The sequence below is a fragment of the Sturnira hondurensis genome, unplaced genomic scaffold (genome assembly GCF_014824575.4).
Source record: "Sturnira hondurensis isolate 20B ecotype Veracruz unplaced genomic scaffold, ASM1482457v3 Scaffold0000780, whole genome shotgun sequence".
NCBI classification, from domain to species: Eukaryota; Metazoa; Chordata; class Mammalia; order Chiroptera; family Phyllostomidae; genus Sturnira; species Sturnira hondurensis.
This window is the reverse complement of record NW_028073411.1, coordinates 16113038-16364246: the sequence shown is the minus strand read 5'-3', so window position 1 is coordinate 16364246 and position 251209 is coordinate 16113038. Positions and strand designations below refer to the sequence as shown.

Sequence of the window (251209 nt, the reverse complement as noted above, 5' to 3'; positions counted from 1 at the left end):
CCCAGTCACACGCTCCACCTGTCTGCGCCCTTCCTCGCTGCGTCCTGGGATGGCTGGAGTGGGTGGTTTAAAATAAAGACTTGAATTTAAAAAAAAAAAAAGACAAGCTAAAAAAAGTGTAACGCGGCTCTTTTTATTAAGCAGGCAAAAATAAATTCTGGAAGATTCGGAAGTGGAAACCAAAAATGCACTAACCTTTTAATCAACCTCTTCTCACCCACCCACCTTCCCTGAATGTGATTCCTAGGGCTAGCTCCACAAAGGAAACCACTAGGTATGATAGGAACTAGAGAGGAAAGTGCCGGGAGGTTACCTACCTACAAAGTGGAAAGGGGTTCAGAGAGGGAGAAATCTGCCTGGGTTCATTATTCACTGATTTATTTATTGAGCACCCGCTGGGTGCCAGGCGCCGAGCTTTTCTGCTTGGAACTTGTGAGCAGAGTTCCCGCACCAGCTCACAGGCTCCTGGGAGAAGCAGATCTAGGGACTGAGAAGGGATACGACGGACGTTAGGTGCTGAGTGCTGCAGGGGTGGCCCCACATAGCATCTACACACTGCCTGCGAAGTAGCTTTTGCCAGCATCACTTTTGTTCTTCAGAAGAGTCCCTTCAGGCGTTAGTATCTCCCATTTCACAGGTGAGGAAGATGAGGCTCAAAGTAAGTGATTTCTCCTCAGGCTTGCTGGCAAGTTCTTGTATCTGCCCTAAGCCACACCGCCACTTGCAGGAGGCAGGATTTGAACTCAGGCTCCTGGCTGTGAGGTCTGGGGTCTTTTCCTTTACATAGCTCTCTCCAGCCTTGCTCACAGTTTTATTGTCTGAGTGTTTATCCCAATTAAGCAAATCTCATCAGGAAACAGGGTGTGTTCATTCAATCAGGATCTTCTGAGCGCCTGTTGTTGGCCTGTCCAGATGCCAGGTAGGAGCCCTGCCCTTCGGGAAATCAAACTCTGAAAAGGGAGAAAGAGAATGAAAGGGTTTAGGAAATCCAGGGTGCTCAGGGAACAATACTGGGGGTCAACTAATGGAGCTTCAGGGCTTAGTTCCCAGGTGCCCCCAAACCTGGGATTCACAGACTTAAAATGCCCCCCACAAAATACAGGGCATTTGAAAAGAGATGTCAACTTTAAATTTTGCCACATTAGAAACATTGTTGTCATCAATAGTCACTGTTTTGTGAAAGGATTTACTAACAGCAAAAAAAAATGCAACAATATATCTTAGATAGTGCCAGAAGGGCTATATAACCACCCACAGAGTAGAGAACGAAATTGTCTTGGTTACTTTGTTTCCTTAACAATTGTTTGCGTTGCTAAAAGTCCCGGAAGCTTGGCTCACCCAGCCTCAGGGTTTTTGCACTCACTGATTCCTATTCAAGGAACCCTCTGTCCCCAGATCTTTGCAGAGCTAGCTCCTGCTCAAGGCTCAGCTACAGTATCACCTGCCCAGAGACACCTTCCCTGATCCCCAATTTAGAGTAGCAACCTTCCCAGTCATAAGGCCACCACATTGTTTTGTTTTTTATTCACAGCCCTGTTCAGTATTTGGCATTAGTTTGGTTGTTGGTTAAGGTCCCCGGGGAATGCAAAGGAGGCCAGAGGACACTGGCATTAAAGTACAGTTGGTGTAGAAGCAGACGAGTCCCACATCAGGATTTTCTAAATAAAAAACATGGTCTCCGGGCATGTCCATGAACACTCATTCCTCCACCATCCGAACAGTCGGCCACAGCTCTTCAAGCCCCGCAGGAGGGCGAGGCAGGGAGAAGGGGAATAGGACAACTTCTGGTGCCCTCTGACTTGGATGCTCTGGCTGCCAGCTGGGGCAGTGTTTTACAACCACGTGCATGTGTGGTGAACAGCGGCCAAGGCTGCGTCTGGGATGCTTCGTGATGCATCTGCCATGCTGACTGGCAGACAGTGGGCGCTGGGCCTCTGTGACCTCTGGCACTTTATCTCCCTCGCTGGGCCTCAGTCTCCCCGTCCACACAGCATTGAATTTAGACAGGAAGATTTTAAAGTCTCCTCTTGCCCCGCCCCCCCACCCCCCCCACCCCCCACCCCGCTTTTTTCTGTGAACTTCGGAAACAAAATTTCAGTGAAGCTGCACTTGGATAAAAGGGAGAAGCCATGTGTGTGGGGGCAGGAGGCACATGGGAACTCTCTGTACTTTCTGCTCAATTTCACTGTGAACCTGAAGCTGCTCTACAAAATAAAGTCAAATTTAAAAAATAAGAGTATGTACAAACCCTGACTTTTGTCCAGCAGTAAAAATACCAGCTCATTTACTGACCTCCCACAGCTTTTCTCACACTGCCTCAACCCCCCGCAATGCCCGGGTTGGGGGGAGATTCTCCCTGCTGGCAGTGAGGGAGGAGGCTCTGGTGAGGTGGGGGTGGGGGGCATGGGGTGGGGCTGGGGGGCACTTGCCAGAGGCCATGCTGCTCCCTGCAGGTGGCAAGCAGCAGGATTTGATGGGAGCCTGCTCTTGCCACTGTGCAACACTGTTTCACTGAAGTCCATTCCGAGTCACCTTTAAATCCGTGTCCAGATGAGAACCCTCACCAGGCACTCTCCCATGACCTCCCAGGGGCCAACGCCCTCACTTAGAGTTTTAACTGGTCATCTCAGCTTGGACATTGTCAATCAAGGTGGCCAGCTCGTCTCCCCAGGCCCCCTGACAGCCCCCTCTCAGCAGCCCTGCATTCCACTAAGGAGAGGTAAATGCCGTTCCAGCTCTGACCCAGACTCAGGATAAGGCCTGGAGGAGCTCGGGGAGCTTCGCAGGGCTCCCCAGTATATGAGGTGATGGAGAGAGGATGGTGCTGGCACTGGCAGGGTCTGTCCATTGTGTTCAGGGCCAAAGTCAGAGGCGTGGTGTCCTCCTCAGACTCTCAGAGGCCATGTAAATGTCAAGTCTCATCTTAATAAACTTGTTCCAAGGGCTGAGGGCTTTTTGCCCTCCTGCCCCTCCGCCCCTGTCCACAGAGACCATCCAGGCTGGAGGTGGGGTACTATGATGCTGAAGCACGCAGGCTGGACCACAAGGGTGAAGCCCACTCCACCCTTATTAAACTGCTGACCTAGGTAAGCTATTTAGCCTCTTAGTTCCCTCACCTGTAAATGGCAGCATGGTAGCAGGATCTGCCTGAGGCGGTTGGTGTGAGGGGATGAGGGAATCCACATAGAATCTCAGAGCCACGCCCAGAACACAGTACACACTCAGTGAATGCCTGCCCTCCTTGCCCTGCCCCACCTGTGGTCCCTCTTCCTCCGTCCTTCCTGACTCTGCCACCTCGCCGTCCTTCACCCTGCTCCTGGGCAGTTCCATCCGTCCCGCGGCCCTAGTGACATGAATGTGTCAGGACAACCACATCTTCCCCCATACCTGGACTTTCTCCCAGGGCCGAGACCTGCCGCCTGCACCCGTCTACCTGGCTGGGGCACCCCCCACCCCAGCATGCCTGCAGCCAGCTCGCACAGTCATGCCCACCGCCTATCGCGGTTTCCTGTCGTCGCCCCCTCCCATCTGCTGAGCTGCAGTCCTCATGCTCTGCCCTGCCAATCAGCCTCAGCAATGACCTTGCAGCAGCCTCTGAGGTCAGACAGCAGGTTGCTGTGTGACCTTGAGCAAGCTCCTTCCTCTCTCCGACCTGACCTCAGTGGCTCTGAAATATTTGGTTGGCCAAAAAGTCCATTACGCATTTTCCGTAAAATAAAAGATACATTTTTCATTTTCACCAATATCAATTCGGATGTTTTGAGGATGTCGGCGATCTCCCACTATTGGCTTCTAGTGGGCAGAGGCCAGAGGCGCTGCTCCACACCTTCCCGTGCATGACAACCTCACGGCAAAGAATTATTTCGCCAAAATGTCAATAGTACCAAGAAACTTCGCAAACCACTTTTGACATATTCAATCAGTCACAGAACCTTCTCTGTACACTGCACAAATTTATGTGTGTGTGTTTCAGTTGTGGTTTTTATCTATCCTGAAATACTAAAGAATAACATGTTGAAAATGTTGCATATCTTCTTCCATTTTCAATATTAAAATGGCTACACAAAAAGTCACCGGTTTGGATGAGTGTTTTAAATGCACGCTGATGTGACAGCTGTCACAATGCCATCTAACAAAATGGTTTTGAGTGAAATTAAAGACAATGAAGGACTACTGGAGCCATCGTACAGAAAAAAACAAAACAAAACTGTAACAGACTTTTTGGCCAACCCGATAGATGTAATCAAGCTCTGTCTCCTGATTTGGCTACCCAGGACATAAAGCCCCTTCGATGTTTACAGAACCCTCCCACCTGGTGACACTGGGTGGGAAGCAAGTGACATCCCTCGACAGGAGCCTGAAGGCTGGACACCGACCAGACCTTCTCACTTACTGTGTGACCCAGAGGGAGCTGTGCCCTCTCTTGGGGCTCCTGCCTCTTCCCCTGCAAAACCAGCCAGGCCGTGTGCACTTTCGGAAGCTCCGAAGGAGACAGAAAGAGGAAGATCTCTTGGGTGGCCCTCTGCCCTTGACTTCTAACTATACTTCAGACTCGGGTGAAGTTGCAGTTTTCCATGATGTCGAGAGCCAGGCTCTGGCCGAAGCTGTGCGACTCTGAATGGCCACTGAGCCTCAGGTTCCTTGCCTGTAAAAGAGGATTAATAGCTCCTGCCCTGCATGGAGAATGAGCATTTAGAATTCCAGCTACACCTGGATTGCACTTTGAGAATGTGATACATATTTACACTGTTAGCAGCGGATGCTTTTACTGAGCACCTACTATGTGCAGGGACTGTGCTAAGAACTTTGACCTATATTATGTGTTTCAACCTCACCCATCACCCCACAAGCCCTCATTTTACAGGTGAGGCTCAGAGAGGTAAAGTGACTTGTTCAAGGTCACTGGGCTCCGCACCAGGACCCAGGTCATCCTTTCTCCCTTTAGTACTCTTTAAACAACCACAGGTATTGCGAGGTGGGACAGACCCTCTTAAGCGCGGCGAGCAGCCTGTGTGTGGAGGATCTGCACACGGGCTGACCACTTAGCTGAGAGCCCGTAGATGTGGAAGCACCTGGTACAGTCTGGGCAGCGCACTCCCCAAGGAGCTCTGCAGCCCTGCAGGTTTGGGACTGCAGGGTTTAAAGGTGGCCGAAGAGTGCATCTGTTAGGCCACATCCTGGGGGGGAGGCCGGGAGGGTGTGGTAAGGGTTGCGGTGTGGGGAGGCCTGATTGTCAATCGCTTTGGGATCCATCCCAGGGGCCTGCAGGTTCCTGAAGCTGCCCAGGCTGTTGTTGAGTCTCCTGGCTGTGCCAGGCCACTGTGGAAACCCAGGGAAAAGGTGGCTGTCAGATGCCTTTGCCAGTTTCTGCACGTGCAGGGGCACAGTGACGCTTCCCCACCTCAGTCCGACGACGGGAGTTCAGTTTGCACTCGTGCTGGGGTTCAGAGAGGGCTCCCCTGATCGGTTGCTGACCGGTTGCGTAGCCTTGGGCAAAGTCCCGGGCCCTCTCTGAGCCACAGCATTCTTATCGCCCCTGCTCGGTGGTTGTGAGTTTGGAGGGAGAGGATAATCTATGTCCGAAAAATGCGTGCTCATCGTCCGGCACAGAAACTGAGCCAGGAGGAAGTAATATTTCCCGGGGCTTGCAGGGAGCTGTGCTCGGCGGTGCGGGACTCGGCCCGGAGAGGGGACCAGTAGCTTCTGTGGGGAACGAGCTCAGGAAGGAGCTGAGATATTCAGACAGGAAGGAGGGTGACATTTGCTGGGTGCCGTGCCTTGTAACTTCCCCTTTTCTTTTCCCACTAGAACTTCAATAAAACATGTGAGACTGACAAACTTTTGGAATAGGATTTGACCTCTTGGAGGGGGGCAGCTAAAGTGGGCTTCTACCCTCCACCCCCTTGGTCTCATGGTAGCTGCCAGAGTGGTCTGATTACTGACCACATCAGGTCAAGTCACCCTCTGACCTTGAACCCTCCATTGGTTTTCCATGGCAGGAGGTGAAGGTCAAAGTCCTTTACTCACGGGGCCCTCCCACTGGGCTTCTGACCTGCTCTCGCACCCCTAGCACCATGTGCAGCAACCACGCCCACTTCTTGCTGTTTCCCAAATCTGCTCAGGTGGCCTCGGGCCTTTGCCTTCACTGTCCCCTCCACCCATAAAGCTCTGCTCCCACCCCCTGGCGTGGTAACTTCCTCATTGTGTGCAAGCTTGGGTCAGAAGTTACGTGCATCAGATTCCTGTGGCTGTGGTAATACATCGCCACAAACTAGGCAGCTTACAGCAGCTGAAGTTCATTCTTTGAGACCAGCAACTCGGCGTCCTCGGGGCCATGCTCCCTGCAAAGGCACTGAGGGAGAGCCCTGTATCTTTCCAGCCCCAGAGGAGGCCAGGCAGTCCTCAGCTGGTGGCTGCATCACGCCCACCTCTGACTTGGCAGTCACTGGGCCTCTCTGTATCCCTGCGTCCTCCTCTGCCTCTTGTCGTTGGATTTGGAGCCCACCCAGACAACCCGGGGTGCTCTCATCTGGAGATCCTTCACTTAATGATGTCTGCAGGGACCCTCTCTTTGGAATAAGGCCACGGTCGCAGGTTCTGAGTAGACATATCTTTAGAGGGCCGTCATTCAACCTGTTACACCATGTTTCTGAAAATCTTCCACGGCCACAACACAGCACACCCCTGCGGGCCTCCCCCGGGGTTACCTGGTTTTCTCTCCCTAGCTAGTCTTCATGTGCCTCCTGTGTGTTTATTTGTCCGGGGGCAGACAAACACCCTTCTCCCTGCAACCACCATGACTTCCAGGGGGCAGGCAGGCCTCTGTCTGCTGTGCTCTCTGCTGCACCTGCAGCCCCAGAACAGGGCCTCCCATGGAGCAGGTGCTCAAAATACACACTCCCTAAAGGAATAGAGACCAGAAGATGCCGCGGACCCAAAGGGCAGGGTTGTCCTAACAGCTCCGGTTGTGTGGTGCTTACTAGACGCTGATTGAAGTGGATGTCGTGTTTATGTCCATATGCCACAAGTACATGTCATAATCTGATGACAGTGCTTAAGTGCCCTTGTAGGAAGCCGGCATCTTCCAGGAAGAAGTGACTTTAAGCGAGAAGACGCCTCGGCGGGGGAGCTGATGGTGCAGAGCCTGCCACAGAACGAGGCATCTGTCAAAGGCGGGGGTTGGCTCCTCAGAGCCTCAGTTTCGCACACGGAATAGCTGGGTTGGGGGCGGGCATTTCCCAAGGTCCGTTCAGTTCAGGCCTGGGGGACCTCGGTGACAGGAACATTTCTCTGTCCCAGCTCACCTGACCAGCGGCAGGCACCCCTCAGGGGTGAATGGAAAGGGTCCGGGGCCGCTCCCGATGTCAGGCAGGAATTCCACTCACCCTTGGCCGCCTTTTTTGGCGGTCGCCAAAAGGAGCAGAAAGAAGGTCCCCTGAAGCAGGGCAGCCGGGATGGGGTGCTTCCAGTGGGTGGGGTGGAGATGGCGGGGGCTTTGGGGCAGGCAGGCTCCCCACGAGGACCCTGGGTCTCCGAAGGGGATTCTCTCCTAAGAGGGGAGGGCAGCCAATGTAAGGGAAGGAAGGGGTTTCTCCAGGACCTGAATGGGGTAAATCCACCCTTTGCTCCCCACCCACTTGAACACCCACTGGGAGGGACAAGAAAGGAGGTCTCTGCCTCCGAGCATCGCCTGTGTCCTCACATCATCTCACTCCTACTCCAAGGTCCTCACAAAAATAGCACCTCTCACAAGGCGGCGTTATCACCCTCACTCAGTGTGTGAACGGGGAGCTGGAGGTTCAGAAACGTGAGTCACCCTACCAGGGTCACGCAGCCATCCGCCTGGCCCCGAAGCCTTCCCGCCTGTGCAGCAGGCCGACGGGCCTCCCCTGGGCAGTTCCCAGCCTGGCGCACTGCCCAGGTCTGATAGACTCTCTCACCCTCCAAAGTCCAGTTCACCGTCCCTTTGCCCAGGAAAGCCTCCTTAGAGGTCACCTGCTGAGCCCCTCCCCCGCCCCACAGCTCTGCTGGGACCCACACGTCCTCCCACCAGACGGAGGCCCTGAGCTCCTCCTCTCTAGCCCCTCCAGTCCAGTGCCCGCTGCTCTGCAACAGCTCAAGACCTGCCCCCGACGCCGCCTCCTCCAGGACACCTTTCCTGGTCCCCAACCAGTGCTGGCCCTGCCCCTGAAAGCCCTCCCCCAGGACCCATCTTTCTTCATAGGATCTATTCCTGTTTATTCACTTGTCTCTTGCCTGTCCCCCCTAATAGGATGACAGCCCTGCCGTCAGAAGGTTTTAACTGTAGTAAAATATACACGACATACAACGTGCCACCAGAGCCCTTTCCAAGTGCGCTGTTCATTGGTATTAGATACATTCAGAACGTTGCGTGACCACCACCCCCCCACCCCCACCCCCACCCCCACCCCCCGCGGTCGCAGCTCTTCATCTTCTCAAAGTGAAACTGGTCCCATTAACAGTGACTCCGCCTCCCCGGCCCTAGGCAACCACCGTTCTCCTTCCGGTCTCTGTGAATCTGCCTACTCCAGGGACCTCATACCGAATTTGTCCTTTTGTGACTGGCTTATGTCACTCAGCATAACGTCCTCAAGGTTCGGCCGTGTGGTGGCCAGTGTCAGAATGTTATTCCTTTTCAGGGTCAAGTGATAATCTGTCCTGCAGGTGGACACCCTTCGTTCGTCCGCTCGGCCATCGAGGGCGGTGTGTGTGCCGCGTCCGCCTGTTGGCTGTGCGAGGCATTCGGCCGCGGACCAGTTCTTTTAAGCCTCGTTCCTCACTGGTAAATGGTGCCCCTGTCCTCGCATTTGACGTGAACCAGTTAGTCTCCCGGGCGCTCAGCAAGCCGCGGAGGCCTGGTGGGCAGCAGGCATGCTAGCATTTGCTCTGGGCTCTCTGCTTGCCAGGGCCACTTTGGTGGACTTGACATTTTATTCATTGTAGAGCCACGGGAAGGGAGGGAGAAAGAGAGAGAGAAACATCAATGCGTGGTTGCCTCTCAAGCACCCCCTACTGGGGACCTGGCCTACAACCCAGGCACGTGCCCTGACTGGGAATTGAACTGGCGACCCTTTGGTCCGCAGGCCCGCACTCAGTCCACTGAGCCACACCAGCCAGAGTGGACTTCACATGTTTTTATACACCCAGCCGCCTCAACACTATGAAATGGGTGTCAGTGCATCCGTTTCGAGGCAGCGGAGAGAAGTAGTGGCCTTGCCCAAGGTCAAACAGCCAGGGAGTCGCAGAGCTGCGCTGGGAATTTGAGACGGACTCCCAGCCCGGCTCCCTCAGCCCCACGTTCTCTCGGGATGGGCCTCCTCCTGCTCCCAGTCCCAAGGGGAGTGTGTTTGGGAATTTGCAGGGCACCGTTCTCTTGACTACTCCCCCCATGCATTGCCTTGCCTCCAGCATTCCCAGCGGTGGGCAGTGGGCCCCCGAACAGGTCATCTCCAGTTTCCCTGGGGAGGAAGATGGAGAAAGACTCTCCAAAGCTCTGCAGTCCGTCAGTTAGCCAAAACGTGCCCAGTTTTACCAAGAATTCCTTCAACCCATCCTACGTAAAACAGAACAAAGCAACAACAACAAAAAAAACATTAAAAATTATGCAAAATCTCCTATTTTATACATCTTTTTTTGAAAAAAAAATGTTAAGGATGTATCACTAATACTCAAAACGCCAAAACCTACCACCTAACTCATCTCCTGGATCAAACAGAGGAAATACCACCAGGTAGGCGCCACAGAAGCAGGACTGGCTCTGCCACCCCTGCCTCGATGCTCAGGGTGACAACACACCCCTCTGGTTTGCGGCTGGACTCCGAGCCCTTGGGGACTGTCGGAATTTCTGCCTGGAGACCATCTGGCCTAACCCCCCGGTGCCTGGCACGGGCCCTGTCACTAGTCTCAGTTTTGAGGCAAAGGTGCTGGCAGGTGCCCCAAGGAGCTCTCTCCCAAGCCACCCAGAATGCCAGCCCCCTTGCAGGCAGCATCAGCTTGGCTGGGACAAGTGTCATTGTGGCAGGCGGGGAGAAGTCAGCTGGTTCTTTGCATCTAGGAAACGAACAAACAAACAAACTTCTTTTGCCCCTAAGAGGGTTGGCAGAGCAGGGTGGGAGCAAAGCATTTAGTTATTGTTTTTCTTCTCTGTAAAGAAGACAAAGGGCTGGAACTACCAGGTCACTGTCAACAGCAGCTCTTAAGTCCTGAGAAAGCAGCCGGTACCTCTGAGCCACCCCGTGATCCAGGCCGGCCCCTTCGCCCCTCTGTCAGCAGAGCCCACCAAGGCTCTGAGGGACAGCAGGTGAGAGGCTGTGGCCAGGGGGCGGACCACTCCGAGGAGGTAATTCCCAGTGGACCTTCTGCCAAACCCAATGCTGGTCACAGGCAGAGCCATCAAGACCCCCTAGAAGGAGCGGGGGCAGTGCTGATGGGTGTTGGGGCCACCCAGAGGGGAGTAAGGGACCCCCTGAAGTAGACCTGGGGGCAGGGATTCAGTGCTGATGGTTTGTTACAAAGGCGAGGTCAGCAGACTAAAAGCCCCCTAAGGATGTCCTGGTCCCTGAGCCTGGGAATCCGTTCCAGAATTCGGAAACGGGGCTGAGCCGTGGGGAGAAGATCCTCGATGGTCTGGCCAATCAGGGGACAGCGGGAAGGCAGGCAGAAGAGGGGTCAGAGGGGCGTGGTACGAGAAGGACTTGACCTTGTGGCTGGCTTTGAAGGTGGAGCGGGGAGCAGAGGGTCTGGGAATGGGGAGGACCTCCCTCCCCCCAAAGCCTCTGGGAAGGACCACAGCCCTGCCCACACCTCGATTTAGCCGGGAGACGCCCAAGTGCCAGACTCCTGCCTCCAGACCTGTGTTAGAATAAATGTGTGCTTTTTAAGGTGGTGAATTCGGGGTCATTTGTTACAGCAGAGACAGGACATGTGGTTATGTGGAGGGCCCAAGGCCCTGCTGAACGTGGGGGGTGGGGGGAGGGGCTTTGATTCTGGCAGCCAAAGAGAGAGCCCTCAGGAAGACTGGCAGGCACCGGGAGCTAGAGGCCTGGTGAGAGGCCCCAGCTGCCTCAGTGGGGGCAGTGCACAGGGACCAGATGGTGGGGTCCAGGCCATGGTGGGGCTGCTCATTGAATTCGGGAGTACCCACTCTCTCTCAGACACTGATCTGGTGTGCCACCCCGCTCCACAACCTCCCTAGGCTCCCTGTTGCCCCACAGTCCTGCCTTGCCCCCTGCCCCCCGGCCCCCGCCCCCAACCACAGTATTGCTGGCCTGCTCCCCTCATCCAACCCTGCATCCTGCCCAACAGGCTCCCCACCCCCCAGATGCATCCAGCACCTGGAACTTCCCCATGGCCAGTATTTGTCGCATGGAGACTTTGCGAGTGCTGTTCCCACTGTCTGGAACCCCCTCCCCCACCTCTTATGAACTACCATGTTCTGCCTTGTGACCTCTTTTTCCTGCTACGGGGGCCGCTGTGCCTAACTCGGCTCTGCCTAACTCGGCTCTGCCTCCTCGGCACCTGGTCCAGGGCCCCACCCACAGGGCAGGCCCAGGGTGGGACGCTGCTCTGCAGACCCCATGTCACGGGAAAGGCACACCCTGCAGCCCACAGCCCAGCCACTGTCCCCTCGGCTGGGCTATTTTTATTTCTTCCCCCACAGAGTGGAGGCCCAGGGGCAGGTTCTCAGATAGAGCCAGTGAGAACTGCCAGACCCAGAGAAGATAGCTGCCCAGCCAGAGGCCACCAGGAATGCCCCCGGGGGCCCCTCCTCTGGAGCCTGGCCCCACAACCTCAGCTGCTGCCTGGGGGGAGAATCCCCTGAGATGCAGCTGGGGACAGGGCCCAGTTTTGCCATGTTCTCATCATGTGACTGTGAGCAGTTCCTGCTGCCTGTCCACCCAGCGGGTGGGGCCCAGCTCTTTCCTACGGGCCATTCTGAGGATCAAGTGATAAACCAATAAGCCTAAGTCGTGTCACTTCTTAAAATTTTTTTAAAAGATTTTATTTATTTATTTTTAGGGAGAAGGGAAGGGAAGGAGAAAGAGAGGGAGAGAAAGGTCTATGTGTGGTTGCCTCTCACACACCCCCAGGCATGTGCCCTGACTGGGAATTGAACTGGTGAGCCTTTGGTTCCCAGCCCACAGAAAATCTACTGAGCCACACCAGCCAGGGATCAAATGCCACTTGAAAGAAGTCAAACTGTCACTTAATTCGAAATTCAAATACAGATCATTGCCAGTCTGGCCAGGCATCCTCCCATTCCTCTCCTGCCTCCGGGCCCCCACCCTCTCTCGGAATATATTTATTTATACATATGTAAACACACACAGGGGGAGCGAGAGGTCGTTCCGAGAATGTATATTTGCATTTCCACTTTTACACACATCTCACCACTGCGGGGCACCCCCTCTGTGTCCTGGGGTGACACCTAGCAGGTGCTCCTAAATGGTAGCTCTTATGCCACACCCTCTTTCATCAGCAGCTTCGGGATCTGGGGCTTCGAGTTCTACTCACTGAACCAGCAGCCACCAGGCACTGTGCTGGGCTCCCTGCAGGCATGTCCCCATCTGTGGGTGAGGAAGCTGACGCTCTGGGAGGCTGCGCGGTGTGGCCCCGACCCCACAGCTGGCTGGAGGCAAAGCCTGGAGTCACACCGTGGGCTTTGGACCCCAAAGCCTGTGCTGGGCGTCACTCGGCTACATTCTGCGGCCACTGTGATGGCCTGACCCCAGGGAAGTGCAGCTTTTCTCCATTCTTGCTACCAGGCCCCAGGCGTGACAGGCTCACCCAGCTGTCCCCACTGAGGGCCCTGCGTTCTTTGGACTAGCAATAGGGAGGAATGCTTCTGCGCAGCTTACCCTGAATCCCATGGGGCCCCACCCTCCTCCTGGAATGACCAGGGTCAGGCCATCAGTGTTCTCCCTGAAGGGTGACTCAGTGTCCAGATGGGGCAGGGCCAAGCCCTAAATCACACAATGGAGAGAACTTAGGGCCAGCCCTGCCCCCCCCCACCCTGCCCCGCCCCACCCCGCCCTGCCCCTCCCACCCTGCCCTGCCCTGCCCCGCCCTGCCCCACCGCCCTGTGATAGGGGAAGTGTCTTATCAATGCGGATCTGGAAAGGGCACCCCGCCCATCTCTTCTACGGCACCCCAAAGCGCCACTGGGACCCTGAGTCCCAGATCTGGGCCACGCTCATTAAACTCTGAACTCCTGGAAGGTGGGACGCCTCACAGTTTATTCATCTCTGTGGTCCCATCCCCCACCCCCCACTTCCCACCCCCCTGCCAGAGCTGCTGGGACGGGTGGGCCTGGGACTAGGAGGGAGAAATGCCTGAAAGAATTCTTTAACTCCGTCTACACCAGGCCCTTACTGACGGGAATTTAGACTCATAAAATAAGAACTCTCAGCGCATCTGTGTTCTGTTACATGCGGCTCCTTGGGACGGGGAGGCCCTAAACTCAGGGTCAGAAGACTTCTTTGAATGCAGGTTGCCCCACTTACTGGCTAAGTGGCATCCGTCACCTCGCCTGACCTCCGTCAGCCTCAGTTTCCTCGTCTATAAGAGGCAGTAATGGGACTGCTGAGCAGGTGGCGGGGAGGACAAAACCAATGGCACAGGTAAGGCGCCTGGCAGAGAAGGGTGCATCTGACCACAACGTCCCGACCCACACCGCACCCCCGCCACCGTCTCCTCTCTGTGGGGCGGGGCCATTCAGACCCCACTGCAGTCCACCCCAGTGTCCATGCATCCTATGTCACTCTGCCCCCTGAATTAGAACACGCTCGCTGTCTGTCGTCTGTCATTGGGAGAGCAGGAGCGTTCCCGTTCTGTTCACCAGCACCTGACCCCGCCACCTAGCCCACAGCAGCTGTCAGTTAAAGACTGAGTGAAGTCTCGGTTCCGTAACTTTTTACAAGATGAGGAAACCAAGGCACAGGCAGGCAGAAGGGGCTTGCTCTCCCAGGCACATCCACACTCCTCCCACACCCTGGTTCAACTTCGGACCCACAGGGAGTGGAGGGGTCCACGGCGCCTGGGCTCAAGGCCTGGCTCTGCCCCGGACCAGGGCTGTGACCTGTGGCAAGTCACTTGAGCTCTCCGGTCCTCAGGTTCTTGTCCGCAAAGCAGGGGAGATGGTAGTAGCTGCCTCTCGGGGTTGCACAGGAATGAAACGAGGTCAGTCTGCACAGCGATTAGCTTAGTGCGGGGCCGGGAGACGGGCTGAAGGAATGCCAACTCTCGGCAACACCCTCTGTGACGCTAAGAAGAAACAGGTCTGGAGAGAGGTGACTCAGCCACAGTCATTCTGCTGAGCCCCACATGCTCCCCACCTGCCGCTCTTGAGGACTGACCCGCACTTGGGAGTGAGCCAGGTGGAGCGATGGCTCCCGAGACTGTCGAGACTGTCGGATGTTGGCAGGCTCCTATGGGCAGGGGCGGGGCCCAGCTCCTGGAACGGGTGCACCAACAGTGGCCGCGTTGGCTGTGTTGGCCCACCCTGGACACAGCTGCTGAGGCCCCGGATGGGGAGGAAGTAGAGTAGGACTGTGGGCCCGGCAGGGAGCTAGGGAAGGGTGACAGGAATGGGGAGCACGCTGAGAAGGAGGGGCGCCCCATTGCTATAAGCCTGCCTTTGCCTCAGCTGCTCTCAGGCACAGACCCATCCTGTTGGAGGCTGGGGCTCCAGAGGCGCCCCCCCGCACCCTGCTCTGGAGGGCTGAGTTTTTTTACCAGACTCCCAGGGACCTGAAGGCAGTTCTAGATGCCAAGGCGTTGATTTACGATGGGCCATGGGTCAGTTCGGCCGACATGAATTCAAGAATCGTCACGTACTCCGTCACCTGCCCCAGAACAGAATTGAATTCTGGTTAAAAGCGTGGGCGCAGGTTACTGAGACCCTCGGGAATGGGGGTCACGTCCAGGGGCCTTGGGACAAGCTGTTGCAAAGAGTTGGTGTGATGTGGCTTGAAGAATGAGGGTTTGCTTACCCTCTGTGTGACCCCCCTCAGCCTCAGCCTCCTCATCTGGAAAACGGGTGTGACGACAAGCCCCTCTCTCAGCCCCTCCTCCCAGAACACCCCCTTCCGGGCCTGAGAGGCAGCAGACAGTGGCTCTGCAGACGCCAGTGAGTGGGAATGCCTCGTCCCTGGTACAGGTGTCTGGTGACCCACCTGGCTGCCATTACTCCCAGCCGGGAGAGGATTTAGCGGGAAGCCAGAGTATTGTCAGAATTTGCTCGGGGCTCTGTATTTATCTGACTCTGATTCAGTGTCTAGTGAGTAGTGGGCCCCATGTGACCCTCCCCGCCACTTCAGGGTCCGGGGTTTCTGGCCAGCTCACGTCTAAAGTGGGACAGGCTGAGGCATCTCTTCCCACCACAGAGGAGACCTATCATGGGGGTCGGTTCCAAACAGGTGGCCTGAGTGTCAGAGCTAAATTTGAGTTCTGACTCCACTGTGCAGCCCTGGGCAAGCCACTTAATCTCCCCGAGCCCGCCTCCTCTTTTGGAAAATGGCGTAACTCGTCACCCTGGGAGAGGTCAGCATCGTTGGTGACGGGCTCAGCACAGGAAGAGCATCCTTCTCCCACCTCGGAAGAGGCGGGGCCCTTTGTCACGTGGCTCTGGCCACCAGGGCCCCAGGATCACTGAGGACATGAGACTGTGGGAGGGAACCCTGGATAGTGGCCGAGCTCCCAGGGACACTGTGCTGCTTGGAGAGGACGACTCAACCATGCCAGCTGAGCAAGTGGGCCTGGGGGACCACGAAGGTGCCGTGAGCCCCCTCTGGCCCAGGGGAGGACCCGATGGAAGGCCAGGCTCAGTGGGCAGCTCCAAGGGCAGGGGGCTCGAGGACAGGGAGACCTGACAAGCTCATGGCCTCGAGAACGGAAGCCAGAAGCCTGTGATGGGCCCAGGATGGTCCCAGAGAGGGGTCGAGGGTGGGGACTGTGACCATTAGAGCCCTGAACTTCGGACTGTGCCCGCATCGGCTCCTTGTTGGCTCGGCCTGTGTCCCTTTACACAGGAAGGGCGGTGTGCTCGGCCCCAGGGGGAGCAGTGGGCGGCACTGGCTAAGGAGTAAAGGAAGGGGGCCCAGCCCTGAGCCGGGGGGGAGGGAAGGGAGGCCCGGGCTGCCGGGCGGGCCCTGAGAAACGTTCTCCAGGGCTGCGCAGGGTCCCAGGGCTTTCAGGGACACTTGAGTTGTGTTCCTCATCATGCAGCTGTCCTCGCTGTCCCTGTGAGGTTCTTTCTCTGCAGACAGAGACCATGAGAGCCTTCCGGGTGGTCCGGCCAGATGGCACCGAGGCGGGGCCCCTGGCCGAGGAGTGACTGGCAGCTCCGACCCAGGGAGGGACCGATGGGGACTTGCTATGGGTAGCTCTGAATTTTACAGTGAGCTCCAGAAAGCTAACCAAAGAAGCATTTTCGAGATGGACAAGGCCAAGGCAGGTGACAAGACAGGGGGCCCTCAGGGGTGGGGGAGGAGACCAGTGTAACCAAGCACGTGTCCCTGGGCACCAGGCACTACACACGGAGAGTTGTGTGTGACCCCACTGCGTAGGGTCCTGTGGCTGGACCCTCCCCTGGCCCGGAGCCTTCCTTCATAGCCCTCAGCACAACTGTGACAGATCCCTGCTCCCCCCAGCGAGGCAGCTCCCAGGGCACTGCCAGGTGTGTCATGGCCACATTGTACTCCCAGATGTTGCCAGCCCAGCACTCACAGCTCTCAGTAAAGCTTTGTTGGACAATTGCATGTAGGATAATGTGTGTGTGTGTGTGTGTGTGTGTGTGTGTATGTGTGAGAGAAAAACCAGAGTGTGGGCAAGCGTGGGTTGAGGAGCACAGACCAGCTCAGGGGTGGCCGTGCCTGGTGGCGGGGCCGGGGTGGGGGTGGAGAGCAGCCCCAGGTGGGGTTTATTGAGGCTGGCGTGGACCCCGTGTATTACCCGAGCGCACTCTCTAAATCTTCACCAGCCTTCCGGGAGGAAGGGACCTCCATCACCCCGTTTCACACACCAGGAAAGAGGCCTGGGAGGTCCTGCAACCCAGCCCAGGCCTCCCCAGGCTGGCGCCCCCAGTGCCTTTCTGTTGAAGCCGTCACGAGCCCACCCAGGGTCCAGAGGCCGTGATGTGGACCCACCACGCCTGGCATGCAGGGAATTTTGGACTGTGTTGTAACATCATCACTTTGCATAATTAAATCAATGAAGAAATATCTAAAATTTAGGGAGTGCTTGTCAGAGCCAGGCATTGTGCTAAAACTATTTATATCACTAATACGATATAAAACACTCATTTACATTTGACTTATATAAACGTAGCCGTAAAAGCGTGCAGGTGAAAGTCGCAGGGCTGTGTTTCTGCCCCTGGCCACAATGGTCACTGGTCGCTGCTGGTTGTCTGGGAGCCCTCTGGCACCCACAACTCCCCAGGCCCAGGAGCAGCTGCTGGCCACTTCTACCCCCCATGCAGGGCTTTGAGCGTCTCTCTCCTAGGTGGGCTGCCTAGCTCTTCATGAATCAGAGCCCTCCTGCCCTCTCTCCATGCTGACCACCAGACCAGAGCCTCTTGGTGCATCGCCGCAGCAGGAAAATGGGTTGGTTGCCCAAACGTGAGCTTCAGCCCACCTTAACATCGGGCAGTGGGAGGGAAGGACTGGGTGGTGAGTAGTCAGGGCCACGCAGTGACGTGGAGTGACCACTGGTACTGGGGACAGAGCTGCCTTTGTCCTCGCCCTGCGGGGAGACACCTCCCCTCCAGGGCCGGTGGCCCCGTGTTCCCGTGGAGGTAGGACCGGGCTGCAGGCTACAGTGAGCAGCTCCCCGGCTCTGTGTGTGTGTGCGCGCGCGAGCGTGTGAGTGAGGGGGCAGGGCAGTACAGAGGAGGAGCACACGTGGGTAGGTCACCTAACCTGCTAATCCAACAGGACCGCAGACAGCGGAGTGATGGGAGGGATCCCTGCCATCTGGACACGGTGTGTCCAGGGAGAGGTGTGGGAGGCCACTGTGGAACCACACCTAGGAGCGCTGAGGGCCGTGTGGTCTGCCCTTTCGTTTTACAGACAGGGAAACGAAGGTCCAGAGAGAGAAAGGCCTTGTCTGGGGTCACACGCGCACATGAGCAGGTTCCTCTCTGAGTCTCCGTTTTCTCACCTGCGAAAGGGCCCGTGTGAGCTGGGCCCTGGTTTGGATCTCCCCAGGCAGAGGTAGCCGCTCGGTGCCCGGGAAGCACCCTTCTGCCATCAGGAAATGTTGTGTCTAAGTTTCAGAGGCTGAAACCTCAATGCTGACTTGTCACATAAGATGGCAGAGGAGGACAAGCCACCCTTTTTTCTATGACTTTTCTGGTTGGCTCTGCTTGGAGCACTTTCTGGTATTTTCCGTGCCTGGGGCCGGCGTCACCAGCTGCCCCTTGGGCCTGAGCAACCTTTCCTCCCCAACCCCAGATACCAGCCCAGCTGCAGGAGGGCGGGTGGCCATTTGGACGATTCCCAGGTCGCCTCCTCTGGACATTTACGGCGCGTGGGTAAGAACTTCCTTCCTGCAGTCTGGGGGCTGGGGTAGGGCCTGTCCCAGAGAAGTAGGGGTACAGTGGGGGCGGTAGAGTTGGAGCCCAGAGAACTGGGCCTCGCCCTGCCCAGCCAGTTGCTCTGTCATCTCAGGCAGCCTGCTTAACCTCTCTGAGCCTAATTCCTTCACTCAGCTGTGCCCAGCCGGCGCCAGCCAGTGCACACGGCCAGGCGGCTGCACAGTGGGGACTTGGGTGAGTCAAAGGGACCCTCCCTACAGGCGCTCCCAGTTTCGTGGGAGAGGCAGCCAGGGAAACAGACAGGGGCAGGCAACAGGACTTTTCTGTGGCTGCAGGAGGCTGTGTGCTGCCTGGGCATTGGGAGGGCTTCCTGGAGGAGGCAGAGTCCGGGCACCGGTTTCCTCTTCTGTGAATTGAGAGGGTCATAATAACTAACATTTTGTATTTTGGAGTATAATTTTATTTCAAACCATTTTATTGTGAAAGGAATGCAGGCACCCGATGACCTTTTTCAAGAGGGCAGAAAGGTGGTGAGTGAAGAGTCATTCTTGGAAGGAATGGCTATCCACAGTTTCTGGTGTCACCTTCCGGAAACGTTCTGTGTGCGTGGGAACTTGCGGGAGAAAACCATCACGTAAATAACAATAATAATAATAGTAACAGCTCCCACTTACTGAGTGTTCCCTAGGGGCCGGGCTCGCCGACTGTGCTCACTCTCGTCACTGACCGGTATCTCTACATCTGGAACCGATTTTTCCACCTGCTGCAGAAGATGCCTGGTGTGGGGGCGGGTGGCACGTGGGTGAACACGGGCCACCCACCACCTTCGTCAGAAGCTGCCTGGCTCCTGTGGAAACCTCTCTATGGTTGAGTTACTGTTTCCTCGGCGTTCACATGTGGAAACAGCCTCAGAGAAGCCAAGTGACACTCTGAGACTGCAAGGCGGCCCGCAGCAGTTCTGTGCCGTGATCAACCAACCACGTGGGGGTCTGGGCCCCGCCAGTGGCCACAGTCCTCAGGTCTGGGGTCCTGGAAGAGAACAGGACTCAATATACCCCAGGTAGGCAGGAGGCGGTGTCGAATGCACAGGCTTGCACACGGGGGCAGGCCAAAGGCCAGCACCGCCTCCACCAGGCTGGGCTCCAGGCACAACCACACCAACCTGTCTCTCTGGGTTCCGGCTGGTGGCCCTCACTCCCACTCACCCGGGTGCCCATGCAGGGCGAGGCTCTGTCCCCAAATATGTCACTTGGCGACTCTGACCTCATGACGCTGCTTCTGGAAATCAGGGTCACGGTGCCGGACACCAAGCTCGATGGGTACAGGGCTCTGCAGCACTGCCTGTGGTCAACCAGCCAGAGAGCCATCGCAGCCCCTGGGGTTGTCGCTGCTCGGGTAGGCCTGAGCCTGGGCAAGTCACTTGCCTTTGTTTCTTCTTTTCCAAAAACTAAGGTGGATTAACACAACACAAAATTACCTGTTTTAAAGTGACATTGAGCACATTCACCATACTGTGAGACCACCACCGTACCTAGTTCTGGGACATGTTCAGCTCCCCGGAGGAGAGACCGTGCTCATTAGCAGTCATGCCCGCCCTGGCTCCCAGCTCCTAACAGCCCCTTCTCTGTCTCCCACCCTTGCGGATGTGCCCGTCATGGGTATTTCACCTACAAGGTGTCACTCGTACGTGGTCTTTTGTGACGGGCTTTTCCCACTCAGCACAATGTCCTGAAGTCCCTCCGTGGTGGAGCCAGGCCAGTGGTACAACATGCCTTGTTGTAGCTGAAAACTATGCCATTGTGGGACATGCCACATTTTGTCTGTCCATCCTTCTGTCCCCGGACATCAGGGCTGTGTCTGTCTTTTGGCTGCTGCACTAGCGCCGCTGTGACAGCTGGTGTCTCTCACATCTGTGGACCGGGGGGAACACATGCCCCCTCCCCGCCCGGGAGCTGTCGGGACCAGTCAGGGGGTCACAGATGGAAAGCCCCTTCCTGGCACGTGGTGCGTCCGCCATTGTTTCTGCTGGCTGCTCGCTGCACACCCTGACGTCTGCTGAGCGCTCACTGTGCGTGATTCTAAGCCCTTTAACTCGTAGCTCGTTCTTACCTGTTCCCACTCATTCAGTAGAAAGCAAGGCTTCCTATTCATTCGCTGATTCCTCCTCTTCCTTACTGGGTAGGCCGCACCGGTCAGTTTCACTTTCTAGAAAACCTAAGTCCACAGAGGTCAACCGACAAGGTGCTTATGGAGGAAGGATTCAAACCCAGCCGGCCTGACCCCGAAGCCTGTGCCCCTAGCATTCCTGCTGGTCTGTCCTGGGGCCAGTGGGGGGTGACTGTCCCCATGGAGACCCACAGTGAAGTCTGGGACAGGCCCAGGACACCGGGCACTTTCACTTTCTCTTCCCCGGACGTCTCTGTTCTTCGAGTTTGTAACTGATTTGTTTCTACAGTGAGCAGGTAAGAATTCTGTGCTCAGGAAGAAACGGGAAGCACGGTTTTAGCTGATGGCATGTCATATGTTCGGTGCAACGCGCCGCACAGGGTTCCATGTGAGCTGGACCCCAGCCATTCCGGACAGTGCCTGGGAGACCCCAGGGGCCCCTTGCCAGCAGCCCAGTAAGAGGAGTGTCTCTTCGGGCTGGGAGGGGGGGTCCTCATACAAATTTGGTACCTTTCCAGCTTTTCCAACTTTATTTTGACAACGAACAAGCTTCGCTTTTATGTCCAGAAAAAAAGTAACTCTATAAAAAAAGACATGGAGGGGAATAAAGGGGAGGAGGGGGAAACGAAACTTCCCAGCTCAAACCCAGGAGCGTCTGCTCCACCACAGCCAGGGATTTTCCTGCACCAAGGGCCAGGCCCAGTGATGACTAGCCTGACACCACCGCTTGTCACCCTGTCCCTACCCCAGGGACACAGATAGGACACCCCAGCTCCAGGCCCTCCAGCCCAGGGCCAAGAGCAGAGCCAACTTGGCCCTGGGTTTCCCTGTACTGCCTGCCATTCCAGCCCCCGGCCCAGGGCTTGTCCACTGCCTTCTGCCTGGGGTTCCCTTCACCCTCCCTGGCCCTTCGGGCACAATCGATGGGCCCAGACGAGCGTTAAAAGGAGCCGACTGCAACTGAAGAAGGCGTCGGCCAAGTGGACAGGTGCTTCCGCACCATGAGGCTGTATTGCCTGCTCTGATCACGGCTGTGCTCCTGGGTCCCAGGACAGGCCCTGGCACTCGCGGGGGCTTAGTACAGGCTAGATGCATGGCATTGGCACTGGCCCTATCTAGAAAGAAGACACCGAAGGCCCAGAGAGGTTAAGCAACTTGGCTAAGGCCACACAGCCAGGAGGAGGCTGGGCCACAGCGCTCTGTCCCATGCTGCACCAGTGCTCTTGGCCACACGGCCGCCCTCCCCCGCTCTGGCTTCCGGTTTCTGGTGGGAGCTGGTCCTTGGTGATGGCCAGAGTCCAAATCCCGGCTCTGCCATTTCCCAGCTGTGTGGCCGTGAGCAAGCTTCCCGACCCCGCTGTGCCCCGACCCTCCCGTCTGTAAATGGGCACCGCAGCAGCGCCTTCCATGCTGACCGTCGTGAGGACGAAGCGGCCCCTGTCTGGTCCAGAGTGCACATGGTATTTGCTAGTTAAAGAAAAGCGAGTTTCTTAGGCGGTCAGTTGAGCTGCTGGGCAGAGCCGGCACTAAACCATCGCGCCGGGGGCTGCCGACTGCCAGGCTGTGCAGCAGCGGCAGCCAGGCCTCCTTCCAGCCCGGTGGGGCTGCTGAGCCCTTCACCCCAGCTGGATGGCTCGGTGTCTGCCTCTCTCTCTCCCTGACACGCAGCCGATTCTGGGACCCCTATGCCCCCACTCGCTCTGGGGTAAAGTGTCTCCCCTCACCTGAGAAAAGAGGGAGTCGAGCCTCCCAGCTAGGGAGGAGGACTTCTGCTGTAGCCACGGAGAGGGCTGGACCCATCGTGACAAGGAAGCAGGGGCAGAGTCCCTCTGGGGGAGTCCGGAAGTTTTCTGGACGCAGCGCCATTCGGCGGGGTGTGGTGGCTGCTTGGCCTTGACCGGATGGGCGGAGGGGAGAGAGCCTCCTCAGCCATGGGGGGCAGTGTGTGCGAAGGCGGGGGCAGCAGAGAATGCGCATCTGACCCCATGGCCACCTTTGCTTTGGCAAGACACCCAGGGCTGGCCCAGCCCAGCCTGCCAGCAGCTGCCAGGAAAACAGGTCAGAGCAGGACAGACCCTGGCAGCGCTGCACGAGAGCTTGGTGGGGACACCAGGGTGGGTGAGCTGGGCACGAATGGGTGACTGGCCTGGCCCCTCGAGCTCCCTGGGACTGTCACTCCCACCCTGATGTCCGGGCCACCCAGCGAGTTTGCAGGCCAGTCACACGCAACCAGCAGCTGGGGCTAGGGGGGAGGAAGGGGAAGCCCAGAGCCTGGGTGGGAGCCCTGTGCCCGCCCAGCTGTCCTGAGCCAACCCCGCCCAGGAACTAGGCCCAGCCTCTGCGGGCTGGATCGCCCTTAGCCCAGGTCGCGCTGGCCGGGGCAGCCACACTCTGGGCCTCCCATTGCCCCCTGTAAATGGAGATAAGGACGCCCTCCCTCACGGCTCCTCAGAGCGCCTGGCCCGGGAGCTGGTGTGTTAGAAAGAGCGTTGAAGCAGGGGCCGCGGCCACGGCCAAGACCATCCATCCCTGTTACTGCGCTGTCACAGCTGGCGCTCGGAAGGCTACTCGGTTGGGTGGCGAAAGCCAGACAGACCTGCGTTTGAATTCTGTCTCTGCTTCTGGGCAGCCATGGTCCTGGGCAAATCGCCTCTTTGAGCCTCAGTTTCCCTATCTGTAATCACCTAGGGGGAGTGTGTCCCTGGCCCGGCCGTCGGGGCGGCTGGCCTCCGGGAAAGGCCAAGCTCAGTCCGCAAGGTCAGGGTCCTGCCAGGGCAGCTCCAGAGCCAGAGGCAGTCTCGGGCCAAGGCCAGGCCACTGTCTTGGCCTCCTGACGCCATCCCTGCCCCTGGCTGACCCCTCCCCACCCCAGCCCCACTCCCTGCCAGCCTGCGGTGCTGAGTGCTGCAGCCCTCCCCCCTGCACGCACCCTCCCCATTTACGATGAGGCGTTGGCCCGAGAGGTGCTGCCACCCCTCCCACGGCTGTTCCGCTGCTGCCACGGGCAAGCCCTGGAGCCTGGGCCCCCAGAAGCCACAGGCTGGCAGAGACAGACAGACAACCACAGCCAGCACCCCCTCCAAACCTCAGGCACAAGGGTCAGGGACTTTGGGAGGGATCAGGCAGGGCTTTCCTGAGGAGGCGGCCTCAGGCTGGGGCTCCCGGGTGCCCCAGGGCCTCGGGGTCCTCCTCAACTTAAGACTAGGTGCCTTGTGGGTTCCCAGGGCCCAGTGCATGCTGGGAGTTTGGTGCGGGCTCAGTGGGTGCACGTGGAGTGAATGAGATGAGACCGGGAATCCTTTCTGGGGAGAGAACCCGACTCTGGGAAGTTCCTTGTTGGGCCTCCAAGGGGGGTAATGGGAGCGTCAGGGAACCCTGGTGATAGGATGGTGGCCAGTCCTCCTCAGCTATGGCATACGGTGGCTCAAGTCCCCTCCCCAGGCCTTGTCACTGGGAGCTCCCCCACCCCCAGCCTAGACTGCCCAAGGGCAGGGAAGTCCCAACAGCTGGCACCTTTGCTGTGCTGCGTGGCCCAGGCCACTGGTCAGCTCCCTCAGCCTCAGTCTTCCCGTCTGTGAAATGGGACCGTGACTGCAGTGTGCCCAGGGCTGCGTGGGTGCGGGAGAGCTTAGCTCCTGATCTCTGGAGCCCCCAGGGTTCCTGGGGAGACTCCATGGGGATTTAGAGCAGGAAGCTCTCTTATCAGCAGCTCCCAGGCACCCTGGTGCCAGCCATGCGGGCTCCTGGGGCCCTCTTTAATTATCATGTCTGTCCCCACACCCCAGTGCGGCTCTGTCTGCCTGAATACACTCATTCAGACCCCCTCAAAATGGGGAGACAATGAGGCACATCAGAAATGAGAAGACAAGGCCCCTGGACTCTAACAGGTACCAGGAGGGCAGGCTGGAGCTTCTCGGAGATACTGGGCAGTGTCTGCTGAAGGGCCCCGGAGGGCCTAGCCAGGCCTCTCCTGAGCAGGGAGGTGAATGAGACAGACAGTGAGGGACGAGCAGTACAGGGGGGTGGGAAGGAGAGAGGCAGCAAGGGAGAAGAGCAGGGAGAGGGCTCTCAGGACAGGCAACCTGGGGGCTGCAGCACTGGCCCAGACACGGAGGGTCCCTGGGCTTGGGTGGCCCTGCCAAAGCACACAGAAGCCTGGGGGAGCAGGCACAGGACAGGGGCATGCGGTCAGCTTGGGAGGGCCCCCCAGAGATCCCCCCTCCCTGCTCCCAGTAGGGGCAAGCCCACACACGCCTTCCCTCCTGGGCAAACACACGTGCCCGCCAACATACCTTCACATGCATGTGCACACTCACACGCTCCATCATGCTCCCTCTAAACACAGACCCACACCCACACCATCTGCTTGACCCAAGGACCACCCGTCTGCCAGGATGGCACGCATGGGCCCAGGCATGTGGGCACCTACCTGGGACCTTGTCCCCTGTGGCTGCCCCTGTCCTGGGCTCACAGACAACCCTGAAGGGCCTGGGGGTCCTGGAACCTCCTGGACCCTCTACAGGAGGCAGCTTTCCCTGCAGGGGCCACACAGCCCCTGTTCGTTTGGCCTGATCCTGTCCCCCCACCCCCATTTGTTCCACAACGAAGACGGCAGCGGGGGGCCGGCCCGCAGGAGACCCTCTGCAAGGGGCTTCTGTGCCACGGGCCCCCTGCCCGTGCTGCTGCCCTGCTCCCTGCTGGTCCCGGTGCAACACAGCTTCTGACACCCGCGGCACACCAAAAACCCACTCCCGGCCGGCATCGTGAACAGAGCGGGGCTTGGGGCCCTGGGCGGGTGGGTGGGGAGACACCAGGGAGCCTCACGGGACAGCAGTGCCCGCCACCCACGCGGAAGACACTCAGACGTGGCAGCCATCAGACTGGGCAGCCCAGCTTGCTCTGCCCTCCACCCACGTCCAGGGCAGGCCTCGCCTGTGACGGTTTAGATAGAATATTCTGCCTTGAGTGGACAAGAGAGTTCTCCCGCTTCCATTGTGGTCAACCCGCTTTGTGAGGATGGATTTGTAACTGTTACAAAATCCAAAAGCAGTCCCCAGGGCACGTCAGGGGAGTGGGTTCCCACAGAGGGCTACCCTGTGCCGGGTGAGCGCAGAATGAGGGACCGTGGCTGTTTTTAATCCATTCACAAACTGTCCCCTTCATTTACTCTTTTTAGTTGCATGTTTTATTTAGATTGATTTATGTAACACACAATTTGTCGTTTTACCGTTTACAATCCAGTGGTTTGCAGTACACGCATTGTGCTGTGCAACTGTCGCCACTGGCTAATTCCAGAACATTCCTGTCAACCTGCAAAGAAACCTGGTACCGACTTAGCAGTTTCATGGACCGCCCCTCCCCCAGCCCCTGGGACCCACTGATCTACTCCCTGTCTCTGTGGATTTGCCTGATTTGGACATTTCCTATACACGGAATCACACACTCCACGGCCTGTGTGTCTGGCTGCTTCGCACTGTGGTCTCAAGGTTCGTCCACACTGTAGCCCATGCCTGCGCCTCATTTCTCTATACAGTTGGGGGGCCGTGCACAGTGCAAACACACCGCCCTTCGCTTGTTGGCCGTCACCCGCCAATGGCTGCTCGGGTGACTTCCAAGGCGTGTTGTTTGCAGAACAGTGTGGGAGACGTCCGTATGCAGCTGACAACTGTCCTCTCTCGATACCCCTATTCTGAGGACAGGCCCTTCCTTTGCCGAAACACTCTTTTCTCTTAAGAAAGAGCAGTGACTCTCAATGAGAGCTTTTGACTAAATGATGAGTCGACTCCCAACTCCCTTCTACTCCCCGTGGTCCTGAACTCGGGGCTGGTGACCTGGCAGAGCCTGTTCAGCTGGGCTGGTCCCCGGAACCGAAGGCGGATGTGTCACCTTTCCTTGGGCACCCGTGACCTTCTGTGCGCTCGGCCTCCTCACCCCGGGGTGGGGGCAGCTCCGTCCCAGAGAGAGGACAGGAGGAGGATCCCGAGCTCACCTGCACTGAGTCACCAAGGTGCGGGGAGGGCAGGCCCGCTGGTTTCAGCTGTGCTCCTTGTTCCCAGCTGTCAACTCAGAATAACAAGAAAGGACACTTGTCGACAGCGAATTGCTGCTCCCAGGTACGCTGAGGCCTGGCGATGGCCTTGGGGGTGGGGCTGTGGAAAGGTGATAAGAGTGGCCATTTGTGTGTTAACAAGTAAGTGCACATAGAGTTCATTGTAACAGTGATACATTAAAGTGTATCCAAACCTTAAAAATAGGCCCCCAGCTGCTGTGACTCAGTGGATGGAGTGCCGGCCTACAAACCAAACGGTCGCCGGTTCAATTCCTAGTCAAGGCACCTTCCTGGGTTGCAGGCCTGGTCCCCAGTAGGGGGCGTGCGAGAGGCAACCACACACTGATGTTTCTCCCCCTTTCTCCCCTCCTCTAAAAATAAATAAAATGTTTTTTAAAAATCTTCAAAATAGGAAAAGAAAGAAAGAGTCACCTTTAATCTCACCCCAAAATAACCACTTATTCACAGCAGAAGGAAGTATGTATCCACGTGGACAGGAAGCTGAGGGTGCTGCCTCCCAGGCATGAAGACAGACACACAGACCAATGGGATACAGGGCCAGGAACAAGCCCCGCCTACTTGGGCAAATGACTTGCAACAGGAATGCGGAGAACACTCCTTGGGGAAAGGACAGTCTTTTAAACAAATGGTGCTGGGAAGGGTGGACCTCCACATGCAAGGAGTGAAACTGGACCCTTATGCAGCGCCCCACACAACGATTAGCTTCCAGTGGACCCAAATGGAAGAGCTGAAACTATAAAATTAGTCTTAGAAGAAAGCAGAGAAAAGCTCCATGGCTTTGATTTCGGCAATGATTTCTTAGACACGACACTAAAAGCACAGGCAACACAAGAGAAAAACAGATACACCGGACTTCATCCAAATGAAAAGCTTCGGTGCGTGAGAGGATGCTATCAACCACCCATGGGATGAGAGAAAATATTTGCAAATCATACATAGAAGAAGAAATGATTCAACTCAACAACAAAACCCCCTAACAACACAATTTTAAATGGGCTGAGAGCCCTTTCCTGTGTGGCTCTGTTGGTGGGAGTGTCGTCACATAACCAAAAGGTTGCAGGTTCGATCCCCAGTCCCAGCACATCCGACTCCCCAGCCCAGTGTGCATAGGAGGCAGCCAATTGACGCGACGCTTCACTCTCACATTGATGCTTCTCTCTATTCCTTCCTCTCTCTCTAAAAGTGATGAAAAATATCCTTGGGTGAGGACAAGAAAGAGGGGGGCAAAGGGCTTGAATCGGCATTGGTTGGACTGGTCTTTGGGTTCTGTCTGGTTCTGAGCACTCCGGCTTCTCCGGTGGTGGAGGGACGATTCTCCAAGGCGGTGGCGGCGGCTGGCAGAGGGGAACGGCTGGACTCTTTTAGCAGGCGGATGTTCCTTGCTCCCCAGGGAGTGCCGGGTGGGTTTCTGCCGCCTCCCTTCCCAGGGCCTGGCCCTGCTCTGGGCTCTCCTGGAGGCCTCCTGACTATCTGGCCACCCCTCGCTGGGAGGGCATGGCTGGGTCACAGCAGTGGGGGCCACCAGGCGTGGGGTCAGAGCAGGCCTCAGCAGAGGTAGGTGGCCGCCTCTGCCTTCCCCATGTAGTACACCAGCTGCCTGGGGAGTGACCTCCTCAAGGAGGGAGGAGACCAGACTTCAGGGACCCCTGGGAGCAGGGAGCTCAGCACCTCCCACGGTGGCAAATGGTGAATGGTGACTTCTAGCTGGTGGCTGCCCCCCCTCCCCCGGAGAGACCAAATCCCTTTGGCTGTGAGAAATGGAAGAGGGCCATTTCAGGATCTCAAACAATCCAAAACAGACTGGCCGCTGGCTGCACAGGGAGGGAGCGCGCTTGTGTTGGAAGGCAGCTCCGAAGGCAGGTTCCTCTTTGGTGCCGGGATCTGTGTTCCGTTATCTGCCCCGAGCAGACGCGGCCTTGGAGCGTCCCAGCAGCCTGCACGCCTTGCTCGCCCCGATAAATGCCAAGTCTGCGCCCTGTGGAGGTTCTAAAAGCAGCCACGGGGGATGGGAGGTGGAGATGGGTTAGGAGTGGCCACTGAGAGACTGAAAACTATTCTCTTCCCCAGTCCAGTGAATTGTTCTCGTGGGACCCCAGCCAGATGGAGAAAGGATGCCGTAGCCTCCTGCGGGTCTGCATGGCCTCAAAAACCCCTGTTCAGAGCTCAGCAAGTGAAACAATGTTTTCTAACCCTGATGTCATTCTATTTTTTCTCAATTTTTTCACATTACAAACATAATGTGTGTTTATTATAATAGTGTAGACAATATAAGTACAACATAAAGAAAACAAAAATTACCTCTAAATCCATGTCCTGGCAACAATCACTGTTACCAATTTGGTGGGTTTTCTTTCTCTCCTCTTTTCTCATTGTGCCTCTTGCACCCACTAGGTATGACTGACAGATAGAGGAGCGAATCAGCAGGCAAGGGCCCGCCCTCTTGGAGCTCCATCTGGAGGGGAGGCACAGAATACACTTACCAGAGAACTTTCAGTTTCTTTCCAGCTTTTCTCATTTATGAACAACTGGCAGTGAGCATGTCGGCTGCATCAGGAAAACTGAAAAAGTGACATTTATGAGACGGTGTCACCCATCACGAAAATCTGTGATGGTCACCTTTGTGCGTATTTATATTAATATGTTGATAGTGTCTGATAAACATCTTTTCTGCCCGGTGTGGACGCTCTTCAATCACAGACCTCTGATTCTCCGGGCGAGGGGGTTGGCAGCTTACCTGCTGAGCTAACTCCTCATCCCACTCCCGATCTAACTTACATACCACCCAGACAGAGAGCTCATTCCTTCCCCAGGCATGGCTCTGTCCCGGGCCACGTCCCTCTATGCTGACACACACTGGCTCCCCTGAACCTTCCATGGTGACCTCGATTCACGAGGCTGTGCACTGCAAACCCCGGCCTCCTCCCCGCGCCGACCCAGCAGAGCACCAGGCCAGCTCCGTGACCCTCTGCATAGCCGCTTGCACAGTCCCCACCCCTGCTAAATGGCATCTCCTTTCTTGGGACTCCAACCAGGGATTGCCTCACCTCCCCCAGGGAGCCTTCCCTGACCACCTCTTCCCAAGGAGAGGACAGCCCGGCTCCCCCACACCCCTGTTCCCGTCCCCCTCCATGGAAACACCTGCCTCTTTCACTGCCCGTCTCCTTCCCACAGTGGCTTCAGCTCCATCTGGATTAAAACCTGTCAAGTAAATAGGAGGACAGGAGGCCTGCATCTCAGACAAATGCTGTGGCCTTGGTCTTGGCCCTGCCCAGTGAGGTGAACACCAAGTCGGTGCCCTGGGGTTGTTGGTACACTAGACATGTCCCCTGATCCAGGACTGCGGGCCTGGCACGGTGCTGAGAAGTGGGGACAAGACAGGGGTGGACAAGACAGGACAGGTCCTGCTTCCCTTGTAGCGGAGACAGGTGAGTGAACCAGGCCTTCCTGGGGTCCAGAGAGGAGCTCTGGGGGCTGAGCGGGGAGCAGCATGGGGTAGCCAAGAGCGGAGACCAGGGCAGCCCACCCTGGGAAGGGGCGGTTCCAGCTGAGACCTGAAGGAGGAAGAGGGTGCTCATGGTGGGCAGGGGGGATGTGGCAGAACTCCAGGCCTGGGGAACAGTGGTACAAAGGTCTTGAGATAGGACAAAGCCAGGGTGACCCCAAATTGATCAGAGGTCAAGTGAAGGGCTTCCTCATTCAACCAACATTCGTGGAACGGATGTTGCCCGGCCCCCAGCCCCAGGCTGCCTGTGGGTTCTAGGTGCTGGGGGGAGGGGGTGGTGAGACAGGCCCCCATGGCCCTGGAAGGGCTGAGCGGTGAGTGGGGAGGATCAGGTGGTTTAAGAGGCTAGACAGGGATTCCCACCTGTGCCCCTGCTCACTGTAATACAGTACTTGGCCCATGAACTCGGCTTCGCCGGGTCTAGCCTGAGTTCTTCACAGGGCGGTTGTTCTGTTTACTCCTTCATTTCACTCGCCTCTGGTGGCCCTCTGGGAGCCGGGCACGGAGCTGGGCTCTAGGGGATGGGCCTCAGTAAGACAGACAGCTCTCAGATCTGTGAAGCTTACCCTCTGGAGAGACCAGACACGCTAAACATGGGGAAATCGAACAGGGACAAGAGACAGAGCGGCCCAGGGTGCAGATTCTGGTACAAAGGGGTGGCCTTCACTGAATCTCAGGCTTGGAGAAGAGGCAGCAGCCCCACCGAGTCCACGGGAACAGCTTGCCAGAGGCCCTGCACCAGGGCGGGCTGGCATGCCGGAGGCTCGGGGAAGCCTGCTCTCCAGGGAGGTGTTCAGCCCTTAACAAATCACTCCCTAATCTGAAAGGGCTGCCAATGAAGGGGTGCCCATCCTGGGCCACACACGGCGTGTCGGCTTCCTGGAAACCAGTGAAAGCAGCCTCCCCGTGTCCCCGAGGCTGGCACGGGCTCCTCCTGCGGAGCTGGCGGCTGGGTGGTGAGGAGAACAGGGCCGCATTGTGAGTGGCCCACAGGAGCGGGGGCAAACAGAAGGCCTGAGTGTGTCCAGGGCGGGCCGGCTGGGCACTCAGAGGAGCTCACAGAGCAGCTGGTGGCCAGGCCATGAGTGTGGCCAGGAAGAAACAGGTCTTTATGAAGGTGAGGCCACACCGGGCCAACCATCTGCGACCTTCCTGAGGCTCAGGGTGGGGTGGGGGCTGGGTGCAGAGCCACAACACAGGCAGAAGCATTGGCATGCACAGACCACACACCCTCGTCTTCCCCCGGCAAATGCGCACGCACATGCAGACACGCACACGCCTTCCTTCCCCCCTCCCCTCTCCCCAAAGACAGAAAAACAATGAGATTCCCAGAGGAAAGGTGGTGGCCGGTGAATAGCGCCACAGTGTCACCTGAGCTCTGCAGTACTCCCGAGGTGCGGGCGCCCTTAGCAACCCCATCCTGCAGGTGGGGAAACTGAGGGCTAGAGAACGCCACACTTGGGCTGGGTCCATGGCTGGTAAGCAATGGGGCAGCGGGGGGCCCAGGTCTTCCTGAGCCCGGTGCCTATGTACCTCACCACCGTGCTGTGTGTGCCTGCGTGTGCACCACAGGTATGTGACTGCATCGAGGTGGGTAGCCTGGTTGTTCCAGGGCACATTCAGAAACTTGACTTGCTCAGCACACACAGGGTGAACTCACGTGCAGCTGGAGGGGAAATACCCCAAAGCTCTCCCTGCCAGAGGCAGAGCAAAGTGCCTGCTCTCCATGCCGGGCATTTCCTCCACGGGGAACAGCGCCCAGAGGGAGCTGGTCAGTCCCTGGAAGGCTGGTGGACAGGGAAAAGAGCAGCACACCAGAGTGAGGGGGGGGAGGCTGGGTCGAGGGGCCAGGCCTGCTGGACCTCCGGGCCTCGCCACAGACCCAGCTGCCTGCGGAGGGGAGTCCAGCGTTTGTGGGCGGAGCCTGCCGCTGTGCACCAGCCTCAGAGCAAGACCCTCCCAGTCGAGTCTGCTGGCCATGCCCCTTGTTCAGACCGTAGTGGGGACAGACTCCAAGACAGGCCTTGGAGTCTGTCCCCTCCTTGACCTGTCCCCTCCTTGCCCTTACTTCCTGCCTCATGACTTTGCACTTGGCACTCTGATAAATCTCTCCAAGCCCATGGGTGGGGTCAGAACTCCATGCCCATGCTCTGGGGCCACTCAGCGGCAACAGCCCTCCAGCTGACTCCACCTGCAGGCTCCCCGCCCCTCCACTAAGGCTCCTGGCGGACGGACACCGCCCCGCCAGGCTGGGGCCAGCGCCTCTCCCCGTCCATCAGGTCCAGCCCTTGCTGTTCCCCCTGCCTGGCACTCACCCCAGTGGAGGTTGGTGACTTACTCATCTGTCCCACTTCTGAGCTGTCCCCTGTCAAGGGGGCGTCCCCTGACTCTGACTATGGAGCTAAGCACCCCAAGACTTTGTCACCTGCAATAGCCATCTGTTAAGCTCACAGATGCTGTGGGTCAGGAATTCTGACTTGTCTCTGCCCCATGACCTCTGTGGCCTGAGCCGGAATCGTGGGGAGGTTTGTCCATGTTGGGCAGTCTGCTGTCCGTCTGTCCACTGGGGCCTCGGCTCCTCCCCATGTGGCTGGTGTGGGCTTCCTCACAGCAGGCGGCCAGCATCCCCAAAGCTGGAGGCAGGTGGCTGGGAGCTCCAAGGAGAGGGACACAGTTATGCCCACTGCTTGGTGGGAGAGCAGCCAGGTCACATTGTGAGGAGAGCCCATGGGACTGTAGCATTTTGGAATACACAGTCCACTGCACACCACATCTCCGGAGCCCAGCGCAGGGCCAGCAGTACCCCAGCAGTACTGGGGAGATTTCTGTCAGGCTTGAGTTCCGAGCTCCAGCAGTCCGGGCACAGGCTCCAGATGAGAAACCTGAGACTGCGGTTTGCAATAACCTGCCCCAGGTCCTCAGCCCGGAAGACAAGGGTCCAGCTGCGATGTGCTGTCCCCTAGTGGCCAGAGGTGGCATGTCCAAGAGCCTGGCAAGGCCTGAGAACCTGCGTTGCCATGGGGAACCTGACACTGTCTCCCAGATAAACTCTGGAACCTTGGCAGGGTAGGGCACAGCGAGTGATCCCTGCACATTGCGTCATCACACTCCGTCATCCTGGTGACCCCCACCCCCATCAGTGACGCCCTTAGAGATCTTTGAGGTCACTAGGGGACAGTGTGGGGCAGGCCGGACCTGCCACTTGCTGAGTGGCTGTGGGGTGTCTATGGGGTGAGACTATGCTGACCCACTGGGAAAGCCATCCATGGTACCCGCTGTCCCCAGCATGGGCTCGCCTGTGCCCACGGGTAACAAGCACTCCCTAAAGGTGAGCTGCTGCCCCAGGGGCAACATGGAAACATATCCTGTGCTCTCAGCGTCATTTCCTGTGTGCTGGAGCAGGCACAGGGCTCGTCCCTGTGGGCAGATCACGTCTACTCAGACCTTGCTGCCCACCTCCATGAACGCTGGGGGGGACCACAGTACCTGCTGCAGGGACCACCAACCCCATGCCCACCAGCCAAGGCCAGCAGAGAGAAGAGAGTTGCTGGGGATGGTGGCTGTAACACAGAAACCCCACTGACTGGGAAATGGAATGAGGGGCACTGGAAGCTTGCGTCCAGCCCCCCAGGGAAATCACTCCTCCTCCTGGGGGGGGGAAGGATAAATGAAGTGTNCACTCCTCCTCCTGGGGGGGGGAGGATAAATGAAGTGTGAACCATCCACACAGAGGAATATGATTCAGCCATAAAAAGAAAGGACATTCCGACGTGGCTGGCTCCACATGGACAGCCCCTGAAGACATTCCGCTGAGTGAAATAAGGCGCTCACACAAGGACAAACACTGTGTGGCTGCGTTCACACGAGGTCCGTAGAGGAGTCAGATTCTGGGAGACAGACAGTGGAATGGTGGGGCTGGAGGCTGGGGGTGGGGAATTGTGTAATGGGTGTTTGGGTGACAGAGTGTCAGTTTTGCAAGACAAGATGAGTGCCAGGGGTGGAGGGCGGAGCTGGTGTGCCACCCTGGGCATGGGCCAAATGCCACTGAACCGGACGCTGAAAAATGGTTAAGGTGGCACATTTGTGTACTGTACCACAAACCTTAAAAGATTAAAATGATGACTAAATTTTTCAAAAACTTAGTAAAAAAAAGAGAGCACTCACATTTCCAACTGAAAAGCCTACAACCTCCCAAGCAGGCGGGCTGGCACCTGACAGTGAACCCGTCCCTCCAGCAGCTGTCACTAATCCCGCAGGAGCCCAGTCCTGCGGCTGTCATCTCAACTCGTGGTGTCCCTGGGAACAGAGGGAAGTGCCGGGAAGCATCTCCACAGCCCAGAAGTTGTGGCAGATATGGGGGGGCGGTAGGGGCGGGGGAGGTAGGCCTTTCCCTCTGAGAACAACTGGGGTAGGTTTTCTGGCTCTGCCCCAACGAGGAGCTGGACTGCCCTCCAAGGAGCCCCTGAGACACCGCCTCCGCCCCCCTTCTCCCCCGTTCTCCCCCGTTCTCCCCCGTTCTCCCCCATTCTCCCTGTTCTCGGGCCCCTTTCACTCCCTCACCAGGTGTATCTGGAGGGCCTGCTCTGTACCAGATGCTGTCCCAGGTGACACAGATGTAGGGCACACAGAACAGACAGAGGCCACGCTCCTTGCCCTGCTCGGGAGACAGAACAACCAGCAAATGAATCAGCAAACTTGCTCCTTGGGGAGAGAGGAGTCACAGGGACAGCAGAACCAGAGAGGGACATGGCGCTCATCTGCCTTCCTGCCAGACTGGGCGATCCCGGTGCCCCCACTCCCCACACAGGAAGAGCAGCCTCCTGCTCCCCACTGTGAGCCTCCGGGGTGAGCAGAGCCCAGGGCCCTGACTAAGGCTGTTGTTTTAGGTCCTGAAAGCCTGGCTGCGCCAGCTGCTTCCAGGCCTTTCCTGCTCCGCCAGCGCCCCCTGCTGGGAAGGACTGTTCCTGCAGCCACTCGCACTTGCACTTCAATAGGAAAAGGCCACGGAGAATCCCTATTCCCTTCTCCCCACCCCACCATCCGGTAAGGACGGCTTAGTTAAGGTCAAGATTGACCTTTGCCAGGGAACACACCGGCCTAGGATGTGACTCCGCACTACGACTCGCTTTTACTTACAAAGCTTTCGTTTCAGACCGTCTACGTGGTTATTTGCAGTCTTTGTGTTCGTAAGGTCACCCATCAGGCGGCCTTCTCCTGAACTTGTCGAGTTTACTCTGTGGCCCCGTGTGTGTCCTCAGTAAAACTTAGATTTTATTCTAACATAATAAGAAGCTTTTGAAGGTTTTGGGCAAAGGTATTATATCTGCTTCACGGGCTTCGAAGACCCAGGTGGCTGCTGGGCAGCATGTCTCTTGGAGAGGGCACAGGGACGCCACCCCACCTCGCCGGGTGGCGGGGTGGCGGAGGAGGACGGGACGGAGCAGGAGGTGCCTCTGCGGAGTCCTGGGTGGCGCCAAGCTCCTCCTGAGGAATGGATGCGGGTTCTCGCCATTGACAGCAGATAATTCTGAGCCAACATCCTTGGAAGTTACTCCCGGGAGAGAGTCCATGCGGCACAGCTTCTGGTAAAGATAAAGTGGGGGGGATGGGGCAGATGGGACCCCGACATGGGCTCCGCCTGCCGCCCCAAACCCGCCTTTCTCTGTCCGTTGTCAGCCGCAGAAAAACCCCCAGACTCCGACTTCCCACCCCCCTGCGGTCCCCTGACAGCTGTTTAGCCGAGGCGGTTTAAAGCTTTCAATTCCTGGCCACTGCTAGTTTTTTCCTCTCAGTATGTCTCTTGTGTTTCAAGAAATGCCCGTGTCTGTAAGCTGAGCTGTACCCACACACTGCCCGCAGGCTTCTTCGTGGAGTATTTTCTGTGGCTGCTGTGAGATAAGCACAGGGCCCCAGGGTCCCTGGGAGACCTCCCGACCTGCAATCCCACTTACTGCCTGGCCCTCTGCTGACCCCTGGCCTCTTTCCTAGTCAACCAGTTCACACCCGGCTGACTCCAGGGCCCACCTCCTCACACACAACCCCGGCATTCACATTTCTGCAAGTTCTGGTGTGGGGAAAAGAGGCCTGAGGTGCTCTCTAGCTCATGAACCCCCAACTCCACGTGTGTGTATAACCTGACTCCTGGACCCCCAGGGCTGCCCCGGGACTGAGGGGATGTCCCGTGGACTCCTGACACCTCCAAGTGCTTACTGTGCTCTCGGGCGTGGGAGCAAAGAACACATTAACTGTGTCCTGTGTGACTGGGGGCTGTTCCTCTCAAGCCCTATTCAACCCCCTCTGTTTAATCCTCTGTACAGTGAAGGAGCTCCAGACTCTAGCAGATAAGCAGACTCCAGCCGGTAAGATGCTCTGCAGGGTCCCCCAAGAAGATAGCTGACCCTCACCCCAGCTACCCCAGGTTAACTGATTTGGGAAGAGGTGGAAGGACCGGTTTTCCAAGTCCAGATGCGCCCTCTTAACTCTGCAGTTGGTCAGGGGTGAGGGAGGAGGGAGCCAGGAGGTCTAAAGATGGCAGTGCCAGAGAGAATGGCGGGGGTTGGGGGCTGCCTGGCTCCCCCGACCCCCACTGGAGACCAATGACCTTTATCTAATCTGTTCTGTGCCGTGCAGACCAGCTTCAAATCCCCATTCCAACCACAGTCCAGCACTAATCTCCACTTAGAAACCACATAAACAGCACCGGTTGACCCAAGGCCCTGAGGTCGGCTACACTTATAGAATCATGTCAGTTACCATCTAAACCAGAACTTAAAAAAAAGTATTGCCAGAAAATTATATATGGCTAGCTTGAAAGCTGTTGAGTTGAATTTCATTCCTTTTTTAAAAAAAATCTTTATTGTTTGTTTTCCATTACCATTCAGCCCTTTTACACTCCCCGCCCCCGCCAGAGACCCCCACACCGTTGCCCAGTCCAGGAGCCCTTTTTCCTTTTGCTCAGTCCCTCTGCCCCCGCCCCTCCCTGTCCCCAGCTCTCTCCACCTGAGTCTGTCCCCATTTCCCCTGAGAGTTCACTTTTCTTGTTAGTTCATTTTTCTACTGGTTACTAAAATTTCCTCAACCCGACCTTTGATTTCCTCAACCTGTAATATATCTAAGCATTATGTATTCCTAATTAAAGTTTTACTTTACAGAACACTTGTTAACTTACACTTTCTGGAATTTAGGGTGTCTATTTTGCAGATATTAAATCTCAGCTTTTAAATTACTTTTCCATAATTTGTCCTAATTACTACCTGCTGTTTAACATCAACCACAAGTTTAAAAACCATTTTGGCAACACAGATGTTACGGAAGGAAGTTACTTTCATATTCAGTGACTATGTTGAGGGATATACTAATTAATTACAGCCGCACCCTGTAGTTGCCCAATAGTAAATGCAACTTAATTGTTCTTTCAGCTTCTGAACTCAGTTCTCCAATTTGAAATCAGAGAACCACCTGGACAGAGAGTGTAACTGCGAAAGGGCACAGACACAGAAGGTCCAGGGAAGCTCCAGCTGGGGTCACGCTGTCAGACTTCCCAGTGTGCACAGCGAAGGGAGAAACCTCCTCTACCGTCCTCCAAGTTCTGATAGGTAGCACAGAAGCAACCTAGGCTGCCCACTCACTGGAGGTGCCCTGTCTAGGACTGCCTCATAAAACAGATTAGGGTTAAGATCAAGGTCTGTTGTATTTACTATGAATCTATAAGGTTCTATGTCGTCAGGGTGAAAGAACATAATGCTAAGACCAGTCATCCAAACACATGATTTGACTGTTCACTGCGAGGGGAAGAAACACAGCATGCTGGGAATGAGCAGCCATGGTCGGTTTTTTACACTAGCCTCGGGAAAGAGGGGCTCCCAAGCCCTTTTCTTTACCCTGCTCCTAAAATCCTAAGAGCAACATGCCTGCTTTCAAACCAACAGAAAATGAAAGATCTAAAGTCCTTTTCACAGAAGAAAATCTCTCCCAATAAAATTTAAAAACTTTTATTAGATGGTTTATATTTCAATTATAAACCAAACGTTGGCAACCATATATAGACATGTTTGCTATGAACAAGTTAAGATTGTGAGGTCATATTTTCAATTACAACTTCAGAATTAGCTGGAATAATTCAATAAATCTCAGAAAGTGTGTAATTTCCTTAGGTTTACAATCCACGTGGCAAGTTTAATAGGATGTTAAGTAATTTACAACCTACCACAAGAATAAGCTGTAGAAAAACTGAATCACTATTAGGATCGAATTATAACAAAGCTTCAATGGCTCAGCAGTTTTCCAGAGAGCATATAAATATATAAATCTTTTAAAGGTAATACTGTTTGTTGAGCCGTAAAATCCATAAAAATAACAGTTTTGCCACAACGCATTGATAAGTTCATTCACTCTGCTTGCCCTATCGCTCCCACCAAGCAGCTTTCAGGTGAGAACTGGAAGACATTTAAAAAGCATACATTCAACGTGAAATAAGGAAGACTGAGAAACTGTGTGCAAACAATAAACTTTAAAATTCCGCATTCCGACATATATCTATTAACAGGATTTTCAATCGATTTAATTAACACTCGAGATAATCTGAGAAGGCAGCGTCCTCTCGCAATGTGGTCCGGCCGACTCAGATCGGAGGTCTTTCGCTGCAACAGGGAAAGTGGTCCTCGGTCCGAAACAGGATGGGGGGCTCGTAGCGGGTCTGCCGGGGTCCGCTGGGGGGCGCCTTGTTGAAGATGGAGGGCACGGGAATCGTGTGCAGGAGTTTCCGGAATGTACTGGGAAAAGACCCCAGCTCGGCCTCCGCCCTGGCGACCTGCTCTTCCATTCTGGCCACGCTGGCGCCGACCATGCCGACGAAGGCCTCGAGTCTGTCGATCTTGCCGTATACCCGCCGCATCTCGGTGGCCTTAGCGTAAATGCGAGGCACGCCCTCGCTGACCACGTGGGAGGAGTCGCCGCGCAGCATGTCCAGCATGCCCACGAACTCGTCCACCCTGGTGAGCAGCTCCTCCAAACTCGCGTCCAGGGCCTCCACCTCCGGCCGCGCTCCGGCGGCGGGCAGTAGGCAGGCGGCGTAGCCCGCGGCAGCGCGGCGCAGCAGCGGCAGATCGCGGCTTGGAGCGCCCAACTCCGGGCTCTCCTCCTCCCACGGCCCCGAGGCGCTGCTCTGGCTCTGGGACACGTTACCGCTGTCCCCGCTCCAGCTGGCGCCCTGGGGCTCGGCCTCCTCCGCCCCCGATCCCTCCTGAGAGGGCCCGCCGTCCATGGAGCGACCCTCCATAGCCCCGCGACTTCCGGGCTCCCAGATCGCTTCCGGCCTCTGCGTGCGCGCGCGCACAGCAGCACTCCCCTGCTTCCGGCCTTTGTGCTCGCGCACGCACCCCTACGCCCAAGCTTTCGGCCTCCGCACGTCCACTACGCGCGTGCGCGCTGAGGTCTCTGTGCGCCTACCCTGCTGTCAGATCCCTGTTTAAAAAAGAAGGCGGAGTGCGAGTACAAGGAGTGCGTACATCCTAACGGAACGCGTTGGTTGGTTACTGTTTGTATCTCATACAGCCGTGCACCCCCGTGGATGACAAGGGGCCACACACGAAACCTAACACGCTCAGGGGAGGTATGTGTGACAGCCTTACACACTCTGAGACCTTAGTAACCACACAGGATGGTCTGAAATTAATACTAAATAACCAAAAGCTGGTCGTGGCGGGCAGTCGTTGCCTTGGGCTGGAAAATTCTATGACAGAGTCAATCTTGAGCCTGTCTACTGTCGTTTTGCATCTGGGATGACACACCTTTGGAAGGTCAGGTGACTTCACTTTATTCCAAATCCCGGGGGCGCATGCCACACCCACCGCCACGGACCCCCTCACTGTCACTGTTAATCAGGTTCATTGCTGGCTGCTAACTGTCCTGCGCCTACCTGCCTGTGTAAAGGAAGCACGTGCCTATCATTTCACCCTTCCCCCCAGTCCCGTAGTTTTCCCCGCTTTGCTTCCTCCCGCCTCCCTAATCTACCACCAGTGGGGGTTTCCCGTGACCCCCCCCTTCTGTGTCCTCTTTTGATTGTAAGGTAGAAAAATAAGGTGCAAAACTGCCTTTTCTGGCACATTTTCTCAAGCCGTTGAGGTTTTGCTTCCCTGCAATTGTCGTCAGTTTGGCTCAAATAAACTCATAAAAATTCTTACAGATTCGGCCATCTTTTGTGTTGACTCCTCCGTCCTGAGCAAGAGGAGGAACGTGGGCAGGACCAGGAAGCGCTCCTTTCTGTCCCTAGTTTTTTCTTGCTACCTACAGCAGACTGCGGAGAGACTAATTGAAGACATGCTTGATGACTTTGAAAGTTTTGAGCCTCTTCAGATGGCGAAAATAACGGGTAAAATTAAGAAATGGTTTCATAGCGAAGGTCAAAGCCGGGGCACTGCCAGAAAAACCGAAGGGTTTGACCCTACAGTCCTTCAGTTGTCCAATATATTTCGTCTTGCTTCTCTGTGGGCTTTCTTCCCTGCAGATAACATCTAGGCATGAGTCACGAACTGGGCAAATGACTCCTCGCTAACCTTGGGACTAGCTGCAGTGAGTAATGACCCCTGCCCTGGCGCCAGCCGACTGCGAAACCATGCCCCAAGAGGACACACCTGGGAGGCTGAGGAATGTGCTACTGAGCGCCTCCCCAAAGACCCCCACCCTTAAAGCTTTTACGATGAAGGACCCACCGGGTGGTCCCTCTCCCCGGCCCTGGAGCATTCCTCTGCTTTTCCTTCCTCCTCTCTCTCCCTGCTCCTCACACATGCACCTCCTAAACTCTGGGGGACCCCATGAGCCTTTTAACTGGGGCAGCAGTGGACAGCAGCAGGTTGTCCTGGGCAGACCCCCCTGAACCTGCCCCCAAAGCCCCCCTTTTTTCTGACTTCCCAGGGAGCTAGAGCAGTCCCCCAAGGCTCATTTCTAAGCACCCCGCCCCCGTTGCTGCTTCTGTGCTATGCCCTTCCTGGTCTTCCTGTTCCAGCTTTAGTAAATGCACCCTCAGGCACCTGGACTCCTGTGGTGACATCTTTCCGACAGGAAGTCAACAACCCACATACTACCAACTGGCCCTAGGCAGACCCACCCAGGGCCAGGTCTCCTTTCCGGTGACATTTCTATGGCATAAAGCAAGGGGTTCCAAAAGCATTGGGGACCTGTCACAGGGACCCAGAGTCCAGTCTAAATGGGTGCCCACTGGCAGATCAGGGGCAATTTGATGATCAGAATAATGATAGTAACAATTACAACCCATTGAATAGTAGGGAGACTGTGAGTTCATATAAATATAAATACATGAATAAGTTAAATGCTTGAGGAACAGAATATTTGCACAGTTTCAAAGTACCTCACTGCAAAATACTTGTTAGTTACAAAGGCGAAAAGAATGGCCCGATAGTGGAGAAGCAGAGTTTGCCTGGGCCCGCGGGAGCCCATTCACAGTGGCTTCCGTGTGCTTTCCCTGTGCACTGGTCATTCTCCAAACACGTTTTCACTCTGTCAGAACAAGATGTTTCGATACAGCGAGATGTTTCATGCCCAGCTCTGGAACTGGCCGTTGTTTTCAAATGCCGTCTTAATCTAGTGATCAGAGTGGCCAGTCAGCTGCAGGGCAGGCGGAAACCGTGTGCCATCTGATAAGATGCAGGGAGAATATTCGTCGCTCCGGTGGCGTGCTCGCCAAGGACACGTGACTCAGACCTGGCGGTGAGGAAACAAACGGAGAGATGAACTCAAGTGGAAAGAACTTCTAAAAAAAAATCAGCCTGTAACCTTCAAAGTGTCGAGTGTCAGCGTGGCCAGGGTTGCAGAACAGCTCACCGGAGACGGGCAGTTGGGCGCCGGGCGGGAGGCTGTGGTGTGGAAGAGGGCCCCCGCGAGCCCCCAGGACTGTGGCGAGGAAGGGGGTTCCAAAGGCCATGAGAAGGAGGAGACGGGAGGGAGGGTGGTGTAGCCCAACAACCAGTGCTCAGGGCCTGCTGCAAGGGGAGGGAGAGTCGTCTAGAACTTCCCCAGAGCCCTGTGGGAGGAAGCATGTTGTGGGGTGCAGGAAGACAGCGGGAGAAGTGGGTGCCGTTTTCACGAGGGGCAAGGAGCCTCGTGGGTGGAGGGCAGGCCATGCCGGCAGCAGGCCCTGCGGCCAGGGGCAGGCCCGGGGTGTGCAGGTGGCGCAGGGTTGTCTCGGAGCAGGGAAGGAGGACCTTGTGGTGAGCTGTGGTGGAGGGCTGCCCTCTAGGCCCACCCGGCCACACAGAGGGGACTTGAGGTTAGACCTGGAGAACTGAAGCCCGAGTTCGGGGTAGGCCTGGCCGATGGGGCCTGTGACCTGCTGTGCTCCGCCAAGGGTTAGTTAGCCAGGCTCAGGAGGTCTCAGCACCAACCCCCACGTGGGCATTCAACCTGGAGAAGGTGACCATGCACGGTCCTCACGTGGGAACACAACCTGGCCAAGGGCCAATTCTGCAAGTCGTCAGCAGGGGGCGCCGATGACAGCCCGAGGGCCAGGGAGCTCTCCCCGGCTGCTGCTGCTGGAGAAAAGCGCTATTACGAAGCACAGTGCTGCAGAGACACTTCACCTGGATCAAATATATATATTATTTTAAAGTCTGGCCCTGGCTGGTATGGCTCAGTGGATTGAACGCTGGCCTATGAACTGAAGGGTCTCTGGTTTGATTCCCCGTCAGGGCACATGCCTGGGTTATGGGCCACTTCCCCAGCGGAGGGTGCAGGAGAAGCAACCACACATTGATGTTTCTCTCCCTCTCTTTCTCCTTCCTTTCCCCTCTCTCTAAAAATAAATAAATAAAATCTTTAAAAGTAGAGAAATAAAAAACGTCTGGAAGCAACCCAAGTGTCCACCAATGGACGAATGGGTAAGCCAAAAGCAATGTGCCCGTACAAAGGGCTGCGGGTCAGCCTTGGGAAGGAGGGAGACCCTGACCCCTGCTCTGACGTGGATGAGCCCAGAGGGCAGGATGGAGAGTGGGGTGGGCCAGTCACAGTAAGATGCGCACGGTGGGATTCCACTGACGTGAGTTCCCGAGAGGAGCTGAATCGTGGAGGAAATAGCTCCGCGCTTGCCCGGGGCTCTTGGGGGCTGTTCAAGGGGGACGCAATTTCAGTTTTGCAAGGTGAGAGGTTTTGGATGCCAGCTGCACAACCAGGTGAATGTACTTACCCCACTGAACTGGACATTTAGAAATGGTTAAGATAGTGCATTTTATATTGTGTATTTTTACCACAATGAACATTTCTCCTTTGACCTAATAATCCTCGGTTCAAAATGGAATTCATTTTGGGGAGATTATCTGAGCTTACATTAAAGGTACATGCATGAAAATATTAACTGTAGCACCCTTTTAAATAAAAAGTAAGAACTATGTCTTTAATCATGAGAAAATGAGTGTACCCTCATTCCAGCAAGTTACATGCAATCAATAAAAAATGCTGGTTGGAGCCCTGGCTGGTGTAGCTCAGCGGATTGAGCACGGGCCTGTGAAGTAAAGGGTCACCGGTTCGATTCCCAGTCAGGGCACATGCCTGGGTTGCGGGCCAGTTCCCAGCAGGGGACACACCAAAGGCAGCCATGCATTGATGTTTCTCTCCTTCTCTCCTTCCTTTCCCCTCTAAAAGATAAATAAATAAAATCTTTAAAAAAATGCTGCTTGGAACGGCTTCCACTTCACAAGGACCTGGGCACCAGGTGGCGCCCTGAGAAGTTGTGCACTCCAGAGAGGTGACTGCGGACTTCACCCGCGGGGACCGGGCACTCTGCTTCCTGCTCGTGGGTGACAGAGGACCGAGGGAGGCTGTTCTTTGGGGGGTGGGAGCCTCTTTTCCCAACCAGCTGGAGGCCGGGGAGGAGCCTCGGTGAGGTGAAAATTCCCCGGCCTCCCTGGGGCTGTGGGCGCTTCATGTGCCAAAAGGGGATTTGCTTCAAAGCTGGGGACTCCTGATGGAGGCCGTCCTGTGGGGCAACATTGGGCAGACTGAGGGGAGTAGGCCCTATTGTCTTCCTGAGCTGAGGCTGGGACTTGTAAGGACCTGTCCGAGAAGCCCAAGGACCCTGGGAGGGAGTGGCATGTGGCCACTCTTCCGCTCCAGCAGTCTGAGCTCCCGGCTGGGAGAACCGGACTCCTCCCGCCCCAGATGGTGACGATTCAGAAGAGACTCGATTCAGAAGAGACTCGGCCCCGCTCTGCGGAGACCTGGAGAGCCGGGGGCAGGACTCCGTAGCTGGAAACTTCCTACAGCCTTGCTGCCCAACCCACGCGTTTCTCCAGGTCCCTGCTTTTGGCATAAATTGTCCCGCCTCAGGTCTGGGGGTCCCAGGTCCGGTGCCTGCCCCCTGGCTATGAGAAGGCCAGGGAAAGCCCTGGCTGGTGTGGCTCAGTGGATTGAGCAGGACCTGGCGAGCCAGAGGGTTCTGGAGTCAGCAGCTGCTTCTGTAGGCTCTGCTCCTGGCCGGTGGTCTGTCATGCACAGGGCGGCAACTCACTTGTGAAGGAGCAAGAAAAAAGAAAAAGTGATTCCCACTCTGGTCCACACTTCAGTTCCTCCATGGCACATTCACTTGGTTTTTCACTTAAATGTGTATCTGCTCTTGTCTAATTCAATGCAACCCTCCCGTGTACAAAAACATGGGCCACCACCTTCCCTGAAAGGGTCAAGTTCAGGATCTCTCAGTGATGCCCAGCCCTGCTCTGGTGAAAATGGCTCCAGCCGCCTACAGCAGGTCAAGTTCCTGACCTAACGCCCAACCTTGGTGATTTTCTAAAAACAGATTTGTGAACGGGGAACATTGGACACAAGACCAGTCTCTTACTGGCAGTGATTCTAACCCTCATTTTTAATTCATTTCTCCTCTATTACTGTTTTATGGTCTTCTTAGCCAAGAGAAAAAAATAGTATTGTACCAAAAAAAAAAGGCGTTCCCTGAAAAAACATGGATGGAAGGTGGAGGGGCCAGGGTTTGATGAGTGACCACGGGCCTGATTGAATGGACGCACGTCCCACTGTCCTCCCTGGGGGCCAGTCTAGGGTGGCTGTCACTGTGCTGAATAAACATAAGCACGGACGTGCCTCCCCCTTTGAGCTGGCACAGGGTGGGCGCTCAGCAAATCGCTGAGAATGGATTCCCAGCTCACCTATGGCCCTTCCTTCTCTGTCTCCATTGGTCAGGTGACAAGCATGAAGTGGTGACAAGTTAGCGAGTTCTTTGGTGAAAGTAAGAAGGCTTTGGAGAAATGATCAGCTTCCGAGACCAGGGTCATTTCACAAGCATTTTATTAATCAGTTCGCTCATCCCAGAGAAATAATTGCTGCCCAGAGCTTTCCGGAAGCCAGAGGCCTGCTCCCTGGGCCCCCTTCAGGAATCTGGGTCTGCAGGGCCTCAGTTGAGTCCCTTCTGCTGGAAGTACGAGTGACAGGCAGACGTGATGGCAGCCACAAACACTATGAACTCGTTGAAGTCCACCGTGGCGTCTCCGTTGGCGTCCAAGTCCTTGAGCAGTTTTTCCACAGCCTCCTTGTCCCTTCCACTCTAGAGGAGACAGGGGGCTGGGGTCAGTGATAAGGGGGCTGTAGGGTGCCCTGGCCGCAGCCAAGCCCCGCTGCGGGGTAGAGGAAGGGACACCGACTCTGTGGTTCCGTGGTTCCGCACACTGCGCACAGCAGACACGCGGCCCCTGGAAAGGAGACTGAAGCTCTAGGAGGCAGGGACCTGCCCTGACGCGTCTGAGGGGATTGTCTTTTGGTTGCACAACGTGCTCCACCTTGAGGGTGCCAGAAAACACGCTCTAGCCCAGCTTGGTCGCTGTGTTCGGGTGGCTTCACCCTGGCAGGTTAGGCTGGGGACCCGGTCATGGCATAAGAGAGGTCACCAATCGGACCTGCCTGGGACACCGGGGAGAAGAGAATCTGGGGTTCAGACTGGGTCCCTGCCCTCCCCGGCTTGGGCCCCAAGGCCCCAGGCCCTCTTTCGGAGCGCAGGGTGGGGGTGGGGGTCTATGAGAGCCCGCTCCCTTGACAGTGCAGGGACACCAACGTGGCCAAGGGAGCAAGCACCGTCACGGTGCATATCCGAACAGCAACAGCAGGGGGCGCTGACGACCCAGACCCGCACCCGCAAATCCGAGAGCCGACACTTCGCGGTGCGGCCACAGGGCCGGACGCTGTGCGCCTTCGATGGAGTCGACCCGACAGCCACCCAGGGTTTGTTTACGGAGCTCTGGCTGCGCGTCGGGGAAACGCCACAGCGGGCGCTGCTGAGTGGGTCCCGGCCGCCGGCCGCCACCGGGTTGCCCCGGGATTCTGCGGTAGCCCAAGCTTGCGAGTCCTGGCTTGGCTGCCATTTCTCCAACTGGAGAACTCTGCCCCAGGCGGGGTGTGCAGTGAGCATGGACATTAAGTTCAAAAAGAAAGGCAACTGCGCATAAATTAGAAATTCGGTCACATCAACTTTCATGTGGAAAGCGGCTGCGTGTATGAGGACTTCCTTCCTCCACATTTTTGTATTTCTACGTTTCCTACCAGACACGTCGATTACAGAGAAAGGCAAGTGAACTTTAGTTTTAAAAATGTCTCTTTGTTGCATTCACATGTGAAGGGAGAGAAACACAACGTGCTGAAGCGCTGGGTGTCTTTAAGTGACATTCTAGACTCTACATTTGAGGTTGCGCGTTTAGGAATCAGGATCGCAACACGCCCCTAGGGGCGGAGAGGCAGAGCCTGGGAGAGGCAGAGGAGGAAGCGAATAAAGGGAGGGGGCAGGCAGACCCTCAGTTTAAGCCCCCTGGGGAGGCCCCCCTGAAGGGGGGGGCCTTCCCACCCAGAAGGTGGGCTCTGGCCGGACAGGTACCACCAGGATGGGACGCCTCCCCATGGTATTTCTGTCAGTGTTGCTGACGCCAGGCCCCCGGGGACCTGGGAATGGGGGGAGGGAGGCGAGCAAGCAGCCAGTGGACCGGGATGTTTGTGGCCAGAAGCCTTGGAGAGGGAGAGTTCTGAGGGACCAGCAACCCCCCTCAGAGATGGCCCTGGATTTGACCCCTGTGCCCCTGACCCCCCACCACCACCACTCAGGTCCCATCCCCCGCCAGGCCATGGGGCCCCAGAAGAGGAAGGATGCTGATCACAAGTCAGTTGGTGCCCCAGCTCTTGCAAGGGTTGCCCTGGCCGGTCTCCTTCCTGCTCAGAAGCGGGAGTTCCTTGGCCCTCAGCATCCCTCAGTGGCTGGAGCAGCTGGGTCTTGATAGTTTCTGCCCCTTCTCCCAGCCTCTCCCCGTGTCCCCCCACCCCCCAGCAGGCCCCTTCCTCAGGTGGAGCCCCTCACTCTGCCCCGGGGCCCGCGACTCACCTGCAGGAAGCCGGGCAGCTCCTTCTCCAGGAGCACCTTCATCTCCCCTTTGCTCAGGCTCCGCGCGTTGCCGTCTGCGCCCGCGTACTGGGAGAAGACCTCGATGATCAGGGCCATGGCCGTCTCTAGTCGCGACATGGTGCTGGCTGGGGGTCCACGTTCCTCCGGGCGGCTGGTGTGGCTGAGGAAATGGCCAAGGGGAGTCCTCTTGGCCCTTTATAAAGCCCAGCTTCCTGTTGACACAGAGGGTGGGACAAGCGGAGCTGGGCCCCTGGGCGAGCCCGCCCCTCCCCCCGCCTCTCCCGGGGCCGCATTACTCAGTGCCAGAGAAATGCAGCCTCCTAACTTCCTGGTGCCCTGATCTGGGACCCCAGCCAGGCCCGGGTACAGCCCTACAGCCCCCCCCCCCCCCCCCCGCCACTTCACTCTGCTTCCCTTGGTCATGGGGTTGTCACTGTGTGATAATGGTGAACCCCACCCTGGGGGACGAGCTGGGTGTCTCGGGCCAATGGGTGTCTGGGCGGGTGGGTTTGTTGAGTAATGAGGGAGCCGGCCTGGGCTTTGGCCCCAGTGGGTCCCTGGGGCTACCAGGTGGGCCTGGCGCTCCGCTGGGCAGGCGGACAGAGGAAACCGTTGTGTGAATGCCAGCGAGACCTGCCTGCTTTTCATAATACCCTGTGACTCATCCCGCGGACCCGCCCCTCCTCGGCTCCTAGCCAGCTCGGCAAACCCCTGCGGTTACAGGATTAGACCGGAGAAGGCTCCGCTGGGCCTGTCTCTCCCCAGGGCCTGGGTGCGGCCCTGTTGGAGGCCTCAGCAGTGAACAGGGTGTGGACCCACCTGGGCCACGTAGCAGAACTGACTAGTCCACGGGAGGCCAGCGCAACAGCCTTACCATTCAGAGACTGAAAGTAACCACAGGGGATGGTCTGAAATTAAAATAACAAAAAGCAGATTGAGCCAGGCCTGTGAACCAGACAATCACCGTTCGATTCCCAGTCAGGGCATATTCCTGGGTTGCAGGCTAGTTCCCGGCAGGGGCCAGTTCCCAGCAGGGGATGCACAAGAAGCAACTATACATTGATGTTTCTCTTCCTCTCTCCTTCCCTTCCCCTCTAAAGATAAATAAATAAAATATTTAAAAAAAACAAAACAAAAAGCAGGTCAAGGTGGGCAGTCCCTGCCCTGGGCTAGAATCTCCCAGTAACAAAAAGTCAACCTTTGCCTAGATCGGGCCATCTACAGTCTTTCTGTATCTCTGGTGACACACCTTTGGGGTGTTGGGTTGCTGCCCTTTCTTCCAACCCCCTGGGGCGCAGCCACCTCACCAACCACACACCCAACCACACACTGGGGCAGAGTCACAAACGCCCTCACTGTTACTGTCACCAGGCTGGCGGCTGACTGTGAACCGTCCTGCACCCGCCTGTGTAAAGGACACAGTTATCTATCCTTCCCCCCCCCCCCCCCCCCCCCCCCCCCCCCCCCCNGTGCTTCCGCCCGCCGCCCCCAACCTACCACCGGTGGGTTTCACACAACCCCCTTCTGCCTCCTCTTTCCATTGTAAGGTATAAAATAAGGGGCAAAGCTGCCTTTTCTGGAGCATTTTCTCAATCCGCTGAGCTTTTGCTTCTCTGCAATTGTCAGTTTGGTTCAAATAAACATAAAAGTTCTTACAGGTTTGGCTGTTTCTCAAGGGAGAGGGCTCCTCCGGGCCTCGGCGCAGGTCAGGAGCGCTCCAAGCGTGGGATCTGGGTCAAGTTTGGGTCCCCCGGCCCCAGGCGGCCTCTCTCTTTTCCCCAGTGGTGGGCAGAGAAATGGAGGCGTATGTCACAGGGGAAGCCTGCAGGGCCCCCACTGCCACTGTGGAGGCAGGGGGAGAGCCTGGATAGAACTTGGGGGGCAGGGAGTGGGTTGGCATTTAACAGCACCAGCCAGGGTGACCATGACCCGTGCTCTTTGGACATATCACCCTCTTCCAGGTTTCCTGCTTTGGTGTGGCCCCACTGGGAGTCACTGGGGAAGAGGGAAGGACCAGTTCCACGCATCCCTCTTAGGGTGAGACTCCGGGGCCCATGTGCCAGGGGCGCAGCCTCTCAGCCAGGAGGTGGAGCCTCCCAAAGGCATCTGCTGTTCTCAGCCGGCCTCGGGGGGCCCACTGGGGTCCGATCTTGCGGGCCCGCCGGCCCGCCGGCCCGCCGGAGGAGCAGCCAGCAGAGGCTGGCCAGTTTCCCAGTGCGGAGGACAAGGGGCCCCATGTTAACCTGACAAGCCCCAGGGAGGCCGGGTCCAGGGAGAGCTTTGAGGAAGAGAGGGTGTGGCAACTGGGGAGGACCTCTGTCCCAGGGGAACGGTTTCGGCTCGGACCCCATCAGAAACCACTCTTCCCTCGGGGAGCTTAACTCCCTCTCCTGCACTTTGTCACCTGCATGGGCCGAAATCAGAGCCCCGAAGGGTGGGTTCGAGGAGGAAACCTCCTCCCACGCAGCCCCTAAAGCGCACAGCGGGTGTTCTCTCTGTCCAGATGCAGCGCAGGACCGTCCGGGGGCATGTCACTTCCTTCAGCTCCAGGCGTGGTCACTGGATTTTACCCAAATGCCACCATCTCAAGAATACACACGTGTCAGCCTTGATTTTGTGCGGGCTGAGGCGTTGTCTTGCAGGAGAGCAATAGCTTTCGTGGTAACGTTAATTATTTTGAAAAAGTGAGTTCCCCAGCTGGGGGATCCCTCGGAGTTGGCGACAGAGGGGCTCCCTTACTAGGCGAGCGACACAATCCACTGGTAACATCTATTCTATTGTAGAGTAAACGCCGATTCTACAGTGTTTTCATTGTGCCCGTCGCCCCCGGGCCTCCGGATTGGCGAACAGACGAATGCTACAAGGAAAACTCACCTGGGAACATTTGCAGAAGGTTTCCTCCTCCTGTGGCCGAGTGCCCTCTGCACAGGGCTGCTCAGGCTGAAATCTGCAGCGAACATGGCCTTTCTCCCCGTGAATCTGGGGAAGGGACGATGGCTCCACTTTACCGAAAGGAGACATTCTGCATTATTACTGAGGGCTCCTTGAGCAGCGTACGGGGACCCATACATTAATAACATTAACCAGCATAAAGGGACTAATGAATTGGCAACATTTCACCGGATGACGAAGACCACAACTCACCACCAGGAGAGTTTCGTCCGCTGGGAAGACATCACAGGCTCTCCAGCACCGTTGCAAGGGATCTGCTTGGGGGCCTAATGACAAGTGGACGTGTGCCCCTGTCTCTGACACTGGCCTCCACTGTCAGCTGAGATCAAGGACTTTTCAGGGGCCAGGCACCACCAACCACGAAGGTGGGCAACCGTGCCCGACAGCTGCAAGGTCTGTACGCTCACCAACAGAAGCTGCTACTGGCTGAATGTGCACGGGGTGACTTTTTTATTCTTGTCCTCCCCGTGGCTTCCTGGTGGAGATGGTGTGTCTCTCCAGGCCCCTCCCTTATTGGACATGAAAAACTTAACTTGGGTACCTGCTAATCTCTCCCACCTACTGGACAATGATACTGTAATTATTGGTTTTTTCATTTTTTATTTTTTTTAAATTTAATTATTTATCTTTAGAAGGGAAGGGAAGGGAAGGAGAGAGGGAGAGAAACATCAATGTATGGTCGCCTCTTGTGCATCCCCCGATGGGAACTGGCCTGCAACCCAGGCATGTGCCCTGACTGGGAATTGAACCACAGTTGTTTGGTTTGTAGGCTCACACTCAATCCACTGAGCTATACCAGCCAGGGCTGTGATTATTGTTAACGATAACAAAGTTGGTGGTTTGTTGGCCAGACATTGGGCTTCTCCTTCTATCAATATAAGCTTCGGTACATTTTTTTCCTGATGTGTCTATTATAAAGGACCCAACTCCGGGAAATTCCTCCAAGAACACATCCCTCACCATCCCCCTGGTGGAATCACACAAGGACCCACCTAGATGACTGTCACGTCGCTATAGCAACAGATGATGAAGCTACCCGGATGTGGTGATGAGAAACACCGGATGTGGTGGGAAGGGCTTGCAGCCACCTGCCCCATCTGTCATAGCGTGTCTTGTCCTTGGACGCACCAGCCATGGCCTTGTGGCTGGATGTCTGTGAAGGAAGGAAAAATCGTATCAGGCCCCCTTTCCGAAATTACGATGATGAGACACGAGGAGGGTGCGCGGCTGGTGCGCGGCTGGCGGGCGCCTGGTCCCCACAAGTGCTGCCTTCCCCGCTGTGGGACGGGTGCGGTCCTGCCCGCGCTGCGGGTTCGGTGCTGTTCCTGCTGCTCATGTGTAGCTGTTACAGGAGGTGCAGCAAAACAGGAGACAAGCGGTGAAAAGACTCGGGCCACAGCAGCTCAAAGAGGAGAAGTGACCCTGAATAATTTTAACAAGGACCTGTGGGCTCTGACTGCCTCCCATTCACCCGACTCTTTCTGCATAGCAGGAACAATCGGACCTCCAATGCGGCTACCGTCTCACCTGTCCCCAGCATCTGCCCCGACACACGCTGACTCTGACAGGAGTGGCCTTCCTACCACCTGGGGACCTCGTTCCCAGCCAAGTGTCAGTCATCGGTGCATCCTTGGGATCGGTTTATCACCAGAAGGGGACATGTGGAGGAAAAGGGGCCACATTTTAACTTGACAAGCTCAGGGGAGGCCTGTGTGGCGGCTTCTCGAACTCAGACACCTGGAGCGGCCACCAGGGTGGTCTGAAGGGAATGAAAACTGTAACCGAGGGCCGGGGGGCGGGGTGTCTCTGCAGAGTTTTTACAGCACGGCCAGGACACCCCAGCAGCGCGTTCGCAGACAGGAGAGTGCCAGTTCGAGTCCTGGGCCAGCAGAGAACTAACGTTCTGCCCTGGGTGTTCGTGCGACTTTTAAATTTTAAAAATTTAACAGAAGTTGCATTTGTCCAGAAAGCTAGTTTCTTTCCAAAAGGAGACTGGGGTGGCATCATGCAGGAAAACCCTCTTTCTGTCCCTGACCAGGGAGGGGTCATTAACCCCCATCAGGTATGGGCCCCCCCGAGGTCACCGGTTCCCACCAGGGTCTCCTTTGCAGGTTCCGTGGGGTCCTGGGCCACAGAAGTATCAGCGAGGCCGGGAGCAGGGGGCTGGAGGAGCTGGGTCGCACGACCCCCTGGGGTGGGGGGACTGGGAGGGCCGTCTCCTGCCGGCCTGTGTGGGTGTCCTGGACAGCCGCTACAGGAAAGGGAGGTGCCTCTGCCTTCAGCACCTGCACCCCTCCCCGCCCCCCACAACCATCATCATGTCAGGGCCACACACCTGAGCAGGGCCTGGAGCTGGCCCACTGCACCGTCTGCCTGGCTGACTCAGACTCAGACTCCGAGGAGCCTGGCTGCCCCCAGGGCCGGGGTCAAGAGAGGCCAGGTGAACCGGAGTCACCACTTTCCTCCACGTTCAGCAGGTGGAAGGGAGACACAGAGGAGCCAGGCAGTCGGTCACCCCGGGCGGCCCTGCCCGGGGCGGGGGGTGGGGGGGTGAGAGGAGCCCAGGGGGCTGTTCTGCTTCTGGGGGGGAAGGGTGGGTGGGAAATGTCCCCTGCAGGTCTGAACGTGAGGGGGGATCAGAAGTTCTGGGAAAGCCCTCCAGGGTCCGCATCAGGTGGGGTGTCTGAGAAGGGGTTTGTGCTCAGCAGCCCCGGTGGAGGGCCTCGGGTGTGGCCCTGGTCGGCACGGGCCTTGGGTCAGCCCTCACCCCAGACCACGTTGGGGCAGCACGTTCACGGGAGCCACCAGGTCACTACACTGGGCTGGGGGACACATGGTGGGACAGACTCAGATCCTGACCTCAGGGGGTTCCCAGCCAGAGAGGGAGAGGTAGGGAGAGGTGACTGAAGGAGGGAGGAGCAGAGGGCAAGGAGGGGTCAGCCACAAACCCACGCCCCTAAAACACAAAGCAAAGTGGAGTTTGCAGAGGGAGTTGGGTCCCGTGTGCTGCAGAGGGGCCGCAAGCGCCAGGGCACATGGGGTGCAAGGGGAGGTAACACCGGCACGCGGGGGAGTGGGAAGTTGGGGCGGGCTGGGCAGGTGGGGTGCACAGACCAGGAAAGGCCCTGCAGGCTGGCCTCCCCAGGTTTTTCTCCTGTAGACTGGGCCTCGGAGCCCTGGCTGCACAGCCAAGCTCGTGGGTGACTTTGAGTGCCAGCTCGGCCTGGGCCCACAGCTGCCCTCTTCCTTGGGCTGGGTTGGCCCAAAGCCTCCTGGGGGCCCTGCTGTGCAGCCAGCTGGGAGGGATACGACCAAGCCAGCCCGTTCGAGGTCCCCTCAGCAGCCGCTGGATGCTGAGGGCGAGGCTGGAGTTGGGAAGCTTCCAAGTGAGGAGCCCTCCAGCCATAGCCAGTTCGGGGGTCCTGCAGCCGCCTGCCCAAAGGACATCTGGGAGCTGGTAGAGGTCTGGGCAGGGAGTAAAGGGGAGAAGGACCAGGAGGGGCCTTGCTCTCTGTGCTACCTCCACACCTGGCAGAGAGGAAACAGAGGCTCAGGACAGGGACGTGGGTGAGCAGGCCCACTCGGTGACTCATCTCCAGTCTCCCTGCCCGAACAGATCCAGTGTCATACCAGCTTTATTCCTGAGAACTCCTAAGACTAGTACTTTGGTGAGGACAGACTAGTACTTTGGGAGGAGGCTGAGAGTTCAGAAATTGAGTTTCCCAGGAGCGAGACGAAGGTCAGGGATCCTGGGCCATGCACGGAGCGGTGAGGGCAGGGCCTCGTCTTGTCCTGGGGAAGGTGCCGGTGGGGAGGGCATTGCTATTTACAAACCTCCAGGCTCCAAAGCTACTAGCCCAGCCTCCCTCCTAGCCTCTGGCCTGCCGGCACACCTTGGCGCTCCTTGGCGTTGAGCCCGCCTAACTCAGGTTCCCACCTCTGCCTTCCCACGGCCTTCTTCCCTCTGTGTGTCTGTCCCTCCTTGGGACACCAGCCACATTGGATTAAGGGCTAACTCTACTCCAGCCATGACCTCATCTTCACTTGCTCCACCTGCAATGCACGATGCTACTTCCTAATAAGACCCCGTTCCGAGGTTCTGGGAAGGACTTAGCTTTGGGGGACATTATTGGACCCAGTGCCTTGGCACAGGGCTTGGTGACAGCGCCCAGTTGCCTGGCCGCGAATGCCCTGACATCACAGCAAGCCTTCCGCAGGCTTCACTTGATTTCTTCTCCCATCTTTGATTTGCTCTGTGACCCCTGGGACAAGTTCTCCTGTAACCCACGGTCAATATTCGACGAAATGCTGGTACTACCATCGCCCCTCAAAGGTGGAGAGAGCACTGAAAGGCGTGGAAGACGCAGGGAGAACCGAAGCTGAGCGTGTCCAGCCCTGGAGGGTGTGGGAAGCCCCAGCACTCAGCACTTACTGCCATTCCTCTCCCTTCTCTTCCCTCCATGCTTCCCAGCTGCCTTCTCTGTACCAGGTGCTCTAAGGCACAGCTGCGTCTGAACATTGAGAAGCAAACAGAGAGCAATGTGACAGGGTCATGCCAGAGGCCGGTGGGAGCCTGGAAGGCTTCTGCAGGGGGTGGTGCCTAAGATGAGGCAATGAGACAGAGGGGCTTGCTTGCTCAGCCCAGGGGTCTTCGGTGTGGTCCCCTGGCCAGCGGCATCAACAGGCTCTGAATTAGGAGCCTGGGGGCAGGGCTGTGGCCCCAGGGGGCGTGGGGAGCTCCCGCAGGAGGCGTACTGGGCCATCTCTGCACGAAGGGAGGGCATTCTCCTTACTGAGAATTGAAGTGTGGAAAAAAGCACAATGAGAATTCCATGACTTTTGTTTCTCTTTAGTCTTAACTCCGCCACATTCCAAAGTAGGACTGTGTTCCTCTGACTGGAAAACAGGAGCCAAGCCCATGGCCCTGGTCGGGCTGGATTCCTGACATTTTTCTCGCTGTTTTGTGACTGTGTCAACAGGCTAGGAAATGAACTTCTCTGTCCTTACATTTTTGCATTGAGCAATGCCCCCCCCTCATTTGCATTGTTTAATTTGCCTTTTAAACAGAACACCTTCTGGGATAATTTAAATAAAAGAATAGAGATATAAAATTGTAAGTCAGATTTGAAAGATTATTCAGAGTGCCCGAGGTTTGAAATACACAGCGGGAGTCTGCCAGCTTTTATTGAATTCCTCACTCAATTGGCCACCTCCTTGCGATACTAAAACTTTAGCACTATGCAGATTCGATGTCTCATAATACTCAGACAGACACTGAGTTGTTCACTCTCAGATAGATGCATTCATTTAGCATGTAGGCTTAAATGACTCACTTGTGCACAAAAATGAAAAGAAAACCAGACAAAATCAATCAGATGGTATAAGATTTTACACAGCTCTAGGAATTCGCTTCAAAATATTCCTTTGCCCTGGCTAGGTGGCTCAGTTGGTTGGAGTGCACCTCTGGTGGGCGCACCGGGGTCTCGGTTCCTTCCTCGTTTGGGGGACATGCGAGGGACGCCGAGTTGGATGGGGGGGCAGCAACTCGATGTTTTCGTCTCTCTCTCTCTCTCAAATCGATAAATTAAAAAAATATTCCTTCGAGCTTAGTTTCCAGAATGAATTAGCTTCCCTTCAGCTATTGCTAGACAGAGCTGTGGCCAGTGTTGAATGTAAAGGTCTCTTATTTACTTTTAAAAAACATATTGGGGTGACACTGGTTGATAGAGTTACATAGGTTTCGGGTGTACGACTCTGTCATCTGCACACGACTGCGCTGTGTGCAGCACCGAGGGTCGGACCTCCTTCCGTCAACACCCGTCTCCCCTGTGCCCTCCCCCCGCCACTGCCCTTCCGTCTGGTGGGCACCAGGCTGTTGTCTGTGTCTACAAAGGTTTTTGTTTTTTGCTTTTTGCTTAATCCCTTCACATTTTCTACCGACCCCTGCAAGCCCCCTCCTCTCTGACAGCTGTCAGTCTGTTCTCTATGGATCTGTTTCTATTTTGTTCATTAGTTAATTTTGTTCATTAAACTCCACATATAAGTGAGGTCATACGGTGCATGTCTTTCTCTGACTGGCTTATTTCACTTAGCATAATAATTTCCAGGTCCATCCATGCTGTCACAAGAGGTAAGATTTTTTTTTCATAGCTAAGTAGAATTCCATTGTGTAAATATACCACAGCTTTTGTATCTACTCATCTACTGATGGGTACTGGGACTGCTTCCAAATCTTGGCGATTGTAAATAATGCTGCAATGAACATAGGGGTGCATATAGTCTTTCTAATTAGTGTTTTGGGATTCTCGGGATACATTCCCAAAAGTGGGATCACTGGGTCGGAAGGCAGTTCCATTGTCAAGTTTTTTCCCACAGTGGCTGCACCAGTCTGCATTGTCACCAACAGTGTAGGGTTTCCTCTGCTCTTCATCCCCACCAACATTTGTTGTTTGGTTTATTGCTGATGGCCATTTTCACTTGTGTGAGGTGATACTTCACTGTGGTTTTAATTTTCATCTTTCCAATTAGTGATGCTGAGCATCTAGTCATATGTATTTTGGTCATCTGCATGTCCTCTTTGGAGAAAAGTGATGTTAAAGCAAATTTATTGATGGGTGCCAAGCAGTGCTCAGGACTTTAGGGACAATCGCTTGAATAAGAAGACCCCGCCCCCCTCTCCAATCCTGTTTCCCCACCCCCCCACCCCCCACGCGCCCAGAGCCCTGCTTCTGAAGAAGTAGGGTCTGTTAGGGTTCGCCCAGGGATGTCATAGCCTTTGAATACATAATTGTCATAGCACCTTCCTCTTTCCGTGCACGTATATCGCATGTACATCTTAAACACATTTAATTTACACCACCTCCAGGAGGACGCACCAGCATTACTCCCCGCAAGGAGAGAGAGGCGTGGCCACGCTGAGCGGAGAGGGGACCAGAGGAGCCTGCGCGCTCGTGCTCGAGTCCGCGCGCGGTCGCGGAGGAGCCGGCGGCGTCCCTCTCCGTGGACGTGCGCGCGCCCGCGCTCCTTCTACCAGCGTCGAGACCGTAAAGAGGCACGGCGGTGTCGTGAACGGGCCGCGACACGCAGGGAGCTGGTTGACGGCCGCGACTCCATTTTGTTCGCCGCTTCTCTACTTGTAAGTCGTGTTTTGCTGTGGCTTCTCTGAGCCGGAAAGTTTAAAAGGGGTAAAAGTTTTCAAGAATATTCTGGAACTCTGTTGCTAAGGCTCGCGAGTCTCCATTTTCTCTCCGCAGCAGACGCCGAGACCGGTTCCGGAGGAGCGGCGAGGATGCGGCCCTTGGACATCGTCGAGCTGGCGGAGCCGGAGGAAGTGGAGGTGCTGGAGCCCGAGGAGGACTTCGAGCAGTTCCTGCTGCCCGTCATCAACGAGATGCGGGAGGACATCGCGGCGCTGACGCGGGAGCACGGGCGCGCGTACCTGCGGAACCGCAGCAAGCTGTGGGAGATGGACAATATGCTCATCCAGATCAAGACGCAGGTGGAGGCCTCGGAGGAGAGCGCCCTGAACCACCTGCAGAGCGAGGGCGGCGACGGCCGGGCCGCCACGAGGGGCGAGAAGGCGGAGGAGAAGGCCAAGGAGATCGCGAAGATGGCAGAGATGTTGGTGGAGCTGGTCCGGCGGATAGAGAAAAGCGAGTCGTCCTGAGCGAGGGTCGGCGGTAAGGTGGGGGCCTGCGGGCGCCCTGCCCTCGGCTCATTTTCGGGGCTTACTGAGTGGTGGTCCCCGCGGGAGGGAAGGTAGGGGGAGGGGAGAGGAAAAGCGTGCTCAGTTTTTCCTGTGGGAGGTGTTCGTAGATGCTGTTCCGTTTACACCGGTAATTAGGAGCAAAACAGTTGTTTTTCGGTTGGGTATGTGTTTGCATGATTGTGGGACAATGAACCTATCACCTGCCACGGGAACGAAATCACGACAGGCCGTGGAATCAGAATTTTCAGGGAGCAGGCCATTGTTGGACAATTGGAGACCTTGCCAGACGCTGGTGGGAGCGGGTGAGGTGGCACCTAGAAGAGGGGGCGTCCGCCTCCACGGTGGTTGCAGTTGGGAGGGGTTGGGTTTGCTTTTCACTCATAATCAGCCTCTTAATGATGGGCTTCTCCCCACCGCCTTCAGGTTCACAGCCAGTGGATTCTGGTCCGCTGACAGAGACTGGCTGACACCCTGGAGAAGCTGCACCCGGAGAGCCTTCTGTTTCCTCCCTGTTTTCTCTGTGCTCTGTCCCCATTTACACTACGTTTCTGCTGTGGTCTGCGGGTGACGACCTCAATACGAGTTTTGCCTGTCCGGTGTCGTGTCTGGAAAGCAGGGCCCAGATCGCGAGTTCCTGCAGCGGTCCCCTTTCTTCTGGGCTCTGGTAGTTTCCAGATGTTGAGGTGCTTTGCCCTTTGATAGCTCCCTGGAACTGTGCGACACATGAGACTCAGAGTTGGGGTTCCCCAGCTCTGGAGGTGCTGAAGGAGCTGCCTGACTTCAGAAGATGACTCTGCAGCGTGCAGCCGCTGAAGAAGCTGACGAAGGTGGACCAGACTTCGACCGGGAATGGGACTGGGCGGACCTGGCTGGGACTGACAACCCGGACGATGGCTGAAGATGGTGTTACCTGTATTTTGGGACTTGAAGTTTTTCTGTGTGAGACCAAAGGAGAGATATATTTTGTTCAAAGTTTAAACTTGACTCGGCACGCTGTCTGGTGTAACTGGTCTGGTCATTTTGTCTGCATGGCCTCAGTCAGCTTGTCTGGTGCGGGACCTGGAGTAGGAGGTGAGGTCTCAGCGCCCCGCACATGTGGGGTGGTGCCCCAGGGTGCTGCAGAGGGCACAGTGGAGGGGATGTGGCAAAGGCCCAGAGGGGCTGCGGAAGGAAAGCAAGGGCTGTCTGCACTGGACCCTAATGTGGACAAGGATGAGGCATCTTTAAGGTTCGTAAGTTGTCCAGCTCTAAGTTTGTTTGAGTAGCAGACCTAACAAGTATTTGAGGTCAGAACCCTACCATGTGTTTAAAAAAATTACCATGTTAATAAAAGTATTCATTTGCTTGAAAAGAGAAACGACCTAAAAAGTTACTAAGAACTTTTGCTTCTTTTGGAATGAAACCTCCTTGTCATCGCTGTCAAATGGAGGACGAATTCCTTACGGTTTTTTCGTGCCCGCAGCAAGCCTCCAGCACAGGGCAGACGTACCTCTGCAGGCTGCACTGGGAACTGAGAGGGAGGGGACCTCGTGTTTCGTGGCCCAGCCTCCTGCCTTCAGAAACGAAAAGCCTTTCTGTCTTTCTACCCTGAAAATGGAAACAATTCTCTAGTCCTTGCACTCAGACATGGGGAGCTGGCAGACCTCCCGGCTTAAGAAATGAAGGACTCACTCCTTCACCTGCTGCGAGGATCGCTGGCAGGTGCCCTCAGCCGGTCCGCCCTCTGAGCAGCGCCTCTGCTTTAGAGCTGCCTTGGCCCGGGTCAGGCCCCCTCCCAGGTGGCCGTGTCCAGTGGTGCACGGGCCAGGGGGCTGGGGGCCCTAGCGCTCTCACTGCTCCCTGGGACAGCTTCGAAGGGCGTCTCAGCTTCAGAGGCAGCTCCCTGGGGGGTCTGCCGGCGCTGCTGTTAGGACTTGGCCACAACCCTGCCGCGCCCTGTGCCCCACTGGGTGTCCCTCCCTGCCACAGGTGTTAATTCCCAACAGACTCTCCTCCAGTTTTCATCAGAGTCTGCTTCCTGGGGAAGCCTGCTGGTAAACGCAGACCAAGAGGAAGCTGTCACACTGTAGATAACCATGCCTTAAGGGAGCAAATCATGGAGATCATTCAGAGCAAGTAGCTGGTGAACTTGGCCGTGAAGAGTGAGGAGAGCTTCCAAGGCCAAGGAGAGACTGAGGGACGTCCCAGGAACAGGAATAGTGAGCAAACGCCCAAGGCTGGGAATTTGCTGAGCCTGTTCCTATTTTTTAAATATTTATTTTTACAGAGAGAAAGAAACATCAATTTGTGGTTGTCTCTCATGTGCCCCTACTGGGGACTTGGCCCACGACCCAGGCATGTGTCCTGACTGGGAATCAAACGGGCGACCCTTAGGTTACAGGCCGGCCCTCGATCCACGGAGCCCCACCAGCCGGGGCTCGGAGCCTGTTCCAACAGTGAGAGGAGGAGCAGGTGGAGCAGAGTTACCGACCAGAACACCGGGACCCCGGAACTGCGTTTGGTCTGTTAAAGCCAGGGAATGGATGGTGGTGCACTGCCGTTGAGAGACCACAGACTGGCCCTGGCTGGTGTGGCTCAGTGGATTGGGCGCGGGCCTGTGAAGCGGAGGGTTGCTGGTTTGGTTCCCGGTCGGGGCATGTACCTGGGTTTCGGGCTGGGTCCCCAGTGGGGGACACAGGAGAGGCAACCACGCACTGATGTTTCTCTCCCACTCTTTCTCCTTCCCTTCCCCTCTCTCTAAAAATAAATAAATAAAATATTTTTTTAAAAAAAGAGAGAACACAGACTGGATTCTGGCTTCACCAGTTTCCCCTTGAACCCTTTCCCTGTTTCAGATGCTGCGTCGCATTTGGTGGTCGGTTTTTAAGTGGGTGACACAAACAGCACCACATTCGAAAGGTGCAGACGTGGTCCCTCCCCAGCTCCCCTCGGCAGACGCCTTCACTGCGTCCTGTGCGCGCGCTTCCTTCCAAGCATGGGTCCTGGAGCCCACGCACAGGTCCTTCTCCCCAACCTCTGAAATTTTTTAATTTTGTTATGTAAAGGTAACACATCTGTAACCTACCAGGGTCCTTAGTTTTGTGTTGCTTTTTCTCCACTTAAACCGCAGTGTGAAGCCCTGGCCAGGCAGTTCGGTGGGTTCGAGTGTCGACCCAGGATGCCACGTTGCAGGTTCGGTCCCCAGTCAGGACACAGAAGAATCAACCAGTGAATGCGTACAGAAGTGGAACAACAAATTGATGTCTCATTCTTTCCCTCTCTCGAGTCAGTAAAAAAATAGTTTGAGAGTCTTAGGCTCTGTCAACATCCGGAGCTACCCTTGGTCATTTTAAACTTTCTGCGTGTGTTCGCTGTACTGCAAACATTAAGGATCAGCGGTGGTGCCCATGCCGTCTGAGAACCAGTCCTGAATTCTTCAGCAACTCCTATTCTCTGCCTTGTGATTCCAGTCACAACCAGACAGCAGCCAAGTCTCGCTTCCCCGCTCCTTCGGTCCCTCTTGGCTCGCTGTTGATTGCAGGAGCAACTGAACCCCTTGCATTTTCTCAGCAAAAAGTCCCAAGAGGAGGCATTCTGAGGGGCTCAACTCAGTGTGGCGGGGCTGCGGGGGCTGTCTGCGGCAGGTCCAGTTCTCTGCCCGCCCGGCAGCCCTGCAGCCCTGGGCGCCCTGCAGACAGGGCTGGTGGAGGCGCTCGGTGGGGTTCCTGGCGCTGCAGAGGCTCCCTGAGGCTGGGACCTCAGGTAGTGCAGGTGTGACTACCCTTCCACACCAGAGTGGTGTGATGGGAGGGGTGGTGAGAGCTGTGGGAGTGGGGTGGTTAGGTGACAGGCTCCGGTGAGAAGTGGAGGCGGAGTGTCAGAGTTGCCGCTTCACCGGATCAGGCTGGGGAGACTGCTGCATCTGGACGGGTCTGCAGCCGAGGTGACCCCTGGGAAGAAGAAAGTAATTCTTGGACTTGACGGGAGGACTGGTAACAGCCAAGGACACAGTCAATCCTTGGTGGGGGCAGGGGAGGCATTAATAAAAGTCACCTTCCCAAAGATAAAACCTCAGACTGGTCCTGCGTCAGCATGCAGACCAGAAGTTTGTGGGCGTGACCCCCAGCCAGGGCACATAGGCTGTGGGCTGGATCCGCGGCTGGGGTGAGTACTGGGGGCAGCAGATCGATGTTTCTCCCTTCCTCTCAAACATGTCCTGGGTGAGGATTAAAAACACGAACAACAAAACCCCTCAGCACCCAAGATGCCCAGGAACAGGGGCTGGGAAACTGGAGACCTGGCTGGCTCCTAGCCCCCTACTCTGCGTGACCCCAGGAGACACTGGCTTGTCTCGGGTTCTTCCCTGCACCGCGTTCTGTGTGATTCACAGGGCTCATGCTGACCCGGTCAGCTGCTGTAGGGGCAACTAGTGCTGTTCACCTCCTCCACCTTCCAAGCACGTGGGAGGATTGCACCCCAGTGCCCTAGTGGTGCTGGTGATGTGTGGTTGCACATGCATGTGAGGTTCATTCTGGTCCACGAGTTAGGAAGGAAAGTCATCCGACTGGGACCTCCCGCGAGGGACCCGCCCAGAAGTCTCCTCCCTGTGGTTCGGGCCCAGCACATCAGAGACTGGTGGCCGACCGCCAGCCTGTGGCCCTGGGGTGGGTGCCGCTCCCTGCCCACTTGTGACGAACAGGTTGCACAAATGAGGAGGGGCCTTAGCGGTTTTCCCCGGGCAGCGCATGCACGTGGCATGCCTTCAGTGTCCGCCATCTCCCCAAAGAAGGTGGGGTCTGTTGTCTGGTTAACACTGTGGCGGAACAAGTGGTAGTCCGCCCAGGCTGTGCCCCAGTGCCTGCCCAGAACGGCCCCGCCCCGGTCAGTTCTGCTTTCTCCCCTTCTGATCGCCTGGTGTTCAGTAGTTCCTTTCTCCCCGTTTGGACTCCCCACTGCTGTTTCTTCAAATCCTCCGTCCCATTCTCTTACTCTCAAGCTCATTCATAATATTCTCTGCCTCTTCAAAGACTGTTCTTCACCACCTGAAACAGCTGAGACGGACTCCCCCACGCCCGGGCTTTCCGGCAGCTGCACTGGGGACGGTCCCTGGCAGCACTCGGCTGGCCCGGGGCTGTGTTTCTGATGGAGCCAGGGAAGGGGAGCAGGAGTCAGAAGAGAGGTGCGAGGTTAGGGTGCTGACAAGGAGTTGCTGCCATGATGGACCATGCACACTAACCAGACAAAGTGTTGGTGGACGTATTTTTAAAACCGCCACAGCTACTATCATTACATTCCAAGGATCTGATGTTTTCATAACAATGTAGGTTAGAAACCCTCAGCCTTAGGGGTAGAGTTCAGCAAGGTTTCTAGACACGACATCAGCACGTGAAAGTCAGTGGTGTTTCTCTTCACCGGAACCAGTGAATTTTCTAGACGGCATCATTTATAACAGGAACAAAACAATTTCAGTGGCATGTCGTTTTTATAGGGATGCCGTAATCACCACAAATGGAGTGACTTCAAACAACAGAAATTTCTTCTGGCACAGTTGGGCGGCTGGATGTCCCAAGGGCTGTGTCCCTCTGAAGGTGTGCGGGGCAGGGGGCGGGGGGCGGGGGAGGGTCTTTGCCAGCCTCTCCCCGCTTTTGGGCATGGCTAGTTGGGTGGGGCCTTTGGCGTTCTCGGGCTTGCGGGCGCATCAGTCCAGTTGCTGCCTCTGTCATCACGCAGCCGTCTTCCCGGTGTCTCTGGGTCTTCACGAGGCCTCACGTAGGGATGCTGGTCACGGGACTCAGGGCACGCCCCAATCCAGTGTGGTCTCGTACATGCTCGTTGCAGCTGCGGAGACCCTCTTTACAACAAGTCCCATTCTGAGGTCAGAGCGGGCAGGGATTTCAGGAGAAAGGGGTAACTAGGAAAAGGTTATGCGTGAAATTGCTTTGGAATGCAGCAAAGGGCAGCTAAATGGAGTGACAGACTAGTATTGTAATTCTCCCAGTTGGTCCAGTGAGTCAGTTCAATCCTAATTTAAAAAATCTTGCCCTGGCTGGTGTAGCTCAGTGGATCGAGCGCGGGCCTGTGAACCACACAATTGCGGTTCGATTCCCAGTGAGGGCACATGCCTGGGTTGCAGGCCAGTTCCCAGCAGGGGACTCACGAGAGGCAACCATACATTGATATTTCTCTCCTCTCCTTCCCTTCCCCTCTAAAGATAAATAAATAAAATCTTTAAAAAAATAAAAATAAATAAAAAATCTCATCAGGTGGGTCTGTCTGATTGTCTTGGTCAAATGTGAAAAATGAATTTGTGATGTAGATGGTCAGGTAGAAAAACCGGGACATTCCTGGAAAAGGAGCAGTGGGGACTCGCCCACCTGACTGGCTATCAGAGTTACCGGGAAGGTGCTCTAGCCATGAAGTCGCTGTGAGACAGCCCGGAGTTGGGGGCCAAGGGAAGGGAGCGGATCGGCGCGGCCACAAGCCAGCACGGAGGCGGAGGCTCAGCACGACCCAGGCCGCCCTGCGGGCGGAGGGAACGGAGAGAATGTTCAGGAGGCGGGGCCACGGTGACGGGCTCTACATGTGCGGGAACCTGCAGTTAGACCCCTGCCTCAAACCTCACTTCCAGATGAATTTCCCTCAAAATGAAAAACCACTCAATGTTTTAGAAGACACTGTAAAGGAACATTTTTTAATGACCTCATAGAAGAGGACAATTTCTTAAAATAAGAAAAAAGAAAAAGCATAGCCCTGGCTGGTGTGGCTCAGTGGATTGAGCGCGGGCCTGTGAAGCAAGGGGTTGCTGGTTCGATTCCCGGTTAGGGCACATGTCTGGGTTGCGGGCCGGGTCCCCAGTGGGGGACACATGGGAGGCAGCCACACATTGGTGTTTCTCTCCCACTCTTTCTCCTTCCTTTCCCCCCTCTCTAAAAATAAATAAATACAATATTGAAAAAAAAGAAAAAGCATAAAAGAAATGCTATTATATGCAATGCCGAAAGGCAGGACCCACCCAGATGGCCGTGGAGAGATGAATGGATGAGTGAGCTGTGGCTTCTCCATGCAAGGATGTCATTCAGCCACAAAGGGGGGAGGACAAAGCTTGAAAATAGATGCCAGCTGAGAGAAGCCAGACACGAAAGGCCACTAGTACACGATTCCTTGCACATTTCAATGTCCAGAGCAGACCAGACTGTTCCCCACGATTCCTGCCCTGGAGCCCTAACTGCGCCACACCGCCCCCCCCACCCCGCCCCGCCCATGGCTGTATGTGGAGGCGGGGCCTTTGTCTCGGTGCATTTGGGCCATTGTAACAAAATACCACGGGCTGGGGAGCCCAGGGCAACGGAAATCCATTTCTCACAGCTCGTAGATTTGAAAGAATCTGAAGATCACTCGTCAGCTTTAGCAGTAGAAGTTAGTAAGGCCTCCAGACACGAAACTGGCTGAAGTCCAAGGCCGAGTCCTGGTGGGCGTTCTCTTCCTCGTGCATCGCCAGCGCGTCGTGCTGGGCCCTCGCGCGGCGGAAAGGCGGAAGGAGCTCTGCGGGAACTCTCACGACAGCGTTGCTTCCACTCGTGGGCTCCGTCCTTGGGACCTCGCGCCTCCCAAAGGCCCGTCTTCTGATGCCACCACGTTGGTAGTTGAGATGTTAACAAACGAATTTGGGGGGAGGGGCACAAACATTCAGATCAAAGTCGCCTTTCAAGAGGTTAACAGAGGTCATCCGATATGATTAGCATTCTTACAAGGACAGGAGGAGACACCGGGGTGCTCACGCTCAGAGAAAAGGCCTTGTGAGGGCGCGGTGAGAAGGCAGCCATCCATAAGCAACCGGGGAAAGGCCTCGGAGAAACCGAGCCGGCCAGCACCTTGAACTTGGACTGCTACCCTCCAGAGCCTCGAGAACACGGGTTTCTGTTGTTTGAACCGCCCGTCTGTGGTAATCCGTCGTGGCAGCTTTAGTAAACCAGTATATACATGACATATCCAGAACAGAGAGACCCGTCGTGACAAAAGGCAGACTAAGTGGTGGCCAGCAGACGAAGGGCGGGGGATGTGGGTGATAGCCAAACGGGTAGCGGGTGCTTTCGGAGGGGAGAGCAGGAAGTTTGTGGGGTCACTGGTCCCTGGCAGTTCCGAAATCCGGCTGCGCCATGTGTCCAGTCCTTCCGTGCCCGGCTCGCTCTCTACTCGGGAGCCCCCTCTGCGTCTGGCTCTGCCCTCTGGGCCCTCAGTTCCAACCTCTCAATCATGTCTTTTCCTCTCCTAAAATAGAGCTGGGACTGCGCCGAGCGGTTTCTTCGGCCTGCTTCTTGCCTATAGATATTTCGACTTCCAAAACTCCCTTTTCATTTTGTATCGTGTCTCCTTTTGTTCAAAATGGTTTAGTTTCTTTAAAACGTTTGTAATTTCTTATTTTTAAAAAAGATTTTATTTATTTATTTACTTATCTTTAGAGGGGAAGGGAAGGAGACAGGGATAGAAATATCAATGTATGGTTGCCTCTCATGAGTCCCCTCCTGGGAACTGGCCTGCAACCCAGGCATGTGACCCGACTGGGAATCGAACTGCGATTGTGTGGTTCGCAGGCCCACGCTCAACCACTGAGCTACACCAGCCAGGGCCTGTAATTTCTTATTAATTTACTCATAATGGATTAATAGGTTTATACACAAAAACCACACCTACAAAACTCATTGAAATAAAACCTTCTCTACTTCGGGCTCCAGTGACATTTGCAGGGATACTGCCCTTGAGACTTCAGAAACCCTGTTTAAGAGGAAAAGTCTGTGAGACATGCCTTTAAAATCCTTATAAGGCCTTTTGTGTGTTCGAAAGGCCCTACTGAGACAGCACCAGGCAGCTTTAAGGACTGTTTTCCTGACAGCAGCCTGGATTTGATCTCTGCCCAGAAACTTGGTTAATGTTCACATCGTTTGCCATCTAGCATTGCTGGCAATGAGAAGCGATTTGGTTGGCACGCCCAGCAAGTCCTGGCCTGCTTATTTGTTTTATTTCTTGTTAGTATTTTATGGTTGTTTCTTTAGCCCCTTTCTCTACTCTTGCATTTTACTGCAAGCCACTAGCAGAAGCCAGGCAACACCTTCCATGCAGCCTGAGCTCGCTTGTCCAGTTCAGCAGCGGTGCGTGCTCTTCCAGTTTCCTGCCAGTGGCAGCGCCCCCAAATTCTCTGCTGCTTTGTAACAAGGATGCCTCTCCTCCAGATTCCTCGCTTTTCTTTAAGCCTTTACAGAAAGACTTCTCAAACCACCAGGCCCTCTCTCTCTTCCCTGTATTTCCAACCTCTATCCACTGTTCAGTCCAAAGTCACTCCCACCTTTCAGGTGGTTCCAGCAACACCCCACTTTCGGATACCATTATCTTTTTCAGTCAAGTATCGCTATGTAAAAAAATCACTTGAAAACTTACTGGCTTAAAACAAGAAGCACTTAACTCTGATAGAAATAAATGGCCCCTTTTAAGTCTTCACACTGTTGGTTATGTAGCACCGATTCCCTGCTTCATAATTAATCACTCGACAGACGGCTTCTCCCAGGTGGGATTTAATTTCGCAGATTGTAAAGCACAGATGATTAGCAGGAACCAAATGGCACCAGGGAAGCTGGAGGTGAGACTTTTCCCCCTCTTCCCCTGCTGTCGTCGTCCGTCTCCTGCTGCCCCAGAGCCTGATGCCGTCCACAGCTGGCAGCAGCGATGCAGCCTTGCTTATGCAAAATGCACGAGGTTCTGGCAACATTATTTTTGCATGGGCGATGGTAGTACAAGTGGCAGAGGTGGCGGTTGATTTGTTTTCTAAACTTTGTGAGCCTGGTGCTGCAACATTCAGACAAGTAGGACACAGGTTCAGGGTGAAAAGGGGGTGAAAGGGGGTGAAAACGGGATAGAGAAGCCGCTTTGGAGGAGCCAAAGGGGTGAGTACCATTTCCAGAAGAAGACACTCCAGGCTGAAGGTTCTAAACTGACCACCTTGGGGCATTCTTGTTGAGATTCCTCCACCTGAGACTGAAGCAGACACAGACGTGGAGCAGATACAGATGTCTGGCATTTGGGAATCATCATCTTACCTAGAGAGGCTTCACAGTGAGTCCCTCAGTTAGCTTTGGCTGCACAGGCTACCCCAAATCCAGGAACAACAATAAACATTTCTCAAGTGTCTGTGGATGGGCTGGGAGCTGGATGGTCTAGTCCGGCCCAGTAATGGGCCTGCGGGCCAGCTGGTGGAGGCTGGGTCTGTCTAGGGCAGCTTGGTCCAATGTTTCTCTCATCTGCATCTCTCATCTGACCCGAGAGACAACCCAGCTTCCTCTTCTCATAGCAAAGGCAGGGACAAGAATAAAGAGGGCCCGACTGCGTTAGCATGCTCCAAGCGTGTGCCTGTTTCATGTCTGCTGATGTCTCACTGGCCAGGACCCAAGGCAAAGGACGTGGGCGCAGGAAGGGGTGGGGAATTGATTCTGCAATGCAACCTACCATGATCTGTGCCCACGGTCCCCAGTCACACATATGCATGTAAAGTGTCCTCTCCACGCCCCACCAAAGTGCCCCCAAAGTGTGTTCCGACTGTGTCACCAGGCTGGAGACCCAGAATCTCATGGTCCCGCCAGGTTTAAATGAGGTTTTCCATGACTCAGAGGCCTAGGAATTTTTAGAAAACATTTTATTTATTTTTTAGAGAGGTGAAGGGAGGGAGAAAGATCAATGTGTGGTTGCCTCTCAAGTGCCCCCGACTGGGGACCTGGCCTACAACCCAGGCGTGTGCCCTGACTGGGAATCGAACCAGTGACCCTTTGATTTGTAGGCTGGTGCTCGATCCATGCCAGCCAGGGTGGCCTATGAACTTTTAAAAAGACAAGTTATTGCCCACTATCTTAGTCAGTTTGAGCCACTGTAACAAAACCATAGACTGGGTGGCTTAAAACAGCAAATGGCAATTTTATTTCTCGTAGTTCTGGGAACTGGGAAGTCCAAGATCAAGTTGCTCGTGGATCTGGCCTCTGGTGAGCAAGTTCTTCCTGGCTTGCAGACATCTGCCTTCCTACTGTCGCCTCTCACGGTGGAGCGCGGGCTGCCTAGCTCTCTGGTGTCCCTCCTCCTGAGGGCACTGCTCCCATCCCGGGGGCTCCACCTGCATCACCCAATTGCCTCCCAAAGGGATCATCTCCAAATACCATCTAATTGAGGGTCAGCACAATTTGGGGTGGGGGGGGCACAATATGCAACTCATAATATCCACACAGACCCAATATACAATGATGAAGCTGGGATGAGATAATGCCCATGTATAAGGGAGGAATGAGTAACATGGGTCACTGAATTGTAACAATTTTTACATTCTGTGGGGCAAATATTGCCAACTTTATCTACATTAAAGAGAAGAAAAATTCCCTGATTAGGCTCTGGTTCTGAAACCTGGAAGAGGTTCACCAGGGCAGGGACTGGCAAACTCTTCCTATAGGGAGCCAGACAGCATATATATATTTTTAGGCCAAATCCAGTCTGTCACATATTCTGTTCTTTTTCACAGCCATTTAAAAATGTGAAAACCATTCTTGGTTCAAGGGCTCTCCATGTCCTTCCTTCTTTCTAAAAAATATTTTATTTATTTTTAGAGAGGGAAAGGGAGAAAGAGGAGAGAGACATCAATGTGTGGTTGCCTCTTGTGCACCCCCTACTGGGGACCTGGCCCACAAATTGAATGGGTGACCCTTTGGTTCACAAGCCAGCACTCAATCCACTGAGCCACACCAGCCAGGGCACATTCTCTCCACCCATTTCACTCCTCCAGCACATTTGAAGAGAGCTTTGAAAAATATGCCAGCTTTTGGCTACAGAGCCTACTTTCTACTGGTCGAAAATTGGGAATCTAGAAGGGTTTTTTTTTTGCCCTTTGAACAGTCTTAGTCTCTTTTCATACAGGCAGACAGCATTTTTACTAATACGACTGCCTCAAAAATGTTGTGGGTTTCCCACGTATTTTATTCCATGCACTCATGTACCAACTAAGCACAAGTCTTTCTGAGGTATCTTAGCGCTCCAGACTCAATGACCACTTCTTTGGTTGTATCTGGCTGTCGCCAGACCCAGGCCCTAGGCATTCCCGAGAGCCTGTGACGGCCCCTGTGATCTCTGCCCCCAGCATTATTCCTGCAATTACGTTACATTATATGGCAAAGGGAAGATTATTCAGGTGCACCCAATCCATTCATGCGAGCTCCTTGAAAGTGGTTTTCTTTGGTAAGGAACACAAGGAGAGAGAGATTCAGAGGATGAGAATGATTCGACACGCTGTTGCTTGCTTTGAATATGGAGGGGACCATGCGCAAGGACCGGAGTGGCCTCAGAAGCTGAGTGATCCCTGGCCAACCAATAATGAGGGTCTCCCCAGTATTACTGCTAGATGCACAAAGACTAACGCTAGAAACTCGTGTTATCCATCTCACAACAACTCGCAGTAATAACTGCACGTACAGGTGTCTGCTGGGAAATAATGTTAACGCGACCGGTGTTGAGCGCTTACTGGGTGCCAAGCTCAGTGATGGCTATAGGGAAATAGATGACGCAGTACTTGCTCCAGTGCCCGGAGTCTCACAGAGGTGCTTATACAGCATGATGAAGAAGGAATTCTCTCAGTACTATTCTCTAGGGGCATACTCAGTGCCAGATGGAGGGAACAGTGCTGACGCGAACCTACAGTGGTCTGGTAAGGCGAGACGCACACATAGCCAAAACCCAAGACGGGGTAGAACCTACCCTATACTCAAAAGCAGCGGCGGAGGCTGGGCAGGGTTATAAGGAGAACAAGGCCATTAGCACCAGCACTGGGGTATCGCAGTTCTCAACTAGCTTCAGGGAAAAGCAATTCCCCCACGACCCTGCCTAGACTGAAATCCAGACCCTGGGCAAGCCACGTACTTGGTCGGTCGGTGCTTGATTTGCTAATTTAAGACTTAGAACGTTAGTACTTAGCATTACACAGCAGGCGCCAGAGTAAGCTATTTTACTACACCGGTGCAGAGAAGGCGACGGGTTAGACGTGCTAACCCGGGCGGGAGACCTCACCGGGCCCGAGCTCTGCAGGGCGACAAGAGCGTGCATATGCGAGCGCGCCTGCCAGTTCACACAAGCGGCGTGACCGTAAAGGAGCTCCAGGGTGTCGTAAAGGGGCCGCACGCCAGCAGCGCTCTGGCAGACGGCTAGGAGTCCATTTTGGACGCCGCCTCGGCTGTGAAAGTTCGAAGAACCTGTTGCTCGTCACAGTGGCAGTTCCACCGTGCTCGGCCCCTCGCTCGGCGCTCGCTCTCGGCCGGGTGGCCTCTCGAGCGCGGTGACCCGCCTGCGGGGCGGCGAGGGGCGGAGGCGGGCGGCGCAATGCGGCCCCTGGACGCCAACGAGGAGCGGGAGCCCGAGCTGGACTGGGAGAGGGTCCTGAGCCCCGCGCTGCACGCCGTCCACCGGGACGTCACCGCCCTCGAGCGCGAGCACGTGCGCGCGCACCTGAGAGCCCGCCGGAAGCTGTTGGAGATCGAGAGCCTGCTGGACGAAATCAAGAGCGAGGTGGAGGCCTCGGAGGAGAGCGCCCTGGACCCCGCTCGCAGCCCGGGAGCGGAGGCGGAGGAGCGGGTGATGAAGCTGTGCGAGAAGGTGGAGAAAAAGGCGGTGGAGGCTGCGCTGATGGGAAAGCGGATCGTGGAACTCCACCAGCAGATAGACAGCTACGAGTGTTACTGAAGGACACGGGAGTAGGTGCGTCTCGGCGGGCGGCGGCTGGCTTGCTGGAGGGGCATTTGTAACGAATGCCCTGCCCGGAAATGCATCGACGCTGGGCAGTGGGAGGCGGTGTGGGGCCTGGGGGGCTGAGGCTGCTGCGAGTTTCGCTTAGATATCATTTTACTTTTCTAATGTGGATGATGAGAAGTAAATAGTTTGGTGTGAAGTTTGGGAAACAGACAGAGGAAGTATTTGCAGAATGTGGACCAGCTCAGTCACTAAGGCGCAAACCTAGGTCACAGGGCAAAAGAAGAGACGCGTGGGAGAGTCGTGGGACTGAAGTCAGGCAGGAAACTTGCAAATGCTTAGGTGAAATTGCGTCTCGGGATGGCCCTGTGGCTAGTGGCAGCATTGCGCCCGGTGGTTGGGTGTGCGTTGTGCTGACGCGGCCCCCCCCCTCCCCGCTTGCGTTCTAGGTTCCCCGCTGCTGGGCTCCGATTGGCTGGTAAGGAGGACTGACTACTTGGAGAGGACGAAACCACGAGGGCTGTCTTTCCCCTGCCCCTGTTTTTCTGTCTGCGTTTTCATCATGGTAAACGCACCATCTCCAGTACCATTCTGGTAGATAAATTCAGTGTTATATTGTCATGTATAGAATACGATTGTAAGGTGTATTCGGCCTGGAAAAGACAGTTTAGATACATTTTAGTTTTTATTAAATGCTCTTACGTTTAAAAAGAAAAAAAGAAACAGGAACCTAGGTTGGAAGCTGCTGTGTGGTCATAATTGTTTTTGTGACTCGTATTTTTAAAGTTTGCAAGTATACACTTGTGCTTTGCTATTTTTTATGCTTCCTGGAATTTGGGGACCCATGAGAGACTTGAGGTCAGAGTTCTGCAAGGAGAAGGCGCGCCTTGGCTGCAGCTGCTGAAGCAAGACCCCAAACCCAAGTGGAGGGTGTGGAGACCTCGTGGACCCAACTGAGGCGGCCCAGAGGACGGCTGGGCGTGGAGGACGGTGGTGAACGAATTTTGGGACTGTGCAGTCCGTCAGATCAAAGGAAGAAGGCTGTGTTTTCTTTTTTTTTCAGAACTGTAATATTTCTGTGGCACGTTAATTGGTGCACATCATGTAACCTGTCTGGTGAGTAACCTAGACTAGTGGATGAGTTCTAGTTATTATGTTTGCCGACTTTTGGGTATAATACAGTCACGCATTTCAGGGGTTTTCTGCCGGAATGCACCTAACCTTGAGGGGTGGGGTTCGGGGGGGAAGGACGGAGCTGGCGGCCACAGTGGGCCCCGGACTGATAGCCGGAGGCCCCTTCAGGTGTAGGTGGTTCCCATCCTGGCCATCAGACCTCAGGCTTGTGATGAAGTTTATTTCTCTGGGAGAACAGAGGCTGAAAGCCGGTTTCTAGGATCTTTGTACCAATGACCAAAGCCATTGACTTGGCCAGGAAAAAGGTGAGATAAATAAATTTCCTTCAAAATGTGAGTTTCTCGCTCATCATCATTGTGAAATGGAGGTCAGATGTGCATTTAGAAAAGTGTTCAAAAGCCTGTGGAGTCAGGAGGTGGGTGTGAGCTGCAGGGACTGGAGCAGGAGGGGAGGGGGCAGAGCAGGAGGGGCCTTCTGGGGGAATCCTGCCTTGCCCCGCCAGCAAGGAGCTGAAGTCCAGGTGGTCACTTACTCATGCGACCCGGTGTTGTTCCACGCCACTGAGCACGGGGGCTTCTGGGAGAGGCGATCGGGCAGGCTGAGGCAGGCTGCGAGTGCACAGTGGCAGCAGCCTCCCCTGTGCTGATCGTGGGTCCGGCACAGCCCTGAGGCCCGGCACCTGACTGGGCGGTGCGCAGACCCTGGGCTTGTATGGGTGGGTCTGATGTTTGTGGGCTTGGAGCGAGCGCGCCACGGTGAGGCAGGAAGTAAGGTTGGGTGTCATGTCATCACTAAGTACAGTAGGAGAAACAGGAGAGGGTGTTGCTGTCCACACTGAACGGGCAGGTGCGCCTCAGACAGTGATACTTCCGCAGAGGCGCATGGGACGCACAGGGATATCCAGGGAAGTGTTCCAAGCAGGTGGGAGGAGCGGGGCTCCCAGGTGGTAGGGGCCAGTGGGAGCTGGCGAATGGGAAGGAGCCGGCGTCTGAGTGACAGGGTGTCTGACCATGCAGGAAGAGGCTCAGTGGCTGCTGCGTCGACCACCAACTGGGGGTGGAGCCAGGGTGGGACCTGGGAGGTGGCCCAGGACACTGGTCATCATAGGCACTAGTCAGTGTGTGCCTATGTCTGAAGGTGTTGCTTGTGGGATGTGCTGAGGGGCTGCATGGGGACCGACAGGGGGCTGGCCGTGGGTCCGAGGCTCGCTGCCCGCGCTTCTCTTCAGAGTAGCTGACTCACTTGTCAGACAAATCTGGGCAGTTTTGCAAGTGCAAGGTGGCCCTGGGAATACTCTGGGACTACAAGTATATATAGGCCCGGGCTGCGGCTGGGGTGGGGGTGGGGTCACTGAGGAGGGAGTCAGCTGGGCATCGGGAAGTTGGAAGATGCTTTTCAGACCCAGTGCCCCTTGGTCTGGGCCTGGAAGCATCAGTGCCCAGGCCTGGGGGACACAGGTCCAGAACTGGCCCTTGTCCAGTTGGAGAAGGCTTGGGAGGGACCTAGGAGGGGAGGAGGGAGGTAGGCGGTGTAGCCTCGGAGGCCTTCCTGTGACCTTGAGGAGTGTGTCCGTTCTCCACCTGGGGTCTTCGAGTTCTGGGACCTGAGGCCCAGGGTTGTGCTGGTCCCTTCTGAACTGCCAGCTTACTTGCATGTTTGACCGGAAAAAGTAGTTTTTACTTGATGACGTACTACTGGTTAAGGAGGACTCACTCTCCGGGCTGCTTCTGGGCCCTGGAGCAGAGCTGTTCAAAGTTCAAGTGCACCTGAGCCCCCGGGGTCCTACAGGAATGCAGGTTGGGGTCCTGTGGTCCAGCCCCTGCTGCTCTGCGTTTCTAAGAGGCTGGGGTGACCCGCCCTGGGGTCGGGCACCACACGGAGGGCAGCCCCTGGGTTTGCTGAAGATTGGGTTTGCTGAAGACTGAGGCAAGGCGGCTGCTTGGTAGAGGGGACCACCGGGTGACGTGGCAAATGGGCGGGGCCGGGTGTGGGGTGGGCCCACAGAGGGCATCAGCAGACGCTTAGGGTCCATTCTTTGTTTTGTTTCTGTACTTCCCTATACTTACAACACTAGCAAGTAAAATACTACAGTAATTATCATTTTATAGTAAAAATAATGGGAAATGGAAGAGAAGATTATGGGTAAAATATCAACAGTCTTCAACCCCCCCCCCCCTGCGGTCCTGCCTGCGGGCCTGGGAAGGGGCGGGGCTTCGTTTGGGAAGGAGGAGGGCTGGTGCTGCGGGCAGGTGACCTGGGGGCGGAGCACTCACTCCCACTGTGTTCTCACCACTCTGAGGCTGGCACCCCTCACTGTGTGGGTGAGAGCGGGGAGTGCAGAGAGGAGCAGCCTCCACACCCGACCCACACGGTAGGGTGGGGAAGCCGGGTGCCGGTGGGTCTGAGGAGGGGGCCGCAGCCTCGTTCCCTGGCTCCTCAGATGGCAGCGCTGCCCCTTGGGGCGTGGCTGTCCCTCCAAACTCCATTCTGCAGGGAGGAGGGGGGAGGAGGGGTGAGCGCCGCTGTGGTTCCAGGTCCAAGGCAGCTTCTCCATGAGCTGAGTTCCAACCCCTGGCTCCGGTGCCCCCCCGCAGCCCTCAGCCCACTTTCTGTCTGCACCAGGGGAGTGGGCTGGGCTAATGGAGCTGATGGCCCCTTCTCCCCGCTTGTAAAGTCCCTGGCCTATTGGACAGGAAAACTGAGGGGAGTGCTTTTAATCTTCCTCTATGACAAGTTCCCTGCGGGAATAAATGCGAACTAAAACTACATGTGATGTAGGCGTTTCCGAATTCAAAATAGACGGGCTGCTGCCTCCTTTGTCTGAAAGTTTCTCTTCGTTGGGCTCCACGGGGTCCATGTCTTTAAGGGCGCCCCCTCCACATTCCTTAATGAGTTAGGAACGCTTAGGGACTGGTTGCTGGTCTCAGAGGGCTCCAAGGTCCTGAAGGACAGACAGCGCAGCTTGCACTCGATGGCGTTGACACCTACCTTCGGACCCGTGCAGGGATGCGGGACGTGCGGATTGCTCTGCCCTGAACGTCTTGTCCGTCCCAAGTGGCCGGAGCGCGGGAGTATCTGCAGCAACGGCAGTTCTCACATTTCGTGTTTGACCCCTGGCCCCCTCCCTGCCACAGGGCTCCACTGTCCCCTGGGCGGGTCCTGGGTGACAGCAGTGCCTTTTGTTCTGAGTGGCTTGGTAGGCTCTTGTGTGGGCGCTGCTCGCCCACCCAGAAAGGTCATGATCTTGCAGCCGGAACTACAAGCCTGGCGTGTGCCGCCCATCCCCCACTCCCCAGACGAGGGCTGGAGACGGGGCTGATAACCGCTGCCGCCCACGTGATGAAGCCTCCGTGTGACCCGAAGGCTGCTGGCTGGGCCAGGGAACACATGCCTGTGCTGGGAGGGTGGGCACCCCACTGGCTGTGCCCAGGGACCCCCGTTCCTCTTCATTTGTCCGTTTGTGTCCTTTGTTTTGTTCTTTGTACCACACCAGTGAACGGGTGTTCCTCTGTCCTCTGAGAGCCGGCTAGCTGGGCGTCAGACCCAAGGAGTGCGTCGTGGGGACCTGAGTCACAGCTGTCTGTCAGAAGGACAGGTGACAGTCCAAGACTTGCGGTCGGTGTCTGAGGTGGGGGCAGCCTCTGGTGCAGACCCCTTGTCCTGTGGAGCCTGATGCGGATTCTAGGCAGCAGGTGTCCAGGGGATGCTGGGTCCCTTAGACCTGCACACACGTGTGCTGTGCGATGTGACATGACGTGATGTGGGGTGTGGGAGTGAAGGAGAAACTGAGTTTTTCTCTTCAGGTTAGTCTCATGTAACATTTGACACAGCTAAGTGTCCAATAGTTAGTGGGTGAATTGTAACAAAACCGAAAGCTCTGCAAAAGTTGCAGTTTAGGCAACTGGCAAATTACACCACTAATACAACATTCTATTTTCTTAATTAACTCCTTAGGTTTAAAGCAATTAACCACTAAAAATACATTTTAAATGTATTGTTCAAATTAAAATATATCACTTAATAGATAAAATTCGCACTCACCCAACCCTGCGGTTTAAATTGCAAACATAGTTGGAAGCCCAAGTGGCCCCGTGGGGTGCAGACCTCAAAGTGAGGTGCGTGTCTTTTCCTCGCGAGGACCGTGCCGTCGCTGCTGACCCTGCGGAGCACGGGCGCGGCGGCCTCAGGCTGGTAGCAACGTCCTCTGGCGTTGGGCCAGCTCTGCAGTCGGAAGTTTCCGAATTGACTCCCGTGTAGGAGAGATGCTTACAGAAGGGGAAACATCCTTCGAGTGAGCTCATACCAAGCTTGCACGTTGTGTGGGTCTCCTGTGGCTGCTGCGACAGGTGACCGCAACCCAAGACCCACCCGCGGCCCGCGGCCCACGGCAGGTCTGGAGGGAGAGGTCCAGTGGTGAAGGCAGCAGGCCGCGGGCCTCCAGAGGCTTCCATGGAGGATCTGAGCCATTGTCTCCCCGGCTCCTGCAGGCGCCCCGCCCTTGGGCTCGGGCACCCAGTGAAGTGAGGCGTCACATACAGGCCGCAAGCGGCTGCTCCGGGTGGGGAGAGGGGATCTGGGTGGAGAGCACCCCGTCCCTGCCACAGCCAGAGGTGCCCATGGGGTCGGCGCAGGCCGGCTTCCGGCCAGGGTGCCCTTGTGGGTTAGGGGTGACTCTGGATTCGTTCTTTCTGTTTTCGCTTTCACCTGTATCATTCTCACATTTTTGTATTTTTTCTTTTTAACATTTTTAATATTTCCTGTGAAAATAACATATATGTATAGATATGTGATCTATGTAATATGTGTTTACATATGGAATAGATCATATGTGATATACAGGAAGTCTATTTATAATATATAATAAATGTAACTATAATAATACATGATATTAAAGGAAACACACATGCAACCATCCACCAGGTCTGGAAATAAAGCTATGCCAACGTCCCCGGAAACTGCTGCGTCTCTTCCCGACCCGTCCTGCCTCCGTCCCCTCCACGTGGCCCCCTGCGGCCTTTGGTCGCCAGTTTCCTTGCTTTTCTTTATTGTGTTGTGAGTCGTGAATACAATCCTAAGTATCCTGTGTGTTTTCCGCATTTTGAACCCCAGGGGAAGGGAGCCCTCATTACTCCTCTGCACGCACCTCCGCCCGGGTTGACCTGGTGGGGACTGGCAGTGAGCCCTGGTTGCTCTGGGGCGGGGCTCCCCACCTGCGGCTGGCGCCAGACGGCCCGGGGGCCAGTTACAACACACTGCAGGCTCCCCTACAGTGGCAGTTCATTTGGTCTGGTGTAGGGTCTGATCATTTATATTTAAGAAGAATTTATCTTTATTTTTGATTTTGGAGTGAGTGGAAGGGATGGAGGAAGGGATGGAGAAAGAGAGGGAGAGAAACATTGATGTGAGAGAGAAGCATTGACTGGCTATCTTCTGTACGCACCCCAACTGAGGACTGAACCAGTCATGTGCCCTGACTAGGAATCGAACCAGCAACCTTTCTGTTTGCAGGGCAGAGCTCAGCCCCCTGAGCCATGCCGCCTGGGCTGTCCACTTGGCTATGATGGGCTGATTTGCATTTCTAACAGATTCCTAAGCGGTGCTTGGATGACTGGTCTTGGGGCCCAACTTGGAGACCCACTGTCCCCTTGTTTGTCCTTGCTGCCATGGACGGGTCTTCGGGTCACAAATTACAGTCATCATGCATGACACTACATCGTACTCCGTGACCAAAGTCTGTCAGTCCCACGTGCTCCTGAAAAGGCAGGGCTTGGGCACTCTGGAGATTTCCCTGAACGTTTGGTGCCTGGAAGTCTGCCCACACGTGGCCACACACGGAGATGCGAGCTGTGCTCTCTGGGGTTGCGGTGAGTTGAGCTGTGGCCCCTGAAGACGTGCTGGGGTCTCCGTCCCCAGGACCTGTGAGTAGGACCTTCTCTGACCATGGGATCTTTGCAGAAGTGATCACGGTGGGTGAGGCCGTGCTGGAGTGGGGGGTCCCACTCCCCTGTGAATGGTGTTCTCGTGAGAAGAGACGAGGCACAATGGCTCTAGGGAGGGGGAGCCGGTAACAGACCGGAGGGAGAGAGAACCAGGGGTGCCGGGGCCACTGGGAGCTGGAATTGAAGACAGAATCCTCCCCAAGAGCCCTCGGAGGGAGCCCGGCCCTCACACGCCTTCATTTTGGTCTCCTGGCCTCCAGACCTGGGGGATAACCCGCTTCTGTGGCAAAGCCCCCAGTTTAATGCACTTGGTTATGGCGGCCCCAGCGCCCCCCCCCCCCCCAGGTGCTTTGAGAGTTGCTTTGTTTTCTCCTGAAGACACGTCCAGTATATTTTCTAAGCCAAATGGTAGTCTCTTGCAGGCCCATCCAGCCTGGCACTCGGAACACCCTCCTGGTGTTTCTCCGCTGCCCTGTCCCTTGCGTGGTCACTCGTGAGGGGCCTCTGCGTCCCTCTGGTGTCGACCCTTCCTCAGTGGTCCTCGGAGAGGCTCATTAAGGACTAAGAAATGGCACAAATAGAGGGTGAGGGAGACTGGCCTACTAGTGAGTGTTCTCGTCGCACGGTTAGGGTAAGTTGGTTCCGCATCATTCACGCAGGCCCACAGCTGCCTCCACGCTGGCGGCCCCGGGGACCCTGCCGCCTCACGCCCTCGAGAGCAGACTTGCCCTGGCGAGGGGCCCGAGGTCCGGCACCTCCCAGTAACTCCGTTCCTGGGAACGGCATGCCGTTCTGCCACCGCAGGACTATCGGCATGCTGGTTTCCAGGCCGCCCTAACAAAGGACTACAGACCGGGATTTGTGTTCTAGAAGTGCCAGATCCAGGGCCAAACCCTGAAGGTCTGAGACAGCTGAGGGTCAGGCCTCCGGCAGGCAGACCCTGGGAGCAGCGGCAGGTCGGAGGCAAGGGGAGCTGGGGTCCCTGCTGCTGGCCTGAGTGGGCCTGGGCGTGGGTGCAGGCCTGGGCAGTTTGCCCATCACAGCCAGAATGAGCCCCCAGGCCTGTCTCACTGGCCCTAGAAGACAGAGGACATGGTGTCGCAAGGACTAACAGGCAACGGTGTCCGTGTGCCGGTCCTGCAAACTCCCACGTGTGTGCATTTAAGGAACGACCAGGCTGTTCCTTGAGATCATGCGGAACAGGTCACACTTTGCACCCTTCCCCTGCAGCTGGGCCTGCTCAGGAGAGGCCCCAGGGGCGTGCCCACACCTGACTCGCCGGGGGCTCCGTGCGGGGGTCTCTTCAGGCTGGCGTACCAGACCTGTCCCTAGGGAACGCTGTCCCTGCAGTGGAAGGCCACTGCTGGTGAAGGGACAGTGAGCCTCTGTGGTTGTCACAGACCCTGCTGAGACTTGCCTCACTTGGGGCCCTTCCGGCCTCCCAGAAAGAGAAAATGCACATCTCTTGCGGAAGTCCCCAGTCCATGGTGTGTCTGCCAGCGGCCCAAGTGGCCTGTGGACTGTGGCCACATCATGAAGGATTGGCTCCGGGACACAGTGCCAGGGCAGTGTTGACACACCAAGTGACGGAGGGAGGCCAGAGGGCCCTGGGCAGAGGGAGCATGAAGGTGTCCAAAGATCCGGAGATGTGGGCGTGGGCTGCGGTGGGGGCGGACGAGCCTTGGAGGATGCCCCACTCACCAAGCAGGGCCACCTTACCACACTCTGTGGGTCACAAGTGTGTCACAGCCCACCCAGCTGCAGTGGGAGAATACACAGACCCCATCTCAATGGGAGGAGGGCAAGGTTGTGTCCTGTGACGTGCTCCCTGTATGGGGGACCTTGTGTGGCCATCTTGGGGAATAGAACAAGGACACGCTTATCAGATAGACACAGTGGCTTGACACCACACCAGTCATTGGTTCCTCCTGTCCCAGGCTGCTGACAGGGTCCACAGGGGCCTCCATCAGCGGCTCTGGGCTCCCCGAGGTCCTCAGAGGGCCCACCGTTTGGCCACCCTGGAAGGGGAGCGCTGTCCATGTCCTGGGGCTGAGACCCAGGCACATGGCTGCTGTGGGGGGGTGGTGGCGGGAGATGGGTCTGGCTGTGTGTCCTGGAGGGTCACGGGGACACAGGTGGTGGGAGACACTTTCCTTATCTGCATCTGACACGGGGACCTGGGAGGACCTGGACTTGCTTGGAGGTGGCGGTCTCACGGTTTGCTTGCTGAGGGGGCGGCAGGGTGGGTGGCCGTTGCGGGAGAAGGGGTCCCACCCTGGCGGTGCCAGGAAACACAGCCTGAGAGGCTGGCCCATCAGCTCTCAGGCAGTGCACCCCCAATATGGGCCCCTCTCTGGGGGCACAGAGGTGGCTTCTGCTGGCACTCTCGCCCCTCTGGGCTGCACCAATGGGCCCTTGGCAGTCCCCCAGGGTGGGCTGGGGACAGAGCTGCCACCTCGGTGCTCTGTCTCACTGAGTCCCTGGCTCCTCTACCACTGCCCCATTTTTCTGGATGTGCCGCTGGAGTCAGAGAACATCAGTGCTGTGCCAAGGTCCCCATCCGGGGACCCCAGCCTAGTTCCGAGTGTTTTCGACAGTCTTGCTCCTGCATTTGCTGTGTGACCTTGGGCAAGTCCTTCTGACGACCAGTGTTCCTCCTTAAAGTGGGGGACCAGTTCCTGCTCCCTGGGCCGGCCGGGGGACACTCTTTGGGAGAAGCGGTCAGGGCAGGCTTCCTGGTGGTTGGTGGGGACAGGACCCAGCAGGCCTGGGTTTCCTTGTGCAGCCTGTGCGTTCACAGGGCCCCAGGTGACTCTCAACCCAGACTGGCCTCGCCACGCCACACTTGGGGTCCCCAGGTCTCTGACTCGGGCTCAGGACACTGTCGGGCCACACGGCATGGTGCAGACAGGCACGTGACAGGGACAGGTGTGCAGGAGAGATGGGAGCAGAGGAGGCCAGGATGCAGAGCCCACACGTACCTGAGCTCTGAAACTGGCTGAGATGCTGTCACCTGGGGTGCCCACCCAGTCCCCTCGGAGTGTATCTTGCGCCCAGCACGTTTTTACCGGTCTTGTTGCATGCTGTGTCCTGACCAATCTGTCCTTCGAGAGGATGAGAGCCGAGGTCTCGTCATCTCGCTGGTACCGGGGGGCACTTCCAAGCTGAGGACTGAGTTGAGTTTTGTAGGGCAAACCAGGTCCGGGAGCCCAGCCCAGGGGGTGCAGAGTGGACGCCGAGGAGCCCTGGACGGTGTGGGTACTGGGGTGAGGAAGGGGCACTCCCTGGCCCGAGGGATGTTTGCCAGGCTGCTGGGGGCGGTGGTGTGTAGGATTTGGCTTCAAGGTGGACAGCAGTGGCCTGAAACCTGGACACAGGGACAGGATCGTTGGGAGCTGTTGAGCAAGCGCCCACTCCTGCAGGGCTCAGGTGACACCTAGCCAGGGGCATCGTGCTTCCCAGGCCGCTTCCTCCCCCATGGGGCCACCGCCCAGTCTGCTGCCTGGTGGCCTGGCTGCTGGCAGACTAGCCGTCCCTGCACCTGCCACCACCTGCCACCACCTGCCAGGCACTGGGATGGGGCCGCTCCACTGGCTGCCCCTGTTCACACAGCTGGTGGCGTGGCGGCTGTCGGGGGCCCGGCGCGTGGACCCCATCAGGGTCTTTGTCGTACCCCACAGCCACATGGATGTCGGCTGGCTCTACACAGTTGAGGTAGGTGCTGGGGCCATGCCCTGGGTGCCCCTGGTGCCCCACCTGCGCCTCCCTGCTGGATCCCGTGTGGGTCTCTGTTGGGGGTCTGCTCCAGCGGGGAAGGGTCTGGTTCCGGGGCTGCCTCTGGACTACTTCCTGCCTGTGAACCTCAGTTTCCCGACCAGAGACAGGGAAGGTGGCGGGCGTGGAGGTCAGGTGAAGAGTGCACTGGCCAGATCAGGCCTCGGTCGGCGCTTGTCTGCGAGACGCCCTCTGGGCCCCATTCCCCTCTGCAGGGTGGCGTGGGTCTCAGAGCCGGCACTGCTTCTCCCTCTGTCCCGAAGGCTTTCCGCCCAGGCAGCCTCAGGCTGTCCTTGACTTCCTTCAGCCTGTTCCTCCAAGGTCACTTCTGGAGAGGCCTCGCAGGGGCCGCTCTGAGGTCCACCCCCTCCCCCACATTTCACCCACTGCCTTGTCAATGGACTGCTTTCCCCACTGGGGGGGGCTCCATGGCTGGGGGAGGGGCTCCCCCCGTTTACCACTGCCATTCTCGCGGTGCCTGGTGGATGGTGGACGTGCACCATACAATTTGTCGAATCAACAAATGAATCGGCCCAAAGGGAAAGCGGTCAAGTCCCTGGTTTCCTTAGGTTCTTTGGGGGGGGGTGGGCTCCCATTGCCTCAGACTCTTCTTGGGAATGAGAAGGGAAATGCATGACAGTGAGCAAAGACCCTCTGCTGCTGTAGATCGATACTCTGCAAAGGCCATTAGCAAGGGAGTAGCCAGCTTGAGAGGGAGAGAGAGAGGGGGAGAGAGAGAGAGGGGGAGAGAGAGAGGGAGAGAGAGAGAGGGAGGGGGTAGAGGGAGAGAGAGGGAGAGAGAGAGAGGGAGGGGGAGAGAGAGGGAGAGAGAGAGGGAGAGAGAGAGGGAGAGAGAGGCCGGGAGAAGACTGGTGCTGAGTGATAGTTAGGTCTGGTCCTGGGCACGTGGGAGCCCCTGGGGGTCACAGCTCATGTGCAGGTGGAGATGGCTTAAGGGATGGGAGCATGCTTGTCACTCCTGCCTCCCCAGTTACAGAAGAGGAAACTGAGGGCCAGAGAGGGTGGGGCCTTGCCCAAGGTCGCTCAGGAAGAGCTCTGGAGCCTGCTGGCTGCCTGCCCAGGGCTCTTGGCCTGCCTTTTGCCCAGCCACCGGGGCGCACTGTGCACCTGGAGACCTGGATGGAAGCGGTGGGGCTCCATCCATCCCCCAGAGCCCCCGCCAGGCAGAGGCAGGCAGGTGACCCAGGGACAATCTAGGGGCAGCTCTTCTTAGCAGCAGCTCTCAACACACCCTGCCCTGTCCTGTCAGCCCACGAAGGCCCCCAGGGTGGTGCTTGACTGGCTGTCCCTGAGGGCACCATTGGGGACAGCTAGCATGCTGCTTGCTCTGGGACACTGCCCTTGGAGAGTGTCACAGGTCCATTCGTCCTGTCTCTGCAGGAGAGCACATTCTCTCCACGGGCCAGCCCCGTCCTTCTCTCTGTCCCGGCCTCCCCAGAGTCGGGACGCAGTGGGGAGGCCGAGGGACGAGCCTGTGTAGGTGTCGCTGGAGAGGCAGGGCCCAGGGACACTGGGTGACGGTGTCCCCGCCCCCCCATGGTGGCCCTCCCCAGGAGAACATGCGGGCCTACGCGGCCAGCACGCACACCACCGTGGCGCAGGCGCTGACCCTCAGGAAGCCCCGGCGCTTCGTCCTGGCAGAGCAGGAGTATTTCCGGCTGTGGTGGGACGGCGTCGCCTTGGAGACGCAGAAGCAGCAGGTGACTGACTCCGAGGGCCGTGCCTGCAGGGCAACTAGCAGAGCACACACCCGTCCCCATCGGGTGTACCGTCTGGCTTTGGGTGGTGACAGCGCCGGGTTTTGGGCTGTTTGTGAGAGCACGCAGCGCTCAGCTGTGCCCCTGTGGGTGGCGCCCCCTGGGTGGCCCCGGGCCCACAGTGTCTTCCCTCGTTTCTGTGTCTGCACGACCCCCATGGGCCTGGGACCTGGTGACTGGCCAGGTGCCACAGTTCCTGTGGTTTACCGGCGGCGGCAGCAGATTAGAATCACACGTTGCAGGAAGTCAGGGAGGCCCCTCTCCGTGGAGAGGGGGCAGGGCCGGTTCTGCTGCTGCCACCTCTGGGTGTGCTCACAGGCAGGGACAGGACTCTGGTACTGGAGGTCCCATACCAGTGGGTGGCAGTGACTTCCTCTCCTCAGAGGGGCTGTCCTAGAAACACACTCCACCCCCAGGCACCAGCCTGCCTTCAGCACAGCCCCTGCCCCTGAACTCCAGGGAGGCCAGTGACTTGCTCGAGGAAGCAGCGCTGAGCAAGTGGAGCAGGGAGTCCGCCTGCGCACCTGGGGGGCTCTGAAGCTGAGGCCGGGGAAGAAGAGGAGCCTTGGAGTCCATGGGTGCGTGCCTGGCACTGGGCTCCTACCCTCCATGTTACTTCACTGAACTCCTCCTACGGCCTGTGTGGTGAGGACAGTCACCCCACTTTATAGCGATGGCCCAGGTTCAGAGAAGGCACAGCAGGGGATTGTCCTGTGGTCATAGAGCTTACACGTGACAGGTAGGGTTCTGAACCAGACACGTCTGACAAAGTATGTTTCTCCAGGTGTCCAGTGAGGGGTCCGCACTTCCTTCCATGGACACCCCCAAACCCAGCCGTCTATCTCCTATCCCCACCACCATGCCTGGGGAGAGGAGGGTCCCAGCAGAGCCCCGAACAGGCATCTCAATGGCCCAGCTTGCTGGAAGCAGGGATTTTTGTCTCCTTTCTTCAAGGCCGAGACCCGACAGCCTGGATAGGGCCTGGTGGGCGGTAGGCGGTCACCTATAACAGCACATAGTGAGGGCTCGTTCCAGATTTGCTGAGCGAGTGCAGGACAAACACTGCCTCCACAGAGAAGTGAGAAGTGCAGTATAGGGGCGTCATGGCCCCCGTTCGCTGGTTACTGCTGTTCCATCCTCCCGTCCATTCAGTAGTATTTAGTGTTCTTTGAGGACAAAGAAAAGGAACATTAAATACTATTAAATGAACAGTCTTTCTTATTTTTTAAAGATTTTATGTATTTGTTTTTAGAGGAGACAGGAGAGAGACAGAGAGGGAAGCATCAATGTGTGGTTGCCTCTCATGTGCCCCCACACTGGGGACCTGGCCTGCCACTTGGGAAGGTGCCCTGACTGGGCTCGAACCGGTGACCCTTTGGTTCACAGGCGTGCACTTAATCCATTGAGCTACACCAGTCAGGGCTAATGTTCTAACATCTAAAAATGTTAAAAATGTGTTGGACAACATGAATCAGATGGTCTTCTGAGAAAAAAACCCCAAAACCTTCCAGCATATCATGAGAAAACTCCATGTTGAAGGGCATTCTATAAGGTGACCTTGATCTTCCAAACAGCCGGTCCCATGAAAGACAAGGAGGGCTGAGGAGCCGCTCCAAGTGAAGGTGATGAAGAGGACGGGTGGTGAGAAGCGGCGCCCACTCCCGGGTCGCATCTTGTACACACGAGACGGCTGTGGAGCTGTTGGTGACACACGATTGAAGTCTGTGGATTAGATAGCAGTGTGTTACGTTGAATTTCCCAGTTTTGATCGTTACACTGTGATTAAAATCATTCTCTTCTGCCCTGGCTGGTGTGGCTCAGTGGACTGAGTGCCGGCCTACGAACTGAACAGTTGCCAGTTCGATTCCCAGTCAGGGCACATGCTGGGGTTGCGGGCCAGGTCCCTGGTTGGAAGCGCATCATAGGCAACCACGCATTGATGTTTCTCTCCCTTGCTTTCTCCCTCCCTCCCCCTCTGTCTAAAAATAAATAAATAAAGAATGAAATCAAATCATTTTTTCTTACAAAACACAAACCGAAGTACTGAGAGGCACGCACTTGCAGACTTGAACTCTCGGTTGGCTCATGAGAGGCTGCCTGGTGCAGAAAGAGACGGGAGTGTCCGGGAAACTAGGAGAAATGCTAAGCCATGAAGACTCCGGGGAGTGGATACACGGGAGTTCTTTGTACAATTCTTGCACATTTTCTCTAACTTGGAAATTCCTTCAAAAGTAAAAAGTTTGGGAAGGATTTCTCAAGTGGCCGCCACAGGCCAAGCGCTGCTGCGGGAGGCGCCCCGAGCTGACCAGCACGGGCGGTGTCCTGCTTCTGTGGAGCGAAGGCAAGTGAGGGGTTTCAGGGCAGGCTCCGCGGGACACGGCAGGCACCTCCCTGCGGGGCCTCCCAAGCTCTGGGGTTGTGACCCGGCTTTCCCTTTCCGCCCACTGTGCCAAGATTCGCCAGCTTCTGGCCGAAGGACGCCTGGAGTTTGTCATCGGAGGCCAGGTCATGCACGATGAGGCTGTGACCCACTTTGATGACCAGATTCTGCAGCTCACAGGTTTGGTCACCGTTCTCCACAGCCAGGGCTCCTCTGGAGCCGCCATCTGGGCTGGGACTTGATGTCTAGATCCAGGTTCTGGGCCTCACCTTCCCCTCAGAGCCAGAGACTGAGGACAGTGGCCGGCTGGCGGCGCAGTCACGCCTGTGCCGCCGCTGCGTGCAGGGGCCGCGAGTGTGGGCTGGAGACCGGAAGGCCTGGCTGAATCGGGCTCCGCTCGTCCCCAGCCCCGTGAACTGGGCAAGGCATGTCCCCTTGTGGCGCCTCAGTGTCCTCCTCCTCAAGAGGGTTTGACGGTAATTCAAAGAGACCACATAAGTACAGTGTCCCCAAGTAAAGACTCATTAAATGGTCAAGGCCATCACTGCCATCGTCACCACCACCAATACCATCACCACCGCCACCGCTGTCACTGCCATGACTGCCACCGCCACCACCACGGTCACCTCCTTCCTCCCTGTCTCCACCTTACCATCGCCACCCACGCGGCAGTGGTGGTACTTCCTTCACGTTCAGACTCAGCCGAGGAGTCTCCTCTGCCAGGAACCCCCCTTTGGGTCTCCACAGTTCCTTGCCACCTCCCTCTTTCACCCCAAAACCACAGGTGGCCCCCGTCAGCCACATGAGTCTGACTCCTCTCTGGGGCTCCAGGGCTCAGCTCGGGGTCTGGCCGAACGAGTGTGGGGGGAGTGGCCAGGATGGGGAGGTTTGGAGGGGGCCAGCTGGCCTGTCCCAGGGCACCCTCAGCAGCGGGAGCAGCCCTGGCCTCTGACCTCAGCCCACCGAGCCCTCTGCCCTGAGCGCCCCAGGACTAACCCTGCAGGCCGCACCTAGAACATGGCAAGTGTGGGCGGCGTCCCTCTGGGACGGGAAGGGCCCTTCTGCGCAGGGGGCTCCACGCAGCTCCGTCTCCAGCACCACCCCGGCTCCTCCTCTTGTCTCACTCAGCCGGGCCTCTGGCCTGTGGCGGCGGCCCTGAAGCCGTGGGTGAATGCATGAGTGGTGGGTGGGTCTCAGATGGGCCTTTGTATTAGTCACCCAGTGCCGGAGACCCTGCTGGCTGGGAAACAGGGCACCCAGTGCCCTAGGAGGTGGGGGCCCACTCCTGTCCCCAGCTCAGTGGTGACGTTCTCTCTGCAGAGGGACACAGTTTTCTCTATGAAACATTTGGGATCCGGCCGCAGTTCTCCTGGCAGGTCGACCCGTTTGGCGCATCTGCCACGACACCCACACTATTTGCCCTGGCTGGGTTCAATGCCCACGTCGTTGGCCGGATCGACTACGACCTGAAGGAGGCTATGCAGAAGACTCGGGTGAGTGCTGGGTGTACCCACGCTGTCCCTTCCAGCACCCCCTTGCCACTCAGTTCTCTGTGTCCCCCAAAGCCCCTGCCCTCAGGTCAGAACCCTGTGCAGAGTCCCCCTCCCTTGCAACAACGTTCCGGAGAGCAGTGGTAACCTGCCCAGAGGGAGGAGGGCAGAGTGGGCGGGCTGCAGGTGTGCAAGACAAGTAACACTTATGAGCCCCATGGAGGGCCACACTGAACACTGAGCATACTTCCTGTGTGTGCCAGCTTGTTGCACCCACAGGCGACTCTGTGAGCTGGGCGTGGCTTCCCTCCATTTCCATGGCCTGGAATCAGGTCACAGGCGAGTCAGGGAACATGTGTGGGTCCCAGCCAGAGGTGATGCTAACAGAATCAGGATCTTATCCCTGCTTGTTACCTTGAACACTTTCTATCCATCTGAACTACAAAACATAGGCTACCCACTTAGTAAGAGGGGATGAGTTCCCTGTGGCTGGGGGCATTCAAGCAGAGCTTGTCTTACAGGTGGCCCTGAGAAGGAGGTGGTGTGAATGAGCAGGCAGGCTCCTTGGGAGCGCAGGTTCACAACCTCCTGGGCGCTGAGATGGGATCTTCAGGAGGAGGCAGCCCGGGACCAAGGGGAGGGTAGTCAGAGACCCCCCGGTGGCTGCAGGAGGTGGAACCGGCTGCTCTGCTGGCCTTCAGCCCTCACCCTGTCCCCTCCTGGTGTGCAGGGGCTGCAGTTCGTGTGGCGAGGGTCCCAGTCCCTGGCGGCGCAGCAGGAAATCTTCACACATGTCATGGACGAGTTTGGCTACTGCTCGTGAGCACTGTCCCCGTGTCAGATGAGCTATGACCTTTGCTGCACCCCTGAGGCAGGACAACCCCAACCATGGGCTGGCCAAGCCACGCCGGAGGACAAGGCCACAGGGGAGCCCAAATGCTCCTGTCTTTGGTTAACACTTTGAGATTTTGTTCCCCATGACTTTTTGTTGTTTATTTGCCTTTCTAAAACATTGCCTTGAATCTCACTGATGTTGGCCCTGAGACCTGTGGCAGCCCCTTACATTTTGTGTCCAAGGCGAGCAGCTCATGTGCCCACCCAGGCGCAGACCACGCCCCTGTTCGAGTGGGCTCGGAGGTGCCCTGAGAGGAGTGACCTAATGAATTCCATTTGACCCACATGGTGACATGGGATGCAGAGGTGGTGGGCTCTGTGTGAGGCTGAAGTGATGTGGGCCCAGGAGAGTGACCTGCCCGAGGTCCCGCAGCTGGTGGGCCTGGGGCCTGGATGGGAGCCCCTCAGTGGGCCCGCCTCAGAACTGCCCCTGGTGTTGTGGGGAGACAGGGCCCTGCAGGGTCTGTGGGCCCCAGCTGCCCTGCGGTCTGGCTGAGCCCTGCCTGCCCTCTGAGACTACAGGAGGCTTTCTTTCTTGGGGTGGGGCCCCCCAACCCTTCTCTCTCCCGCAGGTCAGGGTTTTCCTGGGAAGGTCGGGCCCAGTTCCCAGAACCACCCAAGGACGGGCTGTACGCTGACATGGACGAGCCCGTCACTGTGCACACGGTAGAGAGGTACTCGAAGGCCCTGGTGGAGGAGGTGAAGCTGCGGGCCGCCTGGTTCCAGACCCCGCACGTCCTCTGGCCGTGGGTAAGTGGCGTTCCCACCTGGTGGCCACACCACAGCCCCGGATGGGGCCACTCTGGGCTGGTGTCCGCTCTGACCGAGCCTGCCTCTGCAATCTATCCAGGTGCCGACCAGGTGGCTGCCCTCAGCCCCGGGAGGTCCTCCTCCCCCGCCCACCCCTGGGGCTCCTCCTGGCCCCTGCCCCGCCTCCCCCTGAAATACAGCCCCTCACCCACGGCTCTTCTTTTTTCACTCTCAACTGCCTTTCTCTTTTTCTTTTAATGACATCTTGGTTTTTTGGTCTTTTTCTTTGTTATTACATTTTTCTATAGGTGCAGATACTAATTAAAGTATTTTTTGAAAACTATAAAACTCCATATGTTATGTCAATAAGCCATTATATGACATTTAATCTAGCTACACATGTAACATTATGTACATATAACTTTAGATGAGACTTGAGGTACACATTTTTCTTTTCTTTTCTTTTTTATTTTACTGTTGACCCTATTACAGATGTCCCCACTTGCCCCCACCCTTTGCCCGCCTCCACCCAGCCCCCGCCCCTCCCCCTTCCCTCTGGCTGCCACCTCACCGTGTCCGTGTCTGTGGGTTGTGCACAGCAGACCTTCGGCCGATCCCTCCCCTTCTTTCATTCAGTCTCCCCCTCCCCCTCCGTTTGGACAGCTGTCGGTCTGTTCCATGCGTCTGGCCGCTGTTTCTATTTGGTTTGTCAGTTTAGTCTGTTCATTAGATTCCACATATAAGTGAGGTCATATGGTATTCGTCTTTCTCTGACTGGCTTATTTCACTCAGCATAATGTTCTCCAGGTCTGTTCATACTGTCGCAAAGGGTAAGGGTTCCTTTTCATGGCCAAGTAGTATTCCATGATGTGAATGTACCACTCAGGTACTGGTGGAGACTCAGGCTGTTTCTAGATCTTGGTTATTGTAAATAATGCTGCTATGAACATAAGGGTGCATAGAGTCATAAATATATATATCCCACATTTATTTTAATTTTATTTTTTATTAATATATTTTATTGATTATGCTATTACAGTTGTCCCATTTCTACCCTGTATTCCCCCCTGCCCCGCACCCCCGCTCGCATCCACATTCCCCTGTCTTAGTTCATGTCCATGGGTCGTGCATATAAGTTCTTTGGCTTCTCCATTTTCTGTACTATTCTTACCCTCCCCCTGTCTATTTTCTACCTACCATTTATGCTTCTTATCCCCTGTACCTTCTCCCCTTTCTGCCCCTCTGCACTGATAACACTCCATGTGATCTCCATTGCTGTGATTCTATTCCTGTTCTAGTTGTTTGCTTAGTTTGTTTTTGTTGTTTAGCTTTGTTGATAGTTGTGAGTTTCTTGTCATTTTACTGTTCACCGTTCTGATCTTCTTTCCTTAGATAAGTCCCTGTAACATTTGTATGCTGAGGGCTGGGTGATGATGCGCCGCCCGTCTCTGCCCCTCCTACTGGTCTGGACGAATGCACCTTCTTTAACTCCTTGGTTGTCGGACTTCCACATAGTTCGATTTTCTGGCAGTTCTGGTTGTTTTTTGTTTTTAAATTTGTTGTCGTCCTTCTTTTGGCTGTGTGTGGAGGCACAGTGTGTTTGCCTTCACCTCCACCTTGGCCAGAAGTCTATGTACCTCACTTCTTCATTCATCTATCGGTGGACACTGAGGTTGCTCTCACGTATTGGCTGTTGTGAATAATGCTGCTATGAACACAGGTTCACATGTCTTGTAGAATTAGTGTTTTGTTTTCTTTGGCTAAACACCCAGAAGTGGAATTGCTGGGTCATATAGTAATTCTATTTTTGATTTTTTGAGGAACCTACATACTGTCTTCCACAGTGTCTGCACCGATTTGCATGCCTGGCGACAGTGCCAGAGGGTGCCCTTTCCTCCACGTCCTTGTCCACACTTGTCTCTTGTCTTGGTGGTGACAGCCATTCCCACGGGGATCCGTGTGAGGCGATCCGGTTTGGTGGTTCCGACTTGCGTCTCTCTGATGGCGAGTGGTGCTGAGCCCCTTTTCATGGGCCCGTCGCCACCTGGGTGTCCTCCGTGGAGTGATGTCTACGCAAATCCTTTGCCCATTTTGAAGTTGGATCGTTTGATTTTTTTGCTACTGAGTTGTATGAGCTCTTTATATATTCTGGATGTTAAGCCTTTTATAAATACATGATTTTCAAGTATTTTCTCCCATTTGGTAGGTTGCCTTTTCATCTTGATGGTCTCCTTGGCTCTGCAGAAGCTTTTAGCTTGGTTATAGTCCCTCCTGTTTATTTTTGCTTTTGTTGTGTTTGTGTGTGTGGTTGTGTTGTGTTTGTGTGTGGTGTCAGAGCCAAAAACTCACCACCGAGGCTGATGTCAAAGAGCTGGTTAGCTGTGCTTTCTTTTAGGAATTTCATGGTTTAAGGGCTCATGGGGAAGTCTCTAATCCTTTTGAGTTAGTTTGTGTGTGTGGTGTGAAAGACTGGTCCACTTTCATTCTTTTTCATGGGCGTCCAGTTTTTAAAACACCATTTATTGAAGGGACTGTCTTTTCCCCATTGTATATACTTGGCTAATTTGTCATAAATTGATTGAACATACATGAATAGGACTATTGCTGTGCTTTCTTTTCTGTTTCATTGATCAATGTGATTGTTTTTATGCTAATGCCTTACTGTTTTGATTACTATAGTTTTGTAGTAAAATTTGATCAACTTGATATGTCCAGTTTTGTTTTTCTTTCTCAGTATTGCTTTTGCTGTTTGGGTGGGTTTTTTTGTGTGTGTGTGGTTCCCTACAAATATTTGGATCGTTTTATTTCTGTGAAAAATGCCATTTGAATTTCGGTAGGGATTGCATCGACTCTGTAGATTGCTTTGGGTAATATGGACATTTTAACAGTAATAATTCTTCCAACCTATATATTTGTGTCTTCTTCAATTTTTTTCATCAGTGTTGTGTAGTTTCAGTGTACAGGTCTTTCACCTTCTTGGTAAAATTTATTGCTAGGTATTTTATCCTTCTTAATGCAATCATAAATGGGATTGTTTATACATTTTTCTTTCTTTTTTAAAAAAGATTTTATTTATTTACTTTTAGAGAGGGGAAGGGAGGGAGAAGAGAGAGGGAGAAACATCAACATGTGGTTGTCTCTTATGTGCCCCCTACTGGGGACCTGGCCTGCAACCCAGGCGTGTCATCTAGGCTGGGAATTGAACCGGTGACCCTTTGGCTCGCAGGCTGGCACTTGATGTGCTGAGTCACAGCCGTCAGGGCAAAGTTTTCTTTCTGATAGTTTATTAGTGTATAGAAATGCAGCTGATTTTTGTGTATTGATTTTGTATCCTGCAACTTTACTGAGTTTGTTTATTAGTTCTGACTGTTTTGGTGGATTCTTTAGGGTTCCCTCTGTATACTGTCATTTGCGAATAAGAACAGTTTTACTCTTCCTTTCCAATTTGGTTGCTTTTTATTTCTTTTTGCCTAATTGCTGTGGCTGAGGCTTCCAAAACTATGCTGACTAAAAGCGGTGAGGGAAGGCACTCTTGTCTTGCGGCTGATCTCAGAGGAAAAGCTTTCGGTTTTCCTCCACTGGGTCTGATGTTGGCTGTGGGCTCGTCATAGATGACCTTCATTGTGTTGAAGTATGTTCTCTCTGTATCCTCTTTGTTGAGGGTTTTTTTCAGAATCATAAATGTATGTAGAATTTTGTTAAATGCTTTTTCTGCATCTATTGACCTGAATGTAGGATTTTATCCTTCATTTTGTTAATGTGATATATCTCACATCGATTGACCAGTGGGTGTCGGCCTACCCTTGCATCCCTGGAATAAGTCTCACTTGGTCATGGTGTATGATCTTTTTAGTGTGTTTTTGAAATCAGTTTGCTGATATTTTGTTGAGAATTTTTGCATTTATGGTCACTCAGGATATTGACTGGTACTTTTCTATTCTTGTGATGTCTTTGTCTGATTTCAGGGTAATGCTGGCCTCATAAGTGAGTTTGGAAATGTTCTCTTCTCTTCTGTTTTCTTCTTTCAGTATTTTATAACATTAACCAGTGATGTGCTCTGGTCCTGGGCTTATGTTTGTTTAGGGCTTTTTGATTTCTGATCAATCTCTTTGCTAGTAATATGTCTGTTCACCTTTTCTGTTTTTTCTTACCCGGTCTTGGTAGGTGGTATATTTCTAGCAATTTTGACTTTAACTGCCTTTTTGAAAATGATGTTCAGGTCAATAAATGTGAGTCATGGCTATTATCGTTGGTATTCATACTTATCATAGTATTATAATTAATGATCTTGGTGAGTCGTAAATGGCTTTTAGAAATGCAAGGGAGTGAAATGAATCAGAGAAGGAGAAGACTGTACAATATCACTTACATGTGAAATTTAAAAACACTGCAGAGCCCTGGCTGGTGCTGCTTGGTTGGCTGGAGTGGTGACCCCTAACCAGAAGGTTGCGGGTTTGATCCCCGGTCCAGGCATGTACAGGAGGCAGCCATTCGATGTTTCTCTTTCTCCCTTCCTCTCTCTCTCAAAACAAGGAAAAAAGTATCCTTGGGTGAAGATTTAAAAAAATGCACACACACACAAAAAACACAGAAAAAGAGAGCAAGCAGCTCTGTGGCTGTCAGATGTGGGCGGAGGTGGCCAAAAGGTACAAGCTCCCCCTTATAAGATGGAAGATAAACAAGTATAGGAGATACATGTGGTCCAGACGAAAGAGAGAAGGAGTGGGAGGAGGAAATGCCAGGGGGTTCGGCTGCGGGAGCTGGTTTGGGGACTTGATGGCCTCTGTGGTGGGTGGGAAGGTGTGACAGGACTGAACCCCTCGGCCTGCGCTGAGCCCTGCTCTCAGGACAGGACGTTGCCCCGGCGTCCCGCCTGCAGGGATGCGACAGGCAGTTTTTCAACGCCACGGTGCAGTTCGCCAACATGGACCTCCTGCTGGGCTACATCAACCAACACTCCTCTGAGCTCGGTGTCACGGCGCAGTACGCCACTCTGGGCGACTACTTTCGCGCTGTGCACGCTCACAATGTCACCTGGCAGGTCCGCCGCCACCAGGACTTCCTGCCCTATTCCTCAGGTACCAGCCTCTGGGGGTCAAGGGTGACCATTTGGTGTGATGGTGAGTACTCAATGCAGTGTCTGCTCTGTCCTGCTCTTGCAGCCTGGGAGGCTGGCCCCGTCCCCACCTGCCTGTCCCACCAGGACATCCTGGCTGCCGCACACACGCGAAGCCTGGCTCGCAGCATTGCCCACATGCAGCAGGCTCCTTCCTCCGTGCATTTGCCCTGGTAGTGCCCCCGGCTGGAAGTGCCCTCTCCCGCCTTCCCTTGCTGCATCAGTTCTGCTGATCTTGTAATGTCGCCTCCTGCTGGACCTTCCCTGACATGCAGGCTCCACCAGGTGGCTCCTCTATGTGTCCGCATGCCCCAACTTTCCCTTTATTCTTACAAGGTCATAGTTGGGGGACCCTGTGTGCTGCACAGTTGTGTCCTTGGGGCCTCATGGGCTATGACCAGCCCAGTGCAGGGTTAGGAGTGATGGTCTCGGGCTGAGCCTGCGTCACGGCTGCGTGCAAGTCAGGGAACTGTTGTGCCTCGGTGAAATGAGGACATGAATGGTCCTTAGTCTATGGGTTTGTAGAAATAAAGTGAAACCAGGAAAGCTCATAGCTTAGTGTCCAGCACAGGGCAGGGGCTCAGCAGATGCAGCTGTTACTAATTACCATGTCATCCCTGGTCCCGCAGGGCCAGGTCCTGCCCTGGGTGTGACCATGCAGCCCCTGCTGAGGAGGCTAAGGCAGGCCCGCAGGTGCACCCCTCCCAGGCCTGTCCTCTGCTCCCCCCCATGTGAGCCGGGTGGGTAGAGTCTGGGTCGTTCTGCCAGCCTCCGGGTGGGTGGGGAGAAGCGATGCCCAGTGGGTGTGCCCAGGGAAGCTTGGCTCCTGGAGGGGGCCCCGTGAATGTGGAGGGTCTGCCCGATGGCACTGGACATGTAGGAGGGCTGCAGGCCAGGCTGGTGCTGGGTGCAGAGCTCAGGTGTTGGCGTGTCCTTGCCTGATGTGGACCCTCAGTGTGGCCCTGGAGCCGTGGAGGACCAGGTCTATCTGAGGCCCCAGCCATGGCCTCCTCCTTCCCTACCCCATACCTCTCCTCCCCGAGATATGGCTCCCTGTCTCAGTCTGGCACAAGTCCTAGGGGAGACAGGGAAGGGAGGCCCAGCCCAGGCCCCGCAGGAGGCAGGAGGCAGGAGGCAGGAGGCAGGAACAGGCCTAGAGGCACTCGGCCCTCCCCGCCCACCTTAGTCAGGGCTCATCCTCTGTCTGGGTCAGACAGCGACTGCTGGGGTCTCCCAGCTCCTTCCAGCCACCCCCTGCCCTTCCTCCCCAGCCATCAGTGGGAGCCACTGTAATGCAGGCCTGCCTGGGATGCCCCACTGTCCCGAGTCACACACACAGGCTACTGCAGTGTTCTGGGCCCTTCTCAGCTGGGTCCTGCCTGTCCCCTCGTCTCACACTCTGCACCCCCAGGGCTCCAGGCCCTCCCTCACAGGCGGGAGCAGTCTTCCCTTGTCCTCCCTGGGCGTTCTTGTCCCCACCAGGACCTGCAGCACCCTGGGGCAGTTCCTGGCCTGGCCGGTGCAGGAGCCCTGGGTACGGCCACCCCAAAGCCTTCCTGAGTGACCCATGCTGACTGTGCCCTCTCTGGCCCCAGCTCCTCTGGGGTTGGGCTTGGGGAGCTCCGTGGGCAGGAAGCCCACACCCACACTGGCCCTTGTCTCCCAGAAACACTAAAGGCCTGGACCGGCTTCTACACGTCCCGCAGCCAGCTGAAGGGGCTGGCGAGGCGGGCCGGTGCCCTGTTGCACGCCGGGGAGTCCATGTTCACACGCCACATGTGGCCCGCCCCCCGCTGGGCCCTGGACCCCGCCTGGGCCCTGAAGCAGCTCCAGCAGCTCCGCTGGGCCGTGTCTGAGGTGACGTCACACTTTCCCGTGACTGTTGCAGGACGGGAACCTCCTGTGCAGGGCCATCCGTATCCAGCCCCTGGTCCCTGGGGTCCACTTCACAGATGAGAGCACTGAGGTCATTTTTGGTGACAAGGCTGGGGTAGGGTGACGTGGGGCCCTCTGACAGCATCGGCTGGGGGCTCCGGGGAGCTTTAGAGCCGAATTGACTGGGAGGGCCAAGGGCAAAGCGGAGCAGCCTTGTGTCCAGGGTCCTGCCTGGGGGTGGCCTCAGCCCCGTGGTGAGGGCTCAGGCACGGGCGTTCCCTCTCTGAGCCCCACCTCCCCCCTGCACCACGAGAACCTCGTGCGCCCCCAGCTGGGCGGCAGGGCAGTCAAATGCCGTAATGAGCACAGCCCAGGGGCCCGCGACTGCCGCGCCACGGGTTGTTCCCAGGGAGCCCGGTGGCTCTTACACCCCCAGGGAAGGCAATGCCACGGATGGGAAGCCAGGACAGGTCCCTTCCTACAGTCTGCTGTCTGCCCGAGGTGGGGGACTCACTCAGGCGGCAGGTTTCCTCAAGGTCAGAAAATGACAGCAAGGTCAGCCTCCCTGAGCCTCAGTTTGCTCTCTGTGGCGTGGGAGGCACCGGGACCTGCCCCTCTCCCTGCTCCTGCAGAGAAGAAGGGTGCCTGGCTGGGTGCCGCCAGGTGCCCAGGGAGTGCTTTGCAGCAGCGAGTCCTGACCCCACTGTTCCCTTGCCTGGTGGGGACCGCAGGTCCAACACCATGACGCTGTCACCGGGACGGAGGCCATCAAGGTGAGCGACATGTTCGTGGAGCACCTGCGTGCGGGGATTCGGGGCGTGCTCCAGCTGATGTCCTCCATTGCCCTGGACACAGCCCGAGCCCACACAGGTAAGCAAGGCCCTGCAGGGTGGGCTGGGGACCTGAGGACTGGCGGGGCTCTGGTCTCCTGAGAAGAGAGCCTGGAGGTCCGGGGAGGGGGCCTGGACCACCTGAACTTCAGACTCAGGAGTCACTTGCCTCATGTGCTCTGACCCTCGGCCTGACCTCGGACAGGTGCCGTCACCTCCCTAAGCCCCTGCTTGCTCGCCCTGCACAAGGCAGTGCTGGCCACTGGCCCAGCCCACTCCCCACAGCAGTCGGCATGGTGCCCCGTGGCCTGTATGCCAGCGAGGATGGCTGCTGGCCTTGTGCGCTAGCTGAGGACACACAGACACGCGGCCGTGGGCTTGCCTGGGGTCACACAGGCAGGAAAGGGTCGAACCCTCGGCCCTGCTCTGAGGGCAGAGGGAGCAGGTGTCCTCGGGGACCTGGCCTCAGCCTGGCTCCTGGCACGCTCCTGGCTCCTGGCTGAGCTCCTGAGCTCAGCTTGGGTACATGTCATCTCGGTGCGGCGCCTGTGACTGTGAGCATTTCATGAGGACGCAGGGATGACCACACCCCTCTGAGGGGCCCGAGGGGGTTTCAAACCCAGAAAGACTTTCTGTGCAGAAGGCTGTGCCCTGCCCCGCATCCCCACCCTCAGCCTGCACCCTGGCACTGTGCTCGTCTTGCCTCCCCTCTGTGTCTGTGAACGGCCCCATCCCAACCCCTGCCCACAGGGACTGGTGTTGGTGGGAGGGACAGCTGTGGACAGAGCTAGAACCAGGGCAGTGACTGCAGTGCCTGGGTGGCAGTTCCTTCCCACGAGGTTACGTGGGTGGCACCCCAAGCGAGGAGTGGGCGGTGACGGCTGACGGGGAGGCATTGCCACGGCAGCCTGGGCAGAGGTGGGGGCTGGACACCGTGCAGTGTGCTCAGGGGTCGTTGGACGTGGCCGGGGCTCACAGTGGGTGGGGCGCTGGGTGGGGCACAGGGTGGGCCAGAGAGGGGTTTTGGGTTCATACCACAGGGATCTGGGAAGCTGGGCTAGGCAACTGGACTCGACTTTCCAGGCTCCAGAGAATTGATGAACTCAGGGCAGGCACTCAAATTCTGGGAGCCAGGCCTCGGGAGCAGGGTCCCCTTGGGTGGGTGACTGCTTCTCTGGGCCTCCCTTTCCTCCTCAGTTGGGCAGGTGAGTGAGGAGCATGGGGAACCTCAGCTGTCCAGAGGGGGGCGCTGCTCCCTTGCTGCCTTCCCTGCCTGGGAACAGGGACTGGGGCACGTGTGGGGCGGTGTGGAATACCCTGCCTGGCTGACCCCCCCCCGCCGCCCCCTCCCTCTCCTTGGGTTCCCTGGGGGCTCCGCAGGGCTGGGGCTCGCCGCCTGTTTCTCCTGCACCCAGGGGCCCCATGACAGCGTGTGAGGCCTGTGCGCCGTTGCAGGCCCTGCGACTGAGGCTCGCCTTGCTGCGGTCTACAACCCGCTGGCCTGGACGGTCACCACTGTTGTCAGCCTGACTGTGGACTTCTCCAAGGCCAGTGTCACAGATGAGTCAGGCCACTCTGTGCCCGCACAGGTATGGGCGTGATTTTTGCCACTGCTGACCCCTGCTCGGGCCAGGCACTCCCGGGAGTGGGAGCAGCTGAAGTGAACATCCCCAACCCCACCCTCACCGAGGACGTCAACGTGGGGGGTGTCCACGGAGGACCTGTGGGATGTTCAGGGTGGGCCTTGGGTGTCTGGCATGGCCAGATGTTCCCAGGTACTGTCCCCTCCCTGGAGGATATCGGGTGTGGTGTGCACAGCGTGGGACACACTCACCCTCCCTCTCCCCTGAGGACTATTTAGAGTCTAATGTGAATTTCCACTCCTCCCGGGACAGGCCTTCAGGTGTCCTCACAGGGGCTTTGTGGGGGTGCTGAGGTTGGGGGCAGAGGCCCATGCTGCCTCTCCCCAGCACCCCCACACCAGGGTGTACCTGTGGTCCCTGCTCCCCTCCTCTGCTGCCTGGAGCCCAACCAGGCGCCCCAGGGCACCTAGCCTGCCACCCTGTGGCCCCTCCCCAGGCGGCAGAGGAGGAGCTGCTGTCAGCCAGCCATTCAGCACACGCCCCTTTGGGCTGGTTCCGGCGGCTCTGGGCTGAGCTTCGTGTCTCTGGCCAGGGCACTGTGGGAAAGGGAAAGACACAGAAACAAAGAGTCAAGGCGTGGAGTGATGGCCTGGGAGCCGGGCAGCCGTCCTCAGCTGAGATGGAGGAGGGGGAGTCCATCTGACCCGGAGGGGCTGGAGGAGGGCTCTGGTTTGTGCACACCCGGCACATAACGCCCCTTCCCGCCAAACGCAGCTCCACGCTCCACTTAGAGCAAAACACTGAATGATGTTCCAGAGCACCCACTCTGTGTCAGGCCTTGGTCTCTGCACTGGGATACCATTCTAACCAAAGGCCCTGCCCTTGGGGGCCTGAGTTCCAGCTGGAGAGACAGGCAGTAAACGGAATGAGAAAATACAGACTGTGACCCTGATGGTGGAGGAAAACCACTAGAGCAGGGTGTGGGGGGACAAGATGTCTGCTGCGTTTCAGACGGAGCCTGGGTGGGAGGGGCTGTGTGGCAATTGTGGGTGTGCTCACAGGGCTCCCCAAAAGGCCTCCCCTGGGGGCATGTTCTCCCTAGAGAGTAAGGAGTGGCGCTGAATGTGCCCTGTATGTTCTTCAAGTCCCCTCCCCAGATCAGAGAACGGGGGGTGAGAAAGGCCAGGGGGTACCCTGAAAGCACCCCTCATGCAAAATTAGAGGATTGGGGAATAAGGTTGCCCCCTTCTCAGAGAAGGCCTTCCAGTTAGAGGGAACAGCATGAGTGATGGCTCAGAGGCAGCAAACAGCAGGCATGTTGGGAAGGAAGGGCAGTTGGTAATGCTGGTGCCCAGAGGGGGGGAAGCAGGGGAGGGAGATGAGGCCAGGGATGGGTCCCACTGAGCAGGACAGATGCAAGGAGGGGAGTTCAGCTCAGTGCGGCGGTGGGAGGACCCTGCCACCCCCTGGGCAGTGAGCGCCCCACCCAGGAGAAGGGCGAGCTGAGGCTCACCGAGGAGACTGGTGTCTTCCAGCCCTGAAACACCTGTCACATCCCGTACCTTTGGCCCTGCAGGTCCAGAAAGCAAAGGAGGCACCACATAAATATGACCTGCATGTGCTGGCCACAATCCCGGGCCTCAGTTACCGGTACTATAGCATCAGGCCCACCAAGGAGGCCCAGAAGGGTGATGGAGCAGCCGACGCCACCAAGGTTTTCACCTCCAAGTTTGACCGCAGGCTAAGGAGACACATTGGGCCCCGAGGCAGGCGCCTGGTGCCCGTGGACAATGGGTGCTACACTGTCTTTTTCGACTGGGACACCAACCTGATGCACAGCATCTGGGAGAGGTGAGGGGCGGTCATGGCTGGCTCTGAGGCGGAGGCGTTGCCTGGCCCAGGCTGGCCTTCCCTCACTTGGGCCTTTATTTCCTCATCTGCTGGGAGAAGAACCTGGTGGTGGTGGAGGACTTTCTGTCTTTTACCATCTTTATTTCTAGGAGCATGAGTTTTGGCCAGGGCAAGAAAGTCTGTCTTAAACTTTTTTGTTCCAGAGCTGTTGATTCTGGGGAAAAAGGGGTGTTAAAGGATCCCCCACCCCAGGGAACAAATATAGTATTCATTTTACTCACTTTTTAAAACTTAGAGGGACCTAACATTCACTCATCTACTCACCCACCCACCAAACTCCCCATCCCCCCATGTATTCATTCGCTCACCCACCGCTGTCTCCCACCTGCCGACTACCACCCACCCACTCATCTCTTCATCCATCCATGTGTCCATTCTCCCACCTAACCTGCCCGTTTATCCACACCCCGTTCCCATCCATTCACTCTGCCATCCACCCATCATTCTACCCATTCACACATCCATGCTGGTCCTCACTCAATCTGGAGCTACCTCTTCACAGCAGAGCGGGCAGCTGACTCTTGGGGAGGCCTCCCTCAGGGGGGTATAGGGGCCAACCCTGTCCCCCCTCAAGCCACTTTCCCAGTAGTTTTCATTCTGGCCCAGCCACCTGTGCCAGAACCCCCGCTTCCATCTCCTGAAGGGACCGTCAGCTGGCAGTTTGGGAGGACCCCCAGAGGAAGGGAGGAGGAGGAGGAGAGGGAGGGGGGCGTGGCTGCGAGGGGAGTGTCGCCTGGCGCTCAGCCTCAGCCACCCCTGGGATGTCCCTCTAAATGGGGTCCTTTTTGAGAGTGTGTGGCTGGTAGGAGGACTGAGAGCAGGCAGTGTGGGGAGCCATCAGAAATGGGGTACAGCCCCCGACGTGTTCTGAGCTCACCGATCAGGTGGAAGAAGGTGGAATCTGACCCTGGTTTGGGTGTCCTTCACCGGGGCCCCAGGCCCCATCTGGGCTGCCCTGGCGAGGGCTGCCTCCCGCTCACCACCCCTTTCTCCCAGCCCTTGGATGCCAGTGTGTAAGCCAGGTCCTTCTGTCCATCTGCCTGTGCCCATCTGGCTCTCAGTTGCTCTGGACTCAGCTGAGGAAAGGGGAGTCTCTTACGGGGCTCCCCGAAGTTCTAATGGGCTAAACTGCAAAACCAGCGCCTGATGCATCATTGAGGTGGGGAAGCTGTTGGAGCTGGGAGTGGGGTGCTCAGGGGAGGCTTTGGGGTTGAGGGGACACCCCGGGTCAAGCCTGAGGCCGTGAGGGGCCCGAGAATCCACCGGCACAGCCGAGGTGCAGCCGTTCCACAGAAGGGAGCCGCCTGTGCAGAGGCCCGGGGTGGGAGTGGGGAGCGCACCGCCCAGGCCCCAGCGCAGGCTCGGTGTGGGGCTGGATAACAGCTGCATCGGTGATCAGCTGTATGGTGATAACAGCTGTATGTGTGACATGTGATCCACATGTCGCACAATTGGCCTCTTTAAACTGTGAGTGTCGATGGACCTGAGTGCGCTCGCAGAGTTGCGCAAGCCTCACCACATTTGGTTTCAGGATGTGTTCATCACCCCGAAGAGAAGACACACGCTCCCCATTTCCCGCTCCCCATTTCCCTCTCCCCGAGGGCCCCTGCAGGTCTAATCTATTTCCTGCCTCTCTGGGTTTGGACATTTCATAAAATGGAAGCAGACCACATGTGGTCCTTTCGTGACTGGCTTCTGGCACGTAGCACCACATTTCCGAGGGTCATTCACAGTGTGCATTTGTCGAGTACCGCATTCCTTGTTCAGGGCTCAGTAATATTCCACTGCTTCCACACACTGCCTTTATTTGTCCAGCCTATAGCTGATGGGCCTTTGGGTCACTTCCACTCTTTGGCTCTTAAGAATAATGCTGCTATGGCGAAGTACATGTGTGCTTGTGTGCGATCACAGCTTTCCTTTCTCTTGGGTAGGTCCCTCGGTGTGGCATTGCTAGGGTAAACAGTAAGGACCTGCATTTAGCCTTCTGAGAAGCTGCCGGGCTGTCTCCCACAGCGACCACTCATTTTCCAGTCCCCACCACGTCTGTGGGGATCACTTTGTTCCCAGTATGTGTCAGGGCCTGTCTTTTCGATGACAGCTAGCCTCGGGGTGTGAAGTGGTACCTCCAGGTGGTTTTGATTTGCATCTCCCCGCTGACCTTGGTGACAAGCGTCTCTTGCTGTGCCCACTGGTCGTCTGTATGTCTTCCCTGGTGAGACGTCTGCGTGCATCCTTTGTCCATTTTAAAGCTGGGCTGTCTCCTTATTCCTCACTTGTAGGAGTTCTTTATCTCTTTCGGATAAAAGTCCCTTGTCAGGTGTGATCAGCCAATCTCCTGATTTGTGGGGGCCTTTTCACTTCCTTGGTGGCTCCAGGGGGTGTTTATGGAGGAAGCGAGGCGGGGAGCCTGGGAGCAGATGGGAGCCAGACCGGCAGAGGGGGTTCTCCTCTCTTCCCTCCGTTCGAGGGGCTCAGAGGGGCTTCTTGGATGCCTGCTCTTCCTCCCCGTCTCCAGCGCCATCCCTAAGAAAGCCCCAGAGTGGGTGTAGAGGTGTCTCTTCTCCTTCGGCTGCCTGGCAGGGCGACACGCTGGTGGGAATGCATGGCTCAGACCTCACAGGTCCGTGGCCCAAATCTGCGTCGACAGGCTCTGGCCTCCCCGCCCCCCGCCCCACCCTCCCCCAGACCCCAATGACTGGGCAGGTGGGAGCTGCGGCGTGGCAGTGGGCCTGCGTCCTGGCTGCGTGCCTCCTACAAGTGGGATGTTGGGCGATGTTACAGCGCCCGCTGCGGAGCCTTGGCGGAGAGATGGCTTTATAACCCCTGCCTGTGGGGTCATGAGTGTTTGACCACGGGAAGTGGCTGAGGGCTCTGGAGTGGGACCTCCGGACAGCTCGAGTCAGCATGAAAAAACCCATCCTTGTACTGTAGGGGCTGCTGGAAGGGGGAGGGTTGGCCGCTGCCGCCGGCCACCTGGGTGACCCCGCACCACCTCTGTGGGCAGGTTCCTCTGTGGCAGGGTTAGCCCTGTGCTTGTGCCCCTGTGGCTTGTCACACAGCCTCTGTCCCCTCCTCCTCTGTGACCCACTCAGGGGCAGGGAGGGGATTGGATGGAATGTGAAGGGTTTTGTTTTTTAAAAGATTATATTTATTTACTTTTAGAGGGAGGGGAAGGGAAGGAGAAGGGAGGGAGAGAAACATCAATGTGTGGTGGCCTCTCAGGCGCCCCCCACTGGATACCTGGCCCACAACTTATGCATGTGCCCTGACTGAGAATCGAACTGGCAACCCCTTGGCTTGCAGGCCTGTGCTCAATCCACTGAGCCACACCAGCCATGGTGTGAAGGGCTTTTATCTGAACCAAGTGCCTGAGCTTCACGGAGCCTTTGTGCTCGTCACTCCCCTCCCCGTTCACAGCTGGTGACTGTGTGGGGGGGCAGCTGGTTCCGGTTCCTGAGGGTGGCACCCGGCAGACACTATCCCCGACAGCAACACGGTGTTCTCTTTGCCACCTGGCAGACAGAGTAACCGGACGGTCCGTGTCACCCAGGAGTTCCTGGAGTACCACGTCAATGGCGACACGAACCTGGGCCCCGTGTCTGACAACTACGTGTTTGCGCCTGGGCAGCCCGCGAGCCCTGCGTGGAAAGCAGTGGGGATGGAGATCGTACACGGGACTCTCATGACAGAGATCCGGCAGTACTTCTACAGGTGCACTGGCCTCTGTGCGGGCTGTGCCCAGCACACAGTAGGTGCACGCGGGCAGGTGTTGAGGGCCCATCTCTGCTCAGATGGCCAGCTCCTGGGCCTGCGCCCGGCACACGGTCATCGCCTGATGGAAGTCGGATGAAGAAGTGAATGGCACCGTGGTTCCATCTGCATGTGCTGGGACGGGAGCCCATGGGGCCAGGGACACACACACAAGGGGCCGCCTGCATCCCCACTAACTGCACAGACAGAGGCCGTCAGGCCTGGCTGGAGCCCCGCATCATCGCTCCGTGGGGCACTGGGCTCCTCCTGTCCCTGAGAACGCACCTGGGTGCCCTGCCGCCTGCAGAAGGCAGGCAGAGAAGGAGGGGGGAGGGAAGCAGCGGGGAGGGAGGGAGAGAGAAAAGGGCAGGAGTGGAGGGAAGGGGGAGGGGAGAGCACCCAGAGGTTCTGGGAGGTGCTCCTGATTCGGCACTTTCCCTCCAGGACGGTGAACACCAAGAATCCCACGTACGCCATCTACTCCCGCCTGGCCCACGTGCCAAGTGGCTACAACGGGGACCTGCTGTGCCACCGCATCGAGCAGCAGTTCCAGGTGGGCCCCCTGCAGCTGAACCGCGAGGCTGTGCTGCGGACCGGCACCAGCCTGTCCAGCGGGCAGACCCTCTACTCGGACAGCAACGGCTTCCAGGTGCAGCGCAGGCCCTACCACCGCCACGCCAACAACACCATCTCCCGGGTACGCCTGCGGTTCCTGTGGGCACGGCGCCCACTGGTGCAGCCCTGAGGGCACTTTCCCACCGGCTTGTGGCCGCAGAGGCTCTGGGGAGAGCCTTCTGGACCCAGCCCACATGCTGTCCTTAGGGCCTCGAGACCCAGGCTCCAGTTAACCTGGTGTCTGAACTCCGTGGCCACTGTGCATGGAGGAAAGTCCCTGAGGGTCCTGTCTATACCTCAGTTTCCTCTTCTGTACGAGGAGGGCCTCATCAGAGAGCCATTCTGTGAAGGAGGGGGTGGCATCCGGCTGGCTAAGCGGGACCTGACCTGCGTTCTCAGCCCAGGACACTGTGGGCAGTGGGGCCACAGTGAGTGTGGCCCGGAGTCTGATGCCAGGGTCAGCTCCCATAGCCTTTGGCCCCAGGCTGGGTGACCTTGGGCAGGTGACTTAGCCTCCCTGTGCCTGGGAGCCCTCCTGGGAGTGGGGGTAACCCCTCACCCCAGAGCTGTGAGGGTCCCCTGGAAGAATCCAGGTGAGGCAGGGTGCTGGGCACCTCATACACCCTTGATGTACCTTTGTGATCTCCCTCCCTTGGAGGCCAGCCAATCACAGCGCAGGGTCCCCACCCTGCTCTGCCTTCCTTGAGTTTCTGTTCCCCACTCTCTCTGTTTGCTGGCCTTCATCCTCTGGGGCAGGCCCCCAGTCCCAGGTCATTTAGTCGGTCAGCCCCAGGACATCCTGCCATGGGGGACCAGGCTCGTGGGGCCCTTATACGTCAGCACCATGGCCGAGGGCCCCCATCAGGCCCATATGGCCCACGACCTGCCTCTGTGTCCAGAGTGCGTCTCTGTGCCCCATTTACAGAAGGACAAATGGGGGGCTTGAGTGGGCTTAGTTCTCCAGCTCATGTGGCCAGGGGGCAGGAGAGCCGGACATGAGCTCCCATCTGTCTACCTCCGAACTCAGAGCCCCTCCCCCAGGTTGCCTTGAGCTGCTACTGTGCCTGAGCTAGGGGCTGGCTGGGGTGGCCGGAGGCAACCCCTGACCAGGAGGCCACACTCACCTGTTGCCTGGTGCCCCTGGCCATGTTGTGCCCACAGAACTACTACCCCATGGCGCAGACAGCCTACATCGAGGACAGCAGGAGCCGGCTGGTGCTGCTATCGGAGCAGGCGCACGGCGTCTCCAGCCAGGGGAAGGGGCAGGTGGAGGTAGGAAGCCCCTCCCGGCCTGGCTGGCCCCGCCCCGCCCCATAGCCCCCAGGTGTGAGGGGCATCACCCTGTCCTTCCCTGCAGGTCATGCTCCACCGCCGGCTGTGGAACAACTTGGAACTGTCCCTGGACTACAATGTCACACTGAATGACACCTCGATTGTCCGCCCGGTGTTCTGGCTCCTGCTGGGACCCCGGCCAGTGACCGCCCGCCTGCGCCAGAGGAGCGGGCTGGCCCTGCAGCACCAGCCGGTCATGGTGCTGGAGAGGCTGATCGGTATGGGGGTGCCCAGAAGGAGCCAGTTGGGCCAGGGTGGTCCTGGGCGGGTGCCCTCAGGGCCAGGCTGTGAGGGCAGGCTGTGGAAGTGCAGGGCCCAGTCCTCTCCTCAGACAGTCCTCATGGGGTGTCCTCTGAGATGTGGCCAGACGGGTCCAGGACACAGGGCAGCAGGGAGTGGGGCTGGAGAGGGGCCGGAGAGGGTCTGGTGACCTGTGGGATTAGGGTAGTGCGATACTGCCGGCCGAGGTGAGGTCACGGGTTCACTCTGAGAGAGGCACCCAAGTCCTCGTGTTTGTCAGTAGAGGACCCTGAGGAGCAGCTGGGGGTCCGGAGCCAGGGGAGGCTCGCGGACAGACGGGGAGCTTGGCAGTGGCCCAGGGCCCACAGCAGGCAGGGTGGCTCTGAGCCTCCCGGGCCGTCTCTCTCCCAGCCCTGCCCTGAGCACCTGCCTGTCCCCGCCAGGTCCCATGCTGCAGATTCCGGGAGCGGCTCTGATTGGCTAGCAGGGGCATGGGGTGCTCCCGGGTCAGTCGTGGTCCTTCCTGGCAAAGGCAGTCTTTCCCACACGGGATGTGCCGTGTCTGAGTGAGCTCCGTGGCTGTGGTCGGCTCTGTCCAGCCGGCCTCACCCTGGTCTCTGTTGGCTGCAAGTGAGAGGACTCCAACGTGGAAGTCTGAGCCACTGGAGACTTTATTCTGAGGTTTCATAACTGAGGGAAAGGCAGAGGTGTAACTGGGATAGGAGGCTGGAACCTTCACGAGACTGTCCCTCTCCCTCTCCCTCCTTTTGTCACCCGTGCTTCTCTCTGCCTGTGGAGCGTCTTTCCCCTCCACCGGGGGCTTGGCTGTGAGCAGCTCTGGGGCCACAGGTCTTCCCCCCACAAGTGATTTGAGACTTGGACTTTGGGTCTCCAGGGCTAAAGTCCCAGGGAAAGTTTCTGATTGGTCCTGATGGGATCAGGTGACCCAAGCCTGGCCCAATCACTGTGGCTGGGGTACTGTGGGGAGGTGGTAGCTCTAGCTGCAGCCCAGAGAGGAAAGAGGCATCTCCTAGAGGGAGCAGGGGCTGAGGTGTCATCTGAGCAGAGAGAGCCATAGGTGACAAGACAAGGAAGGAGCTGGCATCCGGGACCCTGCATGGAAAACAGGGCCCTGTGTGAGCTTCTCATCTGACCTGGAACAAATAGTGACCTCTCTGGCCTCAGTCTCCCCGTCTTAGTTTGAAATGGCTGCATGTGAGATGCAGGGTCCGTCCAGCTCTCAGGCTTGTCTTCTGAGCAGCTGGACATGTGGGAGGAGGGGCTTTTGGGGGGAAGGACCTGGGGGAGCAAAGGCCAAGGCAGGAGCCTGGGCAGGGGTCTGGGCCTGCAGCGTGGGCTGCTTGTGGCAAGGCTGGGGATTGTCAAGCTGTGATGGGACCACAGTGTGGAGAGCTCCGAACGCCATGGGGGGGGTCTGACCCCACACCCTCTCCCTTACCCGGCCATCTGCTTTGCAGAAACTGGCCACAGTCACTCAGCGCCCCGTCAGCAGGAGGCCGTGACGCTGCCGCCCAGTCTGCACCTGCAGACCCTGAGCATCCCCGGCTGGAACTACAGCTCCAACCACACGGAGCACCTGCAGAGGCTCCAGGGAGGTGCGGCGGGTGGCCAAGGGCCAGACTCACCCCTGCCATCGTGCCGCCAGGCACGGCGGGCCCTGCACACAGTGGCTGTGGCTCTGCAAGGCCACCTGGTCCTTTATCTGCCAGATGGGGTGGCTGAGGCCCACAGAGAGGTGTCGAGTAACCAGGGGCAAGGTGGGCCTGGACCCGAGCCCAGGTCCTGCCCACACGATTCTCCCGGGGATCCTTCCTAAGCCCACGCCTATCTCTGCACCGCCGTCCACACCCGTCCCGGCCTCAGGGCTGCACTCAGGCGCTGCGTCCTCTGCAGGCTCCTCCGACAGTCTTGATGGCTAGCCCACTGACCTCTGAGCTCCGCTCATCTCAATGTCCTGGACTTCCGTTCATTCACCGAGCAAGTGGCTCTTGTGCTGGGTACCAGGGAAGGGCCAGTGACCAATGGAGCAGGGTCTCTGTCCACCAAGCTTCCATGTAGCAGGGCACAGTCGTGTCACCAGATGGTGATGACAGTGACCAGAGGGGGCTGATGCCTGCCAGGGCCTGGCTGGTCCCATTGCACCCTACCTGCCCCTTTGAACTTGAGCAGCTCAAAGGCAGAGCTGACTGTGCCTCAGCAACTCTCGGGTCCCCAGAGCTCCACCTGGGACCTGATACCCACAAAGTAAGTCTGTGGGATCAAGAAGAGGACAACATAGAGGATAATGACCACCACCCTCACCACCACACTCACCATCATCCTGACCACCATCCTGACCATCACCCTCAGCACCACCCTCACCACCACCCTCACCACCACCCTCACCACCACCCTCAGCACCACCCTCACCACCACCCTCACCACCGCTGCCATGACCAGGGGCCTGAAGCCTTGCCAGACCTGGAACATGTCCCAGGCCACTACTGGGACCACGTAGAAGAGATTTTACAAACTTTTGCTGCTGTAACTAAGGACCCCAAGCTCTGTCTGTGCAGACAGCACACGCTTGTCCCCCACCCAGTGGGGCCACAGGGAACCCCTTCTCACTGTGGTCACCAGGGACCCACTGATGGAGGCCCAGGGTACCACTTGCTGCCTTAGTCCTGGTGACTAGCAAGGGACGCATCATCTCTGCTCACTTTGCACTGGCCTCGGGTTCTATGGCCACACTGCACTGGACAGGGGCAGAGAAGGAGAGAATATTCCAGACACTGGAAGCCTGGAGGACAAGGCCATAATGACAACAGTGACTGGACCGAGACTTCCCAGATGCCAGCGTCAGTCACCCCTTAGAGTCTCTGGGCCTGGGTGGGACCTTCCCTTGGGTGCAGTGGCTGTGTGGCCTCGGGCTCTGAGCCTTGGCTTCCTCGTCCATCGAGGGAGGCCCGGTCTGCTGCCTCTGGGAGCATGAGGATGTGAAATGGAGTGTGTGTGTGATGTGCCGGGTACATCGGGGGTCCTCATGGCCACCTTCCTTCTGTCCTAGGCCGTCAAGGGAAGCCTGAGGCTGACCTCCACCGTGTCCTGCTGCGGCTGCGCCACCTGTACGAGGCCGGGGAGCACCAGGTCCTGTCTCAGCCAGTGACTGTGGATCTGAAGGTAGTTCGCCCCCTCCCACGTCCCGCTGCCAGACCACCGTGCCAGCTTCCTTGGGGGACGTTGAGTGGGGGAGGCAGATCCCAAGGGTGACAGCCCTGACTCGGAAATGTCTGAAGTGCATCAGGACACGCTCTCGAAGGGCACAGGGTGGGCTCCGGTGGGCCCACCCTGTGCCCCCACCAGTGCCCTGCCAGACCGCCCTCCTCCCCAGAGGGCGCCCCGAGATGCCTCAGGCCTCCCCCATCGGCACTCCATGTGGGGCGAGCCATGGAGTGAGCTGCTGTTCGATTCCTACTCCTGATCTTGCGTGGGCATCTCCTACGCCCAGGCCCTCCGTGGAACCCGTAGAGCCCTAACGAGCCCCCCTGAGCCTTCCTCTGTGGTGCCTCGTGGAGCCCCCCTTTCTTGGTGCTTACCACCAAGGGCATCAGGCGTCCGGGGACTGCCCCTTCCTCACCTGGCTCCTCCCTGTGGGCCCCTCAGGCTAAGTGCAAGTCTGAGCCACCTATGCCCAGGTGTGGGGGGACAGAGGCAGCCCTTGGACGCTAGTCACCCTGTGCTGCTTTGGTGGGACAGGCGAGGCTCGGAGACCCTTAGCAGAGTGGATGCTTGGGTGGACACCACATGCTTTCTGTCCGCGTGGACGGGGTTGGTCAGGGCGGCCAGAGCAGGTCTTGGTTAGGAGTGTGCGTGACTCTGAGTGACAACTGCCAGCTGAGAACTGGGGCCTGGGGTTTTCTCGCCACCCAATGTGGGGGGTGGCTGTCTCTGCCCCTGCTCAGCTGCCTAATGCTGTCCTTGGACCTGGTCATCTGTGTCCTCCCGCCCAGCTGTCCTCAGCCAGCTGCCTCTTTCTCTTCCTGCTGCTGGCCTGTGGTCACCCCCTGGTTCAGGCCTCACAAGCAGGTGTAAGACCAAAGTGTTGGGGGTGGCGGTAGCCCAGGGGCCAGGCCCTCCGTGCACGCGCGCCCTCCATCAGCACAGGGAGCCGCTCCCCGGCCTCCCTGCCCTCCTGGTCAGCAGACTGTCCCTGTCTGTGGATGGCCAGTCGGGCCACCTGCCCCATCTCTGCATGGGGTGGCTGGGTGGAGCTACTGGGCAAGGGGGGTGGACAGCCATGACTGGCCTCCTCCTGGGGCAGCTGTGGCCCCTGCTGAGCGCGGGGAGCTCGACACTGGAGGGGGGTTCTGAGTGTCCATGTGTTTCTGGGCACCTACATCCAACTGGGCACCTGGGAAACAAGCTCCTCCCGCCTGTTTCCTCATCTATGAAATGGGGCTCCCAGCCCGAGCCAGGGGATTGGCTGTGGGAATGAAATGGGGTGCGTGCTGGGCCCTGGGTGGCCGCCCCTGCTGCGGGGCATGTTCTGCTCAGACCCGGACTCTGGTGGCTCACCCTCCCTCACCCCCCCCGCCCCCCGCCCACCGTCCCTCCTCTCCCTGCAGTCCGTGCTGCGGGGACTGGGCACCGTGCTGGCCGTGGAGGAGCGCTCGCTCACCGGGACCTGGGACGTGAGCACGCTGCGGCGCTGGACCTGGAAGACGGAGGATGGAGGTTGGGAGCCCCTGGTTCAGGCGCTGCTGCCTGTGATTCCCAGCGCTGGCCCTGCGGGCTGCGGGACCTAGAGCAGGCTGCCTGCCTTCTCCGATTGTGCAGCCCTCCTGCACCTACCACAGTGGGCTTGGGGTTGGCGTCCACCCGCCGGGGCTCCCGCACAGGCATGCGTGGGCATGTGCAGCCCCTGCCCCTGCCCGTGCCCTGGGTGAGCCCAGGCTCCCAGGTGTACCTCAGGCGCCCTCGGTCTGCTGTGCTGTGCCCTGCTTTGCACAGGTCCTGCCAGCTCCTGCCGACCGCAGGCTGCCCTGTGCCTCTCAGGCTTTGCTCATGCTGTTCGCCTGCCTGGAACACCCTTATCCCTTCCTTCTGGCCAGTCCCACACAAGCCTCCACCAAGGCCAGGGCTGGGCCAGGTGCCTCCTCTGCTCTTTCTGCCCCCGCGATTACTGTCCCGCGCACCTCCTCTGGGTCCCCTGCACTGGGCACGCTGGCAGGTGTTCAGGTGGACGTTCACGCCGTGGGGGTGAATGGATGAACGGAAAGAAGGCAGGAGGGGTGGGTGGGCAGTTCCAGCCTGAGACCCGGGGCATGACTTCCGAGGGAGGAGCGCAGTGAGATAGATGAAGGCCCCCAGGGGCCTCAGTGGGACATCTGGTAGGCCTCGAGTGCCACACAGCAGGGGGAATGCCGTCAGGTGAGGCCAGGGTCGGCCTCCAGCTGTCCCTCCCCCTCAGGCGGGGCACTACGGGGTGGGCAGAAACGCAAGCGGCCCGCTGGAAGTGGGAGTCTGGGCAGGAGGGGCTGGTCACCTAACGCACCACCAGGGAAGCCACAGCAGGGTGTAGGTAGCTGTGGTGGGTGGGGGAGGGGGGAAGGAAATGTCCTGGGGAGGCAGGGGCTCCGACGGGCAGGGTGGGACTGACCGCCTCTGCCCCACCCCAGGCAGCTCCAGGCCCCCACCCCCGGGAGGCCCGACTGTCACCATCCACCCGAAGGAAATCCGGACATTCTTTGTTCACTTTGGGACGCAGTGAGCTGGCACCAACTCTGGGCCCCCGGCTGCCTGGGGACGCCAGGTGGAGGAGCAGGACCCAGGCCTCGGAGAGCAGCGAGGAGGGGCGGGAGAGCCGGCTGCCATCCGGTTGGTGATGGCAGGAGATGGTGGGACTGGGGCTTCTTTTTTGAAATAAAAACCGCATCATAAGGACCTGGTTGTCCTCCTGGGCCTCTGGTGCCAGCCCTCCTCTCCCGTCACCTGGTGATGTCCTCCCTCCCCCGCCACCCCCCCGCCCCTGCAGCCCCCTGTTCACTGGCAAAAGTCAGAGACAGGCAGAGCGGGAGGCCCACAGAGGCTGCAAGGGCAGCTGCCCACAGGCTCATGGGGTCAAGCTGCTGAGTGACTGGTGAGGTGGGGCACGGATGCTGGGGCCCCCGCCGTCTGGGGGGCTATGGGAAAGCTGGTCCCTGGGCAGGGCTGGGAGCTGTGGACAGATCGTGTGGACCCAAGTGCAGGATGAGCCGAGTGCAGGACACCCTGCCGGACACCCACACCCCCACGCCTCCCTCCTGTCCAGGACAGACACAGCGGGAGGCCACCTCCTCCTGCCCTGTCCCCCTGCCCCTCCCCTGGGAAAGGCCAACAGCACTGCAAAAGAGCATAGTAAAGGCCTTCTGCCGCTGACTAGGGGCCACATACAGAGGGGAAGGAGGGCTGGTGACAGGCACCAGGGAGGCAGGGAGAGGACGGGTGTCTGTGAGATGCGTCTTGTGGCTGAAGACCCTGGCGGACTGGGTCCTGAGCACAGACACCAGGACCTTCTTTGTGTTTCTGTCCACCATCTGTCACCCCAGGGACCCGGGTGGGCCTTGGTGGGCTGTGCTGGAAATGGTCCAGTGGAGGGTCTGGGGCCAGTCTGTCTCATGTTTAAAGTCCATTTGGAACAGGGACCTGGGGCCTGCGAGGGAATCTCGGCACGTTCAGTATAGCGTTTCAAAGCCTCCCTCGACCAGTGGAGCCATGGCCGTCCCTCCTTGTCACCCAGAGCGCCTCTGAGCCCTTCACACGAAGCTCTTAGTGCCTTGCGGAATCAGCAGGCTCCGCCCTGGGCCCTGGTGGGCGTGACCCAGCACCCCCAGCACCCTGGCGGTTGGGGTTCTTGACTCCTTAGAGTAATCCAGAGTCCTTCCTTTGCTTCCTGTCCCTCTCCAGCCCCATTTTTCTCTGCTTCGATCACATCAGCCGTGTTGGATTTTCCTCTAACACACGAGCACAGGCCCAGTGCAGGGCCTCCTACACATGTACCTGCGCGGCTCCCTCCCCACTGCACTCAGGCCTCTGCCCAGAGAGCCGCTCCCTGCCAGCGAGGAGAGGGCCAGGAAAGCCAGCCCTGTCTTCCCAGCACACCCAGCCACTGGCCATCCCAGAGGCGGGGCGGACCAGGGCACCTTCTCAGTGCCCACAGGCGAGGAACCTGCAGACCCCAAGTTACTCACCCCACCTGGGGATGCAGGAGCCCAGAGAGCTACAGTGGTTTGCCCGAACATGGCAGTGTGCCTGCGAAGAGTTCGGGCCTTGGGTATGGTAACGGGCCCCGCAAAACTGCCCTGTCACTGACGATCTGCCACCTTCTCTGACCCTTGGTTTCTGGACATTGGCCCGTGAGTCAGTGGAAGGGCTGGCTCCTTAGGTGTCTGAGGGCTGCGTGAGCCAACCCTCCGACGTGCTCGGTGCGGGCCCAGCACATGGTGGGCATGCCGCACCTGCTGGCCGCTCTTTCCGAGTCTGTGATCCCCCAGCTCCAGCTCCAGCATTCACAGGCGATACTGGTGCTCGCTGCCACCACTGGCTGAGTTTTCACGGGCTGGCGCTGAACATTTTTTTACCGTTTACCTTAAGAGCATATCTTAGAGTACACACAGCATCCTCAGAGCGCATAGGAGAACACCGAGGCTCAGAGAGGTCGGCTAACTTGCTGAAGGTCACACAGCCAAGAAGGGCTGAGTTGGGACTTCCGCTCACGTGGTGACAGGACACTGCCTGCAGTGGACTGTCCATCTCACCTAACACCCATCAGGTTTTGTAGAGCCTCGAACCAGGGGCAAGGCCAGCACTGTCCTGAGGAGGCGGGCCACGTTGGGTTCACACCATTTCTGCTGTTCAGGTGGGGTTAAGTGCCTCATCAAGGTGAGTCATTCTGGTGACGGTAGTAATGGCGGGTGGTGGTGATGGCGGTGATGGTGATAATGGTGGTGATGGTGCAGATGATTTTGGTGATGATGGTGGAGTCGATGTTGTGATGGTAATAATGATGGTGGTGGTGATGATGTGGAGATGATGTTGGTGATGATGGTGGTGATGTTGGCAATGATGGTGGAGATGACGTTGGTAGAGATGATGTTGGTGGAGATGATAATGGTGATGGTGACAACTGATAAGGAAAATGCTGGGGATGAGTTGTCCCTGGGCCCAGGGTTCTGTGCATGACATGATGCGTACAAGGGTGGTAATGGACCATTGTAAGTGTCTAATCACTGTGGGTTGCACTGCAGTTCAGTTCTAAAACAAACGGGTCATCTTACGATACCCCCCATGAGGTCTGGTCTGGGAGGACCAGGCTCCACAGACCCCTGACTTCACGGGGCGGGCTGGTCACAGCAGGGTCGAGTCGAGGCTACAGCCCCGATCAGGACTGCGGGGCTCCATTGTGTCTTGGGGAATTTTTCAAATAGTAGAATTAATTTTGCTCTCAGTGTGAGGATTTTTAAAGACTTGCTGTAATTAGTATAATTTGATGACATCTTAGAGCTAGAAAATTTTCCAGAGAACAACACCTGATTCAACTGCTCACTCACTCATTAAATCATTCACTTATATACACTGAACAAGAACTATTGAATAGACATGCTCGATTAAAAAATTTTTTTATCCTTGCCAGAGGACTTTTTAATTTCTTTTTAGAGAGAAAGGAAGGGAGAAAAAGAGACATTGATGTGAGAGAGAAGCATCTATGGGTTGTCTCCCACACAGGCCTGGACTGGGGATCAAACCACCAACCTGGGCATGTTCCCTGACCAAGAATCGAACCTGTAACCCTTTGGTAACCGGGCAACACTCCTGCAACCCTTTGGTAACGGGGCAACTGAGCCACACTGGCCAGGATAACATGTTCACCTTCGACAACCTCACATATTAATGCGTAAGTCTCATTACTTGGCCGCCTTGCTTTTCAGTTCAGTGTAACAGATGGACCCCAGGATGAGGTGGGGTCTGCAGGAAGTGTGGGGGGGCGGAGACAAGGGTTTGCCCTCCGGAAGCTGTCCTACAGGCCTGAAGAGAGAAGTCCGTGGTGCCGGAGCCGGGGAGGAGGGCGAGGAGGGCGAGCAAGAAAGGCTGGGGAACCACAGACGCGGAAGAGTCCGTCGGGCCTTGAGGGAGGTCAGAACTACACGCACATGTGATGCTGCAGGTGATGCTGGGGGTGAGCGAAGACGTTTGGGATAAAAAAACCCAAAGCATCCAACAGCCTGGGATCTTTGCTGTGCCGTTCCAGCACGTTCTGTTGATTTACGGCCGTTGCTAGGTAACCGAGTACACTGAGGCGATGTGATTCGAAAGCGTCGAGCACCTCCCGTGGAACCAGAGTCACAGAAAGAGAAAACCGTTAAGTGGGCTGCAGACTGGGGCGGGGCGAGGGCCGCTCTCAGGGCCGCCCAGGGGACCAGGCGCTGCTGGAGGAGAAAGCAGAGTGGGCTGCACGGGTGCCGCCCTTCGTCATGTTCGTGGTCCTTCTGCGGCTGACCCCGCGTCTCCTGCAGCCAGACCGGCGTGCGTTTATCCTTTATTCTGCAGTAAATTGATTAGCACGTGTCGGCTTGCTCACACAGCACGCCAGCGTGTGGAATGCATGAAGTGTGTAATCTTGATGGGCAGGATTAATTGTCTTGGTTTTCCATTACAAATGGCTCCCGCCTAGCACCAGCACCATTCACTGGCTGAACACATCCTGACACCTACCATATGCCCCCCGCCCCCCCCCCCCCCCGGGGTTCAAGTGTGACAAGACAGAAGTCCTCCCCACACGGAGCTGACATTCTGACAGGGGTGGGGGCGGGGAGACAGACACTAAATAATCGTCATAATTAAGAAGCAAATGACACCTTATGTTAAAAGCAAAAAGAAAAAGCACAGCTTACTACAGGAGGCCAGGGGTAGGGAGGCTTGGGGGCGTGTGGCAGTTGTCAGTAGGGGCTGGTTGGCCTCGTTGAGGAGGTGACACTCGAGCAAAGCTTTGGAGTGAGCGAGCAAGCGAGTGAGTGAGTTTTGAAGTGACTGAGCCTTGCAGATATCCAAGGAAAAAGAAATCGTGATGGAGGGCTAATCTAGCAGGTGCAAAGGCCCTGAGACAAGTTGGGGAAAGAGCAGGGAAGATAGTATGGCTGTCATGAAGGGATCTGGGGGAAGTGGGGAGACAGAAACAGGTCATGTAGGGTCCTCAGGCCACTGGGGCACTTGGAAGGGCGGGGACCCACCACCCCTGGGCGGATCTGTGCCGGGGGCTGTGCTGGGGGTGCTGTGCCCTGAGAAGTGTGTGCTCGCCGACCTAGCACATGGACAAGCAGGCTGAACCACTGATGTGGGGGAGGCATGAGGTGCTGTGGCTGCTGAATATCTGAGTCTGGATTCAGCCCTTTACCTGCTTGCTCCTTCCCTGCAGGCTCCTGACCTGCTGGCCAGTGCCACACAGGGTGGGACTCATAGGCGGTACAGGGTGACTGACTGCCCTCGGGGACCAGGGACCAGGGGCAAACAGCTCAGGTCAGAGGGTGACCCTTCCCTGAGCTTCCCCGTGTGACTGGGAACCAGTCTCCTTGTTCCCCATCTTCCAACCCGAACTAGAAAACAAAGAGACCAAGAGCTACGTCGCAGACACAAACACAGTTATTGACAACAACCAGCTAGTCCAGGGCCGTGTGTGGAGCAGATGCTCACTGGGTGTGCTCCTTCCGGTTGCACACGTCACTGAGTAAGTGCGGTTGGACTGCGTGATTCTGAAGGTTCACCGGGCGATGAATCTGGGGGTGGGCCGAGGTGCCCACCACCTGCCGCTGGGCTCGCTGGGCCCAGTCTGGGCTCCCATTGGCCCCTGCACGAGCAGGACAAACACAGGGGGCCTCTATGCCACTGTGATCTGTGGTCACCTGGAAGGTTTGCTGTCTGCCTGTCCCTTGGGACAGTAGCTTCTTTGGGACCTCTTCCCTGCAGGGAAGGAGCGAGCAGGTAAAGGACAGGAACGTGTGTCATTCACTGGCTTCTGCCCCACGTCTATGCAAGCCTGATCCTTGAGGGTGATCAATAATTTCTGATTAAATTAATGAATGCTGGATCAATCCTGTTAAGGACTTAGTGATGACCTCAAGCACTGAAGTCATCAAGGAAGGCTCCACGGAAGAGGTGTCATGAGAGGAGGGCCTGGAACAGCCAATGGGGATGAAGAACGTGTGTCCCCGGAGCAGAGCCTGGTCCTGGCCGCTGCACTGAGCTCTGGTGAGCCTGTCCTCGGGAGGCTTGGGGTCTTCCTCCCCTGCCACCGCCAGGCCCAGCAGGGAAATGAGGATGGGCATTGGGCCTCCTGCACCCTCTCGCAAGGGCGGGGCTGGCTGGACGGAGAGCTCGATGAGTGGAGGCTGTACACCCGGCCAGTAGTGCTGTGAGTTGCTGATCACCAGAGGGCAACGCGTGGGGAGGTCACTCCCCACCCAGGCCACCCGGCTCGATCCTGCTTAATTGCCTGTTTTCTAAATTTCCTTTGGGCTGACCCGGGGCGTGGGGATTAGTGCAGTGCCCACTGATTTCACTAGAACCCAGTCTATGGGGTGGAAAAGGGTGCCGCCCATTACTGCTCTTCGGTATCAAGTTTGCAAACTCTGTGGGATGGATTCAGGTGCTTGCTAGAGGGGAGCTCCTGTTCTACCCGGTGTGCAGAGAGGTGCTGGTCCGTGCACACCGCCCCCTCAAAGACCCGACTGCCTTGTCTGAGTGGGGCTGGCAGAATCTGAGGACAAGGGACAGCACCTGGGGGTGGTGGGCTCTGTGCGCGCCGCAGCCTTGAGTGCTCACTGAGACATCCCAACAAGCAAACATCACATGCCCACGTACGGCACCAGGCGAAGAAATGGATTCTCAAAGGAAAATGTCAGGAACTGGTTGCAAGGACCCTTCCACTCCTTATGCCTCTTACCAGCGTGGAGAGTAGGGAAGCGTAAGGCGGGGGATGGAGGGACGTGGTGGTGGGCTGCTCCCGATGGGGCCATGTGGGGAATGGGGGGACCCCCTCTCTGCGGGGCGGGAGGAGGAGAGGTGCTTGCCCCTCTGTGCGGCCAGGCACGGGTGGATGACTCCACACTTCCAGCTGAGACAGAATAACAGGGGCCAGGTTTACCTTCCCACCTGCAACGATGGGCAATCAGGACAAAACACGAAATAGCAGCTTCTGAGACAGGACTCAGGGGTCGGGGTGCACACAAACCAGGTGAGCTCGCAGGTTGCCCAGCTCGTGCCTTGAGGGTCTCCTGGCCACAAGGCAGGGAGGGTCAGTCCAAGCGGAGCCCCATGTAATCACCCCGCTGAGGAGGTTGAACCCAGGTGGTGGGGAAGCCAAGGCGGTGAGGGCGCAGGGCAGAGCCATGGAGGGGGGAGGGTTGCTCAGAGCGAGAGCTTGGGAGCCATGGGGAGGCCGCTGAGGGCTCAGCGGGAACCGACCCGAGTGTGCAGAGGAAGCCAAGGGCCAGTGGAGGAGCCAAGCCGGGGACAGGAGGAATGGCGCCTTGAGCACACGCAGGGTTGAGAACAGGGGCTGCTGTGCCCAGCCAGCCTGGAGAAGCCCAGAGTTCCCGGGGCCCTGGGGGTGGGGGGGGCTGCTCAGGGGAGTCTCGCTTCAGGAGCAGAGGGTAGTCAGTCCAGATGGAGGGCTGTCTAAACAAGCTCAGCACGTCACCAGTGCACGACTCGAAAGGGTTTCTGAGTCGGCTACACCCCAAAACAAGGCTCAAGGATGTGGAGAGTATGCGCCCAGCAACCCACCAGGCAAAGGACGCAATGTCGGGATCTGGAAGTAATTTTCTGGCCGTGCAAAGCAGCATGAAAATTAGCCCTTAAGGAGGAGGAAGGGCAGCCCATTGAAACCGGCCCAGCAATGACAGAGATGCTGGAGTCTGCAGACAAGGTGCCAAACCAGCTCTTACACAGCCACACACCTCACTGATGGGGACCAATCCCAGAGAGGCATCGTTGGGGGGGGGTTGCTGTTTGCAAACACCACAGAGCGCACCTGCACACACCTGGACACCGGGACAGCCTGGCCTACTGCACACCGAGGCGCTGTGGTACAGCCCCGCACTCCCAGGTCGTGAGCCTATGCAGGACTGAACGACCCAGACTCATTCGGGGACGAGGGGCCGGGAGGCCGTCAGGAGATGCGGGAGGGGAGGCTGCTGCTGGGGTGACAGGCAGGCGGCTTCACAGCACAACTTCCCCATAAGCAGAAGGAGCGCACCCCCAACCAGTGATGGAAACCATAGTCCAGTGAGTGCGTGAGGCAGCGACACAGTCGTCTGTGGTCATCGTCAGGTACTATGCGCTGCACGTAACTGTGTGTGCTGTGCTTTTACACGGCCGGGTGCGCTGTGGGTCTGTGCGCAGCAGCAGCACCAGGTGAACCGGTAATCGCAGCGGGAGTTTTCAGTGAGCATCGCTCAGTAATTGACAAAACAAGCGGACCGAAATGTCGAAGACATAGGAAACATGAGCGACACCCGCAGCCGGCAGGACTCAGTGTCCGTTTACAGAGCGCTCTGCCCCACAAGGGCCGAACGCACACGCCTCTGCAGCGCACAGCACGGACACGCATCAAAACACGTTTCAGTGAATGGGAAGCAGTTCCGGTCCCAAAAAGTGTGGCCTCTGCTGCAGTTGAATTGAGTTGGAATTACTGAGAAGCAGCTCTGGAAAATTCCCAGATATTGGAAATGTCTCTGAAATTACATTTCTATGTAATTCATACATCCACCAAGAAATCAACAGGGAAATGAGAAAGCGCTTTTACCTCGAACATGAAAACACAGTGTTTTCGGTCTCTGAGCTGCCGCTGAGGTAATAGTCAGAGGGAACTTTGTAGCATGAAACGTCTATATTGGGAAAAAAACTCAAATAAATTATCTAAGGTTCCACCTTAACAAACTAGAAAAACAAGAGCAGATTAAACCCAAAGCAGTCAGAAGAAAGGAAATAGAAGAATCGGAACACAAGCCAATGAAATATAGAACAAAAATAATAGAGAAAATCATAAAGCCCAAACCCAAGTCCTGGAGCTTTCCCCCCAAAGTGGAGAAACTCTTGCCAGACCCCCCGGGACAACAGAAGAAAAGATGGCGTCACCAACGTCAAGAATCAGAGGGTGACGGTGTGACAGGTCCCACAGCTAGTAAACGCATAACAAGGGGACACTGTGGACAGCTTTTGGCAATAATTTGAACACTGTAGATGGAATTTATAGATCGCTTGAGAGACGTAAGCCACCAAAGCGTCCCGAGGAAGAAGAAGATGCCCTGAGTAGTCCTGTGAAGAAGGTGGACAGGGGATGCAGAGCCTCTCCACAGAGGAGACGCCAGGCCCAGATGTACGTCCGCTGACGACTGTCACGCAGGTGGTGCTGATTCTACCTAATTCTTCCGGGACATTTACGAAAAGGCCACGCTTCCCGAGCCGTCCGTGAGGCAGCACTGCCCGGCATTAAAGCCGCCGCAGACGCGGTGGGACGAGAACACTGTGGCCGACACCACTGCTCCTCGTGGACGCCAACACGGAGTCCTGGGCGGACCTCACTCAGCACCCTGGAGAGTGGACGACTCATCATGACCCAGCGGCTTTGTCCCAGGCGTGTGGGGCGGGCTTCACACCTGAAGTCCCATCGGTGTAAGTCACCATATTAACAACAAAACCCCTACACATTCACCCCACAAGCACACAAAGACCACCTGACACAGCCCAAGCTCTCTTTCTGATAGAAGTCTCTGAACAAACTGTGAATAGAGGTGAACTTCCTCAGTGCAGTGAAGCACGTCTCTGCAAAACCCACGGACTTGGTGGTGAAATACTGAGTGCTTTCCCCCGCAAGTGGGGACGAGGTGAGGACAGCCACCTGTGCCGTGACTGTTCAACTTGTACTGGAGGTTGCAGCCAGTGGGATAAGGCAGGAAAGAGAAACAGATGACACCCAGACTAGAAAGGAAGAAGTGAAATTGCTTCGTCTACAAATGATGTGATTGTCTGTAGACATCTGACGGGATTGACGAAAAAGTCCGGAGAATGAGTAATGATTTTAGCAAGTCTGCAGGATGGAAGACCAATCAGAATTGAAAATTTAAAAGTGCCATTACAATGCGATAATGGAGGAACAAATCTGGCCACAGATGGGGAAACCCATACACTGAGGCTGATAAAACGTGGAGGGCAGGAACTGGAGCAGCCCCGAGTAAGTGGGGACACGCACTAGGTTAGTGGTTAAGAGGACTCCATATGGCTAAGATGACAGTTCTCCCTAAACGGATCTGCAGGTTCGACACAACCCCACCAAAAAAATCTCAGCAGGCTTTGTTTTGGGAAACTGACAAACTAATTCTGGAAATCACATGGAAAGGCCGAGGACCTCCTCAGATAACCAAAACGACGTTGAAAGAAAAGGGCAAATTTGGAGAAGGAAGACGACCTAACCTCAAGGATTCATTATACGGCTCAGACACCGACACAGGCGGTGTCTGTGTGAAGATAAACGATGCGCGGACAGAACGGAACAGAGTCCGAAGTCCATCTCGCACAGACCTGGGAACACGGTGGGAGGGGGCGGGCTCTTCCGCGGACGACGGGTTGGATATCAGGTTCTTCACATGGAAGTGACATAACCAGACCGCTACTTCACCCCAAGGGGAACAGCACGCTGTGAACCGGCTAAATGTAAGTGTAGAAGAAAGACATTCTACGGCTCTTCTTTATGACTTGGGAGGTGGAGAAGGACGCGTTGCAGAGGACACAAAAGGCAAGAGAAAGGCGAATATCGAGACACTTCACGACATCCACAGCAGTGACTTTTGTAGGGAAAGAGGACCATGAACACAGCTGAGAGAAAAGCAACAACTTAGAAGAGAATGTTTGCCAACACACGAATAGACAGAGGATCGGCAGTAAAATCATAGAAGAAGCTCTGGGAAGTGGGCGAGATAAAAGCCAAATAACCCGGTGGCAGAACGAGCAATGGGGAAGGGCAGGCAAAGCACAGAGGAGGGACTGCCAACAGCCAGGTGGAGAGATTGTCAACCTCACCGGTGACCAGAAACGCAAACGCAGCGATCCTCCTGGAGTGGCTTGCCCGTCAACTCGCCACGAATATAAGTCAAGTCTGAGCGTTGCTCAGAGTGTGACACGCTGTCGTCCCTGCTGGAACCCTGCAGGGCTGTTTTCGGGGGCGGCGTCCGAGGCTGGCTGTGTCCTCTTTTCCTGCCGTGGGTGGCAGTGACACAGCAGTTACTCCACGATGAGTCGAACATCTCATGTCTGTGCACTTTCTGCACGCACACCACACGCCAATTAAAGCAAAGTTAGGCCACCGAGAGCCGAGGGTGACACAGCATTTGGGGGATCAAGAGAAACGCATGACTTACAAAGCAGCTGAGCCCCAGAAGAAGCTGACGTCATGGAAGGGCAGGGAAGGCACGGTGGGGCGGCCCACAGGGTGGCAGCTGCTGGGCCATCTGCTCACGGAGGAGGCCAGCGACCGACCCGTCCACTGTCAGGAACAGGAAAGTCACCGTCAAGGTCAGCAGAGCCAGAGGGTCTTTCTGGGAGGAGCGGTGGGTGGTGGTAGAAAGCCAGGCTGGTGGGGCTCCAGGCATGAGTGTGGGATGGGGAGTGTGGACGTGTCCTTCCGGACTCTGGTTGTGAAGGGGAGGCGAGCACTATGCCCGCAGCTGGAAGGGGACATGGAATCAGGTTTCGCCTTGGGGAGACTGAGGGACACTGACAAGTGTCACAAAGGTCCTGTCCACTCACGCCTCACACACGGGTAGCCCCTCCCACCACCTGCAGCCCTGCGCCCCACTTGCTCGCCTCGCCCACCATGACCTTCAGGGCCCACGTTCACCTGATCGCGCGGCTCTCGCCCCACCAGGAGGTCAGCCCCTCAGAGCAAGAGCTTGTCTGCTCTGTTCTGCTCTCTGCTCTGTGCTGGGAGCGCATCTGCACATAGTAGATACTCAACAAACCTTCATGGTGAGAGAGAGAAAGAGAGGGGAGGAGTCTGGATAGAGAGAGGCGAGGGTGGAGGGCAGAGGGGCGGAGTCAGGAGCTCAGCCTGGTGCCCAGGGACCCGGGATGACACAGAGGAGGAAGGGAAGCAATGGGTGGCGTGAGATTGGGAGGGGGCAGGAGGTCGAGGGAGGGGTCTTGGTTCTGCAGGGGCAGGGGGCACTTCAGGAGAATGGAGGAGACTGCATGGGTGTGGGTGGGGGACTGGAGGGGGACTGGAGAGGGGCTGGTGCCCGGCCTTGGGGCCCAGTGAGGTCGGAGGTCACCAGCTCCAGGGCCTCCAGCCTGGCTCAGAAGCTGACTCGGGGTGGGCTGCTGTGTTGGCCCAGGATATCCCAGAGGGCTGGGTGGTGTTCTGGCGGAACTGACAGATGGAGAACATGGGATGAGGGGTCTCCCCAAGATCAGAGAGGAGGGTAAAGAACCCAAATTAGCGAGAGGCTCAGCCTGACAACCACGAGCGTTCCAGAGTGCCGACGAGGCCAGCTCCTGCTAAGGGCCACGCCAACCTGGTGAGGCCGTCCCTGTGCTCACCTGCCCTTCACAGGCGGGGCTGTGCTGGCCCGGCCCCTTCGTGGTCAGCACCAGGACCCAGTCTGTCTGCCCCTGTCTGAGGCCAAAGTGGTTTTGCTCTACTGAGCTAGGGAGGTGAGGCGGGTACAGAGAGGGGGAGTTGTTCGGGATGTGGGGTGTGGGGCATTTGAGTGGACCACGTGTGGGGGAGGGAAGACATGGGTGTCAGCCTCCTTCACCCCCGCAACCCAGAGGCCTTGTGTTTACTGCTCCTTGCACTGAATCTGCACACCTGAACTATGGGCGTGAGACAGGTCTGGCCCCTGAGCAGGCACGAAAGTGGTGGCGCTGGCCCAGCCCCAGGCCTCTGCAGGGTCTTTCTTGCTCTTTCCATTCTGCTGTGTGGGGTGCTGGTGGGGTGGGGCGCTTTCACCCCCTCCTACCCCTTCTGTGGAAGGAAAGCCCAGCTGTAGCTGTGAACACCCCTCTCACTCCCCGCATGACCCCCGGGGCAGGCGGCAGCTCCTGCCTTCCCCACCCTCCTGCTGCAGCTGAAGAGCCACCCTGAGTCCCTGACAAACCAGTTCAGAGAAGGGAAGAGCATCACAGAATTGGAACTGGGGGAAAAGGGCTCTGCCTCCCGCCTGGGCCTGTGGCACCCCCAACCCTCCACCCTAGGTCACCCCCCAGGCAGCGGGTGCATTTCCTCCCCTCCCTCTCCAAGGAGGATTTGCCAAGCCCCTAGGAAAAACTCCGTGTGGGTAGGTCATTCCTCCCCCAACACCTCTGCGCCCCCGCCTGGGCCTGTGCTCCATGCCTGGGACTCTGTTTATCCTGCAAGGGGCCAGCCTGGAGGAGGCAGCCAGTTGATGAGAGAAGGACAGATGTTTTGACGGCCTGTTTTGAGCCAGGCACTGTGGACCCTGTGACTCAGGTTACACTGGTGACAAGGGGTGGGGTAGGAGGGATGTCCCTGCCTGGATGGGGAGGAGGCGGGACCCCCAGCTTCGGAGCCTGTTTTCTGAGCGTCCTCAGGGCTGTTTCAACACCTTCTCACCGGTGAGGAGAGACCTCAGGGCTCTGGGGGGGGGGGGGCAACTGCCCCGCCCTGTCACCTAGAGCTTTCTTTACTTCGTAGTGCGGACCGCGGGCTCCCCACCCCAGTACGCCCCCAGCCCCCCAGATTCCTCAGGCTCTCCCGTTTTGCGCTCCGGGCGGCCCTCAGAACGCATCCTGCCCACCCTCTCCCACTATTGAAGGGGACCCTGTACTCCCCATCCCTGTTCTTCTGGTGCCTGCTCTCTGCGTGGCGAGCTGCCCGCCTGCCCTCCCCTCTTCTAATCCCTCTCCAATTGGTCATCTCTCCCGTAACTGCAGCACCTGGCACTCAAGGTGCCCCCTCAAAGCGCAGCTGACCAGCGCCCCCTCCCCAACCTGGCCTCTCCTTCCTTCCTCCTGCTCTGGCGCACTCGAGCACCAAAGGTGCCCACCCGCGAGGACCGGAGCGCGGAGGTGCCGTCTCTGACGGGGCGCGGCTCCACCTGCAGGGCGCTGGGCGGCGGGAGCGCGGCGGGCGGCGGGCGGCGGGGCCGCGGGGGNGGCGCCCGCCCGGCCACCCCTGCCTGTCCCCGGCCGCCCCCGGCCGCGATGCTCGCCCCCCGGGGCCCCGGCGGCCCGCGCCCTTGCTAGGCTGCGGCGGCATGGCCCGCGCGCCCGGCGCGACCTCTGCGGATTGCATCGGTGTGCGGCGGCGGGGCATGCCCAGGGCACCGGGCACGGCCTTCAATGGGCGAGGACACGGACACGCGGAAAATTAACCACAGCTTCCTGCGGGACCACAGCTATGTGACTGAAGGTAACGTACGTGTTGTCTGAGGCCCCCTCCGGCCGGCCGCGGCGTGGGGATGCCGTCGCACCGAGTGCCCTCCGAAGGTTTGGACCGCGCGCTGTGTGTCGTGTCCCCCCCCCCCGCCCCACCCCACCCTTCCCCACCCGGGCCCCGGCCCCGGAGGGAGGGAGCCTCAGGACCCCGGCCGCGGTTGCCCAGCGGCCCGAGGGGCAGCGCCCTCCTCCGCGTCCCTCCCGCAGGCGCTTTCCGCCCCCAGGCCTGCGGGCGTCCAGGATCGGCTGTGGCCGTCATTTTTAAAAAGACCACCCCCGCGGTTACTCTGGAGAGGAAATCCCGGGGAAATTTAATGGTTTAGAACCCTGGATTGCCGTTTCAGCCCTGCCCGGAGCCTGTAGAATTTTCTAGGCTGCCCACTCCCCAGAGACCAAGAGGGACCCAGAAAAAAATGCATGGCCAGATTCCCCCAGGGGCAGTGTCCTTGCCCCGCCCTGTGCCCCCCGAGGCAGGGCCACCGGGTGGTGGGAGAAGGCGGCTGGTTGGGGGTTGGTCTTTTATTCATGGTGAATTATCCTGAGATAGAAGCAGCTGGCCCAAAACTGTCAGAATTTGCCAAAAAAAAAAAAAAGTGGGACATGCCACTCCAAAGGGGCCCTGCATTTGAATGCCCCTTAATTGTCTCCACAAGCCCAAGCCCAGCCCGCCCAGAGGCTGGTGGGAATGGGAGGGTCAACGCCCCTCACGCACAGGCCAGTAACTTCCAGGGGTCCCTCTGCGCCACCTCCCCGTGCCCAGGGGCGGGCGGGGAGAGCTGAGGAGCCGCAGCGCAGGGCCTGCCGAGTGCAGCCCGGTGCGGATGGGGAGTGCTTGCGCGAGGCGTCAGCCGGCTGCGCGGTCGCGTGCTGGAGGCCTTCCCGGGCTTAGGGACTGGAGCTCCTTCCCTGGGTGCTGCTGCGGGAAAGGGTGGGTTTTGGCAAGAGGTCCCCAGTGGGAGGGGCCCTGAGCACCGCGTCCGCCGGGCTGGTGTGGGTGGGTGCCTGTGTCGGGGAACCTGTGTGGGCTCCGCGGTGGCGACGGTGACTTGACTCCCCAGCGGTGTCCCGCCACGTTGCTGCCTTGCTTTGCCAGAAACGAACGCAAGCGGGTAGCTGAGCCCTTCGGAGGCTGCTGGGGTTTTGGGCTCCCAGGGCGTCCCAACCCACAGAGCAGGGGCTGGGTGTGTCACCTGGGCCCCCGGGGTGCGGTGGGTGGCGCTTCCAGATCCCCGGAGAAGAACCGTTGAGTCATGCTTTGCTGATGGGTGTGTGTGGGGAGAGGGGGCTGGGCTGCCCAGGGCCAGGTGCGCTCTTCCCAGGCAGAGCCAGGGCCCAGGGAGCTGAAAGCCCCTTTGTCACTCGCCTGGGTGAGGTTGAGGAAGGATCAGCGTGGGCGTCCCGTCAGTGGCTGAGGGCAAAAGGCCTCTGAGTTGCTGGCAGGGGCCTCGGTGGTCTGGCACTGGCCAAAGGGGATCTTGGCCGGCACTCTGGTCTGGCTTTCTAGAGAAAGCCGCCCTCTTCCCATCTCCAGGTGGAGGATGGTAGGACAGGGCTTAGTGAATGAAAGTAAAGAGGCCCCTGCCTGACCCACAGGGAGCTTTTGCAAACATTAATTCCTTCTTCATGCTCTCTGCCCCTCTTTCTTTCATGGATTCACCAGCTCTTAGCAGGGGAGAGTGAGGGCCAAGTGCAGAATTAGAGTAGAAAAGATGGTTTGTACTTCCTCCTTTAAAAAAAGATTATTTATTTAGTTATGTTTAGAGAGAGGAAGGGAAGGAGAAAGAGAGGGAGACAAACATCAGCGTGTAGTTGCCTCTTGCACGCCCTCTACTGGGAACCTGGCCTGCAACTTAGTCATGGGCCCTGACTGGGAATCGAACCAGCAACCCTTTGGTGTGCAGGCCCCCGCTCAATCCACTGAGCTACACCAGCCAGGGCTTTACTTCCTCTTTATTCATTCAGCAATTAGTTCCTGAGCACCTACTGTGTGCCAGTCACCATTTTAGCCCTGGGGACAGGTCAGAGACCCTGCCCTCAGGCAGCCTGCGCTCTAGAAGGGACTCCTGTGATGTGATGGGGAGGAGACTCTTCTCACGGTCTCAGTTTCCCTGTCTGCAAAGTGGGCGTGGCTAGTGCCAGCCTGCCTGTAGGTCTCAGGGTGTCTGCGAGGGTCCAGAGAGGTGCTGCATGAGGAGCCGCCCTGGAAGTATACGCTGTTAATTTTATAGCGGGCAGCTGAAGTACCATGAGCTTCATTGGTGCCCTGGGGCCTTACAAACGCCCCCACGCCCCTCACGCCCATTTTATAGGTGAAGGAACTGAGGCTTGGCCTCGGTCTGCTCCCCAGACTGAGCGCCAGCCATTTCAGGGCCCGGGGCCCAGGGGTGCAGAGAGGGACACGATCCGAAGTCCCTGCCCTCAGGGAGAGCAGGGTCTAGTGGAGGGAGCAATGGCAGTCGCGATCGAGTCAGAATTAGATGAGATTCCCGGCCTCCCTGAACGACCGCCGACGTTCCCCCAGTTGCGCCCCTAGTCCGCCGTCCTGCCTGTGGTTCGCATGCAGTGCACAGGACGGTCACAGATTTGGTGGGCAGAGCAAGTTGTCTTCGAACCCTGCTTCTGATGCCTCCTGTGCTGGGCACCCTGGGACAAGCTACTAGAACTTTCTGAGCTTCACTTTCTTCCTTTGCAAAGAGAGAATTACTAAGGACTTACAAGGTTGTTGGGACAATGAGTGATTATGTTAATATAGAAAGCACTCAGCCTGGCGTTCGGTCTCGTAGAAGCATTTACCAAACTGTGCTGTTAAAATGTAAAAGTCTTGTTCCCGTAAGAGCTTCATGAGCAAATAGTGGGTGCTGGGAGTTTGCAAAAGACCCGGGTGTTCAACTGCAGGGACGCCTGGTCATTTGGTCCCCAGACGTGCCTCAGTACCCCTGGTGGCCCCGGTGCACCTCCTGTCCTCAGGCAGGCTGGTTTCCTCATTCGCAGGCTGTTGTGCCGGCTGCATCCTCTACCCTTTGCTCTTCCCCTGGCTGACTCATTCTCATCCTTCAGCTCTCAGGTTCAATGCCATCTCCATGGTGTGAGTCCTGCTTGAGTTTGGGGGTCTCCTGGAACATCTCAAACACCTTGGGAAGAGCGTGGGTTCTGTTCTGTTTTGGTTTTTGTTTCCCTAACTCTTGGCCCAGCCCTGCTGATTGAGGGTGGAGGGTTGGGCGTGGGTGCAGGTTACCTTGGGACGGACGCAGAGGACTTGGCCAGGCTGTGTGGGTGTTGGGGAGAGGACTGCAGCTGAGGCTCTTGGGGTACTGGGCGGACCCGGGCCCTAAGGGGGCCCTGGGGCTAGGAGAATGCCAGGAGATGTGTGCCCTCCAGACTTTTATCAAGAGTCAGACACGGCCCTGGGAAGGGCCCTTCCTGGCTCTGTTCTCCAGCTGCCACCCCGGACCCAGCCGTAAGGGTGTGTGAGGCGGGTGCTCCTGGGCCAGGTTTCATTGCAGCGTCCCTCCGCCCACCACACAGCAGTGTCTGCCCCGCATGGCCGCATTGCCCGTAGGGCTGCGTTCACCCCACGTGGCGGTGTTTACCCCACCCAGCGCCTCTGGGTCTGGCCCCGGGGGGCAGTGATGGACCAGACACAGGAGCTCACAGCCAGGGGCCATGGCCAGGGAGGTGGCTGGTGGTGGGTCTCTTTGGGGAGCAATGGTCACTCCCAGACACTTAACTGATTACACACACTGGGGCATGCTCTTCTGTGGCCCCTGCTTTCCTTCCTTCCAGCATCTCTGCCCTTGAACTCTGCTGCACACAGGCAGCTTCATGGTGGAAGGACATGCCTCTCCTCCATTTCTCTACGCCCTGTCCTTGCGCCCTTGCCCCACCATGGGACTTCTGAGTAACCATCTCTTCCTGGAGAGTTATCCTGATTCTACAGCTTGGGGTGTGGAAGGCAAGCTCCGAGGAGGGAAGCGACTTGCTTAGGAGTTGGAGGGGTGGGGGCACAGGCCTCTCTCCATCCAGCATGTGGGGAGGGAGTCTCTACCTCGTGGGATTGTCCCCATGTTTTGAACTCGTGCCCCAGTAGCATCAGCTTTCTGCCCAGGCCTCAACGACCCTGGAGAGGGGTGCTGCTCCTGGGAGACCCAGCGTTCAGCCAGGTTGGCACCCTGGGGTGCGTATTGTGGCGGATTCCCAACAGCAAGTGTTTCTCACCCCCCTGAGAACTCGGCAGGCTCCCAGCAGGAGATCTGGGGCTGCGGCCTGGGGCAGTGTGGCCAAGTGTCACGCCATACCCCTTGCACTGACTGGTGGGATGTGGCCGTCACTCTGGAGGCCGGGTGGAAAGTTGAGAGTGCGGCAGGAAGCCATGCCGAGTGCTTCGAGGGAACACGGACGCCTCGGTGCAGCCACCAGCCACCTGGGGACCAGGGAGGCAGCAGGCTGCAAGCCATCAGCACTGTGGATGGCGGGGCAAAGGCTTTGTGGACTCAGAGGTCTGCCCCGTGAAGGGGCTCCTGTAGCTATGCCCAGCCGCACCCTACGCACTTGTTTACTTTCCATCAGTCCTAACTGGTGGGCGGTGGGCGGTGGGCTCCCGGAGTGGGGCTTTTCTCATTTTCCTTCCGCAAGGTGGACGTCCAGCTCTCATAAAATTTCCCACACCGTCTCCTGGTCGTTGGTACTTACTACTGCTTTTGGTTTTGCTCCTTGGAGCCGCAGAGCCAAGGGGTGCTTTGGAGGAGGTGTTCGAGGTGGCAGCCGTGTGTGGGAGACCCGGGCTTCGGGGAGAGGGCTTCAGCGGGACGTCTGCCGTCCCTCACAAAGACACACCTCAGTGACTCTCAGTGGTTCCTTCCAGTCTTCTTTTAAACGCCCACATCCATTTTTAAGAAAAGCTGTCACCGCTCCATGTAAACCACTCTGAAGACGACTTTTCAAGTGGAACACGAGGTTATGAGAGTTTTCCAGCGCTCTGCCGAGGGCGGGCTTCTCCGTGTGCGGTTGCACAGTTATGTACAGCCCCCCACTCAGAAGGACCCCGGGCTGGCTTAAATGCTCCGCCGTTACCATCTCGAAATTCTTAATAATTTTATCTTTGCATCCCTGTGTTGTAAGTGAGGTCTGACGGGACAGTGGAGCGTGTGCGTGAGCAGAGGTGGCACGTGCAGCAGGTGTCTGCGTGGTCAAGTCCATGACCGCATCAGCAGGGGCGGGCAGCCCGGAGAGGCCTGCTCCCCGCGGGAGCCAGAGCCCGCCCTGCGCACACAGAGGAGGCAGGCGCGTTCTGAAAAGCTCCAAGGACCAGGGGCCCCTGACCCGTCCCTTCCTGCTCATGTCGCTCCCTGCCTTGTAGCTGGTCACTGATGCGGAAAGCGAGGACATGGAAGGAGGGCAACGCCGGTCAAGGACGACTGCGGCCCCTCTTCCTCTTGGCCCTCATCCATCCCTGTGTGCGGAGCGCGCGGGCGCAAGAGAGTGGAACAAAGCAGAGGAGTTGGTTTTGGGGCCGTGTTTCTGCTGCGGGGTGGAGGGGGAGGGGGAGAACAAGCGCATAGGCGCGGAGGAAGTCCCCGCACGAGAGGTGTGTCTCTGCGGTCCCGCCGCCAGTTCAGAGTCTTCTGTGTGCGGAAGGATGAGCGATAGAACCTATGCCCACAACTTCAACCGTTGTCCCATTCCGATCGCCATTAAACAGCAAATAAATAAAGAACACCCTGACAAGTCACGGACAGTGACAAGGCTTTACATTTCAGTGCCTTTAATGACACTCACCCCCGCTTTTGGGACGGGGCTCTGCTTGTTCATTTTGTCCTGGGCCCCACAAACTGCATGGTCGGCCCTACTGTGCTGTAGGAGGAAGACAGGGCTTCTTGGGAAGGTGGAACCCTTGGCCTGCCTTCCGCCCCCTTGGCTCTTGTGATTGGTGGAAACTGTGCGAACCTGTCACCCCTGGGCAGCTCTTCCCTACTGGGCGGGGCCATCGCACAGCCGGGGGGGGGGGGGGGGGGGGGGGCCTCNGGCAGGGGGCGGGGCCTCACTCCACCATGGGCTGTTCCCAGAAGTGTCTGTGAGTTCTCTCACTGTAGAGTCCAGCCTTCACCCCTGTGCCCGCAGGCCACAGAGAGGGGGTGCAGAGTGGGAGTCCCCAGCTCGTTCCCCAATTCACCGGTAGTAACGCAGACTTTCCTGTTCCCCAGCCCCAGCAGGGAGGAGGGTGTGGGGCTGGTTATGTCAGCCCCGGACCCTCGGTTCCAAGGTGGGGTGCCCACTTTCCCTCGGATAGATGTTCAGTTAGTCACCCCCATCGTGGGGGACCCAGGTTGCTTTTTTTGCTTTGATAACCAACACCGAGTGAAGGAACACTATTAGAGTACGAAGACTCCCTACTCCCATCCCTCTCCCAAACTGTGAAACGATTTTCTTAAGAGCTAGCACTATGCACGCAATTTTAGGTACAAATTATGCACATGCTTAATGTTCCTGACACGGATTGCCAAACTATTCTCCAGAAAGTTCCTCCGTCTGACCACGTGCCGATCAGCATTAGGCTTTCTAATTTGTTTGACCTTTGCAAATGTCATGGGTGAAAAATATTTGTTTTAATTCTTGCCTGAATACCAATGAGGTTGAACACTCTTCACTATTGTTCGGCAGACATTCCTGGTTCCCCGTGTACACCCAGTGGGGGCTCCAGATTCTGGGCGTGCCACGCCAAGGCACAAGGTCACTGCCGTCACTCACTCACTCACTCACTCTCTCACTCTCTCGCTCCTTCAGCCACTGTTTCGGGAGCGCCCACTATGTGCTAGGCAGGGAGAGTGAGCGGGGTGAGAGGAGGGACAGAGGAGCTGAGTACAGAGGCCCCAGGTGCACCAGCATCTAAGGGACATGACGTTCTAGTATATTCCAGGCAGGAGGAACAGCATGTGCAAAGTGACATGTGCTGGTCGCTGGCAGCCTCCAGGCTCCTCTGCCTGAGCCCAGGAGGTACCTGCCAGCCTGCCTGGGGAACAGGACCCACCTGGGACCCTCTGTGTGCCCAGGACGGGCACTGCCTCCTTGCACAGTGGGGACCATTGTCCTCTGGAGCCCTGGGCTGAATGGCCCATTGAGGCAGAACAAAGGCGGCTCAGAGGTCCTGGCTGCCCCAAGCAGGGATGGGGTCTCTAACTGCCCAGCTTCTGCTCCCAGGTCGCCTGTGCTGAGGCTGTACCCCCTCCTCCAGCCTGCGGCTCCTCCGGAGGCTTCCAGCGACTCCCTTCTTGCTTATGTTGGCCCCGGTTAGCCGTCGCTTGCAGCCACAGTCCCAGCCAGGAGGGGCGATCCAGCTCCAGTCGTGAGACAGGACCGGATCCCAGACCTTTCCAACACAGAGGACCCGGTGTCCTGTCCCACGCAGCGTCCCCAGGTGCATGTGGTGGACACGTCTGCTGCTTCTGTGCACAGTGCGGGGTGTGTGTCCAAGCACCTGAGCAAAGGGACAAACGGTCCGCCTTCAGGTCTGACACCAGGGTCATCCAGGTCCTTTGTTTTTAACCAGATGCCGCAGCTTCCCTGGTCGCCAGCGTCCCTGAGTCGAAGCTCGGTCACTCTGCGCGGGCCAGGCAGGCGAAGATTTCAGGGGAATGACGTCCGCCCCCGGCCCCACAGTTCCGGCTGTGGCTGCTCTGGTAACAGGGTAATTGCCCAGCGTGCAAGCGTCCCCCTTGTCCTTCGTCACACATCACTGCTTGAGGAGCAGATCGCACAGTGCTCCATGCCCTGGTCACTTCCTGCCATGTCTGTCACTGGTTGGTCACCGCGCCTCTGTTAGTTCGTGCTCGGATCGTAAAGGGCACCGTGCTGTGGCCTCCCGGCCTCCCCGTGCAGCATTTTCCAGAGACGCAAAGTCCAGGGGGACACTGGCCCACCAGGAGGACGTTGGGCCGGGGCGTGGAAGTGGCGCTGCTGGAAGAGAGCCCCGGGGGGAGGTTGGTGGGAGAAACCGTGGTCCTGGACAAAGCTGATGCCGCTTGAAAGGGTTAGGAAGCCAGAGGACCGAGAGTGCGTGAACGTGGACTTCAGACCGAGGTCTGGAAGTGGCCGAGACGGGAAGAATGACGATGCCAGAGGAAGTGACACCGGCAGGGGCACCTCGTGGCCAGACACTCTCTTGAAGATCACTCAGGATGTTGAAGGCACAAAGAATAAAGCCTTGGACTTGACCTTGACTTAGACAGCCCTTGGAGGACATGCACAGAACAGAGGCCTGGCCACCGTCCTAGTTGTGTGACGAGTGGGAGGAAGCGGCCTGCACCATTCACGTTACTCTCGATATATGTTAAAGGAAGAAATAAAATACTCGAACTCTCAACTTGTCTAATATTTTAAATTGCTATGCACTCAGTAAGTGCTGGTTTTACCGCTTTTATTTTCCAGTACATTTGTAACCATCAGTAAGGGGGTCTGTAACGTCTTGGAAAAGGTAAAGGTCGCGGAACTTCTGTAATGTCTGCCTTGACTGTCGGGTCCCTTTGGATGGCTGCCATGGGCATGGCCACCCTGTGCAAGGTGAGAACTCCTGGCACCAATGCCAGTGGGCAGTGTCTGTGCTGTGTGGCCTGCCCCCCACCATGTCCCGGCCATGGCAACGTTTGAGCCCTGGCTGGGGGTAACAGCTCCAGAAGGGGAGATTCCTCCACTTCCTCACTGCAGAGGTGGCGGGTGGCCCACGCGTCACTCAGAGAGGGACACACGCTCCCTCCACTGTGTTCCCCCCTCCGGCTCGTCCACGTCGGGAGCAAAGAGGCCAAAGGAGTCGGGGCCTGGGCTGGGCTGGCCCCCCTTGGTGTGGAAGGTGCCGGACACAGCCCTGACTGGAGTGCAGCCCGGAGGAGAGGGCGGGTTCTCCACACAAGCTGTGCGAACAGAATCTATCACTGCGATCTGTGTCGGACCTGGGAGCTAGGCTGTGTGTGTTAAGATGCCCCTTGTGAGGAGGTTTGGAGTTTATTTCAGTGTGTGTTTTATTTCCTTCCAGAAACGTTGGAGAATACAGCAGTGGAACAAGGGGTGGGGGGATGATGTCCTGATTTCACGCCCGGAAACTTTATTTCATTCTTGTTACATTTCCTTCTTACCCGTGGCTTGTAGATTGTCATGGACATACAGTATCTTTTAGATATTTAACTCGCTGGAAGGTTTGCCCCTGGTTTTCACACATCCTGAGTAAACGAGTTTTAATGGCTGCATAGGAGTCCATCGTGGACATAATGATCGACTCAGTAACTCCAGATTCCCTCATCAGACTCCGCCTTTGGTGGGTGTGGGGAGGGGGAAGAATCGAGCCTCTGGAACCAGGGAGGCATGGGCAGATGCTCCTAATCCAGTGTGACGGGGGCACTGTGGGGTGCCTCGGGGGCGGGTCACAGCCTGGGAGCAGGTGGGCAGAGATGCTGAGTCCGGAGCAGGGGGCAGGGGGCCGGCACAGCAGGAGGGAGTCGGGGAGAAGGGCCCCGGGGGCGAGGAAGAGCCCGGCTGCAGGGTGCTGGGGCGTCCACCTGCTGGTCTCGGCGCTCCTGGGCCGGCACTGCGGGTGAGCAGACGGCACAGGAGGGGAAGGAAGGAAGAGGGGACCGAGAGGCCAGCGCCTCTCCGCAGGGGTTTGGACAGTGGAGGTGGAGGGCGCGCAGCCCACAGGGGACGTGAGCACTTCCAGGAGTGGCAAGAGAGCCCGGGGAGGTGTCCAGTGGGCAGCAGGAGGGGGAAGGGAGGGGAGGGGCGGTTGCCGGGGGAAGAGGCTGTCCAGGCACGGTTGAGGCCTGTCGTGCCGTGGCAGAGGGGCGTGAAGCTCCTTGCCTGGTCTTTGGTCAACACAAGAGTGCAGGGCTGCAGAGGGAACGCAAGTGCGAGGCTGGCAGGTGCAGGTGACAGTGGGTGGAGGGTGTGCCAGACTCCCTGCCCTCGGGCACCGATGTGCCAACTTTGGGGCTTTTAAGACGTGAGCAACCTCCTTGTAAATGTACATTTTCCTGCATTTTGGTTATTCCCGCAATTCTTTGGCTATCTGGGAATACAATCTCTTGGTGAAGGGCCAGGGGTGTTCTTTAGGGCTTGAACAAAGATTCGAATATCATGTGTCTACGAAAGTAAAAACGACCGCATCTCTTAGTTTGGAGGATCTCTAAAAGAGCAAGGCCGCACGAGTCACGCAGCGGTCGGGGACTAACCTGCAGACCACCCATCGGTCTCTGTCTCTCTGGCTTTTAAAAAAGGGGAAGGTGGATCTCCGCTGCGCCCCACGGTGGCGCTGGGCTGTGCTCATTGTCCCCTGGAGGGCATTTGACGGCAGTGTCGTTGACTGTGCCGCGGACTCTGCCTGGCTTATCTTCATGGGGGGTAAGATGGTGACGGCGGTGACCAGGCAAGTGCCCTTTCCGGACAGCTCCTGTGTCGCCTGTGATGTCCCTGAGCTCGCTGGAGCGTTAGACGAGCGATGGGAGGCAGGGGAGATGATCCCGCCTGTGTGTCAGGAACAGCCACGCGGGGTGGGGGTGTCAGGTGCCCACAGTCATGCAGTGAGAGTTGTGGTTACTCTTACTGTGCGACCCACCACTCTGCTCTTGGCGACTTAAGACAAGTAGCGTTTCACGGTGTCCCCTGGATTCTGTGGGGCAGGAACCGGGGCAGGGCTCGGTGGGGCCCGTGTGCTCTGTGAAGCAACTGCTGAGCCCCCCTTTCAAGCTGGGGATCGGGGACGCCAGAGGGTCCCTTCTGCTCTCACCCACATGCTCCCCACATGGTGAGGATGCCTGGAGGCTGACGTCCCCTGGACTGTGGGCGGCTCTGGGATCTAACGAACGGCCTGGGGACTACAGTTAATAATGCTACACTCTATACCTGAAAATCGTTGCGGAAACAGGCCTTAAATACTCTCACCACAGAAAGGAAAGGGTAACCTGATGGGGGTGTCAGCCAGCACTAAGGTGCAATCGTTCTGCAGTACGTCGTAAGTGTGTGGGATTGAACGTTGTGTACTTCAAAGATATACAATGCTACATGTCACTTCCATCTCAGTAAAGCGAGGAAGAAATAGTATAGGAAACAAAGGAATAAAGTCTTTCTTGGAGGGCAGGCTAGACTGCCTGCAGACCGGCCTCCCTGTGCGCGTACCATGCGGCGTTTATTCCGGCAACAGAGGTTGGTTGGGCTGCAGCCAGTCTGTGGCCCCCAACGCCCCCTCTGCAGGTGTGCTGTGAGGCGCCCACACTGCGGAGGTGGACCCTGCTCTGGCACAGGGCTGTCGAGGGGACGCAGGTGGGCCGGCTGGCGTTTCTGCTCGGCCGACCCCGGGCACTTGGCCCTGAGGCCACTCAGACCTCCCGGATCACCGCTGTTGCCCCACTGGCGGAAGCAGCTTTATCGGAAGCTGAGGTGGCCCTTGGCGCACACACCCCCCCTCCTGGAGGACGAGGACAGCTCTCGGGGTGAATGTGCCAGAAGGAAAGGAAGCCACCCTGCTGCTCAGTGAGAACGCACATGTCCCTGCTCTGGGCAGGCCGGGCAGTGTCCAGTCATTGTCCCTGAGGCAGATGCTGTCATTGTCCCCATTCAACAGCCCTGGGCCCGGAGCGCACGACGGAGGAGGAGAGGGACCTCTAGTCTCAGGGAGTGAGGGGAGGAGCTGGGGCTGCCGGGGCCTGTCTGTCCCCCACCTGCCGGACCCCACCCCCGCCCCTGCACCTCCCCCACCAGGAATATCTTCCAGTCTTGTTCCGAATGACAGGTGAGCTTTGGAATCATCCTAGAATCATCACTGTGAGTCCCAGGCAAGGGCTGGTAGGCCCTTCTTTTCTGAAGAGGGGGCCATCGGCCCACACTAGGGGCGCCCGGGCCTCCAAGTGCCCGGGGTTCCCTGAGCTCAGGGCCTCAGGGTGCAGCCAGCGAACGGGCGGGTGCCCTGGGCGTGGCCGACGGGGACTGCAGCCTGCTCCGCGGGAACGCTGGCCCGACAGAGTCTTGTGGCTGCACCCGCATCTGTAAGTTTTTCTGAAGAGCAGCTTCATTAAGACGTAATCCACACACCATGCAATTCACCTATTAACGAGCACAAGTTGATGGCTTTTTGATGTGTCCCATAACTATGCATATGCCCCATAATTGATTTTCTGAAGACTGTGGTAAAATATGTATTCTATATATCACAGCATTTGCCATTTTAACCATTTTAAGGGGCCAATTGAGTGGCATTAACTGCATTCTGTGTATGTGTGGCCATCACTGCTGTGCCAATTGTTCTGGAACTTGTCACCCCAGCCAGAAGCTCTGTGTCCCTCGGACCAGGGCCTCCCCCAGGCCCCTGGAGCCTCTGAGCTGCTCCCTGTCTGGGTGAGTTGCGCCCCCAGGGGCCTTGGCTACATGCAGCCTCACACCGTGTGTCCTGTGAGTCTGCGTAGGGTGCCGAGCTAGTGTCCACGGTGGAAGGAAGTTAGATTGTGGGCAGGCCGAGGTTCCCCGGGGAGGAAAGAAGTCACAGAGGTGGCCCTGGGGTTCTGCAGGAGGGAGAGGTGGGGGACAGTTCCCAAAGGCACCATGCGCCTCAGCCGGAGAACACGTGTGGGAACATGTGTGGGCGCACCTCAGCCAGGGAACACAGGTGGCCCATCCCGCCAACCGTTGCTGCATTTTCTGGCCCCGTCTCACTGAACTGTGGGTGTCTGAGAGGGGCGGTGGCCTCCCCTTGTCACAGATGAGGAAACTGAGAGTCGAAGTTGTGACCTCCCCAGCCGGGAGGAGGTGGAGCTGAGGCTGGCTCTGGACGCTGGGGCACCTCCCGTGACCCTTAACTCCGCCCCTTCCTCTTTGGGGCCCCTCCCACACATGCCCTGGGTGCTAGCTCATCTGCAAGAGGGACTTGGGACACCCTGGGCTGGCCTCGCTCTGCGTCCCCTGCCCTGTGGGCAGTCAGCCTGTCCAGGCCTCCCGGTCTGCAGCTCTAAGCAAGGCCAGAAGAGCGCCCTTGTTTAGAGGATCCTCCGTTCACAGGTGGACTGAGACAGCGCGTTGGGTGCGTCTGACACTCAGGAAGGCCCGTCAGATGCTGTCTTTCTGCTGACGGTGGATGTGTGGACAGAGGAAGAAACCACACCCAGCCCGTCCATACTTGTCATTGTCCCTGGGAAAGATTTTGCAGGGAGACTGAAGCCTTGACCCTCCCCCTGACCCACTGCTGTCCCAGCCCACTCCTTTAACCATGGATGGCGGCCTGCCATTTAGCCCTGGGAGGGGGGGCAGCCTGTGGGGGGACGTGAAGCTGGGCTAGGGAGTCAGCTGGGCCCCAAGGACCCATGTGAGCTCCAGGACTCGGACTCGGTGGTGATTTCGCTTCCAGGCGACAACTCCCTGAGTCCCAGGCTTGGGGACGTGTGGGGTGGGGCCCGGAACACTCAGAGCCCATGCTGTGACCCAGACACACCTTTTCGATGGCACCTTCCCTGCAGGTGACCCAATTTTTAAAACCCTGAACTGAGGCATTTGTGCGGTGCAGGTGTGTGTCCATATGGGGACAGTGGGGTGGCAGGTGATAAACTGGGGCAGTGGCTGAAAACTGGGGGGCTGGGGCCGCTGTGGCTGTGTCTTCGTGAGGGGTCATGCTGTGTGGTGACAGGTGGTGATGGTGGCCTGGAGACCCCCGTGCAGGCCCAGGCAGAGCAGCCACCGGCTGTGTGACCCTGGCAGGCAGCATGGCCTCCTTGGCCTCAGTTCCCTCCGGTGTAAAATGAAGACCCTGCCAGGGGACACAAGCGCTCGTGTGTCCCCTGGAGCAAAGGCGTCTGCAGGAGGGACTGCACTTGGGTGCAAGGCCCGCACCCTGGGGGGCTCAGATGGAAAGAGGCTGAGCCCCGGTCCCTCAGAGTTACACTCGGCGCCCACACACTTGGGATCACGGAGCGGGCGGCAGGAAGGGGCTGGCTTCGTTCAGGAACCGAGGGAAGGCAGGCATCTGTTTTGGCAGTGGAGCTGGGGCTGGCCCCTCCTGTCTCCCTTGAAGGCTGCTGGGAGGCCCTGTCCCCAGCCCTCACGCTGCCGTAAGACCCTCCTGACCCTCCCCACCCTGGTCAGGCTGCTCCAGGGATGAAGGGCTGCTCTGATTTGTGGGTTTGGGACCAGTCGTGACACACGGGGACAGGCCTTCGCACCCACTGTGCATCAGGTGCTTTGCTGGGTGGGGGCGGGGACTCGGCTGTGGATATGACTGACAAGGTCCATACCCTGGGAGCCCCAGAACAGAGCAGATGGGCCAGGGACCAGGGCTGGGGCCGTGGTGGGGTGGGGTCTCGGGGCCGGGCTGCCCAGGGGAGGGCCGGGTGGTGGGAAGTCAGGGAGGGCTTCCTGGAAGAAGTGGATTCGTCCAGTGCATATCTACCAGGGCCTGCCGTGTGTGGGTTGGTGTTGGGGACACAGGAGACACAGAGCCCTGAGGGCGTTCTAGGATCTAAGGGTAAACAGGAGTGTGTGGGGGAGAGGGTTCCAGAGCTAGGCCGGATGGAGGCATAGGCAGGAGCTGGCTCGGCTATGCCTGGGAGGCCGGGCTTGAGGCCCATCTGTGGCTCATGGGGTTGTTTTCTCCAACTGATGGACAAGGACATGGAGGCAGGAGTTTCACAGCTCATAGTGAACGTGCTGGGACTTGAACCCTGGCCTGCTGAGGCCAAAGCCAGCCGTTTTGCTCAGGTCTGCAGTGACCTTCTTATGCCCCCAGGACTGCCGGGCAGGTACCACATCTCGGTGGCTCAGGGGCTCCTTGGCAACCCCCCACCCCTGCCTCCCTTCACTGCTGGCTGGGATGCCTTGAGCATCCTGAGGGCTTGAGGGGCCGGAATCCCCGGAGCTGACCCGCTGTGCGGTCATCTGGCATTTCCCGTCAAGCACTTGGCGAGCTTTGAGAGGGCAGTGGAGCTGTGGCTTGATTTTTCTCTGGCCCTGATGAAGAACTGGGCAGTCACTCTCCCGATGCGACAGACCCCGGGTTTATGTTGAAAATGGGGGTGTTGATGGCGGGCGAGGAGAGCCGGTGTTTGTAGAATAGAGGCCGTGACACAGGTGCTGGGTACCGGCCAGAGGCACCGCAGCCCTTGCCCCGAGGAGCGTCTGTGGTCAGTGCCGGGGCCCCACAATGCCTCACACCCTTCAAGGGAGGGGAACAGTGAGGCTCAGAGGGGTTGGCTCCTAGCCCAGGGCCACGCAGCAAGCAGCAGGGCGGTGGAACTGGGGTTCCTCCCAGCTTTGCCTGGCTCCAAGGGGATGCCGTTCCCACCACAGCCGGTGGCTCCCAGAGCTAATTTTGCAGGAGCCCCGCCCCGCAGAGCTATGTAGGGCAGGCAACCCCACAAGAGAGAATGGAGAGGGAACCCTAGCCAAAAGGGGCCCCGCAGCGCTCTGAGAGGCTCTGCCTCTCTCAGCCTCGCTGGTCCCCCAGAAGCCTTGCTCCCGCCTCCAGGATGGCCCGCTTCCCTGGGAATCAGAGGCCACCAGCACTCGGCTTCCAGAGAGAGGAGAAGAGCAGGTTCTGGCCGCTCGGAGCAGGCCCCCCCGGCAGAGATGTAGCCCGTTTCCTGGAAGTCTCAGCCGGGGGCTGGAGGGAGCCTGGGTGGTCCTCATTCCTGCTGAATGCCCAGCCGCCGCTGTCATGTCCTGTGCACACACCCTGCTGTGTTCGGGGCTGTGGATGTCCCCACAGGGAGTCCCTTCTCACGGACACTGGGCAGGGGACCCCAAAGAGGGGACGGCGCCATATGTGGCTCTGGGGTTCCCTATGCCTCATATCTATATAATTCTGTATTTTCATTTCTCTCAAATACGTATTTAGTGGGACTTCATTATCAGTTACTTTTACGGTCATTAAAAGCCAAAGTCATTTTATTATTGGAAACTGAAGGCCTCTACTCTTACACGGTCAGTGCAGTTCACCCTCGGAGGCCGTGAGCCGTGGGGTGCGCCCTTCCTGACTGGTTCTGGCGGGTTCTCTGTGCCGGCGGCGGGCTTCATCTCGGGGATGGAGTGCAGCCGATTCAGGGGCCACCCATGGGAGACTGGAGGTGGTTGTGGTTTTGTTTCTGCCCCGTTTTGCGTGTTGCTGCGACTTCACGCCACACTGTCTCTGAGGATTCATCCCCAGAGTGGAAATTGGAGGGTCAAAGGGTGCGTGTATTTTTACTGTGATCGTTGTGTCCAGCGTAGTAGGGCCCGGCTCCGCGGCCCTCGCCAGTGCCCAGGTTCATGGCTTCTCGTGCTTACAGAGCCTTTCCTTCAAGAATATTCCCCAGGCCTCCCCTCTGCCTGGGCAGCCTGCTGGGAAGATGCTGGGCGGAGTGAGTCCAGGCGCTGCCCTTTGGGGCACTCAGTCACTTGACCTGGCCAGGATCCTGTAGGGACATCCCTGAGGGGATGGAGGTTGGCTGGTTACTAAGGCTGAGTGTGGGGGAATCTCCAGGCTGGGAGGTGCTGTGGGCGGTTCTCTGTTGAGAGTGCTGTCCGCAGGGATGTTTCTGCCACCTGCTGGTCCCACTGGGGTCACAGCCACTGGCTTGTGGTGCCTTGCTGATCTGGGGTGATGGGCACAGCCAAGCACACAGGAGAAGGCCTTGGAGGTGGCAGTTCCCGTCCTCGGCCCTGCCCCAAGGGCTCCTGGCCGAAGGCCCTGGGGAGGGTCATGTGGCTTCCACGGCCCCAGCTCGCCCACCTCCCTGGGTTGGCAGGAGGGAGGAGTGGGCCAAGGAACTAGGGGGACAGAGACGTGCGGTGGCAGCTCAGTGTGCCGCTCTCCCTGACGGTCCAGCAGGGACCTGAGGCTGAGCTGTTTGCAGGCCACTGCTCAGAGCTGGCCGGGGAGGGCGGGACAGTCAGGAGGCCTGGGCCTGGGTCCAGGCAGGCACCCTGTCCGTGTGACCTCTTGGGGCCCCTGTGTTCCCATCAGCAGAGGTGTGGGGTGGGGGTAGCAGCTCTCAGGTCAGAGGGTGGCTGTGAGAACTGGGGGNTGACGGTCCAGCAGGGACCTGAGGCTGAGCTGTTTGCAGGCCACTGCTCAGAGCTGGCCGGGGAGGGCGGGACAGTCAGGAGGCCTGGGCCTGGGTCCAGGCAGGCACCCCTGTCCGTGTGACCTCTTGGGGCCCCTGTGTTTCCATCAGCAGAGGTGTGGGGTGGGGGTAGCAGCTCTCAGGTCAGAGGGTGGCTGTGAGAACTGGGGGGTGTGTGTGGAAAGGTCTGGGGGCTGTCTCCTCAGAGAAGGTGCCTGGTAGACGTTTGGGGGAGTTTCCCTTCTCACTGCCTGGTGGTCTTCGGAGACCCCCCAGCTGCGCTCTTCTCGTTTGCGGGCTGCCATCGATGGCTGTGGTTGACATGCACAGGGGCCACCCCTCCCTGCTGCCAGGGGGGCTCACTGAGTGTGTGCTGTGTGGGCCCGAGACTTCCCCCCAGTCTGTTAGGGTCCTTAGGCAAATGCCTCCCCCCCCCTTGCCTCAGCACGGGAGGGGGGCCAGTGGTTTGGGGCTTCGGGACTTGGGTGGGCCTGTCCGGGTCCCTCTGCCCTCCCCTGAGGCACTTGAGACATTGGGGGCTCCGAGTCCAGGGGCTGTCCAGGTCCCGCTGGCTGCCACGGTGACAGATCCCGGGTGGGGTCCCCAGCCAGCCATGGCCCTGTAAACCTGGGCTGGCTGGGAGCCTTCTCAAAGGGCAGCAGCTGGATGTTGCAGGTGTCATTGCCAATGTCGCGCGTGTCTTTCCATTGCCAGGGGAACAGGCTTGTGGCATCCTTGGCCCTTGTCCTCTCTGTCGGGGGGCGGGGTGGGGTGGCCTGGGCCCTGCCCTGGGCCTCGCCCGTCCTGTGGCATCCTGGGTGCTGGTGAGTGCTTGCCTCCGCCCGCTCACCCCGCCCCAGCTCTCCCTCGGAGGGGCAGAACCGCAGCCTGGGGATGGGGTTATTTCAAGGGGATCCCCATGGAAACGGGAGTGGGAGGAGGCTGTGTCAGCTCCTTGTAATAGGAGTTGAGTTGCCGAGGCTGCATATCCCTGGCTGAACAGTGTGTGGTCCTTTGCTGGCACCTTCTCTGCACCTCGTGGGTCTCAGACTGGGAGTCTTGGCCCGAGAGAGGCCAGTGAGTGTGACCCCGCCATTGGCACTGCCTGTCTGAGCCCCCAAGGCTCCTTCACAGGAGACCCAGGGACCTCCCAGGGGCCCAGGCCTGGCTTGGCTGGAAGCTCTCTTCTCTCCAGCAGGTCTTGGGTGGCGGCCAGCACAGCTTTGCTGAGTTCTCATGGTGGGGCTCTGTGCTTCACGTCTGTTTGTAGCCGTCGCACCCCTCAGTGTTCCGCCGCGGCCCCCCTCGTTTACCCACTCTCCTCCACCCGGCAGATTTCCTTTTGCACACACAGCGCCCTCTGCTCAGTGACCGACCTCACTCTGCTCGTCTGCTCGGTGGGGACAGGGGTGCCAGCCCTCGCACACGGCTGGTGAGGGTGGCGGGAAGGTGGGCTCGCTGTGCGGGTACCAGCAGTGCCTCCAGGGCCACAGGGCGGGGGGATGAACAGGGGGTGCCCTGGGGACGGGCTCTGGGCCTCGGACACCCGCAGAAGTGTCCTCAGCACGATGGCGGCGAGGCTCCTCAGCTCCTATGAGCCCAGCGTGTGCGCAGCCCCTGCCAGCATGCGGTGGGATCTCGGGGCTCTCGCTGGTCCCACCCCCAGTCCCACCCCCCGTCCCATTTGGCAGGTGAGGCTGATGTCCACGTTACAGATGAGGAAACCGAGGCCAAGGGAGCCAGTGTGGCTTTGCCTGCGCCCGGGAAGACACAGAGCTGGGACTCAGGCCCAGCCCTGACCCCAACTCTGGCCCTGGGCTAAGACCACCCTGGCTGGAGGAGGGATGTGGTGGGAGCGGGTGGGGGTGGGACTGGAGCAGGCTGTGCTGGGTGGTCGGGGAGGGGGACTCAGTGCCTCGGCTAGGGGTGGTTGGAGACGCCGGGTCCTTGTCTCTGGATAAGAACGGACGCTCTCGGGGGGCGTCCCGTGGGTCAGGTGCTGTTCTAAGCGCATCACCTGAACCCTCCACATGGTCTTGTGGGCTTCGTACCGGTCAGACAGAGGGGTCGGGTGATGTGTCAGAGTCCCTCAGCCAGGAGGTGACAGGGTGTGGCCCTCGGAGAGTGTCCAGCGCAGCTTCCTCAGGGGCTGGAGGGCACATGGCCATGCGAGGGGCAGGTCCCCCCTGCTTCAGGTTCCGGGAAATCCAGGGAGGTGGGGACCCAGTGCTTCCCTCAGAACATATTTGGGGCGAGCGGGGGCTTTGGCGCTTAGAATGGCCTCTGAGCCACTTGGGTTCGTGAAAATGATGCATTTCAAACTCCATTTTTTCTTAAAACTTGAACTTCGCAGTCCCGCCAGCCCGCAAACGAAGCTGCGCCGGTGTGTGCGGTGGCAGTCCCTGAGTCTTGTTCTGGGACAGCTGGGCGGAACAGGCCAGACTGCCGCAGACCGTGTGTGCTCTGGTGAACGCAGTTAGTCCAGTCCCCTCTGAGCGGTCCGGGTTGGCGGATTGAACGTGCGCTCGAGGATTTAACGGGCGCTCGCCGATACCGACGTGCACGATTCCAGCACGACATGTCTAGCCCGGGCAGCTGACACCGGAACCCGGAACGCTCTTAGCCTGTGCACAGAGATGACCGGGAGTCACCCTGGAGTGGCTGGGGCCCCAGGCTGCAGCCGTGACGGTACAGAAGGAACCCCTACAGCCTGCTCATCTGCGCACTGGACAGCTCTCTGCTCCACGTAGGAGCGTATTACCGTGTGTCCCAGTAAAAAGTGCTGCGTCTGTCCCTCCAGTTGTCACCGGGAAACGCGGGGGCGTGGTGTGTGTCTGCACCTCGCGTCTCCTTCTATAGGGAGCTTCCTCATGTTCAAAGAGGTTCAGGAACTAAGTCCGCCCCCTTGTCTCCTCTGAAGTGCAGAGCTGCTGTGCAGGCAGGGGCGGTGGGCGAGGGAAGCGCAGAGAAGGGTGCAGGAACGCCGAGGGGCCGAGGGGCCGAGGGGAAAGTGGCAGCGCCCCTGAGAGGTGAGGTACGTCTGCAGTCCGTAGTCATCCTGGCTTCCCTGGGAACTGTCCGGGGCCCTGGGCTAACGGTGCGACCTGTCGGCCTCAGTCTCCCGCTCCGTCAGCTGGGGAGTGGCTGCTAGGCCATGTGGGGTTGGGGGGACTGCATAGGAAGAGGGTGTGGGCATGGCTGCCACGGTGGCCCGCCTGGCCCTGCCCTGCAGGCCTCCCTCGACAGGCACCGGTCTGGTTCCCGTTCCTGGGCGATGCCCTTGTCTCTTCATGGAGCGCTTGGTGGGCATCGGTACAGCCCTTGTGTGTCCGATATTTGGTTCCGGGCTGTCGCTTTTCTGATCTGTCAGCTCTTTCTTCATCAGGGGTTTGAACCCAGGTCGGGTTCCAAACTCAGCCGTGAGCAAAGGCTGCGGGCAGTCCATAGCGTGACCGGATATGGCGGCGTGCGCTGCTCTTGTCCTGGGCCAGCTCAACACCGGCCTCCTCACGCCGCCTGCACACACGTGTGGGCCAAACAAGGCAGCCGGGCAAGACGTACCAGGGGCCCTTGGACCAGATGGCCTACAAGGACCCCCGCGGGGGGACAGTAGGGAGGGAACACACTGACTGAGCACCCAGCCTCGCCCAGAGCTTCTCGTAGCCTCGAGACATGGGGCTCAGAGAGGTCGAGCTGCCACTGAAAGTCACACAGCCAGGAAGTGGTAGGTGGGATTTGAACCCAGGGCTTCCTGACTTCTTAGCTCACGTTCTGCCCACCGGGCTCTGAGGTTTGCGGTCATTGTTCTGGCTGAAGGCTGTGGCAGTGACTTACAGAACTATTTGCAAGTAGGGGCGACTTGTGCAGGAGTAAGCCGAGTCCTCGCCCAGTGACCGATGACCCCCAGGTCCTGGGGCATCCCTGGGCCTTCGTATGCCAGTGGAGGCTGCTTCCTGGAGCAGCATGGGACAGCCGGGAGGGCCTGTGCGGTCTGGGGGTCCTAAGATACCATTGCCTTTAAGAAGCTTTCTAATAAGTTCATGTGGACCTAGTCCTTCCAGGTGGCTGGTGGGTGGGCTGCCTGAGGCCCTCCTGAGAGTAAGCAGGGCCTCGTCCCCTCTGGTGGTTTACACTTGTGAGGCCACTCTAGGGCTTTGAGGCCTCCAGTGGAACACAGCGTCCCCACGATGTGTGGACATGCGTGGTGAATGGTGGTAATCAAGAATGGAGGCCGTCAAGCACGGTGATTCACATCACGGCCTTCGGAACTCAGCTGAGTCAAGGTCAAGGCCTCCGGGTAGCTCTGGGTGAGTCACACAGATTCTCTGAGCCTTGTCTGGGCTGTGGTAGGAGGAAGGCAGGTGGCCCCCAGAGGGGCTTCTGGGGACCCAAAGCTCGCTGCAGAGCCCGCCTCTCGGCCAACAGCCCAGACCCTGGAGTCAGACCATGGCGTTCAACCCCCACTCCTCTCACTAGCTGTGTGGCCTGGGCGGAGTTGCTCAACCTCTCTGTGCCTTGGCTCCTTCATCTGTAATGTGAGGGTGATAAAACTGTGAGCTCCTGCCCCGGGGTTGTTGGGAACTTAAGTGAGTTAATTTGGTGCCACACTGAGTGGGGGCCGGGGACTCAGGGAGGGCTCTGCTTATGGCCATGGTCATTGTCATCCTCACTGTGTCTTCCCCCAGCCCGCTGGCACCATGCCGTGTGTGGCATGCAGTGGGGCCTGGGGCCACCTGAACTAAACTGAACTGAATGACCAGCAAAACATCACGATCGTGGACTGCAGGCCCAGGGGCTGAAGCAGGTGGGGTTGCCCCGCTGTGGGGTTCTGGAGGGTCTAAGTAGACTGGCCCTGGGCCTGGACTTTTGCCCACTCGCCTACCTTCCTGCCAAGAGCAGGTGGGAGCTGGTGCTGCGCCCCTGGCGGGAGAACCCTCTGCAGCCCTGGGCTCGGCGGGGAGCTTGAGCCTTCTGCTGGTGGGGACAGATGGCCGGGAGGGGCAGGCCAGGTGCTGGGAGCATGGGCGGGAGCGGGTGAGTTGGACAGTCTGGTGGCCTCCTCACCCTGGGCCCGCCCAAGCCGCCGGCAGATCCATCCCACGCCAAGATGCCACATGTCACAGCCTTCTGAGTGAAATCAGAATGTGACAGCCTGAGCTCACAGCTCAGGGGACAGGGTGAATCCGGGAACTCAGGGGTGGTCTTCGCCAGCTGGCTTCTGCCGCCCACGGCCAGTGTGTGGCTCAGAGGAGCCATGTGACCCAGGTGTCAGGGGCTCCTGCCACGGCTGGTGAGACATGCTCCAAGGGCGGAGGGCAGAGGAGGAAGGANGCCGGCAGATCCATAGCACGCCAAGATGCCAAATGTCACAGCCTTCTGAGTCAAATCAGAATGTGGCAGCCTGAGCTCACAGCTCAGGGGACAGGGTGAATCCGGGAACTCAGGGGTGGTCTTCGCCAGCTGGCTTCTGCCGCCCACGGCCAGTGTGTGGCTCAGAGGAGCCATGTGACCCAGGTGTCAGGGGCTCCTGCCACGGCTGGTGAGACATGCTCCAAGGGCGGAGGGCAGAGGAGGAAGGACTGTGCGGGCTGGGGACCTCAGGCGCCCCCGCACTTACTTCCGGCGGCAGCTCTAGCAGGAGGGCCGGTGACCAGAGCCACAGACAGAGACCTGGAGACTCTGGGGCTGGGCCCTTCCTGGAGACACACCGTGGAGCCGTCATCTCGAGTGGGTGTGGTGGCCCGTCCCCTCGCTTTCCACGGCACCACACCTCAATTATGTACCCAGTTCCCTGCCGAGGTCCTTTCCCTCCTCTCTGGGCTGGTAACAAGGGGAGCAGAGGCCTGGGTTGAGCAGTGAGGCCTAGGCATGGGTGCAGGGCAGGGACCCTGGGTGCTGAGTGGGTGACACAGAGCGGAATGTGACGTGAGCCCAGCGCACAGCCTGGGAGCCTGTCTGGGGGACAGCAGGTGGTAGGTAGGGCAGGGCTGTGAATGCAGCGTGGGGGCCGGGGCACTGCATGTGGGGCCTTGTAGGGCCGGTGAGGACGCTGGGTCTTCCCAGCAGTGGCCAGGGCCAAGCGTGGGGCCAGGGGCGAGCAGACTTGGTGGGAGGGGTCTGGAGGTGAGGGCACCGGAGGGAGGGCGGGGCGGGTGCTGCGGAGTCCTGTCGTCCACTCACACCCCTCACAGTTTCCAGGCACCGGGAATGTGATGTGGGAATGTGACGTAAAAAAGCACTTCGGGGCCCCAAAGTGCTTTTTTTAAAGATTTATTTATTTTTATTTTTAGATAGAGGGGATGGGAGTGAGAAAGAGAGGGAGGGAAACATCAATGTGTGGCTGCCACTCATGCGCTCCCTACTGGGGACCTGGCCTGTAACCTAGGAATGGGCCCTGACTGGGAATTGAACCGGTGACCCTTTGGTTCGCAGGGCGGTGCTCAATTCGCTGAGCCCCACCAGCCAGGGAGTGAAGTGGTGTCTTGTTCCAGGGCCTCACCTTGGTCTCCCTTGGGCTGCTGGCACTCCCTCTACCTGTCCCTGGGGAGCTGGGAGTCCCCAGAATCTGTCATCTGAGGGGCGACCCTCACCCAGTGTCTGACATGTGCGCTGGTACAAATACCCCTTCCCTTGCTCCTCATCAGGACACCCTAAGGGGTGCCAACACTGTCCCCGGAGCTCCCCACAGGACTGAACCACAGTCACCGCCCCAGGGACTTTCCTTGGTCCCACGCCCCACCCTGTCCTGGTTTTTCCTGGGAATACCTGCTCAAATCCTTGCATCTGGGTCCGCTTCCGGATCCAACCTAACGCAGGGCGGCGAAGAGAAGGGGCCGAGGAACTCATTCAGAAGGCAGTCCGGGGGAGGTACGATGTGACGGGGCCAGGCAGTGGCCACGAGCTTTGTCAGGAGCCTCTGGGGCCAAGCCGGGAGGGAGTGGTGTGCTGAGGCTGGAGGAGGAGCCGGAGTCTGGGAGTCAGCACCGCAGACGGCACCAGGGGGAGCACCTTGGTGGCTGCCTGTCTCCCCTTTGGCTGAGCCCCAGGGACCCTGGAGAGGCTGTGTCCTGTGGGTTGCAAGCCTGGTCATTCTCTGGTCAATGCCCCCGTGTCTGGGGCGTGGTCTCCCATAGGGAGTTGCACCCACCCTACAAGTCCCTGGCCCAGGGGGACAAGACTGTGGGTTTCCCTGTTCCTGCTTTTTGTGGTCATGGAATTGGGATTCCGGCGTGAGCTCGCCAGAACACGGGACTGACCGTTCAGGCTCGCAGCTCCGAAGGCGGACGCCCTTTTCTGGGGCTTGCCGGAACAGGGCTCCACAAGGCACATGGTCCATCCATCCACCCATGTGCCGTGGTTGGCTTTCCAGTTGTTTCCATGCTGGGCCCTGGGGACCTAGAGAGGGCTGGGGTGCCCTTGGTCCTGCTCTGGGCTGGGACAGACAGTTGTCCAAAAGACAACTACAGAGTCATTTAGACAAGTTTCCAGGAAGGAGGGGCTTGGGACCTCTCTGTCTTGATGGAGGGATGGGGCAAGAGGCAGAGATGCTCCTGGAGCTGCTCTGAAGCGGTCAGCAAGGGTTTTCTGGGCGGGGAAGTAGAGGCGGCGGCCGGCTGGGTGGAGGCGTTGGTCCCTAAGGGCTGAAGTGGCACTCTGTGCAAATGGCAAGGTGTGGTTTGGGCTCGAGCCGGCCAAGGTGGGGCAGGGGCGTGCGTTCAGTTAGTAAGGACTCTGAGGGGGGCCAGGGCCTGAGGCTTGACCCGGGCACTGCGACCGTCCAGCAGGGGTCTTTAAGCTGGAGTGTGATGGAGCCAGATTTGCGATTCAGGAAGGTGTCTCAGCCTTCGGGGGAGAGTGGACAAGTCGGGGAGCCATGAGGGGGGAGGGTGGGGGGCACGTTTCCCGGGGAACGGGGGACAGCTGGTCACAGGGCCTGGCTGTGAGAGGAAGTGACCGGAAGTGCTCGTGAGCCCAGATCACGTCTCCCTAATTTAGAACAAAAGGAGACGGAAGGCACTTCTCATCTCTGCCCTTCTGGGATGGAAATGAGCTTTTCTGAACCGAGCCAGAGTTAGATTTCAAAGACCCTGTTAATCTGTGTCTCCTGCCAGGCACTAAGCTGGAAAAGCAGCCCCGGGCGGACATGGCGCCATAAATCAGTTCACGTCACAGACCGTGGGACAAGTCATTTCCATCGGCATGCACATCCTTGCACTTGCAATCAATCTAATTTTTTATCTTTTTAGGCTTCAGACGAGAGTAATTAGTCATTTCTGCTGATAGCGGCAAACCAGCGCTTACACAGGGTTAATGGAAAGCAAATGGGTCTGACCCCCCTTCGCTGTTGCTTGGGCCGCCACTGCGAGCTCCCTGCCTGATTCTGGAGGGGAGGCTTCCTGTTAATTCCTTTGTCGCCTTTTCCAGAAATAGGGTGGCAATGATAGTAACAAACAACACTTCTTGAGTTCACACCACCTTCCTGGCTCTGTTCAGGGACTCAGTGAGAAAGGGGTGTCTGTCCCATGCCATCTGTCCCATGCGTTTCGAAAACCCCTTGGTCCACCTCATCACCCGTTGTGTCTGCTCGGGGCCCACGCCACGGCCGGTTCCTATCCCTAAACTGTGGTGGGTCGGGGACGGCCTGTGTACCCTCCTATCTCATTTACTTAGTATTCTTCTTTAAGAATTGGCTTTCTGCCGTGAACGGAAAACCAGCCCCGCCCATAACTGTGAAGATCAGTGCAGGTGTGTCAGCTCGAAGGGGATACGTGTGTCCCTGAGAAGCGCCTTCATGTGCCAACGCTCAGGTCAGCGGCGCCCAGGCTGACAGACGGAATGAGGCTGGGCAGCCCCCGGCAGCCTGTGCGGCGTCTCAGCGAAACACTAACACAAATGGTAACAGTCCTAGAGAACTTCAGCATGGCTGGGAAAAAAATGTTCCCTTCCTAATAAATACCCCGGAAATCACAGCATTTTGTCTTAGGAAAAAGGTGAACGCCGTTGGAGGGGAGGGGTGCGAGGGAGGAGCAAAGCCCAGATGGAGACAAGTCCCAAATGCCAGAGAGAGGCTCACCCACCAGCCACTTCCAGCTGAGCCGGAAGAAGCAAGGAGCCCGGGCGGCGTCCAGGGCCAGGTTCCGGGGCGACTGGCTGAGGTTGCCCATTGGTGTATTTCATGTCCAGCTGCTTCCGTGGCCGGCGCAGAACATTAACCGCCCCCAGGAAGAACCGTATTTGAACCAACCTGCCTTTCCAATTACCCTGATGCCATGTATGACTGCGCTGGCTTTGTCACAGCAGTGGCGATCGCAGGATGGACCGCACTGTGGCCGGCATGTGGGCTAGACGCTGCTGTCATGGGGCTGCAGTCTGGGCATCGGTCCAGCTGCCCGGGATTGAGAAGGACAGAGGGACAGGCTCAGGACAGCCCTGGTGCAGACCCGGGCACTGCTCTGTGACTCGCCTTCCGGAACACCCAGGAAGGCTTCAGTGAAGCCACGGCAGCACCACTGGGGGATGGGTCCAGATGAGCAAAAAGAAAAGTAGCTGATGGACGACTTCTGTCCTGGTTCTGGGGAGGGTCCATGGTTCTGTCATGGAGAGGAAACTGACTTTCGGGGACGAGGGGGAGCAGTTCGCCCACACAGACCTGAAGGCAGCTCCCCCACACAGGACGACGTCCTCGCATAGCTTGGGGGCGTCCCCGTCACTGCTGCGGGAAGTGGGGTGGGGGTGGGGGGCTGCCTCCCAGTGATGGCTGCTGAGCCTCAGTCTGCGTGCCGAGTCCCTGGGCGTGTTTGCGAGTTTTCACAAGTACATTTCAGTAAACACGCAGACAGATGGCAGGAGACACGGCTCCTTCTGCTCTTCCTCTTCGCCCAGATCGAGTTTGGTTTGGAAGACGAGGGCCTTAGCGGATTTATAAGTGACAGCATCCTGGCTGAGGACACAGGCGACGAGAGCTCTGTCCCAGCTTCCTCTGGCTCTGTTCTGGTCGCACTCCTCTCTGGGCGTCAGCTCCCCGACATGGAAAGGAAGGGGCTGCGTCAGGCCCCCGGAGGCTCTCTGGGCCGTATGTGTCGCCTCCCCTCTTGTGCGTGGGACCAAGCGGCGGCTCAGACTGGGTGTAAGCACTCCCGAGTGGTCCAGCCGTACATCTTGACAGCCGTGTCTGGCACTATACCAGGCTTTGAATGAGGAAATGGAGCAAGATGCTTGTCTTCCCTTTTGGTGACCATAAACTTGGACGCCCAGAGGGGCTGGGCAGGTTGTGTCAGGGAGCAAAGTACAGAACGTACAGGGAAGACCCAGTGCAGTGTGACGCCGGGAGTGGCAAAGTGGCATTCCGCCGGGCTCCAGGGAGTGGCGGGGACTGTGGCGTGCGGGCAAGCCTAGCCTGTGGCTAGGGCCAGCTCTTACCATTTCTGAAGAAAAAAACAGCATTTTAGGTTTGTAGTTAAAATTTTCCATTTTTAAATGTTCACCAAGGAGCTTTAAAATATCCTTTGGGCCGAAGCACAGGTGCAGGCTGAGTTGCCCGAAGACGTCTCCGGCCTTTATGACCCTGTGTGGCCTCTGCTCTTCAGTCCGTACCGGGGGTGGGTAAGCCAGGGCCCGGGCGCCCGAGGGCACCACTTCCGGTTCCGTCGGGTGGAATTTGGGCCACAGCAGGGCTCAGCCGGGTGGCAGGGACGATGCGGCCAGCTGGGCCTCAAACAGTCACTGGTCCTTTTTGGGAAATGCGTGCTGACCCCCAGCCGACATCGATGAGTCCCCGAGGGGGTGGGGCAGGGTTGTGGGTGTGGAGCCAGAATGGCCCAAGTTCAAAGCCTGGCTCCGGGAATTCCAGTTTTAAAAGCAAAGACGGTGTTTCCCTTTGCTCCTTTTGGAAACTGACGCAACAAACAGCACAAGAGGAAATGCAAATGGCAGGCCCACCTTGTGTGTGTGTGTGTGTGGGGTGGTGGGTAAAGGTCGGAAGTGGGTGCAGGAGGCTCCGGAGGGAGACGCATGCCCAGCAGGCCGAGTGCCGGCAGAGCCCGCGAGCGGTCACCCGGGGTGGGGGGAACTACAGCCCCTGCAGCAGCAGCAGGCCGGGGGGCAGCGGGGGGGGGGGGTGCTCACCGGTGCGTGGGGAGCCTTCCGTGGGAATGGCGGTTTTTATTGGACCTGTAATCGACGTGGCGTGTTAGTGTCGGGTACACGGTGCGGTGATTCGCTCCTGCACACTCATACGCTGCCGTCGCAGTGGGCCTAGTTAACACCGGTGACCCCCGGGGCCACAGATTGTTCTTCCCCGGGACGAGGACGTCTCAGATCTCTCTCAAGGAGAGAGGCGGCACAAGGCGGCGCTGGCAGCTGTGGCCGCCGTGCTGCACATGACAGGTGGTGATTTTCATGCTTTACAACCGGAAGAGTGCACTGCTGGACCCCTGAACCGGTCGGGCCCCTGTCTGGGGACACCAGCCTGCTATCTGTGTCTGTGTGCTCGTTTTTGTTTTTGCTTTAGATTCCACAAGTCGGCAAGATGCCGTAGTGTTTGTCTTCCTGAGTCTGGCTTATTTCGCTCAGCACAATGCCCTCAGGTCCATCCATGTTGTCGCAAATGGTGGTGGTGGGGTCCTTCTTTTTTATGGCTGTATAATATTTCACCGCATCCATATTACCCTGGGCCTCGGCTTCCTTCCGGGGCCGTCCTTGAGGGCCCTGCAGGGTTCTGCGGGGGTCAGGTGAGACAGTGCAGGTGGCAGCCGCGAGGCACCACACAGGTGTGGCAACTGTCATTGTGGTGCTGGGGACAGGGCGCTGCACTGTCATGGAAAAGGAGATGGATGCACGCAGCCATGTCCTCAGCAGATGTCCCCAAGTTTGATCTTGGCCCGGATACAGGGCAATGTGACCCGTTAAGTCCTGGGGAACATCCAGAGATTATGAAACTGGAGCATTCAGGTAGGAAGGAGGCCCCTGCGGTCGCCTCTCTGGGTGTCCTCAGTGGGTCTTGTGCTGGGAAAAGCAGGCCACCCCCAGAGAGGGTCCTTGGGCCCCACTGCACCCCCTGCCTCCCAGGGGCCAGCTCTGCTCAGACCCTGTCTTCTAGGTCGTGGTTGGGCATTGGTCTATCACCTGATAGCAGATTCTGCTCCATCGATGATCGATGCCCATGGTTTTAGGGCCCAGTAAGGCTTCCAGGGGCTGGTTAAACTGAGTGAGACAGGCTTCTCGTCCGGGTCAGAGCTCCAGACTCCAGAGCCCGGAGGCAGGACTGAGCCTGGAGGTGTGTGCGGTCAGGTGGCTGAGCCCAGCTGCTGAGTCCACCACAGATCCGTGGTGGTTCTCGTCACAGGGCCGGGGTGAACTTCACCATACACAGCTGCTTATTTGGGGGTTTCCTTTTAGAGTTTGCTGTCGGTTTCTCTGACATTTCTTTGCATTCTTCAATTAAAGCACATCCCAGCGAGGCCTTTGATCCTTGCTGTTGTCCTTCTCCCAGGTACCAGGGCCTGAGACTCACTGCTGAGCATCCAGTTTGATCCACACATTAATTTTAAAAAGGGGTGCGAAAAATAAGCTTAGGAATGAAAACCAGCATGTGGTGTTGGAGTTACAGAAAGGCAATGTCATGGTCAGAAATGGCAGCCACTTCTGCTGTGCCATGTGGTGTCGGGCCAGGGTCAGCCAATGCCCACTGTGGGCCAAGCTCAGCCCTCCACCTGTCTTTGTAAATAAAGTTTTATTGGAACACAGCACCCCTGTTCATCTACACGTTATCTGTGGCTGCTTCTTGTGCTGCAGTGGCAGAGCTGAGCACCCAAAGCCCGTAAACCTTACGTACTGACTGACGGGGCCTCGTGGACAGAGCAGCCAAAGGGACAGCAGGTGCCCGGCTCTGTGCACCCCTGTTGTGCCTGGGGTGCAGGGAGACAGGGAGGAGGTCAGACTGGAGAGCTGGGCTCTGTCAGGAGGTGCCGACACTGGGTTGGGCCTCGTGCCCCCAGGTCCCAGCGATCTCTCCGCCAGGAAGACCCTTCCCCCGTTTCAGGGTCCTGCCCACGTGTGCCCCTCCACAAAGCCCTCTGCGAGCCCACCTAGGAGAATGGATGGCCCTACAGGTGGCAGCAGTCACTCCCCCAGGCTGGCTGGCGGGCTGGGAAAAGGGGCACTTTGCGAACAGCTGACGGATGACACTTGACCCGGGTGTCTCATCGGGAGCATGGGGTGCATGCGTAGAACCCGACTGTTCCAGCGCAGTCCTGGCCCCGGGGCGCCGTGACCCTCTTTCTGCGTCAGGTACTTGTGGGTGCCACCGTCGTCAGGGTCTTGCGTTCCCCACCACCTTTCCTCGGGCGTCAGTTCGTGTCTGTCCTCCATCTGTCGATACCAGAACCAGCACTTCATGCCCTGTGGGCGGCTGGAGAGCACAGTGACCAAATGATGGGTGACTGTGTCCCTGGGGGGATCCTGGGTTCTCAGGCACCCACGGCCCCCTCTGCAGACCTGTGCAGGTGGGCGTCAGGAGTAGGCAGAGGAGCTCGCAGGCAGGGCTGTGGCTGAGGCTTTGCAGAAAAGGCACATGAGCTGCCCAAGTGGAGTGGGCGCTCCCCAACACATGCCTGGGAGAGCCCCTCTGCTGCCCTGCGGGTGGGCGGGCGGGGATGCTCCGGAGTCTTGCGCCGCCGATGAGCCTCTTCTCACCTTCGTCTCCGGTGGCTCCTCCTCGTGGAAGGAGACACAGGCAGTGGGGCTTGGCGAGAAATGAGCCATTTGTCATGGGCTGGGGGCCAGCCGCCTGCTGTGGCACAGCCTGTCCTTGGGATGTCTCGCCCACCTGTCACGGGGAGTAAACTGTGTGTGAGAGAGAGGTGCCCGCAGCTCTGGTGATGCGGTGGGTGCTCCAGGGGAGGCAGCGTGCACGGGAGGGGAGAACTGGGGGCTCCAGACAGTAGAGGATTGAACTGTGCCCCCAAATTCACACCGGCCCAGAATTCAGCGTGTGACCTTATTGGAAAGAAGGCCTTTGCAGATGCGATAACCTAGGATGAAGGCATGGGGGTTGGGTGGGTCCCGAGCCAACTGGTGTCTTTGGGAGAAAAAGTCGGACACACAGAGACCTGCAGGGCGAATGCCACACGAAGACAGAGGCAGAGACTGGAGTGACGTGTCTGTGAACCAAGGCCAACCAGGGCAAACCCCCGGCCTATAGGAGAGAGGCCCAGAACGGGCCGCCCTCAGAGCCTCCAGAGGGAGCCGCCCTGTGGACCCCTCGACTTTGGGCTTTGGCCTCCGGAACCGGGAGAGGGTGCAGTTCTGTCGTTCTCGCCTGCCGTCCGTCCGTCCGTGGTGGAAAAGCGCACAAAGGTGCAGACCCCCCGGCCCCTACCTTTGTGACCCCAGTTTGCTTCCTCTGCCGAGGGCGTGTCGGCTGGATTGGAGCGACAGTGTTCTGTGAACAGCCAGAGAGTGAATCTTTTAGACTGTGCGGGCCACACTCAGTGTGTGTTGCAGATTTTTTTCTTGCTTTGTAGTCGCTGATCTCAGGCTGGATTTGGCCTGCGGGCTGACATGTGCCAGCCCTTGGACACAAGGCTTTAATTGTTGGCGGTGGCCCCAGCCACCGCCTCAGGCCAGATGGTCACAGGTTCTGCTGTGGGTTCGCAGCTCCCGGGCGTTGGGGTTCTCACCTGTGGGAGGGACCCTGCCTGCTTTTCCCGAGGGCAGGCCCAGGGACTGTGTGAGGCGGGCGCGTGCCTCCCGGTCTCCGTGCCCAGCCTTCCTGTCCACACTTCACTCCGGTCCGCAGCGCTGGGTGCAGGGTGGGCACAGGTGGGGGTGTGGGGAGGGAGGCCTCCTGGGAGCCCTCTCAGGCTGACTCTGTGGGGTCACTGTCCCTGGGGGGGGCGGGTGCCCTGGGGGGGTCATCCTGCACAGTGTTTGATGACGGAGGGGGACATCGGCCAGAGTACAGTGTGTCTGACCCATGTCCAGGCCGCTGGGACAACTGGAGCCCCACTCTGCCCCTGCAGGGCAGAAGGGCCAGGCCCGGTTCATCCCCGGGGGGAAGCAGGGTCTGGAGCAGATGGAAATGACCCCTGAAAGCACTCCAGCTGGAAGTGGGAGCGAGACCTGGATTTGAAATCTGGCTTTGTTGCTTGGCCGTGTGGGGGGCCCCTAGTGAGTGCTTTGGGCTTGCGGGGCTGTGGCCGCCCTTTCTGCAGGGTCGTCCAGGGCACCTGGGGGGGCCAGTGCAGGGGCCTGTGCTCAGTGACAGCTCTGCTGTTCCTGGGCTCCAGGGGCTGTCACGCCCTCTCTCCACCCCGAGTGGTTTCCTGTACCCACCCCTGGGGTCCTTCCGGTCCTCGAACTGGTCACCCCGGTTCACAGACAAGGACACAGAGGCTCCGCAAGGCTTCCCCAAGGCTGTGAGGCCAGGCAAGGGGCAGGGTAGGTGCCCCGCTGCCGCTCCTCCTGCCCCTCCTCCCCGGCCCACGCTCCTGCTCGAAGAAGGCCTTGTCCCCCTATGGGTGGTCAGGCCGCACTGACCAGAGTGAAGGCAAACTTCGTCATCTCTGACCGTTGGATGAAATGACACACACCTTCCAGGACCTCGGGCACTTCCCCGGCGGCTGCTCCCCACACCACCGCCCACCGCACCACCCCCATCCCCGCACTCATGCATGCACTGCCGGACCCCACCCCAGTCAGCTTCTCTGGCCTCAAGCAGACGCCTTCCCAGGAAAACCCATTTGGTTGCCCTTGACTAGGTGGCATCTTTGGATTTTTGTGTGAGGCCAAGGCCACGGCCTGGGATCCCTGGGGCCCCAGCCCCCCTGAGCCTCTGCAGAGGAATGTATTTACCCAGAAGCGGAGCTGTGCATTCACAGGGAGGCTGGCAGGCTGGGCCCTGGGATCTAGGAGCAGGGAGGGAGAGGGGTGAGGGGCAGATCAAGGTCGCGGAGAGGGGGGGCGAGGAGCCCCAGAAAGAGGGTACCTCTCATGAGGAGATGCCCGAGGCAAAGGGCAGTGGGACTGGGAGGAAGGGCCATGCCCTGAAAGAACGGGACTTTGAGGAGGGGCCTGTGAAAATCCAGGCCGCGGGGCCAGGGTCTCCATCCTCCTCTTGTTTCCTTTCCTGTTTTCTCAGAAGCGTTATCGCCACCATCATCCCCCACCTTGGTCCTTTTCACTTCCTTCCACCCCCTCCCCATCCTCTGTGATGTCCTTCCAGGTGCCTGGAGCTCAGGCTCTGACCCCCTCGTGACCGTGGCCAGGGCGGCGGCCTGGAGAAGGCTCTTCTGGCACCACGCTGTGGGTGCTGCAGTACCCGCCTTGGGCGTGTCAGCCAGAGCCGCTTCCCAGCAGTGCGGCCCAGGGTTGGGCCGGCGGCCTGTCCATCACTGGACGCTCTGGTGGGCGTGCAGGGCAGAGCAGCATGGGCCTCAGCGTGGGGGGCTGGCTTCCCCTGCCCAGTCCTGCTTTGAAAGGCTGGAAGTCACCCCCCTCCCAAGGATGGGAGAGGCCAGGAGCCTGCACCCGAGAGAGCTGCCCCATGGAAAGTTCTCCAACGCCACAGCCCCTCAATCCTGACAGATGGCTTCAGCCATCCTTGGGGGGGTGTGGTCCAGTGGTGGGAGCCCAAATCTTAAGAAACAGAGGAAGCTGGACCCTGCATCGAGCTCTGCCACTTGGCATCTGTGCAGCTGGAAGGCACGTTGGCAGCGCAGGCCTGGCCAGCAGGTCGGAGCAACAGGAGCAGAGGATGGGGCGGGGAGGCCAGGAGAGAAGCCTGGGCTGGGTGTCGGCACCCAGCCAGGGCCCCGCTGCATCCTGGAGATGGTGGCTGATCCGGAGCTCGGCTGGGGGCGGCCGGTGGGCGGGGCTGGAGGCCGCAGCGCTGAGCACTGGGCTGCGCAGAGGCTGCAGGCTGGAGAGAGCACGTGGGCCTCTGGTTGGCCCAGCATATTGAGGTTTCTTTTTCTAAAGCAGAAACAACAAAGAGGCATACATTTGCCTTTAAAATAAGATGTTATGTGGCCGCCAAATGCAGACGGTTTAAACATCTGGAAGCTGGACCTTTGGGTGCGCTCTTGGTCCTTTCAGAGACGGGCGGAGCACCCAGGAGGCCCGTAGTGGCAGCCAGGCTGGCACGGGCGGGGCTGGGCCCCTGTTCGTTCCCACCGGAAGTCCCACGTTGCCTGTGGACAGGGCGTCTGCCCCCCCCAGCTCAGGGTGGAACTGGTGGTGAGTGCTTCTGAGTGAGCCCGGGCCTGCCCTGCCTCCAGCTGTCACTCCGCAGCTCCCCAGTTCTAGCGCCAGCTGGGAGCAGAAAAACCGGACAGTGTTTTGTTGCTTTGAATATTTAACTGACAAAACACACCACATGCACGCGGGCACACACAGGCACACACAGGGTCTGTGTTGCCCAGAGCGTACCCCTACAGCGTGGGCCCATTGATCTGCTCTGGGCCGCTGGCCGACAAAGGGGCCCAGACTGCCAAGCCCCAGTGAGGACTCCGAGGCTGATGCCGAAGCTGCTGTGTGGCCCGGGCTGCAGGAGGATGAAGCCTGGGGGCCGGGGCGAGGAGGGGGTGGTGAGCAGGGGCCTCAGGGGATGGCGGTGGGAGCTGGCTGGTGCTGGGTGGGGACCTGAGCTCCGTCACTTTCTAGCTGTGGTCTCGAGCCAGTAGCTCTGCTCCTGCCCCTCCCCGTTTTTCCACCTGAGAAAACAGGGCTGTTGGGGGTGTCTGAATGTGAAAATGCAGATCACCCACCAGCTGGCAGTGGAGACCTGTGTCGGCTTCTTCGGTCCTTGCAGGAAGCAGGTACACACCCTGGGTGCAGGCCGGGGGTGGGGGGGCGTGGGCAGGGTCTCCTCACCCAGAGGCTGGGGCCCTGCCTCTGATGACCCGACTGGGACAAATGTCTGCGGCCACCCAGACACGCACCAACAGCACCCCCTGGCACACTGAATGACGGGCAGCGACGGGTAGTGCTGGAGTCTCCATGGGCTTCTCAGCCCTAGAGTCGGGCAGGTCCTCACCTCTGAAGGCCCTGGCCGGAGAGCTGGGCCCGCGACGTTTCGCTCTGGGGATCGGGGTGGGAATGAGGGTGGGAATTGGGAAGTGGAAGTGTTCCTTGAGGTTTTGGGGGCGGCAAGCAGGCCCAGAAACTGGTCATTTCAGCAGTGCTTGTTAATAATTCAGATTCCTCAGCCCTGCCCCCTGGAAGGCTGGCCGGGGCCTGGGAGCCTGCATTTTGAATGAGCCCCAGGGTGTGTTGGCTACAGGAGGTCAGCAGGGCCATTCTGAGAGACCCTGGGGCAGCTGCAGAGGTCGGTGGGTGGAAGGGGGTAGAGCTTTGAGAGCTGAGCCGGGCAGCTGCCCTGGCTCGTGGTCAGGGGGCAGGAGCCAGCCGGGGGCCTCACTGTCTCAGGGGCCCCGAGAGGACCACAGGTCACCCTCCCCACACAGCCCTCGTCGAGTGTGGCCTCAGCGGGCTCCCCAGTAGCTTAGAGCAGGTGGCCCCCGGCTGCCCTTCAAGTTTTCCATTCGGCATCTGCTTGATGGAAGCTCTGCTTTCACCACCCACTGCAGCCTTCTCCGGTTTCAGAGTTTAGGGAAATCTCTCAGGAAACTGTTTATAGCCAGGAGCCAGCCTGGTGTCACCATCTAAACCCGACACATGTCCCTCAGATGCCCTTAATTAAACAGAGGAGTCAGCTCCGCACCCCAGCAAGCTGGCAAGAGAGGGACACGCCTGCGCGGGACTGGCTGCAGCCCACCCCGCATCCCCCCCGAGCTCACGAGGCCGTGATGGCAGCACCAGCTCAGGAACCCCAGCGGGAGCGGGCTGGGTGCGCTCGCTCACGCAGGGCCCCATGGCGCGTCCTCTCCTGTCCTGCAGCCCTTGCCTCGCTATTTAATTAACCCTCCACCCCCGTGTGCCTGGTCACCCGTGTCGGAGGAGGAGGCCCCAACCCGACTTGGGGAGCAGCAGGGTCGTAATCACCAGGACGTGCTCGGGGGGAGGAGGGCTGGTGGGCCAGCCACCCGGGCTGGACTTGAGGTCAGAGTGACACGGGAGATGGAACATTGGAAAGAACAGGGCGTGTTCCAGGCAATGGGACCATTGTGGGGTGGTGACAGGAAGGCAGCTGACCTGTGACGGAAGGGGCCATTGAGGGGGCATTCTGGCTAGTTCATGGACAGGGCCTGGTTGAGTATAAGGTCTCTTGGCACATGGAGAGTATGACAGATCAGGTGTCACCCACCCTGCTCTGCCACTCACCACCCCAGGGAACCTGGTGGGTCACAGGGTTAGGCTTACACAGGGTTCAAGTCCTTCACCTGCATGTCACGTGATTCTCACTGTATTCTCACAACAGCCCTGTGCAGCTGAGACTTCTGTTACCCCCACTTTAATGAGGAGGAGGCCGAGGATCAGAGGGCCCTGGGGGGTCCACCGTCACACAGCCAGGCAGCGGTGGGGCCAGGGTCCCGGCCGATGATCATCGACTCGGCAGCGCTCTTCCAGTCGGTGGGAGTCCCAGAAATGCAAGGGCAGCCACACGTGCAATTTTGTATTTCCCAGTAGCCACGTCGCACAGGTAGCAAGAAATAGGTGTAGTTAATCTTGTGAGGCAGTTATAGATCCAAAATAAGGTGAAGGTACAATCAGTATTGAAATTAGTCATGAGATAGTTCACATTCTGCTTTTTCACACGGAATCTTCGAACACCGGTGTGTGTGCTCATAGTCCCTCTCAGTTCAGCTCGAGCCCGGTTCCAGGGCCCGGTGGCCCCACAGGGCTGGTGGCCTCGGGACTGGGCAGCACGGCTTTGAGTGGGGACTTTGTTTTGTGCCCTTTTTAAGGTGTCTTTTATGCAGTCTTGTACAGTTTAAAACAGCTCGAGGACTTTCCGGTTTCTTGTCTAAGGGTACCTGCCTTCAGAATGTTGGGTTTCCAGCAACAGGTGCTCAGAAAATCCGTTGGGGTTTCGGAGGATCAAGTCCCCTGGTCCCGACCGTCCGTGCCGTGTGTTTGCTGTGTCCCTGCGGGCCAGTTCAGCCGGGTCGGCTGCCATCTTGTTCACTTCCAAGTAGGGACTGCGCTGGTTTTCTGGGACTGCCGTAACGCAGGACCTCAGGCTCAGTGGCTGCGAACGGCAGGGGTTGGTTTGTTCACAGTTCTGCAGCCGGAAGCCTGGGACCCAGGGGAGGGCACGCTGGAGCCCCTCTGGAGGCCCCCCCTGCTGGGAAGAGTCCGCCCTTGCTTCTCTCTCAGGGGTGCCTGCTCTCCTCGGCTGATGGCTGCACCCCTCCCATTGCTGCCCGCCTCGCCTCATTGCCTCCTCCTCAGTGTGTCCCTTCTGAGGACACATCACTGGGTCTAGGGACCACTCGGGTCACCCAGGGTGATCTCATCTTGAGACCCTGAACTCTATGGCATCTGCAAAGACCCTTTTTACCAATGAGGTCACATCTACAGATTCTGGGGACTAGAATGGGGACGTGTGTTTTGCAGGCCAGCATTTAGCACCACCCCCACCCCCAGCCAGTGAAACGTGAGTGTTTTGGCAGTAAGGATGGAGGTGTGAGGAGACGCGACGGTTTCGTTTTGCTCCGGCAGGAAATGCGGACCGTAATAGAGGCTCGTGAAGGGCAGGCTGATACGCGGCCTCACTGCTCAGTGGAGCGGGCAACGCCGGCCCCCCGTCGGCTGGGGTTTAGGCCACTTTGGTCAGGCCTGGAAGCGGGGTAACCTGGTGAGCAAGAATGTCAGGTGCACTCGGGAAGGCCAGCACACCTTAAACAGTTTGCAGATACACACGGGGATACTTACAGTGCGCTCTGAAAAGGGTCAGGCTCAGCACGGCGCTAATAATGCTAAATTCCAGCGCTGTAATTGTGGCGACCAGGATTGTGTATTTACATACCTGTCACAGGCTTCCGTGTTGTTAATGAGGAGGATGACAGATAAACCGAGGGACGGAGTGACTCTGGCTGCCAGGATACAGCACAAAGACGTGTGTCGAGCCCGTGAGCCACCAAAGGGGTGTCGAGGACGGCAGCCCTCCTTTCTGAGTTCTCAGGGCCTCGGTCATGCCGTTCCCACAGTCACCCTTGTTCAAGGCTGGCTTTACGCGCCCACCCTTCTCTATGGCCGAGGATGGCACTAACTCGGGTTTGCAGATGAGGTTTCCCTGGCGTTGTCATGTCAGCGCCTGGAGCAGAGGCCACGCTGCTTCCCAGCCCTGGACGCTCCCGGCCCCGCCCCCGCCCCCAGCTAACTGCCCCCAACAGTCTGGGGGTTTGCTGACGGGCCGGGGGAGCCATAAACAGTAATGAAAGTGTTTGCATTCCCCCTGCCATGGGGTTGCCTTGGGGTCCCTTCCCCTCATTGACCTCGGGGTTCTGCTTCTGCCTCTGAGTTTGAAGGAGGCCTCTCTGCACTCCTGCACCCCGTTCCCTCACTCCTGCACCCCGGCCCCAGTCACGTGTTCACGGATTCACTCGTCCATTCGTGTGTTCATGGATTCAGTGATTCCCTCATTTGCTCAGCAAGCCACTGCCGAGTGCCTGCTAAGGGCTGGTTTTCGGCCCTGCGCTGGGCGTGCAGGGGAGGGAGAGGAAAGAGGCTGGGGCTTACCCTGACCCATCTCTTCTCAGTCCCGTGGGAAATACCTTCGCCTGCTTCTTGCTTAGTTTCCTCATCTGTGAAATGAGGAGACCATCAGTGACGGTGCCCACGAGCCACAGGGGCCACTCGGACATCGTGGGGTCGGCTCTTCCTGGCTTGGGGGTTCTCAGACAGAGGAGACCAATCCAGGGGGATCCTGATGGGATGACCTCCCTTCCCCTCCACTCCCCCCCACCCCTGCACCCTGTTGGAACCACGGCCTAGTCTGCGGAGAATGGGCTGTGGCCCTGAGAGGGTCGCCAGGTTTAGCAAACAGAAAGACAGTTTGCCCACATCAAACTTGATTTCAGAAAACACATTTTAAAAAAGATTTTATTTATTTATGTTTAGAGAGAGAGAAAGGGAAGGAGAAACAGAGGGAGAGCAACATCAGCGTGTGGTTGCGTCTTGTGCGCCCCCTGCTGGGAACTGGCCTGCAACCCAGGCATGTGCCCTGACTGGGAATTGAACCTGCAACCCTCTGGTTTGCAGGCCAGCACTCAATCCACTGAGCTACACCAGCCAGGGCAAAAATAGGATAAGCATATCACATATAACACTCGGGATATACTTTTATACTCAAGAATAATTGAGTCCCGCTGTTTGCACGACACCTCTAGCGCCCGGGCGCGTCGGGGAGCTGTGCCGTGGCCGAGGGTCTGATTTCTTGGTCCAGCCACCGCTGCCTCACCACTCATGTAGCGTTTCCTGGACACTGCCTATGCCCCATGTCAGCCCCTAACGGGAATGGCTGTCCTCTACCAGGCTGTCACCCAGAGGCTGGGACATGGGCCCTTCCCATGAGGACAGGGGCAGGAAGGAGCTTGGCTCTGCGTGGACGACATACAGAGTTTGCTTAGTTTGCGGGGACGGGGGGACTGTGCAGCTCCCATTTGGCTACCCCTGGGCTCTCCTTGCCTACTACAGGGTCTGGCACTTAGTAGGTGCTCAGTAAATGCTAATTGGAGAAATAAATGGCCCCGTTTAGGGAAACGCAGAAAGGCTGGGCTGGCTCAAGGGGAGGGCTGTGTTGGCAGTGAGGGCCAGAGAGGGCGGCGGGGAGCCACCTGATGTGAGCCTTCAGTGTCAGAAAAGCCCCTCTGGCCTCTGGGGAGGTGGGGCCGGGACGAAGGCAGAGACTCAGAGGGGAGGCAGCCAGTCTCCCAGGAGAGGTGTGACAGTGGCCTGGGCCAGGCAGAGGCAGGGGAGGCCGACGGGATCCGCAGGCTGTGCCAACACGACCTCAGCCGCAGCTCCCCGCCCAAGCCCCGCCTCCCCTCCCAATCCCCCAGGACAGGCAGATGCAGGCTTGGCCAGGGCACTGATGGGCACACTGATGTGACGAGGCCCGAAAGGTGGCCGGTCGCCAGGCCATTTGGCCCCTTGGCCCACCTGCCAGGTCTGAGGGGTTGGCCGCAGCCAGAGCAGGGCATGTGGCCTCCAGGAGCCAGGGCAGGAAGGCTGGAGGCCAGAAGCCAGCCCAGGCCAGCTGCCCCAACAGACACAAGACCTGTCTGGATTGTCCCAGGCCGCCTCTCCCCTCCCCACGGCAGCTCCTCATCCCAGCGCTGAACCGCACTTTGCAGTGTGCATAGCCACCCTGCATGGGCCACTCCTGTCGCCACCGTTACACAAATGGGGAAACTGAGGCTCAGAGGGGTGGAGTGACAGCCAGGACAGGGTGGGGTTCAAAGCCGGGAGCCCGAAGGCAAATTCAGCGCATGTCACAACCTCTCTGTCTTCACCTCATTTCTGAACTCTTGCCCTTCCCCCTTCCCACATCCAGGCAGTGCTGCGATTTGGTTTGCATGCACGTGATAATGACCTAGGACTGAGTGCAGTGACGATTTGGGGGCAGTTTCCCAGGCACTTCGATCTTTGTTGTCTTGTCAGATGCTCACAGCCTGGAAATGACCACGTCCTGCCCACTTCAGAGATCAGGAAGGGGCTTGGGGTGTGTCTGTACCTTGCTGGGAATCAGGCGGCCGAGAGTGCGGTCCCCCATCCTAGCCCAGTCAGTGCCTGGCCGGTAGCTCTCAAACCCCACTGCCCCTCAGGAGCTTTGGTCAAACGCAGATTCCATGTGCCAGCGATTCTGACCCAGTGGGTCTGCACAGGACCCTCTGAGAGAAGCCAGCAAAGGAGCTTTGAGGCTTTCAGGAGCTTGTGCTGTGAGAAAACAGTGAGGAGACGGGCCTCTCTCAGCCCCCTTCACCTTGACCTTGGGCCACCTGCTGGCCTCGGGCCATCTGAGAGCCTGGACTGCTCACTGGGGTCTGATTGCCCGGCGGCACCTGGAGGGCTGTGTGGGAGTCTGCCCTGGGCGTCGCCCCTGCAGCCTGACCGTGTCCCGCTGACCACAGGCGCATCCGCAGCTGCCCAGGCCTCAAGCCCATCTGCCTCTGCAGCGGCCAGGCCCTCAGCTGCCCAGCGGGAGCCGCCTGGCCTGTGGGGAGGAGCCAGCCACTGCAGCCCCGGCCTCCTTGCACCCACCGGGGGGTGGCACCTTGCCCGCTTGCTCTGGCTCCCACTGTGACCCTTGGCTGGCAGAGGTGGCTCACCCACGGTTAGGGGTGCAGGGCCACTCCCAGGTTCCCCATGCCCTCAGGCCCTCTTCCGGGGACTGATTCCTGCTCAGAGGGAATGGGGCCTGTCCTTAAAGCCATTGTGATCCCCGTGGAATGTCATTCGGCTGTTGAAAGGGCTGACGTGCTGACCATGGCTGCAGCCTGGATAAACCTTGAAAACATGGTGTGTCCCTGGCTGGTGTGGCTCAGTGGATTGAGCACCAGCCTGCAAACTGAAAGGTTGCTGGTTCAATTCCCAGTCAGGGCATGTGCATGGGTTGCGGGCCAGGTCGCCAGTTGGGGGCGCACAGGAAGCAACTGATAGACATTTCTCTCCCTCTCTTTCTCTCTCCCTTCCCCTCTCTTTAAAAATAAATAAGTAAAGTCTTTAAAAAAAAGAAAAAGAAAGAAAACTCGGTGCAGAGTGAAAAAAGCCGGCGCATGCGTCTGCAGGTTGTATGATCCGGTCTCTGTGAAAACTCAGAGGAGGCCCATGCACAGTGGCTGGGGAGGGGCATGGGGGCGGCTGCGTGACCGGTTCTGGTCCAGGGAGTCCCAGAGTCCTGGAGCAGGTCCCCTAGCCTACACACAGTCCTGGTTTGGGGACTCACTCACTCCCTCTGCTGCCTGGGCTCCCGTCTTGGGGTGTCTCTGCTGAATCAGGGTACGAGGAGCCTGTTTTAGCATCCTGTCCTCTACGTTAATCCTGCCCTCACCTCGGTCTGTGTGAGCCCAGATTGATTGCCCTACTTTATAGGCGGGGAGCTGCGTCTCCGGGAGATGGGTCTTGCTCCAGGCCACACGGCCTGTGGCCCGTGATGCTGAGCCTTGAGTCGGCTGGTGTCAGGGCCTCTGTCTTCTCGCTGCCTCCCACTGTCTGCACTCCCAAGGGCTGTCACAGGCCTGATGTGGGACACTGTGACACAAACGAAGGGACTAGCTGGTGACACAGAGGACTTGGCAGCTTCCCCCAGGGAGCGGCCCTGGAGCTGAGACCTGAAGGGTGAGCAAGACTGTCCGGGCAACCCGTGAGGGGGCACTGTGGTCTGCACAGCGTGGCCGAGGCATCTTGTGTGGGCTGGGGGCGGGGGTGCACGCCCCGCTGCAGAGCTGGGCTGCAGCCCAAGAGCTCTCTCCGATCAGGGAAGTCTTTCTTTGGAAGCAATTGCCCCACCTCTACAAGTGGGAAGTGACCCACGGGGCAGAGCTGGACGGGATGGGCACGCTGTGTGTTAGAGGTGCAGTGATGTGCTACTCCAGGAGGCCCACCCGTCTCCACCAGCCGTTGCTGTGTAACAAACCACTCAGCGCTCAGGGGTTCCGACCGCACGCCTCTACTCCAGCGCCTGTGTCTGGGTCAGGAAGGCGTCTCCGCTGGTCTTGCTGGGCTCTGTCCCACTTGGGGGATTGGCTGGCTACAGATTGGCCTGGGGTACGTCAGCTGCGACGGCGGCTTTTGTCTGCACCACGTGGTCTCCCATTGCCCAGTGGCCAGCCAGCCGGGGGTTGTTTCCATGGCGGAGCAGGGGTGGAGAGAGCAGAAGCTTGGACCTCCAGCTTTCTGCACAGCCGGTCGGCTAAAGCAGGTCCAGGGCCAGGGTCAAAGGTGAGCAAGCAGTGCCAGCTCTGGATGGGAGGGACTGCACCATCATCACCTTGCACACGGCTTGGACAGAGGGAGCCACCCATTGGGGCCACCCTTCCCTGCGCCTCAAGACCTGAGTCCTGCGTTCCAGGAGGCCCTCTAGGGTCCCAGCCCACCCCTGTGCCACCCTGAAGGGGTCACTTCCCCGGCACACATCAACCCGGACTCACAGCTCCCTCGAGGGCCGCTCCCTCGTCTCCTTCCCAGCGTCCTGCCCGGCTTCCTTTATGTCAGCACCTGCCTCTTGAGCTCTGGCTCTTGGAGCGGCCGGCAGCCGGACCTGCGCTGTTACAGTAGGCGTGTCACTCCAGTCTCTGCCTCTGTTGTCACGTGGCTGTCTTCTGTGTGTCTGTGTCCCTGTGTTTTTAGTGGCCTTGGTAGAGGACCCACTGCTGTCTAGTCTGAGTACATCTTAGCTCGACCACCTGCAAAGATCCTGTTTCCAAGTAGGGCCGAGTCACAGGTCCCGGGGCCGGGGACTCCAATATACATTGTGGGGGGCACAACCCAACCCACAACATTATCTTCTGCTTTCCCTCTCTGGCTCTCACTCCCACTGTGGGCCTGCCACTGGCCTGGCCTCTTGGGACAGCACTGCTGACTTCTTCCTGAGTCAGCTGTGGACCCTTCTTTCTTCTGGGGGTCCACAGGGTGGCCTTCCAGCTCCCTCCCTGGCCGTCCTCGCTGATGGGCCTTCTCTGCCCAGTCCCGGGGGTTGGCTGGTGCCTCCTGTTCAGTGATCCAGCCTGCCCTGCCTTCGGGGGCTCCCCAGAGCTGCAGCAGAGACCACTCCCTGAAGATGTTGGCCGTCACGGTGAATAGAGCCAGCCGTCCTGCAGCCCAGGCCCAAGGACGTGTGCCCTGGTCTGTGGTCTGGCCGTTGCCCCATAGGTGTTTTGTGGGACAGACTGGGTGGGGCCAGGACCCCAAAAGCTGCATAGTGGGGTGGAGTCACAGAGCCATCCCACACGCCTCTGAGCTGCTGCTGTGAGTTCTGTGGAGGCCGGGAGAGAAGATGAGAGGAGCCTCAGCCTTCCGTTTGGTCAAGGCTGGTGATTCCTTTGGGTGGTGCTTCTTCCTCCTGAACCCCCGGCCTCCCCCGCCTCGCTGGGGCTTCCAACCCGGGGCAGATGTGATGCAGCCCGTGGCGCAGAAGACAAAACCACGTGTTGTAGGAGGGGGGTGGCCAGCCCACGGCCACACAGCCAAGGCGCTGGGCCCCAGATCCAAGCCAGGACGTCTGGCTGATCGACGAAGAGCTCAGGGGGATGTCGCAGGGGCCAGGGAGGGGGTGTCCTTCTCCGCAGCTGCAGACAGAAGTCACTGTCCCGCCTCCTTCAGGGCGGAAGGTGGGGGCGAAGGAGGCAGGGAGTGTGAGCAGACGTCCACTGTGAACTGCCCGCAGATGTTACGGCCTGTTACTGTGGCAACTGCCCGCACGCCCGCCCACACTGGCTTGGGGCACCTGGGTTACACTGCCACTTTAATTTAATAGCATTGTTATTATACATCATAAAAGTAATATAAATTATGCATATGTGCAATCTCTTCGAACTGTGTATGTTAAATATGTGCATTTTTGCATATCCATTTATACCTCAGGAGAGCTATTAAAATAGACACTCATTACAGAAAAATCTGGAAAACAGGGAAATGTAGAAAGAGAAGAAAAAAATCATTTATGTCAGTGACCTTTCAGCAACCTTTGCTAACAGGATGGAAAATTCCTTCCAGCTTTTCTCTCTGCTGGTTTGATTGCTGTTCAACATGGCTGTGATCACTGGTCTATGTAGTTAAAAGCGTTTTATATACAATTTTACATCCTGCTCTTTCCCCCTTAGGAGGCCCTGGTGGGAAATAGCAAGAACCAGAGCTGCGTCTGGGCCCCCAGCGCTGCTGGCTGTGGCTCCGGCCATGGCGGCCGAGCCCCGGGGCCGGGCAGAGGGCAGGGTCCGGCATCTCGGGGTCGGGGAGCGCTTCCCAGAGAGCCGCTTTCCTGGCCCGGTCTGGTCTTTTAAGCTGAATGAAACGCGCGTTTCTCCTGATGGATGAACACGTCCAGCTTCTCTTCTGGCTCTGAAACACCTTCTTTTTCCGCTTCTCTTTGCCGGCAAAGCTGGCATTTACCTGAGGTTCCGAAGGCTGGTGCCGGTCCAGGGCTGCCTCTGCCAGGCATTGAGTGGAAAAGGCACTATTAGTACCAGGCACTATTACTGAATAGAAGTGGGAAGAGCACTCGAGGCTGAGAGAACAGCTCTGGAGACAAGAGGTAGCTGGTACTTTTGAGAAAAGCAAGGATCCAGGAGCAGGAGCAGACGGACCAGGGGTGGGGAGCAGAGGCTGGCGAGACTGGAGAGATGGTGTCTTTTACCTTGAACTGAATCAGAAACACGGAACTCTGTGGCTTTCAACAAGAAACATTTGTAACCACGTGTCTGCTGATTTGGCAGATCCAGGCTTGTTTGGGGCCCTGGGCCTGCCTGGGGCTGGCTTGGCTGCACGGGTCGGTGGCGGGGGCCCTGTCCCTGCCAGGTCCACTGGCCTCTTCCCTCCCTGCCTCGGGACCCCTGGGCAGCCCCTGGCAGCCCCTCCCTTCCCCTGGCAGCAGCTTGTCTGCCGGGAGTCCTGCAGGCCCAGGGAATCCCGGGGCTGGTCTGGAGCCAAGGCAGGGTGGGCAGCTGTGCTAGGATCCACGTTCGGCTGCTGGAGAGGGCAGAAGCTTTGGGGTCCTGATGGGGTCTGCCTCCGGGGACGCAGGTCACGAACAGTTTTCCCCACTCTGAGATAAGATGGGGAGCCACTGGTGGCTTTTGGGGGGCTCCCTCTCGCCTCCCCACTGTTGAGGCCGTCAGTGGCTGGGGCAGGGAGGAAGCGAGGACACCGTAGGAGGCTGCAGGGTCAGCCGCCCCAGGAGAGGCAGAGAAGGGTCTGGAATGTGTGCATCTTGAAGACTGAGCCAGGAGAGGGAAAGGGAGAGGCAGGGAGGGAGTCCGGGGGACCCTCGGGGCCCCTAGCAGGGTGGATGCCCTGAGGGTGGGGGTTGCCACGGAGGACGGAGGTTGGGAGGGTCAGGATCTGGTCTGGGGACCGTGGAGGGTTTTGATCGGAGACCCCCACTGTCACCCTGGCAGCTGTAAGAAGAAAGTAGGGGGCAGGGTCAGCTCAGCGGCCACCTGGGTTCTCGGGGAGGCGGGTCAGATCTGCACTTTGTTCGGAAGTCGATTCAGTTTGTTAGAGTCAGATTAGAGGTTCTTGTGCCTACAGAGTCCCCACCAGGAACCGGAAGATCACAGGGGTCCCATCCGAGGGGAGTGAGTTGGGGGGACAGGGGCAAGGAAGGGGCATAGTTGGTCTCAGTGGCCCCCAGAGTTGGGCTAGTGTCTGATTTGCACCCCAATCACCTGGTCGGCACAGGCGGAAACCCATCAGCTGCTTCTGGAGGGAAGCAGGGGGCAGAGTGAAGGTCGCCTGAGAGCAGGTCTCTGGTCTGCAGCCAGTCGGGGGGGCCAGGGCAGCTGGTCCCTGCTCAGGGCCCCCACTCCTCAGGGTCCTGATGCCTGGGGTGGCCTGGCTCAGGGGTGTGGGGCCTCTGGGGGTGCTGAACTGCACGGCACCTGGGTGCTAACGAGCCATGCCTTCCTGTTTCCCCTCCTCCAGCTGATATCATTTCTACTGTGGAGTTCAACCACACGGGAGAGCTGCTGGCCACAGGCGACAAGGGTGGCCGGGTCGTCATCTTCCAGCGGGAGCCGGAGGTGCGGGGGGGGCCTGGTGGGTGGGGGGCGGTATCCTGCAATGTGCCACCCTGCACTCCACCAGGGTGGGTCCCTGGGGAAGCTCCCCGCCTTCCCAGCAGGAACCTGGGGTGGGACAGCAAGGGTGTGCTGGGCCGCGGGGCAGGGAGCCCTGCAGGCCCCTCAGCAGATGTCTGTCACCTGCTCGCTGTGTCCCGGACCCCGGGACAGCTGGCTCTGCTGTCCTGGGACAGCCTCCAACTAAACCGCCCGGTGCCTGGGTGAGCTGGCGCCGTCCTGGCCACGGCCACACAGGGAGGAAGTGTGGGCTGGCCCTCGGCTGGGAGGGGGGTTTGCTCAGCTCTGGGTCCCTGCCCAGCGACCATCGTGGTCCATTAGAATCCGGGTAAGACCAGCACGGCCCGGAGCAGCCCACCCACGGGTGCTGGTTTTGAGCCACTGAAAGAACCTCATGGTAAAAAAGCTCCCACTTGTTGAGCACCTACTATGTGCAGATACCTTGCTACGTTCTCTGTGCACTCTTCTCATTTACTCTTATTACCCACCTCAAAGGGTGGGGACTGACCCCCATTTCATAGATGCGGACACTTGGAGTAGTCACGCCAGCGAGTGTGCGAACCCCAGGGGTTGAAACCAAGACTGACAGGGGGCAGCTCGGGCATCACACAGGTGCTGGGGTCGTAGGCTGGACGAGGAGCTGGGGGTGGGGAGAGAAGAGGGGCATGGCATTCAGTCCCCAAGTGTCACCCCCTCAAGGTCTGACTTGACCCGTTTGCCTCCAGTGCCCCCCTCACGACAGCCCAGGGGGTGCTGTGCTCATCCTCACTTCACAGACGGGGACTGGAGTTCAGGGTCCCCGGGGCAGCCCAGCGAGGACACAGGATTGTCCCCACGCCGTGTCCACGTGCGGGGCTGTGGCTGGAGCGTGTTGATTTCATGGGAGCGGCCAGCGCACCGCACTGGGGATTACAAAGCCAAGCCTGCTTTTTGCCAAACCGCAGAAAGAAATTTAACCAGTGAGGCCAGATTCTTGGTTTTGAATTTTTCTCCTTTAGTTTTTTTCTCAATACTGGCCCTGCTGACCTTGGTTGTAGCCGGTGCTCAAGGGAGATGTAGTGAATTAGAGGCAAAAATAATGAAGAACTTTAAAGCTTTCTGGAAGCAGGACAGGTAAAGAAATGGAACAACAGGTACTTCTGAAAAAATGAACAGAAAACCTGAAATCACGCCAGGTTGAGGGTCCTGGATTTGCTCCCGGGCAGTTCTGTTTCCGGTTGTATTTCCACGTTGCCACATAAACTTGAATTGTCTGCTGGGACGTGGCCCCTGGTGCCCGGGATGGACTCCCCGCCCCACTGTTCCAGGGCTCCACCAGGAGGGTGTGGCCCACACTGGGGTGGGGCCCACCCATGAGGAAAGTCGGGGAACGGTATTCCACCCCGGGTCTGATGTGACAGGATGTTCTGCCCTAGTGGAAGTCTGCTCCAGAGCACAGTCGTGCCTCCGTCGGGTCCTGGCCGGACGCCTGGACATGAGGAGCAGGTTAGACCCCAGGGAGCAAGCTGCACTCAGGGGGCACGTGGCCTTGGCAGGTCTGGTCACCCCTGAGCCTCCACTCGCCGCTGCACCTATAAAATGGGGAGAGTCACGGTGCCCAACACAGAGGGGCCTCGAGGGTAGCAGGACATGAGTTGTAAGACGCACGTAGTTCAGTGTCCGGTGCATAGTAGGTGCTCGGTTAACATGAGCTGGCTTTGTTACTGTTGTCCTAACTTACCGGGCCAAGGTGGAGCGGGAGCTTGGCCACAGCACACAGCAAGGCGATTTAAAAAGCAGGGCTTCCCCTGACCCCTGGGTGGGTCCAGGGGCCCTGCTGGACACCCGGTCGNAGGAGGGTGTGGCCCACACTGGGGTGGGGCCACCCATGAGGAAAGTCGGGGAACGGTATTCCACCCCGGGTCTGATGTGACAGGATGTTCTGCCCTAGTGGAAGTCTGCTCCAGAGCACAGTCGTGCCTCTGTCAGGTCCTGGCCGGACGCCTGGACATGAGGAGCAGGTCAGACCCCAGGGAGCGAGCTGCACTCAGGGGGCACGTGGCCTTGGCAGGTCTGGTCACCCCTGAGCCTCCACTCGCCGCTGCACCTATAAAATGGGGAGAGTCACGGTGCCCAACACAGAGGGGCCTCGAGGGTAGCAGGACATGAGTTGTAAGACGCACGTAGTTCAGTGTCCTGTGCATAGTAGGTGCTCGGTTAACATGAGCTGGCTTTGTTACTGTTGTCCTAACTTACCGGGCCAAGGTGGAGCGGGAGCTTGGCCACAGCACACAGCAAGGCGATTTAAAAAGCAGGGCTTCCCCTGACCCCTGGGTGGGTCCAGGGGCCCTGCTGGACACCCGGTCGCCATGCTGTTGGGCCCCTCTGTGGCTTATCCCACCCTGGCCTGGGCCCTGGGCTCGGTCCCACCTGCCCTGTCGGCCTGGAGCTCAGGCCCCGTCTGGGTCTCCTTGCAGAGCAAGAATGCGCCCCACAGCCAGGGCGAGTACGACGTCTACAGCACCTTCCAGAGCCACGAGCCCGAGTTCGACTATCTCAAGAGCCTGGAGATAGAGGAGAAAATCAATAAGATCAAATGGCTCCCCCAGCAGAATGCCGCCCACTCCCTGCTGTCCACCAACGGTGAGGCGGCGCAGTATGGCATGCCCGCGAGCACGCAGGCCTGTGCGCCTGACCATGTGGGTGCCCGGTGTGTGTGTTTGTGTGCCTGAGTGTGGGTTCCTGAGCACATGCATGTGTGTTTCTGTGCCCAAGTGTGTGGGTACCTGAGCACGTGTGCCAGTGCCCCCGAGCAAGTGGGGTGCCTGAGCACATGCATGTGTGTCTGTGCGCCTGAGCGTGTGGGGTGTGCCCAAGCGTGAGGGTGTGCCTCTGTGCCTGAGCATGCGTGCATGCAGCTGTGGGCGTATGATGCAGCGATTTATCAGCAAATGCTGTTTCTCATCTCGCTTTCTCCGTGAGTGTTTTTCTTGGTCTGCGGAACTCCTAACAAACCGCATCTGAGCAGCGCGTGCATTCCATGCAGTGAGCGTGTCCCAGCGTCCTCAGTCCCTTCCCTGTCGGGCACGGGGCTGGTCCCATGGTTTACATGGCAGCGCCGTGACATCATTGGGGATACTTTTCTCGGGGGTGGAGGGTTGACATGATGAAGGAGGCCAGGGCACATGGAGACACGTGAGGCAAACTTAACTCTTCCTCTGCACCCTAGAAGCCCAGTCTGCCCAGAGCAGGGGGTCATCCCTAGGTGGTGTGACCACGCACGGGTTGGGGAGCCTGGCTGGCCCTTTGCCATTCAGGCCCCTGAGGAGGCTCCCGGCTGGACTCCGGCTTCGCCGTGATCCATTCCCAGGGTGAGGCCCCTGGGGCGGTTCTGCCTCGGCCAGCGCTGGCCTGCGGCCAGAGGCTCCGCCGGCCATGTGCTCCGCCTTCTGCTCCTGCCCCTCTTCTCGACCCCATCATCAGAGCCACCCGGGGGCACAGGCGGCAGGCCTGTACTCTGTCCCATCCCTGTGACCTTGGGGAAGTGCCCTGAGCCTCAGTTTCCTCATCTGTGCACAGGGATGGACACAGCTCCCTCTGGAGTGTGGTCACAGTGAAGTCAGTCTTTCTGGAAGTCAGCGGAGAAACTGACAAGTGCCCTTAAATGTGTCGTGCCCTTAAATGTGTCATGCCCTTTGACCCAGCGATGTCACCGTTAGGATCCTTTGTGAAGAGCTAGAGAAGGAAGCCAGGCGTCCTGAACGCGAAGGTGTTCAACTGAATCTGTTTACATAGGAGAAATCAGAGAGCACCCACGTGTGACAGCTGGGGGGTTTCTGCCAGGTGGGTCCGTTGAGTGGACCAGGGCTCCCTCCTCTGTGTAACCCTGTGTCCGTTTCACTCTGTCTGTTTTTAAAGACAAAACTATCAAGTTGTGGAAGATTACCGAGCGAGATAAAAGGCCCGAGGGCTATAACCTGAAAGACGAAGAAGGGAAACTGAAGGACCTGTCCACAGTGACGTCCCTGCAGGTAAGATGTTGGCTTTGGACGAGTCCAGCAAGCAGGAAGCACACCTGTGATTCTTTGATTAAAACTGGGGTTTTAGGGTGCGAAGGCCCTTGAGATTTGAGCCCAAGTTGGGTTCAGGTCCTGCCTGCAGTCACCCCCCCTGCTCTGTGCCTCAGTTTCCCCAGCAGCCAAGCAGAGGTGGCCATCTCCTCCTGGTGAGCTGGTGAGGACAGGGCAAGGGGTGGCACATGCAGCTTTGTGGCCACACCTGAGGGTACAGAGCAAACCCGGTCACCCTTGTCACACAGAGAGGGAAGCTGAGGCCCAGAAGGAGGCAGGAAGTCACCAGAAGCTGCCCCGCTGAATGAGCGTGGAAGCTGTGGGTGGAGCTGAGTGAACTCCAGCCCTTTGCTGTGGGGGACAGGAAGGGTTGCCTTTTATTTACAAGAAGCCTGGAGAGCCGGGCTGAAGCACACTGCAGTCCTCACTGTGATTAAAAGGCGAGAGGACCCTTCTATCTCCCAGCAGCGAGAGGTGGAAGAAAGAGGTCTGGAGTCACAGGGCCTGGGTTCAAATCCTGAGTCTGCTACTTCCTGGCAGAGTGACCCCGGGCAGGGCTGTCAGCCTCCACCAGCCTCCCATTCTTCATCGGGAACAAGACCGAACCTGTGGCCAGCATGTGCCTTCTGCTCACTCTGGCCGGAATAGCTCACTGAACCCTCACCACAGTTTTCCTACGTGGGATCCTCACCCCCATTTCAGAGATGAGGGTTCTAAACCCCAGGGAGTCCCATGTCCTCCATGACGAAGACACTCGGTCCCTGCCTCACGGGAGAGCCATGGGCTGGTTCATGGCGTCCTGCGGGGAGAACTGCAGAAATTAGTCTCCCCCTTCGGCGGCAGGGCAGCACACACACCGGCGCTGTCTGTCTGTCTCGGCATCCGGAACCCTGCCCGCAGCGCCCTGGGCACATCGCACATGTTTGCTGAAGGGGTGCGGGTCCACAGCTAATTGGAGTATTCATTCGGCACACGCTGATGGGGCACCTATGTGTGCTGGGCCTGCTCTAGGCCCGGAGGCTGCAGTGAGCACAGAGTCTGAGGGCAGGGTGGGGTCAAAGTCTTCTTGGTGTCCCAGTGCCTGGGACAGGCCTGGCTCAGAGGAGGTGGCAGCAGAGTGTCCTGAAGGAGCAGGGATGAGTGTCGAGAAGTGACTGCTCTCTTCAGGCCCAGTTTGCACATTGTAGCTGATTTGAAAAGGCTGGTTCCCGTCACGTCACGTGAATGCCGTCTCCCTTGGTTCGCCCCCCACTGAGCGTTGGCCGCTCCCAGCGGGGGTGGGGGGTGGGATGCTGCCCAGGCTGGGTGGTGCAGCGCCTCCCCCAGGCTCCCAGACACACTGCTCCCCCACTCCACGCACTGCCACTCCCCTGCTCCCCGCCTCAGTTTCCTCGCCAGCAAAATGGAGATGATGACTCACATTTTCTGAAACGACCTAGCTGGTGCATGCACGAAGAAGCATCTAGCCAATCATCATAAATATGAAATGGTAATCAATGCTCTCAAGAAGGAGAAATAAACATTCAAACACGCTGGCCTCTAAATGACCGTCATATTGCATAAATAAATTTGGAGAAAGCCAATTAGCTTTAACGTTGAGTAACTGGAGGATGGCTCCCTGCCCCCACCACCAGCCTCAAGCAAGTCCTTGCGATTTTCTTTTGGTGGGAAGGCTGCAGCTGTTCGGGAGGGGCCAGCATTTTTAGCGGAGCCAGTGGTCCATGGGGCTCCTGTTTGTCTCCCTTCCAGCACCTGAGATTTCCCCGTATGTCACACACATCCACAGAGGGCACTTGGCTGTAACCTGAGGCTGTGGGAGAAGAAAAGGGCAGGCTTCCTTTGGTGGAAGGGGAGACAGGGTAGGAGTGGCACACTTGCCTTTTAACCACCTGAGGCCCTAGTGCCTGGCATCACTGTGCTCACATCCCATTGGTCAGGACCAGTCATGTGGCCACACCTGGCTGCAAGCGAAGCTGGGAAATGTAGTCCTTGTCTGGGCAGCCCCTTGTCACTTCCTGGCAGAAGGCTCTCCAAGGTTTGGTGGAGAATCATTGGACTCTGCCATCGGATGTTCTCATTCCATTTTAAAGATGTGGAGATTGGGGTGCAGAGGGGTTCAGTCACTTATTCAAAGTCTCATGGTGGGCTCAGAACCAATCCCAGGAGGCCAAGTGAAGGAGGTGGGCTTTGCTGCAGGGCTGGCGTTGGCAGACATTGGCCACGTGGCGCTGCTGATTTCTGACACGTGTGGGACAGGTGCCCCTGCCCCACGGCCCTACTTTCACGCCCCTGCTCCCTTGTAGGTGCCCGTGCTGAAGCCCATGGACCTGATGGTGGAGGTGAGCCCGCGGAGGGTCTTCGCCAACGGCCACACCTACCACATCAACTCCATCTCCGTTAACAGCGACTGCGAGACCTACATGTCCGCGGACGACCTGCGCATCAACCTCTGGCACCTGGCCATCACCGACAGGAGCTTCAGTATCCTTCCCGCTGCCGCCCGCCTGCGCCCCCACGGTGGCTTCTGGGTGGGGACGGCTGGCTGGCTGGGGAGCAAGCAGGCTTGGGGGACTCTGCTTCGCTCAGCTTCGCTGGTGAGTCCACAGTGTGTGACTGAAGCCCAGACGTGAGACCGTGCGGAGCTCATTCACACACGCTATGAAACCGAGGCTGTGACGGTCACATCGACCCCTCGCTACCTGCAGGGTGGCTGGGATCTCGTCACTCTGGGACCTCACCGGGGGTGTAGGGGGAGGTAAGGGTCCTGGAGTAAGGGTCCCTCCAGGGGGGAGGGATGGCCAACCCACCTGAGACCATCGGCCGAGGCTCTTCTGGACCCCCTTCCCTGGGGCCCTACCCAGGGCTTAGAGAGACAACTAGGGTGTGAGAAGCCCAGTCAAGGGGCGCCTGCTTGGTGGCCCCCTGTGTTTGGACAAGGGAGGGGCCGTAGGATTGAGTCTAGCCCCCCCTGACTGGTGAGGAAGGAACTGGTGGTGCACGATCGTGGGCCTGGGGCAGGGCTGAGACCCAGCCCAGGGGGGGCTGCAGGGGACAGAGCAGGCAGGCTGTTCTGCTGTCACCGTGCTGAAGACTGGCGGCAACCGTAATAGTAATAATCACAGTGAGGCTCTTGTTCGATGTCAACACGTGTTAATACCACTCATTTCACCCTCACACGTCCTGTGACGCAGGCGCTACCCTGACCCTCCTCTTCATATGGGGGAACTGAGTCACAGGGAGTCCAGACTGTCCCGCTTGGGGCTCACTCCTGACCGGTGTCACACCCTGGCCCCCAAGTCTGCATTCCCACTGTGACACCAGACTGCTCTTCAGAAGGACGCAACCCAAGTGTGTGTGAGGGAGGCCCTGTTCCCGAGGCTGGAATCAGATAGAGGCCCCAGACCTCCTGGAGTGGACAGAAACTGTTAACACAAGAACATGTAAAAGGTTTGGCCTCCCAGCAGGGGGTGAGGGCTGCGAGTTGGTCCCTAAGTGGGCATGCTGGTGAGCATGTTTCCCCGGCTGGGCAGCTGAGGCTGCAGAGAGAGAGCCGGGGGCGTGGCTTTGCCAAGTGAACGAGTGGGCATGGGGCTGGTGGTGTATGCGCGGCAATGGGAACAGCTGTTGACCCTGGTATCCAAGCCAGGTGAGGAGGTGAGGCCCAGTGACAGGAAGGCAGCATCTGTGGATTGGGGGTCCCTGTGGGAACTGGGGGGCTCTCCTGGCTGCAGGTCCTGCCTGTGTGGAGCCTCCAGTTTTGTGAAAATGAATTGGTAGTTGATCGAATACAAAAGCGTCCTGGCTCTCAGAGGTGGCAGTGTGTGTTACTCTGCTGAAGGTGGAGTGGGGGGTCCCAGCGGCCCTCGCCTGTGGAGCCCCAGTGCCCACTGGGCAGACGAGAGGAGTGGGCAGAGACTGTAGGGTTGGGGTGACTTGCAGACCCCCCCCCCCCGTTAGACGGGTTCTTCGGGGAATCAGGCTGCATGTGCCCTCCACATGGCCCTGCCGCTGCTTGGCCACCAGAGTGATGGGACCCAGGGACACTGTCAGGACTGTGGGTGGCGGGTGTGACGATGGGTCGGACAGCAGCCCAGCAAGAAAAGGCGTCTCATTTCCAGTGTGGGAGGAGGCCCAGGAGCCTGGCTGATGCTGAGCTACAGCGTTGCGCCGAACTTGAGACGCCCTTTGAGCAGGTACCTGCCCGGGAGCTCAGCACGCTGGCTCTCTGGTGTCCTGACTTGTCCTGGTGCTGCCGCTGCTGTTCAGGGAGTTTTCAGCTGCGTTACCGTGTCCTTGTGTCCGAACAGTAACACTTTCCAGTTAAGGAGAATTGCTTTTTAGCAAAGGTTTTAGAGAGAAAGGGAAGCTTTTCAGTGAAAATGAAGAGTGGGCCTTGTTTTGGCCATTAATCGCAGAACTGGCCACTCTAAATGGAGGGAGGGCCGGGACTGCCCTCACCCCCAGGGCGGGGAGAGGTGCCAGGCCCTTCCGTTCTCCCCAGTGGCTCTGGCATCAGGTCCTCCTCTCCATCCCCATCAGAGGCTCAGCTCGGCCACATGGGTCCTGTCTGGCCTGTTGCCTGAATCCCACCTGCGCCCCACAGAGCCATGAGCGTGGCTCATCGGACCCTCTGGTCTGACCACAGCACACCCCACCAGCTCCTGGACAAAGTCCGACTCCCTCAACAGTGTCCTGTGGTCTTTGGTGACCGGCCCTGCCCTCATCTCCGGGGCCCTGTGCATCAGGCTTGCCCACACCTCAGGCCCCTGGGTTTCCCTTGTGTTTCAGGGCTGGGGCTATGCTCTGCCTTCTGCTGCCCCGTCTCTGATCATCCTTCTCTTTCTTGTACCCCAGATGGCTCCTGTTGGCCCCCTTCACTCGGCCACCTGTGTGGTGTCCACACTGCGCCCCTCCCAGGCTGGTCAGAGTCCCCCTGGGCCCACACTCCCTGTCGCACTGGGCCTTCCTCATCTGCTAATATGACCACCTTCCCCATGCTCTCAAGCAAAATGCTTGAGATTAGGAACCCAGTCCGCACCCTGTCTATATCCCACATGTGATGCAGGGCCCGGCACATAGTAGGTACTCACGAGTGGTTGGAAGTGGTGACTCAGGAGCAGGGAGTCTCACAGTTCCCATCTGGTCTTGGGACACAGACACCTCCCTGCAGAGGTGGGCTCCAGGGCGCTCAGGTCCCAGACACGGCAGAGAAGCATCTGGGTGCTGGGCCGGGGGCCCGGGCTCAGACTCGCTGCTCAACTTCTCGGACGGATGCAACCTGGGCCAAGTTTCTGATCGGGAGGGCCTGCGTGAGGGGCGGAGGAAGTGGTCTCGCAAGGGCCGGCAGGAATTGGCCCCCGGCAGGTGGCTGCCACTATTTCCTCCCTTAAACAACAGCCCCTTGTGTATTTAAGGCTGGTTCTCAGAATTCCTGCCTCTTCTCTGTTTTTTGCTCCCATGCCATCTTCACGCCTCTTAAAAAAATCCTCCCGTCCTTGAATGCTGATATTTTGAGACAATCGGGCAGCACCGGGCGATTTCTCTCTCGCGTTCAGTGCCTCTTGAACAGAATGGCCGTTGCACAGGCGGCCTCAGTGGAGGGACCTCTGCTTTATTTTTAGCACCGGAGAATTGTGAAGATGGTTCCATTGATTTTTCTCATCCATGAGCAATTTCTCGTGGCGGAAGCTGGCATTCCACTAGCCCTTGGTCTGGAACAAATGTCCGGTTCCCATCCCCAGAGCGGCCCTGGAGCAGGGCTGGGGGATGAGGCCGCAGTCTGGGGCCCTGAACCTCGTCAGCACACAGCAGCTCGAGGCCTAGGCTGGTCCTTTAAGCAGGGGACGATGGAGGGGACTGCCCAAGGCCCCTCCACCTCCCAGGCTCTCTGCTGCCTGAAAAACCAAGAGCAGTTGGCTGGCTTCTGTCACTCACAGGGGTCCCTGCCAGTCGTTCAGCCTTTCTGAGCCTCCCTGTTCTGGTCTGTCCCGTGGGGCACTCCCCTCTGCTGCCGGGTCTGGGCGAGTGGAATGTTGGCACAGACCCGAGACCACTGTCGGCGCCGCACAGGCTGTGTCTTTTCATGCTGCCCCGGAGCAGGACACAGGGGTGCCTCTGCTCAGGGGGGTCCAAGTCTGAATCCCCCAGACCGGTTTTCCAGTCAGAAAACCTGTGGCCAAACCGTGACTAGCACTGGGCGGCTTTGGGCCTGAGCAAGGCCAGGTGAGCAAGGCCACGAGACTTTCTTTCCAGCAAATGTTCTCTGAAAGATGACCTGGCTGCTTCCTCTGCCACCGGTGGGGCCCCGGGCTCTGTCCGTGGTGCTGCTGCGTTGGCAGCCGCCACTGTCTACGCACCTTGCGCACGTTAACCCAGCTCATCCTTTCAGGCACACTGTGGAGTTGGCATTGCGAACATGCCCCCTTCATAGGAGGAAACTAAGCCACAGAGAGGACAGGTGACCTACCCGGAGCCACCCAGAGGGACGTGGCAGAGCCTGGGAGCAGACCCCAGGCCTCCCGTGGGGGTGGTGCTGCCGTCCCCTTTTCCCCTGAGCTCTGAGAGGGCCGGGCACCTGCCACACCCCACCTCATCCCGGACACATGGGCTGCCTGTCCAGCCCCATCCATGGCATAATGTTTTGGGGCTCGTGTTTCAGATCCCGAGGGAAAGCAGGAGCTTTCCACACCATGACAGCACGGGCTGGGGACTGTGTGTCACACAGGTGGCTGAGTTCCAGCAAGTGTGTGTCTTCGTTTCCTCTATTGTGGGGACACGCCGACCTGTGGTCCTTCCGACCCTTCCCCACAGGCCTCCGTGGCATTGCCATGACACGCTGTTGGTGAAAACCCCAGGGACCCCCGGCCACAGCCCTGCTCCCTCTCAGGGCTCAGGCCTCTTGCACCCCTCAGCCGTATGTGTCCCCCAACCCTGTTCCTCCACCCATACCACTCCTGCTCACTGTCAGGCCTTTGCCTCGGAGGACCCACCCTGACTCTACAGCCTGCCACAGGGCCTCCTTACAAACCCCATCGGGAGCACCCGGAATGTCCCCCTCGCAGCACCAGCCATGTGGCTTGTGTATGGTGGTGCTCCTGGGCAAGGAGCCCCAGACCTTGGGGTGGCACCCAGTTTGCTCCTCTCGGGGCCCGAAGGAGGCCGCCATCTGGGAGTGAGTCCTGGCTCTGTCCTTCCACCGGGGTTCCCTCCGAACTCGCAGAAACCCAGGCACGCCACTCAGCACAAACCGGCACAGGGGCAGGCCCTGCCGCTTCTATGACCTGCTTACGTTCCTGTTTATTCAGAGGAGGAGAAAGGGTCCGATTCTGATTTCATTAACCTGTGCCATGGCCTTGGACATAGGCCATCGTATTAAGTCCTTATGGCAGCCCCGCAAAGCACACACGACTGACCCATTCTGCAGATGAGAAGCGCGAGGCACAGAGACACTGAGGTTTCTGCAAGCCCCACGGTGGATACACGGGGTTTGGGTGGTCAAGCCCTGGTCCTCCTGACTCCAAACTCAGTGCTTGCTTTCCTGTCTGAGCTCTCGGGAATCACGTAACCTGGCTTTCGGTGGGGACATGTAGACTGGCTCACCACCCAGAGAAGACACGAGAGGGCTCCCGTGGGCTGCTCAGTGAGCAGTCAAGCTGAAAGGCCCTCCCCCGTGGTCTCACCTGCCCCCAGCAATTTGGGCTTTCCTCCTGAGCACCTGGCACCGTCGTTGTCAAGGTTCTCAGCAGAGACGGGAAGGGGGCTGTCATGGGCTGAATTGCGACCCCCCCCCCAAGCAGTAGGTTGAAGTCCTCAGCCCAGGACACCAGAAGGTACAGTCTTTAAAGAGGTCATTATGAAGACATGAGGTCATCCGGTGGGCCCCGAGCCAATCCGACTGGCGTCCTTATCAGAAGAGGTTTGGTCACAGCACAGAAGGACACCCCGGACACACACCCAGAGGAAGGACCCTAAGAGGACACAGCAAGAAGGTGGCTGTGTGCAGGCCAAGGAGAGAGGCCTCAAAGACCCCAGCTCTGTGGGCACCTTGATCTTGGCCTTCCCTCGTCCAGGGCTGAGAGTGAGCAATGCGCTGCTATACAGCCCGTGGCTGTGGCGTCTGGCCGCGGCAGCCCGTGGCGCTCAAGCAGCAGCCTGGGTGCCAGGAAGCCTCCGGTCTGTCCCTCCTGGTTTGGCCCGCGTGCTGCCCGCTGCTGTTGCAGCCAGGTCATCTTTCGGAGAACATTTGCTGGAAAGAAAGTCTCGTTGCTGGCTGTGCCCCAGCGAGACAGCCCCCGTGTGCGGGAGGCTGACGGGCACCTGCACAGCCAGCCTCGCTGGGGGCCTGCGTGGGAGGCCTCTCGTGGCCCTGGGCAGAGCTGCCGCTATCCTCACTCCTCAGCTGTTCTGTCGTCATGGCAACAGCCTCTCCCATCCCTTGCTCCTGCCAAGACATCTGGGTGAAGCTGGCCTTGCTCAGTTAAATCGATGGAGCCCAAGACCACCTTTCTCATCCCTGAGCCCCCCGCCCACTCTCAGCGTCCACCTTGCAGAGGACACAACCTGGTCCAGTGAGCCCTGCAGCGGTGTCCGTGGGGGAGCTGCATGTCAGGGAGATGCAGTCGCTCCGGAACAGAGGGGCAGGGAGAGGGGCAGGGGCTGGAAGAAGGAGGGAAGCCAGGTTCTGTCTTGCTCTGCCACCTGCGTGCGCAGCGCTGAGCACGTCCTTCCTGGGTCAGAGTGGGGGCCCCTCTCTGCAGGCTCTGCACTCCCAGTTTCTGGGGGCTGACCGTGGCTCCACGCGCAGGCCTGTGCCACACCACGGAGCGATCTGCTGAGGCATCACTGCGAAGCCCATCTTGACGTCCCTCACTGCTTGTGTGTGTTGTGTGTGTGCTTCTGGGTGTGGGCGGGCTGCTGCCTGCCACAGCTTCTCACGTGAGCTCCTGGAAGCACGCACCGGCCGTGTTTGCTCACTTCACGTGCTCGACCGGTTTGTGGTCAGTAGAGACTGGCCCAGTGGGCACGTGGTGGCCATCTGTCCCCGTGCCTCACGCAGGTGAGGGGGGCTGAGGCACACGGAGGTGCGTCCCCACAGCCTCCCTGCTGGCACTCCATGGGCCACAGCTGCCTGGGATCCACGTGGCTGTGGGACTGAGGGCCGGTGACACTGCATGGTCCCGTGGGGAGCCGTGCGGCTGTGGGGCGTCGCGGCTGCCCTTGGCAGTGGAAGATGACAGAGTTTCTATATATGCCTCTGTGAACCTGCTGACTGTGTGGAAGGCCCAGTGGAGTCCCGTCCCGTCCTGTTCCCGCGTCCTCGGCAGGAAGCGTCACAGACTTCTCTCGGGCAGGCGGGCCCCTACTCCACCAGCTGTGGCACGAACCACGGTCAGGTGATCAGGACCTGTCTTGTAGGCCCAGCAAGGTGTTGAGTTCTCTTGTAGAGAGGGCAGAGGCCATCAAGCCAGGCAGTGGGGACCCCACCCCTGCTTTTGGGAGCTTGATCTGGGCGAGGCTGGGAGGGTGGCCAGAGGCAGGGATCTGTAGGCGCCGGGGCCCCGGACTTGGAGGCCTTTGGATGAGGCGAAGGAGGGAGGAGGAGGAAGGATGGGAACCCCCCCTGATTTCTGGCTTGGCATCTCGGGGCTGGGGGAGCTGAAACAGAATGCGAGTGGGAAGTGGTCCAGGGTGGGCAGAGAGAAATGTGTCTGCAGGGCCAACCTCATGCCCATGCGGTGTTCCCTTGCCTGCAGGCAGCAGCCTGGGGTCTGAGTTTCTCGGGGCCACTGTAACAAATTTCTACAAACGAGGGTGCTTAAAACCACAGAGATGTGCTCCCGTCCTGGAGCCTGGAAGTTGGAGAGGAAGGTGCGGGCAGGGTGGGGCTCCCTCTGGAGGCCCTGGAGAGCGCCCTTCCTGCCTCTCCCAGCTGCTGGTGGCCCAGGCTTCCTGGTAGCTGCTTCGCCCCCATCCCTGCCTCTGTCGTCTGGTCTTCTCATCCAGGTGTCTGTCCTGAGGACATTCATCATTAGACTTAGGGCCCACCCGAACCCAGATGGTCTCATCTCGGGGTCCCTGACCGCATCAGCGGAAGTGGTCTTTCTAAATGAAGCCGCATTCCGAATCTCTGACGGTTGGGGGGTGGGCATGTATCGGTATGTGGGGGTGTCACTCTATGCCCCGCGCTGCGGAATGGCACCTCGGAGGGCTGCAGGGATGGCCTGAGCTTCCCTTCCCGCCCCTTCCCCCCGGCGTGACCCGCTCCTCTGGCCACCTGCCTGTGTCTGCCAAGCTTTCCTTGCAGGGAAAATCACTCCGTGCTGCCAGCGCGGGATTGGAAGTTCAGCAAAGCCCATCAGACAGAGCACAGTGCGGTGGGAAAACAGAATGCGAGTGTTCGTCCAGCTCTGCCGGGGGCGGGGCTCGTAAATGAGTGTAATTATTCTGTTCCTGTGGGTGGCCAGTCCTGCCCGCAGCCTTGCAGAGCACCGTCCGCAGGTGCATTTGTGAGGCTGGCCAGGGAAGGGGGGGGCCACCGGGGGGTTGATCCTGGAAATGGAAGGGCTCTCTAGGGTCCTGCCCATCCCTCGGTGCAAGTGAGGGAAACTGAGGCTTGCAGAATGGAAATGACTCGGCCTGTGGCACAGAACATTCCAAAGAGAGTCAAGACCCGACGCCCAGGCCAAAGCCCAAGGTCACTGCCAAAGTCAAAGCCACTGCTCATGGCCACTGTGGGACCAAGTGTGTCAGAGTTCACCAGCATGTGGCCACATGGGTGTGAGTCCTAGAGGGGTGTTTTTGGTGTCTGTCTGGGGCACCCTCATCATGCTGGGAGCAGAGTCTTCTTCCATACCTGCCCCCTCGTCAGGAGTCTGTCTTCAGGACCCTGCTTTACTGAGGGACCGAGGGGCTGTGTGGGGACAGCTGCATGCAGTAACTAGTGCCTCTCACACACCCTAGACACCAGGGGGCAGCGAGGCCACAGGCACGGCCGGTCCTTGGCGAGCAGAGCCAGAGGTCTCGGAGAGGCCATCCTGGGACCAGGTGGCCGTGGCCCTGTGGAGGTGGCCTCCTGCTGCCCCAGGGGTGCTGGGTGTGGCTCTGGGTCGTGGCAGTCAGAGACAGACATCGACCGTGACTGTGGCTATGCCCTTCTCCATCAGGATCACGTGGAAATGAAGGCTCCGTGTTTCCCATCTGCCTTTCCCCAGCATCTTTTGTCCCCAGAGTCCCTTTTTGGAAACAGTGAGCAAGGGTCCCTGACGCCTGGGCCGTGAGAACTTCAGTCCTGGGCTGCCAGGGGGGCTGCGAGGCCGATGGTGGTGGGGCATTGCTCTTTTTCCCGTTCAACCTTCAGCCTCGTTTTCCACGATTTCATCTCTGCTTCCTATGACACCGGAAAACCACGGTTTCCAGGGAAACCGTTTGAGGCCCTGGTGACGCAGCTCCTGGTCCGCTCCTCACGTCTGTGTGTGATTCCAAGTTTCTGGTTAATGGAAATGAGACGAGAGGGTGAGCACAGAGACCCTCCTCCTGCGTCTGACTGCATGGATGCCACAGCTTTTCTGGTATTTTGTAGACTCTCGAGTTTACAGACATTCACGGGAAACACCTCTGCCCCTGGGAGGCAGCTGCCTGGCTGGGTGCGGTGGGGGAGGGGCTGACAGGAGTGATCTTAGAGTTCCCGCTGGTGTTTGTGTAATGCCAGTGACGGTGGCTGCTGACACTCTGAGACATGCCAGGCAGTGGTTCAAGGCCTTGCCTCTTCTAACCTTCATGGCAAACCTGAGGTTAAGACTGTGAATCCATTTTACAGAAGAGGAAACTGAGGCCTGGAGAACTGGGGAACTCACCTTTGATCACACAGCCAGGCACAGGCCGAGCTGGGATTTGAACTCCAGATTCTGATTCCCGGGACACATGCACATGTGGAGGGAAGAGGGGGTTCATTCAGACGGAACAGGCTGTGCTGAGCCCCAGGCAGGGCTGGGAGGAGCAGAGGCCAAGGGCGTCACTGGGGCTGGGGGAGGGGAAGGCCAGTAGGGCAAATTGACTAGTAGGATCTGAAGCCGCAAGGTAGAGAAAGAGGCTGGTGTGTGCCCAGCCCTGAATGCCATACCAAGGAGTTCCAGTCAGCTGTGGGAGCAACCGGGAGAGGGCACAGCAGCAGCCTTGCTGCTCATCGAGTCACCTGGACAGGCTTCTTGCCCTCCCTGGGCGCCTGTGTGTCCGTCAGGGGTGCTGTCCTTGCAGGCAGCAGCATTCTCAGTCCTAAGCAGGAGGTGGGCTTAACAGCTCCCCCATCCAGGGGACATGGCTCAGGTACAGCCTGATCCAGGATTCAAAAGGTACCACCAGAGCTTTCTCTGCCCTTCATCTTCAGGCTTACCCTCAGGCTCCTGAGTTTCCCTTTGTCAAGGCAGTAGATACAAGGCCCCTGCCTCCTACCTCCCCCCCGCTGCCCAGCAGAGTGGCCAGAGTGTGCCCCCACTCCCAGTATCCCACGTCCCCCCATGCCATAGCCCACACTGTATGCAGAAGGAGGGGAGTGGTGCTGGGGTGGGAGGGGAGCCCCCAGATGCCTCCCCTCACCCAGGCACAGTTCACAGGGTGCTGGGCATGCAGTGGGCACTCCACTGGCGCCCTGGCCGTCTGCCGGGCTACTGATAGGGAAGGTGCGTGGAGTGGGGAGGCCTCGGGGTCACCCTGTGGTGGGGGTGGTGCTGGGCAGCAGGTGGGCACTGGCTGCAGAGAGGGTCAGGTCCAGAAGGGGTGGCACGTCCTGCCTTTGGGGGACTGTGGAGGGGTGCCCAGAAGGGGCAGCCAGCAGGCAGTTCAATGTGCAGGCCCGCAGCTTGGGGGCCCTCTGGGGTGGGCGTTTGTCCAGGAGTCTGTCAGGGAGAGGGGTGGGGCAGGCCCCAGGGTCCCTGGTCTCAGGGAGGACAAGCAGCCGGGCAGCCTTCCTTGACTGGGCAGACATCGTGGACATCAAGCCGGCCAACATGGAGGACCTCACGGAGGTCATCACCGCGTCCGAGTTCCACCCCCACCACTGCAACCTCTTCGTCTACAGCAGCAGCAAGGGCTCCCTGCGTCTCTGCGACATGCGGGCCGCCGCCCTGTGCGACAAGCACTCCAAACGTAAGTGCCCCACCCCCCCACCGGGCACGGTTCCAGAAGGGGAGGAGCGACAGTGGGGGGAGGGCTGCAAGCGGAGCAAGGGCGTGTTCCGTGACATCCGAAATGGAGAAGCAACTGCAGAGGGCCAGCCTGGAGCAGGGGAGGGCGGGGCTCCAGGGGCGACCCCTGCAGGGGGTCACAGAGAGGACTCGGAGGAGGACACCAGGGTGGGGCGGGGGAGGCCTGCGTTGGCCCTGTGGGGGGTGTTCTTTGAGGGTTGAGATGGTGGGCTTTGCCAAGTGGCATGTGGACCCGGTGACTCCACGGTTTGGTTTGTGTCATGGGGTGAAGGTGAGGCCCTTTGCTGGGATAGGCACATGGGTGGGTGGGGTAAGAGGAGGCGGGGCAGGTGTTTGGGACCCGGTAAGTGTGAGAGCCTTGTGCTGGGCTCCAAGGAGAGCTGAGAAGACAGTGGGTGTCTGGAGTGGGGGCGGGGTCTGGCAGGAGGTGACAGTGTAGGAATTTTCTGGGAATGGATGGACAGGAAGCCCGGGGGCCACCTAAGGTGCCCGGGGTGTGAGTGTGCACATGACCCATGCCAGCCACCTAGGGTTGCGTCTGTCCCAGCGCCACCATAACAAATGACCGCAGACTCAAACGCCACAGGCTCTTCTCTCACAGTCCTGCAGTGCTGGAGTGAGGTGTGGGTCTGGCCAGACCACAAGCAAGGTGTGGGTGGGGCTGGCTCCTTTCTGGAAGCTCTGGGACGCGTTCCTACACTCACCTTCCTCCAGCTTCGAGGGGCTGCCTGCATTTCTTGGCTCAGGGTCCCTTCCCCCACCTTCTAAGCCAGCCACGGCTGCTCTGGGGCCTCTCACACCAACACTGGCTGAGTCTGCTGCCTCCCCCTTCACCTCTGAGATGACGCTGCGTCCACCTGGGCAGCCCAGGAGCCCCCCATCAGGGCCAGCCGGTCGTCAGTCTCAGGTCCTCTCTTTGCATGAGTGCAACACACACACGGGTCTGTGAGGAGGATGCAGACAGCCTCTCGTGGGCACCCTCGGCCACCTTCTCTATGCCTGCCCCCTGGGTCCCCACCCCGGGGCCAGCCCTGCCCCTCGGGGCCCAGTGGGAGGAGGGATGAGGCATCGTGGTACCTCCTTGTTCCTCCCTAGGGGCCAAAGTTCAGACATGATGTGTGTCCACCAGAGCGAAAGACAGTGACACCTGTGTACTGGAACGTCATTCAGCCGTTTCAGACACTGATTTGGATGGTTTTTGATGACACGGAGGGAGGTTATGTTACAAAATTCCATAGGGAAAAAGGCACAGCAGTGCCTGCCTGGCCCACACAACTGCAAACTGGGAAAACACCGGGAAGAAATATGCTGAGAAAGGCGCCCCAGCTCGGGTGCGGGTGTCACTTCCCTCCCGACCTGCGTCTGTCTCCGCATTTGCCTCCTCGTCGTGGGTTTTGGTGTTGAGTCAGGGTCCCGTGGGTGCAGATGGGGCCGTGCTGAGGGGGATGCAGACGGATGGTTCTGTGTGTCCCTGCCGTGTCTCAGTGACACTCTTCGGTGGGCTGGAGGGGCACGTCTGAGGCCCGCTATCCGCCCCCCGACCTTTGTAGCTTTGTGGTCCAGTTCCCCAGGGTGTCTGAGCAAGCTGAGCAGCCGCCCACCAGGGCAGCCCCACCCGTACCTTTCCCAGGCAGGCACCTTTCCCAGGCAGGCCTAGCCTCCCGGCACCTAACTGTCCCAGGCCGGTGGTGGACGAGCTATGTGTGAACCGGCCCAGACTCAAGTGCAAGGGCTATAACCTCACTTTTGATAACTCCCCTGCCCTGCACCCCCCACCCCCAGGGCTGCGGTGAACATGAACCTCAGGGCCACGGCAGAGCTGAGGGTCCCCCGTGTGGCTCCAGAAGGCTTGGGCAGGGCCAAGGTTTGAAGGGAGGGACACCGTGTGTGGTGTCACCAGGGGCTCTTGCTGAGAAGGTTTTGCCTAAACATTGCAGGTGAAGTTGGTCTTTGTCTTCCCTACACCCCCTTTGCACGGCTTTACTAATAAGACTGTTCTGCTCTTGTAAAATGAGCCGGGCCTGCTTTCCCCTCTTGTCCTGCAACAGTTAATGCAACGTATGGACGTCTTAGTAAAGCTCGGGTGTGAATCTTCTGAGACTGGTTCGTACAGGTTGTCTGCTGGGGTTGATTGTGTGCTTTAAAGTTTTCTGCGTTTCCCCCACTCTCCGACTCCACATCCCAGGCAGAACCCCCCCGAAGCCATGGCCCGGTGCTCACCAGCTCGTGGCCACCTTCGCAGCTCCCATTTCAAACCGGGAGTCGCTGCCATGTCCGCCCTTCCCCGACTCTGTCCAGGTTGCATTGGCCCTTAGTTATCCCGGGGAATTGGGCCAGCGGCCAAGGGCCGGGGAGTGGGTGGTGGTGGCGTTTTGAACGCACATGATTGTTATTTGGGCTGAATCTTCCGTTTTAAGGAGACCTGGAGATTAGAGCTTTCTCCGAGTCTCCCGTCCACTCACCCAGCTACTGCTCCCAGCTTGGGGACTGGCTGAGAGGGACACCCCGAGATGGATGCTCACAGTGTCACCTCCCCAGTAGGTGACACTGTGGTGGCTGCGCTCTGGGTGAAGGGTGTCCCAGTTCACAGGTGGATGTTTGTGCTGCCACGGGGCAGATGAGGAAACTGAGGCCCGGAGAAGAGCAGAGCTGGGGTGCCTGGCTGCCTCTGCCTCGGCCCATGGCTTCCCGTCTTTCTCCAAAGCAGTAGCGATGAAGGTCTTTTGTCTGCTAGTCATTATGACAGCGTAACCATGGAAACGACTGTACAGGAGTCCTCCAAATAGACAGTTATTTCTGCTTTTAACAGCGCAGAGTCTGCCAAATGGAAGGGCTGTGCCAGAGCATGGAGATTTCTTAGGAGAGGCGATAATGACAATCGCGGTGCCTGCTGGGACCCCCACCACATGCCGCCCTGTGCTGGGTGAGGTGACCGCCACAGCCCGTGCATGGTGGGGGCTTGCCAAGCACCCCGCACGGCACTGCACTGGCGTCTGGTCGAGTCCTCGGAGCCAGCCTGTGCCAGAGGGAACCTGTCACTCACTCTACAGACCGAGTGTGTGCACTTCCTGTGGCCGCTGTAACAAATTGCCGCGCAGTTGGTGGCCCAAACAACACTGACAGATGCTTCTGCAGCCCTGGGGCTCAGAGGTCTAGCACCCAGGTGCTGATAGGGCTGTATTCCTTCTAGAAGCTTCAGGGGAGAATCTTCTGGAGGCTGCCTGCAGTCCTCCATCTTCCAAGTGTGGCACCCCCACCTCTGTCTCCACCACCCATCTCCTCTCCAGCCCTGACTTCCTGTCCCCTCTCAGGACCCTTGAGGTCACAGCAGCCCCTGGAGAGACTGGGACAGTCTCTACTGCTCAGGACCCTTCGTCACGTCTGCAGTCGTTTTCCACATGAGGCAGCACACGCCGGGTTCCAAGGATGAGGATGTGTGCATCCTGAGGGGCCACTGTAGTGTACCACATGGAGGCACAGAGAGGTTGAGACATTTCCCCAAGGCTGCACAGCCAGGCAGAACCAGGAGAGAGGCTTCAGTGGTCTGTGCCTGTCAGCCTGTGCTCTTCCTCACTTCCTCCTCATAGAGGCCTTGAGAACCGAGAACTCCTGGGGGCACTGTGGGAGAGCCCTAGTCACGGAAAAGGGCTGGGTGGGGTGCTCACAGGCCTCAGCCTGGTCAGGGATCTGGGGGAGAAAGACCAGACCCAGGCACGCTACGCTGGGGAGGTTCCAGACACCTGGGCGCAAGCAAGGTCTCCCAGCAGAGGGGACAGCCGGCGGGACGGCTCTGCGGCTGGGTGCTGAGGCCTTGGGGCAAGAGCAAAGCAGGGGCAAGGTGGGAGGTGAGGTCAGAGGAGCTGAACAAGGAGGGAAGGAGTGGCCTGGCCTGGCTGTGTGTTAGCAGGGTCCCCTGGCCGCCCTGTGGGGGTGGTCAGCTGTGTGGTGGGGTGCACGTGGGGGCTAGCAGGGAGGTCACGTGTCCCGTCCCCTGGGAGGTGCTGGTCCTGTGTCCAGTGTCAGGAACGAGGGGCTGGATGCTGCAGGCTCGGGGCCCAGGGGAGGTGCAGGCCTTTATGAAGCAGGCGGCCGATCAGTGAGTAGGAGCATCCAAGTGGGGAAGGTTTCTGGAGACATCCATCCGTCCGGCGTGGGTGCTCTGATGCACTTGGCTGCTCATCCAGGTGGCTGGGGACGCTCCTCTGCCCCATGAAGAGGGAAGAGTGAGGCTGGGCAGAGATGGGCGAGGGAGGGAGCCTGGCTGCAGGGAGGAAGGGGCAAAGACCGGGTGGGTGCAGATCAGGGTGGGCACTGGATTTTATTTTTTCCATTGGGTCAGTCACCTGATACTGAGCAGGGCACAGGTACAAGCAGAGAACTGTGCCCACCACCCGTAGTGACTCTGGGGGTGAGGGGGCAGGAGGGCCACCACACAAGAGGCCTTTGCCCCAACAATGGCTTTGTGCAGGAGTGACGAGCTGCCGGGGACCTGGGGCACCACCCTGTGGCCCACACTGCCACACCTCCTTTTACTGCTGCACAGAGCCCCCTGCCCCCCAACTCAGTTCACCCCAGAGCCCTGCCTGGGGGCGGCTAGCAGGGCTCCCCCTGGCAGTGAGGGCCAAGAGCCCGAGGAGACTCCTGCCCGTCCTTCCCGTGGGTGTCCTTGTAGAACATCAGAGCAGAGGAGGGACCTGTCGCCAGGGCAACCGGGAGCCACACCAGGCAGGACCCCATGGGCTCCCTGGGCTGGCTCTTCCTTTGTCCCCCACCTCTGACTGCAGGCCCCTGTCCTCCGCACGGTGTCCGTCTGTGTCCCTCCCAGTCCTGCACAGATGTCCCTTAAGCCAACACAGTTCTGCCATCCAGCCCTGATCCCCTTCACCCCAGGCCCCTCTGGTCAGTTCTGCCTGCTCAGTTTTACCCTCTCTGCCCCACAGGCCTGGAGGAGACCACAGGCTGGTAACGGGAGTGGAACCTAGCAGGTGCCAGGGACAGAACCGCAGCAGGAGCCGCAGGCACTCAGAGGCCACTGTAGGCTTCCCTGCCGGTCCTTGACACTCAAGGGGGATTGTGCCGGGTGGGGGCTGAGATGTGTTGGCAGTGGCATCAGCGGGCAATGCCTCCTCGGGCAGCACCATGCCATGTGCGGGCTCCAGGCTGGGTGGGAGGCCAAGGTGATGGTGACAGAGGCTAGGCCCCTGCCCCAAGGGCGATCAGAGCCCCATGAGGCGACCACACGCCTCCGAGGGTGCCCTGCAGGAGGGCGAGCATTTGATTTCTTTGGAGCATCCGGACAAGACGCATGGAGAGTGTTTGAGTTGAGGTTAGAGAGGGCGTGCAGGAGTTGGGAGGAAAGACCAGGGCTAAAAGTGGGAAAGGAAATTTCAGGGAGAGAAAACGTGTGAAAAATTCACTACAGAAAGTCACGCAGCCTCATTAAGCAGCTACTCCCAGACCCTCACAGGGCGGGGACTTCCAGGTGTTTCCTCCTGAGGTCCCCCTGGGCTGTGAGCCGGGTGAGGGAGGCATCCGGGCTCACACAGAGCAAGGCTCCACCCTGCTGCCCCTCGAGTGGCAGGGCAAACCCTGGGAGGCATGGGTCTACGGGACCCTGGAGACAGTGGTTCCCTGGGGTGCTGCCCTAAGGGCCTTGCCTGTCCCCGCCCCCTGCCCGCCCCTTGGAGGCTCTGGCTGGAGGGGGTTGGAGTGGGGCTGTAGGAGGATGGACTGGTGCGGGGGCGGCCGGAGCAGCAGGCCGGGAGGCCTGGTTTGGAAGGAGCTTGTCGGCCGCCCATCTGAGCTTGGACATGGATCCGGTGGGGGCCGTGCAGGGTTCTGAGCAAAGCAGGGCACCTGCAGAGGTATGTGTGGGGCTGAGAGGGAGGCTGGTGCCCGGCCCGGGCGTCCCCCGTGTTCCCTCGGACGCTCAGGGGCTTCGGAGCCTCGCCTGGGCTCCCCAGGGCCCCTTCTTACCTTGGCCGTGGGCGGTGTGCTTCTCACCCGTCCCCTGTGTATGGCAGCAGTGACACTTTGAGACACCCAGAGAAGAGGTCACAGTTGTCAGGGAACCAGTGAGGGCCAAGAGGGCCTTAATTATGCGAAGTCATGAAAGAGAAGCAGGCTGGGGGTTTCTGCTGATTTGGAGCCGTCGGGATTTACAACGACGGGGGTGGGGCAGAGGGGCGGAACTGAGCCCATCACAAGGGACGGGGCTCTGGGAGGGTTCCCTGGAACTCTCCACAGCAGTGATTAGCGTGAGATGTCCTCAGTGGTCCTGTCAATTAGAGGGGAGACCCCGTGTCTCTTACTAATGTCCCGGGAGGCCCACTGTAGTGTGTGCGAGGGGGGTGTGGGCGGGGGCTGATGCCGAAGAGGGCTCAGCAGACGTGGCTGTCCGTTGATTAAAAAATCGTGTCAATAATTTTGTAGAAATGTTTGAAAAGAAAAACAAGAACCTTTAGTTCAGGCTTGTTAAAATCCCTTCCCATTAATCTCTTTCAGCTCTGATCGTCCTGTGTTTAAAAACCCATCACACATGCCCAGTGCAGCCAGAATTGAGGTCGCAGCGGGCCATCTGGTGTTTGTTTCCAACTATTGATCAGATCTTCTTATTGGCCTTTTACCTGTGCGGTTTCCTGACCCTCAGAGCCACAGAAGGCGCAGTCTGTGGCCCTGTGACATCCTGTGTGGGTGCGCCCACGCCTGTGACCTGGTCCCCACCCACCCTAACCCCACAGGGGTGGAGTGGTGGGGTGAGTTGGACCGGCCCGCGTGGCTTCGGTGGGGGGCTGGCCACCAAATCTACTGAGGAGGGCCAGGAGGTACAAAGGATCCCCTCACAGTCGGGGTGCAAGAGACAGACCCGCCTTTATGTTCCTATAACTCATCTTCTGTGCTGACCCTGAACGGCGGACATGCATGAACCTGGGGTGGAGCTGGGGCTGCTGGCACCCCTGCTGAGAGTTTGGGGTCTCTCTTCTCTCAGACGCTCTGCCCACTTCCTTACCAATGTCAGGTCATCGTCACTGTCTATTTTATTGAAGTAAGAAGTTCAGTATTGATTTTTTTTCTTTACTCCAGGCTTCCGTGAGGGAAGGGACATGCCACTGATCCCTTTGGGGCTCATCGAGGAAAAACTGCAGGTGTCTAGACCTGAGGCAGTAAATAGAGGTGGCAGTATGGTCATTTTTACCACCTGGGCACCAAATGTGGTTTCATGAGATGGCCAGTCAGAATTTGGAGGTTTCAGAGGCCGATGGTGACCCGCCCACCAGCAGGCTTCCTGAGGGGAGTCCCAGAGAAGCCCGCAGCTCCCTGGGCCTCCCTCCCTCCACACCCTTCTGTGGCTCCCTGCTGCCTGAGGGATGGTCTCCTTCCTCTGGTTCCCTGTGCCTTGCTCACCCCTTTCCCCGTCTACATGCCCTTCAGCTTGTCCCTGTCTCAGGACCTTTGCACATGCCACTCGCCTGCTGGAGGGCTTCCCCCTCACTTCACTGGGATCTCTGCTTACTCAGCCTCTCCGCAGAGGCCCGTCTGTCCACACCTGCAGCCTCGGCCTCTGTCTCCTCTCTCTCTGAGTTCTCCTCCCAGCACCCGTCACTGCCCGACAGAACAGCACGTCCCTGTGTGTTCTCGTCACTTCGAGGAGCGTGCCGGCTGCAGGAGAGCAGGGGCCTTGCGTTGCTCCCAGCAGCTCCCCGGTCCTGGCACAGGGTGGAGGCCCCAGTGGGCGGGGTGACTGAGAGAACGAGTGAATGAGTGAGCAGTTGATTACAGGCAAGCATCTGATCAGCACTGGGTGTTCCCAGCCACCCTGCAGAGGGGAGCTGGGGGCAGAGCTGTGTTTCTGGGAAAAGCAGGAACGGTGGGAACAGCAGGTACTTTGGGCAACAGGGAGAACAGGGGGCCCCGATGCGGTTACAGGGCCGGGACAGTCCTGGGAAGTGGGATGCAGGGCCTTGTGCCTGGAAGGGCCGCCCGGGAGGGCAGCCACTCGGCCAGCCTCCACAAGGACAGCTGGACAAATGGTCAGATGTCTCACCAGACTGGCTGGTCCTCGGCTGACCACCCCCTGACCCCCACCCCAGATTCCACCCCCATCCCTGCAGCCAGGTCCTAAGGCATTAAAGCTTGGTCCTCGGGGCCTAGTTCCCACCCTGATCCAGCCCCAGGACCACTGTGGAATCTGACTGGCCAGTGGGGGCGCTGGTGAGCAAACGGGTGGGACAGGCAGCCACAGGACTGGAGTTTGGAAGAGTTTGTCCTGCTGCCTGGGAACCAGGGGACAGGGGACGAGGTGCACCGTGTCCCAGACCGGGATCACCCAGCAGGGGCAGCAAGCTGTCACCGTCAGGTAGGCAAATCCCTGTGTGGAGCCGCTGCTCTGGTACGGTAATAGCGGGCAGGTGGTGAACGACAAATGGGACTTTAGCTACCTCTGGGGCTCCGAGGCTTGACTGCGCTATGGCCCCTGGGGCAGCCAAACAGAAGGCGTCTGCAAGCAGGGCTCTGCCACGAACACCCAGCACCCCACAAACGGAGGCCCCAGGGCCAGTCAGAGCCCCAACAGGTGCCCTGCCTAGTTCAGAACGATGAGGAGGTCAGGACACCTCACTGGCCTGGATTCAGCATCACCACCAGGAGGCAGTAGAGAGCAGTGAGCCAGTGCTGCTGGTTCAAAACTCCCACTCCACCCTTTCTCTCCACTCAGACCTCCCGCAGGGCTGTCAGCCATCTGAGCCTCAGCTTCCTTGGTTCTAACATGGGAATAAAAACACTATTTTTTTAAATCAGGGATTCTATGCAGTAATGCATGGAAAGGGCTCGGTGCAGACTCCGGCTCAGAGTCGTTGCTCAATCAACATTGCCAGCTCCTCCCTCTTTGTGGGATGGTTCTGGGCTGATGCCTGACAGGGATTCAGTTTTAGGTTTGACGAATGACTGAGTGACCGTGCAGCATGCACACGGAGTGGAAACAGAGTTGTGTGTCACTCCGAGGCGGTGGGCAGGAGCAGCCTGTGACGACTGTCTTTTTTTCCCCCTGCAGTCTTTGAGGAGCCCGAGGACCCTAGTAACCGCTCCTTCTTCTCGGAAATCATCTCCTCCGTGTCCGACGTGAAGTTCAGCCACAGCGGCCGGTACATGCTCACCCGGGATTATCTCACAGTCAAGGTCTGGGACCTGAACATGGAAGCGAGGCCTATCGAGACCTACCAGGTAGGCTGTGGCGTGGGTGCCCTTGGAGCCCCTCAGCTGGTGGGAGATCCCAGCCACCCTTTCCTCTATGCTGAGAACTCCCACCGAGGCGCTTTCCCGTGTAGAGGGCGCCCATGCCGTAGGCAAAGACACAGAGGCTCAGGAAGGGAAGCTGACGTGGCTGGGCCAAGGGCAGGAGGCCCTGCTCAGCTTCACCCCTCAGGGAGCTGTGTGCCCTCTACTTGTGGCTCCTGCCCTGAGGCCGGTCTGTGGTCCAGCACCCAGGGCAGCAAGATGAACATCAGGCTGGGCCCAGTTTATGGGTGCACATGATTGAGGGTGTGGACGGTGGCATCCCTCCCCAGAGCCAGCATCGGTGGTCCTGCTATCAGGGTGGCAGGCTCCACCCTCTCTGATGAGTGTCCTCAGTGCATGCGGTGGCGAAATGGGAGCGTGCTGTGTGTCCAAGTCCTCGGCACAGGCCCCATAAGCCCAGCCTGTGAGGTGGAGCATGGGGCGCCTCCCTGGAGAAGTCTCTATTATTAATTATTCTTCTGTTATGGCTTGCCCAGATATGTTAGGGAGTAGAAAACAAACTTCCGGAGACTTGAAAGAAATAGGAGACTGCTATAAAGTTGTTTTAAGGCTGTTTCCAGTCATGCCTTTAGCTGGGAGGTCAGGGAGGCTTCTTGGAGGAGGTAATGTTTGTGCTGGACCTGGTAGGATAAGTAGGATTTGGTTATGCAGATGTGAATGGGATAACACCCCCCACCCCGAGAAGCCCCAGCCAAACCCTCATGGTATCACCAAAGTACACACGGGGTTCCACACACTTGACATCTGTCACTTCTACTCCTCACTGTCCCTGGGAAGGGGGTGCCACCAGCCCCATTTTGCAGGCGGGGAAGCTGGGGTTCTGAGCAGTTGGGATGTGTGGGAGCTGCCTCACAGCTGGGCAGTGGCAGGTTCAGGGCCCATGTCAGAGCCTTGCACCCCCTTCCCCGCCTTCTCTCCCTGTCGGGGCCGGGGGTGGGAAGTGTCCTGGGGGGCAGAGGGGCCCACTGGGAAGGGACACAAGGTTGAGAGGAATGGACAGGGTGTTCCCAGAAGCCACATGCCCACAAGGATGTCTGGCATGTTCTGGTCCGTTACCTCCTTCCTGCAGTTGCCCTCCTTTTCTGGGCTGATTCTCGAAAGGACCACCACAGCCCCTTGGGACAGCCTCCCATTAGCCACGTGTGCTCAGAGTGTGGAGGCCTCAGGGAAGGAAGGGCCTGAGCCATCTGGGACAGGGGTGCTCCTGGAGGCAGGAAGAGTGTGTGCGAGGGCCCTAAGGCAGGGGCGCGGCTCGTGTGGTGAAGGGTCGTGGGGGACCTGGCTGGAACGGAGTGAGCCAAGGGGAGGGAAGAAGAGCCTGTGGTCCGAGGGGCGATTAGGCACCGCCTGGGGGCCCTTGGGAGGATGGGGAGTTTGGAGCAGAGGTGCGACAGGACCCCTCTGCTGCCTGTACGGACTGGGGCCGGGGTTGCGGGCAGAGGCGGGGTGAGCAGGGGTGGCGTTTGCAACACCCTAGGGCAGGGGTGTCAGACTCATTTTCACCGGGGGCCACACCAGCCTGTAGTTTTAGGACTGTATGATGAATGTAACTACTCCTTAACGAGGGGCCAGGAGCTCGGCGCTGCCACCGGGAAGAAACAAGGTGCGGGGCCAGATAAAACTAGGCAGAAGGGTCTAGATAAAACTATTCAGCCCACATGCCTTGTGTTCGCCACCTGTGCACTAGGGCATGGGGCTCCTTTTCTCAGTGATGGACGTCACACTGTGCTCCTGTGACCTTTACCCTAGAGGGCATGACCAGGGTGTCCCGTACTTGGTCCCAGAAGGACCCACTCTTATGAATCTAAGGATGAAGGAACCAAGGCTCGGAGACATGAAGTCCCTCGTCCAGGATCACACAGCCGGGGAGGGGCGGAGCCAGGATTTGGTCCCCTTTGTCCCCTCCCTGGCCACAGCCCCGGGGTTGGCCATGTGCCCGGCTGCAGACCCTTCCCGACCAGCAGGGCCCACTTGGGAGTGCCATCAGACCTGGAGGGCACAGCCCCTTGCTGCTCAGCAAGGCCCCCCCTCCCGTGGAGGGGCCAGCATCTCGGAGCCCCCGACTCACTGGCCCCTCCCCCTCCAGGTGCACGATTACCTGCGGAGCAAACTCTGCTCCCTGTACGAGAACGACTGCATCTTCGACAAGTTCGAGTGCGCCTGGAACGGGAGCGACAGGTAACCTCCGCCCTGGGCCTGCGGGGCCCCCGGGAAGCAGGGGATCCCCAGCGGGGTGAAGCTGTGTGTTCAGGAATGGGGGTCTCCTGCAGCTGCTGCTGACACCCTGGGCCCCCGGCCCACGAGGCCTCCGGAGCCCAGCTGCACTGTCTGTCAGAGGGACCAGCTTGGTGGTCATGGTGGGGGGGGGTGGGCACTTTGGGACACGGAGAAAACCAGGATGGAGGTGTGGGCCAAGCCTGGGTGAGGGCACCCCTGGCAGTCCCTCTAGGTACCTGTGCCCCAGCTGACCCCAGACCCGCCCAGTGAGGCTCCTTGGGTACCCATTCCGAGCTGTGGGCCCCAACACACTGGGGGTGCCCTGGAAAACACTGCCAGTGGGTCATGGGGTGGGGGTTCTGTTCTTAATGCTGGCAAAAGGTAGATCCAACTGCATGTGTGGGAGGATTGGGGTTCCCCACAGGTTGTGACCACTGCCTGCCCTTCCTTCACATTGCCATCAGGGGGTGCACACGAACAGGCGAAGCCTGGCTCCTCCTTGCTGCCTGAAGCCCACCACTTCCTGCTCTGTACTTCACACTCTGGCCACCCCAGCCCTGGTGGTCTCCGCCACCCTGTTACTATCCCCCCGCCCTGCCATAACTTGCTCTGCTCCTGCCCCTGGAGCCCTGCCTACTCCTGTCACCTCACATTACTGACTTAACTCAGGGGCACCTCCTCCAGGAAGGCCTCAGGATCCTCTCCAACTTGTCCCCAAACCTCCTGGGCTTTCCTTTCCTGTCTTGGCATTTATCATATTTCCTCCTTGCCTCTGGTTGCCCCCCGCCACTGGTTGGGGCCCCCCTTCTGAGCCGGCCGCTCCCCTGGGGCTCAGGAGTGTCTGGTCTGGAAGGCATCATCCTGGGCCACCTTCTCTCCTTCACACCAAACACCCCTCTGAGCCCAGCATGCCCTCTGGACAGGGATCTGGAGATGGAGAAGCTCTGGTCCCTGTCTTCCCCCAGCTCAGAGGCTGGAGGGGGGGGGCAAGTGCTGCCCACCAGGGCCCCACCCCTGCAGACCAAGCCAACCTGAGTCCCACGGGCTCGGCGCGTGCCGTTCCTCTCATGCTGATGGAACACTTTAGGTCCCCAGTGCATGGTCACCCAGAGTGCCGGTGTCTGCTGACCTGGCCACGGCCCCTTACTGGCCTCCAGCAAGACCTAGGTGGCAGCCTGGGGTAGAGGAAAGGTTCTGGTCTGACACCTTGATTTCTGGTGCACACTCCCCATTCTCCGGCCCAGCACAAGCTCCTGAACCCCCTGAGTCTGCTCACTTGGAAGGTGGCCTTGCAGGACTGCTCTGAGGCCGAGACCTGGCAGGTGAAGTTCCTGGCAAGGCCACAAGTCTGTGCTGGCTGCGAATGGTCCAGTGATTTGCATGCGGGGGTCTGTTGTCCGTCCCGGTTGTCCACTGAGCCTCTACACCCACCTCAAATGCCACCCCCTCTAGGAAGCTCTCCTTGATCTGCCTGGGAGAAAGGGATTTGTGTCAATGGAGGGTCTTCTGGCTGCAGGAGCCAGACAAGCCTATGTTGGTTCTGAGCGCTTCCGGGCGCCGCTACCGCGGGGCTGTGGCCTTGGGGCCGTCTCCCCTGTGTCCGTTCTCACCTCTGCTCCCCCTGCTTCTCCTTACACTTCAACTTGATCTGCTCCTGCTAGAGACATCGCCCCCTTGCTGCTGGGGATGATGACCCCAACAGTCCCTCCCTCGTCCTCAGAACCCCTCTAGGGCCTAGGGAAAGTTCCCAGGGAAGGATCTGATTGGTTTTGTTTGGGTCACATGCTCCCTCTGTGAGCCAGTCAGCACGGACGTGATTATAACATGTCACAGTTGGCCTGCTGGGGCCAGGTGGAGCGCTGTGATTGACGGACTCTCCAGAACTACCCAGGTGGGGCTGGCCCCTTTCCAGGGGAGAGAGGACAGCTGGGCGGCAGCAGTGGCCAGGCTCCTGACCCCTGCATACAGATGAGGAAAATGAGGCCAGCAGAGGGGAAGCAACTTGCCCGAATGCAAGCCAGGGCAGGCACTGCCCTTTGCTGCTCTCGGAGGACCTTCTGGAATGTAAGAGGACAGTTCAGAATGGCTGCCGTGGTTTGCACGGGCCGGGACCTGGTGTTCCCAGGGCAGAGACCCTCTTCCTGCAGGTGGGGAGGGGGCTGTGCCTCCCCTGGAGCTGTCACCTGGGTCCTGCCCCTTCCTAGAACCAGGATTAGTAATGTGGGTGCAGCTGGCTTGAATGATCTGACTCCCACTTCCCCGTAATTGACGGGAGAAGAACGGGTGTCGTGTGAAAGCACCCACTGGGCGTGACGTGTTTGCTAAAGAACAAAGGAGTGCTGCCTTTGTGGGGGGAGGGGCGTGGCCCCAACCCACCCCCGAACCTTCCCACTGCCTCCCTAGTCTCCCGGCTCAGATGAATCAGTGTGGCTTCCAGCCATGAGGATTAGACTGAGAGGTACCTGTTGGCATATGGGAGGCGGTATCTGCAGAGCCCAGCACCCTTCTAAGTGCCTGACTGTTACCCAGTGCAACACGTACCCAGGGCCAGCGCCCTCACCCCTCCCCACCACGTTATCGGTGGGAAAGCAAAGCTTCGAGTGGACCCGGGGGCTCTGGTCGGAGCCCAGCACCTGCCCACGCTGCCAAGCCTGGGAGTGAGCCTTTGCCTTTAGGGCCAGTAACTCAGGTGAGGAGAGCAAGCCCTCTGTCCCTGCCTTTACAGAGGGCAGCTACAGGCCCCAAGTCACCCAGCCTGTGGGGCCACCCTGCCTGGCTCCTGACCCCTGTTTGAGGTCCGGGCCGCTCCTCTGGCCCATCCCTGACCAGTGGGCCTGCTTGAGGACCAGAGCAGCGCCCACCCCAGGCGTCTGAGTGCACCGGGCGGGGCTGCTGTGGGGCCTGACAGGCTCACCTGATGGGTCAGAGTCTCCAGGGGACCCTTCTTCTCCGCAGGCTCTGGGCATCGGCTGCCTAAGAGGGTGGCTCGGGCTGGGGTGGAGGTCACAGGGCAAGAGGTCAGATAGTGGGGTGTGGGGGCCTGGCTCTCCCTGGGGGAAGGAGAGGAGAGCCTGCCTTCTCTCGCAGTCGCCCCAGCATGTCACCCCAGCACTTCTCCCCAGCGTCCGGCGGCCCACATGGTGGGCGAGCAGGACGGGGCAGGAAGGAGGGAAAGCAGAAGCCGCCTCTGAAAGTGCTTGTCCAATGGGCGTGGGGCCCGTCAGTGCCAGCCACCTTTGCTCACTTTCCTGTGGGGTCCCGGCAGGTGCGACCCAGCCAGACGCAGAGCCTGACCCCCGTGGGTGACTGTCAAGGCCACAGGCACGTCCCCTCTTGTCGTCTGCTCCAGACAGGCCTGGTGGGGTGGTTCCCGGGGCCGGGAGGTCAGAGTTGGTGATAGCTGCTCTCTCTCTCTCTCTCTCACACACACACACACACACACACACACCCCTCTCGTGCTCCCACCGCCCTTTGTAAGCTATTCTCCTACCCTGGGGGGAGTGGTTCCCTTCTGTCACCATGGCTGCTTGGGGACCAGTGTGTCCATGACAGGCCACAGTTGCCCCTCGATGTCCTGTTATTGCCAGAGTTCACCCTAAGCCCCACTCCCCCTCCCCCAGCCCAGGGACGCTGTGGCACTGAGGGCTGTGTGGCCTCTGATGCGTCCTCAGCCTTGGATGCAGCAACAGCCTCACCTGGCCCCCAGCTCTGTCCTCTGGTGTGGCTGTTGGAAAGCCTGGCCCACAGAAACCACCAGGACAGAGGTCCCCAAGTCTTGCTTGGGTTCTCCCCGGGGCCTAATGACAGGACATGTCTTCTAGGAGAACCACTCGGTTGGGGACTTCGCTGCCACTCCCTCCTTCCAGCCTGGTCTCTGTCCTGAGCCCCCAGTGAAGGTTGAGGTCACTCCTGGGGATGACCTGGCCGTGGGCCCCCCACTGGGTGACCTCCTGTTGGCTGAAATGGCCAGGCGCCAGGACGCCGAGGGGCAGCTGCCAGCCCTCACGCCTCTTCCAATGACTGAGTCACCAGCCCTTCCCCGGTTCCAGGGCATTTTCAGGCTCAGCGGCCTCCCTGTACCACCCTGGGGGGTCCCACTGCAGTGAGGTCCTCCGGGGCCATAACTGAGGGGACGTTAGAGCCAGCCCAGCCTTCCCTTTGGAGTGAGGAGGGGCTCTTTCGGGCTGGTGGGGGGTGTTGGGCGTGGGGTGCGCTCCTCTCCTAGCAGTTGGGGCGGGCTCCGCCCACTTATGGGCACCCCGCCCAACGCCCTGTGCCTCCCTCCACACACGTTGTTGAATTTTCTCGGCAGCCAGCCGTTCTGCCACGTGAATTGAGGTGTTAGAGGCGGAATTTCAGAGCAGGAAAGAACGGAGACTCAAAGTACATTCGCGTTCTCCACCCACCCTCCCCTCCTCACCAGAGATGACAAATCTCAAAAAGGCAGAACTATCTGACCAGACCCCTCCCCAGGCATGCACCCCCACCCCCAGCCCCACCTAGAGAGCTTCCCAGAGGCCCTCCATGCCCGCTGGCTCGGCCTTGCTTAGGGGTCTGGCTGCCCAGGTGAGCACCACCTAGGTCCACCTGCACACCCCAGGACTTCCACAGAGGAGCCAGTCTGCACACTGGTTTTAGCCCCATTGCCTCCAAACACCCGGCCACCGATGTCTGAACATGAGTTCAGAGAAAACAAAGGGGGGTGACCCCAAACACACTGCGCACAGTGGGCTCTGGCCAAGCCCAGCCTCGTGGGTGCACAGCCGCCTCCAGGCATCCCACCGGCTGCGCATCGGAGCCCCGAACCGCTCATGGGCGGGAACCAAAAGGGGACTCTTGGCCCAAAGTGCCAGGCCCTGGGGAGGGAAGGTTCTTCCTGAGAAGAACCAGAACTTCGAGGGGCTGCCTTATGGTGAGAAAGGGGAGAGGCCAGTCCCCTTGTTTTCTTTCTCTTAAAAAAGATTTTATTTCTTTATCTTTAGAGAGAGGGGAAGGGAGGGAGAGGGGGAGAAACGTTGATGTGAGAGAGAACCACCGACCGATGGGCTCCGCTCACACTGGCCCCCATCCCTCAACCCTGGCCCCTCCCCGATGGGGAATCAAACTGTCCCCCATTCCCTTCGCCAGACGACGCCCGCCTCTGAGCCACACCAGTAATGGCAGTCCCCGTGTTTCCCTATCGGATGGACAGACATAATGTTCTCCTTAGCAGGGAGGGGCAGGCCTGGGCGTAGTTGCACGTGCTGCATGCAAACAGCATTCGAGGACCCAGCTGCGCAGAGAACAGAGGGCCCCCCAGGGCCTGCAGGAAGGGGGGCCAGCCAACTCCCAGACGGGGCCCTTGGTCAGCATCGGGTTTGCAGCCCAGTATCTTCTGCGTTCAGTCCCTTTGCCCCATTCTCTGTGGCCTCCCCTCCGAAAGTCCAGGGCTCTCGTGCCTGGAGCAGAGGGGAAGAGGGACAGGAGAACAGCTCCTTGGTGTTTGGGGCAGAGCCCTAACAAGGCCTTGGTGCTTAGCCTTGAAGTCTGAGGGTGAGACCCGGAGGGAAAGGAGTCTCTGGGGCAGGCCCCGCCCCACGTCCCTCCTGTCCCCTCCCCTCCTGTGAGCTCCCTTTCCAGGGAGCGAGGGCCCTGCAGCCCTGGGTGTGAGTTTTGGGAAGGGGTGGGCCTCCCTTTCCTGCACCCTCCCTGCCTGACGCCTCCCCTCCTCCGCCAGCGTCATCATGACCGGGGCCTACAACAACTTCTTCCGCATGTTCGACCGCAACACCAAGCGGGACGTGACCCTGGAGGCCTCGAGGGAGAGCAGCAAGCCGCGGGCGGTGCTCAAGCCGAGGCGCGTGTGCGTGGGCGGCAAACGCCGGCGGGACGACATCAGCGTGGACAGCCTGGACTTCACCAAGAAGATCCTGCACACGGCCTGGCACCCGGCCGAGAACATCATCGCCATCGCGGCCACCAACAACCTGTACATCTTTCAGGACAAGGTCAACTCCGAGATGCACTAGGTGGGCACGGAACCCCATCCCGGGAGCCCGCCTGTGGTGGCTGTCCCCGACATGACGGTCAAACAGCCACTGGAGGAGAGCACGTGGCCCCGAGGGGCAGTTGGCCCCTGGGCCCAGCCCCTCCCCAGGCTTCCCTGCGCCAGGCCGCCTCGGCTGGGAACTGTGTGAAGTGAGGGACACGAAGCGGTCACAGCCGCAGGTCATAACCCGAATGTGATGGTGGGCCTCCAAGTTCAGGGTTCTTTCATTCCTGCACTTGACCTGCCTGCGGTCTTTACCACATTGTTAGGGTTTTTACATCTCCAGGTTAATGTTTCACTCCAGTGGTTTCTTTTAAGCCAAGCGGGAGCCAATGGGAACTGTTCCTCTTGTGCCTCAGTGGCCCCAGATCGGGGCTCTGGGGCAGTGAATGAAGCTCAGACAAGCCAGCCAGGGGTCCTCTGATTATAAAGGGGGTGGGCTCCACTGTCTCAGAGCTGAGGGTCTCACGTTTGCATTTTGGATTGTGAGTTTATGCTGAGACTTTGGGGCTGCAAGCCCATCTTTTAGGTTCTTTCAGTGTCTTTCAATATCCCAGGTCTGTTAGTTTCGGAATAGAAAGGGGTGGGGGTGGGGTTTCCCATGTGTGCCTGTGACTCTCACCCGATTTAACCCAACTCTGCTGCCGCATTGGCCGTGGGCCGGGCGGGGCCCTCCTCCCTCCTCCATCATGGGACGCTTTGTGGGAACTTGCCTGGCTCTGTTCTTGACCTTCTGGAACCTTCCTCACTCACACCAACTGCTCGCTGAGGGCCAGGCGCTGTCTGTGTCAGGTGCCAGGGGCGAAAACCTGTACATGAGGAGACGGAGGCCCTGCAGTGACCTACAGTTGGCCCATGGCACGCGCCAACCACGCAGTGGCACCCAGAGACCGTCCGGGTCTTCCACGGGTGCTTTCCGACCCATCGGTGGCCCACAGTGAAACCAGTCTCGGCTGGAAGGTGACCTTCAGTGTGAAGAAGGACAGAGCAGGGGGGACGGTGACAGGGTCCCAGGAGCACTGAGGGGCAGGAGGGGGAATGCAGAAGACCCTGGAGGCTCCTCGCTCTGCTTGGTGGCACCAGAAGTCCGGCCCGCCCTGGGTCCCCCCCACCCCGTAAGCCCCCTTCGCCCACGCTACACCTGGCTCCTTTCCCGACACACCGAACCGCCTCCAACAGAAGCTTGCATGTTATGGCCATTGTAGGGCACCTTTTCCTCCCTGACCACACAGTCCTGGGGTGCTTCCCCAAGGGCCACAGAGGTCAAGGCCAGCCCCACCCACTCCGCCACCCGCCCACCCACCCACCCACCCACATGCTGCCCAGGAAACAGACCCACGCGAGATGTCTCTGCGTGGGGGATGGTGTACCTGTGTGTGTGTCAAAGCACAAAACGCATGTTCACTCAGCTCTGGCCCTACCGTATTTACACAGGGAAACGGGTCCCTGGGCTCTTTTTTTAACCAACATGAATGAAGAATGTTTGTTTCTATGTCACTGTAAAACCCAGGCCCTCTGGACAGTATTATATGTACATATCTATCCCGAGTGAGATGAACAATCGCGGGATTCGGTTCCTTCTTTTCCCCTTTGTAAAGAGGTTCACGAAAGTGGTCAATTGTATAGAAATCTTGTTGAAGCCACACTCCATGTCCCTTCGTGAGTCAGACTCGAGAGGCAGCTTGCGGCGGCAGCTAGAGGTGACTGTCCAGTCAGATCCCACGGCGGATTCGCCCTTTTCTTCTTCCGAGTGCGCGTCTTACGCTGGGTTCGAAAGGAGGTCTAAATACAGCTCCTAGTTCCTTACACCTGTTTTAAACTTTGGGTACCAAAACAAAAAGAAACATAGCAAAAGGCCCAGAAAGAAAAGGATCGTTGCAGAAGAAAAGCCTGGGAAATAATGGCCAAAGCAAACCGTGAAGAATAAAATGCGTGTTGGGCAAAGGGGGGCGGGGCGGGGGGGCGACTCGGAAAGCGGAGGGAGGACCAGTGAAACAGCGCCAGGCCTTGGGGCCTTACTCCGAAGGGTTTTCTGCCCCTGGGGACTGTGTGGCGTGCTCATCGGTGTTGTGAAGTGGTCAGGTTGTGTTTGTTTTCGGTTTCATTCTCTCCGAGGACGGAGCTCTCGAGGCGGGGCGGGGGGCGTGCAGCCCATGCGGGCGGAGTCGGCAGACCGGGGCCTCCTGGGCTCTGCAACTCACAGGTGCATTGCTTTCTTTGGTGTCTCACAGATTATCCAGCTGTTGAATAAAATTATAAATATGTGAATACCAGCTTTTTCCAATAAAATAACAAATGTTACATTGAGAATGTGGCTCAGCACGGTGCTTGTCTTTAAGGAGGCCCCTCGCAGGGTGGTTGGTCCTGTGGGGGGACGATACAGCAGATGGGGGCGCCCATGGGTGCTGGGAAGCCTGGGCTCCCTGGAGGCTTTGCTGCCTGCAGCTCCTAAGTCAGCTTCCAATCTTTCCGAGCTCTGAGGTCCTCACCGAGGACATGGAGCTAATGGTAACATCGACCTCGCTGTCCTGGGGGTGGGCCGAGACACGGCCTTCGAGCCCAGTGCCTGGTGTGCAAGCCCCCAACATACGTAGTTGTTCGGAGACAGTGAGCATGACCTACCCCGATTCCCGATTCCTCTCCCACGATCTACTCTGACCTCACGTCCAGCACAGGAACACGGTGCGGAGGAGGCCCCGAGGTGAGGAGAGGTCAGGGCCTTCGCTGGAGACCATGCAGCTGGTGTGAGCAGGTCCTGGGTTTCGAGCTTGGGCTGGCTACCTCCTAATCCAGAGCTCCCCTGAAGACCCCCTTCCCTGTTCCTCCATGTCCCAGGGAGAGGGGGCTCGAGAGGACAGAGACCACAGGGTGTCGGGATTAGTTCTGGAAGCCAGAGAGGCCCAGCCCCGCCTGCTGCCACAGCTGAGGTGAACGAGGACACGTGGGGACACGTGCAGGCACCCCTCCCGGCAGCCTCGGCCCCGCCCCTCCATGATGAAGGGGCCCTCACACACCAGGCCCAGCGGGAGGGTCTGCTGGTGGGGCTTCCATCAGCTCCATTCTCCATCAACCACACAGCCCTCGGGATGGAGCGTGAAGTGGGAGAAAGCCACTTCCTGGCTGTGTGACCTTGGATGTAGGTCGACCTCTCTGAGCCACACCTGCGGGCCAGAGAGCAATGCTGCTCCTGACCCTGTGGTACTGCTGTGTGGGGCGTGATGTGCCATCTTATTTAGGCTTCACGTTATCCCTTTTGAGGTGGGACTCCCCATAGGGACCCCGAGGTGGGGAGAGTAGCCCGGGTCTCCAGGCGGACCTGCCTGCCATCAGCGTTCTGGAAAGCAGAGTACCTCTGCTGGCCGTGCTCAGAGGGAGCCGCACCAATGGGAGACGGCCGGGCGGTGGTACTGAGACCCCGTCTGCCACTGCGGCTGGAAAGAGGGAGGAAGGGGCAGAGGCCAGGGCACGCGTGGGCTTGGGGAGCTAGAAAGGGCCTCCGGAAGGGACCAGCCCCGTCCACGCCGTGACTCAAGCCCAGGGGGACCCAGGTAAGACTTCTGACCACAGACTGCGGGAGAGCAGGTGTGGCGTGTGGTGGTGGCTGCTGCAGCCTGCCCACGGGGGTGCTCTCAGGCCCGTCCAGCCACTTGCCCGAGTCACACACCGAGTCACACACCGGTGAGTGGGCAGCAGAGGGGGATTGGACGCCACATTGCCCTTTCTGAGGGTGGCAGGGTGTGACCCCGCTGGGGAGTTCCCAGAAGTACTTGGGGGTGGGACGTGCAGCCTGGTGGGGAAACAGAGGAGCAGGTAGGGGCTCCTAGCAGGCCAGGGACTCAAGGGGAGCTGGGTTTCAGGGTGGGTGGCCAGGCCGGGTCCCCTGGGTCTACCCAGGGGGACGGCCCTGGGCTCAGGGCTGTGCAGGGCCCCACACAAATGTGCTCCAGCTCTGCCTCCCTCCCCGCACCTCTGCCAACTGCAGAGTGTTGCCTGCTCTGATGAACAAGTCACTGTCACCCTGTCGGTCCTCAGCCCCGAGAGCTCTGAGACCCTTTGCACCCAATGGGTTCCGCTGGGCTTGGCATGTGGGCCACTTGGCGATGGGCCCAGCACGCTGCCAGCACTCTCTCCCCGCCGACATGCGGCACCATTACTGTGTTAACTGGCGACACCTGAGAGCCTCGCCCTGCCCCTCCCCTCTGGGCACCCTGCTGAGCGGGCAGTGTCCGTCACCCCACTCATTTCACCTGCACAGGCACCCTAGTGGGAGGCTGCGGTTTCCCTCATTTTGCAGATGAGGAGACTGAGGCACAGGGAGAAGGATGACTTGCCTAAGGCCACAAACTTGTGAGCCCCGGAGTCAGGATCAGATCCCAGGCAGTGTGGCCCCAAACAGGGACCAGGGCTCTCTGCCACCTGAACCATTCACCGCAGGTCCCTGCAGGTGCTTTCTGGTGGGTGTCTCTGGCCACAGCCCCTACTGGTCCTCTGTGGGAACTAAGTCTGCACCCCCTCCCCTGAGACTGCTGGCAGAGAGCTTGCCTACCCCCCCCGCCCCGCCCCAGGGCCTGCTGCACAGATCCAACCACCTGAGGGAAACTTAGCAGAGGCTCACTGGCTCCTGGTGGGGGGTTTCCTAGCAACCTCGGAGCATTTGGAGCAGCTGTGAGCCATTGCCTGGGTTGTGCGTGATTCATTGCAAACACCTCGGTCGTTTTGTGAAAAACAAAGTCCCGTTCTCTGCACCTGGACAGTGTCAGCCCAGAGCCCACACAGCCCAAGGACACGGTGACTCTCAGAGGGGAACTGAAACATCGCCACAGGTGGCAGTATTGGGACCAAAGTGAAAATGGAAACAAGAAGGAGTCCATTGTTACCATTATGCCGAAAGTGTCAACCACGCAGCGGAGAACCGGGGGTCTGGAGAAGTGAATTGTGTGTGTAAGACCTTTGCACAGCCATAGGCGCAAAAGACCGTGTCGTTCCTGAGTGGGCCCAAGAAGAACGAATGTCGCCTTGGAAGGACTGGCTCTCTGCAAATCTGCATGCCACTCATTTATTCACTCAGCAAACGTCCTCTGAGCACCTGCATGGTGGGCAGTGCTGAGGCCTGGTGGCCAGAATTCTCGTCCTGGCTCGGGCGGTAGCTGCGGTCTCGGGGGACGCCACCTACGCTGGCTGTGCCCCCGTCTGCAGCATGTGGACACCGGCAGCACCCACCTGGAGGGGCTGTGGGACCCAACAAGAAAGTCCGCGCATACGTGGTCTGCGGAGAGCCCACCCCTGCCCCCACCGCCTGTCAGCGACCTCACTGTGGTTCCTTTAACTGCCCAGAGCTTCAGTGCCATCCTGCTACCCCTGCCGCTGGGCCCTGGCCGTCCCTGGGGGACTGGCAGAGTCTGGGCCCACACTGAGGGTGCAGAGGCCCTGCTGAGGAGGGCAGCCTGCAGGAGGGAGGGGGAGCCAGGGGAGGTCGGGGGGAAGGGGGTTCGCTGGAGCCTGGAGCTGGTGGGGACCCCAGGCAGCAGGGTCTAGGGGTCCATGGGCTTCCCCAGGCGCTGGCTCTGCTGCCCAGAATCTGGGTTTCTTGTCGCCAGGCAGTGGGACACTTGCCCTTCTACTCCATGTGGGCAGGCTGCGTGGAAGGGTCAGTCCAAGGGGCCTGTGCCCCGCTAGTCAAGGGAGCTGTGTGCAGCCGGGTGAGGCCGGTCCAGCGCTCTGCCCTGACTCTGGAGCGCACGGAGACGCCGTCTGAGGCCCCGTGTGGTGGAGGCCCCGTCATGGTGCCGTTTCTGACATGGCAGCCTATGCCAGGATGTGGCTCCCCCCCCCCCAAGGCTGGTGGAGAGGGAAGGACAGGATGGCAAGGACAGGCCTGCATCACTTCCAGTTCCCCCACTGGCCACACACTGGGCACCTGCTGGGCGAGGCTGGGAAAGGAGTTTCCTTGGCAGCCGGAGATCCAGCTCCGGATCTGGGCTTCCCCCAGAGAGGGCAGTAGGGGGATGTGGTGGTTGGTGCCGCAGACAGAATTAGGGGGTGCTGCTCAATCTTTCTGGGGCTTGCACCCCACAGCCCCCAGAGGAGTCCTCGTCTTTGCCCTCCCAAGAGGACTTTTCTGTAAGACTCAGCAGGAGTCGTTTCTGTGGCTGGCCCAGCAACTGTGACAGCGGAAGAGGCCACGCCCACCCATCACACCTGTCATGGCACCACTGGGGGCTGCTCCTGGTGCCGGTTCCAGCGTGAGCACCTAACAGCCGATTCACCCACAGGCAGCTACATCCAGGGGACAGAGTAACGACTCAGTGATGGCGAACGCCAGCAGGCAGGTCCCAGATGGAAACACGGAGGGAGGCGCAGTGGGGGAAGGTCCCAGGTAGGGCCACAGGGGAGGCTGAGTAAGACACTGCCCGGGAGGAGCAGGGTCCTAAGACAGGGACCTGGCTTTGCCCCGAGCTGTGAACCTCTGAGTGGCTACCTCAGGACCAGTGGGTGCCAGCTACACTTGCCAGTGGGGGAGGGCCCCTCAGGAGGCCAAGTGGGGAGGTGAGGCGTTTTGGTTTAAAAACCCCACTTTCAGGCCTGAGTCAGCAACAAGCATGTGGTGCCAACAGGGAGACGAGGTGTTTGTTCCACTCCGGCCCCACATCTGCCATCAGGGTTGGGGCTGTCGTCAGGTGGCCGATTCGAGGGACAAGCTCCTGCTTTGTAGGTGACTTTGCAGGGATGTGGGGAGTGCCACTCGAGAGGCCATTCACAGCAGGGGCCCCTAATGATTCATGGCCTGTTAGGAACCGGGCCACACAGCAGGAGGTGAGCAGTGGACCAGCAAATGGGAGCTTGGCTCCTGTTATTGCCTGAGCTGGGCTTCCTGTACCTGCCCCCTGCCCACCCCACACGACCCCCCCCCCCGCCCCGGTCCATGGAAAATTATCTTCCACAAAACCGGTCCCCTGGTGCAAAAAAACGTTGGAGACCACCAAGTTATGGGACGAGGATCGGGATACCAGGACGCAGCTGACACGTGNAGCTGGGCTTCCTGTACCTGCCCCCTGCCCACCCCACACGACCCCCCCCCCCCGCCCCGGTCCATGGAAAATTATCTTCCACAAAACCGGTCCCCTGGTGCAAAAAAACGTTGGAGACCACCAAGTTATGGGACGAGGATCGGGATACCAGGACGCAGCTGACACGTGGAGAGGCACACAGGGTAGCTGAGCTCCCGGTGGGTGGGTGGGTGGTCTGTCTGCAGCGGCAGCTCCTCCGCAAGGGGGCCGGGTGGTCTTTCTGGCACCGTTCTCCACCACCCCAGGGGGTGGGGCTCCAGACTGTGCCTCAGGGTTCCCAAGCGCCCTCTGCAGGGCCCTGGCTGCAGAGCCAAGGAGGGCTCCAGCTGCCTGCCGGATGGGGCCCGCTTCCACCCTGGCTTGGACCTTGAGCTCGTCCTCTGCACCCACTGGCGTCTGGCTGTGTGGGCCTCCCAGGGCTGCCCTGATGGCCAGAACATCTCCTCTGGCCTCCCAAGTCCCTTTCTTCCCCTTGCTCACAAAGTGGGCAAGCCCTTGGGCAGGAGGTGCCTCCCTCTGGGCCCCCAGAGCACTTCCTGCTCCGAACCGGGGCCTCTCGGGTTGGACTTGGGTGAGTCTGTGCAGGCCAGGACCTGGGTTTGGCTCCCATGGTGGAGGGACTGCTCCGCTCGGCATTGCCGTGCAGTAAATATTTGCTCGGGGGCAGCAGCCTGTGCGTTCCGGGCTCATTAGTCACGTTGAACGATGTTTTAGATGGTGAGTCACAGGGACTGGCCAGGCTTTTCTGGCTGTGTGGTCCTGAGGAATTAAACCTGTGACGCAGGCACAGAGGTGGGACTGTGCCTGCCGGGGCGCACGGGGGTGGGTGGGGGTGCAGCCAGAGTACCCTCAGGCACGAGGCCCTCTCCTTGCCTGGGTCAGGCAGCTCAGATCGGCTCCACTCTAAACACAGCGATTTTCACAAAGTTTAAGTTCTTGAAAAGCCAGAAGGGACCATTTGTCTGGGTCTGCATTTAACTCCTTTAACAATTCACAAATACCTGGTGAGCATTTACTAGTCCCTGACCTGGCCAGCGTGGACCCGGCCAAGCTCACAGAGCAGAGGCCCTGGGCCAGGTGGGACGCAGGTGATACCGCTGGCCTCTGTTCCCGTCTGCCGAGCCCACTGCACCGGCACGTACGAAGGGCACTCGTGTTTCCTGACGGGTCCTGTGCATCACGGGGGTTTAAAAGGGCTTCATTCCCACGAAGTTCTGAAAGCCACTGGCCAAGCTCAGACTCCCCGTGTCACAGATGGGGACACTGGCCCGGGGTTGGACCGCATGGCAAAGGTACAAGCTGGGGTCCAAAGGCCAATCTGGGGTGACCCTGAAGAGACCGCCGTCCCCTGCGCCAAGAAGGTGGCTCTGCTGGGGTGCCTGCCAGGGTGGAGGGGTGGCCCAGGGGACAGGCACATCTCGGTCCCATCTTGGCTCTGCCACTAATACCCAGTGTGATCTCCTCCCTGAGCCTCTTTCTGTGGCTCTGTGGTTCGGGGTTGTCACGGTACCTCCCTCATGCGGCACAGAGATTAGATGTCACCTCGTTCACTCAGGAATCACCAGTGTTCCCCTCCCCCCATTAGTGGTGAGTCTGGGGTAGCAAAGCTGAATCGTGATGCATTTTGTGGATCAATGAGGGGGGATGGGGCTGACCTCTAACCCTGGGATGTGGGGTTGCAGGCAGAGCATAAACAGGACTGGCGGACAGGGTAGCAGCTATGTCAAACCACGAGTAACTTCGGATGTGCACTGTTACCGGTCATCTGAGTTTCCATGCACATTGCGACCATGCGCATTTCAGACGTGGTCAGATCTGCGTGGATGCTGGGCAGTCGTGGCCAGCAATGCAGGGGCCCCTGGCCTGGAGGTGGTGCCTGGTCTGCTCGCTGGCAGGCAGCCTGTCAGCCCCCGAGAAAGTCAGTTCTGCCCTTTGGGATGCAGACAGGGCTCCTGTTGAGTTCAGTGGAAGTGTACACACCTGTTGATTCTCAGGCACGTTCGAGAAAGGGCTTCTTAGAAAAAAAAAGCAGAAAAGGACTGCAGGTTCCATCACAGGCTTTTATTTCGGCTGTCCAGGTCCTGCCTTTGCTATCCATAAGGGGACACAGCGAGATTTTCCAAGGACTGGAAGGGACACCCTGGGTTCTGCCTCCTAGTCCCGGAGGATTCATGCGAGACCCTCACAGACTCGCCCACTACCCACGAGGCAGGAGACTCATGAGACAAGCTGCGGACTCGGGACTCAGCGTGGACGTGCTGTGCCCAGAGCCGCCGCTTCCCTGGCTTCTGGTCTGGAAGGAGCTGGGTGGGCCCTTGACCAAGTGACCACTCAGGGTGCTCTCTGCAGGGAGCCTGTGGGATCAGCAAACAGCCGTCCGAACTTAGCAGCAACCAAATAAATAAGAAGTGTTATGTTGTGTTCACACAGCAGCATGTTCAAAAAACAAATCCCACACAGGAGTGAGGAAGGGGCCAGAGTGCTCGGAGGGGGTGGGGGGCACGCTGGTGCAGAGTGCTTTTCAGGATGGGAATCCCATCCGTCTGGCCCGCCAGCTGCACTCGGAAAGGTCAGGATGGGGGTTAAGACTGTGCATGCAATTTCCAATGACACTGGGCATTCCAAGTGACAGAGCGGATGCAGCCAGCTGTTCTCAGAGGCGGTCTAACCGCATGCGCACACACGTGCGCACACACTCAGCATTAGTGTCGTGCCGTCTGGCAGGGCAGCTGCCCGGGAGGAAGGTCCTGACTGTGGCCCTCCCCACGTCTCCGCGGCCGGGACGCATCCTCACACAGCCGACAGGAAGGGGAAGAAGAAGAAGTCGAAGGCGAACTTCATGGCGTTGTGCACGGTGCTGCGCCAGTCCTGCTCGACCTTCACGTGCCGCCGGGCGGGCGACAGCTGGGCCATGCAGTTGAGGCAGCTGATGGCCTTGAGCTCGAAGACGGGCCACTTGCTGCCCAGGCGGCCCTCCAGGACGGTGCTGAACTCGACGAGGCTGCCCTGGCGCAGGCGGAGCAGCACGTCCTTGAACTCGCTGCTGGCCCGCAGCACGATGTCCTTGGTGACGTCGTCCTCCTCTGGGCCGCGGGGGCCGCTGGTGCTGAAGGGCATGCCCACCGTGATCTCGAACTTGTAGCGGTCGAAGCGCTTCATGTGGCAGGGGTGCTTGGCCAGCAGCTTGAGCCGGCAGAGCTCCTCCTGGGCCGTGGAGGTGTTGCCGGAGCTGCAGGCGGGGTAGGCCTCGCCGTACAGGCAGCGCATCCAGTCGCCAATGAACAGCGGGAGCATGTTGATGGCTGACTCCGCGCTGTTGTCGATGTCCGTCACTCGGACGTACTTGAAGCGGCCCGTCCAGGTGACCCTGTGGCCCTCCAGGTGACTGCACAGGATCTGGGTGCGTGCCATGTTGGTCTCCCTCCAGGCCCGTGGCCCACACAGGGCGCCGTACTGCGGCCAGGTCAGCGTGGAGTTGTACACCTTCATGCCCTCCGAGCGGTACACGTAGACCCAGCAGAAGAGCACGACGGCCGAGATCCATACCAGGATGAGCTTGACCATGGAGCTGCGCGTCAGGGACTTGACCATTTCCACCACTGAGAAGTTGGCCTTGGTCCACCAGCGGAGCAGCAGAGGCACGCTGCAGACCGCCATGGTGACCGCGATCTTTGTGAGCTCCAGGGACACGAACCAGCGGGCAAACTGCACCAGGCCCATGAGCGCCAGGCCGGTCAGCAGGATCGGGAGGGCGAAGAGGAAGAGGAAATAGCCGATGGACGCTCGGACCAGCCCCAGGCCGGTGGACTCGAGCAGGATGACCACGGAGAGCTCGCACCACATGAAGCAGACCAGGTAGGGCACCAGGTAGCAGTAGGTGCCCTTGAAGTTCCGCAGCTGGGCCATGCGAAAGAAGAGGAAGAGCAGGTACACATAGAGCAGGCAGGGGATGCTGACGTTCAGCACGACGAAGTGGCCGACGGGCACGGTGAGGAAGGTCTGGCCCAGGAACTTCAGGTAGCGCCAGTCGAAGGGCAGGGTGGGCAGGAGGGAGAGCAGGCCGGCGGCCACCTCGGTGACCAGGGCCCTCCGGGTGTAGGGCTCAGCGGAGGTGCTCAGGCTCATGTAGCTGGTGACAGTGAAGAAGACGCACACCACGGCCAGCTCCGAGCAGGGCATGCAGTCCTTGCTGGCGATGGGGAAGGAGAAGATGACGAAGATGACGGACAGCAGGAAGTGGACGTAGGGCTCCAGGTGGTTCCAGCCGAAGTTCACCTCGGCCTGCTCCACGTCCAGGTTGGGCTCGAAGCGCAGCAGCAGGCTGGTGAGGGTGCGGAAGCTCTCCCAGGCCTTGCTGTCCTGGAACACCTTGAGGGTGCAGATCACCATGGAGAGGAAGGACAGGTAGAAGACGACCAGGGGGACCATGAAGGCGAAGAAGTCGATGGTCAGGTTGCTGATGATGAAGAAGAAGACAAGGGCGTTGATGTGGTGGGTGGGCACGATGGTGGACAGCCAGTGCATGCCCGCACGGGAGGCCATCTCGATCAGGTATTCTTTGATCTCCATGATGGCGTGCAAGGGGTACTTGACCACCTGCAGGGGAGGGGGAGGAAGACAGGTGTTGGGGCCAGGACAAAAGCCCTGCTCACTGGCACCCCAGCCCTGGGCCCTCCCTATGCCCTGTGGTCCTGGTCCTCCTCTTCTGGGCCCTGGAGCCCGACCCCACCTTCCTCTCTGGCCCCAGGCCTGACCCACCCCCCTGCCACATGTGTTGGTGTCCCAGTGAGACCTCCAGTGCCTAGAGGAATCCACCACCTGGCACCCTCTTCCCTCCTCAGGGGGCCCCGCACTGTACTGACTACCGTGCCCTGGGCCGCCTGGCTTGTGTCTCATCTCCCTCCGGCGGGAGGGCTTCACCTCCTGCACCCTTGCTCCTCATCCCCTCGGGGGACAGGAGCCGGTACTCCACAAGCCATGCTGGGCTCCCAGCAGTCCCAGGAGTGGCAGTGGGTGTGGGGACTCCAGAAGAGAGAGTTCTGTGTCACTGTGCCTGAGCAGGGGTGTGGCCTGCCTTTAGCGACTATAAGGGGGTAGATGAGACCTGTTCGCTAGCGTCAGGAGACCCTAAGGACAAGCCACCTGCCATGCCCACCCCATACACACCCACCAATGCCATGCCACTCTGAACAGACACATGATCCCACATGACCATGCTCAAATGCAGCCCCACCCCGGCCCCGTATCGAGTACACAAGGCAGAGGTGGCCCTTGGCCTAGACCACAGCAAAGGGCAGATGGAGCACTGTGGGGGAGGTTGAGTTGGGGCGCAGCCTCGAGAAGGAGGTGGGGGGCAATGCTGCCCTCCAGGGCAGACCCCCACACACACCTGGTTTTCTGTGCAGGATTCCCAGACACTGGTGGCCCGGCCAGGGCTCGGGGGAGATGGGAGAGAAGCTGGAGCAGGGGACAGGGAAGTGGCTATGGACAGCACCTGTCCTCATGCAGCGCGGCGTGGAGGGGGCAGGGGTCCAGGGGTGTCTGCAGGGGCGAGGGAAGCCTGGTGCGTGCTACAGCCCACCTGAGGAAGCCTGCACCAGCTACAGCCCACCAGCTGCAGCCCACCAGGGAGCCTGCACAGACAGCCCCCGTGCCCTCAGGACAGGCTCTCTGCTCACCCCACTGGAGGGTGGAGGAGGAGGAGGAGGGATACTGGGTGAGTGAGACTGAGTTGTGCCCATCATCTGCCCAAGAGCCATGGCCGTCAAGCCAAGATGACCAGGACACCCGCATGCACCCAGGCTGTGAGCTCTCTGAGGAAGGAGTGGGGGCCGGCAGGAGGACCAACGGGCTCCTGAAGGAGCCACTGTAGATGCACGCAAGTGTGCCTGTGTCTGTGCGAGCCGCCCCCTCTCCGTTCTGTAACTGACAAGGAACAAACGAACCAGCTGACACCACCCCCGCTCTCCAGCTCTGCTCCTCGAGGCTCCACCGAACCACGAGGCTAAAAACGTTTTCCATGGGGAGAGCCCAAGCAGAGAACTCTTCTCTGAGCCGGACAGACATTCTTCAGAGTGAGGAGGGAGTGAGCTCCCCAAGAGGGCAGTGAAGAATGACCGGCCAGGCCTGACCTTCCCCCTGACACGAGGAAGCCAGAGCACAGGACGCTGCAACTGGCAGCTGAGCAAAGAGGCCACCTCGAACCCCAGGGTCCAGGCGGGTCACACGGACTAGAGGCCATCAGCCCCAGTGAAAATGTTCACATGTACTTTGCAATTGTTCAATACAAAAACGGTTTGGATCACTCCAGCTATTTCCAGGTGGGTCTCTTCTGTCACAAAAGGCTGGAACATTCAGTGGGAGTCGCGTCAGCTCAGAGGCACCTCTCACCGTTTGCTTTGGGGGCGACAACCCCCCTGCACCCCCTGAGCACATGGTCCTCCCTCCGCAAGGCTATTGAAAGCCGCTTTCAGTCTTGGGAGACACCTGCTAGGACTCACTCCCTCTCCCTTGCAAAGACATTCCTCAGCCGTCCTTGCCCTGCCTCTCAGAGCCGTACCCTTGGCCATGCTACCTGTCCTTGGGGGACTCTCAGCTCATTGACTGCACGCGTGGCTGTCGTGCCTGTCACTCTGGGACTTGGTTGGCATCTGCCTCCCAGCTGGAGGGTGGCCTGGCCTGGGCGCCCCAGCTGGGATGACAGTGCCAACGCTGAGCTGTCTCCAGCACGGGGGCTGTCTGACGACTTCCTGTCCCCTCCACTCCCACGCTCTGGGCTGAGTGGTCAGTCTCCTGCCCTGGCCCTGACTCCTTCAGCCCCTCTGCCACACGGAAGGTCACCACACATGCCCCTGAGCCGGTGGACCTGTGTGGGTTGGGCGGCCAGACTTCTGGAAGCCTGGTGTTCTCTGCAAAGTGAGGTATGGGCCCAAGGGACTCAGCCCCGTGAAGGAACAGGGGGCAAGCTTGCGAGAGGGCAGCGTGGCTCCCTTGTCCCTGTAACGGATGTCTCAGCCACACAGCCAAGGAAGCTGACACCGTCACCCCAGGGGCCTGACCCGGGGCCATTCCCGGCTCTCAGCACGTGCCATGTGCTCCTCGCTTGGGCCCCGCCACCTGGTGGCAAGAGCTGCCCCCCCCCTGCAGACTGGCCCATGGTCACCTCCTCGCCACTCCTCATGCCACCCCCTCTCTCCCGAAGCCCTTGCAGGTCCCCGGGGTCTCCTGGGCACCCCCACTTGGTGTTAGGGGCAGGCATCTCTGAGGGGCCCACCTCCATCCGGTCCTGTAAACAAAAAAAGTTTCCAACGACGTGGTCTAAACCTGAGCCGGAGGCCGGCCCGTGGCACTCTGCTCTCACCCAGTGTTTCTGGAGAGAGACAAAGGAGGGCGCCCTGTGGCGGGCAGCCCCCCGCTCACCTTCAGGCGCAGGGGCAGGTCCTCCGGGCTCCTGCCGGCCAGCTCGTCCTCATCCTCGTCTTCGTCCTGCAGGCACAGGTTGGGTGGGATGATGCCCTTGGCGTACTTCTTGGTGATCTCCACGAAGTCGTCCAGCGCTATGTAGCTCTTGGCTGGGCAGGAGAGAGAAGGCGTGGGACCCGCCCACGCAGTAAGCACACGGTTACCCTGCGTGACTGGCAGTGGCAGGCGCAAGGGCACGACGGGCTGAGAAACCCCTCTGTCCTGGATGGAGGGTGGAGGCCCGGCAATGAGGGGAGAGAAGCAGGCAGGGCTGCTGAGTACCGGCCCCCACGCCTGCCCCCTCACCTTGGTGACAGGCCCTGGCTCCCTGAAGCGCCCCTCCCTCTTCCTCCTCAGGCCCAGCGTCTGCTGCACGAGCCCCACTCAAGCAGCAGCTCCCAGCACCTCTTAGACACCGTCTTTCCCTGGGTTGAAAGCAGCTCTGGGTTGTCACAGCACTGGTGACAGCTGCCCCATGGCCCAACCACCTACCGACCCCTCCACTCCACACATACCCACCGGGGGCCTCTGTGCACCGGGCACGTTCCTGAGCGCTGGGCAGCGCATGGAACAGGCGACAAACCTAGCGTGTGCCCGAGTCCGGACCCTCTGTCTAGTGGGGGCGTCACACCCCACGAGGCTAGATGCACTCCGAGAGCTGCGCCCACGTGGAGCGACCCTCCAGCCGGCAGAGGGTACCGGGAGGGTGGTGTGTGAACGACCCAAGCAGTCACGGCTGTGAACAGGCTGACAGACACAGGCGGGCCCTGCCTCGTCCGTCGGGCACCAGGGGTTTGCTGAGCCTCCTGCGCGTGTGTGTTTGGGGGGCTGTGTTCCAGGTGCAGGGACACAACGAGCCAATCACAGGACGACAAACAGGCAGCTGCAGAGGAATCACACAGGGTTTGGGCTGCGGGAGCACTGTGGGGTGGGGTCGGGGGCAGATACTCACTGATATGGGGGGCAGGAGGGGGTCCCTATGAGATGGGCCCTCCTGGGGGAGGCCATGTGGCTGGAGAGACGGGAAACCATGTGGTGACACTCGGCAGGAGGGCCATGCCGCAGCAACGACAAGGGGGGAACAGTGCTGCCCCCACCCCTGGGACCCAGCAAGAGCAGTCTGTGCGTCCCTGTCTGCCGTGGCCAGATTCAATCCGTCACCAGAGCTCCCTCACTTTCAGACCGATTTCTTACTGGTGCGGCAGGAAGGTGGGCTGTGAGTCCCCTTTGTGCGATGCCCGCCCACCCTAATGCAACAGAAACCCTTAGGACCGGCACAGCCCATCAGCCCTCCAGGGTGACCGTTGCTATGAGAAGGGGAGACCGAGACCCAGGGAGGGAGACGAGACCGACCTGACTGCATGTGAGGAGTGGGGGCCACCCCGGAGGAGGCGACAGCGGCCCCATTGCCCAGCTCTCAGTGCCGAGCAGTCCTAGGCCCTCCAGCCCACTGTGTCTCCTCCGGGCTGGGACCCCAGGACACCAAGACCAACAGCCCACCCACGCAGTGGGAGCTGCACATGGGGGGCACGAAGGTGTGTTCTCGCTGGTGTCCCACAGCCCCCAATCCTCCGTACCCTCCTCCAGCACGCTCTGCCCTACACCCCACGGCCCACGCTGGTTGCAGAGCCCCCGCTCTCCCCACTGGGTGCCCCTGGTTCCCTGCACCTGCTAGCGGCTTCCTAACCCCTGCTGACCCTCAGGTCTCCCCGATGTGCCCACAGCCCCTCATCTCTGCCCCATCTGTCTGCCCACAAGGCGTGGGCTCCCAACGTGCAGGGTCCAGGTCTCCGTGCCTAGAAATGACACCCGTGATGCCTCGAACCCGAGGAGGCCCATCCCTGGACGCCACAGGACATAGTACACACGGGGCATGGAGTGACAGGCATGACACCGCGGGAAGCTGTCTCAGGCAGGGGACTGGTGGCCATACTCACACTCGCTGCTGACCAAACGCTCCAGCACCCTCCTCTGCTTCTGCAGAGACTTGGGGACGGGGCCTGGCTGTGCCCCTCCATCTGTAGGGGACAGAGTGGATCGAAGGTCAAGGTAGGCTGCCTGTCCCCTTGTGTTCAGCAGCCACCCACAAGCCAGCCCGGGTACTTCTGGGGGAGGGGTCCCCGAGCTCTGGGGACCAGGGGGCCTGCAGCCTCCAGGGCCAGGGCCGCCGCTCTGGGCAGCCACCTCTTGCCCTCCCTGGTTGCAATGACTCAGTGCCCTGTGGGGCTCAGCCCACACCCTTTGTGGGGGCCATCACGGTGCTGGATGCACCGAGATCACTGGTCAGCGTCCCCTGTCCCCAGACACCTCTGCTGGCCTTGTCCCCTGCTATGACCGGCCTCTGGAATAGACCATGAGCTCCCCGGGGCAAGGGCCAGGCCATTCCCATGGGTCCCCAGCCAGGGTGCCCATGAGGCTCCACCGAGTCTGTCTGGTGCGAGTCTAGCCGGGACAGACACACTCTGCCCTTGGGCCAGCATCGGTCCGCTGGCCACACCCCTGCTGGGAAAGCGTTCCCAAGCAAGTCCTGCATGGGGGCTGCTCAGGCTGGAGCCCCAAGGGCGGCAGGCAGTGATGAGAGAGGCTCTGTGACCTAGGGGGAAGGGAGGGCAGCAGGTAGGGGCTGGACTGTACCGCTGCAGGGGTTCCTGGGGCTCCATGGCGGGGCTGCAATGGTCACATCAGGCATGCCTCCCTGGGGTACCACCTGAGCCCCAGGAAGGGGTCCCCAAGAACAGAACATCCCTGGAAGGATCCGCCCTAGGCCATGATGTCCCCACACGAAGGTGCCCGTGGGGGAGCCCCAGAGCCCCGGGGTGCGCACCCTGCTCGTTGACCTGGCCCACGTTCTCCAGCAGCTCGGACACAGCCACCTGCTGCTTCTTCTTGGGGTTGAGCTTCCAGTACATGACCAGGGCCGCCTTGCGCACGGCCCGCTCCAGGTCGGTCTCCGAGGACAGCTGCTTCACCTCCTGCTCGTTCTCAGAGGTGATGCCTGAGAGATGGGGGCGGGGGCATCAGGGGCCTCGTCCAGCTGCTGGGAAGCCCTCAGTGACGCCCGAGCCCTGGCCTGCTTGGCCAGAGGGGCTCTGGGGAGGTAGTCCAGGTGACGGATGTAACTCTGAAAGCACCATGACACGAAACCAGAAGCGGACAGAGCAAACTGGGGAGCGCTCCGCTCTGGGTTTCAGGGTGGGGGGTGGTCTGTATCTCTACACTTGGTGGGTTATTTGTATCTCTGCGTTTCCTATGTGGTCCAGCACAAAGCATTTCTCTAATCTGAACAGAAGGCCAATGAGAAGGCCGTTTATGACACACACACTTCCTTCCTTCTCTGGGGTTTGAACCCTCGAGGAGTGTGCTCCGCCGGGACACCAGGGTCTGGCAGTCTCCCCGGGCAGGGCAACATGACAGCCACCCCTCCAGGCAGCGAGTGGGTCCGAGGGGGTGCCTGCCCCGCTCGCCCCCTTGCCCACGGTGAGGCAAACCTGCTTGGGCAGTGTGCGGGGTCCACTCCCCAGTCCGGATGGAAACCTGGGGGCAGCACTTGGAGCCGCCGATGCGAGCTGACGGGGGAACGAACTTCCTCTGTCGAACGTCTCATGAGCTCCCGGGGCCACTGCCCCACAGAAGTCAGACTATTTTGCTCAACAGGGTGGCCCCTGCTGCGTTTCCCTGTTGTTTCTACTTTAGCTGGAATTAAGCAGGCAGGGCCGTGCACCCCTCGGGCAGCCACTCCCAGCCTCCCCGAACCCACCTTTTCTGTCTGCCAGGCACCGGCGGAGCAGCTTCACGGCCTCGCGGCGGCCCTGCTTGGCGGCCAGGATCAGCCAGCCAACGGCCGTGCAGTTGTTGAGCTCCTCGTCCGCGTCGCCGGCCAGCTGTAGGTAGTGCCTCCCCACCTGCCAGGGAGACGCCGCTCAGCCACGCTCTGCGGCAGCCTCCACGCAGGGTGGGTTCCTGCTCCCGGTCCGGGCCCTGGGCCTGCTCCCAGCAGCTGGGCAACCTTGGGCTCCCTGGACCCCCTCCCCCCCATGTTCTGTGACAGAGGGGACACAGCCCGGTACTGGGCCTCTCACTCTGTCAGGCCACCGGGGAATGCCCGTACTCCCTAATTTTATAACATGGTGCGTAACATGCTCTGGGCCAGCTAGCTGCTTCTGTCACCCAGACCAAGAAGAAAGGTGGCAGGGAAGGGGTCCCACTAGGACTCTCAGGTGCTTGTTCTTCACAGAATGAGGGGGCGGGGAACCCCTGCACAGATGCAGTGAGGGTAGGGGTGGGCACCATGGATGGGGAGGGAGCAGGGCAGGCATCCTGGAGGAGGTGATACCCAAAGCCAGGTGAGGGCAGGCCGCAGGAGAGTAATGTGAGCTCCCCAGAGGGGTGGCATTGCCAAAGAGGGCCAGGAACATGGTAGGTGCAGGCACGCTGACATGACTCCCCATTCCCACGGCACCGAACTGCGGCGCCGGCCCCTGTGGGCTGTGGAGCTCCCGTCCAGCCCGCTGTCCTGGGGGCCATGGCTCGTGCCTGCACCAGACACCAAGGTCCTCACCTCCGTCTGTGCCTTGGGGTCCCCGGCCTTGGCCTTCTCCAGGATTTCTTCGAAGGGGATTTCCGTGTCTCCCTTCACGGGCCCTTTAACGTGGAAAGAACAGTCAGAAAGCCACGAAGCTGGTCCTCGTCGCTGGTCAGAGGCCTGGAGAGGACAGCCGGCCTGGGCTGCAGACCCAGTCAGGAGTATGAGAGAGAGAGCACCCCATGGAGGCCCCCCAGCATGCAGCAAGGACAGCAGACTCCCAGGGCAGGGGCGGTTCTTGGCTCGGTCCCTCTGGGGGGTGTGTGGGAAGGACGAGGGCATAGCCCGGACCCCAGCACCGCCCCTGGTGCACTGCCTGAACCGCAGCTCTAGAGAGCCCCGGCCTAAATGACTAACCTGCACCCCAGTGCCCAGCCCCGCGACAAGCCAAATTTGTCTTTTCTGAGACTGTAGTCTACGCACTTTTGATACATACATATATATATTTATATATTTGTAATAATGAGTTACGACCAATTTCCCACACTTCACTGTGGTGAAATTGACCATGTCAATGGCTCGGAAATCCCACCAAGGGACACAAGTCCGATGCTGGGCCTCTCACTCCGTCCGGCCATCTGGGTATTCCGAGTACTCCATAAACTTTATAACACGATGCCACACACCATTCTGTGCACATTTTTTCTTGGGGGCAGAATGGTTATTCTCCTGGCATAGACCCTTCTGCTGAGTTACTAGGTCCAAGGGCGCAAACGTCACATGACTCATGCTGTACTTCAACTTCCTGAAAACTCAGCCCAGCTCACAAAAGCATCTTGTCCACTACACTGATTTCACCACACCCTCCCGGGGGTGGGCAGCATAACAATAACGTTTCTGGAAAAATCACTGTTTACCCTCCCCTTTCTCTGACCTGCACAGCGATGCCCAGGGCTGTGCTTGACTCCACGCCCACCTCCGCCCATGGCAGAGACCTGTGTGGCAGGCAGTGAAATGAGGGCAGCGATGCCCACCGCAGAGCAGGGGCTTGTTAGACGCTAATAAACTCCCTTCTCTAGATGTTCCTGGGAACGGGAGGCAGGATTAAAGGAAACAAGAGCCGTCCCCATTAACACTGCCTGAAGTCCAGCCTTCCCCGTCCGTGCGTCCAGGCTCCCACCAGGCTTGGGGCCAGCTCTTCAGCAATAGTGCCTCTGACTGTCCTCGTGTTTAGGGCACCCAAGTCTGTGGGACACAGCACTATAGGACAAGGCAGCAGGGACAGGTGGCGCAGCCTTTAGTGTTCCAAGGTGGAGGTCACATCCAGTTTGCAGGAGGCAGGTGGCCCTGGGACAGCGCTGGGGTGGATGCTTCCTACCAGGCTGCGCCTCACCCAGGGGCTCTGGCCACCATCCCTGTTTGTAGCCCCACGGCTGTCTAGGCGAGCACTGGCCTGGCACCCACAGCCGGAGGCCTCGGTGACTGCCTGCTGAGCATCTGCGGCGACCCACTGAGGGTGGCGGAAAGGGTGCCTCGTGCACCGTGAGGTGCACCTACTGCAGTGCTCACCCGCAGGACGAAGGTGCTCGTGCACTGCCTAGCCCAGGGCCTGGGAGGGCAGGCCTGAGCCTCCACCCCTGTGGCCCAAGCCTGGCCGACGCGCCTGGGCTCAGTCCCAGCCACCTCTGTTTTGCCCGTGCAGAGCACCGTGCTCTGCCTTTGTGACACAGGGCTCCCTGGAGGAGGTGACCCAGACACTAGGCACACGCCGGTGCTCCATTTGCAGTCACGGCTGTCACTGGCAGCCCGTCACAGTGGGCGAGCAGGGACTCACAGTGTGTTCAAACCTGGACCTCAAGCCCTCACCAGCTGGGGCTGGGGTCATTACCGAACCTCTTCCCCTGGGTTTTCCCACCTCAAAACTGTTGGGAAGGGAGTCGAGGTGGATAACGGCGGAAGTGGTGCCTGGCCCAGAGCATGTTGTGAAGATCTGCTCTTACGTAACCTGTTGGGACTTGACTGATGTTCCTCACACCTGTGCCAGATGGACAGGTGAGTTCATTAAAGCAAACTGACCCGACACGCCACTCCCAGGCAGATTCTCCAATCTGTGCAGGGGCTGCTGCAGGGCGGGGGCTGTGGTGTCCACATCAGTGACCAGTGACAACGCAGAGCAGCTGGGAGGTGATAGCCCAGCCCAGATGTGGGGGGCTGGGAGCCTGAGGCTGCCAGCCTGCTGGCCTTGCTCCCCCCACCCCCTCCTCTCAGGGGCAGAACCAAACAGAAACCACATCTGTTTCCTGACTCTTCTTATCAGAAACTCGCAGTCCTGGCTATGCCCTCCCAGGGCTGTTGGCGTTAGCCAGACTGAAACCAAGCCCAGCCCTGGTCTCTGGATGTGGCTGGGCTGAGATTCTAGGCTCGGGCCCCAGAGTCTTGGAGATAAGAGCAGAGGATGTGCAGATTTTTGCAGGAGACTGAAGATCAGAAGCCTGTGGCAGCCCAGCCTGGGGTTGGAGGACAGTGGTCAGAGGGAGCGGAGACCTGAGCCTAGCCCTAGGCACACGCCAGTGTGGCAGCTGGCTCTGAGGGGAGAGTCACATGGCCTAAGTTGCCACGGTACGGAGGGGACAATGTGGCTTCCCCGAGCGCCGTGCAGGACCAGAGCTGGAGGGAAAGCCTTTCTCCCACCTCACCGCCAGGTACCTGGTGCGGAACCCGCCCCCCCCCCCCCCCCCGCCCCCGCCAGAGGGATGGAGTGGGAGCCACCCGATTACAAACCACATAAGAAAGCGGGACATTGCTGCTCCCCGAGTCTGTGAACTTGGGAGCAGAGCCTGCTGCACAGGTGAGGGCTGAGAGGGCCTCGCAGGAGGGGCTGGGCCCTGAGCCGCTGGGGAAGCGCCCCAGGTGGAACCTCGAGAGGTGCTGTCAGGACCACATGTAAGGATGCGGTGCTCACGCTGTGTCCACCGAGAAGCCCTGGCCTGCCTGAGGACAGCCCAGCTTCCCAGGCCCCATCTCCTTACCAGTTCTGTCTGCTCTTTCTCGGCTCCTGGCACGAAGGACCTGGGACACTGTGGGGGCTGCTGCTGCACCCCCCGCATCTGGTCCGGGTCCAAGTTGGGATCCAGAAGCTTGGGGCACTCTGTTCTTCTCCTGTGTCACCGAGGACGTGCCACTGAGCCGCGCGCGGGCCTGGGGTGGCGGGGGTGGTGGAGGCTGTGGGTCAGAGGGGCTGGGAGAGGCGCTGGAGTCCATCCTGCCGGTGAGCAAAGCTAGGGGTCAGACACGCCAGGACCGGCTGAGCTCAGCCTGCTCTGGCCTCTTGTTCTCGGTAAAGAGCGGGGTGGCAAGGAGAAACGGGGCGGGGGCTGCCCAGCATCCTCTGTGTGACCTCACTCAGCTTCGCAACGGCCCCCAGAAGACCACCCTCATTTTACAGACGAGGAAATCCAGGGGGAAACGCATTCGAGGCCGTTCAGCTCAACAGGTCCCAGGAGTCAGGGGCCCAGGCCCTGACGTCTGAGGCCCCAAGTCCCCGCCTCACAGGGCACCAGCCATATGGCTGGGTGACAAACTGAAGCAAGGAGGCGACAAGACATCCCACACAGAGCAGCAGGCAGTGCCTGACTGTGGGGGGCTGAATGGCAGCCTGCACACGACGTGTCCACCCCATGTCTCTGACGGTGGCCCCACCTGGAATCAGGGGTCTGCAGATCTAAGTGCAGATCTTCTGATGAGACTGTCCTGGTTTGGGGGGGCCCTGGGGCAATAACTGGTGCTTGTTCATATGAGGCCAGGAGGGAAACACAGAGAGAGAGGGGACCACATGAAGAGGAAACGGAGGCAGAGACGGGAGCCATGCAACTGCAGCCCACGCAACGCCAGAGCCACCAGCAGCCACTGGGAGCTGGAGAGAGGCCAGGAAGGCTTCGCCCTCAGATCCCCCAGAAGGCGCAGAGGGCCAGGGCAGAGGGGGAAAGGACCACAGCGGGTGGGGCTGGGATTCACTCAGATCTGCCCCACTCCCGGCCGGACGCAGGACAAAACTCTTGAATCCGAATGTCACCAGAGAGGAACACACACTGAAAAGCAGAGTGCCAGAAGCCAGGTGGTGGTGTCTGAGAGCGGACACGGAGGGCACACAGGAATGCCCCGGTTCTGGGACTGCCTTGTTACCAGGGGAAGGGCCCGTCCGTCCACAGAAGGGCCGCACAGGCTGTTTGCAGCAGGAACACACCACTGACAGGCTGGGGCGGCTACTGGCCACAGGCCTGGGAGCTGTACCTGTGGCCCTTGCCGGGCTTCGGGAGACTTTGCCCCCCGAAATTGCTGGGACCACGTGGGCACTGTGTGGGGAGCTGAGAGGCTCTTCCTCAGGCTCCCGAAGGACACCACGCCCCTCCCCAGACTCAGGCTGCTGCGGCCGAGCCCCCTGCACCTTCTCTCCCAGATCTCGGTGCTCCTCCACACCCAGCTGCAGCCGATGACCCCCGCACCTCTGCGCTTGCAGAGCCCTCTTCCTGATGCCCGTCCTGGCTGTGCTCCCCAGGCTGTCCAGAGTGGATGGCAATGAGTGTCACGACCCCTCCGCAGGGCACGCTGCCCTGCACAGCCGTTTACACGGCCACAGACAAGGGGGTGTGCGTGCAACACTGTTCAGCAGGATTTAAAGCAACACCAGATCCCAGCCAGCGCCCATGGAGGTCGAAGACAAAGTTCATCTGCAGAAAACCATGGAAGAAAATGCCTCCCAAAAGGTAAATTCTCACTATTCCTGGGTGGAGAAGTTGCAAGTGTTTTTTATTTTACTCTTTTTCAAAATATATTCCCCTAATTTTGTATAAGGAGTGTGCAAAGCTTTTGGAATGATAACACGTTATTTTAAAGCCACTGTGACCGAGCCCCTAAAGGAGGGGTTCCGGGGGCTCCTGGGCGTGCGGAGTCTGCTGCACCCTGGCGCCTGGCACAGGGCTACTCCTCAAGACGAGGGCACCGGCCTGGGAGGCTCCCAGGCACCTATTTTTGGCCCAGAGTACTGAGGGCCAGACCAGGAAGGTGCCGGCTCTACCCAAGTGCCAAGTTCACAGGGACACAGGGGGAGTCAGGCTGAGAACGTCCAGGGCAGTGCCACGGACAGCCACAGCGTCTCCCCAGCGGCTGAGCCCCCACCAGACTCTGGGCGCCTGGTCTGAGCTTGGCCTGATCCTGTGCCAGGCACTTCTTGGGCCTCTGAGCCCGGAAGAACTCCTGTGGGGCGGGCCTTTGAGAGCTTGTTGGCCTGGGTGGGAAAGATGACACCTGAACGGACACTCTAGAGTCCAAGCGAGGGCTGTGGTCCCAGCAGGGGGCGGCTCCCAGTTGTGGAAAAGGGGCAGGGTGGGGATTCTGGAGGGAGGCCTGGACTAAGCCTTCAGGATCAGGAGGCCTGATTAGGCAAGGGTGGAGGAAGGGAGGTGTCGGGCCTTCTAGCAGGGGCTGCCGGGGAGCAAAAACAGCAGAGGGAGAGTGAGCCAGCAACATCACTGGGAAGGTGCAGGTGGCTGGGAAGTGCCGCCTGGGTAGGGGACGTGGGTATGAGTGGGTGGCAGGGGCAGTCCTGAGGGTCTGAATGAGCGCCAGGCTTAGGGCCAGAAGGAAGTGCAAGACGGTACTGAGCCGGCAAGTGGCAGTTAAAGAACCACAGGGGCTGTGTGGGGACCTGACTGGGGACCAGGAAAGGGGCCTGGTGGCTGTCGAGGGACAAGTGAGGAGGCCTGGCCCAGCACAGGCATCTGGGGTGGGGAAGCAGACAGGGGCTGGGTCTGTGGCTAAGGACCCCGGTGGCAGTGCCACTTTCCGAGGTGGGGACGTGGCAGAGGAGGGGAGCCCATAAAGCCTAACACTCCCTTTGTGTTGTGCCTCTTCTTATCGCCACCAACGTGCTCCAGGCTTGGTCCCTACCCTGCAGCACCGGCACCTGGGGAGCCAGCTCTGGGCTGGGTTCCCCTCGGTGACCAGTCCCAAAGGTCTGTTCAGCCGTGGCTTGGGGGAGGCAGAGAAAGCCAGAGTGGGGAAGCCCCCACCATGCTCCTCCATCCTGGGAGGGGAGGCAGGAAGTGGTCTCCCAGCAACCTTTCCCGTGTGCAGTCAAAGGCCCGCCTGCTGGGGGAGGGGAGGACAAGAAAAGTCCATCAAAATCCCTGCTCCGATGCCAGGGGGCTCCCGTGAGAATCTTGGGACATGGGCCAGCCGAGCCGCGGGGCTTCCAGGGCAGCTCCCTCGCCAGGGCTGCTGTGAGGTCAGGCAGCCAGCACTGAGGGTACCCAGGGCACCCTGCCAGCCCCTGATCTGGGCAGACTGGAAAGCCCTTTACTCAGGGTCACTGTCCAAGGTGAGGAGAGGCGGGGCTGTGAGGGTCAGGGCAGGTCACTCAACCCCAGCCAGCCTCAGCTCCCTCATGTGAAATGGAGCCAAGATGCCTACTTCTAGATGACCCAGAGGGTTACATATCATTCGTTTCTTTAAATTTCTTAACGTCAACAACCAAACATGCAGTGAGGATGTGGCTCCATGAAGCCCAAGACGGCCAGGCCAGATTTCCCAGAAAGCTTCCATCTTTCAAAACAGATATTAACATTCCCCAGGGCTAGGTTCACATCACCCAACACCCGGGCTGCCACTGCCCACCCCCCATCCCCAGAAGGAGCCCCAGGGGGAAGAGGCTCCAGATTCTAAGGAGGCTGCTCGCGCTGTAGCCTGACCCAGAGGCTTCTACTCAGGCGGGCCAGTCCCCGCTGGGGGACCAAACCCCCATCACCCCTCCTGAGCCCCCACGTCAGAGCTCAGGCGCCTTCCAGCGGCTTGGCAGGTACTGAGGACCGCCCTGGGGGAGGTCCGCGGGGACAGCCAAGGGGGAAGGGCCATGATGGAGCAACTCTAGACAATGCCATCGGGACCAGGCGCCCCCTGACACCCGCGCCACAGGCAGCCTGCCATTCGGGTCTGTTTTTGACCCCCGAGGGGGTTTTGCGTCGGGGCTTGCGGGCGTGAAGTGCTGGAAGGATGCAGTACTCCAAAGATTCCTGAGGCGCTGGGGTTCAGGGGGCGCTCACCTCCTAGAAAGATCCCACCCGGGCAGGGGTCGCCATGGCTTCGAGGAGCGGGCGGGGCCTGGCTCTTCAATATCTGGGGAACTTGCACGGGGTAGGGGACGCTGGGACCAGTCGCCCATCTGATGACACGGGGAAACTGAGGCCCAGAACAGGCGGCGCCTCCCGGTGATCCCGAGTCTCTTTCCAGCCCTCCCCGAGGCCCTCCCCTGACTCGAAGTACTCACCGGCCTGCAAGTGTGCCGCACGCGGCGCCACGACGTCCTCGGGCCTTTGGGCTCGGTGCAAAGTTGTTCGGGAGGAGCTGTACTCGCGGGGACCAGAGGCAAGCGGACGGGACAAGCGGGCGGTGCCAGCTACCACGGGAGACCGCGAGTGCGGCCCAAAGCTCAGAGAGAGGCGGGGCCGAGGGCGGAGCCACAGACCTCGCTCCACTCAGGACACTGCCCGAAGGACGGGGAGCTGGCTCGGCCCACGGAGCGGCCGGCGCTCCTGCCAATAACTTTGCACCTCCACCAATCACGGTGCGCCTCGCCTAGCTGCCGCGGACTAGACCTCTGCGCAACCACGCCGCGGGGGCGGATCCAACAGCTAAAGTTTCCGAGCTGACTCGGGCCTCCGCCGGCCTCTCCCTGGCCACGCCCACAGGGAGGCGTGTCTCAAGGCGAAATCTCTGGCCTCTGTGACAGACGGGTGGACCCTTGGATAAAGCCCGTGCCACCTTGCGCCCAACCCTCGGGCCCCCAACTTCAGATTCATTATATGTGCTATTGCAGTATTAACTAACAGGCTGAGCGCTTCACTATGCGCCAGGTGCCTTACTTAATTCCACCCCCAGTAGAGAGAGGGCCTCCCCCGGCAGAGCAGCAGGGACAGAAAAATGTGGCCCATGTAAGTGTGGACGTGTAGTCCAGTGTTGATTGAAATGCACACAACCAAATGCACGTAGCACACTTCACAAGGTAAATGAGGGATGTGTTTAAGAATATATATTAGCTCAGGGAGTGGCGCAAGGCTAGGCAGTTTGGAAACCCTCTTCATTGGTCCTGTCCCGCATTTTAGAGGCATGGTTTGGGATGAGGGCAAAGGTCTGTCTGCTAGACTGGGGACCTTGGGACGGTGAGGCCCTGGCCCCTGGCGTGGGGGACCCCGGGCGGTGTCTGCTCCGTGTGTGGTCCTTCGAGGAGACTCAGTAAGCAAAGGGAATGGGGAACAATTCCTCCTAGAGAGGGCTGAGAGCAGGGAGAAAATGAACCGCCATACGCATGTATGAGACCGCTTAAGGGACCTCAGTCAGAGCGTACAAACAGCTAACATACTCCACAGAACCAAAACACTTTGGAAGTCATAGGCAAGTGCGGAAAGAGAACTGTCGGGTGAGGAAAATTAGCAAACTGGAAGAACACGTGGAGGAAAACACGTGAAAGCCGTCAGGGGGAAGAGGCGAGGCTCGTGCGGCGGCTCCAGTGGGTGCGGGTGTCGGCCTTCCGGGAGCAGGAGCTGCCACGGGAGCTGCAGGGGAAACAGGAGTGGAAGAAACGCTAGAAGCAAATGTCTCTGGGCCAACGCTGGCCTGTGCCGTCGCCGGCTCCGAGGGGGAGGAGAAACACTGGCACATTCCTGAAAAGGACTAGTCACGTCCACAGGCAGGAGCCGGAGTGGCAGCAGGCCCCGAGGGGACTTTGGAACAGTGTCCAGGGACTCTGGCCGTCGGGTGAAGGAGGCTGCCCTTCGGGGATGGAACTCACTGGGAGGACAAAGGAAAGAGCACAGGGAGGTGGCAAGACAGAGCCCCAGGCTGGTTCCCACTTACCCGTGGGAGTTCCCCTTTCACCCAGCAGTTCAGGCACAGCCAAAACTCTCAAGGCAGAGCAGACAGGGTGGAGCACAGGAAATGGTGGTGAGCAGTGACCCTTGCAAAACACACGGTTAAGGCTGACTATGTCTGGGATGCTGTTCAGGAATGGCCGTGGGTTAGGGAAACCTGTGTTACTGGGACATGAAAAATAGAGTCTCTCTCGCAGGCCAGGAGTTGAGGGGCGGGGGGTGGAGTGAAGTCAGAGCACTCTGAGGTCACAGCTGGCTGCGCGGAGAGGGAGGGAGTACAAGGGTCTGCTTTGGTGCCCGGGGTCGGGGCCTGGGAAAGGAAAATCTCATGGGAGAGGGCACCATTACCATTTATTTTAATACATTAACAGGGAAATAGCAATTTAATTATGCTCCCTCTAGCTTCCGCCTCCCTCTCGAACCCCTCCCCCCAGCGGCCCTCTCCTCTTCTGGGTTCCTTTATAAATCTGAGCTCACAGTCCCCTCTGTAGTCTTCTTGGAGTTGCAACAGAAGTGGCCAGAGTTCTGACCAACAGTCTGGTGCTGGTCACACGGCTCCGTGTCACCAGGGCTGCGTGCTGTATCAGGGTGGCGGGCTCCCCCATCCCACCCACCCGCACCTGCCTGCGCTTCCACACCCCCACAGGCACTCGCACCCTCCACGCACCACCTCCTTGCCCCGTAGCTCTGAGTCCCTCTGTGCGTCTGAGGGTCACTTACTCATCTCTGAAGGTACAGAAGCAATGCCTCTTCAGGGCCTCGCATGAGTCACCAAGTACATTTAGAAGTTCCATATGGGGAAAAAGAACATTGAGGCTGTGAAGGCGACTCGGGCAGAAAGACACCTGCCCGCACGGAGGAGAGCCGCCGCCCTGAGGCCTCCCCCATGTCCCTGTCATCCCACTCTCCATAGTCATGAGTCATGTGTGGGGGTTCTCCAGAGACACAGAATGGGGTTTATTGTGAGGAACTGGCAAACACGGTTGTGGAGGTTGAGAAGTCCCGTGATCTGCCCCCACAAGCTGGGCCAGGATGGTGGTGGTGGAGTCCCCCGGCCCAAAGGCCCCAGACACAGGGCAGACGGTGTCAGACGGGAAAAGTTCACTCGCCTGCCTCTGGCCTTTCGGTTTTTCCAGTGGTAGAGAGATGGTGTCCGCCCACCTTGGGGGGAGGGGCAGGCTTAAATGCTAGTCTCTCTTGGAGACACCCTGACGCACTGAGAAATAAGGCTATGCCAGCCACCTGGGCATCCTTAGCCCAGAAACATTGCAAGAGGAGCCGCTGATGGCTTGGCCAACAGGCCACAGGGCTCTGTACCCAGAGCTGGACACGGGGTGGCAGGGACGTTTGCTGAGTACGCCCCTGCACCCGGCACCCCAGGTCTCTTCTTTGATGCCAAGTCCATCTTTTTTAAAAAAAATGCATTTTATTAATTATGCTATTACAGTTGTCCCATTTTTTCCTCCCCTTTATTCCCCTCCACCCTGCACCCACCCTTCCCACCAGCATTCCCCGCCTTAGTTCATGTCCATGGTCAAACGTATAAGTTCTTCAGCTTCTCCATTTCCTATACTGTTCTTAACCTCCCCCTGTCTGTTTTGTACCTACCATTTATGCTTCTTATTCTCTGTACCTTTCCCCCCCTCTCTCCTCTCCCCCTGGTGGTAACCCTCCATGTGATGTCCATTTCTGTGGTTCTGTTCCTGTTCTGGTTGTTTGCTTAGTTTGTGTTTTTTTGTTTTTTTTTTTAGGTTCAGTTGTTGATAGTTGTGAGTTTGTTGTCATTTTACTGTTTATAGTTTTGATCTTCTTTTTCTTAGATAAGTCTCTAACATTTCATATAATAAGGGCTTGGTGATGATGAACTCCTTTAACTTGGCTTTATCTGGGAAGCACTTTATCTGCCCTTCCATTCTAAATGAAAGCTTTGCTGAATAGAGTCATCTTGGATGTAGTTTCTTGCTTTCACTACTTGGAATGCTTCTTTCCAGGCCCTTCTGGCCTGTAAGGTCTCTTTCAGGAAATCAGCTCATAGTCTAATGGGTAACTGTAGGTAACTGTCTCTTTTTCTCTTGCTGCTTTTAAGATTTTCTCCTTCTCTTTAATCTTGGGTAAAGTAATTATGATGTGCCTTGGTGTGTTCCTCCTTGGGTCCAACTTCTTTGGGACTCTCTGAGCTTCCTGGACTTCCTGGAAGTCTATTTCCTTTGCCAGATTGGGGAAGTTTTCCTTCATTATTTGTTCAAATAAGTTTTCAATGTCTTGCTCTTGCTCTTCTTGTTCTGGCACCCCTATGATTCAGATGTTGGAGCACTTGAAGTTGTCCTGGAGGTTCCTAAGCCTCTCCTCATTATTTCGAATTCTTATTTCTTCATTCTGTTCCAGTGGGATGTTTATTTCTTCCTTCTGGTCCAAACCATTGACTTGAGTCCTGCTTCCCTTCCTGTCACTGTTGGTTCCCCATACATTCTTCTTTATTTCACTTTTCATAGCCTTCACTTTTTCCTCTGTTTTGCCACCATACTCAACCAATTCTGTGAGCACCCTGATTACCAGTGTTTTGAGCTCTGCGTCTGATACATTGCCTGTCTCTTTATTGCTTAGTTTTATTTTTGGAGCTTTGATCTGTTCTTTCATTTGGGCCTTTTTTTTTTGGTCTCAGCAAGCCTGTTATGTGGTAAGGGATGGAGCCTTAGGTGTTGGCCAGGGCGGGGCAACCCGCCTCACTGAGTTGTGGTGCTGTCTGTGGGGGAGGGTCAGAGAGGGAACACGGTAGCTTGTTTAGCTCTCTGCAGCTTTCAGTCACTTCCCCCACTTCCCACAAGCAAGTTGGGCCCTTCCGGTGCTGACTCCAAGTGGGTGGGTTTGTGTACATTCTAGGACCCCGGGGGTCTCTCCAGCGAACTCACCTGGGAGGCTGGGAGTTTCTTCTGTTGCCACAACCCTCGTATGTTTTTACAGCCAGAGGTTTTGAGGCTTCTTTTCTTTTCCCTCTCCTTTCTTTTCCTTCCCCTCCCCTCCCCTCCCTTTCCTTCCCTGTCCTTTCCTTTGCTTTGCTTTCCTTTCCTTTCCTTTTTTTCCTTTCTTATTTCCCCACACTGGAACCCTGGGTTGTGCAGTCTGTCTCACTCCCCAGTTGTTCCTCTGGGTTTATCCGCACACAAATGTGGGACCGCCTGCTCCACCAGCCGCTGCCTTGTCATGAGTCCTTCCCACCCGGTTGCCCATCTCCGTCCCTCCTACCTGTCTGGGTGAGTGTTTCTTCTTTAACTCCTTGGTTGTCAGACTTCCATACAGTTCGATTTTCTGGCAGTTCTGACTGTTTTTTGGTTTAAAATTTGTTGTCCTTCTTTTGGTTGTGCAAGGAGGCAAAGTGTATCTGCCTAGGCCTCCATCTTGACCAAAAGTTCCGAGTGCGTCTCATAAAGTTCAGGGTGCGGGAGGAAGTGTGCACTGAATGCCAACTACACATGCCCTCAAAAGCCACCCTGGGTGCCAAGGCAGAGAGGGAAACACTTCGCCCCCACCCTGGGGGGGCTTCCGGTTCAGACACTGGAAACGCTGGCCATGTGATGGAGAAGGGGGATGAGATGACCACGGGGAAGCCATGCTGCCTGCAGGTTCCCAGGAGGGGAGAAATTGCCGCTGGCTGCGGTGGTCAGGGAAGGCTTCCTGGAGGAAGTGCTGGCTTAATTTTTTCCCTTTCCTCTTCCTCCTCCTCCTGTGTCTTCTTTTAAGAGACTTTATCTCCCAGGGAAGTTTTAGGTTCGCAGCAAAACTGAGCAGGAGGTACAGAGTTCCCCCACAATCCCGCTCTGCAACAGGCATGGCCTCCCCCCGATCAGCGTGCTTCCCCAGGTGGGGCACTGGTGACAACCAATGAACCCCCGTGGACATGTCACGTCACCCAGAGCCCACAGCTTACAGTGGGCATCGCTCTTTCTGCTGTGCATTCTGCGGGCTTGGACAAATGTAAAATGACACGCACCCACCATTCCAGCTTCATATAGAGTATGTCCTACAAGTGCCACCAAATGCCCCGTGCTCTGTCTGTTCAGCCTTCGCCCTCCCTGACCGCCCGGCCACCTCACGGCCTCCGTAGTTTTGTCTTCTCCAGACTGTCGGGTAGTTGGAGTCATGGGGGATGGAGCTTTCTCAGATTGGCTTCTGTCAGTTCGTGACATACGTGTAAGGTTTCTCCACGTGTGCTCGTGGCTTGCGGGCTCACTCGTTTCGGCACCGAGTGACGTTCCACTGTGTGGTGGACCACGGTTTATTTCTCCTCACCTACTGAAGCTCCTAAGAGGGGCCACCATCATATCTGAGAACCGAGCATGGACATCATACCTAAGTCTGGCTTAGGTGACCCGCGGACCTCTCTGAGGGTCCCCCTGGCAGAGCCCTGTACCCTACAGGTCATCGGGAAGGTCTGTGCGCTACCAATGGGGAGGTGGCCAGCCCCGCGCCAGCACACGGTGGGGTGACTGGAGGCTGGTTCCCTCCACATCACATCGGAAATCACACCTCTGCTCCTGAATGGTCCCTGCATTGGGCGGCCCCTGAGACCCACTGGGCCCTGGGAGGCAGTTTGTCCCCAGGTTGCAGGTGGGGAGTCAGAGGCTCCAAGAGGTCAAGGATGTGTCCGAGGCCATGCTGCAACACCTCTGTCGTCTGATTGCCCCCAGTCCCTGTTGCTCTGTCACGCCTCCCACAGGTCCCATGTCTGAAACCCAACGGGCTCACCGGGGTGGGGGTTCAGGTGGCTCTAAGAAGAGAAAACTTGTGCCACTACAAGCCATTTTTACACCCCTACCTGGGGCGGGGCTTCCAACCCCCTGCGCCTTCCCTGGGTGTGTGTGGGGGGTGTGGCTTTCCCTCCCCCACTCTGAAGTGACAAGCTCTCAGTGCCGAGTTCCCACTGTCAGCTTGACAAAGCCCACAGGTGGTGGGAGAGAGAACTTCCTGTCACTTTAGCAGAAAACAGTAGGGAAAACTCAGGCATACAGCACTTAGGACGAATGAGGAGCAGCTGAAAGCACCCGATTGCACGCCTCCCCCAGACGCTGCCGACGCCCCCCAGCTCGGCAGCAGTGCGTTGAAGGGCGCAGCCCCGTGTCCACGTGCAGACCCGCAGAGAAAGCCGGGGGAGTGAAGCACTTGTGAAATTCGTGGGAGCAATTTGGACAGTTGTACAAAAGAGATATCATTTTCGACATTTGTTAACAATATAAATTACCCAGAAAGCTCACTGTGATCCTAGATAATTGTTTTCCTTACATTTTGATACAATGAAAGCTATCAGACGGGCTGCAACTTGTTTTGTGACATGCCAGTGACCTTGGGGACGAGAAAGGAGAAGGATCGTGGGGGTGAGGGGTGATCTCAGCTGTGCTTTCCAGCTGCTCCTGTGCAGGACGTGGTCTGCTGCGTGAATTTGTTGAATCGGAAATTTTTCGGTGGCTGTACACAACTCAGCTTGCCTCTGCTGAGGGCCACCCTCGGCGCACATCTGCCCCTGGTCGTGCCTGTAGCAGCACACAGATCCCACTGGAGACGCGCCGGGGCCCAGCGTGTGCGCCACACCAAGGGCAACAGAGAGTTCTTGCCAGAATTAGGTTCAGACTTGCCCATGGAGGCCTGCGGAGGCCAGAGGGGGCTGGGGGCAGCTGGGGGCAGGCTGACATTGGATTAGGTCCAAAACGAGAGGCGGGGACGGGCCTCCCTGGAAGGAGGCTGGGGCTGCAGAGTCATGAAGGTGATGGCAGTCTGGGCACAGGCAGAAGTTTGGGGTGATGGGACCCACCAGCAAGTGGGCCTGCTCGGCAGGGTAGCCACATGTGCATTGCCAAGGTGGGGAATCCTGGTGCTGAGTGACAGGGGCCAGGCTGAGGAACCAGCAGGCCTTGTGAGCAGGGTGGCCTGGTGAGGTTCTCTGAGACAGCAGCCCACCCCTGGGGCCAACACACAGCTTGAGAGCTCTGGTTAAGATCTCTGGGGCCAGGTGGAAAACTGGCTGAGCCCCTGCGGTGGGCAGAGACACCCCTGCTTTTGTCCCCCTGGCAGAAACCCGCCCCTGCTGACCTGGGCCTGCTCTGCTGGCCGAGACCCTGGGCTCCACTCTAGGTAGCAGGTCCCTGGGAGAAGTGGGTCAGCAAGTGCTAAGCCTGCCCTCCCCTGCCCCGCCCCCGGGAAGCCAGGCAATGGGAATCTGTCCGGCTCAGCTGTGAGACTCAGCACGGGCTGCTGCCCTTCGCCCTCTGGTGCATAGGATCCAGGCCCAGCCCCACGCTCACTCTGGGCTAGAGGGGCCAGGGATACCGTCACACCCTTGCCTGGACCTCACTTTCCCCATTTGCGAAGTGGCTGGGTTGGTCCAGCTCTGTCCCTCCATCTCCTGACACCTCTTGCCCCACGCTAGGACCCACTCAGCTTGGCACAGGGATGAGCGTGCCACTGCCTCCAGAATGCCGGGCCCCGTAACGGTCCAGGCCTGCCTGCCAGCACCCCAAGTCCCCAGGGCCAGCCCGGTCTCCCAAGTCCTTGATGTCAGGAAGTGGAAAACATCTTCTCTGTAGGGACAGGAGCCTAGAGCTAGGTTCTGCTGCTTTGTTTCTTTATTTCTTTTCTAAATTTTGACTTATTGATGAGAGAGAGCAATTTGTTGTACGCTCGCTGGTTGATTCCTATACGTGCCCCGACTGGGGACTGAACCTGCAGCCCTGTTGCAAAGGGGTGGTGCCCCAACCAAGTGAGCTGGGCAATTTCCTTGGAAAATTTGGGGGCACAGGACAGAAAACTGCAATAGAAGAGACCCGTGCCATCCAAGCTTCAGCTTTGGGACTGAATGGGCCCCTGGGGATCTCCGTGGTCCAACCGCCCACACATTACGGATATAGACACAGAGGTGAGAGAGAAGCGACTTGCCGAGGTGGCCCCGTGGCAGTGGGAGCAGTGTGAACACTCAGCACCCAGGGCCTTGGCTCCCTGTCCCTTCGGAGGCAGGTTCTCACTGGGAAAGCCAGGGCTCTGGCCCCAGGGGACGCCTCCTTTGCAAATGCAGATTTCTGATTAAACAGACCTGTGAGGGGGTGGGGAGAAAGTGCTCGTATTGGGGGAGGTACATGGTGAAGGGGGTGTAGTTGGGGAGGAGGAGGATTTTCTGACTCACTCCCAGCTCCACTCAAGCTCCTGGATGTCAAACCAAATAAATAATTGCTTGGCTCTGGCGACCTCTAGTGGACAGGCTCTTAATAGCAACATTGAGGACAGTTACAGGGATAGAGGACCTGGACAAGTTCCCCCAAGCAGCATGTGGAGGTCTGTGTTCATAGACTGTCACCCGCCTACAGATCCCGTGGGGGATGTTATGACGGCACAGAGTCTGCCTCCGTAGGTCTGGAGTGAGCACGGGATTCTGCATTCATAACGTGCTCCCAGGTGACATCTGTGCTGCTGCAGGTGAGTAGGGAGAACGTGAGAACTTCCACCCGCCTGTTTCAGAGCAGGGGCTGTGGGAGGAGCTTCCCTGTGCTGCGTCACCGCCCTGATGGCAGAGAGAGGCCCCAGACACGCTGTGGGTGAGGTGGGGCTTTCATCAAGGACCTTGAAGAGCCAGCAGCCCCCTGCCCCCCACAGTAACATGACAGAAAATGCCAGGGGCAGCCCCCCACAACCGTACAGTTTTCACCTGCATTACCGTCGCCTGTAAAGGTGTTAATACAAAGCTTTCCCCTGCAGACAGGTGATCACTTAGACACAACCGCAGAAACAACAGCAGCGTGTGAGTAACCACGTAAACCACACACTGTGCCAGGGTCTTTTGCCGTCACGATTTGTGTCCTACAACAGATCACACCTTGTTGGTGTGCTGACTTGATGACAAAGCTGTGTCCTGCTTTTCTGCAAGTTCATGTATTAGGTCACCGGCGTTTACATTTGTAGCAACTCCCTTTCCGTCTGCATAATGGAGAGCGGTGTCAGCGGCTCGGCAATCGCAAGCCCGCAAGTCGCCTTTGGTAGGTTTTCCTTTTGAGAATTTCTCTGCCGATGAGACGGGCGTTGGAGCTCTGAGGAGTGTTTTGCAGGCCGTGATAATGCTGAGATAAGCTTCTGGTGATTCTGAAATACAAACTGTGGCTCATCCAGAACTGACATTTGTGCAGAATATTCTTTCTGAAAAGATGTGACCCTTTAAACAAAGCAGGCCCATGTCAGTCCGAACTCGGTTTTAAATGTAAATTCCCACAATGGTATTTGCTTAACGTCTGACATCTCTTTGATGTCTGTCTTGTATAACTCGGGGAGATCATACAAGAAATGAAAAGTGACCTCGTGATTGTGTACATTCCAATCATTTGTTTACACATTCTTTCACTCTGTCTAGAATTTCCGGGGAAACTTAATTTAAATATTGTCTGTCTAGTTTATAACTGGTTCTTGAAAGCTTGACATAGAAATAGGATTTTCTTCCATCAAATGTGACCATGTGTGCATTTCATTTATATTTTTGAGCCTTTGGATATTTGTGATGTTACAATACGGGATCCGGCACAGATAACACCCCTATGTTATCATAAAATTATAAGCACTTAATTCTGTAATATAACAATATCACACTCAAGCACACCCTATGACATTTAGGCAAATGACACTATAAACGATCACAGCCACGTTACTTCCCTGCCAACCACACTGGAGCAGGCCTGCCTTTGGCCGGCCCCGCAGCTGGCCACACTGGAGGTGCTGGGCTCACCGAGAGGGTCTGGCGGCTCCCGGACGCTGCACCCACCAGTGCACTTCTGGGCTGCGACCACTCACTGTGGATGTCCACTGCCTGGGCCCTGGCAGGTCCCTTCCTGGTGTACATGAGTGACACTTAATATACAAACCAGTGTGGCAGGGTCAGGCCCCAGGGACCAAGGAACCTGAGGGTCTCCCACCATGGTTTAGGCACTTGCCCCACGGTAAGCCCTTCCTGTGTCCCAGAGTCCTTGTCCGCTGCCACCATCACCACCAGCACCCCAGGCCTAAGCCCTGGGCCTGGCCACCCCAGCCCCATAAGGGCCCTGGCCTGTCCCAGGTGTCCGTGTCACCCCGTGGGCAGGACAACTGCCTGGAGTGCTCCCCAGCTCACCTGTGCACACTGCCTCCTGGTGGCCCCCTCTGCTCACACGTGTGTTCTGCTGTCCCATTGCACGTTACAAAACACAAGCTCATCAGACTTTCAAGGTGGAGACAGCAGAGCATCAAACAGAGTGTGAGGCTCCTTGGGGGGCGGGCCCTATGTGCCAGCGAAGCCAGCCTGGCCAGCACCCTCGCCACCATTTACAGCCCTCACCTCGTGCCGGACGCTGGTCTGTGACCCACCTCATCCTCCAGCAATCGGTGAGGTCTGCTCTTGTCCCCATTTCACAGATGGGGCAGCCAAGCACCCTGAGGTGCACAGCTGACCCAGGGGCCACCCAGCCCATCCGTGGCAGTGTCTGGACACCCAGTCTGGCCCCAGAGCCCATGCTCCTAACAGCCCAGCTCTGTGTTCAGTCCTCCTTCTGGGCGTGGGTGTGGCAGCCACCTGTGACCCTCAGAGTTGTTAGTGTCTCCACCCAAGTTTCCCATCTCCAGTGTGAGGACAAGAAGGAGCTCAGGCCCAGGACTCTGACCTGCCTGGTCATAAAGTCCGGCAGCAAATGTAAGGGGGCTGTGGCCAGGATAAAACGTTTAAATCGTGCCCCTGCGATCTGAGGGCAGCCCTGGACTTGCACAGTGGGCTGTGCGCTGCAGTGTGGACAGGACCCGGAGGAGGAGCCGTGTCTGGGCGCTCGGCTCTCTGTGCACGGGAGCAGTGCTTTGGGGCAGACCCGGCCGTGCCCCAGGCGGGTAAGATCGAGTCCGTTGTGCAAACACACATGGACACGGTTTATTTTCTCCTGGTCAGTGGCGCATCTGAGGGTCCCATCCACATGGCCTGGATCTTCCGTCCTGCTTCCACCGAGAGAGCTGCCTCCTCAGAAGTGACATCAGCACCCCTGGCAGACGTCCTGGGGCCCCAGTGGTGCGGGGGTGGGGGTATGATGGCTTTAGGCTGCAGAGTTGGGGAGGGAGAGCGGAGCGTTAACCGCCAAGAAAAAGCTGAGGGAGCCCAAGGGCTGTTTCCGAATATGAGCACCAACCACACAGGCTCTGGTCCCAGCACTGTTGGAGACCTACTAAGTGCTGGCCCAGGAGCGAGAACTCTGGGCATTACACGCAGACTAATTTCTTGCTTGTGCACCACCCAGGGGGACACAGTGCTCTGAGAAATGGCGAACCATGTTCTCTAATCCCAGATTCTCAAGGCAGCCCAGGGCTGGCTCCGTACCTGGACATGCTCAGCGACGGCTTCCCAATGCAGTGACCTGTGTAAGTGGGCTGGAGGGGACCTGCGGGGCGGAGACCGAGGGCAGCAGACAGGAGCTGAGGGATAGCACCCCTTTCTGGAACTTACTTAATGTCAGAGGCATTGACAATTTTGGAGCCAATGATCAATACATGTTTTCTGAAAGCCGGTTTCTTTCACATTAGACTGTCCAGGGACCATGTCCAGCACCTTCTGTCACACCTTCTGTGGGAAGGACAGTCACGTGGACACGCCTGGGCAGTAAGCAACCCCCACAGCCCCCGCCCTCTGCTCCCGGAGCTGCCTCTGTTGTAACCGCAGCAACTGGACTGGGTTTGCAGGCTGGGCGAGGGGCTGGTGGGAGGCTTTACTGAAGACTACGCCCCCATCTGCCTCCTGTGTCCAACTCTGTGAGACCCCCTTCCCCAGGAGCCCTCGAGCCCGGTCACCCCTCCCTGATGTCTCTCCCACTTCGTGAGTGTAAAGACCCACACGGAAGCCACACCAGGGCAACAGCTCTCAGTCAAGAGGATGGGGCGGGGACAGGAGGTAGAGGAGGCCTGGGTTCTCCCCGGGGCAGCAGGGCGGGCTCCACACCTCCCACTGCCAGGGCCCCCAGGCTCAAGGCTCCACCTGCTCTGCTCAGAGATGTGTGTCCCAGTCACGGCCGAATGGTGACGGTGAGTCCCTGGTGTCCCCCCTTCTGTGCACCCGGTGTGCTAGGGTCCTGCACGCCACATCACATAGAGGTCATGGGGAACATCCCATGCAGATAGGACAGGACAGATTTCTAAGATGTGCACAGAACAGCATCTGGAGGGCACAGGGATGTGTGTGCCCATCAGGGTGTGTCCACCTGTCTGTCATCCACACAGGGCTGGTGGCCGGCCAGTCAGCCACCAGAGAGACCAAGGCAGGTCTGAGATCTGCCAGCCTGGTCAGCCAACAGCTGCCGCCCCAGGGTCCCCCTGACTGCCCAGGGGCCCACCTCCAGTCCAGTCCCTAAGGGGTCAAGGCCTGGCCCAGGCAGGGCAGCTGGGCAGCCAGGACCCTGTCCATGGTCATGGCCAGCCAGTGTCTCAGGAGGTTCCCACTGCTAACTTAGTACCACCCTATTCGCAGCTGCATAGAAAGGCAACTGAAGGGAGAGGCAGGAAGGTGGAAACAGGAAAGCCGACAGGGAGGGGAGGGGCTGGGGTGCTGGGAGGGCGGAGGGGAGTGGTCCCGTCCAAATGTTTCCCGGTGGACGGAGAAGGAAGGGCGTTTGTACCAGGACTGCCCCTACCGGCCACCCGCCACGCCCTCCTCCCCCTGCGTCCCCAGACCTCTGCCTTCGCACCCGTGGGGCGCCCTTCTGGGCTGAGGAGTGTGTGACCGTCCTGGGCCCAGCTGAGATGCCCCTGCTCTTCGGTAATCCTTCAGAAGCCCCCTCCCACAGATGAGGAACTGTCTGCCACGCGCCCCTCTCTGGGAGGGCAGCCCCACTGGGACGTGGCACCGACAGCCTAGGGACCAGGGTCTGTCCGCTCAACTGGAGTTCCAGGCCCTGGCAGTGCCCAGCTCAGGGCCTGGCCTTGGGGGCGCTGGATTTGGGGTCGCCAGCGTCACTGCTCAGCTCTACACCCCAGGCACAGGCACAGAGCCCAGCCACGTGGACCGTGTGGGACTGTGCGCTGAGTGAAGTGGGGGAACACAGGCGGGCACAAGCGAATGGCCAGGCCCTCCCCGGACTGGTTTTGGGGCCGGTGAGGACCTGGACGGCGCATGCGTGGGGCACGGGGCAGAGCTTCCCGGACTGCGGGCTCACCTGGGTCCATGAGGTGCAGGCTGAAGTGGGACAGCGTCAGCACCACGTTCAGGTTCTCGAGCTCCTTCTTCAGGACCAGCCCGTAGGTCCTCAGGCCCTCCAGCTCCGCCTGCAGCCGCCGCTGCTGCTTCTGAAACGCACACACACCACGGTGTACACGCCGCCAGCGCTCCTTGGGGAGCGAGACATTGCAGTGGATGAGTGGACGGGTCAATCAATGCAGAAGTGAATAAATAAGTGAATAAGTAGGTACAGGTAAGTAAGAAAATAAGTAAATGGCCCTGGCTGGTGTGGCTCAGTGGGCTGAGTGCTGGCTTGAGAACAGAAAGGTTGCTGGTTCGATTCCCAGTCAGGGCACCTGCCTGGGGTGTGGGCCAGGTCCCCAGTTGGGGTTGTGTGAGAGGCAATCAGTTGATGTTTCTCTCATTCTCTCTCCTTTCCCCTCTCTCTAAAATATAAATAGAATCTTAGAAAAGGAAAAAGAAGTGAATAAATACATGTAAAAGTAAGTAAGTAAATAGAGAAGTAATTAAGTACCAAGTAAATAAGGAAGAAAGGATTAAATGGGTGAAAAAGTGAACCAGTCAACAGTTAACCAGAGAGGGTCTCACAGCGGCTCCTGTGGGGCCCACGCGGAACCGGAACACCCCCCGTTTCTCCTCCCTCCAGGAAGAGCCCCCACTTGTCAAAACCCTGCTGCTTCACGCAGGGCCCTTTCCAAGGCTCGGTGTGTCTGCTTCATCCCCCAGTGGGGTGTCCCTGCCCTGTCCCTGCCTAGGCCTGAGAGGCAAGGTTTGGGGAGGGAGCTGGGCCTCATTTCCCAGCCGGCCCCACGGTGGAAATCAGGGAATACAGAGGCAGTCCCAGGGGGCGGGGTGTGTGCTCGGGGGGTGGGCTCCCGGCCACGGAGACGGTGCCACACGCCAAGCCGCAGGCCCCCCGCCCTTCCCTGAGAGGTGGGCATAGCTGCTTCCTCCGAAGACATGGACCGGGAGCTCACTGAGCTGCTGGGCTAACAAGGCCACAGACAGTGAGAGGCACCCCGCCCCCAGCTGACAGAGGACCAGGCTGCAGAGGGCAGAGCTCGGGCTGCAACCCGAGAGCCTGTGCTCCCGGAGCTCCCGGGGCCCTGCCCCTTTCCGGGACCCCCGGAGGGCTCGCGCTCGTTCAGTCGGCATCGTACCCCTGGGAATCCCTCCCAGGGGGCCACCTGCTGGGACGAGCAGGAAGACAGGACATGGCATCCCACCCAGTGTTGCTGTAAAGATGGGGTGTGACCGAAAGGCCCGGCAGTGGGGACATGCAGCCAGTTCCGGTCCCTATGGTGAGAGGAATCATATCTCTCCCCGTCTCTGTCCTTTCCTTCCTGCCATCTCTGTTGAGACAGACACACTTTTTAGGTGGCTACACAGATACAAAAATATTGTAAGCGATATACAAACACAGGTACCTACATAAATGGGCAGAATTAGATATTTATGGAAAACAAGACTAGGAGTCGCCACGCTGAGATGTCAACAGTGTGTCTCTGATTATCGACTGGGTTTCAGTTTTCTTCACGGACTCTTCTGAAATGTCAAAACGCTCTTCCACAAATACACAGTAAGGTAACTTTATAGCCAGAATGACATAACATATACAGTTGTGACTTTATGCATGGTTTTGCCTCATTTTCTTCTCTTCGCTTTCAGGAAAACACACAGCATCTCCCTTGACCATGGTGTCGCAGGTGGGCACAGGTAACCGGGTTCTTGGTGATCGGGACAAAGACTTGAACCGAACACCCAGAGTTTACAGCAGGCCAACTCCAAGCAGAGACTGACTTCATGGGCTGCAGGGACTCTGTGCTTATAGGGCGGATCCTTCCGGGCTACTTTGGGCAGGCTTCCTGCGCACGTACAAGTAGTTGTATTACTTTAAAGCTACTGCCCGTGTGGTCTCCCAGGGTTTTCCCTGACTGGCTGCCAGGGAAGGGGGTCCCCCTCTGCCAGGTTTGCCTTTCCCTTCGCTAGAGAATTACAGCTCTCCATGTTAGAGACGGGTGAAAAGGAAAGGAAGTATTCATTCAAGTTATACAGACTTAGGAGTAGTGACTTAACGTCTTCATCAAAATCCCAAAGTCCCTTAAAACACCCACAAACACACACAGCCCTTCCTTCCCCCCCTTGCCCTGTCTGGGGTACTATATCTGAGGAAAAGAAATAGGAAGCCCCGAGGCGATTCTCTGCCAAAGGGGCATGACGATTCTTCTCATGGCCGCGGGGCAGGGTCCCCACTCTGGCCAAAGCCACGTGGTTCCCCCTCAGCAAGGCTGCGGGGGTCCCCACTCTGCCAAAAGTGCGTGGCTCTCTTTGCTAAAGCTACATGGTGATTTTCTCTCACGTGGCTGCGGGAGTCCCCATTCTGGCCAAAAGCGTGTGGTTCTCTCTTCAGTGGCGGCTGCGTCTGGTTTTAAATCCCGGTGCCAGTCCTCCTCTGCAGCCCCATTTCCGACTCCTCCCACAATCGGCTACCCTTGCCAGCACTCCTGTACCCTCCTAGCTTTACTGGGCTGCCA

The 251209-nt window shown here is 58.5% G+C and overlaps 7 protein-coding genes and 1 long non-coding RNA gene across 9 annotated transcripts; 4 read left to right on the top strand and 4 right to left on the bottom strand.

The window, feature by feature from the left end:
* Positions 1–19010: 19010 nt before the first annotated feature.
* LOC118989825 (uncharacterized) lies at positions 19011–20812 on the bottom strand. Its single transcript, XR_005067100.1, has 3 exons — positions 20663–20812; positions 19759–20000; positions 19011–19582 (listed from the first exon to the last, which is right to left on the bottom strand). It is a non-coding gene; the product is annotated as an uncharacterized LOC118989825 (long non-coding RNA).
* Positions 20813–38266: 17454 nt separating this feature from the next.
* BLOC1S4 (biogenesis of lysosomal organelles complex 1 subunit 4) lies at positions 38267–39596 on the bottom strand. Its single transcript, XM_037046169.1, has one exon. The coding sequence runs from the start codon at positions 39566–39568 to the stop codon at positions 38912–38914; it is 657 nt and encodes a 218-aa protein (XP_036902064.1). The 5' UTR covers positions 39569–39596; the 3' UTR covers positions 38267–38911.
* Positions 39597–45577: 5981 nt separating this feature from the next.
* S100P (S100 calcium binding protein P) lies at positions 45578–47872 on the bottom strand. Its single transcript, XM_037046161.1, has 2 exons — positions 47666–47872; positions 45578–45850 (listed from the first exon to the last, which is right to left on the bottom strand). Exons 1-2 carry the CDS (start codon positions 47801–47803, stop codon positions 45701–45703), a joined length of 288 nt encoding a protein of 95 aa, XP_036902056.1. The 5' UTR covers positions 47804–47872; the 3' UTR covers positions 45578–45700.
* Positions 47873–57688: 9816 nt separating this feature from the next.
* Positions 57689–59699, top strand: LOC118987092 (MORF4 family-associated protein 1). Its single transcript, XM_037046159.1, has 3 exons — positions 57689–57773; positions 57892–58317; positions 58770–59699. Exon 2 carries the CDS (start codon positions 57927–57929, stop codon positions 58302–58304), a length of 378 nt encoding a protein of 125 aa, XP_036902054.1. The 5' UTR covers positions 57689–57773; positions 57892–57926; the 3' UTR covers positions 58305–58317; positions 58770–59699.
* An 11842-nt stretch (positions 59700–71541) lies between these two features.
* MRFAP1L2 (Morf4 family associated protein 1 like 2) lies at positions 71542–73553 on the top strand. Of its 2 annotated transcripts, XR_005066509.1 has the most exons (3): positions 71542–72092; positions 72533–72648; positions 72935–73553. XR_005066509.1 is itself a non-coding variant. In XM_037046154.1 (2 exons), exon 1 carries the CDS (start codon positions 71718–71720, stop codon positions 72075–72077), a length of 360 nt encoding a protein of 119 aa, XP_036902049.1. In that variant the 5' UTR covers positions 71542–71717; the 3' UTR covers positions 72078–72092; positions 72533–73550. The 2 variants fall into 2 exon arrangements, 1 of the variants encoding a protein (XP_036902049.1); XM_037046154.1 differs by having other exon boundaries at positions 72533–73550.
* A 9179-nt stretch (positions 73554–82732) lies between these two features.
* On the top strand, positions 82733–113398 carry MAN2B2 (mannosidase alpha class 2B member 2). The gene is made up of 19 exons (XM_037046147.1): positions 82733–82870; positions 84505–84651; positions 87163–87268; positions 88409–88581; positions 89309–89397; positions 90045–90222; positions 95102–95300; positions 97005–97195; positions 97945–98083; positions 99481–99632; positions 101203–101477; positions 105057–105248; positions 105732–105984; positions 107064–107174; positions 107260–107452; positions 108953–109090; positions 110542–110654; positions 112100–112208; positions 113153–113398. Exons 1-19 carry the CDS (start codon positions 82733–82735, stop codon positions 113242–113244), a joined length of 2988 nt encoding a protein of 995 aa, XP_036902042.1. The 3' UTR covers positions 113245–113398.
* A 13364-nt stretch (positions 113399–126762) lies between these two features.
* PPP2R2C (protein phosphatase 2 regulatory subunit Bgamma) lies at positions 126763–210781 on the top strand. Its single transcript, XM_037046135.1, has 9 exons — positions 126763–126933; positions 173558–173655; positions 176169–176334; positions 177610–177722; positions 180065–180242; positions 190737–190901; positions 200010–200179; positions 202341–202432; positions 208188–210781. Exons 1-9 carry the CDS (start codon positions 126864–126866, stop codon positions 208477–208479), a joined length of 1344 nt encoding a protein of 447 aa, XP_036902030.1. The 5' UTR covers positions 126763–126863; the 3' UTR covers positions 208480–210781.
* A 6825-nt stretch (positions 210782–217606) lies between these two features.
* On the bottom strand, positions 217607–235030 carry WFS1 (wolframin ER transmembrane glycoprotein). The gene is made up of 8 exons (XM_037046123.1): positions 234871–235030; positions 230579–230811; positions 227586–227668; positions 226785–226929; positions 225852–226022; positions 224965–225045; positions 222986–223137; positions 217607–220162 (listed from the first exon to the last, which is right to left on the bottom strand). Exons 2-8 carry the CDS (start codon positions 230808–230810, stop codon positions 218357–218359), a joined length of 2670 nt encoding a protein of 889 aa, XP_036902018.1. The 5' UTR covers position 230811; positions 234871–235030; the 3' UTR covers positions 217607–218356.
* Between the last annotated feature and the right edge of the window lie 16179 nt (positions 235031–251209).

Excerpts from the sequence above, each read along its gene's own strand:
- BLOC1S4 (XM_037046169.1), bottom strand. The coding sequence starts at position 39,568 with ATGGAGGGTCGCTCCATGGACGGCGGGCCCTCTCAGGAGGGATCGGGG.
- S100P (XM_037046161.1), bottom strand. The coding sequence starts at position 47,803 with ATGTCGCGACTAGAGACGGCCATGGCCCTGATCATCGAGGTCTTCTCC. Across the intron at positions 45,851-47,665 it reads AGCTGCCCGGCTTCCTGCAG|AGTGGAAGGGACAAGGAGGC; the intron begins GTGAGTCGCGGG and ends TGTCTCCTCTAG.
- LOC118987092 (XM_037046159.1), top strand. The coding sequence starts at position 57,927 with ATGCGGCCCTTGGACATCGTCGAGCTGGCGGAGCCGGAGGAAGTGGAG.
- MRFAP1L2 (XM_037046154.1), top strand. The coding sequence starts at position 71,718 with ATGCGGCCCCTGGACGCCAACGAGGAGCGGGAGCCCGAGCTGGACTGG.
- MAN2B2 (XM_037046147.1), top strand. The coding sequence starts at position 82,733 with ATGGGGCCGCTCCACTGGCTGCCCCTGTTCACACAGCTGGTGGCGTGG. Across the intron at positions 89,398-90,044 it reads GACGAGTTTGGCTACTGCTC|GTCAGGGTTTTCCTGGGAAG; the intron begins GTGAGCACTGTC and ends TCTCTCCCGCAG. Across the intron at positions 98,084-99,480 it reads CACAGCCCGAGCCCACACAG|GCCTGTGCGCCGTTGCAGGC; the intron begins GTAAGCAAGGCC and ends ACAGCGTGTGAG.
- PPP2R2C (XM_037046135.1), top strand. The coding sequence starts at position 126,864 with ATGGGCGAGGACACGGACACGCGGAAAATTAACCACAGCTTCCTGCGG. Across the intron at positions 173,656-176,168 it reads TCTTCCAGCGGGAGCCGGAG|AGCAAGAATGCGCCCCACAG; the intron begins GTGCGGGGGGGG and ends GTCTCCTTGCAG. Across the intron at positions 190,902-200,009 it reads GTGCGACAAGCACTCCAAAC|TCTTTGAGGAGCCCGAGGAC; the intron begins GTAAGTGCCCCA and ends TTCCCCCTGCAG.
- WFS1 (XM_037046123.1), bottom strand. The coding sequence starts at position 230,810 with ATGGACTCCAGCGCCTCTCCCAGCCCCTCTGACCCACAGCCTCCACCA. Across the intron at positions 226,930-227,585 it reads ACCCCAAGGCACAGACGGAG|GTGGGGAGGCACTACCTACA; the intron begins GTGAGGACCTTG and ends TCTCCCTGGCAG. Across the intron at positions 226,023-226,784 it reads GTGCCTGGCAGACAGAAAAG|GCATCACCTCTGAGAACGAG; the intron begins GTGGGTTCGGGG and ends CCCATCTCTCAG.